The sequence below is a fragment of the Mauremys reevesii genome, linkage group 5 (assembly GCF_016161935.1).
Source record: "Mauremys reevesii isolate NIE-2019 linkage group 5, ASM1616193v1, whole genome shotgun sequence".
Taxonomy (NCBI): Eukaryota; Metazoa; Chordata; order Testudines; family Geoemydidae; genus Mauremys; species Mauremys reevesii.
In genome coordinates this window covers 15064000-15352074 of record NC_052627.1, presented here as the reverse complement: position 1 = coordinate 15352074, position 288075 = coordinate 15064000, and the positions used below count along the sequence as shown (strand labels likewise).

At 45.2% G+C, this 288075-nt stretch overlaps 4 protein-coding genes and 1 long non-coding RNA gene across 13 annotated transcripts; 2 read left to right on the top strand and 3 right to left on the bottom strand.

Moving 5' to 3' along the window:
• Window positions 1-18398: 18398 nt before the first annotated feature.
• LOC120406738 (interleukin-8-like) lies at window positions 18399-23245 on the bottom strand. Its single transcript, XM_039541818.1, has 4 exons — window positions 23102-23245; window positions 22174-22306; window positions 20699-20782; window positions 18399-19063 (listed from the first exon to the last, which is right to left on the bottom strand). Exons 1-4 carry the CDS (start codon window positions 23163-23165, stop codon window positions 19030-19032), a joined length of 315 nt encoding a protein of 104 aa, XP_039397752.1. The 5' UTR covers window positions 23166-23245; the 3' UTR covers window positions 18399-19029.
• Window positions 23246-110703: 87458 nt separating this feature from the next.
• On the bottom strand, window positions 110704-120029 carry CCNG2 (cyclin G2). 4 transcript variants are annotated; one of them, XM_039542291.1, is made up of 8 exons: window positions 119963-120029; window positions 117924-118061; window positions 116984-117121; window positions 115782-116032; window positions 115535-115613; window positions 115352-115450; window positions 114112-114317; window positions 110704-112278 (listed from the first exon to the last, which is right to left on the bottom strand). In XM_039542291.1, exons 2-8 carry the CDS (start codon window positions 118059-118061, stop codon window positions 112149-112151), a joined length of 1041 nt encoding a protein of 346 aa, XP_039398225.1. In that variant the 5' UTR covers window positions 119963-120029; the 3' UTR covers window positions 110704-112148. The 4 variants fall into 4 exon arrangements, with proteins under 4 accessions (XP_039398225.1, XP_039398226.1, XP_039398224.1 ...); XM_039542292.1 differs by having other exon boundaries at window positions 120002-120023; XM_039542290.1 differs by lacking the exon at window positions 119963-120029 and adding an exon at window positions 119450-119737.
• Window positions 120030-150796: 30767 nt separating this feature from the next.
• Window positions 150797-204081, top strand: CCNI (cyclin I). 2 transcript variants are annotated; one of them, XM_039542134.1, is made up of 7 exons: window positions 150797-151096; window positions 172153-172309; window positions 192999-193133; window positions 198748-198822; window positions 198994-199134; window positions 200515-200745; window positions 202383-204081. In XM_039542134.1, the coding sequence occupies exons 2-7, from the start codon at window positions 172196-172198 to the stop codon at window positions 202839-202841; spliced, it is 1155 nt and encodes a 384-aa protein (XP_039398068.1). In that variant the 5' UTR covers window positions 150797-151096; window positions 172153-172195; the 3' UTR covers window positions 202842-204081. The 2 variants fall into 2 exon arrangements, with proteins under 2 accessions (XP_039398068.1, XP_039398069.1); XM_039542135.1 differs by lacking the exon at window positions 150797-151096 and adding an exon at window positions 168210-168232.
• Window positions 204082-210421: 6340 nt separating this feature from the next.
• LOC120406928 lies at window positions 210422-243778 on the top strand. The gene is made up of 3 exons (XR_005599664.1): window positions 210422-210581; window positions 237693-237903; window positions 243542-243778. It is a non-coding gene; the product is annotated as an uncharacterized LOC120406928 (long non-coding RNA).
• Window positions 213275-287291, bottom strand: SEPTIN11 (septin 11). Of its 5 annotated transcripts, none has more exons than XM_039542133.1 (10): window positions 287203-287291; window positions 247675-247789; window positions 241830-242025; window positions 237269-237455; window positions 234728-234889; window positions 231502-231598; window positions 229571-229739; window positions 225987-226119; window positions 223884-224071; window positions 213275-213305 (listed from the first exon to the last, which is right to left on the bottom strand). In XM_039542133.1, the coding sequence occupies exons 1-10, from the start codon at window positions 287227-287229 to the stop codon at window positions 213290-213292; spliced, it is 1290 nt and encodes a 429-aa protein (XP_039398067.1). In that variant the 5' UTR covers window positions 287230-287291; the 3' UTR covers window positions 213275-213289. The 5 variants fall into 5 exon arrangements, with proteins under 5 accessions (XP_039398067.1, XP_039398063.1, XP_039398064.1 ...); XM_039542129.1 differs by lacking the exon at window positions 213275-213305 and adding an exon at window positions 213776-214664; XM_039542130.1 differs by lacking the exon at window positions 213275-213305 and adding an exon at window positions 213776-214247.
• Between the last annotated feature and the right edge of the window lie 784 nt (window positions 287292-288075).

Below are 288075 nucleotides of genomic sequence, written 5' to 3'. Positions count from 1 at the left end.
TGGTTAGATGATGTAGACAAATCCATAAGGACTAGAATGTGTGCAGCAAACTCATCTTCATTTTTGACCAAAGGCAGGATTTGAATCCAGGACCCCAGAGGTGAATGAATCTTAGCCCTAGGAGGAGAGAAAAAATACTGTCTAACAGTTAACACGCAGACCTATGGGAGTTAGGACCTAGATTTCCTGATCCCTAGTCACTTATACTGTAAAATAGGGACAATTTTTACTTACAGCTGGGCTGTGAAGCTCAACTAGTTGATATTTTTAAGATACTTCATGCACTTTGAGTGGGAGAGGCAGTGTTATGACCATATGTAAAGAATATGCTGGGGTTTGTTAGAACTGATACTTTTCTTTTTCAGCAACAAGATGCCCCTTTCTTTCCAGGCTAAATATTGTATTACAGAAAGTGACCTGTTTGTACTGCAACACAACAGGGGAGTTCCACCTTCTGGATGCTAAACACATGCTTGCTTGCTTGATGATACGCAGGAGAAGTAATGGGAATTTTTTAAATTCTATAATACAATAACCTATTTACAAATTCCTTTTACTTTCCCATCTTTTTAAAGGTTGCACTAAAGAGCAGATGAAGGGGAAAAGTAGCACTATTATGGAAATGAGCAATGTCTAGTTTAAGTATATAGAATAAAATCAATGGGGAAAACAATTTAAACAGGAAGAGAAAACAATAAGAACGTAAGAACGGTCATACTGGGTCAGACCAAAGGTCCATCTAGCCCAGTATCCTGTCTTCCGACAGTGGCCAATGCCAGGTGCCCCAGAGGGAATGAACAGAACAGATAATCATCAAGTGATCTATCCCCTGTCACCCATTCCCAGCGTCTGGCAAACAGAGGCTAGGGACACCATCCCTGCCCATCCTGGCTAATAAACATTGATGGACCTATCCTTCAGGAATTTATCTAGTTCTTTTTTGAACCCTGTCTGCTTACTTGTTCTGTCTGCTTAACGTTTTAGCACCAGATTTTCAAAGTGAAGCTGACCGAACAGTTGCACATACATGGTTAAAGCGTGAGTGCCAATTTTGATCAAGGTATTTACACAGCTAGTTATATACTCAATTTGGCCAAATAAACATGAAATACTTATAAGTACTCCATTGCTAATTGATGCATACAATTGTATGCACTTTGCTTTGAATGTCTGTCCCTTAAGGATTTAAATGGCTCCAATCTATCTCATTTATGTTACTGTCATTTTTTATGTTCCTAGCTGCTCTTTATAATCAGAATCTCAAGGTCTTTGACTTACTAGTTATAGTCTTGTTCCAATGGGAAATAGAGATTTTAAAATCATATGAAAAGACCTAGCGGGTACAATTTGAGGGGGGAGGCTGGTTTACCTTCTCATTTAAGGTGAGGCTGAAGGAATTGGAACAACGACAAGTATTGTAAATGGTTTCAGAGGGGTAGCCGTGTTAGTCTGTATCAGCAAAAAGAATGAGGAGTCCTTGTGGTACCTTAGAGACTAACACATTTATTTGAGCATAAGCTTTTGTGGGCTAGAACCCAATTAATCGGATGCGTGCAGTGGAAAATACAGTAGGAAGATATATATACACAGAGGACATGAAAAAAAAAGGGGTGTTGCCGTACTAATTATAACAAGAGTAATCAGTTGAGGTGGACTATAATCAGCAGGAGAAAAAAAAAAACTTGTGTAGTGATAATCAGGATGGCCCATTTCCAACAGTTTACAAGAATGTGTGAGTAACTGTGTGTGTGTGGGGGAAAATTAGCATGGGGAAATAGGTTTTAGTTTGTGTAATGACCCATCCATTCCCAGTCTAATCACATCAGCCATACAATCAGAGGCTTGTTCACCTGCACATCTACCAATGTGATATATGCCATCATGTGCCAGCAATGCCCCTCTGCCATGTACATTGGCCAAACAGGACAGTCTCTACGCAAAAGAATAAATGGACACAAATCAGACGTCAAGAATTATAACATTAAAAAACCAGTTGGAGAACACCTTGACCTCTCTGGTCACTCGATTACAGACCTCAAAGTCACAATACTCCAACAAAAAAACTTCAGAAACAGACTCCAATGAGAAAAAGCAGAATTGGAATCAATTTGCAAACTGGACGCCGTTAAATTAGGCTTGAATAAAGACTGGGAGTGGATGGGTCATTACACAAAGTAAACCTATTTTTTTTCTCCTGCTGATAATAGCCCACCTTAACTGATTACTCTTGTTATAGTCAGTATGGCAACACCCATTTTTTCATGTCCTCTGTGTATATACCGTATATCTTCCTACTGTATTTTCCACTGCATGCATCCGATGAAGTGGGTTTTAGCCCCCGAAAGCTTATGCTCAAATAAATGTGTTAGTCTCTAAGGTCCCACAAGGACGCCTCATTCTTTAAGTATTGTAAATGTAATTCCTGATCCCTGTATCGTGTTTCGTTATATACCACACCCTGAAACACCACTTGTAAAGATACCATGGAACTGCTGTGGCTACAGATCAATAACTAAAGAAGCTAATGGGAGCTCAGGGCTGTTTTACTTAAGTTTATTGCAGTGGGGGCTCAAGGCACAGATCTTTGTTTACTACTCAGTGTCCCCTAATAGCTGTCAAGTCTGAGAAGGCTGCCTTGTGGAAGGATAACCATGGCCTATGACAGGTGTAACCAAGTTGTGTGAGTCCACACTGGCCTATTGCAGCAGTACCAGTGTGAGCAACATTGTAAGCCCCTAGAGGTGCACCAGCTGTCAGTCATCTCTACTCCCTTCCTTTAAGGTGTCCTTGTGATCAGAAAAGCTAGGGGGGAATGTGTGGCTCTCAGCCCTACATGGATCTCACAGTTGTTGCCAGCCCCTCTTCCAGGCAAGACATTTGGGCTGGCAACTCCCTCGAGTTCACACAGAAGTTGAACTGCCAAGCCCTGCTAGCTGCTTCCCAGTGCTGCAGCCTTCTGAACGTCACATGACTGGTGCCACGGTACATGGACTGGCTCTGTGCAGCTGTCCTATGTGTTGTACGCCAACAGCCATCAGAATTTGGCTCCAGTGGCTCTACCTTGGAGCACATCTGCCTTTGACAGTGGAACAGGTTGCGAATCAGGGTGAGCAGAAGGGAGCAAGTTGCTGGGTGCTGAAATCAGAAATAGTATTTTTTTAAAGGCACCATTGCTTGACAAATATGTTTTAAAAAGGGGTGTTGGTTGGGAACGGGGGGAAGCAAAATGTTTGGAAGAAACCCTAAGGTTTATGATCATGTTTCTGTTAAGTACTTCCATTCATCCTATGCTGATGCTGGGAAAAATTCCCTCAGTTTTCCCAAAATAGCCTAAGGCAAGAGAACTTCTGTCTGCACTGATACTAATCACCCAGGCGAAAACATGACCTGGTTATATGTCCCATTAACCTTGGACTATGCAAAGCTGTTGTGTGAGCAGGGGTGGCTCTAGGATTTCCACCGCCCCAAGCAGGGCGGGACGCCGCGGGGGGGCGCTCTGGGGGCCGCCGGTCCCGTGGCTCCGGTGGACTTCCCGCAGGCGTGCCTGCGGATGCTCCACCGAAGCCGCGGAACCAGTGGACCCTCCGCAGGCATGCCTGCGGGAGGTCCACCGGAGCCGCCTGCCGCCCTCCCGTGGGATGCCGCCCCAAGCGCGCGCTTGGCGCACTGGGGTCTGGAGCCGGCCCTGTGTGTGAGTGCTGCCTTTAAGCAGCCTGAGAGCTGCCTTAATGCTAATAGCCACAGCTTTCCCGAGACTTCAGAACTCTTTGGAGAGGGGAATATCTGCAGCCTATATTCTTTTGGGCTCTTTCTGTATCTTCCCTGCTCCTTTCTTGGACATTCACCCCATCCCTTTCTTCTGCGAGATGCATTTGCGGCAACAACAGATCTCAACCTTTTTGAAGAAGGTCATATGAGGCCTCTAATTTGTACCCACCAATTATACCCACCAGTCCTAGAGAAGTGAGAGATGGGGGGGGTTCTGTCTTGATGTTGCCTCAAGCAGTCAATTCACATGCAATTCTCTCTCTTGAGTTGGAATATTCCTCCATTTAGCTACAGAACAAGGACTTTGCTGTAGCCTGCAGAATCCTGAGCTGTGCAAACAGCCCGGAAGGGATACCTATGACACCAGTGTTGCTGGACTTTTGCCTTTGAATTTTATAGGCTGAAGGCCTCAAGTGTCCCTTTAACAAAATAATAATTGGGTTTGTGATGTTTTGAGGTTCCCCATATGTGGCTGCCCCAACCACCTAATAAGCAATTTCCATCTCTCTCTTTCATGATCAGGGCTGGTGCCGGCAGGAGTCGGGTGTCTTCATTCAGGGATGTCATTTCCCCCACTTCCCTTGCCTCTTCCTTCCCATACCTGTAACAACTGTACTGTGGCACCTGACTTGGCAGTCTTGATAGTTGCTGGCAGCTTGCTGGCCACAGCCAGTGAGCCACAAGAGCTTTGGAGTCCGGGTTGGGATTAACATCTACAAATCTGGAGGCTTATTCTGTCATTCGGCCTGTGATCAAGATTTCTTTCTCAGATTTCCAGCAATAGCTGATTTCTGCTGACATATACACACTCCCACCCAGAACAGATTGTGTCAGGGTATTTTGTTACTTCTGCTTCTGAGTTCAGCTGAAGCCAGGCAACCCCGAGACGTGCAAAAAAGTGAAGCACAGCAAGCCCCACCAAACCTTAAGGTGGGAAATGTCTGCCTAGCTTTCTTCGGGGAAAAGCGGTTCAGTCAGCATTGCATACTCATTGCAAGCACAGTGCAGAGAAGGTACAATTGCCCCTTCTTTTGACACCAGTGTCGTCCCTCTGCCAAGAAGTGGGACATTGCAGGTTGGCTTCCCAGGCCAGAGGAACTGGGACGTGGAGGCTGGCTGCATTCTAGGCATAGCTTGCTTTATTTACACACGTACATCAGTCTTGAAATGAGGGTCAAACAGCAGCCAGGTCAATCCCTTCCCCCAGGAAACTCAACCCAATACCAGTGCCTGGTTGTTGAAAACCCACCCTGCCTCAAGAGTGGACTAAACAAAGCCTAAGGCAGAGCGAAAGCTCTCCACCCAGGTCTGCACAGAACCTTGCATCACCCAAACCTAACAATACACAGCAGGTCTTCCCAAGAGCCTGAGCTCATAGGCGGCAGGTTCGTATAATTTTTGGTGGGGCCCAAAATGGTGGTCCCCCCCCAGCTCTCACCCTGTAAGCTGATATAAAATGAAGCTACAATGCGTCAGCACCACAAGATTACAAGGGTCAATTAAAAGTGGAAAGTCAGAAGCAGCACTTGCCTATTAATACCTAATATACGGTATTAAATTTTGTTGCATCTGTTGTGACAAAGTGGGAATGTTCTTAATGTTTTCTCTGAATACTGTGTGGGTGCCTCAGTTTCCCCTGCAAAGTGCCAACTGACGGTGTTGGGGACAAAGAGATCAGGTGGCCTCCTTGTCCGGAAGAGACACAAAGGCCAGCTGAGGGAGTGTCAGTTTGGAGCTGGCTGGGGAAATCGGGAGAGGCCCAGAACTTGGGTCTGGGCTCCCCACCCCCCAAGATGGACCTGACTGAGGGGTCCTGTTTTCTGTACTTACAAGCTCTGTTTTAGACTCTATCCCTGTCATCTAATAAACCTTCTGTTTTACTGTCTGGCTGAGAGTCACATCTGACTGTGGAGTTGGGGTGCAGGGACCTCTGGTTGCCCCAGGACCTGCCTGGGCAGACTCGCTGCGGAAAGTGCACAGTGTGGGAGGGCTGAATGCTCCGAGGTCAGACCCAGGAAGGTGTAAGCTTCTTGCCCTGGAGACAGTATGCTCAGAGAGGAGGCTCCCCCAGAGTCCTGACTGGCTTTGTATGGAGTTGTTCCAAAGCATCCCAGCATCCCCTTCCACACCATGAGCTTCCCGGAAGTCTGCACAGGCACTGACACTCCCTCCTCTGGCCTTTGTCTCTTTTCCAAGCATTAGGAGGCCACCTGATCTCTTTGTTCTCCAACACCTTCAGTTGGCACCTTGCAGGAGAGTGGCCCAGGCCATCAGTTGCCTGGAGACAGGGTGTCAGCCATTCTCTGTGCAGACAGCATCACACTGGCCCTCTAGGGCTTTACAACAATCACACCCCCTTATCCCACCATCTAGAGCCTTAAGAAATGCATTGGGGAAACTGAGGCACACAGACAGAATTCAGAGAAAACACCTGTATACGACCAGTTACATACTTTGAAGGGTGTAAAATAATCAAATATTGTGCTAAATACAATGATACTCCAAACACCTTCAGTTGGCACCTTGCAGGAGAGTGGCCCAGGCCATCAGTTGCCTGGAGACAGGGTGTCGGCCATTCTCTGTGCAGACAGCATCACACTGGCCCTCTAGGGCTTTACAACAATCACACCCCCTTATCCCACCATCTAGAGCCTTAAGAAATGCATTGGGGAAACTGAGGCACACAGACAGAATTCAGAGAAAACACCTGTATACGACCAGTTACATACTTTGAAGAGTGTAAAATAATCAAATATTGTGCTAAATACAATGATACTCCAAACTGACCACCAAATTTAAGTTGCATGTTTTTCCCCTCAGGTGAGGGTTCTGGGGTGGGGCTGGGGATGAGGGGTTCACAGTGCAGGAGTGTGCTCGATGCTGGGGGTGCAGGCTTTGGGGTGGGGCAGGGCTGAGGATGAGGAACTTGGGGTGCAGACAGGCTGCCCCAGGGCTAGGGCCAGAGAGGACTCCCCATCACCACCACTGGCAGCAGCAAGCTCCAGGGGAGGGACCCCTCCTCTCCCCCCCTGCCGCCCCAGCACACTCACTCTGCACCACAGTCACTGCACATGCTCCTAGGGCCCCTCTCAGGTCCAGAAAGCTCACTCCCCTCCCCTATGATGGGTACTGGGGGGGGCACAGGTGGCCTTCCATGCTGCTGCCCCTCACCATAACTTCACTGTGGATGGGTGATGGGGCTGCCCCTTGCCCAGCATGGGGCAGAAGTGGGGTAGGCAGGGTGGTGGTGGCTATGGGACGGGGGAGCAGGTTGTCATAAAATTCACCCAAGCCCCAGCTGCTCAGGTCTAGGAAGCCTCCCTCTCCCATCCCTCCTGTGGCGGGTGGGTTGGTGGGTGCTGGGGGAGGGGGCATTGCCTTCACATGTGGCTTCCTGCCTCCCCTGTGCAGCCTGCTGTGCCTCACTGGGGGGCTGGGACTGGGGCTGGGGCAGGGGGGGGAATCATAGGGTCAAACACTCAAACATAATAAAAAATCATAGGGTCAAACACTCACAGAAGCCCCAACAGGCAACAGCTGCTAAGGTGAATGTCTGTCTGTCTCCTGGCCCGTTTGTGTCTCCTCCAGGTTAGGGGAGGGGAGGGGAGGCCCCCTCCACTCCCCTCCCCGTCCTGAGTGCTTCAGCAGTCGTTAGCACATTCCTCTTACCCCGTCTCCGCCACTCCGGATTCGGGGATCTGAACCCGACTCCCTTTCAATCGGTCGTTAGCACATTCCTCTTATGCTAATGCTTAGCACATTCCTCTTATGCTAATGCTGCAGCCCTTAGGCTACCAGCAGCAGGAGCAAAGGAGAGTGAGAGAGACGTGCTGCGGGCTCTCTGTACATTCAGGCAGGAAAACTCTGGGGAGGAGGAAAAATCTAATATTTCCAAATATTGGTGGAGCAGAGCCCCTGATTATGAATATTCCTGGGGCTTTAGCTCCAAGAGCCCATATAAGTCGGCGCCCATGCCTGAGCTTACTCGTACATTAAGAAAAGGAGCCTGAAGATGACCAGCAACAACATCACCTGCCATAACTAGTTATCTTAGGGGCATGTACACGAATGCAAGAAGCCTGGGAAACAAGCAGGAAGTTCTGGCACAATCAAGGAACTATGATGTGATCGGAATAACAGAAACTTGGTGGGGCAGTTCACATAACAGGAGCACTATCATGGATGGGTATAAACTGTTCAGGAAGGACAGGTACGGGAGGAAAAGGGGGAGGACTTGCATTGAATGTAAGAGAGCAGTATGATTGCTCAGAGCTGCAGTATGAAACTGGAGAAAAGCCTGTTGAGAGTCTTTGGGTTAAGTTTAGAGGCGAGAGCAACCAGGGTGATGTCCTGGTGGGCGTGTGCTATAGACCACCAGACCAGGAGGATGACGTAGACGAGGCTTTCTTCTGACAACTAACTGAAGTTTCCAGATCACAGGCCCTGGTTCTAATGGGGGACTTCAGTCACCCTGACATCTGCTGGGAGAGCAATACAGCAGTGCACAGACAATCCGGGAAGTTTTTGAAGAGTGTTGGGGACAACTTCCTGGTACAAGTGCTGGAGGAACTAACTAGGGGTCATGATTCTCTTGAGCTGCTGCTCACAAGCGGAAGAATTGGTAGGGGAAGTAGAAGTGGGTGGCAACCTAGGCAGCAGTGACCATGAGATGGTTGAGTTCAGGATCCTGACAAAAGGAAGAAAGGAGAGAAGCAAAATATGGATCCTGGACTTCAGAAAAGCAGACTTAGACTCCCTTAGGGAACTGATGGGCAGGATCCCCTGGGAGGCTAATATGACGGGGAAAGGACTCCAGGAGAGCTGGCTATATTTTAAAGAAGCCTTATAGAGGGCACAGGAACAAACCATCCCGATGTGCAGAAAGAATGGCAAATATGGCAGGCAACCAGCTTGGCTTCACAGTGAAATCTTCGGTGAGCTTACACTCAGAAAGGAAGCTTATAAGAAGTGGAAACTTGGACAGATGACTAGGGAGTATAAAAATATTGCTCGAGCATGCAGAGGTGTAATCAGGAAGGCCAAAGTACAATTGGAGTTGCAGCTAGCAAGGGATGTGAAGGGTAACAAGAAGGGTTTCTATAGGCATGTTAGCAACAAGAAGAAAGTCAGGGAAAGTGTGGGACCCTTACTGAATGGGGGAGGCAACCTAGTGACAGATGATGTGGAAGTACTCAATGCTTTTTTTGCCTCGGTCTTCACAGACAAGGTCAGCTCCCAGACTGCTGCTCTGGGCAGCACAATATGGGGAGAAGGTGAGCAGCCCCCAGTGGTGAAAGAGCAGGTTAAGGGCTATTTAGAAAAGCTGGACATGCACAAGTCCATGGGTCTAGAGCTAATGCATCCAAAGATGCTGAGGGAGTTGGCTGATATGATTGCAGAGCCATTGGCCATTATCTTTGAAAATTCGTGGTGATCAGGGGAGCTCCTAGACGATTGGAAAAAGGCAAATATAGTTCCCATCTTTAAAAAAGGGAAGAAAGAGAACATGGGGAACTACAGACCAGTCAGCCTTACCTCAGTCCCCAGCAAAATCATGGAGCAAGTCCTCAAGGGATCCATTTCGAAGCACTTGGAGGAGAGGAAGGTGATCAGGAACAGTCAACATGGATTCACCAAGGGCAAGTCATGCCTGACCAACCTGATTGCCTTCTATGATGGGAGAACTGGCTCTGTGGATATGGGGAAAGCAGTGGATGTGATATACCTTGACTTTAGCAAAACTTTTGATATGGTCTCCCACAGTATTCTTGCCAGCAACTTAAAGAAGTATGGATTGGATGAATGGACTAAAAGGTGGATAGAAAGCTCGCTAGATTGTCGGGCTCAATGGCTAGTGATCAATGGCTCGATGTCTAGTTGGCAGCCGGTATCAAGAGGAGTGCCCCAGGGGTCAGCCCTGGGGCCAGTTTTGTTCAACATCTTTATTAATGATCTGGATGATGGGATGGATTGCACCCTCAGCAAGTTCGCAGATGACACTAAGCTGGGGGGGAAAGGTAGATACGCTAGAAGATAGGGATAGGGTCCAGAGGGACCTAGACAAATTGGAGGATTGGGTCAAAAGAAATCTGATGAGGTTCAACAAGGACAAGTGCAGAGTTCTGCACTTAGGAAGGAAGAATCCCATGCACCGCTACAGGCTGGGGACTGACTGGCTAAGTAGCAGTTCTGCAGAAAAAGACCTGGAGATTACAGTGGATGAGAAGCTGGATATGAGTCAGCAGTGTGCCCTTGTTGGCAAGAAGGCCAATGGCATATTGGGCTGTATTAGTAGGAGCATTGCCAGCAGATCGAGGGAAGTGATTAGTCCCCTCTATTTGGCACTAGTGAAGCCACACCTGGAGTATTGTGTCCAGTTTTGGTCTCCCCGCTACAGAAGGGATGTGGACAAATTGGAGAGATTCCAGCAGAGGGCAACAAAATTGATTAGGGGGTTGGGGCACATGACTTATGAGGATAGGCTGAGGGAACTGGAGTTATTTAGTCTGCAGAAGAGAAGAGTGAGGATTTGATAGCAGCCTTCAACTACCTTGAGTGGGGTTCCAAAGAGGATGGAGTTAGGCTGTTCTCAGAGGTGGCAGATGACAGAACAAGGAGCAATGGTCTCAAGTTGCAGTGGGGGAAGTTTAGGTTGGATATTAGGAAACACTATTTTACTAGGAGGGTGGTGAAGCACTGGAATGGGTTACGTTGGGAGGTGGTGGAATCTCCGTCCTTAGGGGTTTTTAAGGCCCGGCTTGACAACGCCCTGGCTGGGATGATTTAGTTGGGTTTGGTCCTGCTTTGAGCAGGAGGTTGGACTAGATGACCTCCTGAGGTCCCTTCCAACCCTAATCTTCTATGATTGTATTCTATGATAACATACTTCACCCCTCTCCAGCACCCTTGTGGGAGAGTTAAATGTGCCATCTCCTCCTCACGGGAGGTATGAGAATGAGCTGTCCAGACCTCCCATCTCCATCAAACTGTGTGAAACCCACATGAGGCTTCAAAGAAGTAGTTTTCCCTGCAGCATAATACATGGCCTTATGGTGACATTCTTTCACTATTTTGTTTCCTGCTTCTTAAATCAGTGACCAGAAGGGTTTTTTTCTCCACCCTCCCTGAACTTAACAATAGCAGCACTATCACTATCACCATCACGTGGCTGAGGAAAATTTCCCATGTTCTACCATACAATGGGTCTCTCTATAGTACAAATCTTGAGGTCATTAAAACCAGCTTGATGAGAATGCCTCATAGAGTGTTGGAAAGATAGAGTGAACAAATCCATTTTGAGTCAATTTCCGGGAGTTGCCAAAGGTGTAGCTAATTGTTTGAACGCTTCCAGTTCATTCTTAACAACGTTCAAGAGACCTAATAACTGAACTCAGCCAAAGTGATTGTCTAAAGACAAAGCAGAAGTTGCAGAACGATATGAAAAGGACACATACACACCCTCCTTTGGGAAGCAAATTCTCGCAGTGTGTTCACCTTACACAGAAGGTGTGATTCAAAGCGACCCATTTCAACTAGCAATACATATAGTATGAGTTTACAAGTTCGGAAACTTTTTATACGTCACTAAAATCCAACCCACCAGTTCCTTAACTTGTTGCTCTGTACTTTCCTTATCTTAGTTTTGGATACTAGCATTCCCGGTTCTGGGCAGTGCAGTACTTCCCTATACTTTCCCATATCTTGTTTTGAATACTACATTCCAAGTGTTAATGAGCCATGAAAGTATTCCCCTGACTGTACTTGGTACAAAGTATTCATACAACCTTGCTTTGACAATATTTCCTATTTTCTAATGCCAGAACTGACTTCAGCTTTGCAAAGCATTGTGGGATACCCGACATGGGTGAACAGAATAGTGGGAAGAGTAGAATACATTCAGTTAACATAAATTCCCAACACCCATAGAATATCAATAGTATATTAATACCACGCACATAACTATTAATGTGTTGTGTACTATGCCTAAGTCTGGTTTGGCGTTTGATGCCCATGTGCCAAGGCCCACGCTGGAATGCTGATTCACTTTGTCATCCAACGTACACCATCTGGTCTCAGATCAGGGCCATCTCTGTGAAGTCAGTTCTAAGACCTGCTGTTGCAGCAAAAGCATTTTCAGGCATTATGACCTGCTGGGACTTTGTTCTCTCCCCTGTGCCTCGGAGCTGGACAAACCCCTTTGGCGAAGCAGTGGAATGTACCTTGGTTTTTCTCAAAATGGAAATCTCTGTGCTGTGGAGGAAGGGAGAAGCCAAAACAACAGCTGTGCTTCGTGATGTCCAGCACCGCAAATAAAACTTCTCTTTAGAATGGAAACAGGAGGAAGCTCAACTGCTTGCCAGCCAAAGTCTGAACAAAGGAAGCAAGTGTAGTTCTAACTTCTAGGGAGTTCATTGCAGCTGCTGGTGGGGGCAGCCGATCCAGATAACAAATATGCTTATGCTGGGAAGGAAGGAAGAAGTGCCTGGTGATGCATGCTACAGACAAAGGTCAGTGGAGTACTAAGGGCAAAATGTAGGCTTGGCCACTATAGGAAAGCAGTGACCTCATTTGGCAGGGATAACACAGGGAGGTGGTGGCTGTGAGATAAATACCACACGGAGATAGAAACCTTCAGGGAACGGCAATGGCTAAATGGCAGCGAGCCAAGGCAATGCCGGACCCTGAGGACAGAAAAGGCATTTGGAGGGAAAGATTGTGGGAAACGGGGCCCCTGTGTGTAGTGGAAGTATAGTTATGTCAGGGCACTGCTTGCTAGGCTCTTTCACTGTGTGTAGTGGGGTGGCTGAAACTGCTAAACAGCTGTTAGGTGGTGGTGGGTGGGACCAATGTATCTGAAAGGGAATCAAAGGGCTGGGTTAAATTTTCTGACATCCTGGGCTAACCTGTCAGGTGCCTAAATCCCTTTGTGGCTCCGGCTCAACCTGCCACATTTGGTGCCCAAACCCAAAATGTAGATCATCAAAATTACTGTTCAGCTGCCACCACCACACCTAAGTATCTACATTTCCCCTTGTAAAATTCCCTAGGTGTCTACGTTTCTTCCAAGGGGCATGTGCAAAGCCGCTTAAGTCCTGACCCCCTAGGGCCAGATTTCTAAACATATTTCAGCACCAAACTCCCTCGTATTCCCCCACCTATCTCACCTGTGAGGCCCATCAGATCGGTCATTACCCAAAGCAGCCAGTGGGGGTGCCACTGCCCCCATGTCTAACCTTTATCCCAGTGGTTAGCGCTCTCAGCCAGGATGTGAATTCAAATCTTCCCCTCTACCTAACGTGGCTCCAGATCTCCCACCTCCCGAGGTAAATGAATTGAGCCATGCAGTATTTTGGGGTAGGTCTCTGTCAATCTCCTCTCTTGGAGTGTTCCGCTTTGTGTAGTTGTTGGAATCGTCCTGAGGTAGTGCTCCTATAATGTTTCCTCTAGCATGACCCCTCATGCATCAAACAAGGGAACTAAAATGAGTGAGTAGTTTGATTTCTGTGAACTGTTTCTTTCAGCGTACAGCTAACTTCATGCTGAGTAAGCTTGGTTTCTTGACAAAAATAACAGATGGCGACAAGTTCGGGTGTGCTGGCCATAGGGGAAAGTGTTCAGGTCTTTGGTCATTACTATATTTTAATCAACAAGAAAATAGCCCTATGAGATTTTAATGGTATGTCACTTCTGGAGAATAGAACAGCTAGGTAATCTGATGGGTATTTTGCCAAATTTCTGCTGTCTACTGTTGCTTCTCTCCAGGAAGAAATGCTCAGATGCTACTAAGTGCACTTGCGTAACACTTCTGCCCAGCCACTAATGAGCAAGAATGTTGTCTGGAATTCCGGTTTTTGGTAGGGGCCTACATTTGTTGTAACAGAATTAGTCACCTGCGAAATTCTTGCGTCAGCCTAATCCTTAAAATTGGCATTGCTCCCACATCAGTTCCATTAAAAGGGCAGCTAGACAAGATATCAGCAACTACAAAGGCCTTGTCAGATATGTGGACAGTCTTCAGGTAAAACGTCATTAATCATGTGCCTATGAGATGGTAAAGGTGTCCTTCAGTGCACTAAGACCTTACTATTTTTTAATGGTCAGAGAAAGGTTTACAAGATTCTAATCCATACACGACTTCACAATTTTTTCACACACCAGCACTGCGGTGAGGTGCTCCTTCTCAGTGTGAGGGTAAAGTTTCCAGACAGACCAGGGGTCGGTAATCTTTCAGAAGTGCTGTGCCGAGTCTTCATTTATTCACTCTAATTTAAGGTTTTGCGTGCCAGTAATACATTTTAATGTTTTTAGAAGGTCTCTTACTATAAGTCTATAATATAGAATGAAACTATTGTTGTATGTAAAGTAAATAAGGTTTTTAAAACATTTAAGAGGCTTCATTTAAAATTAAATTAAAATGCAGATCTCCCCGGACAGGTGGCCAGGACCCAGGCAGTGTGAGTGCCACTGAAAATCAGCTCATGTGCCACAGGTTGCCTACCCCTGAGCCAGACAATGGTCTGGAGCAGCAGGGCAACTGCCCTCAGCTGACTTTGCAATGATACTGCTTAACCACCGTATTTCACTATCTAGGCAGATATACACCCAACTGAGCCAAATCATATCTAGCAGTGGCTTCAGTTCTCTGCTCTGGATTGAGGTACCACATTATTTAACAGCATTTATGTTCTCTGGAGGTAGTCCAAAGTGCTCATGCTCCCATTACTTCCCTAAAGACGAGGCAGCACCGAAGTGCTGCTAACAGTTGAATGGGTGTGGGACTGGAATGCTCGTACGTCCATACAAATGTTTGCCACTAAGTGCACAGACTCAGAATTGGGCAAATTATTTGCTGTGAACTTTTTATTCACTTTACGTAGCCCTTGTTTTTCTGTTTGCATATTGCCTGTGAACAAGTCTCCTAGTGTTTGTTGCTGGAGATATTTGGCTGAGACTAGTTTGCCAAGGACATTGTTATTTCACTGGGAGCACGCCATCAGCTGTTGATCAAAACAGCTCAGATTTCACGAGTGATTATCAGACAGATGAGCCACAGGGTGCGTTTCTGTTCCCTGATTTGATTAATCTAATTCTTGGGTTCAGCTATTCCCATGGAAAACTTGCAATTATGAAAGTGCGAAAACAATGGCTTTTGAGTGAATACTCCAGAATGGACATTTCAAAACTGATACATTGGGCCCTATACAGGGAAAGCAAACTCAGTGTCTTGGTCTGCGCTAGAGCAATTAGTTGCATCTAGACTTCCCACCCTACTTCTCTTCTGCATATGTTGGAAGAGAAATGAACTTCCTTAAGAGCTTAAGATTTTTCAAACTAGTTGTAGGAAACACTCCTTAGTGTCTCTAGTTGACTCTGAAGATGAGGGAAGACTCCTGGACCACTCAGGTCTAATACTAACATGTTCTGACATCTTGTGGCAAGTCACTTACGAGACAGGGGTTAGGTTTAAAATTGTAATGTCTATTCTTACTCAGATACGATTACTGAAGTCAGAAGGGACCATGGCAATCATCTAGTCTGACCTCCTGCACCTTGTGGGCCACAGAACCTCATCCACCCAATCCTGTAATAGATCCCTAACCTCTGGCTGAGTTACTGAAGTCCTCAAATCATAGTTTAAAGACTCCAAGTTACAGAGAATTCACCATTTACACTAATTTAAAACCCCCATGGTCTCTGCCAATCTGACCCAGGGAGAAATTCCTTCCTGAGCATGTGGGAAAGACCCATCAGGTAGATATCTGGGAAAGAATTCCCTTTAGTAACTCAGAGCCCACTCCTTCTAGCATCCCATCTCCAGATGGGCCACACACCCTGTCATACTGTCCCCTCCATAAACATATCAAGCTCAGTCTTGAAGCCAGTTAGGTTTTAAACCCCCACTGCATCCCTTGGGAGGCTGCTGCAGAACTTCACTCCTCTGATGGTTAGAAACCTTCATCTGATTTCAAGCCTAAACTTGTTGATGGCCAATTTATATATATTCGTTCTGTAACCCACACTGATGCTTAACTTAAATAACTCCTCTCTCTCCCTGGTATTTATCCCTCTGATGTATTTATAGACAGCAATCGTATCTCCCCTCAGCATTCTCTTGGTTAGACTAAACAAGCCACGATCTTTGAGTCTCTTCTCAGAAGACAGGTTTTCCATTCCTCAGATCATCCTAGTAGCCTGTCTCTGCACCTGTTCCAGTTTGAATTAATCTTTCTTAAACATGGGAGACTGGAATTGCACACAATACTCCAGATGATATCTCACTAGTGCCTTGTATAATGGGACTAACACTTGCCCGTCTCTACTGGAAATACCTTGCCTGATACATCCTAGGACTGCATTAGCCTTTTTCACGAGCGTATCACATTGACGGCTCATAGTCATCCTGTGATCGCCCAATACACCCAGGTGTCTCTCCTCCTCTGTCGCTTCCACCTGTTAAGTCCCCAGCTTATAGCAAAAAATTCTTCTTGTTAGTCCCTAAATGCATGACCTTTCACTTTGCACTATTAAATATCATCCCATTTCAATTACTCCAGTTTACAAGGTCATCCAGATCTTCTTGTATGATATTCTGGCCCTCTTTGGTATTGGCAATACCTCCCAACTTTGTCATCCGCAAATTTTATTAGTGCACTCCCACTTGTTGTGCCAAGGTCAGTAATAAACATGTTAAATAAGGTTGGCCCCAAGACAGGTCCCTGAGGAACGCCACTAGTAACCTCCCTCCAGTATGACAGGTTGCAGTCTCCCCTTTAACCAATTCCTTAGCCACCTTTCAGAGCTCATATTAATCCCCATCTTCTCCAATTTAACTAATAATTTCTCTTGTGGAACTGTAGCAAATGCCTCACTGACATCCAGGTAGATGAGAGCTACTGCATTTCCTTTGTCTAAAAATATCAGTGATCTTCTCAAAGGAAGATATTAGTAACTTTATTATTTTAGGCTACTTACTTTTTGCAGCTCACCAAGCTTGTAACAGATCATTTAACTTTTAGAAACATCCTAACAGCCCGTTCATATCTTAATCGCCACTACTCACTCTGTTTATAAACAAAATTCTGACTCCCTGCCTCAGGAGCACAGACTGGGAGCAGCCTCCGTTCTCCTCTGCCTGAGGCTTGCAGTTTGCAGGGGGGCAATGCCGTCCTATGCCCACTCCACACACCCCAAACTCCACCTATGATTTCAGCCTGCAGTTCCTGTGTTCTGTTGAGCTGGCAGTTGCCACGAGCCGTGGGAGTCACCTGCTGGCACCTTTCCTTGTTCTGGTTCCCTGCTAAAGTGAAACCTGACCAATGGGTGGCAGTGTCTGACTGAGACAGAAAAGCCATACAGGGATTCAGTTTTAATCCGTCAGTTCTCAAATGGAAAGGATGCCCCTATTTTTATAATGCACAGATTGGCTAATGTGCTTCATGCTATCAATTCACTAACAAAGAGACAATGGAAAGTGGAGTGGGAGTTAAGTGATGGATCAGATTAGGATCATGGGTGGAAATACTATATGGGCCTGTCCCTCCCCCAATGCTAATCAGTGTCCCAGGGTAGGTGACTATTAACTCTTGAGCTATTGCTGATTTCTGCCAAAATATCAGTAGTGAAATACTGACATTTTAAATTTCCATTATTAGGCTTAGCGCCTACATAAGTAAGGCTTTTTGTACTGCATCCTCAGTCCTTTAACAGAGCAATGCTCCCAGAAAAGTCATGTGGAGAAAGAAACATCTCTTAGAATTGGATTAGTGTAATACAGGCTTGTACATCAGTTTCCGCAAATTAGCTTTTCGGGCTCTTATGTCTTATCCAAAATATAGCAGAAAGCTTAGAACAAGGGTGGGCAAACTTTTTGGCCCGAGGGCCACATCTGGGTGGGGAAATTGCATGCAGGGCCATGAAAGTAAGGCTGGGCAGGGCGTTGAGGTGCGGAAGGGAGTGTGGGTTGTGGGTGCGGTGTGCAGGAGGGAGCTCAGAGCAGGGGGTTGAGGTGCAGGAGGGGGCTCGCTGCTTACTTGGAGTGGCTCTAGGATGGCAGTGGTAAGCAGCGAAGCTAAGACAGGCTCCCTGACTGCCCTGGCCCTGCACCGCTCCCCTCCCAGAAGCAGCCAGCACCACATCCCTGTGGCCCCTGAGGGAGAGGAGCGCAGAGGGCTCCATGTGCTGCCCTCACCTGTGGGTACCTCCCCCGAGGCTCCCATTGGCCGCAGTTCCCCGTTCCCAGCCAATGAGAGTGCGGGGCGAGGTCTGCGCACAGAGCCCTCTGCCCCACCAGGGACGTAGCGCCGGCCGCTTCCAGAAGCGCTGGAGTCCCGCAGTCCAGATCCGCTCCCCCACCCCCAAAGTGCCACATCTCTGCTCCTCCCCCTCCTTCCCAGTGCTTCCCATCCCCTGCCACCTAAGAGCTGTTTAGCAGCGCTTAGGATTTTCCGGGAGGGAGGGAGGAGGCAGAGAAGAGGCAGGGCAGGGGCGGGGACAGGTTATTTATTATTTGTACTGGAATAGCACCCCCAGCCATAGACTAGGACATCATTGTGCTAGGCGCTGTACAAATTGCAGATGGCTTTGCCAAAACTCCAGAGAGTCATCAGCACTAGATTAAAAGGAGGACACAATTATTGTAAACTGTGAGCTTTAATTGAATTGCACTTGCTTCATAGCACACACATGAAGAGTACATTATAAAAAGTTAAAAGATTACAATCTGTTCAAAGAATACTTTGCACTGAAAGTGCTTCACATTTTTTCCAACAGGGTGGAAAGGGCCCTTTAAGATATACTACGATTTAAAATTTACTAGCAAGCAAAGAACTAGGTAGGGATTAATATTTGGGAAGTTTTGAATATGCATCATGGAAAAAGGACACTGAGGAATCAAATGCAGGATCATTACATAATGGCTCACTCTACAAATTCTTCTTATAGCAGATGCCATAATACTTGGTAAACATTAGTCCATTTATTTCAAGAACCCAAAGTGGTTTGATTTGATATTACTCTTCCATGACTCATGATGCATGAGGCAGCACATTGAAACACCGAACAAGAAATCTGACTAATGTAAAAACAGCTCGAGCTTTTCTGAAAGATGCGAGAGGGAAGCAGCGGCTAACAGAAGTTGCTGCTTGTTTAGAAAGAATAATTCTGTGGGCTGAGCAAGACAAAGATAAGAAGCAGCAAAAGCAAAATTAGGAAACAGTCAGGCTGTGCCCTCCATCCTTTTTCCTTCTCAAGTTGTTTACGCTTCTATTCATTTTGTGAGGAAGGTGATTGTTCCTTTCTGTAAGGGGAAAAGAAGAAAAAGTGAACGCAGAGAAAGTGGGTGTGTTGTTACAGCTGTACTACTTGACCTTGTGAAAAATCACTCAATCTCTGTGCCTTGTTTTCCCATCTGTAAGATGGGGATAAAGATGGTTTCAAACTTTATTTAGGACCTGTCTTAATTACATGGAAAAAAAAACAAACCAAGCAATTGTGATAATTATCATGCGCACAGAGCTTTTCATGGCCATCCATTGATTTTATATAAGCAAGAAATGGGACAGGCCTGGAGTTTGAGCTAGATCATTGTATAGAGGGTTAGGGTTAAAAAAAGAGTAACGTCTCATTTGAAAATAGACGCGCAGCATGTAAAACTTTCCTGACCAGACTTTGTTAGTGATAAAGCTGAACAATCAACTTTGTTCTAAAATGGCCTAACTGATAAGATAACATTGTCTCAGTGGACTTTGCCTGACAATTTTCGTCATTAAATGAGAGTTTACATTACTGGTGTAATGCTTTGTATTTTATTCCTCAAGAGTCAGGAATTGAGAAGTATTCTCACAATATCCTTTATCTTAACCATGCTGTACATCTTCTAGATTTTATATTGAACATTTTAAAGATCCAAAAGTCAATGCTCAAAAATCAGGAAGGGAAATATCCCTGTTAAATGTTAGATCATGAAGGGTTGGGTTTTCAAAAGCCTTCAGCATTGGCTTAAATCTGCTCCCACTGGAAAAAAGTTCATAAGTCATTTTTTTAAAAGGAAAAATTCACAGCTCTTAGCTTTGAGCTTAAAACCTAACTGGTTGCAAAGCCAATCAAGTATTAGTACATAGTTTACAAGTGGTTGTTCTGACTTCCCCAAAGTTATCACTTAATTTATTTTTCTAATAATAAAAGAATGAGTCTAGTCCTCAGCGTAGACAGATGGTCTTGTGGTTAGAGCACTCAGCTGGGACTTGAGATCGTGGTTCTACAGTATACTTGCTTATGCAATTTGACAAAGGTCAGACAATGAGATAAAGGGCTTTCATGAGTTGGTGTTCTAACCTGTTTACAGCTGCAAAACTAGTACTTCCTTACTTTACAGGGAGGTAGTAACGTTAAATTAATTTGATGTTCCTGAGCACTCAGATATCACACTGATAGGGACATGGAAATATCCAGAGAGACTAGCCAACCAGAAAGCTTGATTTGTGGAGCGGATCAAATAGGTTTCTTGAAGTTTAAGTTTTGCTTTTCTATTAAAAATGACCAGATGAATCTTGCTCAAACTTTCCAGGATAATTTCTTTCCTGGCTGAGACCAAGCAGCGGCCTGCAGGCAGGAAGGGGCATTTTTCAGAGAAGTGTGAGCTTGATAAAACAGAGGGTTAGAATAAAAATTCAAATATAACTGGAACTACAGCTTGTGCACTCAGACTGTTGTATAACAAAGCATTAACTCAAATGAGGCAGCTTCATATAGTGAGGCTTCAAGATCAGGTCTCTTTAGTCTGAACTGCTACAACTCAAGGGGCAGTTCTGCAAACTCTAATTGCATGAATAGTTCTTACTCCTGCAGATGGTACCATTGATGTCAGACTACTCATGAAGAACGGTTGCAGGAGTGGATCCTATGACAGGCAAATAATTTAAATGAGACTTACTGGTTACGGATCTTAGTCAGCAATTTCTGCATCCAGGGGGCCTTGGGATTCACACACAATTTCTGCCCTGTTTTTAGTTTGAGTCTGAAAAACAAGCAGAGTTTAAGCTTTCATTAAATACAGTGCTTTCTTCAGATAATTTATTAGCAGCAATAGCCATCCCTCAAACAGGCAACTTATGGAGCAGACTTCAAAGTACTGAGAATGTAGAGGAATGGGCAAACAGAAGTAATTTCTGCATGACATGAGGACGAGTACAAGTTTTCAACTATTCAAAGCACAACAAAATTTCAGATTTAACTCGTACCACATGTGCTCAGTAGACACCTCTTTTAAAGCCCCGACTCTGCAAAGTCAGTGAGACAACTTGCAGTTACACATGTATAAATTCACACATGCCTCATCAGAGCCTATGAGTAGGGATTTTTCAACATAACACGTAACTGGGCAATCAAGATCATTTGTGTGATTGAAGGAGGGAGATCGGTGGGCTGATGCAAGTTCTAGCACATGTATTTCTACAAATCAAATAAATCCCATTCCTTTGAAATAACTAGCTATGAGCATATTTTAAAAGTGTTAGATGCTTTGGTCACATACGAGTAGCACACAGAAGCTCATGCTACAATACGTCTGTTAGTCTATAAGGTGCCACAGGACTCTGTCGCTTTTTACAGATCCAGACTAACACGGCTACCCCGCTGATAGCTGTAGCTGTTTCTCTAGAAAACAGAAGGGACCAAACTGAAATACTTTCTCTAGTTCTCAGTCTCAAACTTTGTCTCAGATAAAATGGGACCTGGGTCCCTATTATTAGTCTGACAAAACCAACACCTGATTGAGAAGTTTTTGCAAACCAAATCCCACTCGTTTCCATCTCCACTTTAAAGTGTATCCCTAGTTCTATGGTCTCAGAACTGGGCTGGAAATCTGGTGACCTCAAGCTCTTTGGGAAGATTTCCAGTACTTCCTGAATCTATACAGGCTGAGAATAGCACAAGAGTAATTCCTTGTGGTGTTTTGGTTCTTCCACTTCCAGTCTGGGCCAAAGAACAGGAAATGCAGAAGCACATGAAGTTAAAAACAACAAAATTAAAAAATTCAGCATTTAACACGTGTTTGATTTGAATCTGTCCTTACTACGCTGGAACCAGTTCATGTAGCTGGGGGGGGGGGGGGGGGGAAGGACAGTTCAAGGTTGTAGATAAGCCAACAAGATTTTATACATGATTTTCCTGAGTGCTAAGTCAATCCTGTGACTTTGGGCATTAAAACCTACTCTTTATACATTTTGTATATAAATACAAAAAGTGACCCAGTGTATAGCTACGTTGTTATATGGAAGCTGAAATGTAAAGGTATATCCTGCGTCAGTGTATCTACTTTAGTTATGAAGAGGGCACCAATTACACTTACAATTAAAGGCTTGGTGCATCGAGGCTAGTTAAAAGTGAAAAGCAACTTATGCCACTTACATAATTTCTGTGGTTCGGCAGGCACCCCCAAAGGGAATGATCTCAATACTTTCATATCTCCTTGGCGAGATGAAGTCTGAAGTCTGCTTTGTGCACCTGCAGCTCTTATAGGAACCGTTGGTTTCTAGGATAGCTGTGGAGCAAAAATTCACCAAATTTATAATTCAGGGATAGCAAGAGTAAGTATCTTACACTTAGCTAGTGCGAAGAGAAATCCTTGCTTTCTAGTATGTTATTAAGGGAGTTTTAGCCACAACTAAGGGAAATAATTATTATACCTTGTATTTCTAAAGCCCCTTCCATTGGAGGATCTCAATGCACTGTACTGACTAATGCATTGGTCCTTGCAGTACTCCTGTAAGGTAGGTGGTATTATCCCTATTGGACGGATGGGGAATTGAGGCACAGCGGGTCAGCGTCTGTTGCGTTTACTCCACGAGTAGCCTTATTAAAACAAATGAGGTAATTGGAGGAGTAAGGGCCAGATTCTTAAAGGTATTTAATGACAATTGTTGATTTCAATGGGAGTTTGGTGCTTTTGAAAAATCCACTAGGTGCCTTTCTGCATCTTTAGGTGCATCTTTTAATTAGCGTTACAATAGTGCCTAGAGGTCTCAGAGCAGGTTCCCTTTACGCTAGGCGCTGTACCTACACACAAGAATTTCTTCCCCCTCTCTTGTCCTTTATGTGGATTGTAAGTTTTTTGAGGCAGAGAAGCACAGGGAGGTTAAGTGACTTGCCCAAGGTCACACAATAGGTGTCAGAGCTGGGAACAGGACCCAGGTCTCCAGACTCCTAGAGCAGTGCCTGGTCTGCAGGACCTCACATTGCAAATCTGATAGAGAAAACCATTTTTAACGATTCCCTTACTCTTTCAAGATGAGTGAGTGTAACCCCTCCTGCCTCATCAAGAAATGAAAGTACTTACCTGCATAAACAGAGTGACAGATCACCAGCAGAGAGACCAGCAGAACGGCAGTGTGGGATTTCATTCTGGCTAGAGTTGTCAGTTGACCTCTCAACAGCAAGTTCAAGCTCAAAGTTTGTCTGAGGCTTTTGGTGGAGAAAAGGTTCCTATTTATTTGGGAGGTTCACACTGTGGCAAGATCAGCAGGATTCTATTTTTAGAAAGCAAAGCCGAGAAATGGCATCATCACTCTTCACGGGCTGCTACCCAGTTATTCCCCTGAGACTAATTGCTGAATTTGCAATATTGCTGATACAAATCAGCAGAAGGAATTAATAGGTATTTTGCTGATTTTAGAATCAGCTAAACAGTAGAGGAAAACACTGCATAATGGAAGAAAACCCAAATTACTTTCCTTACATAAGATATTGAGATTTTCTCTGTAATATTTCACGCCCATGTTTACACTAAAGAATTGTATTGGTTTTATGTAATAGTGCCTCCACATGTGTAAGTATTTTATAACCCTACAATAAATATCTTGTCTACTTTTCTGTATTTTACAGTACCAAGCAAAATGCTGACAGACATCTCCTGTCCTGAAGAGCTTATAGTCAGACTCAGACATTACAATTCGCACTATGTAGAATCAGTGAAGCACACATTCAATGGATTAAAAAATGGCTAATTGGCCTCTCTCACAGATTGTGGGGAATCATCATTGACCGGTGGTGTTTCTAGCAGGACTCTGCTAACTTGGGGATGACAGACTGGTGGCATAATATATAACAATGAGGGTGGTGACTTGGGCCCATTCAAACAAAGTACATATAAATATAGCCCAATGTAAAAGTTATGCATTTAGGAACCTTACAGGACGGGAGACTGTGCGTTAGAGCATGGTGACACCAAAACGGTGCTAGGAGTCAACACGGACGAGCAATTCAACATGAGCTCCCCGTGTAATGCCGTGGCAGGAAGCTGATTTGATCCATGGATGTCGAATCAGGGGTCTGGTGAATGGGAAGGTGATTTCATCTCTGTACGCAGCACTGGCGACAGACGTTGGAATGACGCAGCCAGTTCGGGTGCCATGTTTTAGAAAGAGGTTGAAAAAAAATCAGAGGGTGCAGAAACGAGCCAAGAAAATAATTGGAGGGTGGGAGAAAACACCTTGCAAAGAGATGGAAAGAGCTCCATCTGTTTATCTGGTACACTGTATGAATTAAAAGGTGACTTGGTAGGTCCCTTCATGAGGAGAGAATACTGGGTAATAAAGAGCTTGAGAATCTTGCGGAGAAATGTAACCACCACCCATGGCTGGAAGCTGAAGCCAGACACATTCAAATGAGAAATAAGGCAAAAAAAGGAACAGTGAGGATGATGAACCATGGGAACATACTGCCAAGGGAAGTGGTGGATTCTCCACCTCCTGATGTCTTCATGTTCAGACTGGATGCCTTCCTGGCAGGAATGCTTTAGCCACATAAGTTATTGAGTCTGTATGGGGATAATTGGGTGAAACTTAATGGCCTGTGGGGTTCAGGAGGTCAGACTAGATCTAATGGTCTCTTCTAGTCCTAAAATCTGTTAAGTAACCTCTGGAATGTGACTAACATTTATATTCAGTTGTATGAGTCTCCTATTTGGTATCCTTCTCAAAGCCCCACCTCCTGGAATCATGTGGTGATGGGCAGGACTCAGCAGCCAAGGCGTCCCTCCTAGTTCACTTTATGTTCCTAAAATCTCATCCTTCAGGGCTTCAGTCAGTCATCTCTAAGGATCAAGAAGTAAACTCCTTCTCCTCTGCCCCCAGTCCAACGTATTCATGGGTTTGTCCTCTGATGCATTAAAGAGAGCTACAGCTGGAGGTGGGACTATGCATCAGGTGGGCTAGTGCTGTGAGGTGGTACCTGAGAATTCAGTCTGCTGGCTTGGTAGGCCTCGCTCACATGCTCGGGGTCTAACTGATCACCGCATTTGGGATCAGGAAGGAATCTTTCCCCAGCTCAGATTTGCAAGGGCCTTGGGGATTTTTTTTTTTTGCCTTCCACTGCCACGTGGAGCATGGGTCACTTGTTAGGATCGTCAGGATATCCCACTAAATCAGTTTCCTGCCACTGCCAGACAGGGCCGCCCAGAGGTGGGGGGCAAAAGGGGAAATTTGCCCCAGGCCCCACAGGGGCCCCCACGAGACTTCTTCGGGGCCCCTGGAGCAGGGTCCGTCACTCGCTCTGGGGGGGCTGTAAAACTCTTGCGGGGCCGGGCCCAGGAGCTTCTTCCGCTCCCGGTCTTCACCGGCGGGGGGTCCTTCCGCTCCAGGGTGGAAGGACCCCCCCGCCGCCGAATTACTGCCGAAGTGGGACCCGCCGCCGAAGTTCAGCTCGGTCTTCGGCAGTAATTCGGCGGCGGGGGGCCCTTCCGTTCCGGGATCCGCCGCCGAAGTGCCCTGAAGACCGAGCTGAATTACCGCCGCGGGTCTTTGGGGCACTTCGGCGGTGGGTCCCGGAACGGAAGGGCCCCCCCGCTGCCGAAGACCCCAGGCCCCCGGAATCCTCTGGGGCGTTGATGCATGTTAGGCCTTCCTGGTCTCTGCCTGTCACACAGTCCCCTGAGGGCTGTAATACTTGGGTCTAATTCTGGTGGTTGGGTTTGGTGTTATTCAGTGACCTGTGACATAGGGGGTCAGACCAAATGATCCGACGGTTCCTTCTAGCCTCAGATTAGGTTCATAAGTTACTTGTGTGACCCCCTTGCTGCAGTATCTGAGTGCCTCTGTTTTCAATGGGATTTGTCCTCACAATACCCTGTGACAGAGGGACATGCTATTGTCCCCCTTGCAGTGATATGGAAGGGAGATGGAGAGAGACAGAGTGATATGGCCAATGTCACTCAGGCACAGCATGGATTTGAACCCCCGTCTCCCTGGTAGTAGATTCCTCCCCTAACCACTGGACCATCTTTTCTCAACTTACTTTTGTTTAAAAAGTTTCTAGCCCCTCATGATTTCGTGTGAAGAAAAGTTTGAAAAAGTGACCTCTAAACTCTCAAACCAGAAGGCCACTAAAAAAACCAAATACATTGTAAAATGTTAATTTTAAGCCAGGTTCATGATCTGGTTGGGGAGGTTGGGGGCAACTCACGCCATTTCAACGTTCAGGACCAGAAGCACTGAAACAGCCTGACCAAAGGACCCTAAGCCAGCAGGGTGCCAGGAAAAATGGCGGACTTGGCAGGAAGGGGTCAAGCACTCGAACGCCAGCTTCATCATAGCGGCCAATTTGTGCCACCTGATGGTGGGCTCAATCTAGTTCCCTCTCTAGAGGTGTGCAAACCACAAGCTATCAACTCATTTCAGAGCTTGATAGGATTTAAGTAGTCCAGGAATCTCACTTCCTACAGGAGGCAGACCCAGATGCTAATGACTTTTGGATACTAATGATATAGGCTGTTTTTTTAAAACAGAAGTCTGTGGATTAATGGTAAAATGATGAGAAAGGAAAACATTCATTGGAAAATTTATTACAAAGTATCCGGATTTTACATACACGGAAATATTATATACGGACCTACACAACTTGTACCCCTCCTAATTCCAAGGATGCATCACTGTATGTTTTAGTGGTGCCACAGTGTTCATTTCACATCCTACTTTGTGAGTACGGACCTGCTAATACAACAACATGACCATCAACTAGAAAAATATCAAGGTTTCCAGGAAAGGCGCACAACTCTGCAGTTTTCTGAGGACACGGATTATAATACTCCTTACCACTGTAACTGCATCCTTTGCTGGCCAAGGGAAGCCTTTAAAATGGTGTGTTGAGAAAGCACAAATGCCTTGCCAGCTGCGTCCAGTTTTGAGTGTGTCCTGCTGAATCCCTCAGTGTTTCCCTTGAACCTTTTAAATTTGCAATAAGACTAAATAAGGGATGATCTCTCTACTGCAGGAATATACATGATTAACTTCTTTTCTCTGCCACGTGGGTGGGTTTCTAGATCTTTAACAGCAATCAGATGTAGACCCTTAACCCACTATTGGAAGAACCTGAAATAGTCCGTTTTATTTCCGTCCGTCTGCTTGTCTAATATCCCAGAAAATCAGCTTTAACTGTGCAAATGTTGAGACCTGTCTTTCATTCCCTACAATTTGGGGTGAAGGGTGGAAGCTTTAGTTCTGATTTCAACCTGTATATCATGCGGTCACTACTACATTGTTTCATGCTACATGGCCTATTGGGAGCTAATGGCAAAGGGGTCTCAATTAACAACAAAGCAGAGTTGCGCGAGTGATAGAAAGCAAAATTGGATTTTAACGAATCCTTACAACACTGTAGATCAACTCTACCACAGAGCTGTTGGTTAGACAAGTTTGGAAGCTAATATAGACCCTTGTTCTCCTTACACAGATGGACTTCCCTCTGCTATCATTTGGAGGTCTGTCTACACGAGAACTACAGGATTGGACTACATTTAGCATATTTCACAGCTGGGTAACCCCAAAACAGTATTCTGAATTGTAATAATTTCCCTCATCAGACCGGGGACACCCAAACTGGAGTGATTTGCTCATGTGTTTTGGAGCAAAGAAGAGGTCTCAGATCTGGAAGTGACACAACTCTACATGGTGCACAGTAGATGTATAGATTCCCAAATGCATAAGTAAGTGTTCAGTTTCTTGGCTGTGATGAAAGTGAATAACTAATGAAATATTCACAAGATGGAGCAGATTAGTCTGACTCATAAGACAATTAGGTCAGCATTTATCAGATAATGACTATGCTGTATTAGTAGCCTTAAAATGAACCCAAACTTTACATAATTAAGAATGTATGTTATTGTCATAAATAAATAGGAAAATTGGTTTCCCAAAAATATTTAGTTACATATTGAACTACAATATTTGTTTGCATTTTGATAGGTCTTTTTAAAATGTGATCTTAGTTCAGAGGACGTAAATTAAAACCCACAGAACATTTCACGAGAGAAAGTTGTCACTGCTCACCCCTTTTACTCAGCATCAGGGAATTATGAAAGCGTCCGTCATTTAACTGAGATCTACCCGGACATAAGTCTGCGAAGATGAACGCAGCCTCAAGGCAGCCCCAGTTAATTGGCCAACCATTGATGAACTCGAATGGAGACAAAAATCAAAACAAAACAAACAATTGCTCAGAGAATTTTCAAACTAACAATCTTGTTAAAATGTTTGCTGACTGTTAATGGCTGATGTGGTTGGACCACGTGAGGAGGCCTCTGATTCCTGCAAGTTATCACATCACTGTACTAAAATCACTGCACTTAACTGGTCAATTTCTAGGTGCTTCACTATATTCTGCTGAATAGATTCAGAACAGCGCACTTGTGTCATAGGCCCCAGCATGCTCACAGATGTGCCCGCAGCTGGAGATTTGAAGCAGACGGCTCTGGGTTCAGTCTACACGCCAGCCTTGCTGTTCTGAACGGCGCTTGTGCAGAAACATCATGTATCTCACGGTACTGCCCAAAGTCCGCATTTGAAGCCTGGGGCCTCACTGGACTGTCACTGCTCCGAACAATTTAAATTTGAAGACAAGCTGCAATAAGTGAGTAGACGGGGGGCAGGAAGGAAAAGGGGGTTACGCTGATAAGACGATTGTAGAATGATGTGCAGAACACGGTGGTTTCAAGTCATGTCGATGTTTTTTTAAAAATTAATTCACCATTTAAATAAACCACAAAGCACTGTCATCTCCCACAATTCCCACCCCTCTCTCACCAGAGCAAGTGAGTGCTCACCCCTTGTTTGAGCCCCCAACTTTTAGCATGCAAAGCCAATCTTCAAGCTTAACAGTTTTACCCCACGGTACATGACAGCACAAAATAGAATCTGATGAGGATTTGCCCGAGCAATTTCCCAATTCCTTCAGAATTTAATAGTGAACGAGAGCCTCACGGTCGGTGCTTATGAAGCACCCTATAGAATTTAACAATTATACCCCTGCCGCAGGCTGCGGCAAAAGAACCTATCACAAGGCTCTCATTCACTATGAAATTCCATAGGGGTTTGGAGTAACTTGCATACAACCACATAGGGCTCATTCTTAAATTGTCCGCTTTTTTTTTTTTTTAAATAAAGGAACTGCGACGTAGGGTTGGAGTAGAGGACATGGGTTTGCATGTGACGCTGCCCCCCATTTGGGAGGGAATTGAATTTTGTCTCCCCACCTGCGTTGGTTCCCCCAAAGCCTGTGTGCAGGGAGGGATGGGAGATAGCATTTTCATCCTTTGAGTGGAGAGCAGTCTCAGTATTTGGATTCACTCAGGGTTCAGAACCTGAAAGATTCTTCTCTTCAGTGAGGGCCAGCCTTTCATGAGCATAGATAGTCAATGAACATTGGCTTGCCGCTGGGGGTTAAGCATTCGGCACTGGCCTGCGCTGAAGCTACATTTGGAAAAGCCCCCACCAGCAGTCAGCTTCCTCGGTTTAAAAATAGGGAGTAAGTGTGGTAAACTGAAACAGCACTTTCTCATTTCTCCCCCATTCTTATTTATATAAGCACAGTACGTTAGCTTAAGAAAATCTCGACAAAGCCATCTGTTTCCTTTGTGTTGTGATAAGATTTTCTTTGGAATGTCCCTCCTGGCTGCAAAACTGCTATCTCTAAAAACCGTGACACGTGTGTGCAACAAAATTTCTCTTCCTCGATTTGCACTGCAAGCAGAAAAAGCCAGACATCAGCAGAACAGAGAGCCGAATCCTCACCATGACTCAAGGCTCTTAACACCTTCTTAGAGTCTGAACTTAAAAGGGGTATTTTATATTGTAAGTATTAGAACAATAGCAGGTAAATCAAAGCTGTAATTAGAACTGGTGGCCTTTTAATAGCAGATAGCTAACAGTTTAGCTGCAGGAAATACTGTGGTGTTTTCAATTATGAGCCTGTTGTGTGTGATCAGGAGGAGATAGTTAGCATGCAAAGTGTTCAAAGCACTGTCCAGAGTTTAACTAAGCCTCACAACACTTCTGTGAAGTAGATGCGTCTAAGTATTACACCCATTTTACAGAGAGGTAAACAGTCTGAAGTGGCTTGCCCAATGCCATCCAGCAAGTCAGTGAAGAAGACAGGATTAGCTCTCAGGTGTGAGAGACAGAAGGTCCAGTGCTTTTTCCTCCAGGCCCCACAGTCCTTTTCACCTGGAGAACTAGTACACCTGTCTAGTAAGACCAAAATTAGAAATAGGTATGGAAGGGTTTAAAGTTAGTGAATAATCCAACTCTTAAAAATTGATTCCCTGAGAGAAGAATCTGGAACATTTGAAAAAATGAGCAACTGTGCCTTCCACTGGAAGACACAATAAATAAGTTACTGTGAGCACTCAATGGGGTGCAAGATACCAAGCCTCACATTTGCTTGCTCTAAGATAGAGTGAAGTGATACCTAAAGGTCAAACAGCGTATCACCATCTGAGAACACACTGGACACAGGGTTTCCTCATGTTTAAGCACATACACTGGAATTCAACACTTCTGTCCTTTAGAGCTTTGCTATGAATGACCATTAAAGTGATTGTTATGCATCTTTTCACTCATGTGTCTCTTACTCTGGTGGGACCAAATTATTAGCTTTCCTCTCCAGCATCATTCTTGGGCCAGCCATGCTTCTGTCTGGCCTCTTCCCGCCTTTCCATCCTAGCGTCACTGTTCCTTTCATGGATAGTTTAACCTTTCACCCTGTATTAGGGAACCACAGCAGGAAGTGCTTACTCATTTTCATTCCCCTCTGTGACCTGGTGATACCCAGGGCAGCCCTCACTGGAAATGCCCAGGTCAGGGCAGGCTGCACAAGGGAGAGCAGATACTCCCAAGACGGGGGAGTAACCTGAAGTTAAACTCCTGAACCAGTCAAACTGTGCTTCTGGTCCCCCAACCTCGTTATCAAGAAGCAAAAAAGAAATCACACCGCCCCCTTTACTGCATTCCAGTTCTCTGGCTCCCAAAATTAGCACCTAGGTCCGATGCAGAGAGAAGTTATTTTAAACACTGCTCACATATACAAAGTGTTCGTCTGACCCCAAAGGGTCAGCCACGTTACCAGGACAGTATAGGTTTGCCTCTTACCCAAAATACCACACTGCCAGCCAATCCTTTAGTGTCGAAAATTAAAGGTTTATTATAAAGAAAAAAAGAACAAGAGAGTTGTTAAATGATAAAGCAATCAAATACATAAAGAGACCTCAAGGTCCATATATCAGGTTCTTAGCAGTATAGATGAGTTTGCTGGCTTGCAAGTCCCTCTGGAATACATCCATAGCTTGGATGGGTCATTCAGTCCTTTGTTCAGAGCTTCCGTCTGTAGAGAAGTTGCTCCAAAGGTAAGAAGCGGGATTGAAGACAAAATGGAGATGATGCAGCTGCCTTTTATATTCCTTTTGCCATGTGGCCTGTGCTTCCTTTGTTCCAAACACAAGCTTCACATGGCAATCTGGCCTGGAAAAGCCTGAGAGTTCTGTCCATAGGCATGCCCCTCTGTGTCTTGCTGACTCACAAGGTGTAGTCCCTGGTCCTTCAATGGGTTTATTGTACAGCTGATGTCCCTTGATGGGCCATTCAACAGACTAGGCAGTGCTGATGCCAATCTGTTGGGGGGTGTCACCCAGAAACACAGCACAAGTTTGGAAATACAGATCTACCCTGCATATCTATAACTCATCATACAAGGGTGATACAAACACATACACAGGATCATATTTAGTGAATTATAACTTTTCCACTGATACCTTACACTGTATATCTGGAAAGAGTGATTGCACTTTTATAATACTGGGATCAACAATATCGTAAATTGTCTCCCATACACCATACAGCGTAACACCTTCCAACGAAAGTCAGACCACAAGAGTGTGTGTGTGTACACACACACACACACGGGAACATTTAAGGATCAGCATAACCAGAACATTTTGAGGTCAGGCTGAAACAGCATTAATCCTCTGTTCCCCCTCATTCTGCTCAAATAGACAGACAGCAGTTTTGAGGTGTACAGGGGAAGGCAGAGGAATCGGTCATGGCTCCTATTTCAGCCCAGAGTGTGGAATACAGATTGTGGAGCAGTTTTGTGTTCTGCCAGTGGTTCAGTGGAAACTCCCAGGCCTTCCAACCGCTGCATAGTTCCCCACACAACCGCTTTAGTCGTCTCTGCGGGGGCAGGGAGTTGAGCTGATGGTGCAGACTCCATTTCCTTGCTGACCTGAATAAAGTGGACAAGAACTTCGTGCTTCAGTTTCAGTGGCAAGAGGATTGGAGTTTGATAATGACTGAAATAGGAAAGGCCCCTGCTACAAGGCTCATCTTGGTTTCAGACAGTCGCCACCACACGCCCCATTACATAGAGTGGAACATGTCTACGTGCATCATCATTTACCGAGGTACCATTTGTGCTTTAAACCACACTGAACCCTCTGCTCCACAGCCTGAAAAGTTTGCATTCTCAGGCTTTTTTGTTTGTTTGTGTTATGTTTGCGCTAAAAAAAAAATCAAGCCTCCTGCTCATAAATGTAAAGCAACATGGGTATGGCAGGATGGGATTTTCAAACGTACCTAGAGGAGATAGGTGCCCAGCTTCCATGAGGCTTGTGTCCCTTCTTCCTCAGATGCCTTTGAGAATCTTTCCCCCAGCTGCTGGTGGATTTCACATGCTTGCTGGTGATGTTAGTTTAGATTTTTATATGCATTTCTTGAAAGCTATCAGGTGTGAGGCTAGCGTGACCAGATAGCAAATGTGAAAAATTGGGATGGGGTAGGGAGTAATAGGCGCCGATATAAGAAAAAGCCCTGAATATCAGGACTGTTCCTATAAAATAGGGACATCTGGTCACCCTATGTGAGGCCCTGCTAATTGAAACTGTTATCAAAGATCTCCTCTGCTAGGGAAGGAAGAAGGTGGTAAACCCATAATTCCACTAAATGCTACATTTGCCACCCTCCCACCTAGTGTATCATGTTGCAGAAATAGATGATATTTTGACAGAATATCGTCTACGTTGCAGAAACATAATATTGCAAACTCCTCACCACAGGTGATTAATGGGTTTTGAACCAGGCACATTCCTGAACTGAAACCCACACCTCTACCACTTGCAAGGAGTAACTTAGCTGACAGCATTAGTAGGATGTTACCCTCTGTGCCATTCAGGCTTTCATTATGATAACACACATGGTTGTATTTTGAATCATTGGTGGGTTTCCTGTATACCAGCAAATACACACATGAAAACTTGTTTTCATAGTTTGGCTACTTAGCTCTCCACTTCCTGCAGATGCTACAGTACTGCCTCCCTCATTCCTAACACAGTTACCTGGCAGCCTCCCTTTGTCACCTTCAGACAGCAGGCTACAGTAAATATAAATCAGTGCCTTTGTGGTGCAGCAGCTCCTATTGCTTCAGGCAGAGGACCAGCGGTGAAAGGCAGCAACACCCTAACCCTAGGGGGAGCCGCATGCGCCCACCCCTAAGCCGCCGTTTCCTGGGGAATCTCAGAGTGGGTCTGCATGCTGCGCCATTAGCTAGGCAAGAAACAGAAAAATCAAGAGAGCAAACTCCAGCTGATGGCACACTATGGCGGAACCTCTGAGGCACCTGCATCCTCCTCCAGGGGAGGCCAGGAGCAGTGCCCACCGTGGGACGGTTTCCAAGGCAGCAGTATGTTTGGAAAGAGTCAGCTGCCGCTGGGGGCTACAGTTATTTCAGCCAAGACTTCTAGAGCAAGTTGCAGCCTATGACAGGGTGTAGCAGGGTCCCCTTTGCTCCTGTCTCTGCTCTGCTCCAAAAACCTCTCAGAGACCCTCAGTTTCAGCAGTCACCGGTGCAGTTTATTTACAGGGTGCAATCCCGCCACCTTCTCACCCTATGCAGCTTGGGGTTCTCAGCCGTGAGAACTCCTTAGCCTCTGTACCCAGAAGGGAAGATCTACCCCCTCCTTCCCCTCTCTGGCTTCCCCCCTGCTTCCTTTCTGTGGGCCTGTAAATAGCCCCAGGCTAACTGGCCTGGCACCTGGTTCCCCTTTGTCAATCAGGTACAGGTGTCTCTAGCCAGCTCCAATTTACCTCCGTTACTTAGAGTTAGCATGTCAGAGGGCTGGCTCAGGAGTCCCTGCCCAGCACCCTGCCACACAGCCCTGTTCTTGGAGCCGCCAGGGGCCCAAGAACGAGCATCCTTTGCCAGCCCACAGTGGCTTCATTATACATCTGGATAAGCAAAACCGTTCCCTCCCGCATGTGCCTGTCAAGCAGACCCAGAACTGGACACCTCTTTGACGAAGGATCCAGCTGGAGCAGATGCTGGACAGCAGTAGCTCACTCCCCGAGAGCAGATCTCAGGGTGCAGTCTCTGCCTGTGTGGCTGGTGGGGTGAGGACATGCCTGGTACAGGCAGGGTCTACCATCTACAGGTTCAACTAGGATGCCGTCCACAACCTGTGCATCACCACCCAGGAGGACCTCTGTGCCAGAACCCACAGGAGCCACACTATACCAGTGCGCTATGGGTCAGTGCTGGCCACGTTGACCTCCAGCTCTTTCCAGAGAATCACCCCCCAGACCACCAGCATCAGCCAGGCCACTGCCTCCAGGGTCTTAGACCAATTTCTGGGGGGCCATCAGAAGAGACAACAACATGGACTGTATCCGGTTCCTTACCGACCCAGCCACCCAAAGGAGGAACGTGCTGGGGTTCTATTGGGCCTCACGCTGCCCATCGATACAGGGAGAGGTTGATGGCACAGGCAGGATACCCATTCATGCAGCAACAGGCACCAAACCTGTGGTCAACCTGATGTCAGTGCAACAGCTGGATGCAATTCATTATCATTGTGGGCAGATTCCCAGGGTCCCAGTCCAGCCCCAGCAGCTCCTTCATCCAAGGCGAAGTCCCCTCTCCATCACTCATACCAGCAATCCCACCTTATGGCCTGGCACGTCCCCCCTCCTCCCCACCCACAGCCCACTACCATCCATCACGGTGCAACCTTACAACAACTGTAATATATAAGGGAGCTGAACAAACTTTTCTGCCACAGGTCCCAGCAAGAGACCTTCTGAGCCCTGCCAGCAGGTGGGCGTTTAGAACAGTGTAGATCCTAATGCGGTGTGGACACATTGATTCATAATTGAATCTGATCTTTAGAAAATGCTGCAAAACCTTTCCTAATAACGAGAGACACCCTAAGACTCCTTTTTGCCTCCATACCCCACCCTAAGCAAAAGCATAACCTCCCCCCCCCCAAAAGGGAGAAGAGCTAGAGACTTTGCTATTGCTAATTTGTTTTATGAGAAAGATGCTCAAATATTCTGGTGATGGGTGTTGGTATAAGATTGCCAGCACCACTTTTCTTCAATTCCTACGTTTTTCCCAGTACTGATGACATTTGCCCATATTCACAGAGGCTCAGCGGTTAAGCCTCACTTTCAAATTGAGAGGTGGGTGCATTTAAGAAAGAGCTAGATTCTAAAATCTTTTTTTGGAATTGTGTACCAAGAACCAAACCTCTAAACCAAATCTCTTTCCATTTCAAGAGGTGAGGGTCAACTCCCATATGGTTACAATTCTAAATCCTAGCCAGAGTGGGTCTAGTTTGCTAGTTTCAATTCAGATGTATCCAAATTCTGCGACATTTAGGGCCAGATTTTCAATAGAACTCCATTCTCATTTACTTAAGTGATGTGGTCAGATTTTCAAGAGACCTCAGCATATTGGATGCTGAGCTCTGTTGAAAATCTAGCTCCACGTTCTTGAAAAGTTGGCCCAGAGACCGGAGAAGACAGCTAATAGATAGATGTCCTGATAGATAAAGGCTGAGGGACAAGGATGCATCAATGTGTGAAGAACTTGCAGGGATAAATAAATAAAACAGGCTAAAGTGGCCTGTTTTTCAGTTTTATCAACATAAAGCACCCTGAAAAAAATTGTATATCTATGATTAACACGTGTATCAATATACAAGAGGATTCCGAAAAGGGAAAAGTGTGTGTGTGGTTTTCTGGGGAAGGAACACGTTACCCAGCACAAGCTTTCAGTAACTGAACCCAGAAGACTTGACACTTCTTTAAGTATATTCTCAGATAAGAGCCTCACCACGCTAACCGCTTCCTGGATGCCAGTAAATCAGAAACACGGTTCTGATCTATTCACTAGAAACAACCGTTGATGGGACAGATGAGTCCACAAGTTATTAATCTTGATAATATTTTGCATATCTTCAGCAGCCGCTAAATCTGTCATGAGAGGCAAGGTGTCAAAGTTTGCTATTGACTATTTGGCGCCTCCTCCTACCCACTCACTGCATCTGTGGATGTGACAACAGCTCAGACTTGGAGCTAGCCAAAAGTGGCATCTGAGTCAAGTAACTGACAGGATGGCTTGTTTTGGGGCTGATTTTTCCACTTGGCTAGACAAGAACTACTCAGCCCTGGCAACCTACAGGCAAAGCCTTATGGTTCAGAGGTCTCACAATATCCTCCTTGTGGAGCCCCACTGAAATCAGCCTCAAAGGAAGGGAGGGTGGCAGAGTCCATGACTCCTATTTCACCCCAAGGTGTGGAACTCACCTGTGTCCTGCCAGTGGGTCAGGAGAAGGATGGGATAGGTTCTCACTCTTTCCAAACACAGCCACTTTACTGGAACAGCATCCGCCTGATGGCATGCATTGAAGGATCAGCACGTGGCAGGTCCCGCAGGTTTCTGAGGCTAGGCCTAAGCTGAATAATGCAAAAAGTTTTCTGTGAATTTCAGGCACCTTCTTTGTTCATTTCCCATTAAAGTTTTAGCAAACAAGTTCGCCAGCAAAAATGCTCCTCACAACAGGCAGCTTTAAATGCATCCTTCTCAGAAAGTCAATTTTGAATTATCGTAACGATGAGAGCTCATGCCAGGAACCTGATTCTAAGAGTTCGTGCCAATCAGTCCAGGGAAACACACCAGATGACCTACATGTCCACTCGCAACACTCAGATTTTGAATTCCAAGTTCATGAAGCAAGCTGCTTGCGAAATGAGCTCCAGATCAAGAGTGATTTGCTCAAAAGATTGTGAATATTTTCAAATAACTAGGAGAATAAAGTCTGTTAATGTGAATCGTTGGAAGACCAGAAGTTTACCTAATCAATTATTTGTTAGGAATTATGTTCTCAGGATAGCCTCATGCTTCCTAGGAAACAAATCGTAATGCCATAAGTCAAAGAGTTAAGATACTGCTGGTGGCGTGAAATGGAATGGATCTGGAGTAAGGATATCATCCCTGACCCATACCTATTGCTACTGAGGATTAACAGCGGGCTCTATATTATAGAACAAGGCTACTAAACCCTCTGAAGAGTGGTAGCATTTTTGTACTTTTGTTATCAGGGTTCAACTATGGGGATAGTAGTTTAGACAGCATAGTTGTTTGGCGATCTAAGCACAATTTTGAAATAGACTCCCAGTCTAGCATAGTGCAGACGTTTATGGTTTGTACACACTCCCTTTTGCTTCTGTCTCTGCCTGACCCTCCCTACAATGTGGGCGCCTGTGGTCACAGCCTGACCTTACCACGGCCTCTCTCTCAAACCGACAGCTCCCAACACAGCGAGTTCCCTGGTAAATCCAAAAGATGCCTGTATTCATTGACCTCAGCACCTCTTCGTTAGCAACGGTGCAACTTTTTTTTTTTTCCAAAAAGAATTAGCAGCATTCCAAGGAGCCGGGCCTGAAACGGAGAAAGGGGATTTCACATACGGATGACACAGTCCAGAGAAGCGATATAGTTAGTTCAACCAAAGAATGACACCACACGTGGGTCATTGAACAAGTGGTAGACAAGCCACTGATTAAAAGTGACAAACTCAAAGGCTCATGTGGAGCCCTGTTGATGCTGATGCTCATTGCAGGGTTGAAGTTTAAGGTGTTTGAAAGGGGTTCATCAGTAGATGCTTGCAGCATCAACGGTTTTAATGATGGGACCATCTCTGTGCCTGCCTCATTACTCCCCATTGTATATGGCAGCTGGCGGGTCTAAGCAGTGGGCGGGGGGAAATGTCGAAGCATCCTGCATGTCTGGCACCAGCACGGTCATAGGTGCTGAATTAATGGGAATCAGGAGGGCAAAAGGAACTGGATAAACATGGCTGAAAGTCAGCGACTCTGGCCCATAGTTTCATTAGCTCCCGTGTAGGCCTCAGCAAAGCAGTGTGAAACTATCCCAGGCTTTGCTGATGAGTTTAGTGGGAGAAAGGAGCAAAGAGCACCAGGCTAGTGAATAGCCAGGACTCCCAGGAGGCTGTGCAGCAACTGTAGCCAAACGAGAAAGAAAATGGCAAGTGGGCACTGTGAGGGTTGTGGGAGGAAAAGCAGCTTTTCCATAGAGGAGGCAGAGTACATGAGGCCTTGTCTACACTCTGGGGGCTTGAGCTGCACAGATCCAGCACCGTAGCCGTGCCGCCGTGGCACCATAGCGTAGATGTTTCCTACAGCGATAGAAGGGGGTTTTCCCATCGCTGTAGGTAATCCGCCTCCCCGAGCTCGGGCAATGGAAATATTCTTCCATCGACCTTCCCTGAGGGTTGGATCAGCATAGCCACAGAGGCTCAGGGGTGTGAATCTTTTCACATCCCTGAATGCTGTAGCAACCTTAACCTAACTTTTAAGTGCAGATCAGACGCAAAGCAGATACATGCCTTATACGCCCGAGCCCACTCCAAAAGGATCAGCTAGGCAATGTCATCAGGGCTTTCAAAAAGAGTGAGCAGAGGTAGATGGCGTTAGCTCCCTAAATAGCCATCAGCAGTCAACACCAGAGAGTAGGAGAAGTGGCAAAAACAACACACGTCTCTGCACACTCCAGTTCCATGGTAAGCAGTAGGTGTGGCCCAGCTTCACCACCCAATGCCCTCCTGCCCTAAGACCAAGCCCATGAGAAGAAGCCTGTGTGGCTCCCTTTAGGCATGCCAGCACACACAATAGAATTGCTCCCTGATCACAATGCTGGTTAAGGATTCAAATCAGTCTAGTACCACAAGGAGTTAAAATGTGTATGACTTGCTGCAAGTTAACGCAAGTGACGCATTAGGTCCCGGACATCGAATTCAGAAGAAGCCACTGAGCCATATCAAAACTGCTAAGCTTGTCCAACTTGGCGCCGTACAATTCATGCTGTAACGTGGAAGTCAATTTTAAGGAGCTTCAGTTCCCCTTTCCCGATTTTTCATACACTAGTGTGTAGTTTTCCCCTTCCCTCTTACTCAATGCTCCTTTGCCCATCACTGACAGTTACAGGTTTTTTCCTACTGCATTGTTTGCTAAGAAATGTGTTTTGACCTGTCTATAGTGACTTGTCACTGCTGTGGTTTGTGGTGCGCCAGCTGCTTCATAGACAGGGACCAAGAGATACTCCTCTCGTATCCACATCAGATGGTGAGCCACACATATCTGGCTTTCAAACTCGGTCTGAGTAAAACTGGGTGAGAATCATTCCCCTCTCACTTGGTAAATTCCACAAGGGCAGGTACAGTAAGTGAAGAGGATGTTAGTTAGCATTTTATTTACAGGCGTTTCATGGCCATTAGGGTGCAGCTGGTGTGTTTGGAGAACTTGGGCTGATGTTCACAGGGAACCTCAGAGCTGCGTGACAACAAGCTGGATCAGTAGCATAGGTACTTATATAGCTCCCATCACGACATTATCGGAGCACCTCAAACTGTAATGGATTTCTCCTCCCAGTTACAATCCCTACATTACAGGTGTGGAGCCAAGGCAGAGAGATTAAGAGCTAGATTGTTAAAAGGTGCTTAGGAGCTGCCCTGCTGGTGCTGCACGCCCAAACTGCCTAAGCAGCTCACCGCCTACTGGAATTTCTAGGGCTGCGGAGGCGTATACTCTCCCAGTTGCTGCATGGGGACTGTTTAAGCACCTATGTAGGGGGGTTTCAGGTTAAGCACTGCGCCACCTTACTGGACATTTTCCCCAAGCCAGGCAGCCTTGAAAAGTGACACAAGACTGCGCAGCCCCTACAGGGAGCTGTCTGAAACAATCGCTGTGCAGTCCATCACTGTCTGACTGCTGCACCCTTACACTTCACCGGGACATTTCCCTAGCTAATCCAATGCTGCATGGGAGGAAGACAGACATGTTCTCCCTTCCCTCTGGAGTCCTCCCACAACACCTAAAACCCCAGGCTACTGGGAGGACACTCCCCACTTCCCTTCTCCTTGACACAGCTTTAAAACAGGCACTGGACAGACGGGATGGTTAGTCCCATTTCCCGCCAGGCCATGACGTCTGTACATGTCATTCCAGGAGGGCTGAGGGAGGAGTGAATGGAGGCCTCCATGCAAGGCAATCATAGTAGTCCCAGCTCCTCTGTCCCTAGCTCAGAAGACTTCCCAGACCTACAAAGGCAACCCCATGGGGAAGTCAGGCTCCATAACATCCCCAAGTGCAGAGAGGATAGTTTACACAGTCTAGCTAGGAGGCACCCTGGATCGGGGGGCCCATACGTCTTGTTTTGGCTGGTACCATCCCCATTTTAAGTTCTGTTCCAGATGTCATGACTTTTGGCAAAACAGGGCATTTGTTCCATTTGAAGACTTGTATGCTATTCAGAATAGACCATTCTACTCGTAATAAAACCATTTTTTATTATTCAGACCATCCAGGATAGAGTTTAAAAAAAAAGTATTTAGCTCAATTAAGTGGAGATTTACCTCAACACTGTGACCTTTACCCGTCATGCTAGCATTAACTCAGTTCATGAACTCGTAGCTCAAATCTCCAGGGAAGTGACAAAAAGATACATGAATCACCACATGTTGCGTACATGAAGCTTTTGGCCCTTTCGGGGGGGGGCTTGTCTGTATCTGTGTCATTAGAGGAACCAGTAGTTTATGATCATTTATTGCTGTAAAATGTCTCAAATGTCTGGGTAATTTTGATGAAGACCTCCAAAAACAGTTCACGTTAAAAAAAAAAAGACACTAAACGTCAGACAACAGCAAAGTTGTATGCGAGACGTATGGAGCACCTTTCTCCATTGCCCGCATCCTATGTCAAACACGGGAGACCTGCCTTTGAGTGCACTGAAAAGTTGGAGTGGGCTCTGCTGAGGAATATGCCGCAGTGGGAGTAAATTTACACAAGACAGCCTCCCTGCGTGCCGCACCAGAATTCCCACCTTGAATATGTTGGATGAGAATCATCTCTTTGAGGAGTGGTCCAGTGAAAAGTCAGTTGTCTCCAGTTGTCCTTCAGACTGGAACCGTCAGACAATGGCAGAAGATTTTTCAAGAGCTGGACAGTAATGCAGTACAATACGTAGATCCAGCCAAGGCTGTGGAATTTGTGCTGCATCTGCCTGGTACTGCGGTGCCTGTTGAATGTGTCTTTTCAACTATGAATGTGTGCCCTCCTGAAAAATCATGTTTGAATATCTCCACCCTGAAGGCTGACTTGTGCGTGCGAGTTAACTTTTTTCTGGACTGGACTGCATTCTACGACAAGTTGCTGAAAGACAAGCAAACCCTCAGAAAAATAGCATCGTCAAAGAAATACAGCTGATATCAAGCCACTTCACACTGTGAAGAACAGCAGCAAGACAAGGAACAATGCCAGTAACTACTGAATTGTAAGTAAAATATATGAAACTATAAAATAAATGAACATCTATATAAAAATCTATGAAGCTGCCTTATCTTTTTTGCATACTGTAAGTAGGTGGTGACCATCTCTTACTGGGTGTCCTGTTTTCAGTTTAGGGAAATACGGTCACCCTAAACGGGATGTACTCAAGCGTCTACTGGAGCCTGCGGTGCTATTGGAATGGAAAGGGGAGTCTCCTATGATGGTAGAAGAAATAGGAGATTGTCACTAGTGACCACCATAGAAGATGAGATAATGGGAAAGTACAGGAGAATCGCCTGCCAATGGAAGATACTGAAAGCAACAAGTTCCTACAGTGAACTAAAAGAGTCCCAGTGTCCTCACCCACCCAGCTACTGATCCACCAGAACCTTCACACCTAGCCAGCTCTGCAACAGCCAGCCATGGGCTTGGACTGCCAGCCACACCCATCCTCACTCCACAGTGCAGTTATGAGACAGCGCTGTACCACAGTGCAGCTGTCCCCATCCACTGGGTTACCGACGGATGGACTGGCCTCCCCCTGGAGGAGGCACAGCAGTAGCTCCTCAACATCTGGCCTATTATGTGGGTACATATCAAGAGATAGGAAAAGCTGTGGTTCCCCCAGGCTAAGTAAAGGCTGGGTAAAAGTTCAGAGGAAACTCTGTTACGTTTCATTTCTGTTTTCAAACCCCAAACTAACTGAATTTACTGTAGTTTGAGTCCAGATTTAGAAATGAAACTTTCACTTCATGGCACTGCAGTCTGTAGCCAAGTCACCCTGAACAGTGGTTTGGCAGGCAGTAGGTTACAATTGTTTGGAAAAGGGAAGTGACGGGTAATTCAGATCAAAGGCAGATAGGTTTCCCAGTGGCCTGGTGTTTGGTGGGGGTGACCTCTATTTTCACAAAGATGGGTGACACCAGTGGTAGCAGTTCTAAATCACCCTCCTTGGCAGATTCATGGAGCATTAGCAGGTGTTTCTGGGTTTTGCACAGCTGTGTCTGTGGCTGGGATGTTCTGCATGTACGGGACGAGAGTGGAACTCCAGAACAAATATACTGTGGGTAAAAGAATTAGGGGATGGGGAGGAAAGAGCAAGGGGCTTATAAAGAAAAACAAAAGCAATAAGATGTTTTTTGCTATATTGGATGTCTGGGCGCTGCATGTGGGGATGCATAGACGGATGGGAGGGGAAAGTGCAGGTAAGATCATTCCTTCCACCCTCTTCCCCACATAAACAGAATAAAACCGATGGGGTGTCACTGTCCAAGAGACATGGCCCAGGTCTCTGGAGGATGCCCTGATTTAGTGCTTCCCTAAGTGGCTTTGGGCCACAGGGCTCCTATGAAGCCTTGAACACTCTTTAGAGCTACTCTTCGCAAATGGAAATCTCAGGTATTAGAGTGAAGTTAAACCACTACCTGTCCTCCCACAGTGGGTATACTCCCTCTGGGGCCCGGCTGTCCCTACAGTGTGCCAAAAGGAGGGGCATGTGCCTGGAGGAGATCTCACACCCACCATAGTTTGTCCAGGAACACACGTACTGGTCTAACAGGCCATTACATGCCGTGTACCGTGGAGGCGAGTTGCTATGAAAGCCTTAACTTCAGTTTCCTGACTTTTGTGCATTTAAATTACTAACCTGAACTTTGTATGACATTAGTTTACATTCACCAGCTTTAATGCATTTTACAAAGGGTCTAAAGGTATAAATACCCTTATTCCTCTGGAGCACTCTGGAAAAGCAAGACACAATTTGTATCCCAAGAACATGCCAATACAAGAGTTCAACTGAGGTCATTAAAAAAAAAAAGGCAAGAATTAGCAAAAGCGCTTTTAACAGAACAATTGGGCTGCAGCTACTTAATCTCGCCACACATTTGTCCACAAGTACACGCTAGAAAAGCCAGTCCAAACAGATCCGCTGCCTAAAAGTACAGTTATTTATTTGCATATTCCAGCAGTCTGATGTTATGTAAGCTATCTGGGGTCAGCCACTGATGACACCAAGTAAAAGCTAAGTCAACCTTTTACAGGGAAGCCCAGTTTATAATGCCACTGGGAATTTCCCACTGAGCTGCTGATGCATTTGTTGTGGAAGAGTCTATCACTGTTAACTGTTAAACCTTTCGGAAGTTAAATATTGCTGGTGCAATACATGTTGGATAAACCAGGAGAACGTACGAGCTAAAATCTCATATGTCACTGGAGCGAATGAGATGGTTTGAAGCCCAAATCAGGTTTGGTTTAAAAAGTATAAACTGAAACACAGGTACAGATTTGTTCCTGTGGCCTCAAGCTAGGTCTTAGTTTGCCCCTCACCAGAGTATCTGAGCAGGTTCCATGAAAATTAAGTATAAAAAAATCTCTCTTCTTCCCCAAACTGGCAGGTAGGCACGAGTTTAAAGGGACTGATAGCTATCAAGGGGAGGCAGTGCAAGTTTTGGAGAGGGCCATCATGGGGGAGCTAAGTAAAAAATGTTGGTTTAGTCCAAACCAGGGCTGTTGTAGGGCTGTTGAAACAGGGGCTGTAGTACCTGAGAAGTTTGCATGGCACCTCAACAGCAACGCTCAGCTAAACCTTTTATCTGGAAACGGCCACTAAATTCTCTGCATCAAGGGGTCACCCCAGCCAGAATCAACCTTATATGGGTATGCTCACTTCCATGCCCCGCAGCTGCAATCTGTTTCTGTGATGACTCACTCCCGTCCCCCATCCCCCCGCCCCAAACCAGGTTCCTGGTTCATCTAGCAAAACTACATTGCAGTATACGTACACACCCTTGGTTCAGTGACCTGCCAGATCTCAGCCAAAACATCTCCAAGAAGCCACCCTCAGTCACATCCCAGAGAATACCAGAAATGGCCTGGATCTCATGGCAGCAGAGTCCCCAAAGGGCTGTATTCTAGAGTTGCTCAAGTGCCTCGTCTCCCCGACCCTCATTCACGTATGGAGGGGAACGGCCTCATAATACAGGAGCCCTGGCAGGGCTGCCCTGCTGGCAGGGGTCCTTTTAACCCTAGAAGGCCTGGTACTCCAGAAGCCACCTCGATGTCCTACACACCACCCACCCCCTCTACCCACAATGCTTCCCTCGCCCAAGACATAGGCCTGGCACTGCATGGAACCATCTCCCTGTCTGGGGCAGTGGTGAAGCAGAGGAGCCTCACATCCTGCGCCAGTAGCAGCAGCCCAACAAAGAGGCCCAGGACATGTACCGTCCAATCCTCCCACTATCTCCCCAGCTAGCATGCTGCCTCACCCCGGGTCCAGGAAAGCTGCCATCCCCCAGTGGCTGTGCACCCAGGCAATAAGCGGGGGCTCAGGTGTGCCCCTGACATCAGAGGTAGGCCTCTGTCTTCCCATGCAAGCTGCAGCTACATAGGTGCCTACGGCCAAGTGCGATCCACAAACCCAAATGGCGGGGAGCTGGAATTAGGTGCCGATGTGGTAGCCCTGCCCCGCACCGGCACACGTCTCCATGGGGTCATAGGGCAGCGGCACTTTTGAGCAAGAGATAGAAGCTGAAACCCGGGTCCCACTGGGCCTGTGCCCCAGCACCGTCATGGCAAGTGCTGGGCCCGGGCGTGCGAGAGCAGATGCAGGGGGTGGCATGGGAAACACAGGGCCAACCTCACTGAGCCAGAGAGCAAGGCTATTAACACTTTCACGTGTGCTCATGCCTCACAAATGAGCGTGGCAGCAAGAGACAGCCTATCGGGGGAGCTCAGGTGGGGAACAGGGGACATCAGAGAAGTGGGGCTGATGACTGTACAGATCCTCAGAGCCTCACACGAGCAGTGCCATCCAAGGTGGGGTGCAAGACACCACCTCAGCAAAGAATTTGAAACTGGCCAACCAGATCGTGGCAGCAACTCAGATGACCAATGCTCTTCCGCTGATGGTCAGCCAGAACCAGGAGGTGTGTGTCATCCCCAAGGGGCAGCCCACACCCACGTAGTCTCAGGACCCTACCCTCGGCTCTGCCGGAGACCAACACCCACCCCTGGCTCCCTGACCCTTCAACATCCGCCCACAGAGCCGGGCCAAGCTGATCATCTCCCCCCACAGAAAGTTCTTCTGCTCCTCACATCCCACCTCTCCCCACCCAAGTCAGCCCATCTTCCCTCTCGACTCTGCACCACGAAGGTGCCTCTTTGACAGCTCCCCCCCGCCACACCATGGGCCTCCCCATCTCTGCCATCAACATTATCCCCATTCCCCAGCTCCAAACCCTGGGCCAGGCCCATCTTACTGCCCTGATGCCACCCTCTCAGCACGTCTCCCCAAACCGGCCCTACATCACAGCAGAGTGCCCAGAAAAGGTAGGGCACAGCCACTACCTGGCTTGGGTTTTCCAGCCCCTCTAGCAAGAACACCTGGAAGGAGACATGGAGTAGTAGTGGGTTTTCCCCTAGTATCACCTTCCTCACTGCCCCTTGGCAGCCCTCCCGCCCGCCCGCCCGCCGGGAATCAAGGACATCAAGAAGCAGAGGCTACTGAGGGAGCAGGCAATGGTGGACTTGCAGAGGATTGTAAGAAGAGAGCAGGGGAGGAAGCCTGGTGTCCCAGCTCCCTGAACTCCCGAGGGTGGCAAGAGCGATGGGAGCAGGGGAGTTGGACACGCCATGGACACATTGTCAGCAACGCTGTGAGGATGAGCAGTAGGACAAATCCAGAGGGACACTGCAAGGCACGGGCTGGACATGTGCACATTATGGGTGACTGGTGGCACAGCCAGAGCCTCCCCTCCCCATCCCAGGGGGGCAGGTCGAGGAAGGACTCGGTCTTCTGCATAGGCGTGAGTCACTCCCAGGTGAGTCTGCAGGCTGTGCATGTGAGATGTCTGGTGGAGGGCCACACCACTGAAAAGAAGCATGTGCAGAAGCTATTGGTTTTTAGATTCCATGCAGCACGTCCCCACGTGACACCTTCCCCCGAACACTGACTCCATTCCCCCAAACCACTGACACCCCTCCTTCACCAAACCTTCATTGACCACTGCACACCTGCACACCTCAGCTGGATCCCCCTCTTTACCTACAGGAATCCCGTTTGCACACACGAGTGTGAAGGATTGTCCTGGTCTTGCAGCCAGAGTTCCATCCTTAGCAATTTCCCTTGCAATCCCACCATCCACAAGCTTCCTCTATCCTTCCCCCCTGCCCTGTCTGCTGCCCTCCTCTAAACCAGTAAGTACTCAGTCACCAGCAGGGGATCCTTGAGATGGGCCCCCCACCTCCCAAAACAGCATAACTTCAAGGCCTGTCCTGTCCCCCACGCGCCAGATGGCCCTGGGAAAACTATTCAGATGTGGGTGGCTCTGCTGTCACTAAGTGTCCCAAACTGGCCCTGCACCATCCCAGGGTGACCAGAACATGCAGAGACAGACCTTTCCTGGCTTTGGGCAGTCCAGCCACCCTGAGAAAACGTGGAAGGAGAAAACGTTAAGCCGTGGTGGGTTGGCGGACGAGATTCGGTTTGGAAGAATTGCCGTTTCAGTGGCCACTATCTGTGTTCTAAAGTGGTTTCAGTTTGAGTGCAAGTAAAAGTGATATGTGCTAAGATAATAACAGGTTGTTGTGGGTGTAGCATCAGCGATGTCTTTTTTCAGTATAGCCACCCATGGGTTTTGACTTACCTGCCATTGGTTAAGTCAAACACTATGTAGGTAGCTTCAGAAGAGAGACATGCCATTCACTTTCAGGCGTGGTATAACCTTTCCCCCAACCACAACATATGAAGGTATAGTGTGTATTCGCTTTCCATGCGCGTCACTGACTCCATTGCATACAATTGTCACTTCTTTCCAGAGGAACCTATGTTGATTTTGATAAGACTGACCTTTGTCTCTGTTGTTTCCACCGATTTTATATTTCCAGATGATGTGCTTGCAGTGCGACATTTCCAGTCTGATCAAATACTTTTTTCACTGAATATTTGAAGTGCTTGTAAAACTCTTAGATTACAAGATCTGGGCCTGCAAATGGTACAACATTGTCTGCTGTAAAATAGGCTGGGGATTATGTGCTAGAGACCTCAGATGTATTTGAATAACTGACCCTTTGCTCTTAAGCTAGTTGGGAAAAAACAGAGCCAGCCACCATGCAAATTCATGGAGTAGTATTTAAAAGCCAGCAAAAAAAACTGTTTGTACTTGACTGATAATACTGTAAGAAGGGGAAAACCAGCAACTCCACAGAAAAGGAACCATGCTGTTGCAATGCAAATGTCTCTGGGGGGGATCGGGCCATCTCACCTCATTTGGAAACTCCCTTCAAAACACAATTTTCACTGTCCCAGGCAACACTGATTGGCATGTTACCAGATTTGCCCATTACTTGGGGTATGTTCATTTATTAGGGTTACTCTTCTGGGGGGGGGGTCTGTAATTCTATCAGTGTACTGCTTGCGTCACTTGTGTGTTCATGTGGAGCTCTACTTCTCCCTTCTGCAAGTCCCCTCCCACTGGAGCTACCCTGCAGAACCTCAGTTCCCCAGGGCTGGGTTTCTCCAACCCCAGGAATCAGATGAACACACACACACGAGTGCGTCTGAGCAGACCAGGTAAATTGACTCTCCCAAGCTGACCCCTTATATGTCCCTGGACTCGGTAGGCTGGGTCGAGCAGCACTTCCAAGCTGCCACCCTCCTATGTCACAGGTTCAGCACATCCCTATCCCCACTTTCACGTTACAATTGTTCTGGTAGTAACCCACTTGATGAGCAAACCCCACAGGATTTTTTGGGCACTACAGGGATCTTTAGCTTAGGTAAGAGGCACGTTGCTGCAGAGCAAATGGGGAAGCCAAAAACATGATGGGTGTTGATGGAGGGAGCGACAAGCTTAACTATAAAAGTTAGAGGAGCCAAACCAACGAAACAGTTACAATATTAAATCTAGCTTAAATTGGATTACAAAAGTCAGGTTTAGAAAACGACACCTGATCACACAAGTCAGGGTTAGAAAGCGATACCTAGAGTAGAAAAAAAAAAAGAGGGTGGGGGGTTGACCTCTTGCAGACCATCTTTGCCCGATATTTACCACTGCTAATAGGCTCAGGTTAGAGCTACAGGCCCAGGCGGCACGTGATACCTTGCACCCGTTCCCCCAGTACTGGTGTAGAACAGAATGGTTTGAGAGATCAGGGGCTTCACTTAGGTGAAGGATTTGTAGATCTTCAATATCACCTCCCAGCCAAACCCAAAGAAAGGAGGGAGGAGACGTCACTTTCACAGATGCAGCGTATGATTTGGGGTGTGTATGTCACAGGGTGAGCCGGTCTTTGAAGGGGTTCCAGGCCCGGCTCTGCTGCATCCCTGCTTTCACGCCAGACAAGAGGTCATGTTAACATCTGAGCAACCTGGACTGGCACATGGTTGTAGGGAATGTGGGCTTTGGGGAGTCCTTCCAGGAGGTCTTCCTGGCCTGGGCAGCACCGAGACACCCGTTCCTCTCCGTGTGGAGATGGTGGGATGTGGGGAAGATGTCACAGCAGAAACTCCACACATACAACTCCCCTAGGGCCAGTCAGCAGAGGGAGGCTGTGGTGGAACAGCTGAAGCAGGAGGTGATGGAGCTGGAGGGGCGCCCAGCAACCATCCCTGAAATTCCATCCCTCCATTTAAAGGAACTGAAGAAGTGGGGTGCGCTTGGAGCCCTTGATGAGGGTTAGGCCGGGGGCACTTTGTCCAACAGCACAGCTAGCTTCCACTTCCTATGCTCTGGAGCAGAGGCACAACCCCTGCCTCCAGGTGGAGGACAGCACCCTTCTTGCAGAGCCAGTAATGGGGGAAAAGAGCAGAGTCTTTTACGCTGGCATTCTCTCTCTGGATCCAACCAATGCTGCTGCTTGCAGAGTCCTGGGGGATTAGCTCCTGCCGGTCAGGGCAGGTGATTGGGGCTGCCTGGAACTTCCTCTCACTCTGGCTGCATTCTCAGCAGAGCTCCACCTGATGGCCCCCGTTAAACTCTCAGGCATAGTCAGGCTGATTGTGGAAACCTACAGTACATTCTGGGACATAATGACAGAGTCTGGGCCCAGTATCTAGGCACAGGCCTGAGGAGCCGGGGGTTCGCTTTCATGCAGGAAGGTGGTGCTCGCCTTGCAATCCTGTCCATTCTCTGGCACTGGTTCAACACCTTAACTCTCCCCCACAGCCTGGCTAGTACCCAGAGAAAGCTTTTTCCCCTGGCCAAAGAAGCACGGGGTGGTTCCAGTGTCCTGACCCTCTGTCTGGGAGAGGGCAGACAGGGCCCAGCCTGTCACACATTGCACCATCAGGCCTGGCAGAGATTTCTTTTACTGCTTGTAGTCTAGCATGGGGATTCCTAGTGCACATCTTCCTCCATGGGCTTCAGTATGATCAGCAGCCTTTCCACATCCATCTGAGAGATCCCCCAGAGAGCCCTCGGAGCTGCCAGCCTTCTACCAGGACCTCCTCTGGACCTGGAGGCTAGTGTCAGCAACCAGGTCCCTTGTGGCCACCGAGGGGGCAGATCTCCTCACGGAGCTCCTGCTACACAATCCCTATCTTCGTGTGCAGGTGGCGGAGTCCTCCTTGGTGTGCCGGAGGTTGGTCCTGGCGGGAGTCACCAAGATCGGAGACCTCCTGGACTGCGACCTAGAGGGGGTGGAGGGGGAGGGAAGGGTGGATCCCCAGGTGCTCGGTTGGCACATGGGGCTCTCCACCCTTATGACCCCCCCCCCACATGTACTCCAGAAGGAGAAGGCAGCCCTGCCTCCTGAGGCAGGGTTTTTTCTCGAGCGGGTCCTGCGAGAGGGAGCGCTCCACCCTCCCCTCACTCCAGGCCCTCCGGATCTTTCTATCAGCCCCCTGCACCTTCCTGGCCTCCTCTTCCTCATACCTTGATCTGGTTGCGTGCTTTGCAGCCGGTTCGTTTCCGAACTGCGCCAAGAGACCATCTATACACACTCGTGCTGCACACTTCATTACCCTACCCTTGTGTCCTACCCAGATACTAAGTGGTGGGAACTTTTACCAGCCGAGGAGGATGGGGAACCCCAGTGGGCCAGTTTATATTCCATCTTAGTCCCAGGGCCTGCTGGGGACATTAGCTGGCGGCTCCTGCATGGAGCCGTGAGCACAGGCGCGTACTTGGCACGGTTCACCTCCGTCCCTGAAGTCTGTCCCTTTTGTGGCAAGGGAGACCCTGGAGCATGCCTACCTTCAGCATGCCAGGCTGCAGCCCCTCTTCCGGCTCCTCCAGAACCTCCCTCTTGAGGTTCTGGCTGCACTTCTCCCCGCACTTGTTTATTTACGCACACCCAATCTGAGGCCCTATGAAGTTGCGGGACTAGCTCATCAACCTCCTCCTAGCTATGGCCAAGGTGGCCATCCACAACAGCAGGGAGAGGACGTTGGCAGAGGTGGGGGGCTGAGACTGTAGGGCTGTCTTTGGGCAGAGTTCCTCTGGGCAGCGGCCGCCGGCTCTCTCAACGTCTTCGAGGATCAGTGGGTGCTGTCCGGGGTTCTCTGCTCAGTGTCCCCCTCTGGTTCCGTAGTTTTGGCCCTTTGCCCCCCATTTTTGCATTTGTTGTCCCCCAAACTCGGTTGGGTTCTGGGTTTAGTGGCCCCTCTCAAGGCTGGGGGAGGGGCTTTTAGCAGTGGGCTAGTGCTCGCCCACGTCCCGGTTCTCAAAAAGGACCAGGATCACCTCAGGACCTGGAGGTTGGTCTCCACATCCATGTCCATTGGGCCCACCAAAGGTGAGGACATTTCCCTATAAATCCTGCTGCACAATGTGCATCTTCATGTACAGGGGGGTGGAGTGACCATATCTCCTGGCCTTCTGGAGCTTCATGTCAGACCCTTTCTGATGGGGTGAGCTCCCGTCACCCGCTAGTGAAGGCAAACACCCCAAATAGAGAGATGTTTCACAGCTAGGGAGTGACTTATTGCCTCCCAGGCAGAAGGGGTGGAGCTAGACACCTGGGCCTGGCTGAGGAAAAAAAGGAGGTCAGGATGTTTCTAGGAAGAGACCTGGAAGGAGGAAGAGAGGCCCTTGTCGGAGGGAGCTCAGGCAGAGATTGCTAAAGGAAGCTAAGAGTCGGGAACAGCTATATGCACTTGCAGTCCACAGCAACATCTACTACTTTGCGGTGTCCCTGGACAGATCCATATTCAAAAGTGACAGTTCAGCAGAAGGGCACCACTAGGAAGAAGCAGCTTGCTTAGCACGAGACAAATTTTGGCTGAAGTAGGTGTTATTAATGATTACGTTGCTCAATAGGGGAAGAACAACAGAAAATGTGGAAATGGCCAAAGTGTTTCACCAAAAAAAGTTAGTAGCAATTGGATGTCTAACATAGTGAATGCCAGTGAAAATGAGGTAGGATCAGAGGCTAAAATAGGGAAAGAACAAGTTAAAAATTACTTAGACAGCAGGGCCTTAAGTCAGCAGGGCCTGTTGAAATACATCCTAGAATCCTCAAGGAGCTGACTAAGGAGATATCCGAGCCATTAGCAATGATCTTCAAAAAGTCATGGAACATGGGAGAGATTCCAGAGGAATGGAAGAGGGCAAATATAGTGCCACTCTATAACAAGGGGAATAAGGACAACCCAGGGAATTACAGCTTAACCTCAGTCCCTGGGAAGATAATGGAGTAAATAATCAAGCAATCAATTTGAAAATACCTAGAAGAAGAGGGGATACGTAACAGTCAGCATGGATTTGTCAAGAACAAATCATGTCAAGCCAACCTAAAGCTTTCTTTGACAGGGTAACAAGCCTGGTGGATGGGGGAAGCAGTAAATGTGGTATGTCTGACTTTAGTCAGGCCTTGGATACTCTCTCACATGACCTCATAAAATAGGGAAATACAACCTAGATGGAGCTACTATAAGGTGGGTGCTCAACTGGTTGGAAAACTGTTCCCAGAGAGGAGGAGTTAACTGCCACCAGCACCTATGTACACCTATGTAATTTCACTCTTTTACAGCAGGCATGAGCTACCCTTCCACCCCTTGCTTGTGACCCCTATAGTAGATCTCTAGGAGTGCTTCCAGAAGTAGCTATAAGGTGTCCTCAGAACTACTGAAGTGGAGTCATATGCCTTCATCAGGCAGGACATTTTATAGCCCTGAAGGTCTGCACATCACGGTGATGGGTGTCTACCCCACACAGGACTGGAAGGGGTTAAGGTGGCCAAGTAAGCCTATTAGCTTCATAGCCTGCACCTGGGAGCGCCAGGGAGCAGGGATGGAGTGTAAGCAGTCTCAGCTGTTCAGGAGAAGCCAGGGCCTACAAAGCCAGGAAGCTGGCAACGGACTGGGAGTAGACAGCTCGGAAAGGACAGACACTCTCTGGGAAGGAGGAGAGTGTTTAGAGGCTGCCTAGACGTTAGGCTGTAGTTACTCCCTGGGAGGAGAGTTTGGCGCTTGTACACACAGCATAAGAGGGAAACCAGGAGTTGTAGGAAGCAGTGACAGTAAAGCCCAGAACTGCTGGGTTGAGGGTCCCTGGACTGGAACCAGGAGTAGAGGGCAGGCCTGGGTTCCCCTACCCACCACTGAAGAAGGGGCACCTTGGCAGTGAATGGGAAGACCGCCTAGGACTGCTGAAGGAAGTTTGGTACACCCTGGAAAGCAGGTGGGGGGGGGGGGAGAATGCTGAGTGACCTTGCTGGAGGGCTGAGTCATGAAGAGGACGTTGCAGTTCCTGGAGTGAGAGAGGTGCTGCAGACCAGGGAAAGAGATGGAGTGATGGTCTGCAACCATGGGAGGAGGTATTGACCTGATGAGCTAATCCCCAGAGCTGCCAGGAGGTGGCGTGAGACTAGTGGTGAGTGACACTCCCCCATCCCAATGTAATGGAGAATGAGGGCGTGTGGTCAACCCTGATACAAGGGGAGTTTAAGAGACTGTGGAAAACTGTATAAGGCAGTTACTCCTGAGACAAGGGGAGAGCAAAGGTCACAGCTGGAAAGAAAAAAGGAAAAAAGACGATGGAGCCACAGTATATAGAAGTTTTTTTGTTGTTGGGTTTGTTTGTTTTTTGGAAGAGGGCACTTATACCGCCCAGGCTGGACTCCAGAGTCCCCACCCCTGCAGGAACGGATCCGGGCCCTGCTGAGGCAAGGGAGGCTCAAATGTACCGGCAAAACTATTTGGTACAGCTGGCTGAACAGCAGCCTTACTTATTTAAGCTTCTGCAGGAGAAAGTTAATAGAGGCCAGAGGAAGTGAGATTGGAAAACTGGTACCAGGGCCAGAAGGAACAGGTGGGGCTATATAAGCCAGGAAGCTGGCAAGAGAGCGGGGCTGCAGTCACTCCATGGGAAGAGGGAGGAGGGTTTGGAGCTGGTACACCCAGAGAAAAGGGGGGAGGGGAGCAGAAATTGTAGGAAGCCGTCCAAGGAAGGAGCAGTGAGGGCTGGGAGAGGAAAGCCCAGAACTGCTGGGTTGAGGGTCCCTGGACTGGAACCCAGAGTAGTAGGCAGGACCGGGTTCCCCTGGTGACCACTGGAGAAGTGGCACCACCAGGGCAGTGCTGGAGATGTCTGTCTGATGAGACGGTGCAGAAGGATTTTGGGGTTGGAGGGCCGAGTCACGAAGAGGAGCGAGTGGTGCCGCAGGGCAAGATGACAGGAGGGACACTGCTGGAGAAGGGTGCAACACCTAGACAGAGCTAATCCCAGGATGGCCAGGAGGAGGCGCCACAGTGCAGTGAGAATGTTGTCATGCAAACCAATCACAAACACAGCCTTGGTGTAGAGATTCTCCTCTACAGCTCTCTCCAAAGCAGCTGGGGTCATGAAAGTCTTGACTATTTAAAGGCTATAGCAGGAAGCCTAATGGCCTGAGCCAGCTGGGTCTAACACCGGACACCTTGAGTTTGTAACACCACAAGTAGTAATCAGTTTGGGAGCCTGGGGCGTCAGCTGGTGTTTGTTTTATTCCAACATTCAGGAAATATAAAAACACATCATCAGTTCAGTCCAAGGCACTGATGAGGCTATTTTTCTGGTGTGTGGTTTAAGGTAAGATTTCTTATACGTATAATGGAATTTGGCTCCTATTTATACATTATCTTTGGAAATTCAGAGGTGGGATCTGTATTATGCTTACCTTATTTTAGAATTAAAAGGCTTAAATTCAATCTTTTATTCACAAATATACAAATTGGCCCCTAGAATGACAGTCATGGTTCGAATGAGAATTTATACAAAATCTGACCTTGCTTAAACTGAATTCTAGTTCAGAGCACTTACTACTAGTGCTTGGGTGCCTTGCATACCCAGTATAATTATATGGCCTTTCCTGCTCAGAGGAGTTGCCCCAGGAAGGAAAATAAAAGTCATTTCCAGAGAAGTACAAGAGCTACTTGGAGCCAGGAGCAAAATCTGTTCAAGAGGTTTATTTTTTCATAGCCAGCCACTGTCCCAGAAATCTGAACACACCCAAGCAACATCTGACAGGGCTGCCTGGCTGGCTATCGCCTATTGAACAGTGATCCATGCTCATGAATCTTTAATGTAGGTTTTTCCCTTTTCTTTCAAATTCAAGAGTTTCGTGATTATCTAGAGAGCAGCATGTGATGGCATTTGAATCTGCTGCACAACATAAACCCCAATCTTAGGTTCACATTGTGTGCACTCCACTTAAAGCTATTTAAAAAACGCTTTTCAGCTGTTGGCAAGAGAATTTCTCCCCTCTTCCCAGGAGCCTGTTTCTGAACAGACTGTGCCATTTGTTTCTTGCCTGGAAGTTTAAGTAATAGGTGCCTATTTATAAAAAGTAAAACATGCTCACTCAATACAGCCTTTCCTACCCCCGGGGGCAAGGTTTGCAAGAAAGCGTCCAAAATGGAAGACAATACATCTATACAATGTCCCCTGGAAAGAACCTAACATTTAATTAAAGGGCAAACTGCCTCAGAGAACAAGCTGGCATCTTCTATGCCAACTAGTTCAGATTAGATGCCAAGAGGGACAGAAAGACCATGCATTTATCTGAGGTGGAAATATCTGTAGTAGGGTTTCATCTGTAGATCTGGAAGCACTTTACAAAAGGAGGGCAAGTATTAATATCCCCACTTTACAGAGGGAGAAAATAGAGGCATCTGGGTATGATTCAATTGTTGACTGGGATCTTGGACAAATTGCGTTATTTGCACAGTGTATTCTACTCCTATTTAGATGTTTCCCTTTGACTTTGAAGAAAGACTAATACACAAGCTGAAATCACTCATTGCTGGAGGACCACATCAATGTGCCAAGTGTGGAAAAAATCTTCATTCGGACCTGGATATGTTAGTATTTTCAACAGAGAGGGGGCATCAGAAGTAAGACCTCTTCCATACTAGAGAGTCCTAACAAGATGTGTGATGTCAGTAGATGAATGGAGTGTAATGGATCTGTGTTCTACAACTACCATAAAGGCAGTCAGTCCAGCTGTGCAGCATCAGGAACAGAAACCAGATTGGGTCAAATTACAATTATACTAAAGTCAGATCTACACTATAATCTTTTGCTGTTGGGTCTGTTTGGGGGTGAGGTGATTATTTTTCTTTTCCCCTTTCTTCCCTCATTTCTCTATCAGCAAAACCCTAATGTAGATGCAGTTATACCAGCAAAAAAGTGCTTTTTTCCAGTATAGTTTATTTCACTCAAGGAACTGGTATAATATATACCAGCAAAAGCATAGCTGGCAATAGCGATAATAGCAAGTCTTTTCTAGCTTAGAGTAGACCTAAATTGCAAATATGTGACAAGAACTTCATTTAAAACTTGTTAGAATTGACTTGCTTTTTGACTCAAAGAAAAACACAAGTTTAATTCAAACTCACAGATGTCCCAAGAATCAAAGTGACATGAGTTTCTAGTTTGGGGTGAAAATTTAGTCTAGCCTGCCTTTATGAAGTTAGATTTTTTTCCATGGGTAGAGAGTCTGTCTTGTTCCTCTAAGTAGTCGTCAGTTTATTTAGGCCCCAAAGACTATGAAACGGGCCCAAAGTTTTTGTACATGCTTTGACTACATCTACCAAATTGAGAACTATAAAGAATATTCTTTATAGAATGTTCTGATTGTTACATGCTGGCAATATGAAATGTATGGCACAATATATTGAAAGTACAATTAGCTAAGCTGCATAGCTTTGGAATATTAAGAGCAACTGCTTAGAAAGAAGGAATTCTCATTAACCAACATTACAAGAATTTTGTAAACACCTGAACCTCAAGTCCTCTGACAAGAAAAGAATCATGGAAATTTGACACTAGCGCCATCTACTGGACACCAAGAGCATGTAAACTGGAGGAGCAGAAAAAAGCCTGTTGGGCAAGCATCCAGTAGGAAGGTAGTCCCCTCCAGCAAACCTTGAGAAGGTATTAGATTGCAGGGAAGAACCTCAGTTTACTGAGCCAACCAAATGCAACTGGACCCTCCATGAAGCTTTGGATCAGCTAATGCTGACACCCTTTCCCCTCACCCAAGAGTTACGAGGAATAAGAAGTGAGTTCATTTCAGAGATTGTGAAATGGAGAAATACAAAGTATCTGAAAGTCACTTGCGAAATCTTTGCTCTCTCCAGTGAGATTCCAGGGAACTGTATTTTGGGGTTCTATCAACTAGTGTCAAAGTACAGGTTCTTCTTTGTAAGTCTAAGTAGGTTTGCAAAAGCAAAACCTTTAAATACTTATGTAATTGCTGTTGATGTTCTCTAGCCCTTCCTGAACCAAGTTCTTGAAAATGATCAGGAATCCTAGTCACACAGTATATGAAGACAGAGTGCAATTTTTTATTCCTTTGAGTTATTTATGTGCTTAGTGTGTTTGAAGGAAGTGATAACTGGTGATTACAAAGAGATGCATTTTGACTGATATGTTGTAGAAGTCTCACCACAGGTCTACACAAGTCTTTTGCAGACTATCTGTTGCATTTTATGTGCCTGACATGGGTTCATTTACACTTTTATAGACTTTTCAACAGTTAACTCTCCTTTCCCATCTCATTTTTTACGGTAAGTGGTGTTCTGCTACTCTAGACAAATTGGATGTAAGCTGTCTTTTAAATCTCTAACATTTAATGCATTATGTACAAAAAGTAGAACATTGCACCACTGGAACTAGCCTGAAGTCTGATTTATGATAGCTATTGGGGGTGGGGGAGCAAGCTGAAAGATGCAATTTGTCCCATTCTTCAAGAAGGCCTGCTAGATTTCTGCATTTTTAGAGTGTTCCCCTTCTGTGTATGACCTCTTCTATTTTTTCCATCCAGCTTGCCTTATTTTTTTTTTTTTTTAAATTCTAGAGAGAACACATCCTTGATGCTCCTCAGGAGCGTTTTGGATTTTCTCTCAACTCTTCACTCTGTCGCACTGCAATGCAAGAGGGAAATGCCAGATGTGGAGAACCATCACTGTGTTGGGAAAAGCTTTTGCTCAGGCTAACAGCAGATACGCTGGGGCCGACTGAAATTTGGCAACAGACTAAGGAACAAGTCCTGAAGAAGATCCTAGTGGGGTGGAGGGCAATGGTAGACTACGATCTGGTCTACGCTATATGGTGGGTTGCCGTAAGCTACTTTGCATGGATCTAACTATGAAAGTCTCTTCACTTAAGTTTGGCTCCCACCAATGCAAGTGCCTCTACACCGATTTAGTAACTCCATCTCCCCGAGTGGCATCAAGTCACGGTAACTGTAATAAATAAGTTGATGCAGTGTCAGTGTAGACACTGCGTTGCTTATGTTGACTGTTACTGTTCTCTAGGAGCCATCCCACACTGACAATACAACTGAGAAGTGCTCCTGGCGAGGATGCTCACTGCCGATACAAGGAGCCAAGTGTGCGCGCACATGTGCAATTTAAGAACTGTGGTGGCTATAAGCAGATGTAAGTTAAGTTGAGATAATTTTGTCTTGAAGACATGGCCTAAAAAGGCAATAAGTTTAAGTGTAACCCCACCACTGTGACCTGAGTCACTAACCTCATCTCTGAGACCACCAACCCTCAGCACCACTTAATTACAGGATAGTTTAGTCTTTTCTTGCTGCATCAGGAGACTAACGCTGTCTTAGGCCTGGTCTACACTAGGAGTTTGTCGAATTTAGCAGCGTTAATTCGATTTAACCGTGCAACCGTCCACACCAGGATGCTAATTAGTTTGACCTAGAGGGCTCTTTAGTTCGAATTCGGTACTCCACCCCGACGAGGGGAGTAGCGCTAAATTCGACATGGCTATGTCGAATTAGGCTAGGTGTGGATGCAAATCGAACTTAGTAGCTCCGGGAGCTATCCCACAGTGCACCACTGTGTTGACGCTCTGGACAGCAGTCCGAGCTCAGATGTTCTGATCAGCCATACAGGAAAAGCCCCGGGAAAATTTGAATTCCTTTTCCTGTCTGGCCAGTTTGAATCTCAATTCCTGGTTGGACATCGTGGCGAGCTCAGCAGCACTGGCAGCGATGCAGAGCTCTCCAGCAGAGGAGTCCATGCAATCTCAGAGTAGAAAGAGGGCCCCAGCATGGACTGACCGGGAAGTCTTGGATCTGATCGCTGTGTGGGGCGATGAGTCTGTGCTTTTGGAGCTGCGCTCCAAAAAACAGAATGCCAAGACCTACGAGAAGGTCTCCAAAGCCATGGCACTCAGAGGATACAGCCGGGATACAACGCAGTGCCACGTGAAAATCAAGGACCTGAGACAAGGCTACCAAAAAATCAAAGCGGCAAACGGACGCTCCGGAGCCCAGCCCCAGACATGCCGCTTCTACAAGGCACTGCATGCCATTCTCAGTGGGTCTGCCACCACTGCCCCACCAGTGACCGTGGACTCTGAGGATGGGATAGTGTTGACAGGCAGTTTCTCGGCGATGTTCGCTGATGGGGAAGATGAGGAAGGGTTTGTGGAGGACGAGGCAGGTGACAGCGCTTACAATACTGCTTTCCCCGACAGCCAGGATCTCTTCATCAGCCTCACAGAGATCCCCTACCAACCCTCCCGGCCGTTAACCGGACTCTGAATCAGGGGAAGGATCAGTCGGTAAGTGCTATAAACATGTAAACATTTATTTTTTTAAAAACAGGAATAAAAACTATATGAAAAGAAGGTCAATACATATAGGGATCGAACAGAAATCCTCTTGGGACAGTTCCACGAAGCTCTCATAGAGGTACTCGAAAAGCCTCCGCAGGAGGTTCCTGGGGAGAGGTGCCTTATTGGGTGCTCCGTGGAAGCACACTCTTCCACGCCAGGCCATCCTGAGGTACAGTGGGAGCATTGCCTCGACCAGCATGGCAGCATAGGGCCCTGGTCTGTGCAGGGATTCACGCAGCATGCGCTCTCTGTCTCTCCTAGTGACCCGCCTCAGGGTGATCTCGCTCGGCGACTGCTGCATCTAATTAGGGGAATTACTGTAATGTTACTATTGTGAATGCTTGACTTTTCCTTTGCATAACAATGACCGTCGTTTAACAGCCACGTGGTGGAGGCTGCAGAGGAAAAGCATACAGGGATCTTTCCCAGGGACAGCCGCGAGGGGCTGGAACAGGGTCAGACTTTATGCTTTCTAGATTGCCTGCAGCAGGAGGGCACTGCTATCCATTAACTGTTAAGCAGCCTAAAATTTACGGCTTACCAGGCCTGGCTGCTACACGGATTCTGCTGTCCTGCCCCGCTTGTCCGATCTCCAGTGCAAGACCCCAGGCAATGAAAGCGAATGCCGAAAATTCGAACTTGTCCTGAGAGCACATGAGATAGGTGCCCTGTATGGTCTTGTTCACAGAAACTGAGTAGACTGTGTTCACTGTTTGCAAACATGTATCTTTGCAAGGAAATCACTTCCTTTTTCCCATCACACAGCTGCGGCTCTTTCCCGAACTGCCCCGGCATCCCCCTCACAGAGGCTGGCGCACATTAGGCGGCGAAAGAAAAAGACTCGGGACGAGATGTTCGCTGAACTGATGGCTTGCTCCAGAGCCGAGGCGGCCCAGCAGAGCCAGTGGAGGGAGACCCTCTCTCAGCAGCAGCGCTCACACAGCGAACGGGAGGACAGATGGCGGCAGGAAGACCAGCAGGCGACTCAAACGCTGCTTGGACTAATGAGGGAGCAAACGGACGCGCTCCGGCGCCTCGTGGATGTTCTGCAGGACCGCAGGCAGGAGCAGAGAGCCCCCCTGAACTGTATCTGCAACCACCCTCCCCCACCACAAAGTCCTGTCCCCCCCTCACCCAAAATCACAAGAAGGAGGGGCGCTAGGGGCCGTGAAAACTGTCACTCCACCCCAGCAGAGCACTCATGTACCAAACAGCTCTCATTCCCTAAAGTATGAGAATTGCTTCCCTTCCTGGCTCACCCAATCCCAAATCCCAGTTTCATCCCCCAACTGTGTAGTTGAGTATTAAAAATAGTTTGCTGTTCATTACTGTTTCCGTCGTGTTTCTTTGCAGAAGACTTTGTGTGAAGGGGAGATAGGGGTTTGTTAATTGCATAGGACAGCCACCATTACCAGGGTACAGACATGGGGCCAGGATCAACAGCAGGTCACACACAGAGTGCAGTCACTAGGCACCTGGGTCACTCTGGAAGGTGTCTGCTGCCCCAGGTCAGTCTGGGAGGTGTATGCTGCCCCAGGGTCCGAGCGCCTGGTATCCACAAATGGCAAGGCAGGCTGCCCTTACCATGCCCTTCCACCCTAGCCATGAACCTCTCCAATGCCCTGAGCCCCAGCCAGAGCCATCATCCCCCTACACCTACTCACCCTTCCCACACACCCCTCACCCCTTCCTGCAAACCCACCCCTTCCTGCACACCCTCCTGTAACCGTTGTCCCCCCAGAGACCGCTGTAGGAGCAGGAGCCTGTCAGTCCTCGAGTGTAGAAGCGGTCTGTACATCACTGCACACCGTACCCACCACAGTCTGCGTCCCTGTTTGAACCCTTTAACGCAAATTCGTTAGTAAAGAAAACTTTGTTAATTAAAAATGTTCCAATAACTTTATTTTTAAACGTCTGTTGGAAGGGGGGAAACCTGGTGAACGGGGTATGTAACCGCTGAAAAAAGTGAATAGTAACTGAAACAAGGGCAGGTTCAGCTTCTCTGTAAAGAGACTGGACAGTCATAGGTTACCCTGCTCTCTGAGGAACCTAGCTTTCAAAGCCTCCCGGATGCACAGCGCTTCCCGCTGGGCTCTTCTAATCGCACGGGTGTCTGGCTGAGCGTAATCAGCAGCCAGGCGATTTGCCTCAACCTACCATCCCGCCATAAAGGTCTCCCCCTTGCTCTCACAGAGATTGTGGAGCACACAGCAAGCTACAATAACAATGGGGATATTGGTTTCGCTGAGATCTGAGCGAGTCAGTAAGCTCCTCCATCTCCCCTTGAGACGTCCGAAAGCACACTCCACCACCATTCTGCACTTGCTCAGCCGGTAGTTGAAGAGCTCCTTGTCACTGTCCAGGGCGCCTGTATAGGGCTTCATGAGCCAGGGCATTAGCAGGTAGGCTGGGTCCCTGAGGATCACTGTAGGCATCTCCACATCCCCAACACTTATATGGTGGTCCGGGAAGAAACTACCTTCCTGCAGGCCTCTAAACAGACCAGAGTTCCTGAAAACACGCGCGTCATGAACCTTGCCCGGTCACCCGACGTAGATGTTGGTAAAACGTCCCCTATGGTCCACCAGTGCTTGCAGAACCATTGAAAAGTAGCCCTTTCGGTTAATATACTGGCTGGCCTGGTGGGCCGGTCCCAGGATAGGGATGTGAGTGCCATCTATAGCCCCACCACAGTTTGGGAATCCCATTGCGGCGAAGCCATCTATGACAACCTGGACATTTCCCAGGGTCACTACCTTTGAGAGCAGTAGCTCAACGATTGCGTGGGCTACTTGCATCACAGCAACCCCCACGGTAGATTTGCCCACGCCAAAGTGGTTCGCTACTGACCGGTAGCTGCCTGGCGTGGCAAGTTTCCAGAGGGCTATGGCCACTCGCTTCTGCACAGTCAGGGCTGCTCGCATCCGGGTGTCCTGGCGCTTCAGGGCAGGGGCCAGCAAGTCACACAGTTCAAGGAAAGTGCCTTACGCATCCTGAAGTTTCGCAGCCACTGTGATTCATCCCAGACCTGCAGCACTATGCGGTCCCACCAGTCCGTGCTTGTTTCCCGGGCCCAGAATCACCGTCCCATAGCATGAACGTGACCCATTGCCACCATAATCTCCACGGCGCGGCGTACCGTGCTTTGTGAGAGAGGTCTGTGCCACTCTGACACTTCACGTCCTCACCGCGCTGCCGGAGCCTCCTCGCCCGATTTCTCAGCAGCTGACTGTGGAAGAGGTGGACGATAAGGTGCGAGGAGTTGACAACGGCCATAAGTGCAGCGATGATCGCAGCGGGCTCCATGCTCGCAGTGCTGTGGCATCCGCGCTGTCACTGACCAGAAAAGTGCGGTAACAGATTTCCCGCCGGCGCTTTCAGGGAGAGAGGGCGGGAGTGACGGTTGAATGACGACAGTTACCCAAAACCACCCTCGACACATTTTTCCCCCAGCAGGCATTGGGGGCTCTACCCAGCATTCCAATGGGAAGCGGGGACTGCGGGAACTGTGGGATAGCTGCCCAGAATGCACCGCTTCCAATGTCGACGCTTGCCCCGTTAGTGTGGACTCACAAAGTCGAATTAGTGTCCTTAGTGTGGATACACAAATTCGAATTCATAAGGTCGAATCCACAAATTCGACCTAAGTTAAAACAAACTACTCTTGTAGTGTAGACATACCCTTATAGTGGCCTACATCCTACATGCCACCAGAGATCAAATTCAGCCCTCTGGAAAAGCTGCTTCTCCATGTCCCTCCAAGCAGCAGATGAAGGCTATCATTAATTATTATCCTTGAGTATGGGTGTTTATAACGGCACTGTTCATGGAGAATGACTGACTGCTTTACAGGCAGGGGCCACTTTTGATTGATCCCACATCTAACTCCTTCAGGAGCTAGATTGCCATTCCTGTGTCTTCTAGGCCCTGGAGAAAGAGGGGTACCAAAAAGCATATCACCTGCCTCCTGGTGGAGGACAGCATCCCGCTCATGGATCTAGTTGTGATGCGGGAAGAGGCCTGGGCCTGCTGTGCCAGCCTCTTCTCCCCAGACCTGACTGATGCCGATGTCTGCAGGGTCCTGTGGGATGAACTGCCTATGATCAGTGTGGGTGAGACCACCTGCTCCATGGGCGCAACAAGCCTCCAGGTACCAATGGGCTGACTGAGGAGTTCTACCACGCATTGAGGGATGTCCTCAGCCTCGCCACCATCTGGGCCAAGTCCTTGGGGAGTGGGGCGCTTCCCCTGTCATGCAGGCAGGCTGGCTCTGCAGCCCAAAAAGGGGACTTCCATGACCTAAAGGAAGTGGCACCTAGTGTCATTCCTCAGCAGCCTATAAAGTTGTAGCAAAGGCCATCTCACTGCAGCTGAAGTCCATGCTGGTGGACATGATCGACACTGACCAGACCTCACTATCCCATGCTGGACCATCTTTGGTCCAGACTCCAGGACTGTCTCCATCTGGCGCAGGGATGGTGTGTGCACCTTCCTGTCCCTCAATCAGGAGAATACATTGGAGAGGGTGGATCCCGCTTTGGGGAGGGCCCTGGTGCTCAATAATGTCCGTGCTCTGGCACCGGCTCAGCAGTCTGAGCCTGGCCCTGGTGAGCCTGGCCTGGCTCCAGAGGACGGCCCTGGGGTTCTTCTGGCCAGGACTGCACTGGGTCTCTGCAGGGGGGTCCTGAGTCTTCCCCCGAAGGAGGGAGAACAGAGCCTGGTCTGCCTTCACAGCCAGGTCCATGTCTTCCACCTCCATGCCCTGCAGAGACTCCTTTATAGTGCAGATAGTCCAGTGTGGAGCACCTTGGCGCATGCCTTCCTCTGCTGCCACCTCTGAAGGCTCCGATACGACCGGCAGCTCCTTTTTCTCCACCCGAGGGGTCTTCCGCGAGACCTCTCAGAACTGTCGGTCTTCTACCAGGACCTCCTCCAGACCAGGAAGCTGTTCTTGGCGACCAAGTCTGTTGTGGCCACCGAGGGGGCGGACAGCCTCGCAGAGCCACTGCTACACAACCCCAACCTTCGTGTGCAGGTGACAGAGTCCCCCTCGGTGCGCCGGAGGCTGGTTCTGGCAGAAGTCACCAGAATCGGAGACCTCCTGGACTATGACTGGAGGGGCCTGGATGGATCCCTGAGCGCTCGGTTGGCACATGGGGCTCTCCGCTCCCCTGACCCCCCTGCACATGCTCCAGGAGGTGGGGGCAAACCTTGTCCCTTGCCTCTCGGGTTTTCCTTGAGCGGGTACTGCACGAGGGTGCTCCCCGCCCACCCCTCACCCTGGGCCATCCAGACCTTTTCATTGGGGCCCTGTCCCGTGAGCCCTCCCATTCCCCTTCCTTCCACAATCCAAGCTGGCTGCATGCCCTGCAGCTGTTTGCTTCCGAACCACAGCGAGAAAAAAAAACTATACACACTTGGGCGCTACACGTTTCACTTCCTCACCCTCGTGTCCTGCCCTGATGCCAAATGGCGGGACTATCTACCACCTGTGGAGGGTGATGAACCCCCAGTGGGCCAGCCTCTATTCCACCCTGGTCCCACGGCCCACCGGGGATATCGGTTGGTGGCTCCTCCATGGAGCCGTGAGCACAGACGTGTACCTGGCACAGTTCACCCCCCTCCCCGACACCTGCCCCTTTTGCGGCAGGAGGGAGAACCTGGCACATGCTTATCTCCAAGGCACCAGGTTGCAGCCCCTATTCTGGCTCCTTCAGAACCTCCTGCTGAGTTTCTGGCTGCACTTTTCCCCCCACACCTGTTTATATTCACACACCCTGTCCGTGGCCCCACCAAGTTGCGAGACCTCGTCCTGGCCCTGGCCAAAGTGGCCATGTACAACACCAGGAGGAGGATGCTGGATGAGGGGGTGCTCTGCGACTGTGAGGCCTATTTCTGCTTCTCCCTGGTCTCATGCATCCGGGCAGAGTTCCTCTGGGCGGCGTCCGCTGGCTCCCTGGACAGCTTGGAGGAGCAGTGGGCGCTGTCCGGGGTTCTCTGCTCAGTGTCCCCATCTGGAACCCTTGTTTTGAACCTGTGACCTTCACTCCTGAGCCTGTTATTCCTTAGTTGTGCCCTGTTTTCAGCTGGTTCCTGGGTCCAGTGGTCCCTCCTGCAAGGCTGGGAGAGGGGCCTTGAGACGTGGGCGGGGGTAGTGGGGTGCTGACCCGCTCCTGCCCCTTAGGGCTTGGAACAGCCCTGGGGGAAGGTTGTGGCTGGGAGCTGCTAAGCCTGGGCTGATTGGGGAAAGCAGGCTCAGCTGTGGCCATGCTCCAGGCAGGCCCAGTGGGCCCCGATAAAAGGCAGTGAGCCAGGAGCCCAGACAGTCTTCCTCTGCCTGTAGAGGGAGAAGGGCCTGGCTGCAGGGAGCTAGACTGGGTACCTGAGGGAGCAGGGCTAGGGAAAGGCAGAGGAGCTGGGGAGCTCCTGCCTGGAAAGCCCCGGGCTGCGGCCTAGCATTGGGCCAAGAGGTACTGGGGGTGTTGCAGGGGGCAGCCCAGGGGTAGGCAAAGGCAGCAGGTCCAAACCCCTTTGCGGATGATGAGTGGCTGGTACTGCAGTCTGCCCCAGTGAACGGGGGCTAGATGGAGACTGGGCAGTAGCCAATACTGAGGCAAAGTGGGGATAGTGGGGTGGGGGTTCCCCTGGGAGGGGGCGACCCAGTTAAAGTGGCACCAGGGTCCAGGGACAGACACGGGGGCCAAGAGGACAGGTGGATCACAGGCCTGCAGAGGGCGCTCCTGGCTGGAAATTGAGCTAATTCCTGAGGATGACCAGAAGGAGACGACGCAGGGGTGAGTCTGGCCCCTCTACAGCGGGCTTGTGCCCGCCCACCTCCCAGGATTTCCAACAAGGCCTTCCTGTCCCTCGATCAGGAGAACGCATTTGAGAGGGTGGATCCCCCTTTGGAGGAGGGTGCTGGTGTTCAATAATGGATTCCTGTCCGTGCTCTGGCACCCGCTCAACACCCTGTGCTCACCCCCAGGAATCTTGGCCAACCGCCAAAGATCTTGAGATTTTCTGGCCAGCGGTGAACTAGGGGTCTGTGGGTGTCCTGAGCCGCCTCGTGGGAGAAGGCAGACAGGCCCTGGTCTGTAATCACAGCTAGATCCACGCCTTCCACCTTCAGGCTCTGCAAAGACTGTTTTAGTGTGCTTGTCACATGGCATGGAGCATGTTCGCCCATGCTCTCCTCTGCCGCCTCTGATATGACCAGAAGCTCTTCTATCTCCACTGAGCTGTCTTCCCCCGAGACCTCTGAGCTGCTGGTTTTCTACCAGGACCTGGCAGCTACTCTCAGCTACCAGGTCTACAGCAGCTCGTGAGGGGAAGATCCTCCCAGCAGAACTCCAGCTACCCAACCCACACCTCCACGCGCAGCTAGTGGAGTCCCCTCAGTGCACCAGAGAATGGTTCTGGCTGATGCCACCAGAATTGGAGACCTCTAAGATTACAGCCAGAGGGACCAGGTTGACCCTGTGGAGCTTGGCTAGAGGATAGGGCTGCCCCACTCTATTCATCCTGTTGCATGATTCAGGAGGTGAGGGCAGCCTTGCCCCCTGCTTCTCTTGAGCAGGGCCCATGGGAGGGTGCTCCCTGCTCACTTCTGACCCCTGGCTGCCCTCCGGAGCTAGTCCTTGTTCCCTTACCCCATAAACCTCCCCAGCTGCCCAACATGCCACTGGAGTCGGCTGAACGACATCCAGCTTGTCCACCTCCGCACTGACACCAGAGAACATCTGAACCTGCTCGTGCTCCATACTTCCTTGCCCTCGTGTCCCACCCCTACTCCAAGTGAGGGGGGATGCGTAGAAGGCAGGGAGCCACAGTAGGACAGCTCATATTCCACCTTGTTCCACGGGCCTGCTGGGCGGGTATTAAGTCGCAGCTCCCCCATGGAGCCATGAGCATGGGTGTGTATCTGGCATAGTTCACAGCATCCCAACACTTGTCCTTTCTGCAGCAAGCGGGAGAGCCTGGCGCACAATTTTTGTAGTGTACACTAGGCTACAGCCCCTCCTCCAGAACCTCTTACTGAGGTCTGGCTGCACTCTCCTCACACACAAACACCCCGTCCATGGCCCCACATGATGATGAGACCGCTTCCTCCAGGCTCTGGCCAAGACAACCAACCATCAGACCAGGAGGCGGAAGCTGGACAGGGGTGGGGGGAAAGGAAGGAGTGTTCTGCAACCGTGTGGCCTATTTCCAATCCCTTGCCCATTCGTGCCTCTGAGCAGAGTTCCTCTGGGTGGCATCCACTGACTTCTTAGCTGTGTTTGAGAAGCAGTGGGTGAGGCTGGGGGTTCTGTGGTGGGTGTGCCCTTCTGGTTCCCTGATTTAACCTTTGACCCTCCTTCCCATTCCTGTTTCTTTCTTGTCTCAAGAATTCTTGTGTGGCCGGGGTTGAGTGGTTCCTCCCCTTTGGCTGAGGGAGCAGACCTTTCCTTCTGCCCGCCTGTTCCAGTATCTGGACTGGGCACACTGGGAGATGTCCTTTTTAGGCAATACAGAAGAGGTAGTTTAAGTAGATGATCAGATCTAGAAATTTGTATATATAGTGTTGCTTGGATGTTCTATACCAGGTTATACCATTTAAAAAAAAAAAAGCTATAGGAAGTTTCATAGGAACTAGATTCACCCTGGCCACTAAGAATGTGTAGTAGATAAAGGTACATACATGACAGCTGTGAAGACAGCTTTGCATCTGAAGTGTCATGACACTGGAGGTAGCATAAATTCAGGTACAGCAACCCCTCAATACCCTCTCCCTTAAATCTGGGTACCAGTCAGTATAATGAATCCGCGTTAGACAGACTGTTCACAAAGGCAGCCAAGACAAGAACCCTTCTTCTATTCCAGTAGCACCAGCCTCTGTCATCGGGGCCAGCTCTAGGCACCAGCACTCCAAGCATGTGCTTGGGGCGGCACTTTCCAAGGGGTGGCAATCCGGCTCTGTTTTTTTTGTTCTTGGGGCGCAAAAAGCTGGGAACCGGCCCTGAGCGGAGGTGAGCTGCAGCGGTGGGGGGTGTGGGGGGCCCGCAGGAAGTAACCCTGGGGGGACAGAGGAACCGCCCCCCCAGCTCACCTCCTCCCCGAAGCACGCCGCCGCTCCACTTCTCCCCCGTCCCTCCCTCCGAGGCAAGGGGTAGGAGGGGAAATGCGGTGCGCCCGGGGGAGGAGGCGGGACCGGGGATTTGAGGAAGGGGTTGGAATGGGGCAGGGAAGGGGGGGAGGCGTGGGAAAAATTTTTTGCTTTGGGGCAGCAAAAGAACTTGGAGCTGGCCCTGTCTGTCATTTGAGCTAAAGGAAAAACCTCTAGCTAGAAGCACAAGGGAGGTGTTTTCTCCTGGTTCAGACAGCAGAGGGCATCCATCACATTCATATGAATAGGGCTAATAGTTTAGGCAGTTCAGTAAGGCTAAGGAAAAAACCCTCTGCCCAGGAGTTAGATACTGAGTGAATCTCTTCCATCAGTTTTCCCTTTATTTTCCAAAAATTATAAAAAGTGATTGAGAGCAAGTGGTTTAATAAAGGTCTAAGGTTAAGTTTAAGCCACAAAGTGTTATTAGCTTATGCACCTTTTCTATCTTACATAAGTGAGTAAACAGGCCCATTTAACCCTCCCACATATGTAATTATAGTCATTCGAAACAGGTGATGCCTAGAATTTCTGCCAATACCCTGAAGCCCTAAGTGTGTGGGTTGGGAGAACCAGTGACGTATTGAAAGCCATCATGACAGAGCGCGAGTCACGCAGCTAATGTTTACATTAGCTTACACCAGGATCACTATGAAACTTGCCTCTCCCAAGGTGTTTTCTGCAAGTTAAGAGACCTGCCGACGTGTCCATGGAAGGTCACTGTGCTAAACTGGTACTGGAGTTTACCATTCAAAATTATCCTTTATATCTGCTTAGCCATATAGATCTGTATTTATCCAGATTGGTCTTTGACACGTGTACCTCAGTGGTATGATCCAAAGGGTAGCAATGATTGGCAAAAACATATCACCTGACAGTGTCATGTTCAACAAAGAGCCTTACTTGCCTCTCCCCCCACGGCCTAGTGCCTAAGCTCTGGTCAGTGAGAGGCTTCAGCTAGATCCAGTTTGAAGAGAAGAGGCTGGGGCAGAGTCTCGGATGGGCTGTCAGCTGTAGAACCAGCTTCCGCACATGGTCCAAAATGGTTCAGCATTGTCGAGCATCAGGGCACACTGCAAAGCTCATCATTCTGCCTGGGTGGCAGAAGCATTTGGTACCCACTGGGGGATGGAGAATTGGTGAGGGAAAATCTTGCCTCTTGACAGTTGTGATGGTGTTTCCCGAAGGGTTGTTTTGGTGCAAAGAAGGCAGCAGAACTGAGGACAAGGAGATACCGGGGAACGTTTCCCTCACAAGGGGAGTCGGTAGTGAAGAGTGCACTTGAGAGCAAGACCATTCTTGGTCATGTTAATCACTTCCTGGGGTTTCCTGCAACAAGCCCGTTCAGTAAGGAAGTAAGCAGAGACAGCAAGTGAACTGCCATTCTATTCAACAACCTGAGCTGATTTAACAGTTGTGAGTAAACTGCTTTGTGGATCTTTAGACAGGGGACAGGTTGAAATCGGAGGTGAAGATTATGTATAATTCACGGTTACACCTATTTGTATCATACCCGTCTGGTGTGTCAGAGGACTGCAGTCTATTTCATAATAGAACCATTTCTACCTGTTTTACAAGAGATAGGAATTTGTCACACCCAGTTTCTTTACTGACCCTCTGTCTAACCAGTATGTTAAGATTATGGATTTTATTAGCCAGCTTTTAAACAGCAATCAAGGTGTTCCCAAAGCCAGCATACAGACCCACTGTTGCCATTAACATCTAAGAGAAGAGGAGGCAACAATGGGAAGAAATGGGAGCTGGAAGTTAAGCTCTAGAGGGCATGTTTATATAGCCTAGATAGCTCTGAGCAGCTGTTTGGGTACTACTTGTAACTATCTGAATAAGTGTTTGCATTTTATAGTCTATATGAAGGACAAGAGCCCATCCCAAGAACAATATCCATGTAATGAAGCCTGGCCAATCTAGCAGGTTTGCTGTAAGAATGCAAGGCCATTTGTAAGATGGATGTGGTTTATCTTTCATTATTGTTGTCCTTCCCTCCCTCCCCAACTCAAGAGAAGCCACATTCAATAAGGAGGCATTTAACCATTGCAAAAGTTATGGGTGAACACACAATGAGCACCTGGTACTATATAAATACTCTAGCCTATAGAAAACCCAGTAATTTAGTCATGAAATGCAGTCATGGTGGGTACATGCCAAACAGCTGTTGGAGACAGCTCAGGTTAGACTCAGACTTTAAAGGTCAGAAGGGACCATTATGATCTTCTAGTCTGACCTACACAATACAGGCCACAGAATCTCACCCACCCACTCCCGTAACAAACCCCTGACCTATGTCAGAGCTATTGAAGGCCTCAGCTTGTGGCTTAAAGACTTCAAGGTACAGAGAATCCTCCAGCAAGTGACCCGTGCCCCATGCTGCAGAGGAAGGCAAAAAAAACCCAGGGCCTCTGCCAATCTTTCCTGAAGGAAAATTCCTTCCTGACCCCAAATATGGCGATCAGCTAAACCCTGAGCATGTGGGCAAGACTCAGTCAGACACCCAGGAAAGAATTCTCTGTAATAACTCAGATCCCACCTCCCATCTAACATCCCATCACAGGCCATTGGGCATATTTACCACTAATAGTCAAAGATTAGACATGTCCGTCCTTTGCTGCATTCTAGTGGTAAAACCCAAGTCCATTTCAGATTTCAGAAGGAAGATGAAAGCATGCAAGAGTTCAACACTGAACCTGTCTAATCATTCCTAACATGTGAGGGACAGAAATAGGTGCGCTTCACCCCTACTCCCCTCCCAAGTCAGCCTCCATCTGTTCCTACTAGCTGCTGCTTCTCTCCCAGAAGCAGCCGTTTTCCCAGCATCTCCCTCGCCACACAGAGGACTAAATACGGATTGAGAGGATCATTGATACCATCTGGAAGTACAGCTGTTTGGCTGGCTACAGAAGGGGTATCTGCAGAAAAGAAAATCTGAGGCTGATTGTCTTAGAGACTTGGTCATGTTTCCTAGGACCTCCATCAGCTACCTCTTGCAGTAGGAGAGAAGGTGATGAATGCCCCAACGCTAGCACTGTGCCTCTCTACTGCCTAATTCTCTGCTCCACATGCTCTCAGTGCAATTCCAACCATCCAGCATTGCCCCTGAGATGTCTAGGCAGGGCAGGGCCTAGATTGCCATGACTATTGGCCTGCAAGTTATATGGTGCTGGCAACCAGAATCCAGTATGATTTTAAAGTGGAACCAGTACACAGTTGAATTGTCAGCTGTAGCTAAGTGTCCAGTCAACCTTAGGCACCAACAGCTATAAGCTTGCCAAATATGGAAAGTTTGGAAATATAGTATTTAATTGTACAATTAAGAACTCAGGAGACAAGTAGGGGAAAGGAGAGAAAAGGTTAGCCATTAGCAACTAAAGAAATTGGGCTAAAAGTGTAAGGGTATGTCTACACTAGGAAATTAGGTTGAACTTATAGACGTCGATCTTTAGAAAGCGATTTTATACAGTCGATCGTGTATGTCTCCACTAAGCGCATTAAGTCAGCAGAGCGTGTCCTCACTACCGTGGCTAGCATCGACTCACGGAGTGGTGCACTGTGGGTAGCTATCCCACAGTTCCCGCAGTCTCCACCGCCAAGAGGTGCCTTTAACCTATAAATGACAAGAGCAGTCTTACAGATAGCAAACTTCAGTAAATCCTACCTCCAAATGTCAGGTGGTCCCAGGGCCAGTGAAACCATTTAGGCGAACTAGGCAGCCACCTAGGGTGCCTAGTGGTTGGGGGCACCTAAAAGCCCGCTCAGGCGAGGAGGTGGAGTGGAGGTGAGCTGGGGCGGGGAGGGCCGCCCACAGTAACGGGGGGTGGGGCGCACAAGGGAACTGCTCCCCACCCCCGATCACCTCCACTCTGCCTCCTCCGCTGAGCACACAGCCCCCGCTGTAATTATCCTCTAATCAGCGCCACACGCCTGGGAGGGGAGGAGAATTAGAGCGGCGCCAGCGTGCTCAGTGGAGGAGGCGGAGCCGAGGTGAGCTGGGGCGGGCTCCCCAGGCGGGGTTAGCTTCTGCAGGGTGGGGAGTCTCCCCGGGTGGGGTTAGCTGCAGAAGAGGGGTAGCTACTGCGGGGGGGGGCGCTCCCCAGGCAGGGGGGCTGGGTTAGCTGCCGCAGGGGGGCAGAGTTAGCTGGGTGGAGGGGTGGCACAAGGTGGAAGTTTCGCCTAGGGCGCGAAACTTCCTTGCACTGGCCCTGGGTGGTCCAGCCATAATTAGCAATGATGCTTTAAACAGAGGGCTCAAAAGCAAACCCTTTATTAAAGGCTGGTATTATACAAGTTATGCTCCTTACACTGGCTCTGCTGTGTTCTGAGTTCCATCCTACAGCATCTCCGGGCTTTGTGGCAGAGGAACTGATGCTACTGCAGTGTCTCCTTCCTGACTAGCACCATAGCTGCAGGTTCGTATGCCATGCTCAAGTAGATGAGGCACCTAGGAGATCTTCCACTAAGACAGCAGAGAGGCAAGACTGAGGCCTCACCCTCAGGCAAGAGTCTCGCTCCAGAGCCTGCTCTTTGTAGCTTAGCAGGGTGGCTGCTATTTGGGCCAGTAATACCCTAAGACACCTCAATACAGCTAATGAATTGGCCTGCCCAAGCTGTGCTGGGTGGGCTAAAAGAAGTCCTAGCTATGATCCACCGGGGCAGGTCAGCCAACGATTCTGCTACAGTGCAGATGTCTGTGGTGGAGCCACTCAGACAGATGGCTACTCAGAGCCAGCAACCAACAGTGCTGGAACCAGGGACAGGGGGCCCGGGAGACCCATGTCCTCTCCCCACTCTAACAAAAGAAACATTGTGCTATGGGGGAAGAACATGGATTGTACTGCTAAAAGCCAAGGTGCACCATGAGACTGGATCAGATGCAATCCTACATACCCACTGCAATCCTAGATAGCTGCATAATCGGGTGATCCTATCTCACATGATTCTATTCCGTGACAGGAAAAGTAAAGCAACTGCACTGCAGGCTACACGAGTGGTTTTCTGTTGAAAGTGTCCATTCAACATGCAAATTTACAATTTGTTTTCAAGCATACCTTAAAAATGAGCAAACAGAGAAGCAGCTGTTGGACCACCTATTAAGCAACAAAAGCTGACAGTCAAAACTGAATTTTGGTACATTATGATCAGTCAAGCAACGCAACCTGTGACACAGGCTGTTCAACATTAGCCACATATTCAGGAGGTGCCATTGGGACTCATCAGTCCACTATGACAAGGCAGACATCTTCACGAGATTTTCAGGGGGCACCTAAGGTGGACAGCAGGATAGAATGTAATGAAGTGTGCTCTGACTCCGGTAAGGGAACTCGACTGATAGCCCCTAAGAAAGATACTGTTAGAGTATACAGGACAGGAGAAGAGACATTTTAATTTTGGGTGGTACAAAAACCAAGCATGGCCTCTTTTCTGCAAAACTCGAATGAGACCTTATTGTGAAGTTTGTTGTTTTGCAATAGCAAAACAGCTCGTTACATCCCCCACGTGTAGAGATGACGGATTTCTGAAAGTCAATATAAACAACTGGAAAAATTTGTCCTGCAAATCTGGATTTGCGTGAAAACAAACTGCATTTTCACAGGGAGTGTTTGCTAAAATGCAGTGCTTACTTGAAATACACTGCCCATCAATGTTCATCAAAAGACTGCTGATCAGGAAGAGAACAGCAATACCTTTTAGAACAACTGTGCTATTTGCAATGTCTTGTAAGGCAGGGTATCACTGTTAGAGGACACACTGATGAAGAAAGTAACTTCCAAAAGTTAGTCAAGCTGCTGTCGCATAATTACATAATCCTTATGACAAATGGGAAGTATGCATCATATGATGATATCAATGAACTACTCAAGGAAATGTATCGTGTCGCAACAATCTTGTCTCACCAAATAAGGCTGCAGAAATCTACTTCATTACAGTTGACAAAACACAAAGTAGCTGGACATGTGCAGAGATCTTTTTCAGTGCGTTGGGCGTTGCAGGATTACATTGTACATAAAGATTTTATTGGAATGCACAACTGCCCCAAAACAAATGCAGAATCAATCTTCTTGACATTAAAGGATATATTAGTACGTTGCGGATTGAATATGGATGGCATGAGAGGAAAATTTACCATGGTGCATCAGTCCCTCCAGGGCCAGATGTTGGGCATAGCTAAATGAATCGAAGACATTAATCCAAAATCTGTTCCAGTTCATTGTGTGAACCACAGGTTGAATCTTATTCTGCAGGAAGCTGGTAGGGAGTGTGCCGTGATTCAAAGTGCTTTGAACTTGCTGTACAAACTTCATGAAATTGATTCATCACCAAAAAGACTTGCCCTTTTTGAGAACATTCAAGTGCCCTACTCCTCCCAATCTGATGGCTTTTACCCTCTGTCCCACGCTCTTGAGAGCAAGTAGTCAGGCAACTGAATCAGTATTGTACAATTATAAAGCTCTTTAGAGGAGCTGATTGCCCCTGGGAGGTAACACAGAAGCGGCAAAGAAAGCACTTGGACTTCAAGTTCTGATGGCGTGCTTTGATCCGTTTCAGGATTTTCTCAGCGGCTGACAAAGTGGCTCAGGTGCTGCAGACAATAGGTATCATGTCAGAGACTCTAATCCAGCTGTTGAAATGCTGCACATTAAATGCTGCAAAATTATCATCTGACCAGTTCTTTGACCTGATAGACTTGCTCACCACTGTAATTAACCAGCCCATTTTGTTGCTTCTTACGAGCATCAAAAAAAAAAAAAAAAAAAGCTCATAGCCACTATCAATAGTCAGCCATGTGGTCAAATACCAAGATAGATTGTGGATACGCACTCTGGTGACATTGTGTTTGACAGACTTAATACAGCTTGTAATGCTGCCAGGTCTCAAACTCTCAATCAATGACATGCATCAAAAACATGATAAAAATTGGCTGGCATCATAATGGAAATCTTGATAGACAGACCTAAGATGTACTGTTTTCACAAGTCAATATCCTTTTAAAGGATCTATCTTACAGCCTCAATGTGTAATGCTACTTCTGAGTGCAACTTTCTCTCCCCAATGGAGGAAAACATACCTACTATCATCCATGACTAAAAAGTGTCTAATCCACCTGCTCTTCCTCCACATTCATAAACATCTGATGGATTCTATGGATCTCAAACATGTTTTACACAACTTTTGTTTCGCCAGTGATAGATGCAGTCAGTATTTTAGAAACATCCGAAAAAGGTAATGAAAATGATTCAATGAATTAAAAAATAAACAAGGTAAACTTAATGCAATTTTGCTTAATAGAAGCAATAAGATATCTATCTGCTAGAGTCTGTTGGTGGTAGATTTTCAAAAAATTTTTATAAAACATTAGAAAAATTTTATATGTTAGCTCTTATGGGGACACGTTTACCTCCCTTCAAAGTTGTTCATTATTTTTTATTTTGCTGACACCTTTTTCCGAGGAGATTTACAATTTATGGTTACAATTGTTAAACTATGCATTATATGTAAACAAAGACGATTCGATTGTAGTGTTACAGACTTGCAGGTTACAGTTCAATAATAATAGTGCAGTATTAATAGTGGAGAATGCACCATAAAATGATAAATGCAAGTGTACATGAAGTACAAAAATAAAATGCAGTCCTGGTTTTAGAACTAAAGTCCTTTTTCTCCTCGTTTGTTCATACTAATACATTTAAAATGTGGTTAATTATTGTACTCCGGTTATTTATGTTGTACTCTATGGGATATTTATGTAGTATTTTAATTCCTCCACCACTTTGGCCTTGGCCTTCCCATATCTGCAAAGGTTCCGGCACCCTTGCTAGCAACCAAATGTTCTTAAGACCGGTTGAGATTCTGAAAACTTTTTTCCAGGAATTCAAGCAAAGCTACTTACTGTAGAGCTATAAGGATTGTGCACTTTGCACCTCAGACTACACGTTCGATATGCCGAAGAGTTTTTTCCTGACTAACCAGATCTTTTACTTCTTAAAGTGCATCTGCCATCTTGGCAAAAAAAAAAAAAAGCCTTTGGCACTTCTGCACTCCAATGTAGAACCTACTATTGGAGGCAGGAGCTGATAGGCCAGCAGTGTAAGTCTCAGTGTTCAAGCTACATGTCCTGAGAATTATTATAATTTGTCTTCACTTTACCATTTATGCTTCTGGTAAGAAGAGGGAGGCCAAGTCCCATCAGAGGCTCCAAACCTACTACTGCAGGTATCAAGAGCTCTCTCCCATACACAGCATTGCGTAAGTGCACGATGAGGGTTTTCACCTTCCTCTGAAGCATCACGTATTGGCTACTGCCTGAAGCAGGATGTGGATCAAGACTGGCCCGGTAAATAGCAAAAGAAACAGGATTTCAGCTGGCTGGAAGATAGCCACACCTGTAAGTGTGTGTTGAAGCCTTATAAAAGAAAGTGGCACTTGGGCCTGCATGAATTTAGTCATGATTAACATGTATTCCTCAGGATCATTTTGCTAGCTAGTTAATACGAATCCATTACATTCCTCTGAGTGTGTGGCCACCTGTTGATGTATTGTAACAGTAACTAGCCCCTTGGGATTAATTTGCATTTCCAGGGCGAATAAAGGAGGACAGTTATTTGCTAGAGAGTCAGTGACAAAACTAGCTGAGCCATTAGTCATTGCAACCCTCGTCCCTCATGCTACCCCATTCACACAGGAAGAAGCCTTCAGAGGTATTTCTAGTAGAGATAAGGAGGTGCTAGTCCCGTTATATAAGGCATTGGTGAGACCTCATTTGGAGTATTGTGTGCAATTTTGGTCTCCCATGTTTAAGAAGGATGATTCAAAACTGAACGGGTACAAAGAAGGCCCACTAGAATGATCCGAGGAATGGAAGGCCTGTGATATGAAAGGAACTTGAGGAGCTTTTCCTTTTTTTTGTTTTAAAAAGAAAGAAGAGGAGAGGGAGATATGATTTAACTCTTTAAATATATAGGAATACAGGAAAGGAGAGGAATTAGAGGAATTCAGCTCTAGTGCTACAACAGACACAACAAGATATAATATAAATTGTTGTGTTAGTAGGTTTTTTTATGATATTATATATACGTAGGTGCATAAGAGGAGTGCAATTCTGCAACAGCCTACCGAGAGTAGGGTAAGGACCGGGATTAAGCTGAATTAAGCTGGAAGCTTATGGAGGGGATGTATGATAGGATATAATGATTAGATAATTAGTCAAATAAATAGGTCACTACACTGGTAACAAAGTGGTCAATGGGAGGATGTTGGTACCTTTTCAGAGGGTCTGCTGGAGGAGTCTTCTGGGCTCAGGGTTCAGGGTTCAGCTGATCGCCATATTTGGGAATTTGGAAGGAATTTTGAAGGATTTTTCCTGGCCCTGGAGGCTTTTTCCTCCCTGGAATTTCCTCCAGGGTGCTGGTGGGGTGGGGGCTCTGCTTTGTGTCTCTTCTGCTACTGGAAGTGTCTCAAACAGCATTCAGGGCAGAGAGAAGCAGAGTGGAGGAGAAGGAGTTCATCATGAGGGGTATGTGGCTGTGGCCTTGCAGGAGGTCAGACTAGAGGATCATATCATTCTGATGATCTTGATCTTGAATGAAGAAGTAGTTTAGGACTACACTGTGGGTCTTTACAAGCAACATTGCTGCTGACAATTATATATATCTATATCTATCTCGCATTCTGAGGACTTACTCGAGATAGAGACATTTACTAGGAATTCATACGGGTGTGTTTGGGAAGTGACCTAGGACCAGATTTTTAAAGGTACTTCATGCTGTCCCACTCAGCATCGCAGGACTGAATTCTCTAAGCGTCCCCGCCCCAGCAGAGTTTTCAGAACTGTAGAGGTGGTGCAAGTACTGATCTCCCCGTTCACTTCATTGGGGCCTTGTAAGTACCTACCTATGGGATTTTTAGAAAGCTAAGATAAGCCTATCAAGGCAGGGATTGGCTGGCAGTGCGGATGAGCTGATGTCATTAGCATAGGGTGCAAAATTCCAAACAAATGCATTTATAAACTTGTCCCGCCAGATAGACGCCCTCAGCACAGTGTGAACATTTGAGTCAGAGGGGCAGGTCAGCCACCGGGCAGCAGCACGCACGCTGAAGGGCCAGGTTTTCAGACAGAGTTGGAAGCAATAAATGTTGACATGTCGATGCATGCCCTGACCTTAGCTGGCACCCAGACAACAGCAACCTCAGTGAGAAGAATTAAGGGATAGGGTAAACACTGGGGGACTCCACAGTCTGTGGGAGAAGACTAGAGTGAGGAGAGAAAGAGATAAAAGGCAGCTGCTGCTGAAGCAGGCCAAGGGGACCCTCCATGAGATCACTAAACAGAAAGGAGTAATATACAAGTCAGTTGCCAAGCAAAAGACTCATGAGCAGACTAACAGGAATGCCAAATGGGAGTCTGAAGGGGGTCCGAGGTTCTCTCGTATGCTTGCCTAGTATTCAAGTACACTGAATATTGACTAAAACCCCGAGGAAAGCTGTGACGTCTCTTCCATTTACCACACTGTGCCACCAACAGACCAACGTGTTCTAGGACTCAGGATGTGGGTCTTGCCCAGCCCAAGTTCACAATTCAAGTACCCAATACGTCGGTTAGAATATGAAGGCACCATGTCACTAGATAGTTGGGTTGCTCTCTCCTACATTTATGCTGGTGAGGATTGGGTGCAGAAAGTTTCAGGGGGTGGGGTGTCCTTTTTCAAATCCTGGCATTTCTAGACTAGTACAACATGATTCAGAGTCAAGTTTGACCCACAGACAAACAATTTCTAGGAAGCTGTGAGAGTTGTGACACCCCCTCTCCCCTCCATCTTGTACAAGATGACAAAGAAGCATCAGAAAGCCTTTCCAAATGTAGGCAAGAACAAGCGTCTGTCAAAAACGAGGAGTCCGGTGGCACCTTAAAGACTAACGGATTTATTTGGGCATAAGTTTTCATGGATAAAAACCCAATTCTTCAGATGCATCTGTCAAAAGTACCTAAACACTTTCCCAGGCATTAAATGCTGGCAGTAGTCTGTGTAGCCTTGCACAGGGCTTAAAACTCTCATTTTACAAACAATGCTGTTAACTTCCCTAAATATCTAGGTGCCAGGTATTTTAACACTTCCCAAATCTCTTTAGATTCCCAGTGACCTCCAAGAGGTACCCCTGCTACCAGTTCACGTAGAGACTATTTTCACTGTGCTTTGTATGAAAGCCAAGCTATAGGTATATTGCACACACAAATATACAAGAGACTCAGCTATTTGGCACCCAATGGAATAGAGTTCAACCACAGAGAATGGGTACCAGATGGCAAAGCTATCCAAAACTGGCATTTTCCCAAAGCCTGGCAGACTGTTCTGACTGAAATCACCTCAGTCAGAGAAACAAGGAGTCATCTCAGCTGCTATGCAGAGGAGTTATTTTTACTTGAAAAGCAGTATTTATGCCCAGCCCAAATTGGACTCAATATATTTGAAAGAGCAAGTTTCAGTTTCAAAGCCCCCTTTCTAAATAGGCAGAACAAGCCAGCCTAATGCCAATATTAAGTAGCCAACAGTTCTGTTGGTAACTTATCCTCCGAAAAGGTCTTCCTGTGGGTTTTTCAGGTAGCACAAAGCCTGTGTTGGAAGTAAAAAATTGGTGTTGAAAGGATACAATGTTTTCTCTAGCCCATTTCATCTTGGATAGGGCTGTTCTGTTTGTTGGACCAGTTGCAAGAACAGTGCCTGTACCATGACTCACTGGGTCAGGAAGGAAGAGGGATTGGGTGGGGCTACAGTTATTGGCAGCCTTTATATGAGGAGATTTGACGTTTCCTTATTACGTTTATAGAGGACACCCTTTCCCCCCCCTCCCCCCCAAAAAAATTGGGACTGTTTTGATATCAGTAAAGAAAAGAAGTGGTAGTGGATTGGCTTTGGCCTGCTTGCAAAAAAGAAGTGAAACTAAGAATGCCTGTGTGAGGTATTAGAGACAAGGTGGGTGAGGTAATATCTTTTATTGGCCCAACTTCTGTTGGCGAGAGAGACGAGCTTTCGGGTTTACACAGAGCTCTTCTTCGGGTCTGGGAAACATACTCAGTGTCACAGCTAATGCCATGTCACCCGTGGGGGATCACTTTTCACAAGTTACCTCACCCGCCTTGTCTCCAACATCCTGGGACCAACACAGCTACAACAACATGGCATACAACCATTTGTGAAGTATCCGCCTTCAGGCAGGTTCCCATGCTGCTCGTGTCTGAACCGGAGTACATAAAAAGCTGCAGGCACTTTTCCATTGTGGGGAATGTTTGATAGGTACTTGGGCACAAGGATTTGGCATCATAAGTCAAAGCTGAGTGCAGGCCTGAAACTTTGTGCAATAGCTGCCACCATTGTGAATATAAAGCCTCAAAAAAAGCTACGTTTTTCATAGTGTGGTGGTTGTGCTGTGGGCATCCACTACCACCAACCTCCCTTGAAAGAGTCTGCATGAGAGATGTGCCAAGTCATATCTTGCAATGATTAGTTAGGCAAGATCACCTTTTGGAGTTTAATTGTATCGCTGTTCCAAGTTTAGGACCTTTGTTGAGAACCTTGTTCTCATGGGCATAACTTCATAGCATGCAGTTTCAAAAAGGGTTCCGACTTCATTAAGCAATTGCTGGAGGAAGATGCAGGACATATTACCTCAGGGTGAAGCTCCCAAGTGTTATGAAGACTTCAAAAATCCACTTAAAAACTTCTTGAAATTCAGCCACAAGCCAGTATTCTTAACATGCCAAAAGGTTCCTCGCTTTCATCAAAATCTAACCAGAGTCACCTAGTACCAGGCCTATGCCATAGAACTCTATGGAGCTGGTTACATGGTTCTCTGGGAAACAGCCAAGTTTTTAGACTGCTTCCAGACTAATCAAAACAAGTTTGACCTACAGAAAGAACTAATATTCCTAGCAAAAACCACCACAGACAGGCCAGGAATCCTATAGAAACAGCTTTTATAGAATCTGGAAGATAAGCACATAGGGTCTCCAACACACTATCAGTCAGTCTGCAAGGTTTCATACCAGCCTAAAGTTGGTTGAGATTTGTACCATGGCATTCTTCCCTGCAAACAGTTGCAGATGTAAGACCAAAAAAATATATAGTCTGCCCCTACTGTTGTGCAGCTTGTGTCTACAGCCCATAAAACTTCAACATGTTTTATGAAGTAGATTGTTTCTAGCAGGCCTCATCTCTAGAAGCACGGGGCATTGGCTGACAGGGACCCTGCTCAACAGTTCAGGTTGTTTAATGCAAGTTCAATGGCTAATGTTATCATGACGTTTCTGAGGGAAGACACACAAGGTTAGTTTCGCTCTGCAGAACCTGTATAGTACATCTTCCTTGTAATCCGTGCACATGATTTAGATCGCCTGGAGCACTCTTACTGCATGTTGGTAAACTAGGGAGTAAGAGTTCATGGCAGGGGACTCCGGATCCCCTACATTTCTTTCTATATGGGGCCCAAGGTGGAGTTTCAACACCCACAGAACACACTGCAAGGTCACCCTTTGGTTTATTTTCATTACAAAGGCAGGTATATTAGAATTGTGAAGTATTCGTTAGATATAAGAATTCAGGGGAAATGTCAACTGACCACCCTTTCAGGTAATACACTTGAAGTACATAGACTGAAGAAAGCATAAATAATGTATAAGACAATCCTGTACTGGCAGAGATCACCTAACTGGTCTCCGTCTGACATCTATTATATATGGTCTCGAAATGTAGCTGGGCACCATTACTAGCAATAGGTGAAATCTAGTCCAATAGCATCCATCTTGTATTAGCTGGGAGCCAAAGCTTGTATGATGCATTCAGAATTTGTTCTGATACCTGTGACTAGCGACTAGATGGCATGAGAAAGCTAGAAAGTTGGGTTGCTGTACTGTGTGTCACCGGGTAGGTCTACACTGCAATTAAAAGCCCACAGCTGGCCCGGGCCAGTTGACTCAGGGTCACAGGGCTTGGGCTGCGGGGCTGTTTCATTGCCGGGTAGACTTCCAGCCTTGGGCTGCAGCACAAGCTCTAGGCCCCTCCCTCTTCGCAGGGTCCTGCCCGAGTTTGGAAGCCTACACTGCAATGAAACAGGCCCGCAGCCCAACCCCTCCCCCAAGCCTGAGTCAGCTGGCACTGGCCAGCCGCGGGTGTTGAGACACTGTAGACATACCCACTGAGGGCAAGTTTTGTTTAGAAGTGCCTGAAAATGACTTTTGTAGTTTGAGAACAGCTACTTATTGACAACCCTCAGCAAAAACAAACTGACGCAGTCCAACATCAATGCAGAGTTCTGAACAGGTCTTCTCCTCTATCGGGGAAGGACCTGGGAAATCTACATGACAGGCACTGGAAAAGCAGAATAGCATCTCTGACTTTCAGCATAACTTGTTAATATGAAAGGAAAAATCCTTTGATGCTACAAGACTCCTACCCCTTCTTCACAGAGTCCATCCTGAAGCACTACCTGTGCCAGGGTGTCTAGTGAAAGGTGTAGAAGAGAAGTTGGGCAAATTTGAAAACAGGCTGTACATAAACTGACATTTGAATAGGAAATGTGGTACCTCTACCTCCTACCTCTCCGTACGGTCTGCAGGCTGAAAGTGCCTTGGAGAAGGGTTCATGCTGTGTTTGGCTAGTGCCCGTTACTGGAATTTACTCCAGCAAGGACTCTACCCCTCTAAGTTTAGAAAGGGAACACTGAATACTTAGTCATGCTAATGGCAGAGATCCACACTCAGGTTTCTAAACTTTTGTAAGAAAGTCCAGCAAGCGTCACAGGGTTTTAACCACCGCCCGTCATTCAGTTCTAGTCATGAAGTTTGACTCTGCTCATGCAGCTCAGTTCCTTTCCTCACTTCCTCATTTTCCTTTCCCCAGTGATACATGGCCAGCTCTAACATTTGGTGGGGGAGCAATACAAACACACACATACATAGAGCTTTCCAAGGGTGAAACATGCTTCTGCACAGCCACCTAGCTACACCAGAACTTCCACCTCTATTTGAATTTATCCATAGGGAAGATTTCCTGGTCTGGTTCTCACTTTGCAGGGACAGTCTGCATTAAGTGATAGGGACAATCAGCGTTTTTACAGAAGCGTATTGAATCCTGTGGTGCAGAAGCTGGTGCTCCAAGTTATCCAAGATAATTCCATCTCAACCTGTTGCTGACTTGTAATAACTTTATGTAAGAGGTGAGAGATTGGCACAAACTGGAATGTTTCAGTTAAAGAAACTGATAAGAGGTCCCTGAGGCTCATGGGTTGGCATATCTGGAAGAAAGACACCAGGAATGGGAAGAAATGTTTCTAGTTGAACTCACGAAAGTATTTTGATGGATTTTAATGGGATAGGTTGCCATTGCTCCCATCTAAAAACAGTGAAATGTGAGACTGACTGGAGTGAGCGTTACCAACATGGCTGCCACCCCTGGGGGTCCCACCAGGGCATTGTGTTGTCAGGATGTCTTTTAGGAGCGGGACTATGAAGGCCAACTAGTCAGAGGGGAAACGGATGACATCCCCACCCCCACAGACTTCAGCTAAAAGCCTGACTGACTATCCCCTGGAATGTGACCCTTAAGCCCCAACCGCTACTGCTTCCTAACGAGTCATTTTTCTTCTACCTTATTTCTCCTGTTTCCTAAGTCTGTCTCTGCTTTTGCCTCTAAGGGGCATCTGGCTTCACTGCCAAGACACCTTTTGCAACACTGCTGTGAGCCTGTGACCAGAGAAGCAGCTGAAAGCAACCCCTCAAACCATCCAGTGCTGGCACAATTTGCCAGGAGTGTACGTTGGGCCTGTGTTTCTCCAGCAGCGAAGTTGAAAGCCTCAGCTCTAAAGACAGAAGCTGTATTCTTTCTTCCCTTGTGTGCGCGCAGCTGGACTGGTCTGAAAGAACAGAGTGGACTTCAACAGCTCCAGACCATCTAAGCGCACTTTTTCTCTCCCCCCACCCACCCAAAAGGACAGGAATACGATCTAAAAATGTCTGACATTGAGTTCCCCTTTAAGAGACCATACAGCTAAGAGAAAGGGAATAAGTTAAAATAAAAGCTTTCATACATTCATATTTCAAATGCCTTATGTTTTTCATTCTGTATCGTTAGTAAAAGGTTAAAACATTTTAATGGTGGTTGTTACTCCCCTTGTAAGGCAGCCATAATTTGACGTGAAACCCCAAACCACATTTAACTTTTTAATGTTGTAACAATGAACAAAGGTCTCATTAACATCTTCGCTCTTGTTGAGCCTGGGACTTAATTAACAAGCCTCTTATAGCTTCCTATAGATGCTGCTTCTGGGGGCCCCCTCCCTGGGGGACCTTCCTTGAAGGGTTAGCCAATTCTGTATACAGATACATTAAATCTAACCTTCCTGATCATTGGCGACACCGACCACCACTGGTCTGATCCCTCTATTAGAGTAGGCTGCAGCCTGCCTTATCCTAACACATGGCATTAAACATGAAGCAGTTGCAAGGGCAAGTTGAGGGGTTACATGGTAGGTAGGTAGCTGGAGATTTCCACATACAACCCCAGATGGAGGCAGAGCTATGATGAACTCAGCTAAATCCCTATTCAAACCAGACGCTACCCCTTACTGGAAGAGGGTTCGTGCTCTCTATCTATAAAGCCACCCCTCTGGGCAGCCTAGTCTTTGCCAGCAGGATACAGGTGAGGAGAAGCCTCTGTTTCCCCTATCCTAGGCACCACAGTGGTTTTGCAGCTTTCCTCCTTTAGATTCCTTAGACTTTGAGCTGCCAGTTTTACTCGATTAGCATGGAGCTTCATTCCAGGGAAGTGCCTGCGCCTGGGCCCAGGAGCCAGTGTGCTGCCAAGAGCCTTAACACAGCTGTGGCAAATAGGACCCATTATCTATATGCCTCAGCAATCTGGGTGATCAGCAGCAGGTTGAGGAATGCAAAAGAATTAATTCAGGGGAGAAGTCAACTCTAGAAGTTGCATCTATTTCCCCACTTCCCTCCAGGGTCCTCAGTATTCGCTTTTAAGTCTGAATTTTATAGCCCCTCTAAATGCAGAGGCCTCAGCAGTCTGCATGAGAAACCTGTGGTTCTTGCTTTAAAATCCTTTCCACAGATTCATGATTCTGGACTGGGGTGTCTGTGTCCATAAATATGGACACACCTGTTTTAGTCTTAATAGCTTCCCCTTAAATTTGAAGGGGAAGATCAACATCTAGTTTGTAGCCCTAAACCCTCTCTCAGTGATGCAGGAGAACCTTGGATGTACATAAGAGATGTTTTTTCTCCAACATACAATTGATCTGTTTATCCTATACAAGAGCCAACACCTGTTCCAACTCACTTGCTAAAAGAGATGCCCTACCTATGGGAGTGTTTTCCTAATGAGTATATGCAGGCAACAAAAAATCCCCTTCTCAGAAATCACTAGAGTTTTTTGAATAATGTGTTACTTAGGAGAGGTTTTGTACTATTTTGTGCTATTCCTGCAGTTAGCCTGGCAAGTGCCACCGCATTAACTTTTAAAAGTTTCTGCAAAAGGGCAAGTGGCCCTTACCCCAGCAGATAAAATCATTTTTCTACTAAGCTTGTGCTCTAGGGACTAAAAAAAATGGATCTTCTTTACCATCTTGTTTGCTGAAGAATTTAGATGCAAGACAAGTTGTGACCAGCTATCGCTGTATTTCCAATCTGCCCCCTTTAGAGTTGAAAACCAGAGGGGACTGTGCAACCAGCCAGAAAATATTTCAGTTTCTACATACAAATAGTTACATTACAGACTTTAGACTGCTTTCTACTATGCTGTAATAAGACTCCTGGTAGATTTGCCACATGCAAGAGATAATCATGCTGCCTCAGCTGTTCTTTAAAGGGCTACTCAAGCAGAGTTGCTCTGTGCTGTAAAACAGAGTAATAAAGCCAAGTAAGCTGGTTAACACAAGTCAATTAACCTAGTATGTTTGTTAGGTCTAAGGAAACTAACACACTATAGCTTTTAATTTAAAGTGTCATTTCAAAGCAAGTGTTTTTCTTCCTAGTCCAGGATCATGGTTAGGGAGCTTCAGGTTTTTTGGCAGTAGGAACAATGTTTATCCTTGACAAAAGGTTTTCATAAAGCTCCTGAGATCACCAGGGGTTTATCTGTTGGATAAGGACTAAGGCCTTCTTTCCTTGTATTTATTTGCCTGTTCTTCTTCCAGCCTGAGTGTGGAAGCTCTAGTCCTGCTAGAATCAATGAAGTTAGTCTGTGTAGTGAGAGATGCCCATTAGACCCTGTTCCCCCCACAGCCCCCACTTAAGAGATTGCTCTACTGAAGTTCTTTTGTTATTTCCCTACAGCCTCTTTTCTAATAAGTTTCCTCACATTAAAATGTTTCCCCACAATCTCCTGTCAATTGTATAAAGTTAAAGAGAAGCAACAACTTTCTTCCTTCCTCATCCTCCTCAAACCCATCTTAGCCTTCACCTAAAGAGCATAAATGGTTTAAGGGGGACAGGTGGCTGCACTTTCCTTTTTGTGCACTAAGACCCACCTCCTTTGGAATCTAAACTAATGAGAATGCTGAGGGTCCCATCAGGCTCCCTCCTATTGGTTTTTGGTGACTGTCACTCAGTACATAACTGAAGGGTGGTCCTCTGAAAGCTGCACTCCCAGGCTTCTGCTGCTTAAAGGTATACTGTCCCCTTTTTAGTATGCCCTTCTCTGCTGACTGTTAGAGGAACACTGTCCATATGGTGACCAGATGTTTGAGACAAATTGCGGTGAAACACTTTAAAAATGTGTTTTGTGTATGATTTTGGTTCTAGCACAAGGTCTGGGGTTGAGAGCGCTGGAGGCAGCTGTTTATCTACAGAACAGTGCATGCTTCCCCACATTGCCTCATTAATGTGCCACAACCACAAGGCAGGCCGGCTAGATCACAAGTCAGGATGCTGTGCTACAAGCATCACTCACAGCAGACACCCACGGAGACCACAACAGTCCTTCCTCTCCAGTGCAGGGCCAAGGCAAATCCCTTCCCTAAATCTAATCCTCTAGCACAGAATCCCTAAATAATGATCCAGATTCTGATCTCAGTTACACCCACGTTAATCCAGATTTCACATGAGGTACTTGGGCTCTATCCTGATGATCTGAGATCACGATCTGGCCCGATAACCCAGGGGGGGAGATTTACAGCGTGGGCAAGGAGTCCTGTATGCTCAGAGCACGGTTGGTGCATTGAATGGAAATAATTAAAGCCCTCAGTGCTGCAAAGGAGAGGGGGGCCAAGCTGGATCTAAGCCACTTTTTGCTCCCCCCAGCATGGGGCTGGCGGGAGCAGAAACAGCCCCCAAAGTAATTCAGAATAGCCACTGTGATCCATGCCTTTGTCGCCTTGAAACTAGACGGCTGTAGCACACTCTGCATGGGGCTCCACATTAAATCCACACGGAAGCTAAAGCTAGAGCAGAATGCAACCATCTGGTTCGTTAACTGAGTGCTCAGTGTGAACATAGTCAACCCCTGCTCTATGACTGCAGTGGCTACCTGTGGATTTTGGGGCAGTGGTGCTGGAACTCAGGGTGCTGCCACACCCCCTGGCTTGAAGTAGTAATAACACACACCAAATACCTGGTTTCCATCAGCAGCACACACAGCCCCACTATAAACATTGTCCCATCACCCCAGGGGAAGCGTTTAAGGTGTTGCTTTTCACATATAAAGCCTAGATGGCTCAGCTCCTTCCTACCTGAGAGGTCTGCAGAGGCACTCGGGCTGGATCCACCACATTGTAAAAGGGGCTGCTGGCAAGACGTTCTCTTGGAGGGCCCCACACCTTTGAGTTGTGCTGTCCCCTCCCCCGGTTTGAAACAGCCCAAATCTGCATGCTGAAAGGCACCTCTTGTTCCGAGGGTGGTGGAGGAAGTGAATATTGTTGGGTTGGGAGATGTTTAAAGACAAATGAGGCATTTGGCTTATTATTACGCTGCTGCTTTTTCAGTGCTGTTATGTACTGTGGGGGTCTCTTCCTTTCTGTGATTCGTTGTGATTTCAAGTATGTGTCCGAGGTAGCTAGAGTGTTCAGATATGCGCCTCTTGTTAGTGTTAGTTTATACAGCTAGGCTTCAGGGATCGCTTAGTGGTTTAAGCATTGGCCTACTAAACCTAGGGTTAGGAGCTCAATCCTTGAGGGGGCCATTTAGGGATCCTGGGGGGAAAAAACTGTCTTGAGATTGGCCCTGCTTTGAGCAGGGGGTTAGACTAGATGACCTCCTGAGGTCCCTTCCAACTGTGATATTCTGAATGAACACCTCTGAATACAGGCTGTGTGCTCCAGCCTGGCCACTACCCAACGGAGAGGGGGAGGAGAGTATGGCAGAGAGCCTGCTATGCTGGCTTTATGCCAGCTGGGGATTCCCTATCCCCAGGCAGCATAGATACCTTGGTGGTGAAGGTGATATAAGAACCAGGGCTGTCAATTAGTCACAGTTAACTCAAGCAATTAACACTAAACAAATTAACTAGATTTTTAAAAATAGTCATGATCAATCACACTTTTAATCAAACTGTTAAACAATAATAGAATACCAATTTAAATTTATTATAAACATTTTTGGATGTTTTTCTACATTTTCAAATATATTGATTTCAGTTACAATACAGAATACAAAGTGTCCAGTGCTCACTTTGTATTATTATTTTTATTACAAATATTTGCACTGTGAAAAAGATAAACAAAAGAAATAGTATTTTTCACTTCATCTCATACAAGTACTGTAGTGCAATCTCTTTATAGTGAAAGTGCAATTTACAAATGTAGAAATTTTTTTTCACATAACTGCACTCAACAACAAAACAATGAGCCTACAAGTCCTCTCAGTCCTACTTCTTTTTCAGCCAATCGCTAAGACAAACAAGTTTGTTTATATTTACAGGAGATAACGCTGCCCGCTTCTTATTTACAACATCACCAGAAAGTGAGAACAGACATTCACATGGCACTGTGGTAGCCGGTGTTGCAAGGTGTTTATGTGCCAGAGATGCTAAATTTTTGTATGCCCCTTTGTGCTTTGACTTGTGCAAATATTTGTAATAAAAAATAATAATACAAAGTGAGCACTGGACACTTTGCATTCTGTGTTGTAACTGAAATCAATATATTTGAAAATGTAGAAAAAAATTAAAAAATATTTATAATACACCTCTACCTTGATATAACGCTGTCCTTGGGAGCCAAAAAATCTTACCACGTTATAGGTGAAACCATTATATCAAACTTGCTTTGATCTGCCAGAGTGCGCAGCCCTGCCCCCCCGGAGCGCTGCTTTACCGTGTTATATCCAAATTCGTGTTATATCGGGTGGCGTTATATCGAGGTAGCGGTGTACATTTAAATTGGTATTCTAACAGTGCAATTAAAACTGCAATTAATTGCAACTTTTTTTTTAATCTCGCCATTGCAATTTATTTTAATTGTTTGACAGCCCTAATAAGAACCCATTTTGAATAGCTGCCCCTTTAGAGCAGTCTACTCCACTCAGAAAGCAGTCGGCACAGAGGCTGAGAATGTAGTCAAAAGGGCCTAATCGTATTTCCACTGCAGACAATGGGAATCTTGCAAATGACTGAAATGGGACCAAGGTTGGATGAAAATTTTTCTTGCAGTCAGGGAAATCTAAATTCTTCTGTCAGGAATTATTGTCCTCTGTGTTTAGTCTGTAAACATCTCAGTAAATGAGAGATGTGAAGTCTGCCAGCCTTACAAATCGTACTCACTTAGAACGTGATCATTTCTAAAAATGTGTTGCCCCAGCGTGACATACCTGGGCTTGCTGCACTTTGCCAAGTGGGCAGAAGGAGCTTCTTGCAGCCAGCACTTTACATCCTGATGCTAAGGAACAATCTTTCCTTGTTTGTTTGTTTGTTGTTTAAATTCAAGTGGCTGGTGTCTCCAAGTACAACTGCCTCAAGGTGATACTGGAAATCTTGCTGCAGGGCTAGGCTAATTTTTAGGATAACTTCCTTCCAAAACAGACTGTCCTTAGAGCATTCCTATGAGTAATGGTGCCTTTGCTCGTATGACATTGCCAGAAGCCATCTCTTGTAATTACATGCATCTTAAATTGACTAGCGGGGGTGCAGGACAATATACTCTACCTACTGTACTACCTTATTTTAGATTATATTTCTCTTGACCTTATGTTGCTCTTGACCTTAAGCTCAAACAAGTTCTTCAGATGTTATTTAAAATCACACTTCAGTCCAAAGGCTTGACATTTATCTGGATGTTGTACGCCAACATTATCGTTGGTGTGGCACTGGGATTTCTCTACTTAATGAGCAAACTCTCTCTCCAATATATATGTCCACATTGGTTCATCTCCAACATTGGGAGTCAGCTCTCCACCTCTAACAGCCACTTTTAGCATCAGGTCCATTAGACCTGCTCAGAGCAAATCTAGTCAACACAGCGCTGAAAACAAACACATGCACATGCCATTGTACACAGAAAAGTATGTGCACATAATTTGCTCACACATTTACTGTGATTGTGGGTCTAACTGTGGTAATTAGGGGCAAAGGGCCATTTAGACATCGACATGATCGTTTGTGGGTGCAAAAACTGTTTCAATACTGTACAATTCCAGTAAATGCATACATGGGAATGCCTTTCTGTGCCCTCAGTAAGGCAGGGCTTCTGTGGAAAAAAATAGTTTGTGATCATGTAGTTAAAGACTGTATCAATTATGCATACGCACAAGGGGCCGAATGAAGATTGCACGGGCAGCCTTCATATTGGCATTTCCTAAGTGCTGAGTGTGTAACGTTGCCACCTTAATAATGTTATGAGTGTCGTTTTTTAATATAGAATTATTTTCAGATTGACTCAAAATCTCCTTTTCATAAATAGCATGAATGGGCAGAAGAGTTGAGCACTGGTGATATTTTGAGGCAGAAAGTCTTGTTAGAAACATGTACATTGTCCTGGTATCAGAAATTCAAGATGTGATCCCTGAAGTTTCCTCTTGGCAAATTCTCTTTGCCAATGTCTGAAAGCCAGTTTTTTCTTACATAATCCCTTTGTCCAGGCAAGACTCTATTATTAGGGTAAAAAAGTAAATTTCTTGCCCAAATTGTTGTCACTGGATAGAGGAGATTATGGGGACCATTGACTATGGGAGGTTATGGGGACTGTTGGATAAGGGTGGTAATGTGGCCATTAGATATGGGATGCGACTCCTGGGCGGATGGAGAGGTTTGTGTACAGTTTCCATTACCAAAGATGCTATTTACAATATGGGCCATGGTAGATAATACAGTAAGATAGTTCTGAAAAGCTACAGTGCCACTGGTGCAAGACTGGGGAGAAGATACGAGGACAGCCACACTCCAGCTGGGAGGACAATGCCCATTCGTGGCTAGTGCCATCGGTGTCTCTGAAAGTGGGGGGTAAAGGTGGACCCATGGTCTGCTGTCCCCACCAGCCATTGGAATTGGCCTGGCATGCAGGGGAGAAGGCACAGCCAGGATGGCAGAGTTTCTGCTGCAGCATTTGCTTCCAGGAGGAATTCTAGCCAAGTCATCTGGCATGATTCCTGCGGGCTCCCACCACAATTTGGCACCTCTGATCCTCCCCTCTACACCAAGCCAAGCCTGTATATCACACTCACGCCCAAATGGTATCAACTTTTCCTGATCAAGGCAAGCTATAGCTATCCCTTGCTGCATCCAGCACAGAGTCCTGCTCCTGCGGCAGTCAATGGCAAATATCCCACTGATTTCCATGGTGTAGGACTTCGCCCTGATTGAATAGCAGCTTGTTGCAATATCCTCTTGGCAATAGAATAGCAATGGCCTGTGTAGTTTGCATGTGCCCCCTGAAGTCCACCAGCTGCACACAATCAGTAGCAAGTGAGACTGTGATTAGTTATTTTGTTCGTTAACTTTACACTTCACCTTATGTTCTTTTGCATTTTTGTATATTAAGCGGTATGAAATCTTTCCAATAGAACAATTCTGAAAATCCATACAGTAGCTCCTCTCTGATGGTCCTAATATATACTCATGCAGAACCATAACCCTTACTCTTGTGCCAGCCAATGTAATATAGAATAATGACCATGTAAATTATATGAGACAAGTCAAAGGAAATAGTGAAAATCTTTTAATAGGATGCTTTCTGATGGTTTGTTAAATATTAAATCTATGGAGATATACCTATCTCATAGAGCTGGAAGGGACCCCAAAAGGGCATCCAGTCCAGCCCCCTGCCTTCACTAGCAGGACCAAGTACTGATTTTGCGCCAGCTCCTTAAGTGGCCCCCCTCAAGGATTGAACTCACAACCCCGAGTTTAGCAGGCCAATGCTCAAACCACTGAGCTACAGAACAGATGTTTAGTTGCTATGATTTTCAAAACTCTTTTGGGAGGTGGAAAAAATGAGCTTTCTTTCCAATTTCCTTAGTGTTTTTGTCTTGTTTCATTTGGCAAAAATTGCTTTCACATCCTAATTTTTTTATAGAGCACAAGCTCACACAGACATGCTGTATTTATAATTCTTGTTAGTCTACTAGCATCATGAATGAAGTCAGCAGCACTGCTTTGAGAACTGGGTGTGTTCGTTAACGGGTAGCTGGTTCTGCAGCAGAAAGCACAAAATATTGGAGGTGATCGCTGTTCTTTATTAATTTATTGGTCACAAAATGAACTATCTAGCCATGGTCACTGGGGCAACTCATGCCCCATTATAGAGAATCGTTTCCCGCTATTCCAGGTCGGTAGTAATCAGAAATAATTTCAGTCTAAATGCTGTGGAAGAGTTGTCCCCCCCCAGACTAATTCATCGGGGATAAATGTCTATCAGAAATGCTGCCAGAACCACCTCAAATGACCTTAATTGGCCTCCTTGTTGGCAGTTCTGACTGAATAGACCTAAAGATTGAACTAATCTCTCACTCCTCAAGGTCATTCAGTTCAGGGCATAGCACCTTGATGGGGAAGCATGGGGAAGCCTCCACCACCAGTGCCCAGACTGTACCTTTGTTCTCTCATGTCATCTCTTCACATCTTTCGGCACCACTACATTCACTCAAACCACATACAACAGATGTTAGTCGCATCGCTTCATTCATGTCTGGAAGGCACTCAGATGCCACAGTGATGAAGGCAATATAAAAGCCCGAACAGAATAGAAGAGAACTCAGAAAAACCCTTACGCCCTTTCCTCACTATACACCCAGTCTCACTGATTTCAATAGGGCTACTCTTATAGTGAGATGCTATTCACTGCATGCTAAGCACAATTGGGCCCTTAAAAATAGGTTTAATTATAATTAATTAGCTCTCCTGGGAAATGGTAGAAGAAAGACAGAGAGCTTCTTAAAAAAAAACCAAAAGAAACCCCCAGATTTTGACATCACTGTTTTACACCAGTGTAAGTGAGTGAGTGGTCTTCAGTGGCTTTACTCCTGATTTACACTGATTTTAGTGAGATCAGAATCAGATTCAAGTATAGCGGATTATCAGTGGCATTATATTGTTAGATGCCCGCTTTAGATGACTGGTTTACAGGAGTTTAAAAGAAACCCAGTTTAAATATACATTAGACTTCATTCAAAATGCTATTGCATCCTTTGTCAGTCTCCTTTGATGTGGGACAAAGCAGGAGCTCTGACCCATCAAAGCAAGCTCGTTAGCACATGCTTGGCTATAAGTGCAATAAGGAACATATGGAAAATCTTGCTAATCTTGTTGTCCCCAGTCCTTTCAAAGGCAAGAGGATGTAAACTTGCTGGCACTAAAACAAGATGTAATGTGAGTTTATTTCCATAAAGCTGTAAAAATGACATCAAGCAGTCCAATAATGCCATCAAAGCCATAGGAATTCATTTTTTTTCAGCTATTTACAAATTCCACAGTGGCTGTAAAGATTTCCAACATCATTTATGTTAGATGAGGACACTGATAAAAGAAAACATATGAGCACATTTATGGTATTTTACAACCAAGATTTGCATGTATAGTGCCTTTCTGTTCATTATATATGGCTCTCTACGCGAGACTTTCCAGTAAATCCATAATGGAAGGCTGCTGATAAATAAGAACTTAGATGATGAGGGCCAATAAAAGCAATAGATTTTAGGACAGATTTAAAATGGGACGGGGAAGAAATATTTATATCAGTTTCAACAATAAGTACTAGATCCAAGCAGGAGACACTAACAATCAAGGTGGAAGGGAAGGGAGATGAAAGTAAAGAATATTAACACTACGGTAGCACTTTGCAGAGTTTGCAGAGGTAAAGAATGAGTGGCCCCCACAAAAAAGCCACAGTAGCTTTGCAAAGTAAGGAATAATGGGCGAGATCTTCAGCAGGTGTAAAGCTGTGTTGAATTGTGCATGTGATATGCTGGATTGTGGATTTGAAAACAAGATTGCAACAGGATTAACACACACAAATTGAGCATGCACCCGCAGCACAGTTGACATCTAAGGCCAGATACTCAGCTGGGGTGTATTAACATACCTCCACAGAAGTCAATGGCGTTAGGCTGATTTACTACAGCTGAGGATCTGGCCTAAAATGGTTCCTTCCATCTATGCACATGCGCACCGGAGGGTGAGTCTGATTATAGGGCAGGTTCCATGCTGTTGAATTTTGGATGAGTTGAAATCTGGCAACATTTTTCAATCCAAGTAGCAGGCTTTAGCAATAACTTAGCCAAGATGTAAAGAATGATTGACCAGATTCTCATCAAGGGAAGGTTACAAACAAGGGCATAGTGTTTCAGAGATATTTATGGACCTCACATACCAATATCCTTCCAAATACCATGTAGCTTTGCTCTCCAAAATACAATTTGAGTGTTATTCTATAGAAGTTCCTCAGTTGGGACCCAAAGTGACCATCTGCTGAGCACTCGGCCTCTGGCTTATATGAGCTGAGCTAGCTGAACCAGTGGTTGAAGCAGAAGTATCTATGCTAGCCCAGCTGAGTGGGGTTAAGAGCCCTTGTAAGTTGTCCATACTAGCGTTGTTCTTAACCATTTCAATTGCCCTGCCCTCTGGCCATCCATTGCTCCGCTCCTAGAAGCAGTATGTTCTGGGACACTTTGAAAGGCCACTGGTTAACTGTGGGACAACTAGTTGAATTGTTTCAGCTAGTCTGTACTCAAATTCTCATTAAAAATGATACTGAAACAATGCCCAAATGGTTTTTAGCCCTGCTGAAGCATCATCTGTGTCAAATGCTACTGTTCCCCCTGCAAACTGTTTGGAGCACTTCTCTGTGCAGATGTGAGGTGCTTTACAATTGTAGGAGGGGGAACAAACGACTTAGCATGGTGCACTTCCACAGTGTAGACCAGCCAGGCAGTCTCGCCAGGTTTGAGGCACGCGGCAGAGGAAGTGCAGAGAAGTGCACACCATCGCTGTTCTGTGGTTAAAATAGAGGCTTTGATGTCTAGGCCTGACACTCTAACACCTTCGGCATGCGCTGTATTTTACAGAGCTTTTTATTTGCCTTTTACATTATGTCAGGCACCTGAGGCATTAGCTGATGGCTAGATGCCAGATACACATAATTATCATTATTACTATTTATTCAGAAAGGAGTTATTTTCTTGTTGACGGCTGAAGAAACATTGCCCAGGGCAAAGACTGATAACAGGACAGCCCTGCTAATCAGGGATAAAAATTCCACATAGCCTGGAGTTCCATGGTTTACCAGGGAATGGTTAGAGCTAAAGAAACCAGCCACGTCAGCGCTGAATCGTAGCTGACTTATGACTCAAACACTGAGGAGTGAAAGCTATACAAGGGACTCAGCCTCCCGATACAGGCAGTTGGACTTGCAGTGGATTGATTCAATGAGGTTTTGAAAAAACAAATAGAATTCTTTAGAAATTATTGTAAAAAAAAATCTATATTTAATGGCGAATGAGGGCTAGAGGGTGTTTACACTAAGGCCTTTTTACATCACTCTGGTAGTTTAAAAGGACCTTAAAATAACTAAATAGTCCCTTTACATTACCAATGTGGACTGAGAATCAGGCCCTGGGCCTCTATCTGTAGAATTCTTTAAAGCACCCAATGGAATACAGAATTCTATCCTTATGGACTGGCTTCTCTGATGAACTAAGGCTTTGTCTGTACAACTTGTTAATTCTGGTTGATATTGTGAAGTTGTATTAAAAAAATTGTGGTGTCATAAATGCCTACAAGTATATGGCTCCACCATTGCTGACAGGTTCCGTAGCATCAATGCACCAGGCAGATACAATGGGGGGCGGGGGGGTTTAGGACTCAGTGAAGCTATTCAGGGGAGAATACCTGGACAGCAGGTGAGCTGCTTCCTCAGCAAACCAGCTTTAATTTAACTCCCTGAAGGGAGCAATGGAAAGTTGCCCAAATGACAGAATAAAGGAATGCGGGGGGTTGAAATAGCAAACCGAAGAAGCAGCCGGGGGCAGGAGAAAGCAAGGTCACAGCAGCTGGGTAAGGGGCTCTAGGAGGGAGAGCTCACCCCAGTGCATAACAGCCTGCACTGGGCAGGGGACAGTCTACCTGCCTTCCTGGATACCAATGATCCCAAAGGATTTCCAAGGGAAAGATGAGACAGAAAGGGACGTGTGCAATGCTTGTGTTGGTAGGAGCTGTACTTTGCATGGGTAAGTATGAGAGCATAAAGGTGTTAGATGCTATTCAAAGTGTGAGTGTGTGAGAGAGAGAATTAACTCTGCCTGCCCCTGAGATTTAAACTGTAAACCAGAAGCTTCGCACCTTTAGGGTGGAGTTCTGGGAGAGAGAGAGCGTGGTTACGTAACTGTAGTGGCTTGGGGGGGTCAGTGCTTCATGTGGCTTTTCTGTAAAGGGGGAGCAGACTGAGAGTCAGAGCTCAAAATGTACCGAGATGTGAAGAGAGAAGCCAGGGCTGCAACTGGAGGCTCCAGAAGCTTGAAAGTTGGGCGGAGAGGGAATCCAGAGCAGTGCTGACTGAGACTCCACTCACAGCAGTCCTAGTGGGTGGCCAGCAAGGGGGTGCTTGCTAGAATCTGTGACCGCTTCTATAGCCTAATTAAAAACAAAACAGAAAAACTGTTGTGCTCTCTTTATAGGCCTGGCAGAACCTGATGCATATCATTGTGATGCATAATGTGTTTTAAGTGTTCTTTTGTACTTATGTGGGGGTGTCAGACAATAGTTAAATGACAGATGTTGAGATTCAAAAAGTTAAATGTTTTATAACCATTTAAAGACAAATGGACAATATCAAGTGTCAAAATACACAAAGTAAATATCCTTAAACCAAACTAAGTTCTCTAGCAGGTGGAGTAAGAAAAATGCTATCTGGTAATTTCAGTTATCAGTGGAAATATTTATGGTCAGCTTGTGTGTATGGTGAATAGGCTTGGGAGGATTAGATTTCTATCCCATTTTAAAGCCCTCTTTATGCCTACAGTTTGTGTGCAAGGATGTCATTGAGGAGTTAAATTATGGTATTTAGGCAGCCCGGTAATTAAGGGTGGGGTTTTCAAAAGTGCGCCACATTGGCCTGAAGGCTCCCAGTGACTTCAGCGAGAGCAGAGTTTGCTCAACGCTGAGCACTTCTGAAAATCCAGTGCAGGTGTTCAGTTGTATCAGCTGTGCCCATAAATATTTAGAGTCACAACCAGGGGAAGTGGAGGGATAGGAGGGAAGGTAGTGAATCAGCAGTGGGAGGGTAACTGGCTCCAGGCTGGGAAGAAGGGTTCCAGGGCTTCCTACCTTCTCCCTGGTCCAGTCCCAGGCTTTACGGCAGCCACACCACTCCCTCTGGGTCCCACTCTCACCTCAGCCCTCCCCCAGCCATGTTAGCTGCCCAGACTATTTCTATTACAGGGGTGCTAGCTACTCCTGCCACCTGGTTCTGCTGTCCCTGGTCAGAACTGCAATTAGCTGCAAAACTGTGGGCACTAAAAGGGAGACTGGGTTGAGACGATGCTGAAAATTGGACCCAATGTAGTCAGAAAATGAATCCTATGTTGACTCAACTCATTCCAGGCTTGGAAAAGAGAAATATAAGAGAATAAAAGGATCAAGAGTGGGATTAGACATAAAATGCCAGCGTAATCAGGAAAGGGACTGTTACCCACAATCGGTAAAGCAAACTTATACCCTGTAAGTGACGGAGGGCAATAGCCCCAAGGAGAAGCAATGAGCTTTGCACAACTAATTTTCTGTAGGAAAGAAACAGAACTGACCCATCATTTTCCTATGGCCAATTCACCGTAAAGCCAGGGAGTCTGCAAGGCTCTCTTTCCAAGGGAATGCTGGGCGCTGATCAGCACTGAAGTTACTCAGGAATCGGTATATAAACCTAGTTGTCTGACAATGATCTCAATCTCCAATACTTTGCATCATGGACTCTTCTGTTTGTAATGGTTAGCAGCAGCAGGCCAGGCTGAAACTCCGTTTTCTACATCAGTGGTTCTCAATCAGGGGTATGTGTACATCAGCTCATCTAGCTATTTGCCTAGTTTTACAGCAGGCTCCATAAAAAGCACTAGCGAGGCCAGTACAAACTAAAATTTCATACCGACAATGACTTGTTTATACAGCTCTCTATGCTACACACTGAAATGTAAGTACAATATTTATATTCCATGGTAAAAATGAGAAAGTAAGCAATTTTTCAGTAATAGTGTGGCTGTGACACGTTTGTATGTTTGTCTGATTTTGTAAGCAAGTACTTTTCAGGTCAGTTAAAATTTAGGGGTACACAAATCAGTCTTCTGACAGGGGGACAGCGGCCTGGAAAAATTGAGAGCCACTGCTCTACATCTTATAAAAGCAATTTTTTAACTAACTAAAATGATGATTGTGACATTGCAGTCTATATAATTTTATAAAAATATGCTAATGAGTGAATATAACGTAACTGGAATATGCTTCATACAAAAGGTCTCTTGTAAGCTATCATCACAAAGCTTATAATCTAGTGAGTGTGGTCATCCTATTTATATAAATGTACCACTCTTGTATCTGAAACTAGAAATATGAAATATAACTCTGAGGGCCTATTGTAATTATGCAATGTGTGGGCCATTAATGATGGTTTGGAATCTTGATGACCCCCATTAACTAGGACCATTGTCCGTAAATGGTTGTGTTTTACCTGTAAGTCTTCCTGTATACTGTGTGCTGGCAAGTGGGCAATGAAGTCTTGCAGTGACATGTGATCATGTCACCTGAACTGGAATCCATCTTTAACCTGGTGTCTTTCCATTGAGAAGGAAGGGGTGGGAACTCAGAGAGGGACAAAGGATTCCCGCCTTATGCAAGAGATAAATAAAGGGGTGGAACAGAACAAAGGGAGGGGAGGAGCCATCATGAAGAATCCCCCAGCTACCACCTGAGCTGGAACAAGAGCTGTACCAGGGGAAAGAATTGTGCCCAGACCTGGAAGGTGGCCAGTCTGAGGAAAAAACTTACTGAAGCATCTCTGGGGGTGAGATTATCTGTATTCAGTTTGATTAGACATAGATTTGCGCGTTTTATTTTATTTTGCTTGGTGACTTACTTTGTTCTGTCTGTTACTACTTGGAACTGCTTAAATCCTACTGTCTGCATTTAATAACATCACTTTATACTTATTAATTAACTCAGAGTGTGTATTAATACCTGGGGGAGCAAACAGCTGTGCATCTCTCTCTATCTGTGTTTTAGAGGGCAAATATTTTATGAGTTTACCCTGTATAAGCTTTATTTGGGTTTAGACCCCATTGGGAGTTGGGCATCTGAGTGTTAAAGACAGGAACACGTCTGTTAGCTGCTTTCAGGTAAACCTGCAGCTTTGGGGCAAGTAATTCAGACCCTGGGTCTGTGTTGGAGCGGACGGGAGTGTCTGGCTCAGCCAGACAGGGTGCGGGGATCCTGAACTGGCAGAGAAAGCAGGAGCAGAGGTAGTCTTAGCACATTGGGTGACAGTCCCAAGAAGGTTTCTGTGATCCAACCCGTCACAATGATCTTACAGATAAAACTGTAATAGTCATGTACTCCTTAAATCACAACAGCAGGATGCGTGTATGGGAGGGTAATGGTAGTAACAGGCCGACATCACATAAAAGTGTTATGAATAGAATGAATAGCAGCTCACCCTAATATAGACACATTTGGTTTCCTGAACACTGCTAATAGCTGCCTAATGCTGTAAGTCAAGACTTGAGAGGATGCTGCTCATGCAGAACATAGGACACAGAGCAGGATTACATTTCATGGTGTAATAAAAGCATGGGAGAGATTAAGATTGTGAATTTTAAGTGTATTGTGACTAGAGCATATTGTCCTTTGAGCGGAAATGTGCTACAGCTAGAGTGCTCCGTCTTCCTTATACTAAACCAATCCCTAGAACGTGGCGTTTGGAGCTGCTCGAGCCCAACATTGCTCTTCATTTTCACTGGCTGTGCTTCTTAGCTGGGTGGACTCCAGGCGGTGAGGATGAGTGTGTTTTCTTACTGCAGCATATCCATCTCTACCTCTTCGAGCCTTTCTTTGGGAAAGAAACCCTCTCCCCAGTTGTTTTCATGCAGCGGGCACCAATGCACCACATGCACGTTCTTATGGGTGGCACTTCCTCAGCAGAGCGACTGCTGAATGTTAAAGGGGGGTTTGGAAGTGGAGGGGATCACTTCAGCTTTGGGGCTCCTGAGCCATCTCTCTAAGGCACGTGTCAGATGAGGCTGTAACTTTACAATCTACCTTGTCCAAGGGGCAGCAGGTAGCTGCATGGCCCCAGGAGTCCTACTTCCTTCCCTGCTCTCCCCTTTTGCTGTTGGTGAAGCCCTGTACTCCTCTTATCCTGCAGCAGCTCACTTCACCGCTCAGCCTGCCAGCTACTCTGCCCAGTGAGTGGGCCGGGAGCTTGCACCCCTCCACCTCTGCTCACTCACTAGCCCACAGCAGGCAGTATTGGATGAGTAGCTTTTGCTTTTCCCACTACAGCCAGTCATAACCTGGGCAGGGATGGGGGCGGGGGCTGTGGGCTCAGTCACTGCCTGTTAAAGTGCACAGAGAGGCTCCAATCCTGCATTTTTCAAAAGCAGCAAGGGGTCTTAAAATCCTGTCACTTGCATAGGTGCTGGAAGTAGGGGTGCTGCCATACCCCGAGCTTGAAATGGTTTCCATCAGAGAGAGGCTCTGCAGTTTGGTGCAATGGCTCTCAGTAACCCCCCTGTACAAATTGTTCCAGCGCTGGTGATCACTTCTGAAAATCTTACCCTTAAGCTTCAAGTCAGTGAAACCACTAACGTACCATGGTTAAAGTTAACCATATGCTTCAAGCTTTGCTGGCTTGATGCCTTAATATGGCCCTACCTCATTCGCTGTACGTTGCCTTAGAAAGTAGAAAACTCTGTGCACTTAGCACAAAGTGTTCCATGGTAACTTTTTATGCCCAGCACCTGGAGTTTTCAGTAGCACAACGTCAGCATTCACTGAGTGCAGACCTTGTGTCGGAGATAAGGCTGGGGTGGTGTCTAAGCAAATTGTTCTAGGTTATGGCATCTTTTTCTTTCAAAGAAACCTAGGAAATGTCATTAACAAATCGACCCTAAGACTACATGGTTAAGCATTCAAGTGAGAAATGTCAATGTTAAGGGTGCACTTACAATTTGAACTCTTGTCGCCGGGAATGGATTATGATGCAGTCCTAAATACATGATCATGTACTGCTCAAATATGACAAACATTCTTTTTGCCCCTGCGACACTGCATGATGAACAGTGAATGAGGCTACAGAGAAACATTTGATTTGCCTCTCATTTCTAGAAGTTACGTTTGTTATCTTTGACCAGTGCACAAGATGTATCACACGGGAATAGAAGACTGTGCATGTGCATAAAGGGTTGCAGGGAATAAAAGTATTAACATTACGTTGTATCTGTGCGAGAAACAGCATGTAGCTGTGCCCTTGAAAACTGTAATCTCCTGCCTGTTCCCGCTACATGCCAATCTGCTCCTGAGAACCGCTGAGTCCTTTCAGAGCTCAGGGAAACCTCTGCGACTTGTGATAAAGCACCAGAGCTGGGGTATATAAAGTCTGGGCCGGCTCCAGCTTTTTTGCTGCCCCAAGCGGCAAAGAGGAGGAAAAAAACCAAAAAAAGCCGTGATCGGCGGCACTTCGGCAGCAGCTCAGCCGCCCCGCTTCATTCTTCAACAGCAATGCAGAGGCAGGTCCTTCGCTCCGAGAGGGACCGAGGGACCCACTGCCAAATTGCCGCCGAAGACCCGGACGTGCCACCCCTTCCCATTGGCCACCCCAAGCACCTGCTTGTTTTGCTGGTGCCTGGAGCCGGTCCTGTTTAATGTAGACACAAAGGGACAGCATTTAAGTTACACCTGCATTCCTAAGCAGGAATTTCCTGACATTTGAGCGCTTCACTGCAACGCTGGGGTGCAAAAACACTGAGCGTTGCCCTAACTTTGCTCCTTCTGAAGTTGGTGGTAAAACAAGCTTCTCTTAGGCATTTAGGGTGGGATCCACAACGGGGCTTTCATTGGCGTTGCAACACTGATGGTCACGGGACTTAGCTTTTACTCACAGTAACAACCGTCCAATGCACCAAAGCCAGTTTAAGTGCCTAAGCTCCCTGGACAATGAATGAGGAGGCACCTTAGAATTTGGTCCACAGAAGGCAGCTGCCTAGGTGGGGAGCTGCCTAAACTATCCAATGGGAGGTGCCGACAGGAGAGGTGTGTTGCAGGTGCCCCTTTCACAGTGAGGGGCGGGGCTTAAGTCCTAGCTCTGTTTGGTGATCCACAAACAGCAACCAGCGGCATGGAGTGAGGCAGCTTAGGCACCTCTGGTGGGAATGAGTTAGGTGCCTGCCTTGCTCTACACACAGACATCTGGAGGTGACGGAAGCTGCTGCTGCCAAACTTACAACTTTTAGCCTAGTTAGAGCACTTGCCTGGACTGTGGGAGACCCAGATTCAATCCCCTTCCCCCCCCCCACTGCCCTGCTAGTGGGTGAGAAAGGATTTGAACAGGTGTCTCCCACCACTGAGGGCGCTAACCACTGAGCTATGGGATATTCTGATGTGGGACTTCATCCATCTCTCCTGCTGAAGCTCTTCCATTGTGGATAAATAGGAAGAGTGATTGGAGCCGGGGAACTGGACCTTGGGTCTCTCACCTCACCTAACCACTGGACTATGGAGTCATTTACCCCTGCCCCAAGCCCAACGTCTAGATACGTATTTATCCATAGGGAATGGATCCAATCCAGTAGATGGCCTCTGGATCGGGCCCTGCATGTTACTTGGGTGGCCGAACATCTGTCTTCCCCCAGTTTAGAATCGCCCGGGGACTTAGGCAAGAGAGAAGCATCTGAATGCCAGAAGGGAGACAACAGCATGCATGCCCAGAGGCAGAAACATAGGCACCAAGGGAATTTTTGTCCTGAAAACATAGGCACCTACAGGGTTTGGTGGGAATTTTGTGGACTGTAGTGGAGCCAAAACTGGGCATTAAGCACCTCGTGTACATGTGTCCTCTGTTCCTATAGTATCAAAGCCCCTCACAATTTTCAATTTCTTTATCCTTGGTAGCTCCGAGAGACAGGGAAGTATAACTACGATCCTCACTTTACTGATGTGAAACTGAGGCAGAGTGAGACCAAGTGACATGTCAAAGGTTTCCCAAGAAGCACATGACAGAGCATGGAATTGAACCTGCTCTTCTGGGCCCCAGTCACTGGGCAATGAAGCCAATTCTGAGCACTCTTGAAAAGCCCATCTAGTATTTTCTCCATGTAGCCTCTTTTGTAATGCTTTTAATACGTCTCCCTGATGAAGGCATGCAGCAAAACAAATCAACACAACACCTCTCTTTAAAGGAGAACTGACATGCTGTTTAAAATGTAATTAGTTTAAAAAACTGTTTATTTTAAATTTCAAATCATGAACAGAACGTACATGTATAGGGCAACATTACACATAACTTAAGCTGCATTTATGCAACACTAAGGATGAGATTTTAATTGCTTATAACTTGAATAGATTTAATTCAGTTGCCGTGGAATGAGAATTTTAATTGCTTATTTTAATTGATTTCATTCAGTTACTATGGTAACCTGCTCTTTTCAGTATATGCATTGTAATACAATCTTATGGGCTCACAAAATGAGGCAATGTGACATACCAGGCGTACAATATATAACACTAGATATATTACAGTGTGTGTGTGTTTTATAGGTGAAGTAATAGTGACACATTGGTTAAGGCTGCCTAACATTTTCCATTATGTAGCCTACAGAGACGATGCTTGCTTATGTTAAATAGAAATTTGCTGAAATGTAAGTAGAGAAGAGGTTTTTGGGCTAAGGCCTAATCAGATACCAGTGAAGTGAGACAATTCAGAGGCAAGTTAGAGATAAGTTAGGACATAAGCCCAGGCCATTTTGTAAGCATGTTTTTGGTTTTAGACAAACTGTGAATGTTATCGGTATTGATAGTTATTGGAATAACATGTACGCAGATGTTAATTAAGAAGACATTTAACGTTAAATAGCCAAGGAGAAAATAGTGGTAGTGGAAATATAGAGATGGTAAAAGGTAGGCTGAATGCTAACTAATTAAGGGGTGTTATAAGTGATTATACAAAGGGTAATATGCTAATTTTAGATTAGCGCACTCATCCATGATCAACGTACTGTTAGAGAAAGGATTCTATACCCATTCTTCTCACCCAGGGACAGAATACTCCTGCATGCACCATTTCATCTTAGAATGTGAGTATCAATGCAACATATGGTTATATTGTAATGTGTGTTTGCTTTAACTTATTTTATTTAAAATAAAGTCTTTAATTCTTGCACTCGTGTCATTCACAGTCCTCCACTAAATTAAATTGTCTCTAACTACTCTGGAGCCTCCAACCTTAAAGAGTTCAGTTAGGTTCTGTTCCTTATCTTCAAACTATTAACTGGGAACGCACAAATCAAGGTTAGAATTACAAGGCTCTATTTTCATTTGCTGACAAATTTTAACTGATCAAACTCATGATTTCTGTGCTTTGCCTCTGGGTTAGGTCAGGGCTTGGGTCTTTTGTGACTTTCTTTTAAGACTGAATAGGTTTTTTGGGGAGCAATCATGTTTGAGAATGAAGTTAGTTATGGTAATCTTATGAGCGTGTTTTAAATAAATACAACTATATAGTCTGAACATTTTCTTGAATAGCTTTTTTCTTATCAGGGGCTTGGAGTCACCACTTGAAATTTAGCAGGGAAGAGATTGGGGTCAGAGAGATGCCCTTTGCTATTTCTGAAAACTTATTTAGATTTGGCTAAATATAAGACACTGAAAATACCATTTGTGCATGCTCAGTAGGGTTTGCTTTTAATTTGCTGAATGTTCCACATACATTGCCCAGTCTCTTGCATTACATGCATATAAAACACACAAGGCATAAACTCAGAGGTCACAAGCCAAACCGATCCTTCCCTTATTTCACTTAAATGTAACCTGTCCTAGACAGCCACATTTTTCTGGCCCTTTGAGTGGTTACTTAAAATCGGTTACAGTCAGCTCTCAAGGGCACTGGATTTTATGGAATGTTACACATATGGGGTGAATCTGGAACCATTCAGGAGTGGCAAGTGAGAGTCCCCCTCCAAATATTCTGGGGAATGTCCACTGAACTTGGAACCAGGGACCTTAAATTCAGGCCTTACCTCTAATGCACTCAGTGCACTTCATAGCCCTGATTACTGGCTAAGATTGCATACATCTGCCTCAGAAGGTGGTCAAATACTGGTGCTCCCGTCTGGGCTGTACATCACCTTGGGAGACTTGGCCTTTTTTTTGTCATACCTTGGCTTGTCATTAGATTGTAAGATCTTTGGGGCTGGCCAGCATTTTCTATGTGGTTACACAGTGCCTACCACAACACAGCTCTGATCCCTGACTGGGGTCACTAGCTATTTCCACAATACATGTAAATTATTAGCATTGTTTGTATAACAGCAGAAGCTAGAAGCCCTAGCTGAGATCAGGACCCTATTGTGCTAGGCACAGTACATACACCCAGAAACAGCTTTTCATCTGAATCGATGAAAGCAGGGCTAGGAGAAAGGAAGTAGGAAACTGCAGGCTGTGTTTCTGCCCCGGGTTCCTAACACAATCACAGTAAAGTGTCTCTGCCAGGAGGCCAGAGGTTGAATGGGCACAGGGACTGTACTGCCTACTCTTGATCCTTAGATACTCTTACTACAAAGGTTAAAGCAGCCTGTTTAAAGCAGCACCCGCAGACATTTTTTTGACAAATAGAAGTTGACTTTCCAGAACTACCCCGACCCTATGTTTAAGAAAAGTGCCTTCACTTTCCATGAGTTTTTCAGTAAGGCAAAGCTATAAATAAAACATTATCATACATCAGACCTTACATATTCAGTCTTCAGAATCAGTTTAATATTAAACAAACCTGACTAAAGCTTCTGGCTTGCAGGCTGCCTCCTCTGAGTACACTAAAAGAGTAACAATTTCTCAATACCTATCTTCTTTTTTGGCACTTCTCTGTGTCCACACTGTGACAAAGTCACACCTGACCCCTATAAGAGAGTGGTGGAACGTAGATATATCAGACTTACAATAGTAAAGGCCCTTTTCCCCTTGAGCTGAAAAGGTTACCTCATGTTAACAAGGCTCACCTGAGTCCAATTAAGGGCTGTCTTTGACCTTTACAAACCCCTCTTCTGGTGAGAGGGGGGAGGAGAGAAAATAAATGATAAAAGGCCGGTCCCTTTCCTATAGGGGAAGCAACCAAGCTAACTCCTGTTTGGGGAAGGACTGGCACCCAGAAGCCAGCATAATAAGGCAACACCCCAGAGAATGGGCAGGGAAAGGTATCCCCTCTTTCAGTTAGTATTTCTCAGCCAAACAAAAGAAACAACTTGGGCCTACCAGAAGGCCCACTTTGTAAATACCGAAAAATAAACCAGAGAGGAATATTAAAAAACAAACGAAACAAAAAACCCCCAACAACCCACTCCAGAGTCAGACTGATTTACTCCAGGCCCCCCACCACCAAAGGGAGAAATGCTGATGCCAACGAGGTACGTTGCCATAGTACTTGGTGTGAAAGCTTTTCCATTACAAGGACAATCCATATACTATTATACCACAATTCCATAAGAGAAGTCACATTTTTCCAATGTGAAAGTCTTGCCGCTAACAGTAAAATTAGTCATTCTATTTAAAATCCTTCACTGCAGAATTAAAGTTGCCATTTTGTCATAAAATGAACCTCTAACTTCCTCCCCAAACTGTTTAATTCCTGAACACAACCACTACAGGTGCAAGCATGTTCCCCTTTGACATATTTCTCAAAAATCCAAAAAATGTCATTTTTTCAGTACAAAGCTCTCTCCCTTGGGTGGTAGAAACAGCAGCAGACCCAGCCTTCTCAACATTGGAGATGTCTTGCAAACAGATGCAACAATTACTACTTCACTCCTGTGACATCAGTAAGCATAATTGCTGCTCATGCTGTAATTTTTAGCTATTTAATTATTCCTTTTTGCACGCACATATACTCAGAACATTATAGAATGAGGGCACAGCAAATTTAAAATCCATTTTTGTTGAAATTCCAAGAACTTGAGACTACAGAATGTAGCCACTTGGGGGTAGTTTTTTCACGGCCCACATGAATGAACTAATAGACGTACTTCTTGGGTCAGTCTATGGATTTCTGTTCAAAGTCTAGCTGCCTCTGGTTGAAGGCCAGTGGCCTAGTTGTCATCAACGCCAAGGCCTTGAGTTTGAGCAAAACTTATCTTGAGCTTTAGGAAGGCTGTTTAAGATAAGAGTTGAAGGTTATTGAAAACCAAGATCTCAATATGTTTAATGTAGAAAATGAGAGCGAGTCATATGCAATAATGCTACCATATTCTGAATAATTTGGTTTAGGCACATAGGCTAGCAGACATCTTATGCAATTCATGCTAGAACCATCTAAAAACATTGTTCAGAAGACAGGCTAAGTGACATGTGGTGTGAATATACACCACACTGATAGGGGAAAAGGGAACTTAGTGTAGAAGTCAATGTCAGGAATATAGATATTCAGGGCTGCCTGTAAAGGCCTATACTTTAAGAATTTAGGTATACGTTTATCATTTAGCTAGTTTATAAAAGGTATACAAGAATCAAAATCACTGTCTGCCTGTGTAAGGGCCTTCTCTCCCTGTGACAGTCTGAGGCCCTGTTCTTAAGCTAAGGCCTTTGGCTAAGCAGTGGGAGCTGCCATAAACTGGCAAGTGTATGGTCATGTCCTCACACATTTCAAACCAGTCTCATTGAAATAAGGCAATCTAGAGCTGCTAGAAAGGTGATCCGATCTATCACCTCCAGATAAAGGGAAGAGCCTAGAAGATGTAAAAGGATATTTAATTTGATGGTTTTTTGTTTGTTAAGAACTCACTTATCAATAGGCATAGTTGGGAAACCCTTATGTCTATAGATGCAGTTGTGAAATCCTCACTTCTGTATTGTCAGAATTCCCACTTTGCTATTGTTTATTTGCACGGTCTGTCTGGTTCTGTGATTGTTTGTCTGCTATATAATGAAGGTGGTGGGATATAATTGGTTAGCTAATCATGTTACAATATGTTAGGACTGGTTAGGTAATTTCAGTAAAATGATTGATTAAGGTATAGCTGAGAATATTATTATATAAATTAGGGGCAAACAGTAAGTTGGGATTTGAAAATAAGGAAAAAGGAACTTGGATTTAAGCTTGCTGGAAGTTCACCCCAATAAACATCCAATTGTTTGCACCTTTGGACTTTGGGTATTGTTGCTGTCTCTTCCCACGAGAAGGCCCAGGGAAGTGGAAGGGTGAAGGAATAAGCCCTCTAACAGTCAAGTCACCCAGTAGCCTAGAACAGAGCAGTAATCACAACCTAATACTGTTAACTCGCAGAAACTACAGTAAAGTTGATATTGTTACAGTGATAGGAAAGAATGCCCAACTCCATCTAGAACATGTAGTTGTGTCAGTTCCGGGACTCTGAGATGCAGTGGTGATAGTGGTAGTCTGACAGCAACTAGAATTAGATAAATTCATGGAGGATAGGCCCATCACTGGCTATTAGCCAAGATGGCCACGGATGCAACCCCATGCTCGGGCATCCCTAAGCCTCTGACTGACAGAAGCTGGAACTGAACAATGGGGGAGGGATCACTCAATAATTGCCCTGTTCTATTCATTCCCTCTGAAGCACATGACACTGGCCCCTCGCAGAAGACAGACTATCGGGCTAGACAGATCATTTGTCTGACCCCATATGACTGTTCTTATGTAATGGTGTGCAAAGTCTAAAAACATTAAGAAAAGACTGAGCAAAGAGGAATTAGCTGATCTTGTTTTCTTTGGCAAAGGAGAAGCCAATCTGTGATAGGAATTTTCTTAGTTAGGGGCAACAGAAAATTTTGCCTACATAGGTTGGGTTTTCCCCCTGTGATTAAATCAGAACTTAGTTAAGCAAAATCACTATGTAGAGCCATTTTAGAAATCTTTTAAACAACTCTCTAGTATATTACAATTCATGAATCAAAACAGGTATCAAAGTCTAGTTAGCTAGGTTCTTATTGGAGACCCAATCTATAAAAATCTAGGATATAAAAGGACAATATTTTCCTTTAAGGCTTTTCTGAAAAACGTTAAATAGTCCATGTAGAAAAGTTTCAGACCAAGCCAGCGTTTCAGTATATAGAGCAGCTGATATAACTTTACTGAGAAGTCTTAGATTGCAGAAGATTTGCACAAACAAAAATACAACTGCTTTATTTTTAGTCTGAAATGAAGCAAAACAGTAGGTTGGGATTCAGAAAATATCTTGTTGGATGTTGAGGCCTGCTGTAGAAAAAGCAAGACTTCAATAGACAGTATTTGTATCATACAGAATACACAATAAATTAATATCCACATGCAAGCTACCTACAGAAAGTTACATACACAATGTAAAAAAATACAGTATTTTGTTCATTTAAAGTTAAGATTTTTCTGTACATTTTTTAAATTTACATTTTTTTATACATTTTGTAAACTTTTGTATAAGTTTATAAAACCAAAAGCATATAACATTTAGGAACTTACGTCACCATTCACATCTGCACATCATCCTAGAAAGATGTTTACTTCTACAAATGTTAAACTTCAGCGTGTCATTTTTTTGCCCCTTCATTTTTATGTTGGCACTACCACACATTTACCGTTATTCTAGGGAGTGAATTTCCTCATTTGCTAGCTGTCCATACTCTAGTGAAATGCAATCATACTAATGTGTGCTTTAACAAAAATGCAAAAAAATTACCAAGTGTCTGCCATTATATCAACCACTTTATCAACTTCACATTTACCTGACATTTCTGCATAATACCGACTCTTCTTGCACTAACAGCTTTCACATAAACATGCAAACCAGTCTGAATATGGATTTAGTCATTTGACAGTAGAAGAATACTGAAATCAACTACAAGGGTTAAATATTTAAAGGAATGTAGACTTATCAAATTTAACATGTTAATACTTCTAGTCTAATAGTATGAATTGACTTGTTCACACTAAAATTTTAAACATTGAAGTTCATATTATGAAATTCAGCATAAGCTTATTCTGCATTAGTTTAAAATGAAAATACTAAAATAAACCCTGGCACATACATACTAGACTATCATTCGTATGAATGGGTTTAAAGGTATTTAAGTCTATATTCCTCCCAAAATAGATCATGCATACTCCTGATTAAACAAGGATTCCTGAAGTTTAAAAAGCAAAGATTTTAAAATCCTTAGAGTACACCATCAAAATATATAATTTTGGTTAAAATACTTCCTGCCCCAAAAGAAATGAGTACAATGGAGCACATACAACCTCTTTTCTTGAAGGTTGTGTGTGCACTCTAAAGCAGTTTTACCATTTGAAATACTAGCCCATTATGCTGTTAGACCGAATTCAGCAAGGTACTTGTCCACATGCATCATTTTACTCACAAGAGCAGTCCACTTCAACAGGACTATGGCTGTGTAAGTATTTTGCTGAACAGGTACCTAAATGGCTGCTTAAATCAGAATTCCAAAAAAAGGCAGGCATTATAAGCACGTAGGTATTCCATGGCAACTCTTGCCTGGATACTACCTACTCATTTATTATTGCCAAGAAAACCTATGGTACATTTAAAAACTGTACTCTAGTGCAATCAAATTGCTAAGACTGACAGTTGAGAGCTTTCCACTTAGATTTAGGTTTGAGGTCAAAGAAGAAGTTGCCTTCTAGATCACTAGGAGAACTGCTAAGACTTTCTTCTCCACAGCTCATGTCTTCACAGGAGTCTTCGCTAAAAGAGAAGGAACAGTTATTTGTAATTTACTCAAGTCACGACAACTACACAAGCAGCCATGAAGGTAGCTAAGTTTTTCTGGTTTTTTTTGGATCCCACATTTTCTTATGAAATATTTTGTTCCTATGAAAGGTATTGAGTTGCTGTGGAATGTCAGGTGCCAATGAAATTCAAAAGCTCTTCATACTTCTAGTTCTACAGAATTTCATTCCACTAGCAAAGAGACTTCAAAACCAGAAAAAGCTTGTATTACTAGTTACTGTGCTCCCAATGCTCAAATCACAGCATATTAGCAAGGGTTGGACCTAGTTTTCAATCCACTAGCATCATTATACTACCACTTATTAGCAAACACAAACAGGCACTGTATGTCTTATCACTGTGTTTATACTGTTGTGTGAAATGGCATCGCTAGTAGTTTCTTTAAAATGCTTAGTATTGACAACTATCCAGATTACTAAAAGGTTTAATACAACTGCCATTTAAGTCAACAGATGTAGGATCACACTGCTGTGCAAAGAACTCACCTAGTTAGGGACTATTGCACTCGGGGGGAGGAGGCAGCAGAGCTGGTAAAATCAGTGGGGGCCCATCACTTCCATAAGCAACTACATGGACCCAAAACTGTGCAGGGGAACCCCACAAACTCTGGGGGTGCTAGGACACAGGTGGTGCCTCCCCAGCACGTGGCCTTGGACATAAACTTCTCCAGAGACTCCAGCCAGTAGGAACAGTTGCGGAAGCAGCCGAACAGGGACCAGCACACAGTCAGACACCTTTCTACAATTTTAACTGGACTTCCTTTGCCCTGTGCTGATTGGCTGTTTGCTCCAACGCTGTCCCTTCCTCTCCCTCAGTCTCTTCACCTCAGTTTCACTCCACATCTGCCCCTCCTACCTCCTTACCCTGCTCCCCTCAATGTCCCTCTCCCTTTTCTTTCCATTTCGCTTATCCACCCCCCAAAAACTGTGGAACAAACATGACATACGGCAACTACGTTTCCAACAAGAGCTCAGCATTATCGGTTCCCCGGTGTTATACTTTCCCCCCCCATGCTGTAGCTGTCTTGTCGATTTAGACTGTAAGTTCTTCAAAGCAGAGACTGCGTGCTACTGTGTTTGCACAATGGTGCTTCTTAGGCACTACTGCAAACACGATTAAAATGAAACAAAAATTGTCTTCTTGTAAACAATGTGTAACCTTCCTTCACAAATATGTAACAGGAAAATTGTTTTTTTGATAATTTTGATAAAGCTACCTTTGATATAACTCTTCCTTAACAAACTACTTGCAGACATGTTTAAACTTCCTTGTGATAAAGCTACTTCTCCTCACCTCAGCTATTTTCTTCTGATTTTGTTCAGATACCAACCTGCCATCTGATAAATCTGCTCTTCCCCCTCATCTTCCCTTAAAATTTTAAATTTGGTTCCCAAACATGCTAACTTCTTAGCTACAGTCCTTTAAGAAACTGTTGAAACAAAAATAAACATGGACTAAAGTGACCAAAAAAAGCTAACAATGAAACTACTTGTTTATTGAACATGTGGCTTGCAGTCCTTAAAATTAAATTTCTGGGAGCTGCTAGGTGAGATCATGTCACATGACTTCAACTGCTTGGGAAAACTGAGGTGATTTTCTAGTTACCCAAGCAATATAGAGCTTTGGAGATTCTGGACTGCAACCAGAAAAACTACGCTTCTTTAGGAAACTGTTCATGCAAATAAGAACTACTGAATCAAATTTATTTTTATGACTAAAAGTATCACCACAATGCTTGCAGAAGTTATCAAATCAGTGAAAAACTACCACCCTAGGAATGTTACATACCTCTCACTTTCATTGAAACATCCAACCTCTGGTATAGTTGGCAACTCAGGAACACTGCAGTAACTATTTTGTAGATTCTGGGCTGTACGTCTTGAAACAATCCAAACCAACTTCTTATGATCTGGTTTGCAACATTCAGGAGAAGAATAATCTGCTAGGCATTTTGAAACCAACTCTCGCCAGTAGAGTAAGTCACTGTCACTTATCTTAAAAAGAAAAAAAGTGAGAAAAACCATCCAATTAGTTAGACGGCAGACAGTCCAGAATTGAGGCCTCCTCACCTTTACAAACATGTCAGCATGTAAATCAAGTGATATGCTGCTGAAGTAATGGACTAAAAAGTCAGTCTTTTTCACTTTTTAAGATCAGCTCCTTTAGCATAGCCTAAGACAATCTTGTGCAATATAGTGTGAAGCTGACAGTTCAAATAAAATTCATGTTGCCTTTAAGTTAAAGACAGGTTTAAGCAAATGAGCCAGTTAGTTCCGGCCTCATAACACACAATGAATGCCAGTATAACTCAGGACCCTGAATTTTAGGATTTTCACAAAGTAACAAAACAGTAGAATTATCTGTTATACTATTTAATGGGTATTAAGAACATTAAAATTGTATAGTATCAATGATTTTATGAAGGATGTCAGACAAAACTATTAAGAGCTAGGAAATATGAAATAATTCCTTCAGGGCTGGGAACACATCATTTCAGGTTAAATAAATCTGGGTAGATTTGCTTGTTGTAAAGTCTTGGTTTTATTGTACAAGTAAAGTTAAGACAAAAGCACTCAGCTATACTAGTTTCAGTAATGCTTTTAAAACCGTACTTTTCACTTTTTCTATAGTGAACATCTTTAGTGTAAGAAGAAAAACTAAACAGGTATATTGACATACACCCCATTTTAAGTGTCATGTTTAAGCCCCTTCCCATGTAAGAAGCAGGATGACTGGGGAACTTCCTTTAAGATAAGATGAAGAACTTAACAGGTTCTTAATCATATAAGCATCCAATAAGACGCTGCTATCAGATTGCTTCTTGGTAAAGAAGAGAGCGCAAAAAGTGTACCCATGTAATTTTGTCTTAGTGGTATGGTATGTTTTACACCTCAAGATGCCAAGGGGAAGGGTGCTGGTATTATCCAACATCTTATGGTTGTGTTCAGGATGCCCATAGTTGCGAAAGTGGTACTTAATTATCCAGTGCTAAAGCCAAGAGGTAAACAAACCACTGAAAAGAGTTTACCTTTGAATGCTTTTGAACACGCAGAACAATTTCAAACAGCTCAATGGATTTTAAAGTCTGAACTTCCAGAGTGAGAAGACACAAGGCCAATATGGATGGCTGGAAGTACAAAAACCACACTCAGCATACACAAATCAAAATCCAGTTATGGATTACTAAGCAAAACGATTTAAATGTACATACTTTTGCTTTAGAGAAGACTAATCGGCAGTTGCAAGCTTTCAGCTGTGCTTCCAATTTGTCAAGGTTCAGTACTTCTTTCCTACAAATAATAAAAGAGAACATTTATACTCAGGTAAAAACTAAGATTAAAATATGGTTATTTTTAAGCTAATGTCAGAATTTGATTTAATGAGACTTCTAAAAGGGGGAGAAGGGTCTTATAACCATAACAGATCATTGCAGATATGGGATATATAACTACACTTACCTTTCTGAGGTATGACAGAGTACAATAGTATGGTACAAGTGCAAAAAGGTTAAGGCAGTAGTAGCTTTAAATTCAAAGTGCAGTTTTTCCGAAATTATTTTTTCCATCCGTTTCAGGTCGGAAACAGTGCATTTACATTGGCTAATCCGGATGACATCATGAGTGGACGGAATATTGCATTCCTCTTCAATGATTTGGGCAGCCAGTTGAAAACAACAGACTCCAATGCAAGATAGATGCTTAGGTTTCACCTGAAAGAGAAAAAACTTCTATCAATTGTTACACCTGTGACAACCTAGTGACCCACATGATGTTACTATGGCTTTTAAACATGGTACTTCCACACAACCTTTACAGTTAAACAAAGCATGTTTTAGGCTGCAAATTCTTTTGGGCAGGACTGTCATGTATGTTCGTACAACATCCAGCTAAACAGGGATTTAGCCTGGTTGAGACATCTAGGCACTACTACAATATAAACATTAAGTAAAAGGTTTAGACTGCATTTACTGATACATGATGCCTGTCTAAGTCAAATCCCCAGTTTAGCTGGGTGTTGTACGAACATACATGACAGTCCTGCCCAAAAGAATTATATATATATATATATATATTTATAAAATGCATTTTGTCATGGTATTTTCACTAGAAATGTACCAGCAAAGTGCTGTCAGTATAATAAAAAAAAAATAAAGTGTTAGGAGAGAGAAAAAAAAAAGTTCACTACTGCAAATCTTGAAATGCACAACTTCCAGAGGCCATGGGGGGGAACAATTCCATAGCTGAGCACCCTCTACCGAGAACACTCCAGCAATGCACTCTTGAAGGAGTTCCACTGGACTATACATTAACAATACTACACATAGATTGGCCATAGTGATACACATTTCTCAATACCCTAAGATTAGTTGGCAAAATATTGTGACTCATCTTATTTGATGAACATTATAGGCTTTTTAAAGGCAAGAACCTGAACCATATGTTTTTGTTTACCTATGCAGAGTTACGTGCAAAGTTATGAAACCATATAAATATTTGATAGTCACTCTGAGAATCTTATCTGTCATGAAGTGACGTACGCAGTTCTGAACTAGGAAGTAGGAGCTATCACAGGATGTTGCTAATGTAAAACTAAACTGGAAGCGTGCATATTCAACACAAGGATCTTTGCCATAGTAGTACTTCTTCCCCACTCAAGATACCTTCATAAGAGCCAAGAATCTGTCCAGAATGTTGACAGCCAGGACAAATGTTTCAGTTGTAAATCCAAAAAAACTGGTCAGACTCCACAGATCTTCAACCTTGGCATTCCTTAGTCTTGGACATAAAGTGTTTTCATTCTGCAATTAAATTAGTAAAATCAGCATTTAACAACACTATATCATGCAATGTCATCTGTCTTAGAAGTAGGCAAGCAGATGGCGAATATTCTCTTAAAAGAAGTACGTTGTGAAAACAGTGGATTTTTTAATTTACCAAACAAGGGGTAAGTTATCCTACTGAGCCTCACAACAAACCCACAGTGTTTGGACTGAAGGCCAGACCTTCTAAGTCAACTTAGTGCAAAATCCAGTATAACCACATTTACAATATGCATTTGTTTTTAAAAGACAATTGTTACCAAAATGTATATACGGTAACTAGAACAAGCCCTGCAAATCTACAGCTATCTGCTTGATATCTGTAGACCATTTTTGCAGATCACAGATCAGATGCAGATACAAAACTCACCTTATTTTTTTAAACTAGTTCTATTAATTAAAACATCTAGTGGATTTAAGTGTTGAAATTTAAAGACAGTTCATGGCACATAAGATATACATTTATTTTAATTAAAATACCTTCACAAAAAAACAAACAGGATGTTTATATAGAAAAAAATTATAATGGGATTTTTAAAAGACAAGTGTTTCTACTGGTATTCAGTTTCCTGTAAGTTTGTGTCTATAAAACCTAAATTGTGTGTTAAATTTGAACTAACAGCGTCCCTTTACTATTTAGTTTCATGTACTACAATTCCCTAGTGTAAAACTACATTAGAGCTTTTGATATTGACACAGCAAGTTCTTATTGCAATGGATCAATCTCATGAATAATTAACTCTTCCACCCCTAGAGCCAAAGCTCCCCTCCTGCTCCTCACCTCAGCGGTGCGCTCAATCAGGCTCAGCCCCTTCTCCCGAGGCTGAAACTTCCATTCTTGCTCCAAATGTAGATTTAACTGCTTGAACAGCCAGAAAGCTTCATTGCTCATTTGTTCTTCAGCCCCCAAATCCTTCATCTTAATAGGAAAACAAATCTCAGTATTTGGTAGCGTGCCATTGAATGAAAATTAAGACAATGGGAGTCAGACAGGATCTACAGACTCCAATATCAGTGTGAAACATTCCGAGTCCAACTTTAGCAACACTTTTTCTCCTTGTCTTAACAATGAAACATTCTGTCTTTACTCCAGAAAAAGCTTAGCATGGTGTACTTAGTCCTACCCTTCCACAGGGAAAGGAGACTGGGATGAATTCGGAGAAGATGGTGATATATGCTTCCCACCCTGAATAGGGAGGGGAGAGAAGAGACCAGTCCTCTCCTGTGACAGTGTGGGTGGGTTTGGCAATTGCTGTTGGGTGTGGGGTGTTGTGTCCTACACAGACCCAGGGAGAGCTCTGGCCTGATTTGTTATTAAAGAAAACAATACTGGAGAGAGAGGTTCAGCAGCAACAGTTCAATGCCTTCCAGAAATGAATCACACCGGGTTTCGGTTAGGTGGTTGGAGAAATGGCTTCTGGCCACTCTCTACCCAAAACATCTGAAGGTTTAATTTTTGCCAGACTCTCCCCATCTAATCTAGATATGCTTTAGAAGTCACTGAATCAGGGCATAGAAGCGATCAGGTTCTTTATACATTTCAATCACCACTCACTCATCATTATCCCGGGGGGAGGGTGGGGGGGGTGGTCTTTGTTCAATAACTGAAACTTATCACAAGGAGAGTAGGGGAGTGGAGAGAGAAAGAGAAACAAAACAAAACAAAGGGAGGTTGGTCAGCAGCCCTAAAAAGGCGAGACCCGGCTGTGGGGCAGGAGGCACTGGGGCAGACAGCTCTGCCTTCGCACAGTGCCCCGCACAAAGGGGTCCCGAGCCTGACGGGGTCCTGACTAGGGGGCCACCAGTTCTCAGACACATCATGTAAGCGGGGAGGGGGCGCAACACAAAGCTCCGGGGACCAGCAGAGAGAGAACAGCCCCCTCCCCCCAGCACCAACTCCCCCCACTTCCTCCCCAGCGACTGCCCCCAACTCCCCCCTTCTCTCAGCCCCCCAACTACCCCTTTTCTCTCCCCAGCGACTGCCCCAACTCCCCCCTTCTCTCAGCCCCCCAGCCCTCTCCTTCCTCCCCAGCGACTGCCCCCAACTCCCCCCTTCTCTCAGCCCCCCAACTACCCCTTTTCTCTCCCCAGCGACTGCCCCCAACCCCCCCTTCTCTCAGCCTCCCAGCCCTCTCCTTCCTCCCCAGCGACTGCCCCTAACTCCCCCCTTCTCTGCCCCCCAGCCCGACGGCTCCCAGCCCCCACTCTTACTCCCCCCCCACCAGCCCCATCGGACTAACGGCTCCCCGCGCCAGCTCCCGCCCGGCTCCCAGCGGCTCTCCCCGCCGCTCCCGGGGCGGCCCCTACCTCTCGGCAGCGCTGTCCCCCCCGCCGGAGAAGCGGGTCCGGGGGGCGGGGGGCGAAGCGGAGATCGGGGCGGGGGCGATTCCAGCCTCTTGTCACCGCAGAATCGCGCAGCGGCCCCGATCTCGGCCCCGCATCCAGGCGGCCGCGGCCCCCCCAGCCCCGCACTCACTGCCCGGGCAGCAGCGCCATCGCCGCCGCCTTCCCCGCGGGCGCCGAGCGAGGGGCAGCTGAGGCCACAGCAAAATGGAGGCGGCTCGGCTGTCTCGCTCCCCGTCCCCTCCGCTCGGCCCCGTCACGTGACCCGCCCCGCCCCCATCCCCTTGTTTTTGTTTCTCCAGAGCCGCAGATGTTCCCGGCGGAATGATCTCGGGCAGGTCCGGCCGGTGAAGTGTCAGGCAGGGGAGGAGGCGGTTAAAGAGTTCCCCGGGGGAGTCGTAGACAAAAAGGCCGAGAGGGCAACCCCCGCGCTCCATTAGGCTATCAGCTGTCCCTAGGCAGCCCCCGGATACACACCACTCCCTCCCTGGCAGCGAGCTTTCTCCGGGTGTTTACCAAAGTGGGGACGCGGAAGGAGACGTAAACTAAGTCGAATCATACTTTTAAAGGGACCCGAGATTTTTTGCGTTTTGAAAAGTCCGCCCAAATCGTCCTGCGCGCTGATTGGTCCGTGAATCCTGCTCGCTGATTGGATAGAGTCATCCCCCTCCTTCCTTCTCGCTGTTGTTGTTGTTCCGAGTCTGAGATTGGTCGGGGGTGACGACAGATGCCTGCGATTGGCCAGCCGGGGACACACACGGACACACCTCCGGTTCCAGGCCTTAGCAACTGCTGCGCGCGGCCGCGAGGCGGGGGCGCGCTGCGGTGTGGGAAGGAATCATGCCCGCTGGTGTCGCCCCCCCCATCAATGCAGGGCCCGATCCTGCGTCCTACGAGGGCACTGGCTGTTGTGCTGTTGGCTTCCATGGGCCCGATCCTGCTCGGGGCCCAGCTCCCACTGAACCGCTGCCGGGAGCTCCACTGGGGCCTGGGCCAGACAGGTGCAGCGTGACCCCAGCTCAGCTCCCGCCTTTGCAGGATCAGGCCCATTTGGGCAGGTCCCTGCTGAGTCCTGGGCTGGTCCCTGGTGCAGCTGAGGGACAGGGAGCCCACAGTGGCCATCAGGCAGCTCCAGCCTGGCACCACGGCCGTGACCCAAACCACTGAGACCAGGCGACGCTACACGACACAGCCCTGCCGCTGTCACACATTGTACACACACCCCGGTGCAGCCACAGCCCTGCCGCCGTCATTGCCCCATGGCATAGACAGAGCTGGGCTGAGCACACCCCCAGTGTAGACAGCTGTGCCAGCAACACAACCACTGGCAACATGCCCAGTGTAGAAGCAGCTATGCCAGCAACATCCCTAACGTAGGCACTGCCATACCAACAGGAGGGTGCCCCCATTGCATAGCTAATCTTGTTCGGGGAGATGGTGTTACTCTACCAGCAGGAAAAACGCCACATGTTGGTGTAAGCTGTGTCTACACTAGGGGAGAATCTGCCGCTGTAGCTATACTGGTAGAGCATTTTTAGTGTAGACAAGGCCTGAGTGCCCACGAAAACTTATACTCAAATAAATTTGTTAGTCTCTAAGGTGCCACAAGTACTCCTGTTCTTTTTGCAGATACAGACTAACAGAGTTGCTACTCTGAAACAGGATTCACTGTCACCCATCCCTACATGCACACCTGTCGGGGTAAAGTCAGAGACAGCACCCACATTTTCCCTCAAATAACACTGCATGCCAGCACCATTAACCCACAACCCTTTGGGGAAAATTACCTTCTCCCCCCTCCAAAACATCTCTCCCCACAGGTGCTGGAACTAGGGGTGCTGCAGCAGCCCCTGACTTGAAATGGTTTCCACCATATATAGGGTTTACAGTTTGGTTCAATGGCTCTCAGCACCCCCCCTATAGAAATTGTTCCAGCACCCCCATCTCTCCCTCAACATGGTTGCAGGACACTTAAGACTTATCCACCCTCCCTGTGTTATTATTCTATGTGGTTCAATAACACCAATGCCACATGTTAAAAAATTATGAGTCAGGCCCCAAAAAATCATGAGATTGGTTTAAAAATAACATTTTTGTTTGTCTTCCAGTGTTGGAGCCATTAGGGTTTGTGTTTTCAAGCTTTTCTGTGCCACCACAAGGGCTGGACAAATTTTTTAAATGAAAGTTGAGATGTCATAGTCACATGAATTCAGGAGCTGGGACTTTAAGACAAACCTAATATCATGAGCATTGGCATCACTGTTCGTATGCATCTTGCCATAGCATGTTATTTACAGGCACTGCCAAACACCTCAGTGTACAGCTTTGGGGTGGAGGTGGCAGGGTGGAGACAAGATTAGCAAGCAGAAAGGAAATGGTTTTAACCAATAGCTAAAATTATGCTAGTGTTTATGAAGTTTGCCAGGTTCAGAAAACAAAGCCTACTCCACAAGACAGTCAGCTGGACTGCAAACTTCCCCATATTGCTCTGCCAATGTGTCTATATAGGTACTCATATAGTCCTTATCACTGTGGTATCTGAACATCTCCCAAGCATGATCCTCACAGCAAAGTGGGATATGTGGAATGACTACCGACTATATTATAACTAGGGCCAGTACTATAAGGATTAAACCCAATTTCAGCCTCTGAAGTGATCTCACCTCTAATGATCAGCCTCTTCTAAGGGCAGTGCTTACTGTCAGCTACATTGACTTCAAATGGACTACTCACAGTACCAAACACTGCTTACACTAGTGAATGTTTGCAGAATAAGGCTCTTGACTCTAATTTCTATTCCAATTCTTAATGGCATCAATGCTCTTTACTTGGTGAAGTGCATCTTGCAATGTCAACATACAATACACTCTTTCAGGCCCTGAATGAAATAGCATAACAGGCCATGCATATCAACTTCTTCCAGTAATAAATCTAAGTAATTGCAGTAATTCATTTTTTAAAAGAATGATTAAACACAAACATTTCATTTTAAAAAATATGGGTTTGACTTTCCACCTGAACATAGAAATTGCTTTTGTTTTGATTTAAACCTAATTAAAAACTCCAAAAATACCATTCGTATATATGTAACTAACTAAATAATTTGAAGAAGAAAACCCCTTAAAAGAGCATGGACCACTTGTATTTCTCCTATGCAATGTTGCATGAGAAGGGCTCCTTATCATGAGTGGGGGAGAAGAGGCTCACAAAGTGTATCATCTTTGCTTCTCCCTAATTGGCTGAGACCCTGCAAATGGTGGAAGAAAGTTGCAAGAGCAAGTGCCCCTCAGCAACATAAATGACCCACTCGTCAACTTTGGAATGGTAATAAGGGAAAACTCAAAATCTTGGTTAGCTCCCCAGGCCTACAGGAGCTGTCAGTGCACTTATACAGTAACAAAGTTCAGTAACAACAGTTAGTTTTTTCAAAGAGCAACTGCTGCACTTTTACTCTGAGTGACTTATTTTAGATTAAAGGATGCAACAAAAAAGAATGTAACATAATAAAGATTCTGTAGGTAACCATAGTTTATCTCCTCTGTAACATGCTGTGCCTCACAGAACAGCTGTTGCTCCTGGAGATGGACAGTCCTTGGAAAAGTAAAGGCTCAGTACAGTGAAAACAAAGTTATAACAATTTCTTAGCTACATACACTGTGCACTGTGTGGGAGAAACAGATTGTGTTTTGGGCTTTCAAGGACTACTTGCACTATGTGGGATAACAAACCAACTCTAGGTTGAGGTAATTTTGGATGGAAGAGAACTTGTGGTGGAGTCTTTGAGGAGAAACGGAGACAAGAAGTCTACCAGCTGCAAGGGCACACTCAGGGGAATCATGATATGCCCTCATCCTGCCAGGAGGGTCCAGTTTGAGGAAGCGCTCTAGTATGTGCTTATCTTTAAGCTTGTGAGTAGGCTAGTCCCACTGAGGTCGATATGTCAAAAAAGGCTGGAGCTTCATTAGGCTTTATGAGGGGGAAAAGCCTTAGCTTGTGCAGAAACTTTCAATGCTTGTTATCTTTGCTTAAAAGACTAGAACGGTAGTAGACCTCACTGAGTTCTATGTCCTTGCCAAACTCCAACTGCTTTTATTATTATAACCACTTTTGAAGTATGGATATACCTCTCTCCCATAACTTTTAAAAGATGGGAGATTTACATTTGTGCAGAGACCAAGGATGGAAAATTTCAGTCTCAAAGATAAATGTGGAAAGTTATGATGAGGACAGAAATGGCTTATCAGCATTAGCTTTAACAGGTTCTACCAGGCTCCCTCATGTTTTTGGTGTAAACAAACTGTGTTTGCACAAAGCAGTACAGTATTTATTTGGCATATTGTGATTATAAATTATTCTCAACCTTGTCCTATTACAGCAGCCACCAAGCACAGGTTCCATAATTCTTTGCTTTGCCATATTTTATTGCTCCACGTTGTGTACTTTGAAAGGTGTTGGCTGAGTGCTACATTGCTAATTACCAATTTAGCTACATCAGTATTGCCCTTTGATCACCAAACAGGATTCTTGCATAATAAGAGAAGTTGTCTGGTATGAAATCTTTATACATATGTAACTCTTATCCAAGGATCTCTAGACACTTTATGAACATTAATTAACCCTTCACAAGGATAGTGGGAGGCTTTACTAAATGGTGGCTGTGATGAAGTGGGGGATTTTCTTGTTTTTTCCTTGTTTTTCCAATGGTTTGCATGCAGAGGGGGTGGGACTCAATTTCCCTGGATGTTACTGGTTTAATGGGGTGATGGGAGAGGGAGTTTGTTGTTACAGAGGACCAGCGAGGGAACTTGGGACCCCAGCCAATGGCCTGGAGAATGGATACCCCAGAGACTGGTGACCTGGCGACCTGGTGACCTGGAGGCCCAGCTCAGGAGTTGCAGCCGGTTCTGGCCAGTGAGAGGACAATGGGCTGCAAAGAGATGACCCCAGTGATCTGACCAGGTGGTTCCAGCCAGAGGGGGCCAGAGGACAGAAGAGAGGAGAGGAGGCCCAGGCGATCCTGTTTACCTGGAGAGAAGACAATGGATAGAGGCGGGGCGTGGGGGAGATGATATCAGATGCCCAGCTGGGAAGCAGGGGGGCTTGGGACGGGAGAGAGAGGGCAGGCAGAGTCCACCTGAATGCAGGGGAGACTTGGATGTGCTGTGCTGAAGGAGGCCAGGCCTGAGGGCCCTGAGAGTTTCCTATGCTGTGTTCAAACACTCAATAAACCCTCCTGTTTGACGCTGGCTGGGTGTCACTCCAGTCTAGAGAACAGGGTTGCATTATTCCCTTTGGGAGTGGAGGCCAGGGGCGGCTCTAGGCACCAGCAAAACAAGCTGGTGCCTAGGGCGGCAAAATCTAGGGGGCGGCAAAAGGCTGGGGCCCCAGCTCATCCTGCCGCTGCGAGCCAAGGAGCGGCCCGTCCCCTGCAGCCCGGGGGGGCGGGGGCGGCAGGCTGGGCCGGCGGACCTGCCGCAGTCATGCCTGCGGGAGGTCCACCAGAGCCCCGGGACGACTGGACCTGCCGCAGGCATGACTGCGGAGGGGGCGCTCGTCCCGCGGCTCCGCTGGACCTCCCGCAGGCATGACTGCGGCAGCTCAAGCGGAGCTGCCGGATCCGCGAACAGTCCGCAGCCGCAGGAGGTCCAGCCGAGCCGCGCGGGACCAGCGGACCCTCTGCAGTCATGCCCGTGGGAGGTCCGCTGCTCCCGCAGCTCCGGGGCGCCTCCTGCGCATGACTGCTTGGGGCGGCCAAAAAGGTAGAGCCGCCCCTGGTGGAGGCCCCGGGAGTCCAGAGCAAGTGGACTCCCTGAGGGGGCCCACGGCGAGAGACAGGCATGCTAAGGCTCAGAGAGGTGCAGCTCCAGGAGGTGGAGGGGCTTAACCCCCGAGAGAGAGTGGACCCCCGAGATGGGCTGTCTCACTGAAGGGGGTTTCCCCCACAGACTGCATGGGGCCAAGAGTGAGCACGACCTGTGAGTCCGTGACAGTGGCACAGTGAAATCCTGATGTCTTCTCTCTGTCCATGATGCCACACTGCTTTCCTTTCACGTTTAGGAAGCTAATGCCTGGTTTTGGAAAAACTATGCATTAGTTTGACAACACTCTTTATTTCTCTGATGATCGAGCAGAGAACAGCTCATCTGTTAATCAGTATTTTCTCCAAATGTAATTCATGTTGAGCTGAAAAATGTGGGTAAAGTATCCAATACAAAAGAAGTCTGTCTGTTGTATGATAAGAGCTCCTGACTGAATTTCCATTTCCTGTGTTCGTGTAATATGCAGAAAACAACTTCTTCCTCTTTTTATAACCAGTAAACAGACCTCATACAAAAAGTGTTTCTAGCAGGCAGCATTTAAAGAGATGCCTTGCCTGGTTAAGTTAGGCTCCACGTTTCAGTTTGTTAAAAATAAGATTTTGTTCTAAACCTGATGTAAATAAAAATATTTTTATTAAACACATTTACATATAAAATAGGGTGTGTTTTGACTGGAGAACTCTACTGCAGTATTTGCAATTTGTGAAGGGAGAGGGCCAGGACCAGGCAGTGCTGCTACCAAAGGACATGATCCAAACCCACTGAATTCAATAGGAATCTTTGCATAACTTCAGTGGGCTTTAGTTTGGTGGGGTGGGATCATGGCAAGGGCACCCAGAAAATGCACGGATTCAGATTCCTGCTGGCATATAAAGCTCTCTCCCTCGGCAGTACTCGCAAAGAAGGGTGTCAGTGAATCCGGTGTCCTCTCGTTTGGGTTAAATGTTGCTGCTGGTGCATCTATCACAGAGATCTGTTACGTGCACTCCCTTGTGCTAGTGGAGGTGAATCAAGCTCAGAATTAACAAATAAATTAGATTATTCCAGTTTATGACGTTCTTCTCACATAACTGGGACAGAACAAGGTTGGTCTGTCAAGAATTCAATACAACAGAGAATGGAAATGATTGTTCTGAGGACAGGGTGTTACTAAAAAGTATGTGCCCTGTCTCTGTAAATTCAGGATCGACAGAGGATGTATGATAAATTGCTTCAAGTAACACCCTGAGACAAGTCCATGAAAGCCTAATCGGCATTCTAAAGGCTCTCTTCCAAGAAGGACATATATATCTGGGGTGGGAGTGGAAAAGGGGTTTAGTTTTGGCTGGACAAGAATAGATCTAGAAGTGGCCTTTCCTCTGAGCCAGGATTAAGCAATGACCAGGCATATGTGGCTCAGTGACTCCAGTCTGAGTTCAAAGTAGCTTTTGAAATTAAAGTGGGAAGGTAGAGGAGAAGGAAACCAAGATATACGGTACTTATCTTGGGGAAGTAAATTGTGTTTGGATCATATATGCACAACCTAATAATCAGGGCCGGCTCCAGGGGTTTGGCCGCCCCAAGCAGCCAAAAAAAAAAAAAAGCCGCGATCACGATCTGCGGCAATTCAGCGGGAGGTCCTTCACTCCAAGCGGGAGTGAGGGACCCTCCGCCGAATTGCCGCCAAATAGCTGAAAGTGCCGCCCCGCTCCGGAGTTGCCGCCCCAGGCACCTGCTTGATAAGCTGGTGTCTGGAGCCGGCCCTGCTAATAATGGCATAATCAGAATGGAAAGGCAGGCTAGCACAGACTATAAGATCTTTGGGGCAGAGATTGTCTTTTTGTTATGTTTGCACAGTGCCTAGCACAAGGGGCTTGGGCCTCTAAGTGCTACTGTAATAAAACTAATATTTTAAAATACTTGTTGATATACCAGGGAAGTCTCTCTGACAAAAGAAAGCTATTGGCACTTTCTACAATAGTGGGACGCAGGCCTGGTTGACACTAGAAAAGTGATACTGGTCTGGCTATGTCAGTAAGGTATGTGTGTTTTTAACTGTATCGATAATACCGATACAAGCCCTAGTGTGGGTATAATGGTCCATCAGAGGGCTCTCTGAAGGGGTCAGGGGCCCAGCCTACCTCTGACAGGCTCCAAAAGGGGAATGGGGTAGTTCAGATTCTCCTGGGACTGGTTAAATCACTGAGTCACTAGGAGGCAGATCATTAGGCAGGAAAGCACCTTTATCTGATAAAAGGCTAAGGACCTCTGTTAGAGGGGGGACTCTTGCGGAGAATGGAAGCTGTCAGAGAGGAGTCCCTCCAGCGGAGTGAGGAGAAGCCAAGGGACAAGCCAACACTCCAAAGAGGGAGGCCTACAGAGGAGGAAAGGTAGGAAGTAGCTCAGGGAGCAGAAAGGGGCTGAGAAGGATTAGTTCTGGCAGTTCCCAAGAAAGGCCCTGAGCTGGAACCCAGTGGAGAGTGTGGGACTGGGCTCCCCTATCTACTCTAGCCAAGGACTCTGGAGAAGAAGGCTCTGAACCCAGGAGACCTGGGGCTGACTAGCCCCCACTACAGTCATGTGACTTCTGACTATCCATCACCTTGAAGAAGGCAGAGACCATTAATGACCCAGCTAGAGGGCTTGACAAATGCAGAATTGGGTGTGGTGGGGGGCATGGATTTAGATTGGTGTAGGTCCCCATTCTGCTGCAAGGTGGCACTGCCAGACAAAGGCACCCCCTCCTGACATTATGTGCCGTATACTGTATAGCTTATTTTGCTTCCCAGACTGGAATAAGCTATACCAGTATACTATTTTTATATTGATATAATTGCATCCACATAAGGGGAGGGGGGTTTGCCACTTGAAATATACCAGTATAGTTAAAGCAGTGAAGCTTTTTAGTAGAGATATGCTTTGAGACTGATATGCAGAACTGCAGCTTATCAGCAAGGAAGTTATGGCCAAACTTTGGTAGATCATGACATGCTGATGCAACATGCTGTTTCTAACTTCTATTTTCATACCAGTAAGTCTGGAGCTGTCTAGATTAATATTTTAATTAAGGCTAAATCTGCTTCCATATTATGTTGTTTTAATAAAATTGTCCCTTTTTTCTTAATCAAGCTGGCTTTAACAGAGATCCTTATTGTGCAAGACTCTTTTTTGTGAAATACACACAGTCTGTTCCAGGATAGGTAAACTAACCTTTGTCCTTTAAGAATAGGTAGTTGGAAGAAGAGAGCTCTTTACATCTACCCCTGTAGAGATCCTCTGTCCGAAGACAAGAACTACTTCTTGCCAGCACTGTCTAGCACAGCACATGAGAAGCCAGTGAAGACCACAGCTAGGAGTCAAGTTACCTGGGCCAAGTCCTGACTCAGGCAGAGGTCCACCTCATTGTCTTTAATGGGCGTTTCCATTGATACGATGGGATTTTGCTTCAGTAAAGACTTCAGGCTTAGACCCATAGTTACAATTTTGTTACTCTGAATGTGCCTTGACAACATGCTGGAAAAATACCGATGGCTTATCTAGCACTCCTACCAGTGGGAGACTTCCTGAAAAGTGCTAATGTAAACTGTCACATCTCAGGGCAAATGCATCTGTATTTCCCTGTTGTTGTCCCGGAAGGGCGTCCACTTTAGGCTCCAGGCTCCTCAGTCATCACCTCTCTTGGGTGGAGATCTGTGTCTCTTTCCCTGCTGAGCAGGGTCTTTCCAGGGTGCATGGTTCTCTGCCTATGCTGTGAATTCCCCAGCAAGTCAGACTGCCTAAACAGGCCAGATTTGCATTCCCTTCAGAGGCTACAAACAGCATAATTGCTCACAATTATAAGGTACCACACAGCTTTTCCTAAGCAAGCACACTTATTCTTCAGGTTAATGCATTACAGAGAAAAAATAAAAGAACCTTCATGCATACTAAAAAGCTTATCAGTAATCACCCCAGGTCCAACAAGGGCTCACCAAGGATTTTCTGTGGGGTTACAAAGTTCATAACTGCCTTGGCTCAGACCCAGCACACCCTGCATTGTTCATTGGGCGTCTAATCGCGTCTTCATGTGCCAGGTGATCAGCAGACAAAGGTCCCTACCTCAGGGTGAAGCTTCAAAAGGCTGAGTTGTTGCATAAGTGGTGGGGGTACATTTGCATATACCTACTCCTAAAGATTTTCTTGATGAAATCTATTCAACTTTAAAGTGCATTCTTGTCTGGCATGCTGTTTGCAATAGTCTTTTGAAGCTCCTAACACTTTCCAGGATTTACATTTGCCATGTTTCCCCCCTAGAAACATTACATAATTCCACAATAATACATAAACATTTGCCTTTTTGATACAATTAACTCCTAAGATACTTTTAATTCAATAAGGTTTGTCCAGTATATTGCAGGAAAGGGCCATATTTGTCACATGGACAAGCTGTGTGACTCAGAGCATCCCCTCTGCATGCATTTTAACTACGTCTTTAACCACTACTGCTAGAAAGGACTTAACACCTTTAAAAAAGTGTTAGCTGGTCGAGGTCAATCCGGGCGAGCATGTTTTTAAACAGAACCCACTTTCCTAATCGTGACATTTCCCAGGGTACAATCTGGACTGCTGAAAAGCAGTTTCCCCTCAGTTCTCCAACCTTGGGTGCCTTTTACACGGCTTTGTTCTGAGAACAACCACTCCTGGCCTGCTCACACACAGCCTCTAGCATGTAAATTACTCCCAGCTGAGTTATACTAGTGCTGTAGATCAGCCAGTCCTGAATTATATTGCAGAGTGAAACCAGCAAATTCCCAGTCCCAGATTTGTCCTCGGAAATGTACTTCTTGCACTACCCAGTTTTCTTTCTGGACAATACAAGCTCATAGAAAATCTGTCGTTTTATTAATAGAAATTGATATGCACAAACCCTCTTCTCTCAAATGGAGGTTCCAAACTCTTCAATCCAAACACACACTGGTTTAGATAAAACAAGTTTATTAACTACAGAAAGATAGATTTTAAGTGATTACAAGTAATGAGTCATAGAAGCATAGATCATTAGGGTTGGAAGGGACCTCAAGAGATCATCTAATCCAACCCCCTGCTCAAAGCAGGACCAATCCCCAAAAGGCCCTCTCAAGGATTGAGCTCACAACCCTGGGTTTAGCAGGCCAATGCTCAGACCACTGAACTATCCCTCCCCCCTTCATAAAAGTCAGAATTGGTACAAAGAATTAAAAGGTAAAATGCAAACTAATACCTAACTTAACAAGCTAAGTGAACTTAAAGCAGTATGGCTGGATCTCTTAGCCAGGACCCCTCCCCCAGTTCAAAGATGCTTTCCTTGTCTTTCAAATATTGTTGATGCTGTGAATAGAGATGAGGGGAGAGGGGTGATTTGTGTACTCTGTTCTCCCTTCATATAGCGTTTCTCTCATTTGAGAATCTTCTCCAGCTGGGGTTCAGGTGACAGCAAGTCTGTCTGTCAAGATGTAAATTTCTCATTCAGACCCTTCTTTCTGCCAAAGAATGGCCACCTAACCAAGCAATAGTCCATTTGATTTCGCTGACACCCAGCTGAGGTGCTGGCTAGCCTTTTTTTCTCTGTGGGAACTGGTTTGAAGTTGTTTTTCCAGACTTGGAATATGTCTTAAACCATAGAATTTTATACCTTTTCATACAATGTTTCCACACATATTTTACCAGGACAATAATGTTCAGCAGATTATGAGTTTTCAAATGATACCTCACAGTATTGTAAAAATGGTGAACATAATGATACATAATGAACATAATGATACAGACTGTCATACTAATAAATACAGAACCCTAGTGATCAGTTGGGACTGAGGTTTTTGGAGGCCACAAAAGCTCTGCAGCTCATGGCTGAGCCCAGTTTCCTTCTCCAGCAATGGCCCTGGAAGAGGAAGAAAAAATCCAGCACCAGTCTACTTACATCATCCCCACAACAGGACTGGAAGAGGAGGCAATTTATGGCCTGATTTCCTCTCACACCCCTTCTCCCTCCCCACACACCCTGACAAACAAAAACTCTCTCTCTTTCCTGGAAGTCACACCGTTTGTAAGGTTGGCCCTACTGTTTTTATTGAGTAAGCTTGCAGGAAGGGCAAATAGCTTACTCAAGTTCTACTTGCTCATTGTGTACTAAGAAAAATGAGGAGACCAGAAAACTGATATATGCTGGTCTTAATATGTGGCATATTGAGTATGGCTGTTGTTTGTGATTTACTGCTTTTGTCTGAGGATTTTATGTGCTCTTTGTACTAGAATTCTGTAGTCCAATTTCAGCTCAGGTGTGAGTGGGCTCAACTCCACTGATGTTGATATAGCTACTGTATAAGAACATAAGAATGGCCCTACTGGGTCAGACCAAGGTTCCATCTAGCCCAGTATCCTGTCTTCTGACAGTGGCCAGTGCCAGGTGCCCCAGAGGGAATGAACAGAACATGTAATCAAGTGATCCATCCCCTGTCGCTCATTCCCAGCTTCTGGCAAACAGAGGCTAGGGACACCATTCCTGCCCATTCTGGCTAATAGCCTTTGATGGATCTATCCTCCAGGAATTTATCTAGTTCTTTTTTGAACCCTGTTATGGTCTTGGCCTTCACAACATCCTCTGGCACGGAGTTCCACAGGTTGACTGTCATTGTGTGAGGAAATACTTCCGTTTCTTTTTTTAAACCTGCTGCCTATTAATTTCATTTGGTGACCCCTAGTTCTTGTGTTATAAGTAGAAAACAACACTTCCTTATCTACTTTCTCTACATCAGTCATGATTTTATAGACCTCAGTCATATCTCCCCTTAGCCATCTCTTTTCCAAGCTGAATAGCCCCAGTCTTATTAATCTTTCCTCATACGGAAGCTATTCCAAACCCCTAACCATTTTTGTTTCCCTTTTCTGAACCTTTTCCAATTCCAACGTATCTTTTCTGAACCTTTTCCAATTCCACATCTGCACGCAGTATTCAAGATGTGGGAGTACCATGGATTTAGATTGAGGCAACATGATATTTTCTGTCGTAGTATCAGAAATCTATTTTGCATCTACAGCCTTTTTGCAAATCTGCTTCCTTTCCTCCTTTGAATTGACAAAGTAAAAACTTCTCTAACCATGTTCTGTGTATCATTTGAAAATCCCTTGGAATGTGTTGCAGGGAATTGTGCTGAGTTGATTGTCTTTTTTGCAGTTTACACTATTAGCAATTAAAGATCTGATTCTGCTCTCATTCACACTGGTGTGAAACAGGACTAACCCTAGAAAATTAACAGAATTACGCCAGTGTAAAAGGCAGCACAATCAGCCTCAGTGCTTTTCTGGCAATGATTTCCCTTCAGTGCAAGTTAAATTGTCTGAGACTGAGCTGTATGTTTCAATGGTCGTATGCTTGTCTGATCATAACCATGTAAGTAGCAGTTTGCATAAAGTTCTCAGTTTCTCTTTTAATAACGGCTTGTCACTTGAAGGTGTCTTTCATCCACTGTGCATTTTTGATACTTTATTTCAAAATGATTTGCTCATTTAATTGACAAGATAATTCTAGGCAGTGCTGTACTTGTGGTTTTTTAAAGTATGTTTAAGGGAAAAAAAACCTCTGTGCATACTTTCAAAGCCACTTTCAAAATCATATGGAATCTGAATAAAATGGAATTTAAATTATAGTCATTAAGCAGTTAAATAAGTCTGAAGACAAAAGAGTAACCAGTCACCTTTCTGACTGTACAACTAGGCAGATACTGAGTAAAATGACATTCTGGAAGACATTCAACTGTAGAGAACACCAATTAGGAGATTTTTTATTTGTGTAGATTTAACAACCCATCTACAATTTCAGTCCATTACATACAACTGTCACATCAAAAACTAAAAGTGTCAAGAGACTAATCCAAAGTGAACTGAAGTCAGCGGAAAGACACCTCCCCTTTATGCCCCTCATTGACTTCAATAGCCTTTGGATCAAGCCCGAAGACAGTCACCAGAAAACATATTGATTAAACTTATAGGAGAATACAGGCATTATTGTACAGCTAAACTGTATGGCACAAAACTATTGCAGGGAGATTGCATGCATTCAGCTATGTAAATCATCCCATAGTATACCCCAGTACATCAGTTAGGCTTGGCAGAATTTGATGTTTACTTTTTTTTTATAATTTTGATGGATAATATAGACTGTTTATTAAGCGTTTCCTCCCTAATTTCTATCTATTTAGCTTTTCACAGTTGTGGGAAATTATGGGGGGAGGGGGTGAAACAACAACTACTTAATGACAGGAGATGGTGAGATTCAATAAGTTAAAGCTCTGTAACCATTAAAACACATATTGTCAATGTCACATGTCAAAATATAAAGTAAATATCCTTAAATCAAACTCTAACAAGCAGGCAAAGTCAGAAAAATGCTATCTGTAAATTTCGATGGTTATCAATGGAAAGTTTTTTGTCGGTTTGTGTCTGGTTTAGGCCTTGCATGAACAATGAAAGAAAATATAAGTAAGGAAACAGAGGTTAACAGTGGACTAAGCATGAAGTCATAAGTGGCCTTGTAAATAACATGTATTTAGTAAATAAAGAAATAGTAAGAAGAATAATGTGTGATAAGTTTGCAGCTGCAGTTTTGTTTACTAGCATATTTTGTAGCTAGTGGACTGTTCAGAATTTGTTTATGTAATGCATGTGCATGTATATAGACTCTCTCTTCTTGAAGTTGTGGTAAACCCCTATACCCACCCCACTTCATTTAAGCTTAATCACTGAAGCGTAGTGTTGCTGTATGCCAGTAACAAATCTGCATTAGAGCTAATTTCTTGGGAAGTAAGTAGAAAAGGTCCTGGGGGGAAAAAATCCCAATATCCAGCAAAATTGACATTGACTGATAAAAATATAATCCTTCCAGATCCACAGATATGGGATGAAATATTGGCCCTGCAGCAGTTGATGGCAAAACTCTCATTGTGTCACAGGGGCTGGGATGTCGGGGGGGGGGAGGGGCTGGGATTTCTTCTCTTCTCTCTTATCTTGCCGTTTTCCTCTCTGCTAATAATGCCATTCTCAATTCCCCATTCATCTGTTTTTCATAGATGTACAGATGATCTAGTTCAATCATCTGTGAAATCTCCGGCCATTAAATTTCATGTAGTTACCTCTGTAATGAGCCCAGTAACTTTTCTTGACTAAAGCATAATGTCCAGAAAGGCACCCAGTCTTGATCTGAAGACATTAGGAGATGGAGACTCTGTACTTTCTTCTAAAGCATCCCCTTTGCATGGACAGCCATTCCTGAACTGTTCGACACAGCCTCTAACAAGGATTTGAAGGGAGAAAGGGTAAAAACTTTTGAAAAGTGAGTCAACAATATATCTAATAAACAAAAACTATGGTGTGCTTCCACCTGGATTTCTCCACCTCACCTACTTGTATCTACCTTGCTTAAATGAAGTCTTTGGGGCAGAGACATTCTGTTTTGTACTGGGACAACCACATTGTTGGCATTTAATAATAAATAGCAAGTTATCATATCCCACATACTCTTGACTTTATCAGGATGTACAAACATGGATGTTACCAAATCAGTAATTCCAAAGGGAGAAAGGTCTATTATACTGTAAGATTGAAAGAGCAGCTCCCCAATAGTGACTGAGAAACATTCAAGTGTTCACAAGGAGTCACTTCATCCAACACTGAAATGTGGCTGTTTAGCCCTTTTGCTCCCGTTGATTTCAACAGGAGTATGATCAGAAGCTTTGGGACAGGAAGTAAAGAATATCTTATCCAATTCAAACTTCAAGGGGAATGTTAGGAAAGTGAAATGTAATGGCCTCACTAAAATTTGGGACCCTCAATCTGTTCCAGTGCCATGGGAACTTTTATTAAAGTGATCGAGATCTCTATTTGACATTCTCACCTGAAAGACTTACCAATGGATCTCCGCCACTTGTACAGTTAAGCAAACAGGAAGGTCTTTACAGAATCAGGGCCTTACATTGCATACATTGTACTGAACCCAAGAGCTATTATTATACATGTGCTTCTCCATTTCATAGATTCATGTAGCTTTTACGTCTATTCAGTCTTGCATGGAGTTCACTGATTTTGTTTTATTTTGTGTGTGGCTACTGCAGGTCATACACAATTAAGCACTATAACAAGCAGTTTCAACTTTGCTGTAAAAAAGCCCCCAAGGCATTTGATATGAAAGTGAACGACAGTGTTCTGACTTCTGTAACTACCTAATTCAAAGAACTTGTTTTGGGGAACTATAATGAAGAACATAAGAACGGCCTTACTGAGTCAAACCAATGGTCCATCTAGCCCAGTATCCTGCCTTCCAACAGTGGCCAGTACCAGATGCTTCTGAGGGAGTGAACAGAATAAGGCAATTTACTGGGCGATCCATCCCCTTTCATCCAATCCCAGCTTCTAGCCATCAGAGGTTTAGGGATACCTGGAGTACAGGGTTATGTCCCTGACCATCTTGGCTAGTAGCCATCGATTGACCTATCCACCATAAACTTACCTAATTATTTTTAAAATCCAGTTATACTTCCGCCTTTACAGCAACCCCTGGCCATGAATTCCAAAGGTTGACTGTGTGTTGTGTGTAGTTCTTCCTTAGGTTAGTTTTAAACTTGCCACCAATTAATTTAATTGAGTGACCCCTTGTTCGTGTGTTACGTGAAGGGGTAATTAACACATCCTTATTCACTTTCCCCATACAATTTGTGGTTTCATGGACCTTTATCATATTTCCCTCCTCCCCTAGCTCCACCCCCATCATCTCTTTCTTTTCCAAGATGAATAGTCCCAGTTTATTTAATCTGTCCTCATATGGAAGCTGTTCCATATCCCTGATCATTTTTGTTGCCCTTCTCTGTACTTTTTCCACTTCTAATATATCTTTTTTTGAGATGGGGGAACCATAACTGCACACAGTATTCAAGGTGTGAGTGAATCATGGATTTATATAGTGGCATTATGATACTTTCTCTCTTAACATGGAACACCAGACATTCCCAAGCTAGGTGCAGGAGTATCATCCTATGTTTTGCACCTTGATGCATGTTTTATAGACCCTGTCATGACCCATGTGTAACTGCAGTGAATTAAGAATAGCGTGTGTGAGAAGTGGACACGACTCATCCTGTGGTTGGAGGTAATGCTAAACCAGGGGTAGGCAACCTATGGCACGCGTGCCGAAGGCGGCACACGAGCTGATTTTCAGTGGCATTCACACTGCCCGGGTCCTGGCCACCGGTCCGGGGGCTCTGCATTTTAATTTAATTTTAAATGAAGTTTCTTAAACATTTTAAAAACCTTATTTACTTTACATACAACAATAGTTTAGTTATATATTACAGACTTATAGAGAGAGACCTTCTAAAAACATTAAAATGTATTACTGGCACGCGAAACCTTAAATTAGAGTGAATAAATGAAGACTCAGCACACCAGTAGCCAGAAATACAGTAAACTTCATGAGACTGATAATTGCCTAAGCAAAGATATCAAGAAAGTCAAGTCAGACATTACAGATAATGGTTTCTGGTAAAACCAGTCCAGGGGAAATAGGGTGACAGAAAATGTGAAAAATCAGGACGGGGGTGCGGTGTAATATGAGTCTATAAGATAAAGACCCAAAAATCAGGACTGTCCCTATAAAATTGGGACATCTGGTCACCCTAAGGGGAAATCAAGACATTAGTAATTAATTTGAACTACTCTTCCTCAGTATGAAAATAGAGGATAGAAAGGGATTTTTGAGGTGTCTTGGGAAGGAAATAACATAATCAAGAAAGGCTGCATCAAGTGAAACTTCAGTACAAGTATGCAGTTTGGAGGTATTATCTCTCACCCTTTTCTTCCACCCACAGGAAAATGGAAAAAAAAAAAAAGACTGGCACCTAAAATCATCATGCTACTCCTTAACTACAGACTCCTTCAGGGCAGATGTTGTCCGAAAGAGGCAGCTGTTGCTGCCTGAGAAGCTGAGAGTTTTAACTGTGCTCTAAGGCAGATCATAGTATTCTTTGATTTCATATTCATAGATTCCAAGACCAGAAGGGACCACTGTGACCATTTGGTTTGACTTCCCGTATAACACAGATGATAGAACTTCCCCCCAAATAATCCCTAGTGCAGATTTTTTAGAAAAACATCTGATTTTGATTTTAAAATTGTCAGTGATGGAGACTCCACCATGACCCTTGGTAAATTGTTCCAATGGTTAATTACTCTCACAGTTAAAAAATTATGCCTTATTTCTGAATTGGTCTAGTTTCTACTTCCAGCCATTGGATCATGTTATACCTTTCACTCCTAGACTGAAGAGCCAATTATTAAATATTTGTTCCATATGTAGATACTTATAGACTTAAATGGATGACTTGATTAACTTTTTCTTTGTTCAAGCTAAATAGATTAGACGCAAATTGCTCATCACTATAAGACATGTTTTCTAATCTTTCATTCATTCTCATGGATCTTCTCTGAACCTTCTCCAATTTTCAACATCCTTCTTGAATTGTGGGCACCTGAACTGAATACAGTTAAAAACTACTTGCTTACAAAATCAGACATAAAAATACAAAAGTGTCACAGCACACTATGACGAAAAATTGCTTATTTTCTCATTCTTACCATACAATTATAAAATAAGTCATTGAGAATATAAATATTGTACTTACATTTCTGTTATAATATACAGAGCAGTATAAAGAAGTCATCGTCTGTATGAAATTTTAGTTGTAGTGACTTAGCTAGTGCTTTTTATGTAGCCTCTTGTAAAACTAGGCAAATATCTCGATGAGTTGATGTATCCCCCAGAAAACCTCTGCATACCGCCAGGCATACATGTACCCCTGGTTGAGAACCACTGATCTAGAGCATGTGCATGAGACCTAATCAGATAGAAATGTCTATAAAATATTAATGTCAACTAACAGCTCCAATATAGAATTCATTGTAACAGCACTAAGAATATAAAATGAAAATGAAAAATATTGTAGAGAAAAAGACACTTTCTCATCTGCTGTTTGCCTTCCTCGGGTGTTACAATGTGCATTTCTGACTCTCTGTTTTCTAAAGCAAATCAGTGATTTACTGGTAGAATTCCTAGGATGAGGGAAGCCCGGTAAAAGTATCAACACTTACAGACCAAGTTAAAAAGTGTGTTGAAAAATACTATGCTAATGATAAGGCAAACCACAGGAAAATTGTTTTGGAGGGGAAAATTATGTTCTCTGGGGTTGGCAATTTAGTGAACAAATCAGGTAAAAGATAATTGAATGTCGGAGTGCACCTTCATACCCTCTGGATACTGGTGGAGGGTCAGGTATTCCAAGAGCAAGAAGGTAAGCACCACAGGTGCTTCAGATGCTTTGTCTTGTAGGCTCAACTACTTATGTTGTCATTCTAAGGAAGGGGTAGGCAACCTATGGCCCGGGTGCCAAAGTTTCAGTGGCACTCACACTGTCCGGGTCCTGCCCACAAGTCTGGGGGGGCTCTGCATTTTAATTTAATTTTAAATGAAGCTTCTTAAACATTTTAAAAACCTTATTTACTTTACATACGATAGTTTAGTTATATATTATAGACTTATAGAAAAAGACCTTCTAAAAACGTTAAAATGTATTACTGGCACGTGAAACCTTAAATTAGAGTGAATAAATGAAGACTCGGCACACCACTTCTGAAATGTTACCGACCCCTGGTCTAGGGCCCTGTCTACATGAAGGAAATTGACACCAGTGTGACTGACTACATCAGCATGGTTACACTCATCCAGGTTTAGCAGACCTGCTGCTCTGGGACAATGCCTGGCCAATACATTGGTATTTTACCAGATTAATCTGCATCAGTGTAAGTCCTGCTTTGTGTCAGTGCACCATGTCTCCGTTATGTGGTAACTAAACAGATGTAGTGATACCACTGTGAATCTTTTAAAAATAGACAGGGCCTCAGTCTGTCCCTCTCAGGGAAGGCTAAGCATTTTGACACAACCTCTGCCTCTGGACTGGTGGGGTTCTATGTTGTCTCCCTGTTAACTAGCTGCACCAATAGCCCGATGTCCTGCACTTAGTGCAGGTCTACGCTTAAAACACTGCAGTGACGCAGTGCAGATGCACCACTTTAATGCTTCAGTGAATACACTAACATGAGCTTCTCCCATCAGAGTAGTTAATCCACCTCCACGAGAGGCTGAAGTGATGTCAACAGGAGAAGCCTTCCTGTCAACATTGCACTGTTTACACCGGGGCTCAGGGATGTGGATTTTTCACACCCCTGGGTAACGTAGTTATACCAATGTAAGTTTAGAGGGTAGACCTGGCCTTAGTGTCTTGTTCCTGTGGGTGACAGACTACAACCTTTCCCCACCGCTGGTAGTGACATTCCTGTGTGCATGTCTTCCCGCAACCTTGTTCCCCACAGCTATCGCCGTTGGTTTGTCTCTAGCTCTACAGTTCCTCAGCTGACATGGTCCCGAAAGGCCTTTATCCTCTTTCAGGGCAATCAGCCTTTTCTGGTTCTCACTCTTTGAGAAAGGAGCCCCCTTTGTCCTACAGTATGGATTTGACACATCAATTCTTCCCCAAGCTGGTTCCCTACGTGCTGAAGGCATGGTCTGGAGGGAGGCCATTAAGGCCCTCTTCACTACAATTGCGGGGCTTCTCATCCCCAGACCCTCGGTGGCTCCATGTTGCTTCTTGTGCTTCCTCCCTGGGCTGCAAGCCTCTACAGGCTAGTTTGCTGCTGGTCTGCTCTGCCCCTTTCTCAGTGATTTCTTAATCCCATGTCTCTTGTTTATGGGAGCCTGCCAGCCGAACTGCTCTGGGCACACAGTGCATCTCTCTCTCTCTCTCATGCTCTCAGAACATAAGGCTTTCACATTGCTTTCCATCCTTGCTGGTCTCCTGCAGCAGTCTTAGCTTCTTCCCATGTTATTTTGATAACTTTCAATAAGCTGCTTTCCATGATTATTCTTGGTTTAACCACATTGGCTCTTGTTGTGGGGGGTGGTTCCAGTCCAACACCTGTCTTATGTTGTTCAGGTCTTTCCTCCATGTATATCCTAGCCATCTCCATTTTCATTCTGTAATTTCCTGTCCTGTCAGTTTCTGTTTTGTCATCATCCAGAGTTCTTTGTGATTCTTCCTCTCCTCCCTCCCACCCCACCCCGCCCCCCCGGCCATCTGATTTTGAAGATTTGTCTAAGGCAGCTGTTTATGAAAATTTTGGGGTTTAGCTGGTAAGGTGTTAATAAGTCTCCAAGTTTCAGCACCCTATAGGAAGACCAACTTTACAATGGTGTTAAATATTCCATGTTTAGTTTGGAGGGCAAGATTTCTGTTTCTGCAAATTGGCTTTAGAGTACAAAGGCATGTCTGGCTTTTGCTATTCTTGCATTCATGTCTTCATCTGATTCCCCTGTTGTTCTTACAATGCAGTCAAAATATGTGAAATATTGGACCTCCTCTATGTCACCCCCAGAAACTGTTATTGGTGTTTTTTGTTTTGTGTTGATTTTCGTTTTCTTGGGTGTTTTGATGTCTTCATTGTTAAACTGCCTTTGGTATCTTGAACAGGTCAGTTGGTATTTGCTTTAGTTTTTCCTGACAACTGGTTAACGACAACATACAGTGTCTTCATGTCATTTTGTGCTGCTGTGATCTAGGCATCTGTTGCCATTTAGTCTATAAAGCCTTTGTCTTTCCTAGCACTCTTTTTGTCCTCTTTGTTCTTTATGGCATATTTCTCCTGGAGTCGCTATGTCTGTGCTCTTTTTCTTGCTTAAATTAGTTTGTCTACGTTTACATCTTTCTGCTATTTTTGGCCATGTATGCTCAGAAAACCATGTATTGTGATGTTTCTTCCTGAATCCCAGCCACTTCTTCAGAAATTTTTGTGAAAGCTTCTATTTTGACTTCCCAACTGGATACAGTAGTTGAATTTACATCTGATTCCTGCTAGTTCTAGTTGGAAAAATAGATTTTGGGAAAGCGCACTGGATTTACAGTTCTACAGGTTCCTGTGATGCTGATCCTCTAGCAGGAGCCAAAAGTGATCAGTAGGAACAAGAGAGACCAGAAGTATGATATCAATAGAGTCTACTGAAATTTCCATTAGGGCCACTGACGTTTCCCCTCCATCCGCCTTTCTAAAAATTAAATTTCCATTTTAAAAATGGGAAACAAAAAATTGTCTGGCTCTGCTGCTGGATTGCTGTAGATCAAGGGTCCCTTTAAAGTTATAGGAGTGAAAGACAGAATGAGAGTGCAGTGCAGTGATCAGAATTCATCTTGCAGAGAGTGGGTGACGAATTGAGATTCCCCATCATGAAAGTCTGAAACTGCACAGTTACCCTTTCTGATTAAGAGTTTACTTACAATCCTACAGAGACAGAACCTCAGTCCTGTTCATATGATAATATAAGATACTGTACTTCAGCCAATCAGTAGAAGAAATTCTGAGTTAAGGTTCCCTCCATTCTTGACCTAATGGTATTCAGTATCCATAGAGAATTTACTAATAATTTTCATTTATTGAATGAACTATGTAGCTGAGAGTATTTGCTCTAATCCCTACATGTAGTGGAGAGAGTTTAAAGAAAAGGGTCTGCCTTCACTCTGAACTTCCTTGCATTTTGTCAGTTAATCTCAGACCCTTATTATTATAAAGTTATTTTTGCTAAAGAAACACTGTCAAATCTGGCAGCTCTAACACCTTTCTTTTTGGTTCAGGAGCATGTTATGCCACATTTTTGCTTAGATGATTGCTTAGTTTTGAGAGCAAACAAGATATGTAAGTGTAAGCATCTTGAAAATGTCAATGCCCTGTTTGCTCAGAAGAACAGAGCATGCAGGAAGAGTGTAGTAGACAGATGTGCCCTTATTGCAGGTGAAGTCTAGCCCTGAACAGTTGTCCAGCTGCAATTTGATCTCTATCCATTTCCCTATCTGAATACGAGGCATAATAGTATGTGTCTCCCTCACATCATGTAATTAATGAGCATATCATAATAGATACACACCAGGGAGCAGAATTAAGGTTGCACAGGCAACCTTCACAGACATGGCAAAAGACAGTGCGGGGAGAGAGGACATGGAGAAGAGTTACAGACACAAACGAGAACAGATTGCTGAAGGCTATCCATCTCCCAGGGTCTGTTCCAGTGTGTGACATTTTCCTGTGACACACCCCTTTCCCCTCCTGCCCCGCAAATTCTTCACTGTAGTGTATGTACAAAAAATCAAACCACAAGAGATCATCTCAACTAGGTTTCCACTCTAGTATGGGATATTGGCCAATAGCCATGCTCTTCTACCTCCAAGAATCTCTCTCTCTTGTGAAAGTCTCATGAGTGAGACCACAGGATGGAAGACATGACCTCTCTGGTAACTGCTGGGATGTGGTGAAGGAAGAGGAGAGGTCTCTGCGCTAATAGGGATGTTCAGAGCCACAGGAGGAAAAACTCTTGCTTATGACTCGCACTCAGTAGGGGAGGGAAGTGAAGCCATGACAGAGCTTCCCAAAGTCTTTGCTCTCATGTAGGTGGTAGAAAGAAAGCTGACTATGAGAGACTGTTTTCTACCACTGCCGTATGTGTGCATATTTAGTGACAAGAAGGAATAAATACACAAATTCATCACCCAGCGCCTGCATTGTTTTAATCTGCACCTTACAAAATGCCCACACCCGTATTAGAGATGGGGGCAAACTAAATTTTTTCTCGGTGTTGGAAATGTTTCTATTAGCCTAGGCAAGCACATGCTATGTATGCCAATCATGTAACATTTCCTAGAGGGAACCTTTGGGTAACTGCAGGTGATTTCTGTTCTGCATCAGCTAGGCCTTTTATTAACACACTGCAAGAGATCTCTTGATAATTTGGGGTTGCCAATTTTGGTTGGACATATTCCTGGAGACTTCATCACATGACATAGTCTTTAATTAAAGATTAATTTTTAATTCCTGTTGACCCCAGGATAATCCTGGAGGGTTGGCAACCCTAGTCTAACTGCATGAGTTACATTAGTGAACCCATCAGGTCAAATTCATCCTGTGTAACTCTTCTGCCTTTGATGGAATTTGATCCACTGACTAGCTCGGAAGATGACTGCAATACTGGGCAAGGAGTGGATGGGGGCTGAGGGTGAGAAATGAACTAACCAGTGCATACAAATCACTAGCTACACCCCTGGATTGTTCCTATAACCATAGTCAGACTTTCACTGTGTGGGTCTCATTGAAAGAAATGTGGTGTCTTTCTGCTATTCCCTGTGTTGTTTTTTTTTTTTAAAGACAAAAATCCTAAAGCTTAAAGATGTGATTTTAAAACGTGGTAGGGGGGGAGTTACACTAAGAAAGAGGGTGGTGGAGAGGGGGCTGTTGTCACACATTTCCCAAGCAGAAAAAAGAGACCAGATTGGCTAAAGCAAGGAAGGTACTGCCAAGGGACTCCTTCCCCAGTGAGTTCCTGCCATCCCCTCCCTTATGTTCCCTCACCCTTATGCTCCAGTCCTACTGCTTCCACACCTCCAGATCACTTGGCCCTCCCTGTCTCCTAACCCATCTGCCACCTGCTCCCCCCTCTCCTGCCATCCCTGCTGAGCTCTCTGCTGCTTTCTTTCCCTGCCTCCTCCAGCTGGCCACTGGGGTGCATGCGCAGTGAGGCCACTCCAGAATGGGAGGAGGGAGCAGAGGGAAGGATGAGGAACATCACAACACAGAGGTCTGATGCTTCCGCAGAGCAGTGAAAGGAAAACCAAATCTCTTTTAAACAACATATCCATGAAAGTTTGGAATAGAAAAAGTACTGTGCTTGTAACTCACTTTGTTCACCCTCCCCCACAGTACGCATGACATATATTGCTGTTATATCCATAAGGTTAGGTAGGATTTAAATATTAAAATCAACCTTTTAATCATCCACTCAACTTTGTCAAGTAAAATTTTCTGAGGCACTGATAAAATATCATTTGTTTTTAAATGATCATCAGCATTATTGTAAGGGTGAGTAAGTAGATTTAATGTTTGGGCTGGTAAATTTATATCCACTGTATACAGAATGTTCTGCACATCCATCAGTATGTCTCCACTATTTATTTCCTGTATAAAAACATATATTTGTGGTTTGCCACGGACTCGCAGGGGCGAAAGAAAATGCAGGCCTGTTATTTACCAGGCTGCACGTGGCAACAGACTATATTGGTAAGGGATGCAAGGAGAGTATGGGTCACGATGCAAACTGCAGACACACACACACACACACACTAAACTTAATCAATTTAAAAGTTTTATTGGGGATAATTACAAGGGGTAAGGGAGCAGCGTAAGATTAGCTAATAGAGTTAATGAAACTTAAAACACACAATGACTAAAATATCTACTAACAATATTTATAAACAAAGGTGCAGCATTTAGTAATAACTGATACTTACAAATACAAACCAACGCATAACGACCGGCAAACGTAGAAGCTCTATTTGAAACACGTGAGCTGAGAGAGAGGCTTCGAGGTGATCAGGCTCGGTTACAGGTATACACAAGACACACGGGTATACACAGGATACACAGGTATACACAGACTACACGGGTATACACAGGATTCGTTTTCTTTCTCCTCTCCCTGCCTGCACATGGCAGGCAGGCCATAAAGTACCCACAATGACATCATAGAAGTGTCATAGGGGACGGGGCCCAAAACCTGTTTGTGTTTGTTTCTGATTGGCACAAGCGAAGTTAACACCATGTAGGGGAGCAGGTGCCTTAAAGTCTGGCTTCGCCCCCAAAAGGTGAGGAAATGCATATTGTCTTAGAATGTGTTTAACACTGAATGACAAACGAAGAGGCCAGGGCAATACTGGTATGGCAAGTTCTACAGGATGTAGACAGGAACTCATCTCAACATGCCCCCGTGCCCTGGCCGAAATAGTTAGGCCGAAAACCTAAACTTCCGAGTCCGACTCCTCATCCCCACCTACGAGGGAATGCGCTTCGGGGGTGGAAGCGATATAGGCCGAGGCAACAAACTTGTGAATGCAGGCTTTAATGAAGGCACATCCGAGACAGAGAAGAGCAAGCCCAACCAGAAGGGACACAAACAGGGATTGGAAATAGGATTTGTAGGGCGCAAGGCCAAGTCAATTGAGCCATGACCAAAACTGGAAGGACTCTCATGACTCTCTGACAGTAGAGCTCAACGTTTGCAGGTCTTTAACAATTGAGGACAAATTAGGAGAAATAGAAGGCAAAGAAATGCAGCATTTATCAGCAAAGTTGGGATATACTTCAGCAAATTTAGTACAAAATGAGGAAGATTGTAACAAATATTGAATCAGTAATGTATTTACTGCTGATTAATTAAGAAGAGGCCCTTGCCTGTAGTATTAGCAAGCATTTCAATAGCAAGGGATTGAAACAGCACTTGATCATGTAACATCATATAACCAACAGGGTTAAAACTAACAATAGAGGAGGCGAGGAAGGAAGCTGCTGTTTGCAAACGAGTCCAAAAAGAGTGGGTTAAGTTAGGGAGGTATTAGCATAAGAGAAACTCCACATAGAGCAATTAGAACAAGTACCAACCCAAGTAGGGGCTGGGGTTAAATATTACCAACAAAAACCCAACAATGAGATGCTGGAACTTTAATACTCTCAATTAAAGGAAAGCTATGATCACTTCGACCTGAAGCATTAAGAACTGGGTACACATAAGAATTAAATTGTGAAGAACAATTATTACAAACAGTAAAAGCAGCCCACTGCACATAGGGGGAAGAACAATTTACACTAGATATATTGAATGAAGAAAATTTATAAACTATTGGTACAAATTGAAAGGGCAATGGATATTTAGGTGAGAACTGAGTGGAGCAAACAAGACAATCTTCTGGACTCAGAGCTGACAGGGGCTGGTTTCCGCTGACCTCCTGCACCCAGTAGGCGGCAAACCAAGTTTGTAGTCCACCCTCTCCTAAGGGCTCCGTGGGCAAAGATGTTGTGAGGGAGAGCAGTATAACAAATACAAACCAACTATAAAATTAAACCAAAATAAATTTTAAATACAGATACATGCAAATACTTTGAGGGTATTTGAGGGTATACTTTTATGATGCTTTGTTATGTTTGGGAGCCAAAGGTGGAAACCTGTTGAAATTGTTTGGTTAGCTTTATGCATAAATTGTTATTTTAAAACATTTTGGTTATGACATTCTTATAACTATAATTAAAAGTGCAAACAAGTTTATAAAAATCCCAAACAAGAAATTGACATTTGTTAATATTATCTTTACCTTAATGTTGAGGTTTCCCCTCACATTTTTTTTTAATAACAAATTAAAAAAAAAAGAAACTTAAAAAACAAAACTGTGATTGATAAAAGAGAATTCCTTTGTTTGCAATTGCATTATTTCTTGAGGCAGAAATATATGTACATATATTTGTAACTGAAACCTTTTTGAACTTTGCACAAAAAATTGGTGTTAATATACTATGATTACACCCCAACCATGATTTTAAAATAGTGTGGTACCACATCTTACATATATATTTTTAAAAGGGTATAAAATTGACTTTTGTTGCAACAAAATAAAAATAATTAAAAAAAAATAGTCACGTGACACACACAACATAGGACACACACATGACATACAGGACAAACTTACAATTAAAAACAAATGGCGCCAAAATTCTATTCATATTTATACAAAATAACACAACCAAAAATAAAAAGTAAAAGGGTTAAACATTTGAATAAATAAATTATTACCTTATTTAAAACTTGTAGCATAAATTTGATAAAAATATATTAGTATTTGCCAAATGTATTGTATTAATTCGGTAACAAGGAATTTTGCATTATTTTGTATTTAACATTATTTTAAAACTCTGCTATATGGAAATAAGAAAAGCCCATGTTACAAATATTAGTTAGTGGTTAGGATAAGAAGCAGAGAGTGCACTTCTGTTGCTTGGCAACCATATCTTCAAGAAAGTTAGGAATAATTCCAGCTGTTGCATTCCTGGAGGGTTAAAATAATTAATTTACTGGATTTAAAGTTTTTACCTTGTTTTCTTTTTGTTTCTTGTTTTGTTCCGTTTTCAATTGCTTTATTTTTTGGAGGTTTCTGTAAAAACTATAGCTTTTAATTTTTAAAACAAAAAGAGAGCCGAAGTGAGGAGAGGCGGAGGGGGGGAAGGGGTGGGGTGAAGAGCAACCTAGGAAGGTACAGAGACCTGAGCCAAGAAAGATTAACTCCATCAAGGTTAGTTATCGCAATAGGCAAAGCTTCTGCTACAGTTTTAGATTCATTGGCAGAGCTGGATACAGGAGTTTTAGGAGCTTCATATGGAGGTGGCAAAATTTTCTGAGAGGGACTTGGGGGGTGGGTAGTGATGGGCTCTACCTTTTCTGTCTTCTCCTCATTATCATCTTTAGGAGAGCCTGAGGCTGCCTGTTTAGCTGCGAACAGTGTGCCCCAGTGGAGGACAGAGCACAGATCAAGGGCCTTGCATATCATGCTAAACAGGACGGTGGAAACATCCTCAGAGTATCTGCCAGGGTTAAAGGCACAGTATAGCCTTTTAGAGTTTTGCCCGAGCCAAGGGAACAGATCCATTCTATTTTTGGATTAGTCGAATTTTGGCTAGTAAAAAGGTGAAACTGCAAATATTGGAACTGTTCAGTTTCATAATCTGCGCGGTCTGCAGCATGCCACGGGCATGGCCCAACTCCCTTGCATCCTGTTCGTGACGCCATGTGGTTTGCCACGGACTCGCAGGGGCGAAAGAAAATGCAGGCCTGTTATTTACCAGGCTGCACGTGGCAACAGACTATATTGGTAAGGGATGCAAGGAGAGTATGGGTCACGATGCAAACTGCAGACACACACACACACACACACTAAACTTAATCAATTTAAAAGTTTTATTGGGGATAATTACAAGGGGTAAGGGAGCAGCGTAAGATTAGCTAATAGAGTTAATGAAACTTAAAACACACAATGACTAAAATATCTACTAACAATATTTATAAACAAAGGTGCAGCATTTAGTAATAACTGATACTTACAAATACAAACCAACGCATAACGACCGGCAAACGTAGAAGCTCTATTTGAAACACGTGAGCTGAGAGAGAGGCTTCGAGGTGATCAGGCTCGGTTACAGGTATACACAAGACACACGGGTATACACAGGATACACAGGTATACACAGACTACACGGGTATACACAGGATTCGTTTTCTTTCTCCTCTCCCTGCCTGCACATGGCAGGCAGGCCATAAAGTACCCACAATGACATCATAGAAGTGTCATAGGGGACGGGGCCCAAAACCTGTTTGTGTTTGTTTCTGATTGGCACAAGCGAAGTTAACACCATGTAGGGGAGCAGGTGCCTTAAAGTCTGGCTTCGCCCCCAAAAGGTGAGGAAATGCATATTGTCTTAGAATGTGTTTAACACTGAATGACAAACGAAGAGGCCAGGGCAATACTGGTATGGCAAGTTCTACAGGATGTAGACAGGAACTCATCTCAACAATATTCTCTGGGCATATAGCCCTCTTATAAGATGTATTATTCCCTATACCCATAGGCATATGTGTCTCCTTGGTAGACATCCATTGATATATCCATATTTCATGTATTCCTTAGGTCCATTGGTAGGGTTTTAGAGAGACGAGGTGGGTATGATAATATTTTATTGGACAAAAATCCATCAGTGAGAGAGAAAAACTTGCAATCTAAACACAATCTAACACATATTCTTCTTCAGATCTGGGTAATGTACTCACAGTGTCACAGCTAAATACAAGGTGGAACAGACTGATTAGCATAAGTAGCTAACGTATTTCAAGGGACCATTTAAGGTGAAGTGGCCTGTTGCGGCTACAACACTGTATACATAGGTATGGCTGGCATGTGCATGCTGGCTTAAGTTTTTCAAAAGTGACTAGTGATTTTGGATGCCAACTTGAGACACCTTACATGAGCCTGATTTGAAGAGGGCAAGCACTTGTTACTTTCTGAAAATAAAGCCCCTTTATTATTTGTATTGCAGTAGCACCTAAGACCCCCAGTTTTGGACTATGACCCTATTGTACTAGGTGCTAAATTGGGCACCCAAAACCAGTGGTGTGTCAATATATAATATACACACTGTATGTATGACCTACAATCCCCTCCCCACCATGTGTGATGTGGCACATGCAAGATACATGTATGCCCAATATACAAGGAACACGTGCATCTCTTTATCTACATAAATAACACACAACTCCATTATGTACAGCAGCCTACGCTTTCAAAAGTGACTAATGATTTTGGGTGCCCAAAGTGAGACACTCTGATGGGACCTGGCTTTCACAGCATGGCTCCTGTAAGGTATCTCAAATTGGGCATCCAAAATCACTAGTTTCTTCTGGGAAAAATTAGGGGTGCACAGGTGTGTGGGTGTATATATATATATGGGATACACTATGTTAGAGACACATGCATGCATTATATAGATGTCTGTAGGGCATAAATATATACATATATAGGGTGTGTATATATGGGCTACACAGTGTAAGGAAAATATGTATGCATTATATAGATGACTAGTGGGCATGTATATCTGATATGTGTATCCCTATTTTAGTGGTTCTCAACCTGCGGCCCAATCAGCACACAGCTCACAGCCCATGTGACATCCTGGGGGCCATACAGATAGTATATATATTAGGGTGACCAGCTGTCCCAATTATATAGGGACTGTGCTGATAGTCAGGGCTTTGTCTGATATAGGCGCCTATGACCGCTCACCCTGTCATGATTTTTCACACTTGCTAGCTCGTCACCCTAATTATATATTGTGTGGTTGTGGCTCACGTAATATGTAGAGAGCCGCATCTGCGGCCCACAATGGTAAATCTGTGAGAACCAGCGATCAATGGGACACACTGCGTTAGGGAAATACGCACGCACTCTATACATGTCTATAGGGCATAACTGTACACATGTATACATGGGACCCAGCAGCATAAGGGGCACACCCATTATGTAGGTGTCAGAGGGGTAGCCGTGTTAGTCTGTATCAGTAAGAACAACAAAGAGTCCTTGTGGCACCTCGGAGACACACACATTTATTTGGGCATAAGTTTAGCCCCCGAAAGCGTATGGCTACTAGAGGTGACGACGGGGCACATATATGTGTCTACAGGTGACACACACGTAGGGTGACCAGATGTCCCCATTTTATAAGGACAGTCCAGATTTTTGGGTCTTTTTCTTATATAGGATCCTATTGCCCCCCCCCATCCCGATTTTCCACACTTGCTGTCTGGTCACCCTACACGCAGGGCTTGAGGGATACAGGCCCGCACGACGCAGCCGGCTACAGGCGCTGTGTGTTTACAGCCCCTCCCGCCCCCGGCCGGTGCCCTCAGCCGCTGGCGGGCGGGAAGGAGGGAGGCAGGCGCGGGGCGGAGCAGCGCGGGAGGCGGCGGCAGCAGCCGGCCCTTCTTTCCCCGCCCTGCGGCCCGGGCCGCGGCTCGCTCCCCGCCTCTCCCCCGCTCCCCAGCGCGACGCGCGTCTCAGCCCGGAGGCGGCAGCGGCAGCAGCAGGGCCGGGCTCCCCTCCCGCTCCCCCGCACAGCGAGCCGCGCCATGGAGACATGAGCCCCGCGGCCAGCCGCAGCCGCCGCCTCTAGCATGGCCCGGGCGGGGAACTAGCCGCGGCCAGCAGGCAGCAGCCCGAGCAGCGCCCTCGCTCCGCGCCGCCAGCATGGGGTCTGATGGGCCAGCCCCGACCGGGAAGCCGCCAGCTCCGCGGGGGAGGTGAGCGAGCTGCAGGCGCGGGGCTCGGCGAGCCGAGCCGGCCCGCCCCGGGCGCGGGGCTTTGTTCGGGGGCCTTCCGCGCTGTTCCTAACAAAGCGGGTGGTGGCTCTTTATTAGACGTTTGCATTGCATAGTTTGCATTGCATTGCAAGGGATACCAGGCTCGCGTCGCTTCTGTGACACAAACACATACCTATTTGCATGCAGTGCTGCAATAGATAAGTAATAGTGTGTTATTGATTGTGTTCGGCTAAATAACACATGCTGCTACCAACAGATGCATTCGTGTATACAGATTCTGCAGTGTATAACGTGCATACCACACATGCAAAATCTGTACATCAGAATGCACGTTTGTATATACAGTAGCATTCTTTGTACTGTATGCTGCAAATGTCCTGGTTTCAGTGTTGTATAAAATATGTTTCTAAACAGTGTTTGCCAGTGTTATTGTTTACATGCAGTGTGTGTGTGTGTGTTTGAGTTACAGAATACATGCTGATATACTTGTATACACCCCTTCTGCAGTATATAGCATTGTTTGCAGCTATAAAGCAGCAATGTGTGTATATCTGTGTGCACATATTACACTTTAGTGATATAGCTTTATTTTACTTCCGTGTGTAAAATACAGAAACTGTTACATGGAAGTGACTGCATATGCAGATACGTTTTTTGCAATAATCATATATACATTACTCTGATTTTTTTTATTGCATGTCAGATGCAATAAAGAGATTAACTGGGTGTATTTCAGTTTGCGTGCAAATGTTCATGCTTTTATTCTCTGTTCTTAGGAGTAATATTTCTAAATAATGTGTGAGCCCAGTCATGCAAGACACCAGGACCCTCCTGCAAAATGCTCAGAGAGTCCTCAACTCCTGGGGGAAACTGAGGACACCCAGCACCTTGTATGGACTTTTGATTTGTAGGTCCCCAGTCCTGCAACAAGCTCTGTTTTGGAGCACTCCTGCATCTGCATGGTGCTCCATTGATGTCATTAGGGTACCATAGGGGTTCTGGGGCTACCTGAGCAGAAGTCATTTCAGGATTTGGGGCCTTAGATGTTCTAAATATTGTTGTTCAAAGGGGCATAATTCCATTTGAATATTTGTTCCCAATCCTGCAAATAGTGTATCCAGTGTCTCTTGTACTTTAGCTCCTGTTTTCCGGCCATATGGTCAGTTGTCCATAATTCTGCCTGCTGCTTTGGCTTATTGTTGATTACGCTGTATCAAAAGTATGCTTTAAAAAAATTGTAACTGTAGTTCATTTCAGACTCTTCTGATCTGACTGCTAAACTTGTGCAGGCAAGGATGTTTTTATTTTTGTTAGTTCTTGCTTTGTTATATCAGTTGACCTGGTAGGATTGGACTCCCCACAGAAAGAATTTTCTTGAAAGAAGACTGAATTGCTGATGTTGTTTCATGTAAAACTGTCCCAGAAGGGATGATATAAACAGATAACGTTACCGTAGGTAATTTTGTGCAACTGGTTTAAAGAAGCATTTGCAAAAATTCTCACGAAAATTTGCCACCTTAGAGTAAAAGTGGGGGAATGGATTTTTTTGCCTAAGGATGAAAAAATTAATGATGCTTTGTTTGCCTGCTTTAAAAAATAATTACTTACCCTAGGCAGGCAGAATTTTGGACGGCTGATTTAAACAATTGCTTTTCAGCAGCTGTATAGTTTATAATGTCCCTTTCCCTGGGTTTCCCTGGGTTTCCCGTGTTAGTTTGTATCCCTGGGGTGACAGACAGCTGCATCTCTGACATAGGCACAGCGTTTTGATTTTTTTTCTAAACCCCTTTATCAAATTTAAACTGTACAAAGTCTCTCGGGCTATGTGGTTTTAGTTTTCACCTTTCAGGCTTGGCTAATGTTTTCACTGTCACGGGGATGAGTCTGTAGGCTTTTGCAACCTTTATAAACAAAGCACTGCAATCAACCTAATCACCTCAGGGATGTATATATGGGGCACCAAATTTTGCAACATACGGCTGATAGAAGTTTAGCCCTCAGAAAGAAGCCACAGTACCTTATTCCAGACTTGGGGGACCTACTTTGGATCCCTGCTAACAATTAGATTTGCCTTTAAAATTGTGCAGATGCTTTGTAAAGGTAGCGCACAGTTCTGGTCCTTGCTCCGGAACCTGCTCTGTCTGGGTGAGCCTGGGGTTAGAACTCTGCAAAGCTAATCTATTGGCTTTTCCCAATAGAAGTTAAACATTTTGGGGTGCATGTGCTTTTAATTGCCCTGCACCCCAAATTGGGAACTTTCTCTTAGCAGCGGTTTGAAAGGCCCCATTAAGACACTGATCTTAATTTGGCCCTTATATATTCTTACAGATTCTTGCCTTTTGTGTGTTTGGGATCTAATTTTAAACACCTTCTGAGACATTTGCATGAAATGTTTCTCTGCTAGTATAAATCCATTGGGTCTCTTAAATGCCCTTTCCAAAAATATATTGCACTGTAGCTATTTGAAGGCGTATAGATTGCACTGCTGTGTAGCTGGGGCTAGATACTCCCCTGTGTCTGTTCCAGCTACTGCTGGAGGAGACACCCTGGCGAAGGCCTTCTAGATGGAGTCTCAGCGGGAGGGGAAATGGCACCACAAAACCACTAGGAGTCAGGGGCGGCTCCAGGCCCCAGCATGCCAAGCGCATGCTTGAGGTGGCAAGCCCCGGGGGGCGCTCTGCCGGCGCCGTGAGGGTGGCAGGCAGGCTGCCTTCCACGGCATGCCTGCGGAGGGTCCGCTGGTCCCGTGGCTTCGGTGGACCTCCCGCAGGCATGCCTGCGGAGGGTCCATTGGCCCCGCGTCTTCGGAGGACCTCCCGGAGGTCCGCCGAAGCCACGGGACCAGCGGACCCTCTGCAGGCAAACTGCCGGAGGCAGCCTCCCTGCTGTGCTTGAGGCGGCAAAATCCCTAGAGCCGCCCTTGCCTGGTATCAGGGTGGGGTTAGTGCTGGCCCCTACATAGGAGTGCTGTCTGGGAGGGGGTCTTGCCAGGATGGCTGCAGGACATGGATATTAGTGTCTCCCAGCCGCAGCTCCTGCTCATGGATTTTACAAATTAAAGCAATATCTGCCTCCGAACACCTGTGGGAACCGTGAAAGGGAGGTTGTTGCAATAACACCCTCTCTTCTTTTGGGGTGAATCCCCGTGGGGCCTTGCTGGTAGCTAGAGGTGTAATATTGTAAACACTTTGGAGTAGCAACTGGCTTTTTGGTCTGTGTTTGAACTACGCCTACTATGATGGAGTCCTCATCCATGGCCCCTAGTGCTACTGCAGTTCATGTGGTTGTTAACTAAGTCTCCATTGCAAATATCCGTGTATCTGGCCTTTGGTTTACAAAAGGGCTTTTTGAGGGATAGGGAAGGGTGACAGTGTAGGGATGGGTTGGTTTGGGTCAGAGTGGGAATGGCTGACAGACTTTGTATGTAAGAATCCAGTCCAGATTGGAAGGGACTGAAAGATATGACAATGATTAAGTGGCCAAGGTGAAAATGAGTTTGGTGGTCACAGTTCAACTTGCAGCAGACATGGTGGTGTATATGCCTAAGTAGAGCCAGATCTGGTGGTGGTGGCGGTCTTACCATTCTCACTGTGCCTTTTGCTAGCAGTATCTGAAAGAGGCCAGAGATGAAATATGACCTACGCAGCAGGGCTACACTCAGGAAAGTTAAGGCAAGTGAACTAAAGGTGTAAAGTCTGTGCACATTAAACTCTGTGTGGATGCTTTTATTCAGGAGCAAAGGGGTCTTAGTTCTCTTTAACTGAATCCTCCTTTGGGACTACTCCATTATGGCTTGTGCAGAACGCAGCTGCCCTCTTGTTAAGTGGTGGCTCTCATCCAGAGTTGGTCACACCTGTGATCTGTACTGATTAACCATTGGTTCCAAATGCTATTTGAGGTACAGGTTTTAACCTGTATATCCTTAAATGGGTTGTGTCCTGGTTACCTCAGAGACTCTCTCTCCTTGTTTGATCTGAGCACTCAGCAGCCACGGTATTATCTGCTGGTCATTGATGGGGCTGGCCGCTGGGCTGTTTCCACGAGGGGCTATGACTTTGGAATTCACAAAGTCCAAATTTATTGATCTTAAGCACTTTCTCTAGGCTTGAGTGTTGGGCAAAGTCTTGGTTTAGAGGGGAATCATCTCAGTGGGTATTTTAGTTTGGCATTGTATCGTTCTTAACGATATATTTTGTACATGTTCCCAGAACTCTGGATTGTATAAATGGACCATAAAGATCCAAGCATCTTTTCACTTTTAGAGGAGCATGGTCTGGGTTGAGGCAGTAGAAGGACGCATACAGGTACATGTGCTGTATCTGTTCCATGAACAAATAACTGGCATCGGTCTCTGGAGCTGGCAATTTGGCATCTTTAACTAGCGCTGCAATGCAATTTTCCTGCATATTTTAATAATGTTAAAACATTTTTTTATTATAGGATAAACTTTCAAAGGCATTAATGGCAATTGGGCAACTAACTGTCATCCTCCTGTTCTTGAGGGCTGGGTCTTCTGGTGTCCCTGGGTTGCCTGGTTTCCAGTGCACCTTGTGCTAGCAGCAGCGATGAGAAACAAAAGATGTACTTACTCCCACAACTGAGAAATGCTAGTTCAGTGGAACTCAGCAGCTCAGAATCCCCCATGGGAACTTTCTTTCCACGGAAGAATCCTTCTCTTTGCATGTCTGCACGTAACAGTTCACTGTGGCTCTGGTTACTAATCTTGACCTGGTATCAGACTGGAGTCCTTAAAAGCATGTCTCTTTACAGGTTTAATCCTTTTGATTTACTGTATTCAGCTGCTTTTAAAAACAGAATATTCGGGTGGATAGAGCACTGGAGTGAGACTCAGAAGTCCAGGATTCTATTTCTGGGTCTTTCACTGGCTTGCTGTATGACCCTTGGGCAAGTCACGTCACTTCTGCCTGCCTCATTGTTTGTAAAGTGTTTTGAGGTCTCCTGATGAAGCACTATGTAGGAATTGGGTGGTGGTATTATTATTTATTAAATATATGTGACCTGATTTACCTTGTACTTACACATGTGTAACTCAGGAGTTCATCTGATTAGAGAGGAGAATCAGGCCCATGTACTGATTTATTTTCTTTACCTCTGATTTTTAATTCTTGTAGTGAAAGTTGTTTGTCCCTTATTTTCTCTGAAACTTCAAATGCGGCATTACTTGTATAGAAGGTATTGCAACTATATGGTATGTTTCAAATAACCCAAACAAACCTAAAACATATAAACCATTTTGCATCGAAGCTGCTACTACTGTATTCTGAAGTTCTAAAAAGCTGATGAATATTTTGCTGTAGGTTCTGGTCATGAAAACTTCTCTGCCAGATAGATTTTTACACAAGAAAGTGTTAAATCGAAGAAGAATGTTGGGTATTTTAGAAGCGCACCTTGTGTTGGTGGCCCTATTTAGATTTTTTTTTTCTTCAGAGCAGTGTGTAAACAGTAGCTAATTCAGTATTGTTAACTCCGTTTTACTAAAGAGGAGACAAAAGGTTTTAATGAATCTTCACACGATCAGAGCTGGGATTTAGCCCTCAGGAGTTCCTGGCTCTGCTCAGGCCACTTCCTCATGGTGCCCCTTCTGCTCATTGCTAAATTCTGAAGGGCGGCAGAACTGACCAGATGCTTGTAAAATTCACTGGGGGTCTTGGAACAAAAGATCAGGGGTGGGGATTGAATTGTGGAGGGCAGCCCTGGTCTTTCTCCTCATTGTCCACCAACCTCAGCAGTGGAGGACTGCGGCTCTGATCCTCAAAGGTGGGGCACCTAAATACTTTTGAGGATCTGGGCCCAAGTCCCTTCTGCTACTACCATTGGCAAGTAGATTTTTCAGGCAGTGACTATGACCTAATCATCATTCAGTTTATAGTGATGTTGAGGTGCTTGTACTGTTCTTAAACTGCTTTTAGTCCCGTGCAAGGATAGTTTTGGAGAGATTGGATGCATTTTTCCAGTTGTCAGGATTTTGGATGTGGTGTTGTCTCCTAACATTTCCACTGTACTAGGTGTTCAGCCAATTGCTAAAAATTCTACAGGGGGGGAAATGTCAGTGTAAGTTTGGGGTTTGCAAATATAGGTGTGGCTTTTTTTTATAAATACACGGAAAAGGGACATTTGTATCAGGCTTACAAAATTCTTATATGATGTTAGAATAATTCCCGTAGGTGGAGTTCTGCAAAATTAATTTTTCAGGGGCAAAGGTAATGGATACCAGGTTTAAACTGTGCTGATTCCTAATAGCTATCCATATCATACTGGTTTCTCTGGCTAGAGAATTGACATACTGATGTTTGAATGGTAAAAGTCGTTGCTGAGCGTTTGCATTCTGTAGTTTGTTGGGAAGTGCATGGTGGGTGTGAAGCCTTCTGCAGATTAATAATGGCTGTGCTATAAATCAGCATTTCTCAAATGCAGCCACCGTGGGTGCATGTGGCCACCAGGGGGCTTTTATTGCAGCCTCTTGGACTGTGATGGGTGGGGTGGGGTGGAATCAGTGTCCCCTCCCCTATGGCTGTTAGCAGGGGTTGGGCCTTGCCGCCTCCCCCTCCCCCCAGAAGCTGGAGGAGCAGGCCACTGGTAAATTCCTCACTTTCTTGGGCGGGTCTTGGGCTTTGGGCTTCAGCCCTGGAGTGGCAGGGGTGGGTGGGCAGGTTTTGGCTGCAAGGCTTTGGGATCCATCCATGCAGTGACAGGCTCTGGTTCCAGGCTCTGGCCACAGGCCTCAGGCCTCTCTCCCCATCGTCTCTGGCCCCCGCAGCCTCCCTGCCAACCTCCCCGTCTAGGGCTTAATTTGCCCCCAGGCTTACTGGGGCTTAGTAAGTCTGCTGTGAAAAGTGATATTAACAAACATACAAAATATCATTTTTTACAGCAACAGACTTACTAGCTAGCAAATCTTAAAAAAACAAGACAAAAATACCAAAAAAGCAAAAGAAACAATAATAAAAAAAAGAACGTGCAGAGTGTCTTATTTGTGTTTCTATTCTGTTTAGGTCCAGTAAAGAATAGAGACAACTGTACATTATTTTTATTATCGAGTCTGCAAAAACAAACCCCTACATGAAGAAATTCAATGTTTTGGACATATGTATGTGCATATTTATTTTTTTTCCTAATGTTAATTAAATATTTTAGCAAAAATTGTCAGCGTGGCCGCCCTAAGACTTTGTGACTACACTCTGAGGCCACCAAAAACTTTGTTGTGAGAACGCTCATGGTTGGAAAAACTTTATGGTAATATCTGTAGGTGCTAAACTCTGATCTCTGTCCCACCATTCAGATTCCATAATAATAATATTAGTAATTGATGTTCTAGGATTTCCAAATAAAGTCTGGTTGGATGAAATATGGTTGCAGGTCCTAAACGTCCTCTTGAACTTATCCTTGTAGCTGGCTGAAGGCAAAATAACGAGTGTCTAGGTCACACCTGCCTGATTACAGGGTTTGGAGGATTTTTTAGGCCCTCCCTCAGGAGTTTTGGTGGGGCCAGAGATGTCAGAGCCACAAGTACTGTAACCATGTAACTGGCTCTGAATGGAATAGAGGGTGCATTGAAAATACAGGCAGGCCACAAAGGAGGCATTCTTGAGCTCCATAGATGTCTAGTTTCACTGAAGTTAAGAGGTTGGGTTTTTTTTGTTTTTTTTTCAAATTTCAATTAAAAATGTCTGGTTTTTTTCAGATGACAAAACCAGTGGGTTAGAGGTGGATCAGATGCGAAGAAAATCTCAGGCTTCTCAAGTCTTTGTTGTTTTCCTGTGTGTTCACTAACTGCCGATGTTATTGATGTGCTGTCTTACTAACCATAATGGAAAGCTGCAGTTGGTAACAATATGCAATAAACTGGTCTAAGAGCTCACTCCTGCATAACATGTTACGGCAAATGCTCAGTGTTGCTCATCAGTCCAGAGATCAGATGTTTCTTTTCTTTAACTTGATAAGGGAAGTGCTGAATTAAACTATTTGCCAGAGATTCTGTGCCCTTGTAACATTACTTTTGCCTTTGTACCACAAGCCAAATTCTCTGCTGATGTAACTGTTGACTTCAGTGGAGTTACACCAGCTGGGAACTTGGTCCCAAGAATCTTGAGGCTTTGCTTTCAAAATTCAAACTGTATTATAAGTGCTCAGATTGCTCCTGTAAGTACTACTGTCCAGCTGGTGGTCCCTGTTCTTGAAAGATCAAACTGCTATAAACAAGTTCACCTCCAGCTTGTTCTTTATTGGTGAAACAAAATGGGAAGCACACAAGAGTTTTTGGAACACAGAACTGCACATGCTGCTGTAACTGAATGTATGGGAACAAACAGCAACTTCAGACTGAACATTTGCAAAGCAAGCAGAAGGGGAACTCCAAGACGCAAAGGCTGGCACTCCCCAAATCTGCAAAGTTTGCCTCCTCTGAGCTATGGCGTGGCATTCTGGAGATAGAATAGTCCATGTGTTTTAATAATTACCCTGATCCATTGGTGGCCTCATGAGACCTTCCCAGCTTGAGTAAATTGTGCAGATGCCCCAGGACCAACCAGGACAGGAGGGCCAGCTTAACACTGTGAAATTTGCACCAATTTGGCAGGCGGTGTTGACAGAGAAGAGCCAGAACTGTGCTTGTACAGTCCTGTATTAGTGGACAATTGGAATTGGATCATTTATATACTCTCTAATTGGCATCTTGTAGAGCAGGGGTTCTCAAACTGGGGGTCAGGACCCCTAGGGGGTTGCAAGGTTATTACATGGGGGGGTCGCGAGCTGTCAGCCTCCAACCCAAACCCGGCGTTGCCTCCAGCATTTATAATGGTGTTACATATATAAAAAAGTGTTTTGAATTTGTAAGGGGGGTCGCACTCAGAGGCTTGCTGTGTGAAAGGGGTCACCAGTAAAAAAAAAAAAAAGTTTGAGAACCACTGGTGGAGACAGAGAACAAGTGATCCTTGCGGACAATCTAGCTTTGTAATACTGGGTTGTCTTTAGTTAATGATGAGGGGGACATGGTACCCTCAGAGCCTAAGAATGCTGTTCTTCTGTACTGTATCTCCTACTTGATCTATTGTTCCAAAGGTGCCTTATTTCTCATTTCCTTATAATTGTCTCATAGAATCACAGAATCATAGAATATCAGGCCTGGAAGGGACCTCAGGAGGTCATCTAGTCCAACCCCCTGCTCAAAGCAGGACCAAACCCAACTAAATCATCCCAGCCAGGGCTTTGTCAAGCCTGACCTTAAAAACCTCTAAGGAAGGAGATTCCACCACCTCCCTAGGTAACCCATTCCAGTGCTTCACCACCCTACTAGTGAAAAAGTTTTTCCTTATATCCAACCTAAACCTCCCCCTCTGCAACTTGAGACCATTACTCCTTGTTCTGTCATCTTCTACCACTGAGAACAGTCTAGATCCATCCTCTTTGGAACCCCTTTCAGGTAGTTGAAAGCAGCTATCAAATCCCCCTCATTCTTCTCTTCCGCAGACTAAACAATCCCAGTTCCCTCAGCCTCTCCTCATAAGTCATGTGCTCCAGCCCCCTAATCATTTTTGTTGCCCTCCGCTGGACTCTTTCCAATTTTTCCACATCCTCCTTGTAGTGTGGGGCCCAAAACTGGACACAGTACTCCAGATGAGGCCTCACCAATGTCGAATAGAGGGGAATGATCACATCCCTCGATCTGCTGGCAATGCCCCCACTTATACAGCCCAAAATGCCATTAGCCTTCTTGGCAACAAGGGCACACTGTCAACTCATATCCAGCTTCTCGTCCACTGTAACCCCTCGATCCTTTTCTGCAGAACTGCTTCCTAGCCATTCGGTCCCTAGTCTGTAACAGTGAATGGGATTCTTCTGTCCTAAGTGCAGGACTCTGCACTTGTTCTTGTTGAACCTCATCAGGTTTCTTTTGGCCCAGTCCTCTAATTTATCTAGGTCCCTCTGTATTCTATCCCTACCCTCCAGCGTATCTACCACTCCTCCCAGTTTAGTGTCATCTGCAAACTTGCTGAGAGTGCAGTCCACGCCATCCTCCAGATCATTAATGAAGATATTGAACAAAACCGGCCCCAGGACCGACCCTTGGGGCACTCCACTTGAAACCGGCTGCCAACTAGACATGGAGCCATTGATCATTACCCGTTGAGCCCGACAATCTAGCCAGCTTTCTATCCACCTTATCATCCAATTGTCCAGCCCATACTTCTTTAACTTGCTGGCAAGAATACTGTGGGAGACCGTATCAAAAGCTTTGCTAAAGTCAAGGAATAACACATCCACTGCTTTCTCCTCATCCACAGACCCAGTTATCTCTTCATAGAAGGCAATTAGGTTAGTCAAGCATGACTTGCCCTTGGTGAATCCATGCTGACTGTTCCTGATCACTGTCTTCTCCTCTAAGTGCTTCAGAATTGATTCCTTGAGGACCTGCTCCATGATTTTTCCAGGGACTGAGGTGAGGCTGACTGGCCTGTAGTTCCCCGGATCCTCCTCCTTCCCTTTTTTTAAAGATGGGCACTACATTAGCCTTTTTCCAGTCATCTGGGACCTCACCCATTTGCCATGAGTTTTCAAAGATAATGGCCTCCTAGTGCCTTAAACTGCGTCCTCATATTAGCAGTGATCACTGATAGCTTTCTCTGAAACTGTTCTGAGTGTGCAGAGCAAAATGTTGGACACACTATGTGTTTAGTTTTGTTTTTAATAAATGTCTGGTGGTGATTGCTTTCTCTTAACATCCTGTTTACAGTTGTCAAGGGGAACCAAATTATTGTAATTGTGCTCTCTCTGTGTGTGTGTGGGTGTTAGAGAAACAATATAATTTGTCAGAAATAAGACTTAAGAACAGTAATTTTTTACCCAATTTAGTTTTGTTGCTCTTCAATTATATTAATGACTGGCTAGAGCTGCAAAAAAATTGAGCTGTTGCTCAATCCGTTTCATGTGTATCTAGTTGCAGATGTATTGCACTCATCTTGTTTGGATGGTTGTATAACTTGTAAAGCAATGCAGAGTATTTTTGTTTCTGAATGTTTAACAAACGAACATCAAAAACTAGCATTTTATGAATGTGAAAGCCAGTGATCCTTATTCCAAATATATTACTCAATCTTTGTGGGTTTGATTCTCCTACATCAGTGTATATCAGAAGTAACTTAAGTGAAATTAGTGAGTTAGATTGGTATAACTGAGAGGTAACTTGGACTCTGCATCTGCTGCATTAACATGTTTGTAATGAGGGGAGCAAAGAGCCATTTCATAATGCTGTGTGGTGGTGATGTTTTAACTTAGGCACTCTGTACTTTTAGCATGTACACTGTCTCTAGTCCAGGGGTTCTCAGACTGGGGGTCGGGACCCCTCAGGAGGTCGCAAGGGCATTACATGGGGGGTCGCGAGCTGTTGGTCTCCACCCCAAACCCTACTTTGCCTCCAGCATTTTTAATGGTGTTAAATATATAAAAAAGTGTTTTTAATTTATATGGGGGGGGGTGTCGCATTCAGAGGCTTCCTATGTGAAAGGGGTCACCAGGACAAAAGTTTGAGAACTAGTGCTCTTGTCATAATGAGCCACATGGAGTAAAACTGGTGCAGCTGTTGTCTTGAGACTGAAGAGAATGGGTTGCGCTGGTGTAAGGGTGTATAGAATTTTTCTCAGTACTATCCAGTTGCCACCTCATATTTGCCTTTCATTGTCACTAGTACTGGAATAAAGTGTTGTATATGTCCCAACAATTCTATTGTTTCCTAGGGTGCCCTGTCTGTATCCACATACAGTATTATCTATAGTCCTGTGCTTAAATTGTAAGCTCATCAGGGCAGGGACCGTATCTTTGTTATGTTAGCACAGTGCCTGGCACAGTAGGGACCCTCCCTGTAGATGCTACCACAATAATAAATGTACATGATCCTGACTTTGCAGTCATGGCACACACTGAAGTCAGCCTGACTATTGTATGAGATTTGAGTGCCCAGCAGTTGCAGGATTGGGCACGTCTGATGTTATAAAAGTTTACATCTCAAACAGCATCTTATATATGTAACAACATCTAGACAAATAAAATAAGGGACATGTGGTAAGAGCCGTGTACAGCTCAATGGTGCAGTGTACAATTCAGCAGTGGTTTTGGTTTGTAGAGGTTCATGCAAAGCTTTTTGGGGGGGGGAGTGGGAGGAGGTTGTTTAAATTTAATACAAATGAACTTGTGAGTGGAAGGAGGAGGTTTTGCTTTGAATGTGGGTACAAATAAACCAAAACCTAAAAGCAAAATTCATCAAAAAATGAGCATCAGGGCATAAATTTTGCTGCTGCAGCTAATCTCAACTGAAGTTTATATGTTGCCCATAGTAGGCGGAGGTGTTTGTACTGCCTTAGAAGCAGTGCAGGAGACTAAACTTGTGCATTGTGACTAAACTTGCCACTGGTTTATACCAGTTTCCAATTATTTCCTGTCTATGCAGGCCAGCCTGTAGAAAGAGGGTGAGCAGAACAAAGACAACTTTTTTACTACCGTCCTCAACAGTCCTGCCTTGAATACGTGTGGGTGGACCTGGGATTCAGCATTCTTCCTCGTCTCTAAAAACGGCTGATGCTTTATTTCCAAAAGTCTAGGGCGACTGCCAACCCTGCCTGTCCTCCTTTTAATCATTTGTAACACTTCTTCTCCAGGGCAAGAAGCCTTTGGATATATCTCCCCAGTATTTGCAGTTTTCTTGGAGCTATTTTATTATATTCAGAACTATCCAGCTTCTGTTTTCTTGTTTCTTGGTCTCTTAAAGTTTTTGTAAATTGTTATGAAGAGTTCTGTGGATTTTGCCTTTTTGAAAAGTTTTGCCATGTGGAAAAATACTGCTTGAGAGCTGACTAGGTTGATTTAAGGATAATTGCTTTGTATAGTTTAATATATGACCTAGACAATTTATGTTGTAATGGTCATAAAGCCAGAAGATAAGAGAGAAGTGAAGATCCAGAGATAAGTGAAAACCCTCAGGTTGCAGGAATAGACTTTATTCTGTGGACATAAAGGACTCTTTGGAACTGTGTGTGATCATTATTCAGCCCCAAATGGAGGGCGATGGTGCTCATGAGAGAGATTGTAAGGGGCTCCGAAGAGGGAGGATGTGGCAGAGGGACGTGTGGCCAGGAGGGGGCACGTGGAGAAGGCCTCACCTCTAAAAGACTTGAACCTCTAATTTCAGGGCAAGAATCGCCAACTTATGACCTTGTTTGGAAGAGAGCAGCCTTCAGAGCAAAACTGAAGCTTTCACACAATTGACTCCCCCCCCATTCCAACTTGCTAGCAATTCTGCAGGAAATATGACTGTGGCCAGTTGAGCCTATGCTGAATGGATTAAGAAGCTACAAGATGTTTGAGCAGTGATTCAAAAACTTCCAAGATTTGGTGGGGGGGAAGGAGAGAGATCACTCGTGTTATTCTAACCCCGAGAAAACAGAAGCCAAAATTCAGCTGGAGTTGAATGCTTTACAGTGGTCCAATCCACCTTGAACCAAGCGTATTGAATTTCTGTGGTGACTGTTTGGGGTGACAGATATCCAGTTGTGTACAAGGGCTGACTTTGGGCAAGCAGATTTGTCTACTCTAGCGCCCCGCCCAATTGCCACAATAGTACCTCCGGTGCACGCACACACACACTTAATTGGATGTGGTATAAGTATTATACTGGCAGGACCTTGGAAAGTGTCTTTCGTGGAGGGAACTTGTCTGTTACGAATCTGAGCACATAGAATCATCAGAGTTGCCTAATGGACTGCAGCCTGACTTTCAGAAAGCTGGATTCAAAGAAGCAGTGCCAGTCTATTCATTTGTTTCCTTCTCGTACAGCCCTTTAATGTGCATTTGGTCTGTGCACTTTGTAAAGCACAGTGTTTGCTTGCAGTGCTCCCTAATTTTTTTTTTTAAGCGAGACTATCTCTGGTTAAAATGTATATTAGTTTATATGCAGGTTAGTTTCAGCCTTTGGGCTCCTTGGCATGTTAACCTTTGCAGCATTCAGAACACCATGGTCATGTGCCATTTTGGCTTACAGGGAAACTTTCAAGTGCTTAATTTTATTGTAGATTTTTTTTTCCTTCCCGTTTCCAGTTTATTTGCCTCCTTAGTTTGGAAACAAAATGTCTCTTCCATTTGGCAAATTTTGATTTTCCACCCCCCCCCCCTTCTCTTACTCCTAGTGGTGGCTCTAGAGTCAACATTCTCAGAGGTATTTAACCCTTCTTAGCTGCACCTGGGTTTATTAATTCAGGGCACTTTTAAAAGCATCCCTCTGTCCTTTGCTATGGCTGTCGGGCTATTCAGTGAGGTATACGTGCTCTCTGATCACCTGGTGCTTCCGTGTAATGGAGCAGCTGCCTCTGTATAAATCGTTAACCTCCTGCTCCTCTTCACTTCTGCTGGTAAATTGTATTGTCAAGGGCTTGGTCACACCTGGTTCATTATGAAATATTCCATAGAGACCAAGTAACCAATATCAGTCAGGTTTATTGCTAAAAGTCAATAATAGAATAGTATAGGAATAAAGGTTCAATATGATGCCAGTTTCCAGGAAGCTGTCCCATATAGTATTGTTGAATTCACCTTACAAAGAAGGTTTGCTTCCAACGTAACGCATTTCACCTGATGCTATTTAGAGGATGATTTTACAAGTTACAAAACTCTTTACACGTCACTCAAATCTACCCCGCGAGTTCGTACCAGCTCCTTAACTTGTTCTGTATCCTCCTTATCTTTGTTTTGGCTACTAGCATTTCAGGTTCTGGTCTGTGAATGTACCTCCTTAGCTTGTACCAGGGTAGGATATTAATGTACTTTGCCTTTGAGTTACCTGTTTTCCAATGCCAAAGCTGACTTCAGTTTTGCAAAGTGTTCACGGATACTTAGCATAAGTGAACAGGATTATAGAAAGGCATAGGCTGATTCAGGCCATGTAACATCTAGAAATATATACACAGTATAATGTTATATTGATATTGTGTGCTTAATGCATAGTAGTTATATGTGGTGTGAATAAAATATAACCTCAGCATGTATTAGTCAACACTCCCCCCCTCAGGTGTAGGTGCCCCTCAGGTGGGGGAAGAGATGCAAATTGCACCTTGTCTACACTCCTGGGGATGAAGCAACTTTCTAGGGTGGGTTTGTGACTTTCCTTGAAGTCTGGGTTTATAAGCTGACCAATAGATCTCATTCATTCATGTATGTAGTTTGTTCAACCGTCAAAGATACAACATGGATATTAATGGTTTTAATAGTCTCTATTGAATAAGTCATCCAATATCAGGACATTACAAGCCCACAATAGAATTATGAAAATAGTCTTCATACTGACATTTTGTTGTGTTCTCTTGTATACAGTGGAAAACGGCAGTACAAAAAGTGAATCATGATCAAGTGGGTGTATAATAGCATACAATATATATTAATGCCCTTTGTGTAACTGTGTGTAAAATATAGCTATAAAAATATACCTAGCCTACATTCCATTACATATTGACTGTTGTAATCAAAGAGAAATGAAGGCATGTTCTATACAACCTGGTCATGTTTGTGCTAAGCTGTTAAGACTCTCCAGGTTCATAGAATATCAGGTTGGAAGGGGCCTCAGGAGGTCATCTAGTCCAACCCCCTGCTCAAAGCAGGACCAATCTCCAACTAAATCATCCCAGCCAGGGCTTTGTCAAGCCTGGCCTTAAAAACCTCTAAGGAAGGAGATTCCACCACCTCCCTAGGTAACCCATTCCAGTGCTTCACCATCCTCCTAGTGAAAAAGTTTTTTTCCTAATATCCAACCTAAACCTCCCCCACTGCAACTTGAGACCATTACTCCTTGTTCTGTCATCTGGTACCACTAAGAACAGTCTAGATCAGGGGTAGGCAACCTATGGCATGTGTGCCAAAGGCGGCACGCGAGCTGATTTTCAGTGGCACTCACACTGCCCAGGTCCTGGCCACCAGTGCGGGGGGGCTCTGCATTTTAATCTAATTTTAAATGAAGCGTCTTAAACCTTTTAAAAACCTTATTTACTTTACATACAACAATAGTTTAGTTATTATAGACTTTTATAGAAAGAGACTGTCTAAAAACATTAAAATGTATTACTGGTCCACGAAATCTTAAATTAGAGTGAATAAATGAAGACTCGGCACACCACTTCTGAAATGTTGCTGACCCCTTGTCTAGATCCATCCTCTTTAGAACCCCCTTTCAGGTAGTTGAAAGCAGCTATCAAATCCCCCCTCTTCTCTTCTGCAGACTAAACAATCCCAGTTCCCTCAGCCTCTCCTCATGAGTCATGTGCTCCAGCCCCCTAATCATTTTTGTTGCCCTCCGCTGGACTCTTTCCAATTTTTCCACATCCTTCTTGTAGCGTGGGGCCCAAAACTGGACACAGTACTCCAGATGAGGCCTCACCAATGTCAAATAGAGGGGAATGATCACATCCCTCGATCTGCTGGCAATGCCCCTACTTATATAGCCCAAAATGCCATTAGCCTTCATGGCAACAAGGGCACACTGCCAACTCATATCCAGCTTCTCGTCCACTGTAACCCATAGGTCCTTTTCTGCAGAAGATTCAATGGAAGGAGGTTTGTTTGTTTCTCCTGTAATGCTAAGCCCACTGCAAACCTTGTCTGCTGCATTTATTAAAGACGTGGGTCAGACACCTCTCTTTGGGCAGCCAGAATTGTGCCTTTATTTTTATTTTTTACACTGCAGTCTTACTCTTCCGTTGCATCAGTTGATCTCTTCTGAGGAGAGCAGGGATTGGCCTGCCCTGCGTTGCCCTAGGACCAGTACTACCCTTAAAGTCTTATGTGATACACTCCCTCACTGACCGCTTCCTTCTGTTGCAAGAGTTCAACCTTTTTTCACCATCCAGGCGTCACTGTTGGGAGGAGAGGGGGCTGAAAGGAAGAAATGTTCTCTTGTGAGTCCATTGCTTTCTTCTCTTGCATCAGTTACTTCCCCTCTCTTGTAGCTAGAGTGCCCATACAACCATAGAAACACCTCTTGCTGGGAGTGGGAAGAGCAGTGGGAGCACTGGCTGTCTCAGAAGAATTCCTGTGGAGAGGTCTCATGAGAGGAACAATTGCTAGGTAGGAAATACTGGGTCAGGGTTTCTTTGTGCAAACTTCAAAGCGTGATGTTTGGAAGAAGAAGTTAGGCAAGAATGAGAGACTGGAGTAGAGTGCGGTGAAATCCATTTGTGCTTTAAACGTTGTTGGAGTTGGTGTTTTGGTTGTGATTATAGGAAAAACAATTGACAACTGCTGATATAAACTAACTTTTTTCAAAACTCAGCCCAGAAAAGAGTATAGATTTTGCTCTCCTTAGAATCCAAAGATCTGCCAAAGTGTGCACTCCTTTTCTTCTGAAGGATGGAATCCACCCTTAAGTGCAAAAAATCTCTAAGGGTCCCAAACCTTTTGCCATTCAAGTCAATGGGATATTTGCCATTAACTGTGATGGGAACAGAATTAAGCCCTGTGTTATCAAAGCTGACTGATATGACCTGAATTGTGTATATTAAACAAAAACCTGGAGGTGTAAAATCCTGAAAGATTGATTGACTTTTGTTTGAAATCTCTAGCCCCTTTTGATATTTTATGTCTGGAGTTTAAGGCCTGGCTAATTATGTTTTCTGTGCTAGGAAATTAAGGTATGATATTCACAAATATTTTAAATAAAGGGACACGATGTTCAGGGTAAAGGTCATTCATGCTTCTTGTGCCTCTGCACTCTGTGCCTCCAAAACGGCCCTTGGAACTTGAATTCTGTTCCCAGGGCTCACACCTTCAGTGCTGCTGTTTCGAGGTATAAGAACAGAGTTCAGGCAGTGCTTTAGGGGGATGATCTAAAACCCATAGAAGACGGTGGGCTTTGGATCAGATCCTAAAAGCACTGCTTGTCCCATCCCCCGCCGCCTCATTCTCTCCCCCCCACCTCCCATGTACTTATTTTATCTCCCATAAAGTTAAGTGTTCACATAAGCCTTTAATTACAGTCTTTTCCAATTATGTACCCTACAGTGCAGTCTGACAGGCTGCGGTTGATATCCTGTTGGATGTTACCCAGCTAGGATTACCTGTATAAAGAATGTTTCATTACTAAGCAGTTACATAGCAACTGAACTCCTAAGGGTCTAATTGAATTTGAAAATAAGTTATGTCCAGCTTCTGTGCTCTGGAGTCCATGAAAAAATCCAATTTTGAGGTCTTTATTCAGGAGGTGTGGAAAACCGATTTCTGTGACATGGGAGCTAGTGTTGTGTTTTACCTGAATCTGTTTGTAAGGACCAAATGCAACTTGTGTTGAAATCAAAGGGAATAGTTCCATTGGCTTGTTTTTAATTGCAGTTGGATCAGGTCCTAAATTATTGGGTACATTTAGGAACCATGTTACATCCAAGCCACCAATATAGGAGGCTAGATTCTCCTCTGCCTGGACCCTTGTGTTGTCACGCACACCTGTGCAAAGTGAGTGTCGAAGACGACCATTATTCTGACTTGCTGGTGGTTTTTTACACCCACTCTGTCCAGGTGAGAATGACTGTGAAAGGCAAGGGTGGATCAGGCCCCAGATCTGTATTTTTGGAACCAGCTGTTCCAATTCTGCACACCTTGAAGTTGGAGGGAGTTTTGCCAGTGTGTGTGGGATTGGATCCCATCCGCGTGAATCAAGTCTACAGGCCTGATTCTGATCTCTCACTAGTTTTACAGCAGGGTAATTCCAGTGGAATTATCTTGGCCTAAGTGAGGTTTGTTAGTGTCTCCCCCTGAGAAGAGGTACTTGTGGGGGGGAAAAAAAAAGTAAATGAAAAGTACGTTCTCTGGTATTGTTCCATATGGGTAATTGCTGTAACAGGGCAACTTCACTTCTGCTTTTAAAAGGTAACTTTTCCCTGTGAAAATGGGAAAGGGGTATTGCACCTTTAATAAAGATTTATTCTTTGTAAATCTTCAGCTGATCCATTAGAAGCCAATATCAGGTATTTTTCATACATTTTTAAGTAGGTATTTTGAATCTGTTTAGAATATTCACTAGGAACTTGAATCTGGAAATCTCTCCAGTCATTGTCACTTGGTTCGTTACTCTAATATTATTAGGCTGGCATAGGGTTGGCTAACAAGCTGGGGGGGTTGTTTGGTTGGTTCACTTTGAAGTGCTTGTTTTGGAAGAATCTCAGAAGAGGTGCAATTCAACCTATGCACAGAGATCACACAAGGTGTATACATCACTTAACCTGTACTTGAGGGCTTAAGTGGGATTGAAGTGATGTTTAAGCCTTGTGCATAGTCCAAGTGGGGTGAATGGCACCTATTAAGAATTGCAGGAATCTTAGCAACAGATAAAACTTGGTTTAGTCTCCCTTAAATTTATGATATAGCATACTGAATCTACCTTAAAAAAAAACAAAAACATTTTTGGTCTGAGGGAATCAATTTTCTCTTGTCACTTCTACCTGTGCTGTTACATTTGACAAAAATAGTAGCAGGTTATCTTATTTACTGTAAAATTTGACAGAAGCATGAACTACGTTATTCATAAATCTAATAACTGCGGTCTTTGTAAACAGCCTGGCTAGGAGTTGGCCAGCCTCCTCCGTATTATGTTTCAGATTTCACAAGAGAGCACACAAGTAGTTCAAAGTTTAAATACTTTCCCATGGACTTATATTTGCAGCATGAATCGTTTTGCCTAAGTGACTTCGTACAATCAAGAAATCTGTGCTCACAAAAAGTGGCAGGTGATAGCTAGCCGACTTAAATAACAGACTTAAATCTTTTTCTCTTGAAAACATCTTTTCTCTGATTCAACTATATTAAAGGGTCCATTTAAAAAATAAGGTGTGGCCTTTTTTTTTTTTTTGCTTAAAATTAACAAGTAACATCTAAGTTTTAGTTCTGAAAACTATTGAAGGAGAGGGCATGCTTCTGTGCCCCCCTCCCAAAAAAAACCCCAAAAACCTCTTTTCATTTGTTTACATGGTGCATTTGTGGGAAGATTTTACAAGTAAATGAGACTTGTGCTCCTAAATTCTGTAGGCTTCTGTGGGAAAAATTTCCTCCTTGATTATCTAGATTGCAGGGCATTTATGCCTTTTCTATGTTAATGAGTTTTGTATAGATTCCCACTAATGCTTCAGCTGAACCGGTGTTAGGGATGGGTGGCTTCAGGTTAGCAGAGCCTTGTCTGCAGTAGGGCTAACCGGTCCAGCTACCTTGGGACAACACTGGTGGGGTTTTTGGTATTTTAAAAATATTCCCTAGTGGAGACATGGCCTTAAAAATTGACATGTGCAGTCAGGTTCCCCTCCACAGTTGTTGGATCTAACCCACTCTAATTACATCCAAGAGTAGCTTTCCTGTCCTCCTGGGTATCATTGCAGGGTATGTGAAGCCAGTTGCAACATTATGGGTAAAACTTTCAGAAGTGCTGAAGTGACTTAGGAATCCCAGCTGATGTCAGGTGTTTTGCCCAGGATCAGCTTTCAGGATCTGTGCCTAAATGCAGTAGTGCATTATTTACAATATGGACCATGTCTATGGAGCAGTGTGTAAGCAGCAACAATTCCTGACAATGGATCTCAAATAGATACGATTTTTCTTTCTAAATATGTTCTTGATGGGAGTACTGATTGGTTAAAGCAGTTTGATCATCGTGTTAACCACTTTAGGAAGATCCTAATGTCCGGGTCTAGTGCCCTGCAGTGATGCCCAGACTTTAATCCACCTTATCATCTATATAATGTTTTTAATAATCATCCAAAGTATTCGGGTAGACAGAATTATATTTAATGCTCACTGCTGTTTGTCCTCTCATTTTCACTCATATGTTTTTAAAGCATTCATTTCTAATATTTGTCAGGGGTTGAATGGTAAATTGCTCTCCTCTTTATCAGTGATGTGTGTGTAGTTCCATTTCGTGCAGCTCTTGAGCTGTAGCAGTCTTTATTCTTGTTTTAAATATGTAGGCCTGGCACAGTCATGACACTGGTTTGTATTTGCTTTTGCAGGTAGCTGTATCCAGTTGGGTGGCAGGCGGATCCAAGGATTACCATGAAGTTTTCGGGATCCCTGGAGAGCCAGAGATTGTGTCTCCTCCTGGAGACGGCAATCTCTAGAGAAGCTCAGATGTGGAAAGTGCATATGCCCAAAATTCAGCCCAATCAGGTAAAATCTCTTATTTTTCTGGATATTTTCTGGCATATTTTTCAGTGAATAACTGAACCTGTTACATGAGAAATGATCCTACTGCCTGGGGGAGGGAGGTTTAACCTTTAATTCAATGTAATGACTAATGCTTTGTTTTAGGAACATACCCACAGTCTGAGGTACAGAACGTGCTGTACAGAATAGAGTGTTAAATCACTGCTATTGCTTCTAGAAGTACACACACATTTTGGTTTTATTAAACTGACTCTGTGAATTGCACTGATCATTAATACACATTTGCTGCTATACAGTCGATCTGAAAAGCAGCTCAATTGTGTTAGGTTTAGTTTGACTTATAATGTTGTTGAAACCCTGGGCAATTTTCTGCATGAAGCATCCTATTGTTCCTCTATGTGTTACTGCGGGCATTAGCTTGGCATGCGGTCACTCCCTTCTGAATTTTCTTACTCAAATGCAGGGCCTGTTCTGACACCCTTACTCATATTGGGCCAGTGTATGTTGGTGTTACTCCATTGACTTCACTGGAGTCACTCCAATTTACCCTACCTGAGGATCTGGCATGGTGAATAATACTCTACTCCGTGAGTAGTCTCACTGATTTCAGAGTAGTGTACTACTTAGTGTAAGTAAAGGTGGCAGAACTGGGCACAGAACTGGCCTTGGTAAAAGGCGAGTTTCTGCTTGTGTTCTGTGTACTGAAAAACCCCACCGAGCGTATTTATTTATGAATGGCCTGTGTGCTACATACAGGTGTAGTTTGATTTAAAACAAAATATCCCAGTGTCAGGGTGAGGGATGGACCTTCTCATTCTTTACTCCTGGAGGCTGGGAGTGCATCAACTCCTATTCTTGGGACTCTGTGGCTGTATTAACAGGCTCTGGCAGGAAAAAGGTTTACTTAGCTTGGTACACAGAAAACACAGTAGTTCAGGCACTCAGTAGTTTCCATTGACTTCAGATATTTACCAGTATCTTAGCCACAGATCTTCATCTCTATGCTGACAGTATCCAGGACACTTTATTACAGATTTGCCAAGAATTGGTTATTTGCATTCCAGGCATCAGTCATTCTTTGTAACAACTATTGTATTGTAAAATTGGTTTAGTACCCACTGAAGTACAGGTTCTCCAACCATGGCATGCTGAGGTGGTAGTGGTTGTTTGAATTCAATCTTTACACCTTGCTGTGGCTGCGTGGCTATAGTCTTGCTCTGGGTCTTCTTTGGAACCTCTTTCTGTGTTAAGTCAGTGGATATTTCAGAACCTTATCCTGTGAGGTTGACTTTGGTGAGGCTAATGGTACTCAGCTACTCACAGGATAGGTACATATTCAATTACATTAATTTGACTTTGTAATGTTTCTGGCCATCTGCAGATATGAAAAAGGGGAGGCAGTGTTACCAGTTCTGTGAAACATCAGAGTAGTATAAAGCCATGGAAACAGTCTTGATTAATGTTTGTGATACAGTACCTGCAAAAATCCTACAGTGTTCCTTTTCAATAGAACTTCTAGTTACAGACTTGACTGATTCAGGTTTGGGATTCTAGTATGCCATGATGCCATTACACATAAGGATGACTTTTTTTTTTCTTCATTCTGATTGCTGAGTTAGGATTCGTGCTTGGAAAAGTTTACTGGCCTTGAAAAGGTTTTGGTAGTGGTCCACCCAGGTGCTTCCAATCTTGGTAGGTCATTAAAATCACATCATTTTAATTATTATCCTGCATCTTTACATACTTCAGTTCAGACAGGATTCTATCAGCTGGAATGCCAGACTGCTTTGACATGGTATGAAGTGTCGTTTTCTAGCATTAGCGACTCCAGAGAAAATAATCACTAAATCAGGTTGAAATTTAAGCATGTGGGGGTAAAAATACATGGTAATCAGATTTAAATGAATAAAAGAGAACACATGCTGACATGTAAAACTACACAGTTTTTATAGGTACTCGGTATCTGATAATTTGCAGCTTTGTAGTGGTATAAAATTCCTTTCTAGTGCTTATTGTTCATGAGACACTGGACTTCAGACTGTTACAGATCATTTCATTTTATCAGTGCTCATTTTGGCATGGTTTCAGTCATAAAGTTCAACCCGTATTATTACCCTAACCCCCCTGTTATCTGAAACAGGGGTATTATTCCTTAGGATCTATTCACTTAATTGAAAATGTTCTCAATAGCCTGAAACCTCAATAACACAAAATTGTTTGTCTCCCTTGACATTCAGAAAATCTAAGATGTACTGGATAGCCAATCCTGGGACTCTGTGGACACTTAATTTTCATTGCCTGTTATAAGTATAAACTCTATTTTGATGTGCTACTCTGGTTTCCAAATGAAGAAACCCACAAGGAAAATCTAATGATCAAAAGTGAAAATACATTTCAGGTTTTTTTCCGCTAATGAAAATTCAGCTAGGTTCTTGGCTGTGTTTTTAAATTCTAACGGGGGGGAAAAACACACACATGGTTTCTAGACCGTATTGTACTAGAGCTTAGATCCTTGGAAATAAAATAAAAATTAGTCTATGATAAAGGTGTAACCATATGTGTTCTGCAGTCTGCAGCAGTTTGGTGGGAATTTCTGTCCCAGGTATGTTTTGGAAAGCCCCAGTCCCTGTATTGCTTTCAGTTTTCCTTCTCTGACTTGTGACACACTGACTCAGCCTGTGTTTGATAGCTCTAAACCAAAGGTTAAAGGGGTTTTTCAGTCTAGAAGAGACATCTGGCTTGTGTGTTTAGGAACACTTTGTTAGCACTATTGTTTGTTCACATAAATTATACATATACACACAATAAAATATTATATGTATATTGCATGTGATGGTCAGGTGAAAGGGGAGTGACTGGCATGTGGATAAGATCTGAGATATAAAGTCGGAGAATCTGGTCAAAGGTTAGTCTTCTCGTTAACAAGTAACACTTTCTATGGCAGTTATGTTCATGGGCCAGGAAATTTTTTTTTGTTTTTTGTTTTTTGAAACTTGATGCCATTTCATCTTCATTTTTCCTTTCCCTGCTTGTTCTGTTCCTCTTTCTCGCCGCCTCTTTTTTCTTTTTCCGTTCCTCATGAGAATGGGACTCAGGAGACTTCAGTTCATTCCCATTTTTTTTTTCCAACTACCTTGTCATGTGACCTTGAACAAGTCATTTTTAACTTCTTTATCCTATTGCTACCCCATCTGCAAAATAGAGATTATCATATTTACCCAACTTTGTAAAGCGCTGAGAGATTACTGGATGAAAAGCTCTAAGTGCAAAATAGTATTTTTGCCTCTCCAGATGTCTGTTTCCAAATGTGACCAGGCCCAGAAAGGAAACTGTACTGCTTATGAATTTTGTAGCTATCACTAAACTGGAACTAAACACTATAAATTAGCACTATTGGAGACTTCAGAGAGGTGCCTGCGTCTGATTTCACGTTGGTGCAATTGAGAAACAACCCCACTGAAATTAGTGGTGTTACACCAGTGTAAAACCAGTGTACCTGAGGTTGGATATTGGTCCTAATTCTGCAGTGCTATAGCTGCCCTTTAAGTCTGCCAGTGCTGATAAAGGTCACTGCTGCTCGCAAAATAGCCTGGAAAGAGAAGAACAAAAAACAGGGAAAGAACAAAACCCAGGAAATCACTGACACTGTGTTTGTTTGTTTGTTTTTTAATTTCACCCAGTAAAATATTTTACCTGAATTTAAGACATGAAAATGTAATAACATTGAGTTTGCCCAGAATGTAAGAAGATGGGTGTTCAAAGGCATCTCAGGAGTGTTCAGTGGGGTTCTATTATTTGTAATTTGTGTTGTGGTAGGTACCTAGTATCCCCAGTCATGGCCCAGGACCCCATTGTGCTTGGCACTGTACAAACACAGACAAAGAAGACAGTCCTGGTTCCAAGGGGCTCACTATCTAAGTGTAGGACAGGGGACAACAGATGGAGACCACAGACGGGGGAACACAAGGAAACAATGAGGCAATATTGGTCAGCATGATAGGCAGTGGTCTTGGCACATCAGCCGCCTAACTGTGGGCAAGCTTTTGGGTGGGGAGTTGGTCCAGAGATTTGGGCACCTAACTCCCCGATGTTTCTGTGAAGCCCCAGCTGTAAAGTGTGCATTTGTGAGGTCGGAATGAGGGAGGATGGCAGAAAGTCCACAAAGCTAGTGCAGCAGTAGCACATCTCCGCTCTAGAGGAGATCCAGGTTTCAGAGTAGGTAGGGAATGGGCCTCTGCTGGTGCTGGCTAAGATCGGAGGGAGGGAAGGGAAGGGTAGCTTTTTTTTTTTTTTTTAACCCTAGATTTAGATTTAAACAATTGTGTAAAAAATAACAATTGCCCATACAAGTTCTAGGCATCTTATTAACTGATGTAAGATTAATTGCTAGCCACCTACTAACCTGAAAAACTCAAGTGTGGCTAGCACGAAACCCAGCCTGCCAGAAGCATTAAGCAGTTGGAGACAATAAGTTAGTTCAGCCAGTCAGTATCAAAGCAGTAGAAAAGCCTCTTTTCCCCCCTCACCATCTCCAAGCTCATAACTTCAAGCCTACCCCCTCCCCAGGTGTCACATAAATGGCGTTTTGATTGAACGGGAAATCAGAATAACTTCTTAATTCACACCAACACCTCTGAATGTACTTAGCCAGTAACTAATGGTCATAACTGGTGCTGCTCTTCCCTGGCTTATGGATACTTACTTTTCCTCTGCTGTTAACTCATTTCGAGGTGGTAGAATCATGCTAGCAGAGGCAGCATTGCTACCAACCTGCTATAGCGTATCAGTCATGCAGTTGAGTTCATTTGTATTCTGCTGTCACATTAGTTAAAATGTCTAGAGTCTTAAACCTTTCACAGGAACATCCAGTTACACAGATGTACACCCCTTGAAAGAGCATCCCAGAATAGGCAACTGCGAGAGTTTCCTACATGGAGTTAGATGAGTATTTGCAGGAAAAAGTATTGTGGGATGTGCATGAGATGACCCCCTTCCCAGCCAACCTCTTTCCTAAAATGTGCCAAGTTCAATTCTGAAATTCCAGTAAGATCCCTGTTTTTATACACCTCTGATATGCGGCTGGCGATCAATTCACTATCTCGCTGCACTCGGGGAAACTGGGAGGTAGAGCACCATTTCCACTTGCAGTAGAAAATAATACAACCACAGTAATTGTATGGACCTTGGATTATATTAATAGATTTTTAAGGTAAGAAAGGACCATTATCGTCTAGTTTTACCTCCTAATACAGTAACTCCTCACTTAAAGTCATCCTGAGTTGCTGATCAATTAGAGAATATGCTCGTTTAAAGTTGTGCAATGCTCCCTTCTAACCTTGTTTGGCAGCTGCCTGCTTTGTCCACTGCTTGCAAGAAGAGCAGCGCATTGGAGCTAGCTGGTGGGGGCTTGGAACCGGGGTGGACCAGCAGCCCCCGTATCAGCTCCCCGCTCCCCTAAGTTCCCTGTGCAGCAGCCGCCCAGCAGGCTAGCAATTGCAGCTATCCCTCCCCCCACTGCCATGTGCTGCTCCTGCCCTCTGCCTTGTAGCTGTTCTCCGAGCCTCCTGCTTGCTGTGTGTGTGGGAGGGAGAGGGGGGGCTAATGTCAGGAGCAGGGGGGGACCCCTTACACCCCGCTTACCCCTCCTCCATATAGAGCAGGGTGGGGACAGGACAGAGAGAGCCTGGAGCAGCAGCTGCTCTCTCAACTTCCTGGTCCACTTAAAAAGACAATGCTCTTAAGAGTGGGTCGGCTTACTTAAAGGGGCAGTGTGCATCTCTCTCTCTCCCCCCCCCCACACACAAGGTGTGTGTCTGTCTGTCTGCTATGCTGTCTCCCCTCCCCTCTCCCTGCTGCCTTGTAGAGTGTGAGGCTACATTGTTGTTAATGCAGTAACTCTTGAGGGCTCAGCCAGTGCTAGTTCATCATTTAGCACAAGGGTTCTCAAACTGGGGGTCGGGACCCCTCAGGGGGTCATGAGATTATTACATGGGGGATTGCGAGCTGTCAGCCTCCACCCCAAATCCTGCTTTGCCTCCAGCATTTATAATGGTGTTAAATATATAAAAAAGTATTTTTAATTTATATGGGGGGGGGTCGCACTCAGAGGCTTGCTAGTAAAAGGGGTCACCAGTACAAAAGTTTGAGAACCACTGATTTAGCAGCAAGGCATCCCCTGGGAAATATCCCACCCTCTAACTTCACCCCCTCAGCCAAGCTTCACAATCACCATAGCTGTGAACAGTATTAAATTGTTTGTTTAAAACGTATACTGTGTGTGTGTGTGTGTGTGTATATGTGTGTGTGTATATATATATATATATATAAAAAAATATAGTTTTTTGTCTGGTGAAAAACATTTCCCTGGAATCTAACCCCCCCCATTTACATTAATTCTTATGGAGAAATTGGATTAGCTTAACATCATTTCGCTTAAAGTCACATTTTTCAGGAACATGACTACAACGTTAAGTGAAAAGTTACTGTACTGGTCTCCTGATTCCCAGTCCAGTGTCCTCTCCATTGAACCACTGTTCTTCCCTGATAGAGGGGACTGCTTACTCCTTCAGAGGAGGGATGGGGAAAGGGTGTGTGTGTGTGTGTGTGTGTGTGTGTGCGCGCGCATAATTATTTTTTAAAGGCCTTTCCCCATTGGTTCGTTAGAATCTGTTAGTGGAGGTGCATTGTTAATGATCTAAAAACAGGGGCATCGTAACAGCTTCTTCCTGTAGGACTGGTGTGCAGAGGTGCCAAACAGCAGTAAGAGGTTATAGTGGGAGGAATTAAGGCTTTTAAATAGCAGTGTTAATCTTGGTGCCATGTTACACATGTCATCACAGCTGGATGCACGTCCAGGAAATCAGTGACTAGACAGCTCTCCTCTTCTCTCTGGGTTCTCATACTGCTCTGAGAGCCTCTCAACATACAGACGTGTAGCTACCTGTAGTTCTCTGGGGCCGTTTAAAAAAGGCTCTGACAACTGTTTTAGCGAGATAATGTAACAATACTTTAAATGCATCTCTGCCAGTGTTGGTAAACCCCTGTGAGAAGCTGGTAAGGAGCATTTCTGCCCTCTGGATGCTCTCCATGCAGCAAACTGTTTTGAGGTGTCTCAAGCCCCACACAGATACCTTCTGGCTTCTTGCACCCTGTGCCAGTATTGCCTAGGCCCTGATCTGGGTCATAGGGCTTGATCCTGCAGGATGTTGAGCACTCTGGCCCCAAGACAGTGAAGCACTAAAGCACACGCATAACTTCAGCATGTGAGTAGTCTCAGTGCTCACATGCCTAAAGTCGAGAGCGTATTTAAGTGCTTGGGTGTGTCAGGGCCAGACTGCTCAGCGCCTTGCAGGGTACGCTGTTAGTGCACAGCCCTGTTCCCCATGCTAGCCCTGTCCCACACCGGGGCGGGGGCGTGGGGAATGGTTGTGGCTCTGTGTATGGGCCCCTCAGGCCACGGTGTGCATTAGCTGTTGTGGGGAGGAATAGTTACTTCTGCAGGAGTGTCTGGAGGTATGCATCTGTGGCAGCCAGCAGTAACCGGGATGGTTATAATGGCTTGGTCAGTTGCTTGATCCTGCAAGTGCTTTTGGTGAGGGGTGGAGAGCACCCCCAGCTCTCACTGACTTCAGGTTTCCATAGATTATCCGTCTAGGGAAGGCCTGTAGAGACATACAGTCAGTTCCTCTGCTGGTTGCAAGTCATGTTGCCCAGCTGAGGATCTGGCCCATGGACTCCTTTTTAACATTAAAAATGTCCCTTCAGAAATCAAGGGGCAGGCCGAACTGTTCCTTAATCTTGAAGTCCATTGTTGGTGTTGCAGCCCCACTGCATTCTGCTCTCAGGCTTCAGTTTGCTGTTGCTGTGTAGGAAATTAAAGTGAACCCTGCGAGTGGCATGTATCCTCCCATTTTCCCTGGCATGGGGGACAGTAATTAAAGCAGTAGCACTGGACTGTTACGTAAGTGTCAGGAATTGGTATGTGGCAACAAAACAAACAAAACCCTGACGTGTGATGGGTTTGTGGTGTGAGAAAATGTCTAAGGAGAAGCACTTTGGAGTCTAGGAAGGGACTTTACTGTTGCAATTGAAAACTACTTTTTATTCTCGGGAACAAAAATATCTTGTTTTGCTTTCAATTTAACTCATGTAGCTCAAGAAATTAGGACTGTGCTGTTCGTTTAGTTTTATAGCTTCCTACTTATTGCTTGTGCAGTTGGGTTATATCTCCTTGGGCATTTCACAAACACAAAATGTACTGCGGTCTGATCGGGCCCTCCTCTACAGGAGGGTCCCTGCCCTCTTTGAGAGCAGGGGCGTCTTCTGCGGTGATGGGAGCGTTGCTTTCTCTGTGGAAAATAGTGAATTTTCCCCATCTCGATATGAAGAGGCATGAACTGCCGGCAGGGTGGATTTGATTTAAATCACTAGTCAGGAAGACTCGATTTAATCATGAATTTCTACATAAAAGTGCAGATAGATGTAGGTTTCATTTTTAGAAGGTACACACTATACATTTAAGTGATTTATTTTGAAAACTTTTCAGATTAGTTTTACAGCTATATCAGAAAATGAATGATTGGTTATTTCATTTACCAAAGGTAATTGAAGCAGATATTTATGAAGTCATTGGGAGGTGAACTATCTCCAATTCAACAGGTGACTCATTTATATTTGGAGGATTTGCTTGCCATGCTGTATTAGGAGGAGAACATCACCAGACAGGCATTTAAATTGTTAACTAAAACAACGTTATGTATTCTGGATTTTTTCCCTTCAACAGCAAACAATAATATTTTAACAAAATAAGCATATGAATTTTTGAATTTAGTTAAACATTCAAGTTTTTTAAAATCAGGTTTGTTTTTGTTAAAATTGTTTTTAACTAAAATAGTTAAATGAAATATTTTTAAAAAATTAAATCGACTCTGTCAGTCAGGTCAACATGAGAAACTTAAAATATTGGCTTCTGCAGCTAACTCAGTTGTCTTCACCTTCATTTTCCTGTTTGTTCATAATCTGGAAAAGGAAAAACAAGCTTTCCTGCTTTTTCAGGTCCCAAACGAGTTTTCAATTTGGAATGAATTAGTGCAAAGGAAGAAAACATTCTTTCTACACCGGCAGAAGAAGCTGCTGCTGTTTAAAAGTGAGATTATCACTTCAACAGTCTCTGAATTGAAGTGCTTACGTGACTTCCACCAGTTCACTGCTGTGACTTTTTTTAAAACATCATCAGCAAACATATATTTCTTGAATGGTTCACCCTTAGCTCTGAAGTTTACTATAGTTGGCATTATGGAGGGATGGTTGCTGGATGTCCGTGTCATAGCCAACTCCTCTTCTTCAGCAGTTAAAGTTTGACCCTGGTACCGAGTATTGAGGATATTTGCAAGAAAATGAGCTGGCGATAATGCTTCTCCCATTCGTTTTTTTAATGCTTGTAATTTAACTCTGTCATTGCATATTTCTTTTTTTAAGAGCTCACTCAGTTCTTTCCAAACTTCAACAGTGTCAGCAATAAAACAGCTATTTCCCTGCATTTTGTTCAAGGCTACAGAAATAGGCTTCGGGGTACTCAGCATGTGTTCAACATTTCTCTTAAGCCCAATGTTGAGAACTTGGGCTTTGACAGTGCCGTCTATTTTTTCACAATTTTGTTCACAAATTGTCATCAGATTAGGCCAGTTCTTGATATAGTGCTCAAAACAGTCCACTACTGAGTTCCATCGCACGTCTTGTGGGAGAGTTAGGTTGGTTCCTCCCACTTTTTTCAGAGCAGCTACTGCAAAGTGGTTGTTATGGAAGTATTTTACAATTTCAACATTAGCCTTTATTTCTGGAACAGTGAAGTCTTTGACTAGGAGGTGCATCAAATGAGCACTGCAACCATATGTTAGCTTGGGACTCTTCTAAATACTTTCTTCTCATCTTGGATACATTTGCAGCATTGTCTGTGACCAAGCTGCATACTAGACATTTGAATTTTTTCCCCACAGTTTGTTATAGCTTTTACTGCTACTTCTTGTAAGTATTCTGCTGTGTGTGCATTTCCTGATGTATCAATTGTTTCTGTAAGGAAGAAATTCCCTTCTTCTGTTGTCACACAAGCACATACAACAGGATCATTGTGGACATTGCTCCACCCATCAAGACTCAGGTTAACAATTTCACCCTCTAGACCTTTTGCACACTGCTCAATTTCTCTTTCATACACTTTGTCCAGCAATTTGCCTGTGATATCTGCTCTGGGTGGACTGTATCCTGATCTTAATGACTGAACCATGTTAATTAAGTGTGGGTTGTCAGTCATACGGAAAGGAGAGTTTGTTGCATCAAAAAACTGGGCAATTTTTAAAATTAATGACCTCTTTTTGTAATCTGCTGCTTCTTATCACAAACGTATCTATGGTTGTTTCTGGATGATGGAGATTTTTTTTTTCTTTTTGCTACAGATGATATACTGTGGCTATGTGATGTGACTGAAACACTATCACTGGCAGATAACTCTGAAACTGTAGAAAATTATGGTGATCTTGAAGGTGGATAGTCTTCAGAATCCTGTATGTTGAGGATGGATTCTCCTAAACTAAGTCAATGCAGTTATTTAATTATTATTACCATACTGTTCATTTAGTATTACTCATTGCATTCACTGACACTCAGTACCACTCTAAAGGTGAAATTGTAAAAGGAAGCTCTGCCTATTTCAGCTATTTATTTTTTATCTCAACTGCATCTAAAATGATAGTACCATAGAGTAACAACTATATTTTTTGCTCAAACATGAGAATTCAAGAATAGTCCAGAAGGAAGACAGGCAGTCCTTAAGAAAGAAGTATGAAATAAAAAAGTTTACCAACCTGAAGATCCAGTGTGCTCAGACATATTCCTTTCATCATCTCAACGCAGCTTCTTCCTGAGAAGGAACACTTCTCATGATGTTGTTTCATTGGAGCAACCAGGCCTTGCATTTCTTTGTTGCGCTGTTTGCATTTTGCATGCATGCCTGTCTTACCACAGGTAGCGGAACTTCATTAAAATATTCCCAAACTGGGTCTCTTTTACGGCCTGCTGCCATTATAGGTTTTCCCTTCTAATGAGAGAATGGTATGGTAGATCTCAAATCAATGAAGGCTACACTCAGAAAGACCTCAAGACTTCTGGAATATGCTGCTCAAACAGTTTCACTTTTGTTTCTACCGCCTGTCCCTCCCTTCTCACATTTTTTTCCTCCAGACATCATCTCCCTGTCCAGATCTATTTCTGCCCCCCAGCAGTTTTCTATTCATTGAACTTTTTGAAACTTTGCACCTTTTAGAGAGATGTAAGGGATTGACACTGTACACAAATTTGCAGAGGGACGATAGGGTTGAGGTCTGTTATTTCTCACCTCTATATATTTTATTTTAAAAACATTTTTGCTGTTAACAAGCATGTTATCTCTGGAGACACAAATTCACAGTTTGAGAACTGCGAAACTAAGCATCTCTGATAGTCCTCAGTCTAGAAGATACCGAGTCCTATTGGGTAGATAGAAAGATTACCCTAAATAATCTCTACAGAAGTCCCTGGAGCCCCATAAGATTGGGTCCCTAATCCATGAACTATTGGAAGTTATTTACAAAACTTTTCTTAAACATGACATGACTATATTGTCTCATACTATAGAATTAGAATTTATAATCTCTATTCCATGATGAGATATCTTTGAGCTATAATGGGTCTTAATTAAAACTATCATTAGATATTTTTTCCTCAAAAAGCATTTTATCAAAAAAATCCGATTTGAATAAAGAATCTGATTTAAAAAAATCAAACATTGGTTTTATTTATTTATTTATTTTTATCCACCCTGACTGCCAGCTCCTTCAGGACTCGAGCTCTTTGGGAAGCTGCTGTAATTGAAAATTAAATGCTAAAATAGAGACGCTTATCGGGCGCTATTCAGAAAAGCGTTAATCACTTTCACGCATGGCTTTTTTCTGAAGCTGGATTTTTCTTTTGCGCAATAGTTATTTTGTGCATGTCTCTGTCTAAAAGCATTTTGCCCCCAGCAGTTGCTGTTCATATTAAAGTAACCTGAGAGTCTAGTCCATATTGCCTAGAGATACTCCTTGTTTGCGCTATGAGAGAAGAGATTAGATACCACACTTGCATAGGAGGGGCAAGGTCACCATTGACTACATGTGACCCTGTTATCCCTTGAATGTGTGGGCTTGTATATTAAATCCAAGTCCTTCTGTTTATTCCAAAATTCAAATTTTAGGCCACAAGTTCAATTAAAGGTGACCTACCGTGGGGGAAGGAATTAGACTTGTTGACTCTCTTTTTTTGTTTCTTTGTCTTTTTTCAGTACATGTATACCCCCATTAGCGTAGTATCTGTATTTATCCTCACATCACCTTTGTGAGGTAGGGAAGTGCTGCTATTCCCAATCTACAGGTGGGGAACTGAGACACAGAGAAACTAAGGGACTTGCCCAAAGCTCACGGAGCAGAGCTTAGAATTGACCATATTCCTCCTAAATCCCAGAGGAACACTCTAGCCGCTGGACCATCTTTCCACTCTGATATCTCAAGAAATCTTGAAAAGTTGGCTGGTTGTTTTAAAATACTTTCTCCCCAAGTCTTTCCTTCCCTTAGAAATATAAGGAATACCAAATCTTGCCTCCTCTCTTTTGCTGGATAACCTGAGTGGTGGAATGGGTGCTTTCTTTGCTCTTAGTTGAAGGGGAGAGAGTGTTGTCTCTCTAAACAGCCCAGAGGGGGGAAAAAAATCTCCTTTTTAAAGTTAAACCTACTAATGAAACCCAAAGAGTTGCAAACATTTTGACTAAAAATCCCATCTCTCTCTGTTGCTCAGGTTTCATTTCTTAAGTGCCTGTGATGTCATACACCTGATGTCTGGAGTCTCCAAGGGAAAACGAGGCCTGACCTGAATTTCAAATGTAAAAAAACAAATGGAGGGGTTGGGGGGAAGGGAAGATAAATAAAAAAAATCACATTTTCAGTGTAGAGCATTTAAAAAAAAAAAGACAAAATCCCAAACCCAATTTGCTTTCCTCTGCAGGTCGCATTTAACCTTTGAATGGGGATGAATGAGAGATGGGGATTTGCATGTGGGAAATAAAAACAACTAGTTCTAGCTTTGGAGTAGGAAATTTCAAGAATCCAGATGTTTCTATCAGCACAGCCTTTTTGTACTGAGCTCACTTTTTTCCGACCCTGAAGAAAACCTCACAAAATAAGTGTTAGGTCTAATAACATCTGCCCTTCCTGAGGTTTAACAAGAAACAGCATCCACAAAGTGCAGCCCTTTCGCTTCCTATTATTAAGGCTGAATTTGTGATTCCCAGCCTCCTGTCCAGTTGAAGGCCTGGGACTGTCACTCTGAGGTCTCTGTCAGAAGTCCCCTTAACAGCCTGAGGGGTTTAGAGGCCAAATCCAACTTTGGGAAGGTGGCCTCTTCCCCCACCACATCATATGGACCTAGCTTTTGGGAGGAGTGTGGCCAGAGACCTATTGCTTAGGGGATGGTTCAGGGAAGTATTGCAAAGCTGCAGAAGCAGATACAGGAACAAAAACTTCCAGCTACTGTATAAGCAAGTGATCTCCCACTGCCTGCTCCTTTGGGGACCTAGCTGGAAGGGAGATACCTTCCCCAACAGAAGAATTCAGTGATGGGGGCAGATGAGACCCTGCCCAGTTGCACAGGGTTGGAGTCGGAGATTGGCAGGGAAGGTGCCTTCTTCTGAGCATTTTCCTGGCCAACTGCCAGGACGTGCCTTCTCCTATCAGCAACGGGTGCAAGAGCCTCCACTTCCTCCCCTCTTGTACATAGACCCACATAGCAAGAGGAAACACTTCAGAAAGCAACACTGCTGTTTTATTTTCAGTAATGTTTATTTTTAATCTTTCCTTTTGCTTGTTGCCACTGAGGTCACTGGCAAGACTTCTACTGACAGGACCGGGTTGTTAATCTGAGAATGACTGAGGGTCAGGTTTTTAAAAGCGTGTTTGGTTTGTCTAAAGAAGCATTTTGGTTCAGCATTGATGCATTTTACATTTGGAGCTTAGCTTCCAGATTCGTCCAGATACCACATTTTCAAACTAAGCCTTTAAGCTACTTGAAACCCTTTAAGTCAACAGTACTGTCCAACCCTGGTTGTGGTTGTGTCTCCCTTTGTGTATTTTGCCTTGTAATAAAAATTAGCACCAGATAAAAGGATAGTGAAGTTTATTCTGTCAATTTTCACCTTGGGGTATTTAGAAGTAGGCCGAGTTATAATATTTTATTAGATGTACAATTTCATCTCTGTCACATTAATGATGTGATGTATATTCCTTATATCATCGTCCAATATTAACATACCGTTCCCCAATTTTTCTCCCCAGATAAACTTTGTTCCCATACCCCACCACTACCAAAACTCTTCATTGTGTTTTTAGCAGAGTTACTAAATACTTTATATTACATGACAACTGGCATTTCCAGAGTGAGTAAAATTTTGACCCCATCTGAAGTCAATGGGAGTTTTTCTGTTGATTTCAGTGAGGCCAGGATCTCACCCCTACAGCATAATGGCGCTTGCTAAAATGATGTAATGTTATAGAAATAAATCAGTTTACTGTCTCTCCAAAAGACAGATTTATTTTAAAAACTGAAGTATGTTTTATTTGTATTACAGAAGTCCACAGAGGTCTCAACTGAGATCAGGGCCCTGTTTGTGCTTGATGCTATACATACACATAGTAAGAAATATTCCCAGCTCCAAAGATCTTGCAAAGACTTAAACATGTGTTTAGCTTTATACCCAGAGAATGGCTCTTTTGAGTTCATTGTAAAGTTAAGCTCATGCGAAGTTTTTTTTGCAAGATCGGGGCCGAAATAAACACAACAGAGTGGCAGAATGGAAGTATTCAGCAAAACGTGTGAGTTTAAAAGTAAGTTGCATGTTTCCCGTCAGCACTGCAGCTACTTGTGCGGCGGAGTCTCAGACGTGGTTCTGGTGTCTAGGTGGCTCAGCTTGTTCTGACCTTGCCAGCTGTTGGGCTGGGTAGGTTAACTGAGTTTTTTTGAATTTGAGCTGAGTTCTTCTGAAGACTTGGCTTCTGTTATGGGTGATTCTGGCCACTGCCTGTGGGGCGGCATGGGCAGCGGGTGGCCCGCCGGCTCGGGGAGGCTAGCCCCCCAAGGCTGAGTGGCCAGCTCCCCTTCTCCCCCAAGCATTGCCCCAGTGCCCCTAGCCCCCTTCCCCGAAGCACAGGGAAGGCAACGCTGGCAGCCCCTCCATCCCAGGGCGGCCTGGCCCCAGCACCCCGCCCCTCAGCACTGGGCGACCGGTCGTGGCCACCCCAGTACGCTTCCGTGAAAAGGAGCAGCCAGCCTGCCTGGGGCAAGCCGGAGGGGCCTTCCAGGCAGAGCGTGGGTGGGGCCATGTTGGGCTGTTCAGGGAGGCAGTCTCCCCCAGCCTACGATATGCACCGCCCATGTGGAGAGGTATCCAAAGGGCTAGTCTACACTCAGTTCAGTGGTGCTCACCCTTATGACACTTATTACCTTGTGTGGGCCAAACAGATACTGCACAGTTAATGCAGCAAAGAGTCTCGTGGCGCCTTATAGACTAACAGACGTTTTTGGAGCATGAGCTTTCGTGGGTGAATACCCACTTCGTCGGATGCACAGTTAATAAAATTTAAAGTCGCCCATATTGATTTATATTTTAAGTTCAGCTTATTTCTTATGTGTTTAGCTAGAAACAACCTATGTACAGTATTGTTTATTTACACAGTGATGTAAGCATGACAAAACAGTAATGAATCGGCTGTTAATGTATTGTCTTGAAGCAGGCTTTATGGCATACGGTGATAGATCGTATATGGCCCGCGGGCTGTAGGTTGGGCACCCCTTAACTGTGTCCATTTGAAACTGGAATAGTTAAATCGGTACAACCCCAGCATCGACAGTGATACTGGTATAAATGTGATATAGTGGTTTGTAGTATATTGGTATGTATTGATTTAACTGTTTCAGTAAAAATATCACCACCTCCCCCCCCCCCCCCCAGTGAAATAGTTAAATCAGTACAAAAACCATGTAGAGCAGGCCTAAGGCAGGAGGCTTCATAATCAGGCTGGTCCCTTGTATATTCTTTGCTGTACTAAATTAACTTTGTTTTTTAAAAAGGAAATGGTGTATTGAATAGACAGCGTTACATTAGATACATTAATCCCTTTCGAGGGTCTTGTTGGTTAGTAGAACAGATCTCTAAATTAGTTATTGCATCAGTGGTGGGTGTTTGTTTTTTATTTTATTTTTTAATTGTTTTTCTCCTTTCTCCTTCCGTCTTCTGCTGAAAAGGAAAGCAACCCACAACAACTCAGAGTAGCGTGGTGTTTTGTTTGTGCAAGCTGTTCGCTCCCTTGTGCCACAGTGCTTTGGCAGCCATCATTTGATTCCACATTTTGAAACCCCATTAGCAGCAGCACTGAGGGCTGCAGGGCTCGCAAGGACACCTTCATGGTAGAAAAAGCACACCTGATGGCTGCTTCCCTTCTAGCTCAGCAAGTTGCAGTCACCAGAATTGAAGTGGGAACAGCCACATGCCCCCAAACGTTAGGCAGACCAACTGTAAATGTTGCAGAAGAGGAAATGAGGCTCCGCGTACGAGCAGAACAGAATGTTTTAATGGTAGTGCCTGTGACTACTGTAGTTAAGGTTGATGTGTAACTTCAGCCATAAACCCTCTTTTTCAGTTCCTTGTGACTTTAGCCAACAAGCTCTTTTGCGGCTGATGTTTTCCATTCTTGGGCAGGTGCCAGAGGTAATTTGGTTTGCTGAAATCTTCAGTGAAATGTGTTTTGAGCCGTTTTTGACTTCAGTAAGTGTATGTTGAATTTAAAAACAAACCAAAAAAAAACCTCATTCCATTTGCTGCTAGCAAAATTGTGTGCGTGCCTAGTTCCAGTGGCTTAATCCGTTTTGTTGAGACTGGGCTTGTTTGTGTGTTAGTGATATCTTTGAAAAAACTGGAGCCAGGCTTGCAGGCAATTGGATCAGCACCTCGTAAGTTGAGTGCTGAGTTTTTCCCTCACCCACGTGCCGTACGATTTTCGGTTGATCGGTGGTTAGGTCAGGAGTGCTGCAGAGTGCTCTAGTTCGATCCAGACTTGTAAGGGCTCCTCCCCACCTCCCCTGCAGACTTTCAGTGGGAATCAGCTGTCTAACTCCATTTGTCGCTCTTTGAAACTCTCACCCAGAAAGTGCAGAAAACTTGACAAACACAGGGCAGTGACGACGTTGTGGGAGTGCTGGCTCCAGGAGCCCGTGTGGGCTAAGGAAAGAGCCCTGGGGTTGGGGCTTAGCACTCCTGAGCGCTATTGCTACCTGCCTCGTGTCGAGGAGAGTGCTTCCCTACCTCACAGATGTGCTCATACCCCTCCTTCATGGACCCCTTGCTTAATGCAAAGCTCCTCCTTGATCCGCTGACAATTCTCTCTGGGTATCTTGGATAGATGGGGGAAAGAAAATTCATCCTCCAGAAGTTAGGTGCTGGACCAGTTGTCCAGACCACTGGAACTACAGAATCGTAAAAATGCTGGGCCGGAAGGGACCTTAAAAGGTCATCTAGTTCATCCCCCTGTGCTGAGGCAGAACCAAGTGAACCTAGACCAGGGGTGGGCAAACTTTTTGGGCCGAGGGCCACATCTGGGTGGGGAAATTGTATGCAGGGCCGGGGCGGGGGTTGGGGTGCAAGAGGGAGTATGGGATGTGGGAGGGGGTGTGGTGTGCAGGAAGGGGCTCAGGGCAAGGGATTGGGGCAGAGGAGGGGTGCAGGGCATATGAGGGAGCTCGGAAGGGGGTTGGCGTGCAGGAGGGGTGCCGAGTGCGAGAGGGGGCTCAGGGCAGGGGGTAGGGGTGCAGGAGGGGTGGGAGGTGCAGGCAGAGGGCTTAGGACAGGGAGTTGGGGGGCGGGGTGCAGGAGGGGTTCGGGCTCCGGCCCGTGCCACTTACCTAAAGCGGCTCTGGGGTGGCAGCGGTGCGAACCGGGGCCAGGGCAGGCTCCCTGCACGCCTGCCCTGGCCCCACGCTGCGCCGTTCCAGAAAGCGCTGTGGCCCCTGGGGGAAGGGGGGTGGAGGGCTCCGCATGCGCTGCCCTTGCCGCGCCTCCAGGTACCTCCTCCAAAGCTCCCATTGGCCATGGTTCCCCGTTCCCAACCAATGGGAGCTGCAGGAGGCAGTGCCTGGCGGCAAGGGCAACACATGGAGCCCTCTGCCCCCCCGCCCCTGGGGGGCTGCAGAGAAGTGGTGCCGGCCGCTTCTGAGACCGGTGTGGGGCCTGCAGCACCACGGGGGACAATCCCACGGGCCGGATCCAAAGCCCTGAGGGGCCGGATCCGGCCCGTGGGCCGTGGTTTGCCCACCCCTGACCTAGACCATCCCTGACAGGTATTTGTTTAACCTGTTTAATCCAGTGATGAGAATTTCATATGCGTGAGCACAACTGCTGGATCACCTCTGGGCAAGTAAACTTGGCCTGGGAGGTTCAGTACAGCAGTCAAATGCCACACTCTGCTGATTCCCTTTCCAGAAGTCCAGACACTGCTTGCAATCTGTTGCACAAACTGATATATAAATGACTGTCCAGCTGCCCCTCCCATCCTGGGCTCAGGGTCTCAGACAATTGGGATCTGTGAGTATTCAGTGCCTCTGAAAATCAGGCCCCACTATTGCTGGGTTTGAATTTGGAGAAGTAGATTGAGGGGAGGGAGGGGTCGGAGAAACAGCATGCATGTACCTTATAACACCTGCTGTGGTTAGGGCAAAAATAAGACTGCATTGATTCTTAGGACATCTGCCAGATGTTTAGGACAATGTATATTAGAATAAATATTACGGGAGTAGATTATTATACCTTAGACTTGTGGCCATATATTTACCTAATGCCTTCAGTTAGCTGGTGGTCTGGGAAAACATCAGGGATCTACGGGTTAATGCTGTGGTCGATCTCCTCTTGCGGTATGAACACAATGAACTGTAGATGGCTGATGCCCAAGGGGTTGGTGCTTCACCTCTGCAGCCAAAAGACAGAGAGTATTTCAGGTTTTCCAGGATCACATGATCAGAGATGGCAAGGAATTTGTCTCTTAATAGGTTTTTTATCCACACAGCTCAGTAATTGGCAAGTTCATTCAAAGGCGGAGACCTACTTGCTAAGCCTTAAAATGTCCTTCCAAGTGGTCTTCTCTCCCCTCCCCCCCATGAGATAATTACACCTGACATGTTCCCAAATCCTGCGCTTGCTTAGATACTGTAGGATGTAAAATACCAGGGTCTTAGTAATTAGAGATAGAAAAGACCAACTTGGTCATAAAATTCATCCCTTTTGCCAGCACAGGATACAGCAGAATGTCAACTCTCCGGAGCATATTTTAAAATGAGGCCAGGAGTATCTGACAGTTCCCAAGGAACCATTGTTGCAACAAGAAAACAACTGTGAATTACATAGTTATTCTAGCTATCCTGGGACACATCCAACGAGACTGAGCAATAATCGTTCTTTTTAGTTACAGTCAAATCTGACATCTGCCTGGAAAGGAGGAAATCAAATTTATTTCAGATAATAAACAGTGCAGATAATAGGAAATGAATATGTTTCAGAGGGCATGGCCTCCTCCTTTTTTAGATGTGAGGTTTTCGGAAAATCAGGCTTTGACTATGTTCTCTTCAAGTTGATGGAACTTCAGTAACTTTCACGGGAGCACACTTTGTCTTCTCTTTCACGGTGGGAGCTGCCCAGTGGGTCTTTTGAGCTTCCAAATCACATTTCAGTGACACACAGAAGGTTGTGTTTGTTCTGTTTTGGGCTTTCTTTGTTTAAGCCTAAACTAGGCTAGAGGAGGCGTTACTGTTTAGATCGGTCACTAAAGGCTGTTCCCTAAACACATTAAAACCACAAGCCCCACAAACAAGATGGTATAGAGCTTATGGTTGGTGGTGGAAATATTAAATAGGTCTGAATCCTAAGCTCCTTATGAGGGGACCCCGTTGCAGTCGAAGGGATCACTGCAGGCATAGGTGTCTCTAATAGGTCAGCTGGGATAAGGGTCGAGGGCTTGATCCCGCAAGTTGCTGAATGCTCTTGATTTCTACCGACTCCGGTAGGAGCAGAGGGTGCTCAGTACTAGACAGGATCTGGCCTGTGGTTACCAGAAAGAATAGGTTTCATATTTGTTGACTTGCATCTTCACTTGGATAGTGCATTTTTCTTTATGTACTATTTTTTGTTAAACATGAGACTAGCATCACCTAACGTAGCCTTTTCAGCCATAATGATGTCTGATCGGAGCTTTTCAATTTTCATACACCTTTGTTTAGACGACAGTGTTATGGGGCCACATTTTAAAAGTCTATCCTAGGGCATGCCGCAGCTTCAGCCTGCTAGACTTCTACCTCTGTGGGTGCACCCACAAATCAGGTCAGGAGACGTCAATATGACCACTAAGAACCCCAGGTGCAGACATAGAAAGTGGCTTCAGGCTGTGTTAAAAGCATCACCCCTGGTCCCCCCTTCCCTCGAACAGCCACAAAGGGCTTTGTTTCTGCATATGTTAATGTTTTGCCTTCTCTCAGTTCACTCAGCCTTCAGGTTCCGGGTGTGAGTACAGCCTGTTGTGTTTTTTTTCTTCAACAGGATGTAGCCATTTCTCCAGCACAGCGGGATGAGGTGATTCAGTGGCTGGCCAAACTCAAGTACCAGTTCCACCTTTATCCAGAAACACTTGCCCTGGCCGTCAGTCTCTTGGACCGGTTTTTAGCCACAGTAAAGGTAAATAATTTCAGGATCTGTATCTTCCAGTGGATTTATACCACCAGCTCATGGCTTTGGAAGTGACTCTCCTTGCTGCTGGGCCAAATCCAAGCAGGCTCGTTGTACGAGAGTGTACTTCTGGTTTACATACTGCATGATGCCTGAGATTTCAGATGCTGATCGAGATCAGTGTCTTCAGTATATCCCTTCCTAACTATGCCTGAACAGTGCAGCTGGGTCTGTGGAAACCCCCTATTATCATGAGAGCACAATGGGCCTGGTCTCCGATGGCTTTCTGGACCAGTTTCATTTTTTAGTTAATGGGCCAGATAATCACCTGATGTAAATCAACATAGTTGCATTGACTGCAGTGGAGACATGCCAGCTTACCTCAGCTGAGAATCTGGCCCAGTGCGTGTCAATGTCAGGAATACCTGCTCTCTTCCCTGTTCTGCCAGCTTCCATTGACATGCTGCAGCTTCTCGGTTTAGCCAAAGAGAGGAGCTAATCACTCCGCCTCTCTAGAAGCTGTCCATGTTCATGCTGTCTCTGTTAACCTTGTTTGAATGTTGTTAGCCTCACCTAGGCATTTGTCTTCCAAGCTGTATCCAAATATTGCCCTGGGAAGGTGTGTGGGGAGGGAAGAATCTACATAGAAATCTGAATGCATCCTCTGGTTTAAAATATACAAAAAAAGCTCATTAAACTAAATAGATTCTGAAATGCAGCAGCCTTCGTGGTAAGCCCTTTCCATACTCGTATGTCCTATGGAATGACACGGAGGGTCTGTGTTTCTATAATATTTAACTCAGACATTGGGTAGGTCTGAGTTTGTCTTGTTTGGAATTGCTGTTGCCCAGGGGCTAGGGACGTAGGAGTCGTGGGGTGGCCGTGGATTAGCCAGAAGCATGACAAGGAACAGATTAATAGATTCTGAGGCAGCATTGTGATGGTTTAGTCTGACCACCTGTACAACACAGGCCAGAGAACTGCCCCAGCATAATTCCTGGAGTATGAGGTGATAGAAGAATGTTCGGGAAGGCGGGGAAAGAAAGCAGTATGGTGGAAAGAGCTTCAGGAGCAGGGTGACACAGGTAGGAGACAGGGAGGGAAGTGTAGACACCTTCACCACCCGGAGCCTGATTTGAAGTCAATGGGCCGAGCATGAAGGGGTGGGTCTGGGAGGGAGGGCGCTATGAAGATGGTAGGGCAAAAAATGGCACCTAATACAGTGGGGTCCTGGCCCACAACTAGGGCTCCAAGGGTGATGTAGTAATATTAATAATAATAATAAAGAAATCCAGGAGCTTCTCGGTGAAGGCCATAAAGGGAGGAGTGGCAGGCCAAACAGGCCTGCCGTATTGTCTATTAGAGTGCAGCTGTGAGTGTGCCCATAAGAGTACGGTGAACACTGTGGTTTAAGAAATAAAATTCCACAAAACTGATTAAAATATTTTAAAAATCAGCCTTTGGGGCATACATGGTACCATGACTCACGGCCCCTGAGCCTGTGCTGTCCTGCCCAACCGTGGTGCAATCGCTTACCGCTGCAAAACGGGTCTAAAATGCCACCGAATCGAAATGGTAGTGCGCTGCACGAGGTGCGGGGCAGTGGAGAAACATGTCCCCCTGGCCTTGAGTTCTAGAAACCGGTGGTCTTGCCTTTGGCTAATCTAATCCTTTATCCTGTTTGCTCTGTTCAGCTCAGTTCTCAGTAAGTAGGCAGTCTCTTCTGCTTGTGAGTTTTTAATCCCGTTACAAACATTGCTAAAATAGGTCTGCAATATATAGAGAGGAGTTTAAATTTTTACCCCCATGGTTACATCATTAACATAGCTTGCCTAATTAAAGTACAAATTGGATCTTCCAGTAAGGTGTTGTCTACACTGCCACTTAAAGCACTGAAACGTTCTTCGCTTGGGGTGTGTGAAAAAACACCCCCTCCAAGCGCTGCAAGTTTCAGTGCTGTAAAGTGGCAGTGTAGCCAGCGCTTCAGTGCGGGGTGCTATTCCCCTCGCAGAGGTGGTTTTATTAGAGTGCTGGAGAGCTCTCTCCCAGCGCCGGAGCCGCGACTACACAGCGGCAGCGCTTTAACGTCGGCTGTGTGGACATACTCTGTGTCATTTATATGGTGAAATATTGATGTTGCTTAAACTGCAAAACAGTGAAAAGTTTTGGGTTTTTTTTTAAAGAAATCTTGACCTGACTGTTTTGACATCAGTGACTGGGTCACATGTTGAATGGATAGAAAATGCATTATTGAACCCCCCTAAATAGCTAATGCCCTTAGGAAAATGTTGTGGTTTCAGTATTTCTGTAGCAGTCAAAGCCCCTGACTACTCTATGAGGCTGCTACTGTGAAACGAAGCGCATAGATTAGGACTCAAAGAAACTCCATTCTGTACTTCAAGGAGTGGTGACAACAGAAAACACTGAAAGCAGTTTGGGGCGGAGTTTTAGTTAAAATGGTATATCCCCCTCTTCCCCTCCCCACCCCTTCTGGGTATAGCGTTGATCATTTAAATATGTCCTTTTCCCCTCCCTACTGCAAGTAAACTGGGCCTTATTCTCCCTGCATTTAAACCAGATTTACAACAGGGTAACTCCATTGACTTAGCGTTACTCCCGATGTACAATAGCGTGAAAGGAGAATTTTATCCACAGCCTGGGATTTTTATACTAAAGACAGAGAATAGCTTCCCTTGAACTCGAACGTGCCTTGAAATAGTTCAGACTGTTCTGTGCCCCGTCCTGTTGCCCAGCCATGCTCTGGGTCATTCACATACCAGCAGTGGCTTTTGCTGTAGATCACTGCACTAAATAATTAATCCTCAACATAATTACAGTCTTGGTTTAACTGTGTGGCAGTTGCCAATGAACAGGGAGCACAGAGGGGGTGGGGTGGGAGCCAGAGCAGTGTGACTGTATTTTAATACTGTCTCACAAAAGGATTCCAATGATCTGCTTTAGTTTAGAGCCCAGATGATGTCAGGGGCTGGAGGGGTGAGCAGGGGACAATTTCTGCTAAAATAATGCAGTATTTTATGGGGAATTTTTCAATACACATTGAAACTCTCCTATGAGCTGTCTTCAGCGGCCCCGTTTCCATTCTCTGCATGCAGGGATCTGCCTTCGCCCTACTAAATCAAATTTACTGTTTCTCACAAATCCCCAATTCTTTCCTCTTGCTCCACTGCGCCCTTCTCCAGCTCCTTCCATGCAGAGATGTCAAAGCACTTCACAACTTTAACTAAGCCTTGCCGCACCCCTGTAATGCAAGGGAATAGTGTCCCTATTGTATAGCTGGGGGAAACTGAGGCATGAATTGATTGTCGGCCTGAATCAAAGCCCGTTGAAGTCAGTGGCCCTGTGTGATTTGGCGACGGTCTTGCAGTGGCTCTGTAGCCAAGATGGGAGTAGAACCCAGTTTCCTATTGAAGATGGCAGTTGTTAAGAAGGTCTCTCAGGAGATTAGCTGTTGGTCTCTTACAGAACCGGCTGACCGATGTGGGGTAAAGGCTTTGGGTTCTTCTCTCCAGTTTAGTAAGTTAATATTAATTGGAAAGGGTTTGCCTGTCTACCATGAAAGGGACTTAGGTTTGTAGTAGAAACGAATATATTTTATCTCCCTCCTGGCTGTGTTTACTAGTGTAACTGACCCAAGTCGTGTCAGGTGACAGTAGGTGCTGTGGATTTAGGGGTTACTCACTGAGAGCTCTCAGGGGGCGGGGAGATACCCAGGGCCCTAACTAAGGGGCAGCATGTAGTTGTGATGCCCCTGGAGCAGACCAGGGAACTCAAGGAGCCTCTCTCTGCTGTCTAGTTTTTCCCCAATTGCACCAAGGGAAAATGATTGGTGCCAGCCCTTTACCTTGTGCAGATTATGTCCCCCTCTGTGCCAGCTGAGCTGTGCTGTGAGAGAGAGGGGCTGACTCAAGCCTCCCCCCACTTGTGAGCCTGTGGAGGCTACTCCTTCCTCCTGTGCTGTCACCTGTGGTGTGGGTACTTCCACCCCGCCTTATTTCCTTGTGTGGGCATGTAGAACAAACCACAGATTCCCCCTCCAGGACATTGTTCTCCTCCCTGTCAGCAGTACCTGGACACGTTGAAACAGCTATTTTATACAGCTGTTTAATTCAAACCTCCCGATGCGTCGCCATGAGAAGCCAGAGTCCCTGGGGATCACTGATTTTCTTTTGTGTCAAAGGAACTGGAACCTATTAGAGGCTATGTTTCTCCTTGATCCTGCACCCCTTCCCCCTCGCTCCCTGCTGGGAGGAGTCAGGTTGACTGTTTAGGGACCTAGTTGTGTGAGGGTGGATTGCAGGATCGGGCCTTGGAACTGCCCTGCAGCTCCATTCTGGCGGCTGGAATTAATCCGCCTGGAATTAATCACGGAAGTGCTCTAGGTTAAAAATGGATTTTGTGTTCTCTGCAGGGCTTTTACTTACTTATCTCTCCCTTGCCCTGTGGCTTCTTTCAGTTCCATGTCCCAGCAGGGCATTTACATTTTTGTCAATACAGACAGTGTGAGATAAATTGTCAGCTAGCTGTTTGGAAGTGGCGGGGGAGAGGCCATAACAGTGCCGCTCAGTTTGTGCACAGCGTGCTGTCCTAGATGTCAGACATTGCTCCTGGTTTTCACAGGACTGCATGCTGTACTCTGTGCGTACAGAATAGAGGGATGCATCTTGCTTTCCCGCCCTCCTGCTTCGCTGGCATGGGAAACAAAGTCCTGAATCACATTAATATAGCCAGCCACTAAGGTTCTGGTTCAGCAAAACTCTTAAGCACGTGCTTAACTTCAGGCACACCCATGAGTTCTGTTGGTTTCAATTGACTACCTATGTGTCTGAAGTTAAGCACATGCTTAAGTGCTTTTGCAGCATTGGGGCCCATAACAAGGGTTCTTCATTGTTGTCACTCTGTAAGAGAGGTTCTCTTAGGGTGACTAGATGTCCCGATATTATTGGGGACCATCTCAATATTAGGGACTTTGTCTTATATAAGCAACTATTAACCCTCCCTGTCCTGATTTTTCACACTTGCTATTTGGTCTCTCCTAGTCCTCTCTTCTCCCTGCGCTCCACTGCTTGCTGACTCCAAAACATTTCACCAGAAAGGGCTCAGTGACCATTGTTTGAGAGCTGCTGCCGTAAAACATAATTCTCTCTTGGTGTTTATTTCTGACTAGACACAACGTCAGCACCTTCGCTCTATCTTCTTCCTTGCTTCACATCTAACCCATGTTGTTCTCTGGGCCTGACCCGCAGCTGGTGGAAATCGGCCTGACTCCGTTGAAGTAGGTGGAGCTGTGCTGAGTTATGCCAACGGAGGAGCCAACCTTCTGTTTTTCTCCTTCCAAGTACCACTGCTCCCACTAAAAACAAGCTCCTGTTCCTCTCCAGCGATGCGCATCACTGGATGCCAATTAGGACGCTGGGGCTGACTGACTTCTATCCTGCCTCATGTAATGGAGTATGGATTTTTCCTTTCCGCGGCTCACAATAGTAGCAGTGTAGTCTGCATTGTTTTGGCGTCCTGAGATCACAGGGTAAGGGAGTCAGCGCCAAATGGTCACAAATCAGTTTCTGCATTGTACTCACGCCGCGACTTCTTTTCTGTTTCCTAGGCCCGTCCAAAGTACTTGAATTGTATTGCGATCAGCTGCTTCTTCCTTGCTGCCAAGACCATTGAGGAAGATGAGGTATATTTTCTCTAAAGGCCTAGCAGTTACTTTAAATTAAATTATATACTCCTCTAATTCTTTGGTCGCTTGAGCAGGGGGGTTGCCACTTGCCAGGACAGGAAAGAAACGGCTTTTATGCCTGATGATTGTTCTCGCTTTTCTTTCGTTTTTTAACATCTGTTTCTGCAGAGGATTCCAGTACTGAAGGTGTTGGCCAGAGACAGCTTTTGCGGCTGTTCTCCAGCTGAAATTCGCAGAATGGAGAAGATTATTCTGGATAAACTGCACTGGGATCTTCACATGGCTACACCATTGGATTTCCTTCATATTGTAAATATGTTGCTAGTTATATTCTTTCCAGTGCTCGTCCTTGTTTGGTTTTTTTTTTGTTTCATTAGCATTAATGTGAGTATGTGCCATATCTTGAGGGACTTACTCAGATTTTACTTGGACAAAACTCCCTACTGCTGGTGTAGGTAAGAATTCTAGGATTTGGCCATATGTTCATAGACATGGCCTAAACAAATATCTAGGCAAAGACTTTCAAACTTGACTAGTGATTTTTGGGGATCAACTTTAGACACCTTAAAAGTGCCTGATTTTTCAGAATGTGCTGAGCTCGCGTCGTCTGAAAATCAGGCCCCCTTAAGATATAAACTGGCCATGTATAAATTCAGGCTGGAAATTAGGAAGTTTCTAACCATCAGAAGAGTGTGTTCCTGGAAGAGCCTTCCAAAAGGAGTAGTGGGGGCAAACAACCTCCAACTAGTTTTAAGATGGAGCTTGATAGGTTTATGAACAGGATTATCTGATGGGTTTGCCTGTGGTGGCCCAAGACTGGTCTTGATGACACAGAGGGTCCCTTCCAGTTCTGCCCCTATGTCTCGAGTTGAGCACCCAAAACCTTTAGTCCCTCTTGAAAATCTTGGCCCTAAATGTTAATTGCCAGTATATCTGCTCCAGGATCAAAGCAAGACAACAATAGAACACAAAGGAATTAAGGAGGGGGGGGGGGAAGGAGGAGAGACCTCATTGTTGGATGTGAAATGTGCTTCAATGTGTCCTTAACTGACCCAGGTTTTTGTTGACCGGTTAAAAACGGGGGCCAGCGAGCCCTTTCGTGTGGTGAAACCCATGGCAGGGGGATAGTGGCAAAGAAAACTTTGTCTCCCCTCACAGAATCTCTCCTCAATGGTTTCATCCCAGGGGAGAGCCCTGTTTGTCCATGTCCAATCGAACCATTGAGCCTGCAGTTCAGGAAGGGGACAGGACCATCCATGCAGGGGCTCCATGCCCCTCCCTGGCAGTGCTGCACCTATAGAACTGCTCTATCCAGGACTCCTCCTGGGCACGACAGTCCCCACCACGGACCGGGCTCCCCCGGCTGTGTCATCTTTCCTGGAGTATCTCCGAAAGGCCAATGAGGGGACAATGTGCATCCCCTAGACCCGTCTCAGCCCAGCATGAGGCTTCCCACTCCTCCCAGAGCTGTCTGCCTGGGTGGGGTGAAGCAGAGCATGGGATGGGAGATCCTTGGGGGGCAGAGGGAGGAAATCTCACTCCATGTGTGCTGTTGGGGATTCAAGTGGGCTATGTTGTTTCAAAGGCACAGGAACGAATGGCTGCTGGTGCCATTGCGTGTGCTTATGAAGCAGTGTGTTTAACTCTGTCAGTAACGTACCGACTGGTTTGCCTCTCCTTTTTCCTCAGTTCCATGCAGTTGCTGTGTCAACCAGGCCTCAGTTACTGACTGTCCTGCCCAAGATGAACCCATCTCAGCACGTGGCTGTTCTCACCAAGCAGTTACTGCACTGCATGGCCTGTTACCAGCTGCTGCAGTTCAAGGGGTCCATGCTGGCACTGGCCATCATCAGTCTGGAACTGGAGAAGCTGATTCCTGATTGGCTCGCGCTCATCATTGAACTGCTCCAGAAAGCACAGGTGAGGGCTGGGCAGAGGTCTTCCGGACATCCCGGCTAACTGGCCTTCTGGGTAGGAGAAGGGTCCCGTGTTTCTGGGACAGCCACTGAAAGGAGGAGGAGAAGCTGATGGTCTGCACGAAACAGCCAGCTGTGGTTATGAAACCTCTCTCATCTTGTGACCATTACTCTGGCAGCAGGCAATTGGGAGATAATCACTTGGGTTAGCCATAGGCCAGGAAGTGACTCATCAAGCTAATGGAGAGAGCTGAATAGATTTGAAATTCAGCAGGACAGGCGGGTTTTCCTCCCCCTTCATGTCTCTTGCACACCATCTCTCCCCACCTTACTGAAGATGAACATAGACATCTGCTAGTCTTACAGGTGCCACAGGACTCTGTTGCTTTATATAGACCTACTACTTGTTCATTCAAGTTGATTTGTGTCCCTAGGCTGCAGGAAATCTTTGCCACCAGTATAGTAGCTGTTGCTGCAGTCAGTGTAACACACCCATCCAATAAAAGCTGAGTCAACTCATAGGCAAGTTACAAGATGCCTGTACCTTTTAATGATGTATCTGCATGGCACAGAGAGAGACACGGGCTGGTTGTTCTCTGGCTTATGCTGGTACAAGTCAAAGGATATTCCCCTATAGTGTCAGATGGGCATGAGGGTAGACTTGAACCCCCAGATTAGAAAGTGCAAATAAGCCTAGAGTTTGTTGATCTGACTTTATGGCACAGAACTTTAGCTGGTTGTAACTGTGTCAGCTTCAGTGGAGCTGTGCTCTGGATCTATCTCTGAAACAGGATTGAAAACAGCATTTTGTCTGTGAGTACAGGGGTGTGGCTAAAGCTCAAGAGCTGTCAGATTCCCAGCCTCTGAGGGTTGGATGCAAGGTTTTGTGGTTGGGATTTTTTGTTCTCTCTCTCTCTCTTTTTTTTTGGGGGTGGGGGAGAGTTTCTATGTTCTGCAAAGATGCTCAGGTGACGGCCTGAGGGGTTGGGTGTTTGCGACATCTCTGCAAATACTTTGCATTGTTTGGCGATTAATATGTTCACTTCTTGATAGAGGGAGCCTAATGCATGAGCTAATGTACAAATCAAAATTGTTTACAGCAGGGAATGCCCAACTGGCCTGGCCACAAGGGGTTAAACTAACCAGAAGGATGCGATCATTCTTTTCTCCTCCCAGCCACGCCCCCAGCCAGTGTAGCAAGGGAAGGTATAAAATATTCCCTTGATACGCCAGAGATGGAAGTGGTTATAGCACACTTAAATACGTTAAGTGTCCTAAATAGGAAGGCTTTGTGGAAGGGTTAATTTTTTTTCTGCTGCACACAGACCGATATGTAAGAGGTAGGAACACACAGGCCTTTGAGAAACATTTTAGATGACATTTGTAAAGCCACTTAGGGGATTTGGACACCCAATTCCCATGAATTGTAATGGGAACCAGGTGTCCAAATCTCTTGGGCTGTCTTGAAAAATCTTGGCCTTTAAGCAGAATAATCCCCCTCCACTCCCCATTGATCACTTCCCCACATTCAGCATGAAAACAAGCAGCAGCTAGGTATGCAGACAATGGACATGTGTAGAGAGCCAGAATTGCAGTGACTCACCTTGTTTTGCAATGCCCGTGTCTGTTTCTCCAATCTAGATGGACAGCTCCCAGCTGATCCACTGTCGGGAGCTTGTGGCCCGTCACCTTTCCACTCTGCAGTCTGCTCTGCCGCCCAATTCTGTATATGTCTACAGTCCCCTCAAGCGTACCCTGGTGACCTGTAACAGAGGAGCGTTCAGATTCAACCCCTCCTCTGTCCCAGGGCCAGAATTCTCCAAGGACAACGGCCGACCAGAAGTGCCAATCAAAGGTACAGCCGGGTTCTACCAGTGTCTGCCAGCTCCCACCGGCTGCAAGCAAGCCTCCGCCAAGCGCAAAGTGGAAGAGATGGAGGTGGATGACTTCTACGATGGAATCAAGCGGCTCTACAATGAAGACAGTGCTCCAGAGGTGGTGGCGCTAGAAAACGTGGGGTCTGGTTGTGGCGCCGATGTGTCGAGGCAAGAGGGCAACAGTTCCCCTTGCCCACCTTTACAGCCGGTCTCTGTTATGTAGCTACCGCCTGCGCAAGCGTTCAGAGGAAAGCTACTTTTTAAACCATGCAAAATCAGGCTGTGATGTATGCGGGAGGGGACTGGGAAGGAAGCTGTATCTCATCAGGCTGAACTGAAGAGAGCCAAGAAAACCCTTTTTGAAGATTTTTTTCCCCCCTCCTTGTGTGGCTAATTATAGTTCAACTATTATTTAAGCACTTAAAAACAAAAAAAAAGTATAAAAAATCTACAAAAGACCCAAAAAACAAACAAAAAAAAAGTAGCAAAAAAATTTTTTTTCTTTCTAGTGTCATTGGTTCCCGTTTTTCTGCGACTGTGTATTATAATCCATCTTCCGTGTCCAAGAGCTCACATTGTTCCAGGTTTTCCAGCCATCCATGTCTTTCTGTTCCGATTTCCTCTTCCTGTTTGCTCTTCTTCTAACACTCTGCAAGTCTTGTGTGTGATTCTCTGTACTCTGACCTTCACCACAGATCTATTTTTTTCCCCCTTAACAACCCAAAATCCTTCTTTATTTCATTAGCCGCTATGGTGTTTTAATGTAAGAATATTTCAAACTGGCTTTAAAGAAAAGATTTGGAAAAACACTCCTACGGCGTTTGCAAACTGCCCCACATTTAAAAAGCCAAAGCAGTGTGAACATGCTATAGAAAAGCAGTAAGGTAGCAAGAGGTTAGACGGTGTTTAGTGTCTTACACAAATAAGAAGTCATTGTGATTAGAAACTAAGTGATTGTGGTTTTGATTTTAAAAAGTGAAAGGAGTCAGTCAAATGATTAGGCCAATTTGACTAAAATATTGTTTTTTTTACATCCGCACAAGGATTTTTGCAGTTAATTGGCTCTCTTGTAGGTGCTCACAAAAGGTTTAATTAATGCGTGCGTCAAATGCAAACCGTAAATTCTGCCGTTGATTTTGATATGTTTGTAAATTTTAGCATGAGATCAATGCTGCTCAGTTAGGTGCTGGGACGGTTCTGTGATTCTGAGTTTTGGAACGTGTGTAATTATAAGCCACAAAATACCCTAAGTTTTGTGTTTCTGTAACTTTTAACCAAAAGTTTAAAAAAACAAAAAAAACCCTTTGAAAGCTTGTCCTTTTTAAATGTTTAATCCCTGTTCCTCAGAATGACCTGTCCTGGATCTTTAGCTCTCTCTGCAGCCCTGAGGAAGATATGGTGTTCAGAGCCATTGTACTGATGGAAGCCTTCTGGTAGCAATAAAAACAAAAGTTGTCCTTTAATTTGTGAGTTGTTTTTTTTGCTTTTGCTTTTTGCACTGGGCAAAGGTGAGTGTTACGCTGGGGCTGCAGCAATGCTGACAAGCCGCTGCCTGGTGGACTCTTCCAGGCAGGGCACTTGAGAGAAAAGGAAGCGTAGGTTTTAATACACTATAGTCCTGATTTATTTTTTTTTCAGAGCTGCCAAGGATCCAGGATGCTAATTGTAGCCACATGCCACCTGGATTTTATTCCATCCGTTCCTCCTTCATCTTTACTCCTCAAACCATCCCTCTGGTTACTCCTTACCCTCCCACCTTCTGGATCCTGTCTCTCCAAATAAAAGTGCAATCCTGTCTATTCCATTATTAAATGCATCTCTCCCAACCCCAGCTGCCTCTCTTAACTACCCTCTTCTCTTCCCTTCCAAACTCACTGAACAAGCTGTTTACAGCTATTGACTCAAGTTTCTCTGTACCAGCTCCAATCTGGATTCCCCTTCCTCCTCTCTATTGAAAATGAGGTTTCTAATAACCTACTCTTGGGCCACATCTCAAGGTCTTTATTCCATCCTTGCTCTCCTAGACTTCTCAGCTGCTTTGGAACTAATGCCCTCCTTCTGGACACACACCCTCTCTGAGCAGGCCTCGCTGGGACAGAGGTCAGAATGCCGGTGGCCAGTCGGCAGGAATGCTCCCATTGCTAGCATTAGTGGAGCTGCAGCTGTGGGTGAGTTCCCAGAGCTGGCCAGTGTGGATAAGCCCTTACATAGCTGGATGTAATTGTCTTGAGAACCACCAAAAGCATCTTCTTGAGGCTTCCAAAGGAAGTTGCTAGAGAGAAACACGATGTGCTCTCGCTGTGCCGTGGATTGTCCCTTAAATGCGAGGCTGAGTAGGAGCAGATTCCATATCGGCATATCTGTCAATACACCTTTGGGATTGGGCCTTTGGACACCCTTTCTGTCGATTGGCTTCTCTCGATTTCTTAGCCACCTCGTTCTCTTCCCGTGACCTCTTACTGATTTGTGGATGGAGCCTGGAGGATGTGAAGGGGCCGAAAAACATGTGTTGCTGTTTCTCGATGCTGCCGGAAGCTTGACAAATGCCCAATAACCCGGAAAAGACGATGTGGAGTCCAGAAACCAAATTGACAAGCTAAAGAAGCAGAGTGGTGAGAGACTGCCCCTGGGAGGGTGTCAGGCCCTGCACAGAGCATGGAGGGGGAATGCATATTTGTCTACATTGGCGGCACCATGTAGGGTGCATGTCACTCCACACCACAGTGAAAAGCAAAGTAAAAGTAAACTTAAAAAAAAAAATTGCAATGTAGATTTGGCAGGCCTTGCTTGAGAGCCGTGGTTCTCATGTGTCTACTTGCCTAAGCAATGCCTCCGCGTCTACACTGCTCTTTATACTGGTGCTGGGGGATATGCGGCGTCTGTCCTCTACATGTCACTGTAAGTGTAGACATAGACTCAGCCCCTTTGAGCCTCTCGCAGTCCCTCTGCGCCCAGCTCTTACACACTGGCTCATTCGTGTGTGTTAGAATACTGGTGGTAAGCAATGCTGTATTGGAATCCGGGTGACTCTTTCAGTCCTTCGGCAGCAATACGATTCAGGCTTTTTCAGTCTGCACCTTTTATGGCCAAGATTTTCAAATATGGGGGCTTAAAAACCTCAGGAGGGATGGGTTCGGTTCCTTAAGCTCTACTGATGAAAAACGCTATAAATGAGCTAAATTTTAATATTATTGAAGCTACTCAGTGGCCTGATTTTCAGATGTTCAGAGCACCCAGCAGCTCCAACCAGAGACCACTGGGAACTGGGGGCACTCAGCTCTTTCTGAAAAACAGGGCAGTTACGGGGGTGCCTCGCTGAGCAGCTAAACTTTAGGCTACAATGGCAGGGACTGTTGGAGGAACCTAAGGGAGTTAGGGACACTGGGAATTGGGCACCTAATTCTCATCAACACCTTTGCAAATCCCAGGCCAAAACAGACTGGAAAGGCGTCTATCACTGTGGCTATCTCCCTTGGGCTGTTCCTTTCACAGCACTATTTTTCAGGATGGTATAATTTTGTTGGAGGGGGTGGCAGGTGAAACATTGTGTGTTGAAATTGTATATTTAATCACTTAAACACGTTGTTTTATTAAATCTATATGAAAATCCCCCATAGTCCACTTATGAGGCCCTGGGCCATATGCTCAAATTGGAGAAATTGGCAATGCCCAAAATACTTAAGAATTCTACAAATGTTGATTATTTAAGTAAAAGATCCACTGATGTTTTTTCCTTACGAAAGCATGTTGCCTCAGGTGTTTCTGCTCTTGGGTGACAGAGAACAGAGTTTCCAATATGTAGAAATAAGTATACTCAAGCCAGACGTTAATTTTCACTGTAGGGAAGGCAGAATTAAATTTAGTGGTTAGCAGGCGCTGTAGTAGAGTTCTCTGGTTTGCATGTGGAAACCAGTTCTGTGCCTCTTGAGCAGGGCAGTTCTGGCCCAGCTAGTCTGAATGGCATGATATTCTGAAAAGACCTACGTTCGTGTAACTCGACAGCAGGGAAATGCAGAACTAGTGAGCCTCCGGTATCTGTGCACAGAGCTGCGTTAGATATTAACTCCTGAATTAAACTGCCTTGCTTTCTTTAGTGGAGCTCAGATCCCTGTTCTTTGGCTCAAGAGTTTAATGGCCCTGATTCAGTGAAGCAGCTGGGCTGTGACTTTTGAGAAGCACCCAAGTGACTTAGGAGTACAAAGCCCAGTGATTGCCAAGGGGACATGTGCTCTTTTGAAAAGCCCACCTGGAAGCACATGCTTAAATAAACCCCATTGACTTCACCAGGCCTTGCACCTGCTGAAATGTTTTAGTGAAGTGTCGCCTCTGCTCTTCTGGCTGAGAACAGGGAATTATCAGGACAAGCTGGCCGTGTTCCATAGGGTTGGACTGTACCCCTATTGGGCCTACTGGCATAGGGGCCAGGAAACTCCAGCAGGTTCTCAGGACTCTGGCCCAGGAATGCTGCCGGGGTCAGGAGCAGGGCCAGCTCCATGAAGGCCCAATGCCTCTGTGTCTGCCCAGAGTCCTCCACAGCTTTGCCCCCAGCTCCCTGCCAACGTGGCTGTAGTGAACTGCAGGGCCCAGGATGCCCCTGCTGGCACCTGCCCTGCCAGTTCCCCAGTGCAGACATGCCACAGTAAAGCTAGTCCAGCCCCTCAGCGCTATTCGCTCCCTTCTGCCGTTCCCATTGGGTGCTGCCCACAGCCTTGGCCCCCTATTCTGGGAGCCAGAGACCCTGCTGTGCACTCTGGCTCCATTATCACTGTGATGTGATAGGAAGCATGGAAGAGCAGGGGCTCTCACCCAGCAGGTCAACCTCTCTGAGCATCAGCGTATTAACGGCACTCTCACACCATTGCTAAACAAGCTCCCAGCGTTGAGCCGGATCCGGCAATCCTTCCTCGGATGAAATGTCCCGTTTCCCCCCCTCCTCACCAGGACTGGCCAGCTGCATGAGGGTGTGCAGGACTGCGGGTATGTCCACCGGGCAATCAGAGTGATTGTAGCTCAGGTAGTCACACCCATGGGAGCGTTGCTCTAGCTAGCACGCTAAGACTAGTAGCGACGATGTGGAGGTGTGGGCTAAAGTGCCAGGGTCTGGGCACACTTGTACAGCCCACACCATTGCATCTTTGAGCCAGTGCCGCTAGCCCTAGCAGCAATTGGAGTCAGCCTGGGCATGCCTACCTGCGCTGCAATCACACCGCCGATTGCCATGTTCCACATCCCCTGACCCTAGAACAGTGGGTCCCAAAATGTTGTTATAGGGGGTTCTCGTGGGGGAAATTCCCTAATAGCAGACAGAGCTGTTCCTAGGGACGCCCGGCACCATGGGGCCAGCAGCCTGGAGCCCCTGGACTTCCAAGAGCTCAAAGCAGGTGTATCTATCAGGAGATTTCAACTTCAGGACTTATAAGAAACGGAAAGGGAGGTGGATATTTTTTGCTGTTTTTAAAATTAAATAGGCTGCTAGTGTGTTAAATTTATTATGAAAAACAAATTTAAGCTTTGTTGTAATGTGCGTTGTTTGCTTGGACTGCTCAAGACCTGAAAGCTTGTGTAGGAGGAACTCTTAAGAAGCTGGCTTCTTAAATACCTTCATGCCGTTTCACATCTGATACTCCTTAGGAGCGAGAGGCGCCAGTAGGGGGGGGCGACGAGGATCATGTGCCGCTCCCGCATTGATGCACCCCCCTGCGGCTCCCTCTTTTTTTTCTGGAGCCCCCTCCACTTTTCCGGCAGTGCCCCCCCAGGCCACGGGGTGCGTGGGGGCTTTACCCCCGCACCTCTTTTTTTCTACTGGCGCCTTGTCTCGTAACAGGCTTAATCAAGTGAGATCTTGGAAGAGTGTTGCTGTTTTCAAAATGTAATAAAAATACTGTAATGATAAATAGTAATTAATAGTGTGTAATAAGCCTGTCATAAAAACAAATTTTATATTTCCAAGATCACGGCTTTTATAATTCGTGCTGAGGTAAGGGAGAAAACGCCTGGAAATATTCATTTTTAGGAGGGGGTTCACGAGACTTGACATTTTAGTGCAAAGGGTTGGTGGGTGGTTAAAGTTCAGGAGCCACTGCCCTAGAATAACGGCTCAGCGCGCACAAACGGTTAGCTGAGTCACATACGGTGTCTTTTTGCAGCCTCTGCCTCCCTCCTGTGGCTGAAGCAGCTGCTGCACTCTGTTTTGAATTATTTTAGGGCATGAAAGCCGCAGATTATTTTGACTTGGCGTGAATGCTTGTTATCCAGAGGGGAAAATGGTGCGGTGCCACTTTAACCATAATTATATGCTAGTTTACAAAGCCAAATGCTTCAGGCTGCAAAGGTGCACGGGCGCTGTCTCAGAACGAACAGGACAGCTGCTCTCGTACCAAAGCCGTCTTGCTAGGGGACTGCCCAGGGCTACAGTTGAGTCTGGTGCTGAACGTGTGGGTGGAGAGGAAACAGACGATGCCCTCTTCCCTTCTGGTCTGCACCCACTTCGTGCTGCTGTAGACAACCCCATGGGTACATGGCAGGGGTGAGCTGTGTGCATAAACCAAGCTCTGCCTTTAGGGGATTTGAATCCTAGTATTTTAAATTCCCTCCAGATGTTTCCCAATTTCCCTCTGCACATATCCAGCTCGAGCGACAAAACCAGCCCGTCCCAACATCTCTCAGCACGCCCCAGGGTCTTAGTCTTGTAGAAGCAGCAGGGGACATGGATGTAAGGGGAAAGCAGTTCTTCTCTAGTCCTTTGCCACTTCTCCAGCAGTAGAAATTCCTCATTTAAAAACCCAATTCCCCCTCCCTTCCGGAAGTTTATCATCATCTCTCACAGTGCAGTGGTGTGGTGATATCACACACAATGATGTCAATCAAATTGTGTTATGGGCATGGTTGCTTAGTGAATGACTCACCATCTACTTCCTCCAGCAGACAGGCATGTCCACTCCGAACCACAGTGGGTGGGCACAAGCCCAACTTGCTTTTCCTGGGGCAATTTATTTATTTATTGGAAGTTTATTTTCTCTCTCAGCTGTGGCCTGACTCAAAATCTACTGCAGTCAATGGGAGTCTTTACATTGGGCTCAAGGGGCTTTTGACTGATCCCTTAGTGCGGCTGAAAAGTACATTTTTATGCCCTAGAAGTTGGCCAAATCCAAGCTCACGGCTGTCATGCGGACAGGCACGTGTCCCAGCAGAGGGACCGTGCCAAATGTCTCGGTACCATCTGCTTCTACTAATGTGCTGCAGCGGCTCCAAAAAAGTAATAAATCTTCTCTTATAATGGGCAATGGTGCATCGCTTTTTGGTCCAGTCTTCCTCCAGCTCCATCCCCACAGCACATGAGCACTGAAGCCCTCGCATGCCTGTGACCTGCTAAAGCCAGGGGAGGCAGGGCAGCCCCCTGGAAGCAGGTGCTGCTAATGTGTGAGGCCCAACTTCATCATTTACATTCTGGGTGGTGGCCTGGCCGCACTTACCCCTGGGCATGGAAAAATGGAGCATTTAAAAGACCACACAAGACCCCACAACCATATATTTATTATTAAAAGGTTAATTAAGCCTGAACCACACACAGGAGGAAGTGCCTTGTGGCCACTGGTACAAATGCCCAGAGGAACCTGCACATTATGTAGAGCTCCAGCCTTGCCAAGCCAGTCACTGAATGGAGTGTCAACCTCACGGCAGCCTGTTGCAGTGTTCACCATGTTCCCATGAGGCGACCGCGTCCAGCTCCTGCTACGACATTGAACTGTCATGCCATGAATGTTCAGCACCTAGCCCCATGTGGGCCCCATTCTTGGTCCGTCCTTAGGCACTACTGTAATTAACATGATTAGTAATAATGGGCAACAAATTACCCATCTTGCCACTACTTCCTTGCCTTAGGGTTTTTGGCTGTTGCGCTCACCAAGCCTAGGGACTCCAGTGCAGCAGAGCACGAGATGGTGGTTACTTTGGAAGAGACCAGGTGAGTATCTCCTATTACTAACCCTGTACAGGCTGCTTCACTAGAAGGGCTGGCTGTGACCTATGCCAACTAAAGGGTGGGAAGGGGAAGCAGTATGTATGGAAGTGTAATCTGAACAAGCATAGCATGGGCAGGCTGAGACTATCTGTAATGGATGCAAGTCCCACCCTTAGGGGGCTTTTAAAGTTAGACGTTTAAATCCATCGTAAGGGGCCTGATTTTTCCCCAAGGTGCTGAGAACCTGCAGTGCTGACTGGTTGCAGAATAGCAGACCATGGCGCTAACCCAAGGGAGCCTGACTTGCCTCTCCCTTCCTATTGCTGTGACTCAGGCGTTGTTCCACTGATGTCAGTGCTTATAACACCACCATGAGCAGAGCCTCCAGCCCCCACTGTTAGCTGATGGGGTAAGCCTGGTTTCCCAGTGTTAAGTTCTCTCTGTGGTGTAGCAGTGCTTAGGAACCTTGGTCACAGAGCAGGGCCCCGCTGTGTTAGGTGCTGTACAAACGCAGAACAAAAAGACTGCCCCTGCCCTTAAGAGGTGACTTACCTGTGATGTAGTGGAGTAGTTGTTCTTTCTCACATCACTGCATTCTACATTCCCTCCCCCACAGCACACGCTATGAATGGGAATCATGGGAGCTACAAGGAGGTGACCTGGAGGCAAATGGGGCTCAAAGACTGTATCCCAAAATATAAACTGACCAACAGCGTGTAAGGGGTGGGTGGGTGTTTCCTAATCAGAGCTCACAATACTCCAGGAGAGGTTAGGGGTGAAGATAGGAGGGGCCAGTGTCTCAGCTGCTGTAGATCTGCAGAGCTCACTGGGAGACCAGTTCAGTTCAGTCTGTCCCCAAGTCTCACTTCTACCCAGTGTGGCACTGCTGCCTCCCAGAGCAGCTGACACCGGTGACTGGAGGAAGATGCCTTAATTGCCATTGAGTAGGGCATTGGTATGACACTGGTCTTAGCACAGGCTGAGTAAATTTTGACTCCCCTCTCTCTTCTTGCAGGCATGGTAACAAGTCAACTTGTTTTAGTCTGGGGAACAGGCTCTTATCTGAACAGTAGGTGACAAGCAAGGAAAACCGCTGGTGCAGTAGAGATTTAGCTAGCAGGGAAAAGCAGGTCAGCTGTAGGAGGGGCGCACACATGAAGGGCACTAACTTACAGGAAAAAACAAGGCTGGATACAGGTAGGCACTGTCATTCATCTCTTTGGAGAGAGGCCATTGTGGGACGGAGCCTCAGCGTAGGTCCTTTAGAGTCAGTGGAGTTCTAGTGATACACAGCAGCAGGGGATCTGGCCCACTGTCCTCAATGCATTTACCTCTCACTCCTGGAGCTGAGCCTGTTTTGCTTTTTCTCTCATGCCAAAGTGTTTGGTACCTTAAATTAATAGATCATTTCTATTTTAAGAACTAAACAGCTTCCATACTCTATGGGGAGGTGTGCCTTGCCCTGTGACTCTTATGTTGTCATTTCTCCCCATGTTAACGTGAAGCAGCATCATTACTTTTCTTAACAGCTGGGTGGGAGGGGGAAAGTGAGTCAACACCACCCTTCCCTTTTCAAAATTCCTTGACAAAGACAAGTGGGAAACTTTAATAAGAAACTTGCCAGTTTCTGTCTCTAGGCGTGTGGCCAACATACATCATTCAAAGGCTTGCACTTCACATAAAGAACCTGAGTAATACAGCTGAGGGGGGGGTCTCAGACTTATCACATCATCTCCCTTATGGGTCAGCTAATAGGTTTGTAATACAGGTGCTGGGGCCTTTTATGTGTATTATGTAAAGCTTGCAAAGCATTCAAGCTAAAACACAACACCCTAGGCCCTACTTTATACAGCACTCACTCTTCTGTGATGGTCTAAGCTTGTCCAGGTGCCTGATCTGGGGCATGGCCTGTGTGATGCGAAAGCTAGGGGAAGCGTGCAGGAGCCTGGCTGTATAACCACTTATACAAACTTAACTGACTCTCAACTCCTTTTACACAGGACAGCAATGAACTCTTTATGTCTTAGTCCTGAAAACTACAGCCCACACTATGTGGGCAGGGGAGCAGTTCTGGCCATGCATTTTCAAAAGCCAAAGGTGGGTGTATAATGACTATTCAATTTTTAACATCCTACCACAAATTACCTTTTTATTTTAAAAATACTCAAAACTGACTCAGCCCTTGTAGGGACTCAGAGCATGCAGCAGTGAATTAAGGAGAAAAGGAATGAGGCACAAGCACATGAGCAGGGGGAAAATGGACTAGGGGCTAAGTAAATGTAACTTAACTTGTCTGGAAGGCATAGCTGTTATAAACTCCTTGGGTGAGACATCACCCAGTGGGGGTAGTGGAGTTGCACCCATTTCCCCAGGCCTTGATGCTCCAAGGACTTTGGTGCTTTTGAAAATATTACCCTACCCTTAAGCACATGCATATTTCTCATTCTCAAATGAAGGCTTCAGAGGGAGTTAAGTGATGCAGAAGCCTCTAGCTGACCCTCTGCCCAGGGGTGACTTTCACCTGGGCTCAGCTGTTTCTACTAAAGTCACATAGGCCATGATCCTGTTCCCATTGAAATGAATGCAAGTTGTGCCATTGGCTTTCAGTGGCAGCACGATGAGAACCCCGAGTCCTATGCTGCATACAGATCAAACCAGTATCCTTCTACCATGGTAACAGCAGGGCCTGAGCAAGCAGTAAAGGTCACATTTTACTGAAGTGGTAAGCTGTGGAAGAAGTCAAATATTACTGGAGTCAGGCCTTAATCCAGCAATGCACTAACCCCATGTTTAGAACACCAGGCCTCAATGAGGGAAGTGTCTGAACTTAATACATTTTCTGAAGGTTGTTTCTTCTCAGTGAGTCTTTTCCAGGCACAGGGGCTTAACTCCATACTCAGGTTTTCGCCCTATCTTTGACTATTGCAAGATTCTTCTCCCACTCCTTCAGTAGGAGGAGAGTATATTTCAGCCAACTAAATTTAATACCAGAAATATTAACATTCATGATAAGTTTGTAAGGCTGATTTAAATATTTCCTTGATATATGGGCACAAATCCACTTAATCAGATTGAAGAAATGGTGGTTTTGTCACTCCAAGCCCAGCCCTCGCTCCAGCAGCAGGAGTCCAAATCCTCTACCAGTGCCAAAAAAAAACCCCCCTGTGCTTCTGAAAAAGCACGTAAGCAAGTTTGGGAACGATAGTGGCTTTTATTCTGTAAACAAGGAGGCAACATAAAATACTCTGCATTCCCTTGGTCACTCCACACTGAAATACGGCAATGAGTTACGGTCAGGAGCAATGAACGTCCACTGCTTGGCAGCAAGTGATTAGAAAAACTCCCCACAATACACCTAAAATGATGATCATAATGAACAGAGCCCACTGACACTAGAGGGCACTCCACTTGTACCATAGTTTACACATGCAAGCTTACTTCGTTTTTAGCACTTTTCAAGCTCTTTGCTGTTGAATCTGCTTCTGAAGTAAACAAGTGAAAGTTATGCACATGTCCCACAGCAAGACTACATCAAGCATGTAAAAATCACTGGATGGGTTTCACATAGTTAAAAATAGTCTTCTCCTCAGACAGTGATCTGTGTGGCTGGACTTCATAGGAAAAGATCCCATTTTGCACACGAAGAGGCAGAAGATCAGCTGAAAATAACTGAACAAATTCCATCAACACAACAGTATCAAATAGCAGCTCTCTCTACTCCTGCCACTTCATCCTTAGTGATCCTTGTCCCAGGAATTGTTTTAATAAGTGGTTTAAAATGCACAGGAGCATATGCCTCATGACTGCGCAGCTTCCAGAGGAACCAGAGCAGGATGGTTTGGCAGAGAGGGTTAGAGTTGGTGCTAGCTTAAGTCTACTACTCAGCAATCATCGCTTACTATTGCACACTCATTCTGTCCATCATCCGTAAGCTTCTTATTTAATCAACAGCAGTGTGCAGGTGGTGGCAGAAGAAAAAAGTTCCCACTGTCATATCTGTGATAGCATCCAAGTTCTCTATTCCACTTACTCATTCTCTCTCTCTTTGTGGTAATGAAAATCCTGGAGAAGACATCCTGGTCAGCCCTGGGGAGCAAACAGACCCTTACAGCTACGCGCTTCCCTGACCCATGCTTTAAAGAGCAAGGTGGAGCTGATGGAAGAATGAGGTAACTTCTCCCAACAGGTGTGTACATGTTCTGCTGGCTCTTCTAATGCCCATTAGGAGAAAGGGAGTGGGGGCTTGGCAAGGTGAGCGTTACAGAAAGAAGAAGCTACAGAAAAGAGAAGAAAAAAAAGTTCAGAATCCAAATGAAAGGAAAAAAGAAAATGAAACATTTTAAAGGAAGTAAGCAGAGAGAGAGAGAGAGCGCACATACGTGAAGGTTGTAATGTAGCAGGAGCAGTGCAAGGGGCTGGGCCGATCAAGCCATTGTTTAGTGAACAGGGGAAGAGAAGCAAGGAATAGGGTAAAATGAATGCTGCCACTGTGACCCGCCTTGGCACATCCCAAAAGCAATCAACCAAAGAACAAGAAAGGCCTGCATCAACATCAAGCAAGCATGAAAACATCACCCTTGGCGTTCACACATACGTTCACTTCCTTTTTTCACCCAACAGCCAGCAACCACAACAAAAGTAAGTTACAAAGGCCACACAAAAACTAGAGTGTTTGGGTAAAAATATATTTCCCTTTTCCCGCTTTGTGTGTTGGCACAATTCACATGTGCACCCCAGAGCACATACAAAAAAAGGAACTGAACTGTGGCGGAAGGCTATGATTCATTTTGAACTTCAGAAATGAAATATTTTGACATCAATAAGACATCTAAGAGTCATACATATATACTTCTGCATTAACAGTGGTTGGAGGTATACAGTCATTTGGACAAAAACATGGGTTATTTTCAAAGAGCAAGGTAGTAATGTTCTACACCTCTAGTTTAAAGGCCATCAGCATATATTTAAAAATATTCCTACTGCTGTTCACAGCTTTATTTTCAGTTAGTTTAAAAAAACACCCTTCCTATTTGTATAATCCCATGCTGTCACACCCTGGCCCTTCTAGATGATCTATACTGTAAATGCAGCTGGGCTCCTTGGAGAAAGGATGTGACAGGAATAAGCTGTTAGAAACAGCTTGAGACTGGCAAATCACAACATGATTCAAATGGACAGATCTGATAACCCACACAAGACATTGCTGGTTTTCATCACAACAGTTTAAAAGTAGAATGAGAACTACTTGGAAAAAAAACCCACTGATTGTGTTAAATAAAATAAAGGTGTTTTTTTTGTTTTGTTTTTTAAAAGACACAAATACAAAAGTCTTCTTGACAGGGTTATAAGCAGGTAACATATATACAAGGCAGCAAAAGGATAAGTGATCTTGTATTTAAGAAAACTCCCAGTAGCCCATAGCTAGGAACACAGAGTCTGGCTTGGCAGCTGAGTGGATGCAGTCTGCAGATCAGAACCATGGCCAGTTTTTACTAGCTGTTGGAGATGCCACTGAGTGGAATACCTTGTAATTCCCCCTTTCCCATCAGCCACAAAACATGACATGTCACTCTATACTGAAAGACGACATGGATTATTGGAAGTACTCAGGTAGCCGTAGTTACCACTGAGGATAACCACAGTCCCAAGGCCCGGGGAAGAAAGGGCACACTATTTACCTCATTCTTAGATAAAATATTATACACAGGGTGGGATTTTCCAGAGCCTTCGGTGTTGGCCTAACTCTAACTCTACTCCTTGAAACATCAAGAGGAGTTTCCCCAAGGATTTAAAGAGCAGCAGTGAGGGCAATATTGAGCACTCTTGAACAATGACCCCTTTATAACCAAGGAGATGTCAAGTCAGTGGAAATAAGGTGCCTAATCTGTGCTTTTGAAAGTCAACCCCCAATACTCACAGCAGCGCATTTTGGAACAAGTATCAGTCTTCCCCAGTGGCCAGTGTGTCATTCAGACTTTGCCTATGGGTTTTATTCCACATCCAAGGAGTGCTTTAATGCATAGATCTGCATGCTCCATTGTTTGTTCCTGCTCATTTATAACAGCCTAAAAATGGACATCCCAGCACCTCCGGTAAATGCAGCATTATCAGTGACTAGTCATTGCTTTTTAAACATCCTACCCTTTGCAGATCTTCACAAGCAAGAGAGTTAGGGTTACATAGCTGTCATGAAAAAGCTAATGCTACCTTAAGCTGGAATTTTCAAATGAGTTGGGGTCCCTAATAGCCAATAGGAGCTGGTGCCTAACTCCCTTTGGTCCTTTTGAAAATCCCAGCTGAAGATGGTTATTGTTTAGTAAAAGTTTTTAAAGAACCCTCAGCTTTGCCATTTGTAGAAAAGTCAACGTTCGTTCATTTCAAAAGTGGGCAGAGAGGTCTCTTGCTGCTGTACTTACATGCAAAGGTGAAAAAGCACATCCAACTAGATTTGAGGGTATCCCTTATTCCGTGCAGAGCCAGGGACTACTGTGAAAAAGGCATAGATACAGAAAGGAAAGAAGTGCAGCAGTAACAAGCTAAACATGGCCCGGGATTTTTAAGAGTTAGTGCGCCATTAGACCAAAAAAAAAAAAAAAAAATTGCAAGTTTAAATTTTATTCCCAGCTTCTCCAAAACGATGGTTCTTTGCTAAAAAGGGAAACAAACCAATCCCTCCCCCCAGCATTTAATACATTTGGCAACAGTTTTGTGTCCAAAATAAAAACCACCTAGTCTCAGCTAATTTTCTCTGCCAAGCTTCCCTTGAAAGGGTTTTTAAACTGAGCAGGAGAAACTAACGTTAAAATTAAGTTCTCTTACTTGGCACAACCCTCCCCTGCCCCCACCTGTGTTAATTAAACATAGGACACACACAGACAGCTGATGGAAGCACACTACACAAGCTTCAAACTTGAGCATATTGCACGATCAAATGCAGCCCATGGTTAGGAAACTGGTTTCATGTGTTCAATACCAAGTGAGTTTGTAAGGCTAAGCTGAAGCAAAACTGCAAGGATCTCTGATTTTTACTGCTATTTAAACCTGGCTACTGCAACTGTCAGTCCTTCCAATGATGCGGATGTTCACGACAACTTAGCTTGAATTTCAAAATAGTTTCTTCCCAGTCTTTCCTCTGCTTAAATTTATGCAGTTTGTCCAGCCACCCCTTTCCCCTCCCCTAAGAGCCATGTTTACAGGGGGGGGGAGGGGAGAGAGAACAAAACCACCCCCCACAAACCTGCCTTTGTGAATGTAGTTACACAACCCCTGTGCTTGGGTAGAAACAAGCAAAGTTGGAATGTGGGGGAATCAGGTGAAGAGGGTTAATTTCAAGAGCGCTTTAAAGAAAGAAACAGGAGACTACCTAGCTAGGAGCAGAGGGAAAGCTGGCAGAACATCAGCAGTAGAGAGAGAAATCCAGAAGTCATAGGGTAAACATGGGTCACCACTTCTTGGAATGTATCAGAAAGGAAAAGACTCTGTCCGAAAAGGAATGGCACAGAAAATACAAATTAAACAGTTAGGTCAATTTTCACACCAAGTACGCCCTAAAAAAAGGGCCTGGCTTATGCTAGATGTTCAGTCACCGTTTGTTAATGCAAACTATTGTTTGCATCCCAAGCCTTCGCCGGCTGCGCAAAGCTGATCAGTGCATTGATGTTACCTTTATTATGCCTTTGTCAAGCAAGATAAGCTACATCTTAGCCCAGTAAAGAGTGTGAACAGCCATATTCTCTCTCCACTTTAGGAGCCAGAGTAACTGAAGTTAATGGAGTTTAACTAACTCCTTTAATGGTTCACTGGCACTTACCAACAGAAGACACTATGTTCCAAGACTGATCCTGCAACCACATAAGCATGTGCAAACATTTACTCCCGTGAGGACTCCTACTAAAGTCAACTGAACTATATCACATGAGTAAAGTTACGCTTGTGCTTATGTGTTTGCTGGATGACTCTTCTACTCAGGCAATCTGTGGAAAGTGTATTCAAGTTTTGGGATGGGTTTCGGTCAGCGGGTTAGTTTTTGATGATGAAGGACTCTTGATTTCAAAGCAATAGAGGGGAGAAACCTCCTGTCCTGGGAATTTGCAGCTCCTTTTGATGCACACTGCACAGTTTTTAGTGGTTAGCCACAACACTTAATAGAGAAGAGTTATTGCAAAAATATTTAACCTGTTGGGTGAATAACAAAAAGCCAGGCCAAAAGTCATTATCCATAAGGTAAAAAACTCATGCAAGAATAAGCATGCAAGGTCAGTTGCTCTTTTGTTACCTACACACACAAAAGCCTAACAATGGGATTTCTACAGTCTTACAAGTCAGCTATCAAAGAAACTCATTTAAGTGGACTTCTGGGTTTAGCAATACACTGGGGAGACTCTGGCTAAGTTTGCACTGATCTTATTCCCACTGAATAGTAACTCACAGATTTCCATGGGAGTACTTGTGCTATTCAGTGCAAGTAAGGGGAATCAGTTTGGCCTGTTGAGAGCAGTGTGTGCAAACGAGTAACAGCAGCATTTAAGGCCTTATCCTGAAACCCTTCCAATGTCTTTAAGTGGCCTAGGATCAAGCCACTGACACACAAGTCTTGCTCTCAATTCAAAGCCAAGTGGCAGGTCTGATCTATTGCTGCTGTTCTTACCAGAGAGAGAAATGGCATCAACTTTTCAAACAAAAACAACCCCGCCCCCCGCCTCAATTTCCAGATGCTCACTGCTTCACCCACCTTTCTCCCACCCACTCCATTATTAAATGAGTTAATAGTTATTGGTGTTTAAAACAAAAACCAAAACAGATGGCAGAGACACGTTACTGCAAAAGCAGGTGAATGCAGGAACATCCTTGGCTTGCCAGGCTTTATGTGAAGCTTGCACTGCAAGTTAAAAAAAACAAAAACAAAAAAAAACATTAGAAATAATAGAAACCCAAAAGAAAGAAAGAAAGATGGGAGAGCTGACACCAGCGTTCTGCTTCGGTGGACGCCCATGCAAATGGATTATGAATTTTAAAAGGAGTGAAACAAATTTTAAAATCGGAGTCAATTCTATTCTATATGACAAGCAAAAGCAAAGAAAAACTGAGTGGAGAAAAACAAACAAACCACATAGTTAGTCCAAACTAGGTTACTGTTTGATAGTGACTTAGGCCAATATTTTCAGAAGTGGCTAGTGATTTTGCAGGCCCAACCTAAGACACCTTAAAAGGGATTCTGATTTTCAGAGAGCGGATGCTTAACATTTTCTGAAAACCAGGCCCCTTTAAGACAGCTCAAGTTGGGCACTTTAAGGTCACTCATCACTTTTGAAAATGTAGCCTACCAGTCTGATCCGGATCCCACTGAAATCAATTGGAGTCTCTCTTCAATGGCTGTTGTCTCAGGTCCCAACTGAACACCCTGCATGGTGTAGTTTAAGGACTTCTACCAGGACAGAATACGGGTTTGAAAATCCCTTTCATTAAAAGGAAGTTGGAAGCGAAGTTTCTTGTACTGTGTTACAAAGTGACTTTACATTAAAGCAGCCAAACAAAAAAAGTTCCAACTCCTGTGCCTGTCTGAGAAATTGCAAGTAATACAATGCACACATCTAGGTACGCAGCTGACAACCTATTAATCATAGAATCATTGAATATTAGGGTTGGAAGGGACCTCAGGAGGTCATCTAGTCTAACCCCCTGCTCAAAGCAGGACCAATCCCCAGACAGATTTTTACCCCAGTTCCCTAAATGGCCCCCTCAAAGATTGAACTCACAACCCTGGGTTTAGCAGGGGAATGCTCAAACCACTGAACAGGCAAGAGCCGAGAAGCATTTAAGGACCTACTCTGGTTGTGCCTTGACCACACTCGTTGCCAGCAACTGCCACTGGAACACGTAGGTATGAAGAAATGCCAAGGCCACAACTAAGATAATGGGATCAAGATGGGATTTAGGCAAGCACTTAAGCATATGGTTGTACAGCACCTAGCACATAAGAACGGCCATACTGGGTCAGACCAATGGTCCATCTAGCCCAGTATCCTGTCTACCGACAGCGGCCAATGCCAGATGCCCCAGAGGGAGTGAACCTATCAGGTAATGATCAAGTGATCGCTCTCCTGCCATCCATCTCCACCCTCTGACAAACAGAGGCTAGGGACACCATTCCTTACCCATCCTGGCTAACAGCCATTAATGGACTTAACCTCCATGAATTTATCCAGTTCTCTTTTAAAGCCTGTTATAGTTCTAGCCTTCACAACCTCATCAGGCAAGGAGTTCCACAAGTTGACTGTGCGCTGTGTGAAGAACTTCTTCCTTTTATTTGTTTTAAACCCGCTTCCCATTAATTTCACTTGGTGACCTCTAGTTCTTGTATTATGGGAATAAGTAAATAACTTTTCCTTATCTACTTTCTCCACATCACTCATGATTTTATATACCTCTATCATATCCCCCCTTAGTCTCCTCTTTTCCAAGCTGAAAAGTCCTAGCCTCTTTAATCTTTCCTCATATGGGACCCGTTCCAAACCCCTAATCATTTTAGTTGCCCTTCTCTGAACCTTTTCTAGTGCCAGTATATCTTTTTTGAGATGAGGAGACCACATCTGTACGCAGTATTCAAGATGTGGGCGTACCATCCATTTATATAAGGGCAATAAGATATTCTCCGTCTTATTCTCTATTGTCCTATTTTCCTGATTCGTTGGTCCTGTTTCATCGTTCTGGCTTGTGCAGAATTTTTATACTGTCTCAGTGGTCCAAGTTACAGATGTGTAATTCCACCGTTAAAAAGAAGCAGTCCAATAAATTGCATTCTGGGGAGGCTACAAGGGAAATCCAGCTGAGAGCATTTCAGGGATTAGCCTGATTTCCACTGGTAATTGTATAAAACATCAGAGTCATGCCACCACAGTTCAACAATAAGAATAAAAACCCATATCTATTAAAACTGTAGCATTTCACTAGAGTGCAAGAGGAAATTTAAAAGGTTTTAGGAACCAAGATATGCTACAATGCAGATGCATCTGCATTTTCCTTTCCAGCTTCTGTTAGCAATTTGAACATTATAAAATAATTTGAGCAACTCCCAACAGCTGGTGTGGAATGATACCGAGAGGCAGGACTGTTTTAAACATATTTACAAAGCAAAGTGCATGTTCCTCATGACTGGATTTCTGTGGCAGAATAGAAACCATGTGATTTGTAATGGCAACTAGAAACATGACGTATCTAATACACCAATCTCACGCAGGTGCCAGAAGAATTCACAGGAACAGCTAGTAGCTAACGTCTACTATTGAAAGTTACAAAACCAAACCCCACTGCATATAGCTTCAGTCTGATACAGAAGGGATGAAGAAACCTATTGCAGATTTTATATAAATATTAAATTAGCAGCGCCATTTAAAAGATTTCTGAGTAGAAAAAGGGCATCAAAAGTTCCAAGAGACTTAGAAAAAGGCCATAATACTAGGGGAACACAATGTGGGAACAGCCATGCCAGGCAGGACCCTTCCAGTCTAGCCTATTTACAGAGAATGCGCAAGGGAGAAATGTCAGCATTCTAGGAAGGTTCTTGCCAGATATTAGTTCTGTACTGATCTGCTTTTTGGATTATTTTAATTAAATGAGTTTCCAGTACACATGAAAATGCTGTATTTTCTCTATGCTGGTCTTTGCGTAAGCTTTTAGAGCCAGATTCTCAGCTAGAGTAAGCCAGCATGGCTCCATAGGAGCTACATTGATTTACATCAAGTGAGGAACTGGCTCTTCATTGTTTTAAACACCTTTGCTGGGTGTGATTTTCAGAGCACTGATCCAGCAGCAGAAACGAGAGACACACACTCCGGCTTCTGCTGGTACAAGGATGAGAGCACGGTGCCACTGCCCATTGTAGAAAAATACACTAGTGTACACGAAATAAAGTAGAAGCTCACTAGTTCGCACTAGTGCTCTTGTGAATAGTTGAAGTTAGTCAATTAGCAAGGTCTTCCCCGCACTTGAGAGTTAATTCAGATTAAGATCGGATGGGAATTTAAAGCACACCAGCCATTCCTGAATAACTCCATGTGCAGACAAGCCCTAGGTGACCAACTCAAAAGCAAAACATGCCACATCATTAATTGCACTTCAAGCATTTTTCTTTTGTCAGCAACAGCTTAGTATTAATTATTTATGAGCATACCAGGAAATGCCCTATGCCATATGTATAATGCAAGACCTTGCTGGAGCACTGGCTATTAAACATTTACTGAGGTCTGGAGACAACAGTGTTTTGTGTGGATTAAAAAGTGTGTTAGTCAGTGAGATTCTACAGTATCATCCTCTTTATAGGGTATAGGATTTCAGTAACATAAATGTGTGCTTTTATCTCAGGCAACCTGGGAAGGAATCCAAGGGGAAGCCTATCTGAGAATCGTAGAGGGGAACTATTGGTACTTCTTACCTAAGACTGGCCTCTTAGAATAGATTGTCCTGTTCTGCTATACAGACAATCCATTCTTATTCTATTTCAGCTCTGTCAAACTTGTTTGGTTTCATTGTAAGTCTCCAATCCCGAGACAGTTTGGGGTTTTTTTAAGGCAATACAGGGACAAATTCTGCCCTTGGATACATTCTGCCATTCGGAAGCCCCATAAGTATTTGAGAGTAGAATTTGCCTCACGAGTGTAAATACATAATAGAAAATACAATGCCATTTATCTTTTGCTAGATGCATCAGTTGTGCTATCTTATTATGTTGAATTGATACTACATGGATTAAATTAACCTGTAATTATAGGTACCATAGTTTAAAAACAAAAACAAAAAAAACCCACCAAGTATTCACTTTTTGGCACTAGGATGTTCCATGTCAAAATGACATGGCTGTTAAGCTTTTGGTTTTAAAGGCGTTTATAGCTATAACCGCCACCCTAAAGTATTTAGAATCAGGAACTATATTTAAAAGTATAAATGGGGGAAGGAAGCACACGTAGAGACGCTCTTATGAGGCTCATGAGAATAAGTCTGTAACCTTAGTGCCTCAAAGTTGATTCCGAATATGCTTGAGAAATCACAGATTAGATCTCCACTTTCTGACTGCTCTCTCAAACCAGGCAGAGGGATAAATTAAACTTTACGGTACCCTTCTAATGAAACCTTAAAATCATCTCCCCGGCCCAGCCCGCCCCTTGGAGATCATATTTTATTTGATCAGTCTGGTAAAAAAAACCCAGTTTCCAGTCTGATGATGGGAAAAAGCAAATACAGACACGCAACAGAAAAAACCCCACACACACTGGAATAAGGCCACAAGGTTGTAGTGCGACAGCCCCTTACTTTTTCTTGTCCTTGTCTTTCTTGGTTTGTTGGGAACCGGCCTGTTGTGCCTGTGACTGCAGTAGCTGAGCGGCTGCCTTCTTCTTCTGGAAGTTGCTCAGCTCCTCCTCAAGCTCCTTCTTTTTGTCCTCTACTTTTTTCTTCTCCTCTTGGTGTGTCCGCTTGAGATGGTCAAACTTTTCATGGAGCTGCCCAGACAGGGAGGGGATGATAGAGTTGGAGGGGAGGGGAAAAGAATATTGCTTTGTATTATTTGTATGAATTACAGCACTTCCTACAGGGGTTCCTCTGGTCTGCGTGCTCTGCACACACGTAAAGCAGAACTAGAGCAAAACTGCAGCGCCTGCCCGTGGGAGCTCCCAATCTGAACAGACAAGACGACCAAAGGGAGTATTATGTAACTGAGCTAGAGCAAGAATAAGGGTCAGATTGAAAGTCAGTGGGATTTAGGAGCCTAAATCCCATTTCGAAAATTTCTTATACATGAAGAAGCCTAAGTCATTGAGGCACTTTTGAAAATCTTACCCTAGGTCACACAGAAAGGCTGTGGTAGAGCTGGGAATTGAAGGCAGATCTTCCCAGTCCAGGGCCTTCACCACAAAACCAAGTTTTACTGATTTTAAAAAGATATTTTCCTAAAGGGATTTTAAACATTCCTGGTATTCTACAAGGAGGGGCAAAGTATAGAGAGGTATTGCTGGGTGATTATATACTACTTATTCTGCTAATGGGCTTCAGGGGAAGTTAGGATTTCACCTTTCGCTGCAGGAAAGCTACGTGTGAGAACTGCCCCAAACATCCATTTCATTTAAGTGTTGACATGGATTTGAGATGACTGCATGAAAGACCCAAGCCAACTAGCATTTCTCTCCCACCATATCTTCTGGCTTTTTGGGGACTGCCAGATAACTCATTCCCAGTTCCGAGCACTGGGAAGATTAGAGCGATGCGTCTTGTTCATTTTAATGAACAGACTCATACAATTTGTGTTTTCATGTGTGTGTAGTGACAAACTGTTGTACATTGGTGACCAGCAAAACTGCTACGTGATCACCTGATGAAAAGCCCCCCAGAATCTCTCATAACATTCACAGATATCTGTGCACTTACACACACAGGGCTTGATTCTCCTCGGCCCTGCACCATGTGGAAACAGCTACATTTGCACAAAGCGAGTAGACAGTGGGTGCAAAATGCTACCGCTCCGACCCCCTTTGCAGAGATATAACAGGACGACACAAGGTGCAAGGAAGCAGGGAATCAGGCCCTCGGTCGTAGAGCTCCATAGAGCAGCTCCTGTTCACATGGACCTCTTGGATAACGACAGTTCGGCTGTGCCCTTTGGGGCTGCACTCTGAGAAACCCTGCAGCGGGAGTGGGAGTCCGGAGAACAGTGCTGAGCTGCTGAAAGGCTCTATGCAGGAGCCAGGTTTCAAAGGACTGTAAGGGTTGAAACATGGCCCCTTCAAAGCCAGACAGTCTGCAGCGCTGGGTGCCATCCTGTAAAGCCATCAGCTCCCCAGACTGCAGCTGTCCCCAGTGCTTTGGGCCAAGGGGAACCACTGAGCGGTATGACCGAGTAAGTATGCCCCTTTCCTTGGGCAGGGAGGACTCCGATCTGCAGAGCCAGCGTTGCATGGCAGCTGGGGTTTTACAAAGAAGCCAGAGGGAGTTCTCTGTGCCTATGGTATTTATCTGCTTCCCCCCGACCCTCCAACCACTGTATCTGAACCCCTCAGTTTTCTATGTCTGTGTCCTCACAACAACCCTGAGAAGCCAGGAAGTGCTATTATCCCCGCTGTCCAGGCACAGGGACCTTAGGCCAGGTGTTTAGGCATCTAACTCCCATTGAAAAATCAATTTAGGTGCCTGGACACCTTTAAAAATCTGGCCCTAAGTGACTTGCCCTAGGTCCCACAGGAAGTCTGTGGCAGAGCAGGGATTTGAACCCACGTCTCCTAACACCTAGGCGCATGCCCTAACCACTGGGCCATCCTTCCTCTCAGACTATCAGTGGGATCCAAATGCCTAAGTCCTTTAGGCCCCTTTCAAGCTCCCAGCATAAACCCCCGTGCCTAATCCTTTTGGTTAGCAATCACTCACATCTTTCTCCGCTTCTTTCAACTCTGCTTCTTTCTCCTTCACTCTCATGACGAACATCTGTCTCATTTCTTCCTCCTTCTTCTGCAGCTCACCCAGGAATTCATTCCTCTTCGCTTCATAGGTCTCTTGGAGACTGTTACAAATACACAAGGGAAAAAACAGTCAAGATTACTTAGTGCCTGGACCAGAGATATTCGCCCCAGGCTTTCGGGCTCCTGGCATGTCACCCCTCGCTCAGCGTTGCCATGGAATTTCAGAGCAGAGACCTGATCACATTGTCCGGATCTCCATTCCAGTTTTCTGGAAGGAACTTCCAGTTTGGGAAGTTCTATAAAAGATACAGGCAGCAAGAGTCTGCAAGTCACTTAACAGGCAGCAAGAGTGACTCAGCTTCAGACGCAGCTACTGCATATGCATTTACTGCAATCCAGCTGCTAACATAGCCTTCCACGGCTGATCACTTATACATTTCTCTCTGCTCCCAATCTTTTTGCCTCATCCTCTGTTTGTCCAGCATCTAGCCTATGTAGGATCCATGGATCCAGGATTAACGGAACACAGATTCTGGGCTGGTATGTTTCGTAAAGGACTTATTATTCTTCCTCTGAATCACCACCTTTTACAGTTTTAATTTCTTCATTCCTCCATCAACACAAAGGAATCTGTTTCTTGACACTGATTTACTACCCAGTGAGATGCTGCAGCAGACCTCGGGGGGATAAAATAGGCCAACACACACCTACACATAGAGCTGCGATTTTCAGAGTCACTCGGGGGATTTGGAAGCCAAATTCCCATTAATTTTATTCCTTCGGTGGCTTTGAAAATCTCAGTCAAAAAGGATAGCTGGAGTTTGCTGTTACATTCCTGAGAACAAACAGTCCCAAGTAAAGCTCCATTGATGTGGATTTTGGGTTTACACACAGGCTACGTTCTCTGCATAGGCACAACGAGGAAAATTAAAACTGAGTTAGTGAAACATTTGCCCCTGCTTCGGGCCAGTGCTTTATTCTTCATTGTGTGCAGTGATTTTCTTCATTAGTCCTTCGCGCAATCCCAGTCAAACAGCCTTCAAATTGCTACAGCTTGGGCGTAATCCTGCACACCGTACTGAGCAACCCCAGCTCCCACAGCCCCTTGCAGGAACGGGTCTCTCAGGAGCTGCTCTTCTGCAGTATCAGACAGAGACAGCAGTCTCATGATGCTGACTGACCTAGCTGGGTTCCCAGCACTTGAATGGTGCAAGTCTCATAAGGTTCAGTTCTTGTGAGATTCTCACCATCTGAGAATGGGAAAATGAAAAGAAGCTTCTTTTGGATCTGGACTGGAAACGGTCCCAGCCTGGTAATAACAGGTAAAGATCCAGAGAAACGAATCAGAATCGACCTGAAACTCCATTTTAGATCGAAGGTTCTGTTTATGGCCCATCTCTCATTGAAATCCTTTAGTGTCCAAGTATAGGCTCTGGATAACACGACCTTCTTCATCACCGGAGCCGCTCCCTGTGCGTGCTCTCAGTTTTATCTGTTCATTGAGTGAAGATTAGAAACTGCAGTTGTAATATAGTATCCTAGGGAGCAGCAGAGCCTTACAGAACCAAAGCGAAAGCACTCCATACTCCCTTAATCATATCCTGCCTTATGACCCACATCTGGGTAACAAACAGAAGAGCAGGGTGGTGGGGAAGGAGGAAGGCTGACCAGCTCATACAGGGTTTTTCCCGCCGACAGACAAAATTACTCGTATCACCTTATTATTTTAGACTGGGTTTTTGCAGTTGGAAATCCCACCCTTCATGCGAAACTTTCAGATACGCGAAAGCCAGCAAGCTAAATCGTTTGTTGATGTAATACCACTGACTTCCCCGGAATCCGTCTGGGCCAAATTCTTTGTGGGGGCAACACCGCTGACCTCTCTGCCATTATTCCAGCAGAGAATCTGGCCCAGCAATTCAAAGTTACATATGGAAAACTCACTTCCAGCCTGGAGGAGTATAAACGCAAGGCCATTTGGGATTTCAGCAACTTCTTCCAGTCGCAGCTCTCAAGAGACGCTGTAACTTCAGCTAGCAAACAAAGAGGCATAAACCTACATTCCAGAGAAAGCTCCCAGAATCTGAACATTTACATCCAATGAAGGAAAACATGTTTCCAAACTACTGCCCATTTAAAAACAAACATTCTAGCTTTTATTTTAAAAATCAATAGGTCATTGAACAACCCAAGCGACAGGGAAAGGATTCCACAAAGAGGAGGAAAATGCATGAGAAGCAAGGGGACTACACTGGTAAAGAGACACTGTCTGTTTTTTGAGAGGAACAAACCACCTCTTCTCAAACAAAAAGACAAAGCAAAACCTAAAACCTTCTATTAAGGAACACAGACACTTCCTCCTATTTTAGCACCTCTTCGAGCCTGCACAGGCAGCGGCCTGCATTCTTGCAATGAGCTTTACTTCACTGATACTGGCCTCTCATTGACATGCTTCCTTTCTGCAACATCCTGTTTAGTGTAAACAGTTTGCTGCGGTCTCGTAGCCAGCTTGGCTTAAGATGAATAGAATGCTTACTGCTCCTGACAGAGTAATGTAAACCAGCTGAGGAACAGGATTGCTGTGGACGTGCCCACTGTAGACCACTACTCAGACTCGAGGGAATGCATATTTGCTTGCTTGTCTTGGGAGGACTAATGGATGCAATCCCTACGCTACCGTTTCCCTCATTTTGGAAATATGACTACTGCAGGAAAGGGGGTGGGCGTACTTTAAACTAGCCTCCACCCCCATGTATACAATTAGGTACTTTCCCCATTTCCTTTCTACTTATAACTTGGGCAAAAGTGGCCTCAAGTACACAGGAAGCAATGGAAATTCCTTGGATTCCTGAAAGGGAAGGGCTGAGCCCATCTTAAGTCATTGCTCTCTGGAAAGGAAATCAAATAAACTTCTCGAGGCAGCTCAAGTGTGAGCAGGGGCCTGGCTCCCCTCTCACTCATCGGTGGAACTTCGCCTAGTCATTGAAGCTTAACACTGTTGTCAGTCTGGCCTAAGCGAGAGAGGGGCAAACTTTACTTCCAGATCGGGGGTCTGACTCCTCTCCCACATGCCATGGAGATCAATGATGTTATACAAGCATCGGTGAGAGGAGAACAAAGCTGTAGCTTTACCTCGAGCTATGGACCACACCTGGGTTTGTGTTGCCAAGGATCAGAGAAATCCTGTTTGCAGTGATCGGTGCCAGCAGACAATCTCAAGGATTAACATGACTGTTTCCCTTCACAATTAAAACACTGTCCCCTCACAATAGGTTACTCACTCTCCCAGGTGACTCAAAGCACACACATCTCAGATTTAGGTGCAGGCTGACTTAGTGGCAACGCAATCAGAGTCTAATTTTGGATCTAACTCACTCCAGCCAGGAGTTGGGGTGCTGAAAAGGCGACATGTTTGGCTGTTTGGATGAGGGAAAACAAAAAACAAAAACCCAAGGAGAGTGTAGGAGGGTAGAGAAGGAAAAACAACAACTGCTGTCACTCACTAATGACTCACACCCACACAGGAATATGGGCTTTGTTATGCTTTCATACCTGAATGGTTTACTATCAGGGTCAGTGTCTTTGAATCCCATTTCTTCTAGCTTACAGCGCCTGTACAACTCATAGTGCCGGGTGTGCGTCTGCTCTCTCAAATCCTCCATGTTTACTCGGATCAGCATCTCACGCAGCTTCACAAAGTCACAATGGTTTTCATTTTCAACTGCAAAAGAAACAAAAAGAAAAATGGCCCATCAAGGAAGAAAAAAGAAAGTTACATCCAGCATTCAGCGGGTTTTCCCCATTGCTCTTCATGGTTAATATTTACTGTGCACGGATGCAGCTTGTGTATGTGTCTGGAGTTCCACATGTCAGAGTGTGTTAGAAATTAGGGGCCCAAGTCTCTTTTTCATGTCACAGCAGTGGAAACTGGGTTCACTGTCAGTGGGAATAAAGCACTAGGTCTCCTGGGAACGAGGGGAAACTGACACATGGCTAGTACGAGATTTCCACATGCTGCTAGCTTCTTTCCTAACCCATATTCACTCAGAGCTGTCGCTCTGGTTTGTGTTGTAGGATCGAGCACCTGGCGAGTTTCAAGTTGCTCAGTGAGCAGCTTGTGTTATCAACAGGAACAGGAGGAAACTGCAGAAAAATATTCTAACAGCTGAAGAATTATTTTGCAAACACTCTTGCAGTTTGTTGTGCTGGGTCACTCACATGCTGCTTTCCAGTCTGATACCTCTATGTCCCCTGCCCGAGTGCACACCAAGCGCAGGGCATCAGCACTATCCGTGCTGGCAGGATTAGACAATACAGTGGTAAAAATAACCAGGCCTTCTCCATTTCATGCCATCCACCATTGCTACCACTTGGGGAGCTGCAGTGGGGGTGAACTGCAGGGCGTAGGCTTTGCCAGTGTCTATACAGTCTGGGCTGTTTTTTTCAAACATTAAGGGTATGTCTATACTGCACACTAAAGCAGGGGTCTGACAAGGTTCAAGTCCAAACCCCCCTTCTGTCCACACACAATTCAGTCTACCTTGGATCAGCAAGAACTCAGGACTCGAGTCCTTGAACCCTGCTAGGGTGGTGGGTCAGAGCCCAATTCCTGCTGAGACTTGGGTCCAAGCCCTGGTATTTTGCAGTGTGGACGCAGCTCAAGCTGCAGATCCGAGTCAGAAGGTCTGAGTAGTGCAGCATGGACACAGTAGCACAGCTGGGGGACCCCCAGCAGTTCTAAGCCCAGGTTTACAATGCAGTGTGGACACTCAAGTGTGGACGTGGAGGCACCAAATCCACACGCCCAGCTCCCATACACCCAGGCTTAGCATGCAGCGTAGACATGCCCTCAGAGACGAGTTCTATTTGCAGGTAGATGTGGGGCTTCCAATGACTTCCAGAGGAACCAGCACATCCAAAGGGAGAATTTGGCCTTATTGGCATTTTGTTAGAATTTCTGGGTGACTTTTCACAAGCACTCAGCATTTGCTCAACTCTGATCCCATTTCAATCAATGAGAAAACTCACATTGGCTTCCATCAGAGGAGAGTAAGGCAAATGTTGCATTCCTTGAAAATCCCACTGGGTGTGAGAGAGAGAAAGAAACTAAAGCAAACCATTCCCTGTTATTCAGTAGTTTGCTGGCACAGAAATGCCAGGGACATAAGAAGAGACCATTTAAGAAAGAAAAATAAGTTACAAATGAAATACTTGCTAACGTCTCTGAATTCTAAGCTGCTCTTCCCCAGGTCAGTCAGGTTGTAGACTCACGCCTTTCACAAGTGACCAAGAGACAAAACTCAAGTTTAAGAAGTGCTTACGAAGCCCTGTTTTGTTTTGCTTTTCAAATGGCCTTTTTGACCACTGCAAAGTTCTTACTGCCCAAGGGCAGAAATTGGCAAGCAGCCTCCACAGATCAGCATTTTTTTTTTTTAAACTGGATGGCATAAAAACAAGGAGTTTGTGTTTCTCTTTGGACATACCCTGCACAACCCCCCACGGATACTGCCTGGCCTTGCTCATCTTATTGCCAATCTTCACTTCTTCAGTACTGCCAACAACAGCAAATGGAAGATGGACCTACAAAAGCAAAGAGACAAAGAGATTAGGGAATCCCTGTGATGCTTTGCCAGGGAGTGTTTTCGAAGAAAGCTCTATTTACTATAGCAGCTGTGATTTTTTTTTATTTAAAGTTACTAAAATGCCTTTGCAATCCAGCTGGTGTCTCTGGATGATCAATGGAGGCTCTAGATCAGAAGCGTGCTCTGACTTCAGATAGGAAAAATCTAAAGCAAACGAGCCACCTCCCACAAAAACGTCCTCGTAAACCACAGCACCTGCATTGAATGACAACTTGGACTTTATATTTAAAGGTCAGTGCACTTCACTGCAGCTTAATCCCCAACATATTCATTTTCATAACAAATTTAACCCCTCTGTTGTTTGAGATGGGACAGAGATGAAATCCTGCATGGGGAGGAATGAATTTTCTTTTATATCTGTGTCTATCGGAGGACCATGTGAATGTTAAACCAGTGTCCTTTGAACAAGGCAATCAAAACGGAAACTGATTTGAATGTTAAAAATAATCAAATGTCACACGGTAAAAACAACTGTGCTTCTCAAAAGAAGGGGCCATTTAAAAAAAAAAAGTTAAAAATTAAATGTTTGCCCAAAGCCTTTTAATTCAGCCATTTGCAGTAGCTAGAAGTAACGGTTAGAGGTTCCGGGCTAAGAGCGAGGCTGTGACTGCAGACACAGCCCTAAGCAAGAGGTGGTGTGTAAACTGCACCACCACCGGAGGCAGCCTTCCTCACAACTCATCCCTGGCTTCCTACTGGGTAGGGGTGTGTTAAACTGCAGCAGCAGCAGCACACTTGGGACCCACTATGGCCAGTTGTGCTAGCCAGTAAGGAGAGAGCCAGAGATCATGCCTGAGTATGAGTGGGGAGAAGGTAGGGAGAGGTGATGGAGCGAGGCTCCGCCCATTTCCCACCACCCAGCTGCTCTGGGAGGAGGGAGGAGAAAGACCAGGACGAAGGCGGCTGATCAAAGCCCCGAAAGGGGATTTCAGACAGTCCCAGCAGCTGGAAGAGATGCACAAAACACCTGCCAAGAGGAAGCTGGGCCTGCACGCCAGCCTCGGGAGAGCTCGGCCAGGTGGTATTTTCATAGCCCGTGCTTTGAAAGGGCTGCTATGGACCAAGGCGCGAGTCCAGAGACCAGTGCCTGGGCAGCCAAGCCAAGAACGGGGCAGACGGATGGGAGGGAAAATCCTCCCTGCCTGGCCACGGAGCAGCTGCAGCTCCCTCGCTAAAACAAACTCCCACTGGCCTTTCCGCTCAGCCCCACAGGGGGACAAGTTAGAGGAGCAGGATGAGCTTCTCCTCTCCTAGCCCACCCCAGGCCCCTGCCTCTCCCTCACTGCCATGCGGGCTGATTGCAGGGTTGAGCTCTGCACTGTGCCAGGCATGCATGGACCCACTGGGATTTCGCGCCCCCTTCCCTCTCAGAGTTCTGCTGCCACAGGGACACGGGGGCTGGATTTCACTCTGCTCCCCCACTCCTGCTTTCCTGGAGTATCCAAACTCTCAGGCTACATCCACACTGCAGCCACGAGTGTGCTTCCCAGCACGGACCGACAGACATACGCTAGCCCGGCAGCAGCTCAGGCTAGCCACCCGAGTACGGACCCAGGGTTGCGGGCTTGGACGTACTTGGCCAGCTAGCCCAAGCCACTGCCCGTGCTGCCCCTGAGCTCCAGCACAGCTAGTGCGTGTCGGTCTACCCTGTGCTGGGACGCTCGCTCCCAGCTGCAGAGCGGACGTAGCCTCAGTCACTTCGCTGTGCAACTGCGTGACCAGAGCTCCGGGACAGCACCACAGAGGACAACTTGCAGTTTAGTGCTGGCACCACGGACAGCAAGGGCAGCTTCCTGTTTAAGGCACTGCCCAGGTCCAGCTTGTGGCTCTGGGAAGGCAGCTAGACACAACCTGGTCCTTAATGTTTGTGAGGCGCCGTTAATACAGCAGCGGGCACCAGAGACATTCCCAAGAAACAAACTTCAATATATTTTTAAAATATAACAAAATAGAAATAGTTTTCTTGCACTAAGTATGGCTAGAAACATCCTCTCAGCCAAGCACAGCTAACGTGATTCTAGGCCGCCCGAGTTGTAGCCATGAGCTAAGTTGTTAGAATGGCAAAAATGGCCGATCTCAAGACAATGGTTCTAATTGCCAAAAAACAGAAGAAATAAAATCTGTGTTCCAGGATACCAAGCAGCCAGTCAGCCCAGGGCTTCACCTGGGGAAGAGCAGTGAGGGAGTGTTGAACCTTTGCTCTCACCAAAGAATAACTGGGTTCAAAAAAGAACTAGATAAGTTCATGGAGGATAGGTCCATCAATGGCTATTGGCCAAGATAGGCAGGCATGCAACCCCATGGCTCTGGGCATCCCTACCCTCGGACAGCTGGAAGCTCTGGCCTGGATAGATGGATCACTATGTGTATGTACAGTTCCTAGCACGATGGGGCCCGGATCTTGGTTGAGGGCCTCTATGCGCTACTGTAAGACAGTTAGAGGCAAAGGGCTTGGATTCCTCCTCTGCTTTTGCAAACAAGCCTCTCAGGGTGCAATTCATCTCTCCCTGCATAACTCTTGCGTAAAGGCCTGCCTATGCTAGCTTTATTTCCCTAAATCTCTCTTATCGCCACCACTGGCGCAGCTTGTGCTAGCATAGGTCAGTCCCCACCACTTTAACCACCGCACCACCCAGAACTGCTCCACACGCAACCAGAGCACCAGCTGCCTGATTCTAGTCCTCCTCCAGAAACTGAATCAAAGGAAGGTGAAGTGGATCACCCAGCAACAAGCAGCGAGTGGGAATAGGAAGCCTCACTCCAAGTCCTCTCCCCTGATCACATCACCACTCTGCCCCCCGGGGATATGAATATTTAATAAGGGGAAAGGCACATGGGAAAGGACACGATCAGCAGAGAAGAAATACTTTCAAGATTTTTAAAATAAATATCAGCACCCAATTCCACCCCGTTTCATTGAGTCCTGCAGACCAGAGTGGAGAGGGGCTTCCATTGGCTCATACTATTATTGGCTCATACTTGAGTTTCAATGGGAAAAGCAAAAAGATGCAGCATTCCCCCTCCCTGGGGGTGGGAATGGATGGGTTCAGGAAAAACCAATACTTACACTCATTGTAGCATTTATCTCAGCCACTGTCTCTTCATCTGTTGGGAACTGATAGATCTGGACACCATTGCTGACCAGCTCGCTCATGATTTTACTCTTGAATTTATGCAACTCGTTTTTTGCAATCGTATCAGCTTTGGCTATTATAGGGATAATGTTAACCTGCAAGGCAAAGAGAGCGAATGGCCTCAAAGGACACCTCCCTCAATATATTCACCCAGAAGAGGACAAAGAACATGGCACATAAAAGCAGTGATGCAATACAAACTTTCTACTAGAACAGGACTTGCCGGTCCATCCAATTCATTTGATATTTTGGGGGCGGACTTGAAGCAAGCAACATTGGCTGAGACAGGATTGCGCCAATCGCTTTTCATGTGTAGAGAAGAGCTCCATTCAAAGTCAAATGCAATTTGGCAACACTTATTTCCTCTTCTGTAGCAGAAGTTTTACTTTTTTAACTAGGGCGGAGAGGAAATGCTGTCACACAGACTAGCCAAACAGTTCCAAAGGAAATTACCATCTAGGCACTCATCCTCTTCAGACCTGTAGCAGGCTTAACTACTCTGGGGTTAACCGTCAGGAAACAGCCTAGAGATTGATCCTTGAGCACCTCTACAGCCTAGTATCAAAAGGAAACTTTCAGATCTGCTGAACAAGGTGTCGGGATTGGACAGAGATGAATTGTCCCTTTACTGCACTGGCCTGAAATAAGCAAGCTTGTCCCTCTCCCCCACTAAAGAAGCTTGCAGCACCCCCTATATTCTGCCTAGGGGAGTGGCACCAAATCTGGCAAACTTCAAGCAAATACAGGGACAAACTGGACACCGAGCCAGATCCTCAGATGGAGCTACACTGATTTACACTGGCTGAGGACCACAGGGCGATAGGGATCAGGGAGCTTCATGCAGGCCACAGCTCTGCTGTGACAAATGAAGATCATCTGTGTATCGTTTCTTGGTCACTCTCTCACCCTAGATTGCTGGCTGTTGTAACTTGCTTACAATCCCACAAGGGTCTGGCCAATCCAGCTCACCACAGCCACAGGTTAATGTAGCTCTTGCTACACAGTGCCTTTTAAACCAGCTCTGAAAAGACCATACTCCCACGTGTGATCTAGGGCTGATTAGGAGCCTTCCTTCAGTTGTTCTGCCCTGAGGCAATATAAAATGCTGCTACAGTAAGGGCTTGGCGGCTACACTTACAAATTTGCAGCGCTGCAGCAGGGTGTGAAAACACACCCTCTCCAGCACTGCAAATTGCGGTGCTGCAAAGCGCCAGTGTGGTCAAAGCCCCGGCGCTGGGAGCGCGGCTACCAGCGCTGTCCATTATTCCCCACAGGGAGGTGGAGTACGGACAGCGCTGGGAGAGCTCTCTCCCAGCGCTGGCGCTTTGACTACACTTAGCGCTTCAAAGCGCTGCCGCGGCAGCGCTTTGAAGTGTTAAGTGTAGCCACAGCCTAAGACAGACAGTAATATTGACCTATATGGAGACATTTTATCTACAGTGCTTGAAAATCCTCTTAAATTACATAAACTAATTCCTTTCTGAGGATGGCCCTGTAACAGAAACTAATCCCTGTCCAGGGAAAAGTTAAGACTAGTGCCAATTACAGGCAAATTCTCAGCAAATCTCTGCAGCTACAGAACAAGCAGACTCCAAGCTTTACCCACGTCATCAGGCAACCTGTTATGAATTTTTCATGGCTCTCGGGCACCAGAGTCACTCAATAGATGTGGAACATTCTCCGCATATGAAATGAAGAGCTCCAGCTGCCTGCTTTACCGTCCTGCACGTATTTCAAACCAGAATGCAAGCAGCTGACCATGCCACAGTGCTGGTGGGCAGAGGGCACTTCAGTATTTAGGAATACCGGCTTCCTTTCAAGCGGACTTGGGTTTCCATCTAACTTTTCAATACTAAAAGATGCTCTTGAACATGAAACATTTGAACACGAGCTTCTCTTTACCCATCTGTGGGCTAAATCAGCCCCCCACCCACCGCTAGATCCACTGGCTGTATCATCAGTAAGGATTGTTTAGCCTGCAGTGCAGAATTGCTGTTCAACTATATCAAATAGTGTTTGGCTTTGAGGGGGGCATTTGCAGCAAAGCACAGGGGAGTTTTGACCCCCCCCATGCCAAAAATGTGGCTCTATCAGTATGAAAGGAGGGCCACCCTTGAGAGTAGACACGATAGTTTCATTTGCAGCAGCCTGTTTCAGGATTGCTGCTGGTGTGGAGTAAAGTGGGTGATGTTATCATTCTAACTGGACGTGATGGACCAGTTTGGATGAAAAAGAACCCAGATTTTTGCCCAAATTTCTCGCACCATTTTATGGTGAGAGCCTTTAGTGCTAACCTGCTCTTGCTGTCTAGAGATCTGGCAAGTTCTTTTAAGCCTTCTCTGCACTCTTACCCATTCTCTCTAGCAGCTGGGAATGGATATTTTCCATACACCTTTTGTTAGATCCTTGGCAAGGTCACCCCATTAAGTGGCAGCAGGAGAGCATCACAGGGGCATGACATGGGCAGTGCATACCTTACTGTCGAGCTTCTTCATGGTGACCAGGTCTAGAGACTTCAGTGAGTGTCCCGTAGGTGCGATGAAATATAGGCAGGCGTGAATCCTTGTGTCATGGTAATTAAACAGAGAACGCTTGATCTTCAGCTCCTCCTGCAGATAGGCTTCAAACTGAGTGTCGATATATTCGACTATGGGCTTATAGCTGAAAATTTGGAAGGAACAGTTCTTTTCAGATCAGGGCATTCACTATTGGTAAGTTACAGTCTAACTGGCAGACACACCGGAAATCTCATTGCCTTTTTGGGGGTAGGGGGGAGGGGTGTCTCATTTTAAGACACTGCCGTCAACCACCCTCATGGTCACCACGAGATTTTCTACTGGAGCCAAGCCCCATCCCCAGCTCACACACCTTTCTGAATGACCATGTGTTTTACCTTAGACCACAAGAAAATGCATCATACAAGAGCTCAGCTATGGTGGATGGACGAGAGCCGGGGCTTTCAAATCACGGAGGCCACAACACCCATCCACCCCAGAGAAGAACACATTTCCTCGACACACACTACAGCACAAACCCTTTGCTTCTCTGCATCATCGAGAGAAACCAGATGTGTGTGATGCAAAAAAATACCAGCTGTTCCAAACTCCAGGTTGGTATTTTAGAGGGAAGAGAGACTTACCTGGGATGACTGCTTCTCAGGAGCTTAGATCTCAGAGCAAAGCTAATAATTTTTTGTTGTTGACAGCTTTACTGGAGATGCCGTCACGGTGCAATGCGATCTGATTCGTTAACTGACTGCGCTTTCAGAGAAGGGTATCATGGTCTCAGCTTTGTAGTTAGTGCTGTTCAAACTGCTTGTTGCTGAGGGCTAACCACCACCCGCCTAAAGCTGAGCTCGATAGGTTAGGGCAGGGGTCGGCAACCTTTCAGAAGTGCTGTGCCGAGTCTTCATTTATTCACTCTAATTTAAGGTTTCGCGTACCAGTAATACATTTTAACGTTTTTAGAAGGTCTCTTTCTATAAGTCTATAATATATGACTAAACTATTGTTGTGTGTAAAGTAAATAAGGTTTTTAAAATGTTTAAGAAGCTTCATTTAAAATTCAATTAAAATGCAGAGCCCCCCGGACTGGTGGCCAGGACCCAGGCAGTGTGAGTGCCACTGAAAATCAGCTCATGTGCTACCTTCGGCACCCATGCCATAGGTTGCCTACCCCTGGGTTAGGGACTGATCCTTTGAGGTTCTGAGCACCCCTAGTTCCCAATAAAGAGACAAAAGTTGGCAACCCACGGCATATTGCAGGATCAGGCCCTTGAATAGCAGGCATTCATTGGATTCCTCCTCCCCCAAACAGTGCATGTTAAGAGAGCAATTGTCCAAATTCTTATCCCCTGGTTAGAAAACTTTCAATGAAGTCAATTAAACAATCTTTCCTGCAGCTAATGTGCACTCACTCAGCCAACTGGACACATGGAGTAAATCCTTGGCTGCTGTAAATCAGTGACTGCACCAGAATGAGGCCAATTTACACCCGCTGATGTTCTGGGCCTCATCTGCCAGACCAAGCAAAAATAATGGCTCCGCCTACTTTCACACCCTCCCCCTTCCCTGGTTGGCTCCCTCCCGGGCTTTAAAAGCTCTGGCCCATTAGCAGGTCCCCTATCTGAACACACTTACATTCACAGGAAATACTGCTTCAAAATCCCTGCTTTACAGATTAAACAGAGCAGACCCTTGTACCTTGTTAATGTTCTGCTGTTTAACCTGCCTTGGGACCAGAGAGCAATGCAAGGAGTGGGTGTTGGTTCTGTTCAGTGGAGTTGCATTGAAATTCTGCTGCTTTCCTGCCATCTCATCTCCCTGCAGTCTCGGGCACAAGAAAACACACTCAAAGAAGCGACTGGAGCACAAAGCCAAGAGATGTTCCTGACACTGCAGGTCTCACAGCAGCCTCATGGTAATAACAGCTGAGCCCATTAGGGGTCACAGGCAGAGGAGCTGAAAAAAATTCCCTGCGCAGGTAGCCAGAAATGCAGCTTGTATCTGAATCCAGAGCAGGGAACCACATCTGGCTCCAGATTGCAGGGCAGCTGTTTGAAGGCAGTATGCAGCAGTGCATGATTGGATGTGCAATATACCACACTCCTCCCTGGTTTACCTCTTGGAGCGGAGATTGGTGCAGAATATGGCCCAGGTGATCTAACCACCCCGTGCGCAGGGCGCACTGTGATCCAGCTGTCAAACATCTCACTCTGAATGCTCAGGACACAGCCCTCCCTCCAGTCTCCAACCCCTGGGTAACACCGTTGGATCTGACCCAGAGGATCCAAGGAGGCCTCAGACAATAGCATATTGTAAAATTGGCTGGGCCTGTCTGCTTGAGGCCTGTCATGCTCTGAAATTAGAGAAGACGCGGTACAAAAGGGTCACCGGAATGGTCTGGAAGGCCCTAATCTGGTAGCCCCCATTGCTGTAGTCACGGGTGACAAGTCTCGGATTGTGCTGCGGCAGAGTTAGAACAATGGCTTTCCTACGCCCGTCACACCGTGGCTGCCTCTCAAAGGGAGCTCTGGAGAGTGAAATCTGAGGGACTCCAGTAACAATACTGCCTGCTCTTGCTGTCTGTTGAATGAATCAAATGCAAAGTGACCCAGCAGTAACAAGCTGCCGTGTTGCCATGCTGAACACCTGCTCCTTCTCTAACTTGCCTTCCTTCAAGCTTGAGAGCATATGGCATCGCTCAAAGCACAGAGCGGCCTACAGTCACCACACACTTCACTTCTCATTTCTCCTTTGCAGGAAGGCACACGGTGCATTAGTTAAAAACTGCTGCAGAGCAGGGGGAGCGAAGCTTGGATAGTACACAACACACACAGCATTTGGGTGCAATCACAGCCAATGAGGATGCTTTTAAAAACGGGAATGGCTTTCCAAAACCAAAAATAGCCAACCAATGCCATGAATCTCGAGAAGTTTTCCATCAAGGGATAGAAATATTAAGACGAGCCCAACAATCTTAAAATACTGACTGGGATTAGGAGATCCCGGGGAAGGCAGACGTGTTTTTAAGTGTAAGAATGTCTATTCGGACAGCGCAGTTGGGCATCCTAGAAATACTAAACAATAGTCTATGTAGTATGTTGGAACGTACATGCAGAATGTTTACTTCTAGTCTGAAATGGGAAAAATCTGCATCCAGACTAAAACCCATCCACATCCCAACATCGCCTTAAGAACCATGTGATCGGCGAGTTCTCTCTTGCTGAGGTCTGGAGGAATGAACACCGAGTCAGGAATACCTAAATTCTAGTCCCAGCTTTGTCACGGACTTGAATGACCTTTTAACAAGTCACTTCTCTCACCATATCAGGTTCCCATCCATCAAAGAATGATAGTATCTACCTGCTTTACACGGCTGTGGCGTGGACTCCCTAGTTGATGACTAAACAGTGCTTTCAGCATGCAAAGCATTATCTAATTAATATTATTTAATACAAATTAAAATTCCATACAATTAGATCAAATTCATTTACACTAAACTGCACAATTTAATACACTCATCTGTGAAACCAACAGTTTTCAGAAGCAACTTGACTTTTGCTTGGCACAATAAATCTCCACAATCCAGTGCATTATTATTCCTATTACAGCAGTGACTAGAGGCCCCCCCAATCAGAATCAGGGCTTCATTATACTTGGCACTACACATGCACATAAGTTACAGTCTCCGCCCTGAAGAGTTTACATTCTAACTGGACAAGACTGATGAAGGATGGGAGGAGATAGAGGCTTAGGGTATGTCTACACAGCAACCAGACACCCAGAGCTAGCCTGTGCCAGCCGACTCGAGCTCACGGGGCTTTTTCATCGCTCCCACCTCACAGGGTCCCAGAGCCTAAGCTCCAGCCTGAGCATGGAACCCTACAAAGCAATTAAACACCTCCACAGTCTGAGCCAGCTGGCAGGCTAGCTGCGGGTTTCTCTTTGATGTGTAGACATACCCATAGGGAACTGAAGGGACTCACGCAAGGTCCGGGAACAGAACTCAGGTCTCCTGAGTCCCAGTCCAGCATTCTAGCTGCTGGACTATGCCGTTTCCTTAATCAGTGTGCCACTAAACCCAACGACAGCACCAGGTTTGACGCTGCAGTCCTCAAGGGCATTGGATACTAAATACCATTCCTGTAGTACAGGGGTCGGCAACCTTTCAGAAGTGGTGTGCCGAGTCTTCATTTATTCACTCTGATTTAAGGTTTCGCGTGCCAGTAATACATTTTAACGGTTTTAGAAGGTCTCTTTCTATAAGTGTATGACATAGAACTAAGCTATTGCATGTAAAGTAAATAAGGTTTTTAAAATGTTTAAGAAGTTTCATTTAAAATTAAATTAAAATGCAGAGCCCCTCGGACCGGTGGCCAGGACCCAGGCAGCGTGAGTGCCACTGAAAATCAGCTTGCTTGCCGCCTTCGGCATGCGTGCCACAGGTTGCCTACCCCTGCTGTAGTACGTTCAAGCCCTTCCGGCCTGAGGATGAATCAGTGCGAGCCCCCCTTCCTACGTAAAAGCAACTTACCTGTCATCTTTATTAATCTGATCTCCAAATCCAACTGTGTCAACAATGGTCAGCTTCAGACGGACGTTGCTCTCCTGGAGTTCATAGCTTCTTGCTTTCAACTTCACGCCGGGCTCATTGTGGGTGGCTGGGTCACTTTCAAACTTTGTGTTAAACAGAGTGTCCATTAAGGTTGACTTGCCAATGCCAGTTTCACCTGAGCAGACAGAGAATGTGTTAGAGCTAAAGTTCGCTCTGCCCCCCTACCATTCTGTCCAAAGCTCTCTTTAGAGCAGAGAGAGACAGACAGACACACACTTCTGTAGCACCAAAACCACAGCAGATGGTTCTCAGACAGCGAGATAAGCTCTTCAGGCCTCAATGCCTTATAAGATGGCTCAATCTTGGTCAGCCACCGGGGATTGAACTGGGGACTTTCAGAGCTAAAAGCATGGGCTGTGACAGCTTGAGCTTTTGCTGGGGTTTTAACAGACTCATTTCCCCTGCAGATCAGGCAGTGAGGGGGATCTGTAAGATACGCTCATCACTGGACTACCTACATCTTCTGAGCAAAGGAAGCTCGGCCCAAGCCAGTGCCCCAATCCACTATGCGACGGCCGCCAGTTTGGCAGACACCAGGTAGCTCTAGAGCTACATGCTTGAATTTCTACCACTTGGTTACAGGTCTCAGCCACGGAGCCTGGCTCAGACCTGTAACCAACTCCCATTCTGTATGGATCGGGCCCAGAGGGGAGCACCTCAACACATACACTTACCACTGGGTTACGTTTACAGTTATAGATGATGTACAGACGAAGGATGGGATACCACAAATACTTAGGTAACCAGCCAACAGCATGGAGCACAATGATGTTTCATCACTTTTGGGAGGGGCACAGGGTTAATATACTTTCTTGACAAAAATTTTGTTAACACCCCTCTTAGGGGGTGGAGAGGGTGAATTAGGCTTTATAGGCCTCCTGGACTAGGTGGACTTAGAGAAGAGATTGGAAGTGTGGTGGGTTGGGTAGGATGCTGAAATGTGCAGCATATCGGTCAACGGACCAGGTGAGTTTTCTAGGTGGGGGAAAGCAAGGGTCACCTTCCGCTGAAGGAGCAGGAATCCGCCATTGCTGGAAGCAGGTTATTAGACTTGCTAGACCTAAGACGTAAATATGGCAAATCCTACATTCCTAAGTATGCTTTTCCTTTGTGTTTTCTTCTGCCATTGCTGATTACTTTTACACTAGACTGATGGGCTCTGTAATATCCTCTCTACAGACTCATGAAGAAGTTAATTCTTTCCCCAGACACTGTTTATATGACATGTGTGTCTCATGGAGGAAGGTGTATATTGCTGGTTTAAGTCCTGTTGTGACAACCAAATCAAAGCAGGCAAACCCCCAATCCATGTAGATCCCCACGGAAATCAGTAATTATATGTTGCTTGAAGTCAATGGGGCTCTGCATAGGTTCAGAGTCTGGATATAGATCTAACTGCAGGATTGAGGCCTTCATGAGGAAGCCAACAGATAGATACCTTTAAGAAATAATTTGCTTTTCTATGTAACTTAAAAGGCAAATGATTATAAATATTAAAAATCGGGTTTGTGCAGTTTTAGCTAATTTATGGTTAGACTTGGCAGAATTCAATTTTTTTTATTTATAATTTTGATGGATAAGATGTTTATTTAAGCATCATTTTCATTTTTCATCTATTTAAATTTTCACAGTTCGGCAAAGTTACCGGAGGGGAGCGGACAACAATTATTTAACGACAGCAGACGTTAAGATTCAAAAAATTAAAGTTTTTCAACCACTAAACACACAAATTGCCTACACTGCATGTCAAAATATACATATTAAATAACCTTAAATCAAACTCTTAAGTTCTGAAGCAGCATTTTTCTTACTTTGCCTAGCTGTAAATTTCAATGGTCATTGATGGAAATATTTTTTCGCTGATTTGTGTATGTGTACGGTGAAATTGACATTCACCAATAAAAATCTAATTCTCCAAGCCTGATGTGTACAGAAGGACGGGAAGGTTGGGTTTCTTTGTTTATTTTTTTGTTCTTGAAACTGTTTTTCCTACTTGCTTTTTAAACTTAAAGGTGACAAGAATAGCAAAACTTGGTCTTCTCTAGTTTTGCCAGAGGGCTTCAAAGCCTGCTCATTGTGAGCACTAACACACTGGTAAAGAATCAACACTCCCGTCTCTTAAACAATTCCTTTAACCAAAATCGACAGAGTCCTGTGGTACTTTATAGACTAACAGAAGTATTAGAGCATGAGCTTTCATGGGTGAATACCCACTTCGTCAGATGCATGTGGTGGAAAGCTCATGCTCCAATACGTCTGTTAGTCTATAAGGTGCCATAGGACTCTGTCGCTTTTTACAGATCCAGACTAACATGGCTACCCCTCTGATACTTTAACCAAAACGTTAGTTATGGAAGTTAACAGTAAGTAGGTATTGACAAAAACAAACCATGGAACCCAAGAATTTAAGAGTCTGACTACCAATCTCTTCTCTCAAATGCTCAACTTTCACTCTTGTGACCTCATCATTGCACTGGTTATCACAGAGCATATCAGGGCAGATTAGACCTGAATTTCTAACGTAAAAACACAAGCAGGAAAGGGAGAAAAACTGTTAAAAACAAGACCATTCATTTTTAATATATTAAAGAAGCAAAGAGGGAATGTATGGGCCCAATTTGTTTTCAGGTCACCACTAAGATACCTTGATGGAAGGCAGTACAGAGGAATGGCGTCTTCACAAAAATAACAGTGGTAATGTGAGACTCTCCTTGTAAGAGACGCCAGCAGCAAAGAGTAACACGTCTATGATGGCTGTTTCCATTTAATAACCGAAGATGATCAGCCTATTTTTAAGTTAAGGACCTGTTTATTTGCCATGGTCCACTCCTTTCACATTTAGTAATAAAGGGTCCCCTTTAAATAAAAAAAGATCATTGTCTCTATTTGGCATGGACTATGGAAAGAAAGATTGAGTTCCATGAGAACAGGGTGTGTTGAACCGACACTCAAACTGTGTCACAGGGGTATGTCCAGACTACAGTCACTGACTGTGACTGCAGCTTGGCTGACATACCTGAACCAGATTTCATCTGGCTAGCCTGGGTGCTGGAGCAGGGACGCCACAACCGTGTGGGCTAACCCCACGCGCAATTACCCAGTGACCCAGACGGGTTTGTACAGCCTGCACCGAAGCATGCCATAGCTTCACAGCTCTGGGAGCCGAGCGAGCTAGATTAAAGCTAGCTTGGGTGTTCTGGCTCCGGTGGCAATCGCACCCAGCCATTGCAGGCTAGACATAGCCAGGGTCTCTGCACTGGACAGCCCGCACTCCAGGAACCTGCCCAATGCGAATACTTGAGAGCCCGCTCTCAAAGTGGCTGAGCCTCACCGCCTCCCTATGCGCTAAGGAAGGGTCCCAAATTGCAGAGCTGCTCCTGGTAGGAATCACACCACCCTGCTGAACCCGGACTTGTACACCGTGGGTTCCATTCCATCCCTCAGAAGGCTGTTCTAGGCATGCTCAGCTTTCTAGCGGAACCATTTGCTCCTAGCCACGATCCTTCCACCAAGGGAGCCTAAGATCTCTACACCTATTCAGTATGGTTTTCTCACTGGAATAATACCACAACGCCTGCTTTTCTTGCATTGACGCACAGGCCATATGAGTAAGTCTTGGTGCTTGCACAGATATACAGGCAGGGATTGAAACACTGGTTTCGGGCCTAAAACTTGCAGTATTTAAATGAGGACCAGTGTCCAAAAGCCCACTCCTAGCTTGAGGGATCAATGATCATTTTAAGGCGCCAGTAACCATCAAGGCTAGAAATGCTGGGACGTGGAGATTTTCAAGGCAAAGTTGCAAGATATACAGGGAGCCTGAAAATCATGTCATTTTCATAGTCATCTGGCTTTCCCTCTTGCTTCACTGCCCGCCTGGTTTTAGCTGCCAGTCTCTCTAACGGTTACAGCTGGAAAGCAGTACTTTCTCCAAAACCAAGAGCAGCTTGGAATCCCAGCTCGCAAAACTCAAAACAGTATGGCTTGTGAAAATATGTATCTATATCATAGCCACAGAATGTGGTCCCCCTGAGGAATGCTCTATGCATGGAATTACTATTATTAAGCAGTTCTCCTGTAAATCACTAGAGCGGTGTTTGATGGCAGGCTGCTAAAGCAAACATAGCCATCATTGCATACTGTTCTCTGTGGCTCAAGACACGCTACATTTAGAAGAGTTACGTCACCGTGCAGGAGCCAATTGTGTGCTTTCCCTCAAAGAGATGCCAATTTTTTTTTCCTCCTTCCTTTGGACAATAGCAGCAACGTGTGTGAGAAATTTCTATTTGGAGCTTAACAAAAGTTGACCGGCACATTTTGAAAAAGAAAAAAATGTGGAGCAAATTGCTGCGTTAATGAAGACAAATTGCTCCTGCTAGGCTAGGAATGTTTACTGCACGAGGGGAAAAAAAGCAACTAATTTATTCCATTTTGATCATGCATGTGATTGCTAATCGGGAAGCTCCCTGCTGAATTTTAAACAGCTTCCTGCTGCTAAGGGACTCATGCAATGGTCGTTTGCTCTGGTCATATTTCTCCATGCTCATTCTCCTGTCTAGCTCCTGAACACCTAATGCTGCGAGTGCAGTCTAGTCTGGCTAGCCAGATGTGGATTCAGATAGCTGAAACTACTGTGGACAATATTCTAAACATGACATGAAAACCCCAGTCAAAGCATTTTTTTAAAATAAACCTGAAGTCCTTAATCAGAAGAGAGAAAACATTTTGCTTCAACACATGAGCAATGAAAATAGATAGTTTATGGAACGTTCTGCCAAGCTCAGTGTTTTGTTTGCGCACAGAATGCATTCAATGTTTGAGCAACTTTAGATGATATCTTGAAGACAACCAAGATGTTAAAACTATTTTGACACATGGTTCCCTAAGTTTGAGCCATGTAATTGTTTTATTTGGTGTAGCTTGAAACTACTGATCACAGGGAGTGGGGGGGAGGCGAGGTTGTTGGGATTTCAGCTCTGAATAATTGGGAGAAACAAAGAAACTAAGGCAAGTGAACAGATGTCACACCTGCAGTGCCCAGATTAAATACCATATAAACAAGGTGACAGGCCTGATTCTCATTCACCCCCACCTTAAGGCCCCCTGGCATTGTCAGAGCGATGTAATAGGGCCTTAATATAACACAGAATCAGGGCCATTCCCACCCTGCTCCAAAACACAGGCATATGAGAAATCTCTTGTTTTAATTAAATTCCAGTCATGATCTTAATACACCTTGACACAAATCATGAGCAAAAAGTTAATTATCTAGTAAATAAGCTATATATAGCATTCACCATTTTCTAACATACTAAAATGTACAAGAAAGAATCAGTAAATATTAAAGCTATATATCGCTGAAATAAATGTATATAGTGACGGCATACCCTCCTAGGTAAGGAAAAGATTTACCAACACTAGTGTAAAGGCTCCATTTAGTTGTAAATCAGCTTGTTTTAATGATTATGTCAGCCGAGAACGAACCTTTCTTTAGAAAATAACTGAAGTACAAATGGAAAAGTTGATTAAAATCAAGGCTTTCCACTTAGTGATTTAAATCAATCCTCCCTGGTTCCCTTATATAATGCTCACCCTATTGGTTTATATCTTATCCACATTACTGAATGGAAGGGTTTGTTGTTTTTATTTACTCTCTCTCTCATGCTCACAGACACACTCTCCTCTTTGTTTAAATTAATAATTTTCTTGTCACATGATGCCTTGATGTGAAAAACCATTTGCTCAGCAGTGCAGCATCACTTACCAACACAAAGAATGTTGAAGCAGAACCCTTGAGAGGTTGATTTGTTGACCAGCTGATCTGGAAGACTGTCAAAGCCCACATGACCGGAAAGGGACAGGTTTCGAAGCTCGTCATTCTGAAAATTCCAAACAGAAATATTTGTAACCAAGATGCAGAGCACCAACGTACGCAGGTGAAAGTTATAGGAATACCAGCCACTCTCAGAGGAGAGGAGAATAATCTCTCACTGGGACCCCTTTTAGTCAAGGTGGTTGAGGGCAGGAGTGAAGGGAGAGAGTGGATTCTCAATCACATGTGTCATTCTGGATCAATTTCCTTCCCAATCCTCAGATCCTTGTGTCTGATCTACCCAACCCTACTGTGAGGTTAGCTATCTACAATGTCTCCAAACCAAGTAGGCAGTTCTTCTGTGCCAGTGACTGGCAGATCAGCAAGCATTAGCAAATTGCAGAAGATGAAACTGAAGTCCTGTGCCCCAAGTTTCTGACATTCCTGTAGCCATAGGAGAAGAGAGTTAGGAGGTGACATACGCAGTCAGACAACTAGGTACTGCAGGACTTCACTCAGAGTAGTAATGTTGTGACCACACTCAACCAAGCTGCAATCTTAACTGTGATCAGATGAGCCCCCATTACAATGCACCTGGTGAGACAGATTCTCTGCCTTGCTTTGTTACCATTGGGCAGCTCCAGTGATGCAGAGGCGATGGAAGCTGGTTACCTCTCCCCTGTTGAGAATTTCCCCTGTCTGGTGCAGAACCACTATGGGCAGTGTCTCCACCACTGCCCCTGCAACCCTTCAATGGGGGGGGCGGGTGTTGGGTTGAGAAGGGCCTGTGGCTGGATCATGCTGAAGTCTGGCTATCCCGAACTGGCCCCTTGGGATTTTGACTTCAATGTCATTAGTCCTGATTTTAAAAAGCGGAGAACCCAGCTGGCTATTCCGTTACATTTGCCATGGAAAAAGGAACTTCTCAGAATTCTACTAATCTGCACAGCAACGTAGCAGAAATGGGACACTTTGTGCTTCAGCGCGGACTATTGTTTTACGACAGCAGCAGGACATCGTTCGCATTGTTCAGATAATGCCGCTAAAGCCAGCTAAATCCCTGCCGGCTTTGAAAAGCTTCGGATGCGTCGTTCTGACAAGGACGATGCACACATTACTCTACGGATGGTTTGGTTTACACACAACATCGTCGTAAGGTGAGAAAGCAGGGCAGTCATTCCTCGGCTTTTTAACATGATGCACAATTTCCCGTACAGAGCACATCTCATGTTCCATAGCCTTCAAAGAAAAGTACAGTCACCCAAATCAGACGTATTCAAATCTTCATTCAGGGTCACTTTAAGCACCTGGGAAGGTTTAACCAGTAGTTCCCGCCCCATCCATTAGCCTCTGCTGGCTTGGTCAGCTACCCTGAACTGAAAGACACCAACAGATATTTTCATGGGGTTTATTGTACCAGCAGAGACCTCGCAGGATGAAGAGTTGGAGCAAGTCCAACGTTATATTTAGAGTTTTCCACAACAGCTGTGTAGTAACTTACGTTTTAGTCTAGAAAAAGCAGCCATACTAGTTAGCTCTTCTGCCAAATCACATCGACACAAATGCCTTGAAAACAGATTACAGAACTCCATGAGACAGGAGAAGATTGTCATTCCCTGCAGCTCGTGTTGGGTGCCCTGGACTTCAGACCTTTAGTGTTTTCCAATGCCAGATATTTGCATAGGAGCTACTCAATGTCTGTTATATGTTTGCAACTAAATTATAATCCTGTACAGTCTGGGCCTGATCCAAAGCCCTCTGAACTCAATGGGAGTCTTTCCCTTGACTCCAACTGGGTTTGGATCAAGCCCTTAGAGAAATGGTGTTTAATCTAGTTCTTAGGGATCATCCTTATCTGATGCTCTGTGTTCTATTCTCCCATTTGCCAGTGATTTGCTGTGCAACAAGGGGCAAGTCACTGACCTTTCCTACGCCCATTTCCCACCCAGAAACAAACAGCCCTACTGCTCCGGGGCTGAGCCACCAGGGCCTCGTCTACACTTCCAAGGTTTGCTGGCAGAGGTAGACTGGCAAACCCTGTTAGCGGAGGGTATACACTTGAAAGAGTTTGCCAGTAAAGCTTAAGCCTCCTGAAGACAGTAAGGCTTTCGCTACACTTAACTACGCTGCTTAGGGGTGTGGACTTCTCACCCTCTAACCGATGTAAACAGACTTAATTTTCTAGTGTAAACCAGGCCCAAGATGTGCCAGCAAAAGGACTTTTTTGCCAGTCTGACTGTGTTTGCCAGCACAGACACGTCCACTGGGGATGGAGAGAGAGAAAAGGTCACTCCCTTGACTGATGTAGCTGTGCCAGCAAACCCGTTACACTAGGCCAGGTCTACGGGTGGGTTTTTCAAAGGAGCGCAGCACTGACCTACTCCCACTGAAGCAAAGGGGCGTTTTACCATTGACGCCAATAGGAGCAGAGTTAGGTGAAGGCGGAGTGCTTCGGAAAACCCTTCCCTTAATGTTTATGGAGAGCTGTGGGGGAAAGCACTGTAGATGTAAAATCTGTAAGTGTGCCATTTCCACTAGAAACCTGGCTTCTAGGGGTTCGTCTCTTGGCCATCCCCACATTAGGCTGACACCTGGTACACACAGGCAGCAGCTGCCTTCGCTCACGGGCTTTAAACCCCCCCCCCCCCAACTCAAATACCAGAACGCGGGTATCTGTCAATCACTCTTCACTCTAGTCCCTCAGCTGCAGAGAGTCATTAATGCCTTTTATCCTCACCACACTCCTGTCCTCTGGACATCTCCCGTTATGGGGTGCATTCCAGGGGTAACTACTGGCAGGAATGCCCCTATCAGCAAAAGAGCAGGGGAAACCAGAGTCAGGGCACGGACACAGGAGATTCTGGCCTCACGTAGATCCCAAGATCTGGAGGGGTCCTTGAATGCTAAATCTGGATGCTGATCCCTTGCTTTCTTCCATGAGGTGCCAAGGTGCACTGCCAACCTGAAGGAAGAATCCCTAAGACATTCAACTAACTGAAGCTCACAGGAATCTCCTACTGATACTTATGCAGGTATAATTCAAATGAGGGGGACTGGGACCCTGAGAGTTTACTTGAAGATGAATGGGGTGAATAACATGCCATGGATGCTAGACATTTTTAAAGTGTCTGTTGAATTAAGTACTGAATGAAGCAGTGGAAGCTAAGGCCTGACCCACCAAGAAAGGTGGGTGTTAAGTACTCCTCCAGAACAGGCCCTTGGTTCTTTCAGTGGAGTATTTGAGGAAAATGACTGTTTGCAAATGAGTTATTCAGCAGACCCAGGAGATAAGAGTCACGCTGCACAACTGGTTTATTTTACTGCAAACTGTGTGCGTGCTCTGGAAATGGCAATTATCTACCAAAAAGACCACCAGGAGTTGAACACCACAGTAATCCAAACATTTGTCATAACTCATGCTACGTATGAGCCTGAGGGAAGCCCAAGGTGGAGCCAGCCTGGAGCACGCTAGAACCTTCAGGTTGCACTGCGGGGCTGGGCCAAGATCCCAGAGCCACTGTCTCCCTCCCTGCAACAGCAAAGAGAGGACAAAGCCAATCAGCGGCCGCTCTTTGCTGCTGGTGCGCTCCGCAGAGCCAGCCAATTCTACTCACTCGCATGGGAGACCTACGTTACAAACCTCCGCCTTTCTGTGCATCAGACAGAACCATACCAATGGGGCCACTGGTGCTGCAGAGTCTGAACACCCCCAAACGGGATCACACTGCACGGAAACGCGACCGATTCTGCTGTGCGTCGGGAATCCTACAGGGGGCTGGTCTGTGCTATGAGATATTAGCTGCCATTTGTATTTGGGGAAGGCCAGTGGCAACAGCAATTAGTCTGGCAGGGCAGAGAAAAGAGAAAGGGAGGAGTAAATACTGGCACAATGTCTAATGCTGAAGCCTATGCATTAAGCTTCAAGAAAAAGATGGATCTATTTTCCTCTCTACATTGGGCCAGATTGTCCTGTCCCAGTTAAAGCACACAGGAACAGATGAAGAGGGAAGGCGCATGGACCTGAGAGCAGGGTGAGGGTACAGTCTGGGCCAATGCCATTCATTATAGTGCTCCCAGTGAAAGAGGTTGGAAGGGTGGGATGGGGAGGGGAAGAGTCGTGAAATGGTTTTGTGGTCCTTTTTCAGGCACTTTAGCACTTCAGTTCTGGCACCCGGTAGCCACTGAGCCAGATCCTCAGCTAGGTAAATCAGCACAGGTTGTCAATGGAGCTACAACAACTTACACCAGCTGAGGATCTGGCTCTGAATGTTGAACCCCGGGGTGGTCCATTGTGTTTGCATATATCTCCCCCTATTAGTATCCAGTAGTCCCGATTACTGACCCTTCGGAATCTCAGGAACACAGGCAGGCAGTTCTGGATTATTAGTACAGACCGGTACCAGCAGAGAAGGGAATGATTACTACAGCGTGAAGACAAAAACTCCATCCTAAAGCCAGGCCAGGGAAGAGCTGCTTCCTTCAGAATGATCCAGACCAGTCGCGTGACATCTGTTATGGGTCCGAAAACCACTTCTGGAATTACCCTCCTCACTTTTGCTGCTGTTTAGAAACCAAACTAAGCTGCATTAACTGGAGCGAATACACTGAAACTACACAACTGTGCTTCAGTCGCTGGCACTCGCCTCCACTCTGGAGAAGGGGGTGGGGTGGATAAAAACTGCTGAAAAACTCCTCTAGCGCAAAATAGTTTGTGGCCTCAGATTTTATCAGCCTGGAAAGGAAGCCACTGCAGTGGAGCAGTAAGTGTGACTATTTTAGTACATAATTATAAGACCGGGAGGATGATTCAGCCATTCAGTGGGGTGTGGCACAAATATTTTAAATACAAAGATGCCAACTCAGATGGCCTCACTTATCTTGTAATTGGCTGTTGTGATGTATGTCGCATTGGAGTCAGTGGGCTAGATTCTGCTCTCAGGTACACTTACATAAAACCTGTTCAATGGACATAGGAAAGACTCCTGCCTTTGGGAGGGAAAACTGTCAATATGACCTACTGTGATTGGTTTTTTCAACTAGAAAGAAATCCCGGCATTCTGATCCCCGTTATCCTGGTGTAAACCTGGGGTTTCTCTGTTGAAGTTCATGGAGTTAGTTAAGTTTAATGCTGATGCAACTCAGATCAACATCTGGATCATTCTTTTTTCTTATGTAAAGAGTCTTTCAAAGGGTGAAAAGACATCACTGAACCACTGCAGTACAGGGGTTTGTTCCTAGATGGAAAGGCCCATCTCTTCCGGTGCAGGATTCTCCCCTACATCATATTCACCTGTACTTCATCCAAGCCAAGCCATCCAAGGAATTTGTCTTCCCATCATTTCCATTAGGTGATTTAGAGATCTCAGCACAAGGAAAAACTTCTTGAGTTTCAGCCTAAGTTTTCCCTTTCATCATCACCGCCACAGCAAATCCCAAAGCAACATGGCCTCCTTGCAAATCATGCGCCACCCAGATCCATCCCTGGCAAGATGCTGAAGGTGGTCTGGATGCACATTCAGTTTGTTCCTTGCTCAACATCACCCCTACTATTACTTCCCCACCCTGAGTCAAAACAACACCTCTAACATCACTAATGCTGATGACTTGGAGGAGTATGACAACCTGGAATTAAGGGATGGTCCTATTAGTACACAGCCATTTGCCAAAGTTATTCTTATGGCATGGAGGTTAAAGGAATGACATCTACCTGGCTCCTTCCCCGAGTGTATCATTAGGCCTGTTAGGCCAAATTCTCAGCTGGTCTAAATCAGTGGAGCTCCTTTCATTTCAATAATTACACCAGCTTACAAAAGCAGAAGTTCTCATCTAACATCTAGAATCTCTTGTGTTGCAGGCTTTTCAAGACATCTGAAGAGCAGATAAAGGGGAATTTTCATTTTTAGACTGGTCCTTCCTGTAGGTGTGGAACAGAGTCACTGCTTAATCATTCTGTTGTTCACCATCGGTAATGACATAGGAAAAGGAAGGAGAGAGGTCCTGGAGGCCAAATTTAGGCTGCTAAGTCCAGGACCTCCATGGTAGCATACTCTGAAACGCTGCCAGTTACACACACAAGGCCAGTTAGACAGGCAGAACTGCAAGGTGTCAATGAGAAGATGACTGCATGGAAACTATTTAAAAACCACAATAATAGAGGCTCAAATTAAATGTATATCCCAAATTTAAAAAAAAAAAGTGAGAAGCAAAAAAAGAAAAAAAAATTGCCATGACTAACCAGCAGAGCAAAAGACATGGTTAGAGGCAAAAAGACATCCTTTAAAAATTGGAAGACAATAGAAAGGAGCATAAACTCTGGCAGTCAAGTGTAAAAGTATAATTAGGCAGGTCAAAAAAGAATTTGAAGGGCAACTAGCCAAAGACGAAAAAAATGTTTGCTGTTAATTTCTGTAAGTACATCAGAAGCAGGAAGCCTGTCAAACAATCGGGGGGGCACTGGAGAAGATCAGGCCATTGCAGAGAAGCGCAATGAATTCTTTGCATCGGTCTTCACCGCAGAGGATGCGAAGGGGATTCCCATACCTGAGCCATTATTTTTAGATGACAAATCTGAGGAACTGTCCCAGATTGAGGTGTCAATAGAGGAGGTTTGGGAACAAATTGATAAATTTAACAGTAATAAGTCACCAGGACCAGATGGTATTCACCCAAGGGTTCTGAAGGAACTCAAACATGAGATTGCAGAACTAACTGTAATATCAGCTTCTGTACCAGATGACTGGAGGGTAGCTAATATAATACCTATTTTTAAAAGGGACTCCAGAGGCGATCCTGCTAATTACAGCCAGTAAGCATAACTTCAGTACCAGGCAAATTGGTTGAAACTATAGTAAAGAACAGAATTATCAGATGCACTGAGATCATGATACGTTAGGGAAAAGTCAACACGACTTTTGTAAAGGGAAATCACGCCTCACCAATCTATTAGAATTCTTTGAGGGAATGAATAAGGATGTGGACAAGGGTGATCCAGCTGGCCTTGTGTAATAGGACTTTCAGGGCACATCTACACTTCAATTTAAAACCCATGTCTGGCCCCCAACAGCTGATCTGAGCTCGCGGGGCTTGGGCTGCGGGGCTGCTTCACTGCAGTGTAGACATTCATGCTCGTGCTGCAGAGTCAATGGTAGAGGTCAATATGCTAGAGGTCAATGAAATCATGAATGGTGTGGAGAAAAAGTATTATTCACCCCTTCACATAACACAAGAACCAAGGGTCACCCAATGAAATAAATAGGCAGCATGTTTAAAACAAACAAAAGGAAGTCAACAGTCAACATGTGGAACTCCTTACCAGTGGACATTGTGAAGGCCAAAAATATAATTGTGTTGAAAAAAGAATTAGATTCTGTTCATTCCCTCTGAAACATCTGGTACTGGCCACTGTCAGAAGGCAGGATACTGGGCTAAGTGGACCACTGGTCTGACCCAGTGTGGCCGTTATGAGTTTATGGTCTCTGTTCCCGTCATGATCTTTCAATTTCAAGATCACATGTTCATTTTACAAGTAAAATGTCAGGAGAGTCTCTCTGACTGCTAGCCCTGCAAACTCAACCAGGGTTCTTTTCTAATGCATCAAACATACCATCGGTTCTGCAGATCAAACAATACCCTCAAGTGACCTCTTGTTGTTGCCAAGGGGTTTACATGGGTGTAATTCATTGGAACTTAGTAAAACGGTTTGGTAGCTGAGATGAGTGAAGGAAAAGGCCCCAGTTCACTCCCTCTGAGCCGTGCAGGCTCTGCAGGGCTAACAGGAATAAAAAGCAATACAAACTTATTTTCACGACTACAGCAGGTATGATTCTCCACGGGGTGGGGCGGGGGGGAGAAGAGAATCTGACTGGAGGATTGAGAAGGTGGCATTTTTTTCTCATCCACACATTGAATAAAGTAACGAGGAGAAACTTATTTTAGCAGAGTATATTGTTCTCTTCCCACAGGCAATGGAGCCCGGCCTCCAACATGCGGCTGAATCCGAGGCCCTGTGGATAATTTATAGATTCATAGAGATGAAGGCCAGAAGGGATCATTAGATCATCTAGTCTGACCTCCTGTCTATTACAGGGCAATAATTGAATTAGTTAACCCTGTTCTGAGCCCAATAACCTGTGTCTGACTAAAGCCTATTGCTGCCCCTTTTCCATCCAAGCAGAAAGTCAAATTCCAGGACCAGGGGAAGTAGATGGAGTCTGCTGTTTTCTTTGATGCAGTTTGTTTATTTACAGAGAATGTACAACATCCTGTATCTCTGACTGCAGAGAGAATCAGAGAGCAGGAAACAGTTTCTTTTGCTCACAGCACCAAAAGCTTTCTTTTCAGCCTGCACCCCAATCCAAAAACCTCTTCTCAGGTTTCTTCCTGAGGCAGCCACCATCTTTCAGCTGCTCCTTCAGGCTGTCTCTCTGTCTCGTGTGTGTTCTCCTCTCCCGCACACACCTTCCCCCCCCCCCCCCAGATTCACAATACCCAGTCGAACCCTCCGCCCCATCACATGCTCATTTCTGGGCAGAATCTATTAAGCTCTCTTTTAGGTGTGGCCCCTTACAACTGCCTTAAAATGGGGGACTCATTCACTTATTGGTTTGACTGAGATTTCACGTGCCTTTTAAGAGTTTACAAAAAGACAAATGAGCAGCAAATTCAAGGGGAGGGGGAAATTGCCAGGATGTAAAATACTGAGATAAACCACAAATATGAAGCAAGAGTTTAGTTAGCTGAGGCCACACATTTTAGGAGTAACTTTAAAAATATTCTTAGGCTTTTATCAGAGTCAACGTTTCAAGCAGGCATGATGACTGGAGACACATTTCCCAGTTTCTGATGTTGCTTAGGATGCTGGATACAAAACTGGGAACCTCAAGGATTCTTCATGCCTTGCACAGGCAGAAAGTGCACTGGAGGTGTTCGGAGGGAGAGCAGCAGGAATAAGGCTAGGAATACAGAGGGTGAAATCCACCACCATCTCTCACCCAGCACTTGGGGCAAGTGGGAATGCTGCTTTGGCAATTTTTTGGCAAGCTGGAATGGTACATTCTGGCACTCTGTTTTTTTTGCTTTTGTAAAGACTAGAGCACTGCTCTCATCCGCCGCTCCATAAAACCAGAGTGGAGGAATCCACAACCATCCCTAACACAGGGACAATGAGCCAGGCTGCTGGGCATGTTTGGAATAGCGCACACAGATGATCCCCACTGGTTCCCGATGCAGGCTTAAGTGATGCTGAAAGCCTTGCACCATGAGGGTATTCCATACAAGAGAACCCATGCATAATACTATGGAGAAAACATCCAATAGACTATTCCTTCCTTCCTTCTAGCAACTCTCAGTTCTCCAACTTGAACTTAAATCCACCCATGCCATCTGAAAAACTAATCAGTTATGCATTCATTAACAATGACAAGAAAAGCATCTTCATTAAGGATTCAGAGTCAACATCTCACAAAGACTAATGGAGGCTGAGACGTTTGTGCTGCTAAGAGCTGTTGTTGCAGGCTGTCTGCAGACTCATGCGGACATCTCTGCAGGGTTACACTTGCTTTGCGTTTGGAAGGTTCTCTGTGAAACCAGGAGCTCTACAAACACCATTAAAAGAAAAGAAAAGAAAAAGAAAAGAAAAGAAAAAACTTAACATTCTGCAATTTGGGAATATGCCACATGGGCCATACAGACATACGAAGCAGGTGGACCAGCCAGACTTCCAGCACCTCCGCCTGACGACAATCCCATGCAGTGATTTGCTATAAACAGGTCTTTTCCCTCTAGAACTTCTGTGCTTTTCCCTCTAGAAGACAGTGCTCATCAGCTGGCCCATGCTGCTGCCCTACAAGCATGTAACAATGGGGTGCGCCTCCCCTTGGGACGGCCCCACTACTGCTCTCTAAGCTGACAGGGAGGAAAAGGGTCTCAGCAAGAATTGAGACTCCCAAACAGGAGGATTTCACAATATTAAGCTACGGTTGGCTCCATCTCAGCATAGCCGCCGAGCCCTCGGGGGATGGGAGACATTTCTCCTTGAATATAGTTACTGTTTCCTCTGTTTATCCTGGAGCACTTGGACAGTGAAAATTTGTTATTTTGTGGAAGAGAGGCAGGAAGGGAGCTGGCCGATAGCCAGACCAGAGCGCACACAGTCTGTAGCTAGATAGTATGACCAACAAGAGCCATGGAGACGAAGAGACAAAACTGGTCTCAGCTGCAGACAGAATTGCTCAGCAGTTCCATCGGCTTAAACTGGAGCAGCCTTTGGCCCCAGGATGCTGCAAACAGGCAATCAAGCAACTCTGCTGCAGAGATGTTACTATTCGAATGATTCCACAAACGGGGGTCATTTCAGAGATGTGTTTTAAGAAACAAGGCTTGGAGGTAGGTCAACAACTACATGACCAAAGAGTGATCGTTAGAGCTGGACAGATTCCACTTGCGATCGGTGGAGAGGCTCTTCTTACACTAGCACGGCATGATTCTCTTTCAGTTTGTATTGTGAACTCCTGAGGGCAGGGATCTTTACTTCCTCAGTGTCTGTCCAATGCTGACTAGACCAGTGATATTCCAACGAGAATATGGCTGCAGATTTGCACTGGGGTCAGCCTAAGATAGCCGATATTCACCTACGAGTATATATGGAACCTGGGGGTCGGGCACAAAATGGGAGGGTTCCCTCATGCAAGTTACAAGCACAATATTCAACAGCTCCTGCCTCCTGGAAGAGAAAGTCTCAGCAACTTGGGTGTCTCCAGCCAGCTCCGAAGTTACTGGTCTTAGTTATCTTTACCACAGCATCCATCAGCAAATGCTGCTTTTCCCTCCCTGATGCACTGACTATCCCCTGGCTGCAGTGCCTCCGTTTTTCTCCAGAAGTCTCCCCCACCATTTCCTAGTTAGCAAAGAGTCTCGTTTTCCTGAACATAAATGGCCCAATTCCCAGGTGTAGCTTGAGTGTGCTTGGTGCAGAACCCAGAGAGCGGGAAAGAGGTCCCTTTCCACTGCCCTCTTCTGGCCTCTGGCACAAGTTAAAACGCCTTCAGGGCTGCCCAGCTATGTGTGGTCCCAGGAGGACAAAGAGGCAGTCAGAAACAGCCAGAGTTCAATGGGGCTGTGTGTGGCAGAGGTCAGGGACTTCTTTCACATACAAAAATTCCCCAATGGCTGGATCAGCCCCATTGCACTGCCAGAGCTGGCTTAGATGAACCCTAGTGCAACAATCGATCAGGCCCATCAAGGGTTCAGCTCATCCTTGGAATCAGGCTAAAAATATCCAACGCAATCACGTGTCGATTTTAAAAGCTCGGAGTACTTGGACTTTTGAATGCTAGCACAGTGTGATAATGTATTTCTTCCCCCCAAATCTCGCCCCATGCCTACTGACTGAGGGCTAGAATCCATGCACCACGTTCTGCTCTCTGTTCCAGTCCAATGGTGTTATTCCCAATGGACACCGCTACAGGAGAGAATAATTGGGCCCAGTATCCATCCTCTCTGCAGTAGCCATTCCTAAAGGGCCCCCCCTTGGTTCATCCTGTTACACGTGTCACACTGCTCTTAGCTCTAGACTCCCATTCTGGCTCTCTCGTCAGTTAATACTAATTTTAAGTGTTACTGCAAGTTGTCACACAGACAAAAATGTACAAAGGCGGCCACAATAGGAAAGCCCAGCAGGGCGGGGCCTTTATTTTAATTTTCACGTTCTTCACCACCTCTTTCTGCTGAAACCCATTAGTCTCCCACCTCCCTCCCCTAAAGAACCAAGAGACATTTAACTCTCCCTCATAGCCCAGCATCAAGAGGCTTGTTAATTTGTACTTGGAGAGAGTGAATTCTGAGCCAATCAGGGCTGCTGAGGACCAAACCACAGCCTGCGACACCCACATCTGCAGTTGATAGAGCCCATGTTGTACTATCTCAGACAGCAGCCTACAGCACAAAGACACTTGGAGAGGAATAGCCTTCCCTGGCATCCTGCAAAAACTGAGCAAGGGGGGCTGAGAAAAGGGTACCGCCCACATGAGCTCTAGGAGAAGAGTCAGCAAAATGTGACAATTCACAAGTGGCTGTAAAGTGGGAACAAACATTTATCTCCAAGGCAAATTGTTTAGCTTAAAGGTCAGTGCAAACTCAGAGCAGTAACATCTCCCTTTATGCCAAGAACGGACATAAAAAGCATTTTCCTCCTTAGGTTTCCAAAAACCACGAACATTTCTATTTGGAGTAAGTGTGACTAATGCCTTTAACAGCCCTAATGTCACAAATTGCTAACCAGCAGAAAGCTGAAGTTTGGGAATTGATAAGGACCATATGTGCATTCCGGCGAGTCTTGCAAACTTACTGAAGGGAACGAGAGAGAAAGAGACAGTAATGTGACAAACAAGCATGAGGAATTTCCAAAGGCAAAGTCCAATGAGAAACAGATGCTGTTCCCCTCACTGGCCCAGGCTCTGTAGTGTCAGGCGGATAACGTGCAACTCTGCCATTCTGAACTGCTATATTAAGTTGATGCGACAGAACAGAAGTCAGTCAATTCCAAGCTTCCCAGGTTGGGGGGGCTGGGGGAAGGGGAAAGCTAAATTACTTTGTTCCTCAACCGCCTACAATTTGTTTTTAAAAATAAATTTCCCCCTTGACTTCCGAAGTGTCACAAGAGGAGAAAACAAGTACAGCTTCTCTCAGGTTGTGTCCCACACCCATCCTTCCCCTCCTCCCCCCGCCCCACACACACACACACACACACACACACAGCACAAAAAAGAAAGCTGTGGGGCCATTCATTCAAATACTTTTTAAGAAGATATACAGTTAGGGCCAGATCCTCTGCTGGTGCACATCAGCATAGCGCTCCTGACTCAGTGCAGCTACACCAATTTGCACCAGCTAAAGATCTGGCCCTTAGAGTTCAATAACAAATCAGAAGGAAAGAAGCATAATCAAGGGGAGAAAGCAAGTTTTCAGAAGAGGAGCTTTGGAAAACAATTTATTTTCAGTTATTTGGTCACCATTCAAGTTTCTAGCCCTTCCTGTAGTTCAGCCCATATAATCAGAGAAGCAGACTTCAGCCAGCAAGGCAGTGGCAAGAAAAATATGAACCATTTCCTCCTAAACACCACTGCCACCCACCCAAAAGGGCTACTCTACATACTTGCAAATAAATGGAGGTAGCCTCTGCTAAAAAAGAAAAAACCAAACAACCCAGAGGTGGAGTCAGAACAGAAGGAGAAATTAACCCAGAGAGGAAAGTTTGATCTTTGAAGTTGTACAGCTGCAAATCTGGTTTGGCTCAAAGACTTTTGATTTTGCAGTTCGCCCCGATACGACAGTCATGTGTGTCGGTGTAGAATTCAAGGTAATATTTTGAAAGCAGCATCTGAATCTTGGCCAGCTTTCCACAACACCACATACATCAGTCATGGGTGAAACACAACCAGGGTGAAATGCTGGCCATACACAGAGAGAGGGATTGATTTAGGAAGTCTTGTGGCTCATATGGCTGTCTTGTAAATCTGTGAGCAAGTCTATACTACAAACTTTTGCCGACGCAAGTTACCTCAGCATAAAGCGTTCGTTTTCTAGAATTCAAGTTGTAAGCTACCTTAACAAGATATAATATTCTGAAACAGTCTTGAACTTTCTAATTTTTGTGCGTTTATTTTATTTTACTTGAAATATTCTTTTAAAAGTTTTTAGTTATGAGGTCATGGTGTGTAGGAGTGAGGTGCCAACCTTAGTTGATTTTTTGGGGTGGGCGTGCTAATTATGATTTCGGTGGTTGCCTTAAAATTGGATGGATGACTCTGCCAATTTGAAAATGTTAATTGCACATCAAGGAGAGATCTTCTGTGGAAAGGCATACAAGCCTGAGGCATAGTCATAACATTGGTGTATTTAGAAAAAGTCAGAAGCACGAGACCATATTATAACATTCTTCCTCATCTCAAATTTTACTGTGCTGATAGATTGTTACAGATAGTTAACATTTCTGGACTTCGCCAGCAGCAGAAGACAAAACATTCTTTTCAGATACAGACTGCATAAAAGGAATGTTCCCACAGCACTCCCCACATTTGTCACTTGCAAAGGAAGCATCTGATCAGCGCTCTCATCATGTTGATATTCCAAGTTTTGAATGGGGCACTAGGGAAAACCTACCAGACACTGTAAAATCTTAAATTCCTATTACATCTTATAATGAGACTGATCATCAAACCTCCACAACAAAGAAAAAAATAAATAAATACTTTCATAACCAGGCAATGCAAAGACAGCAAACAGTCTCATTTTGGGGCTGCTATGGGCATTGTCCTTACATAGCATGGTGCTAAAATAACCATGATCAGGTCGATTTTCTCTTTCCATTCTTTCCATTTTATTTATTTGGATTTGTACTGAGCAATATAAAAGAAGGCCCACCCTGGACTAGAGGTGACCCTGACGTCAATTAAAACAATACACAGATCACTGCAGAACCACAACAGCTGTACACTTTCTTCCTCGCCTGCTCCACCACATACCAGCCACCAGAACATCTTACAAATCGGCAGAATTGCCTTCACATTCCACCCTCTCTCTAAAAAAAGTCTTCAGCCTTCCCCAGAAGCCCACTCAGGCTACAAGGGGTCAACACATTCCCAATACATTCACAGAATCATAGAAGATTAGCGAGATTAGAGTTGGAAGGGACCTCAGGAGGTCATTTAGTCCAACCCCCTGCTCCAAGCAGGACCAACCCCAACTAAATCATCCCAGTCAGGGCTTTGTCAAGCCTGACCTTTAAATCCCAGGATAGGGATTCCACCACCTCCCTAGGTAACCCATTCCAGTGCTTCACCACCCTCCTAGTGAAATAGTGTTTCCTAATATCCAACCTAGACCTCCCCCACTGCAACTTGAGACCATTACTCCTTGTTCTGTCATCTGGTACCACTGAGAACTGATGAGCTCCATTCTCTTTGAAACCCCCTTTCAGGTAGTTGAAGGCTGCTATCAAATCCCTCCTCACTCTTCTCTTCTGCAGACTAAATAACCCCAGTTCTCTCAGCTTCTCCTTGTAAGTCATGTGCCCCAGCCCCTAATCATTTTCGACGCCCTCCGCTGGACTCTCTCCAATCTATAGCGGGGGGGCCCCAAAACTGGTCCTCGTGTTTTTCCTCATTAGATTCACCCACCTCCATGGCTGCAGACAGTTAAGTCTGGCTACGATCGATTTTATCTGCAAATTAACTCACGACGGGAGGAGCACACATGAGCAACCAAGTGAAGACAGCCTAGATTAACCAGACTACCTACCACCTGGAACAAATCAGCTGAGTGATGCTAGGCAGATACGATGGTGGAGGCCAAGAAACATTTCACTGCCTCCTACGCAGCCAGGGCAGAAGAATTCCAAAGAATCTTTACGATGCAACTGACCAGCCTCAGCATGAAACTTCTGCCACAGGCTCTGGGTCTTCTCTCATGCTTGATCTGGGACGGGTCATCCATAAACTGCTGTGAACCAAGGACGGAGAAGGGGTAGAGGGCACTGAGGGGGCACATTATTGGCTGTAGATAATGAAAGGTCACTATAAAATCCTACCACGGCATTCACAGAGTGAATCAGCAATACATTATTGCTCTTAAATAACACAGGCCATTTATATTTAAGACAAATCAAACCCCAAACCCTGCACAACAAATGCTGCCCCAGACAGGTCAGACAGAACCTGCATTTTGCAGTGATCAGGGCAGCAGCACGCCCATTTGAGCACAGTGCAGACCCCATCATGACTAAGAGCAGGTTTACTTTAGTGTTGCAGTTGTGACCACAGCTAAGGCCAGAAGCGGTTTCTGACAGCTTTCTGCCTTTCTTTGCTCTCCCTCTCTTTTGCTAGGCATTGACAGGCTTCCTGCCGGACTGGCAGCCCAGGGGCTAAACATTTCTGAATCACCCGTGGCAAAATGGAGGCCCCACAAGTCATCCTCAGATTTACCCCAGGATACTTGTGGTCTCTAAGCTTATGCACGCACAGGTCTGGACAGCCTAAAATTCTGACCAATTTTCATTTTTTTTAAAAAAAGCCATGTAATGGCACGTCTTTAGAAGCTGGAAAGTGCTGGCTTGCCATGGTAAGTAGGGCTCTTTTGGTAACAGCAAAAAGGGATTTAACCAATTCTACATTTAACTATCAACCATTTACATTTTCAGCTCCGACACTCGGTCCCTGCCCTGAAGGGCGTATGATCTAGGCACGACAGACACAGGACACATCACCACCACCACCACTTGACAGAGGCACAGAGTTTATTCAATCCAGACTCCCTACCCTTACCAACGAGTGATCACACGCTCAAAAATCCCCCTCACAAGTAACGGGGACAGTACAATGGAGATCGTGAATTGTTACAGGCTGAAGCAAGAGCAGAGGGCTTGCCAGGGTGCCTTGGAGTGGCAGCAATATGGTGTGCAGTCCAAGGAAGTTCAAGGACAGTCTTGAAAGCCAGTGAACAAGCCAAATCCCCTGCATCAAGGTTATACATCGAGCACATTTATTTTTGCAACAATATTCTGGTCGGCACACAGAGAAAACAAGTCCTATTAACATTATGCACTTTACACCATGGTCTGTACTTCATATGTGCTGTAAAAATCCCCAGTGCCTATTATCAAGGCAAATGTCAGGCTTGAAATAAATGCTAACCCGTGGATGAGGACCCATCAGAAAAACAAAACATTAGCACAGAGAAGAGGCTTTACAGCCAAGTCTCACTGGGGGGGAGGGATAGCTCAGTGGTTTGAGCATTGGCCTGCTAAACCCAGGGTTGTGAGTTCAATCCTTGAGGAGGCCACTTAGGGATTTGGGGCAAAAATTGGTCCTGCTAGTGAAGGCAGGGGACTGGACTTACTGACCTTTCAAGGTCCCTTCCAGTTCTAGGAGATAAGTAATAATTGGAGATATACCAATTACCACTCATTGGAGAAATTCTCTCCTCTGGAGTGGTTGAGGAGAAACTGCAGTTTCTCTATGCTAAAGGCTTCGTGCAAAGACCAAAATGTTTTATGACACAAGGTGCAAAGCTTTAATATTTACGGCCTCAACAAAGTCAGTTCTGGGAATACCAGGGCTGAGTCTCAGCTAGTGTAGATCAGCTGAGTGATTTATACCAGCTGAGCAAATCTGCTTCCAGGATTTTTAAATGGTTTTGCAACACACAGAGGTCCACTTCCTGTAACCTCTGTTTGGTGGATATTGACTTTACCCAAGAGGTCCTCTACACTTTCCCTCTCCATCACCCAATGGCCTGATCTGCAGAGAATATCAGAGTCAGCAGCACTGAGAGGGGGACTGGCTGCTATTTTATAATTGGGAGAATTAAAAATATGGACTTTTGTGTAGTCCTATCAAGCAGGAAGTCAAATCACCGATTAACGTGCTAAAAAGGAAACACCACCTCAGGCAGCAGTTACAGTCCTATAACAAGAGCTAGATCTGCAAAGAGCAACAGCCAGCTGAAACAAGAGAAGCGTTGCTCTCACTGGCTCGGTGAGCATGAGCTTTTTTCCTTATTTAGTAGGAATCGGGCACGATCCTGCTCAAACTTGCACCAGTTTTACCCTGATGTAACTCCATTGGGCCAGATCCTCTGCTGGTGTAGGTCACCATAGGTCCAGCGAAGTCAATGGAACTACACTGATTTACACCAGCTATAGCTCTGACTCATTGACACTGATGGAGTTAAGTGTCAGGAAGAGGTGAGTGACAGCCTGCCCTCCGTGCGCTGGGGCTGCACAAGAATCAATCTGGCACTGCGGGTTTTCTGAACAACATAATTACATTTAATGCTCTGTCTGTAATGTCTGACTGTCCACTGGGTAACTATGCTGTAGGACCAGAGCACAAGTTGGCAGTACTAGATCGCTACAGATAGCGGACGTAACATTCATTTTGGCTTTTCTTGTACTTAAAAGTCCAAGTCCCACTTGTGGGTCTACCACGCCTTTTTCTGCAGCTGTGCAGTCTGAGTGGACTCCTCACGATTCTAAGAACATTACTTCAGATTCAAAGACGAGAAGCCTTTTTCAACACTTAAGGAAGCAAAGTTCAAGAACTTGGTGAGCAACTGCCGACAAAATCCAGCAATATATGCCAGCATTCTTTAGAAGAATCAGCCACATTAAATACATGCTTAAATAGGACACCATCTTGAAATCTAATTCTTAACAAGTAAATTAAAAATCGTTTCAGATGCTAAGCATTAACACCCACCCCCCAGAATCCCCAAACAGTTTTTGTGGTTTTACAACCAGATCATCTTATTTTGTTAAATATTTTTCTCTCTGTTGTTAATGTGTGCAAATAACCCACACAAACAAGGGAAACCGACCAAGAGTGTGGGAGACACATTGAAACTGACTATATACCAAGAGCATTCAAATGTAGTGTACATGAACTGGAAAGAACAAAAGATAAATAGGATTTTTTCCTCCATTCTTGTTCAGTTGGAGTAACCTTAAGTGTAATTTGAACAATTGCAGGTAAAGAAGTTCCAAACGGGAAGTCTGATTTCCAGTTGACAGCATCACTATAAATAACCCTGAATTAATGGATATATTCCAAAAGCTAATTAATTAGATCTGTGGTCACACCGCGATGCAACCATATTCATATTGTTTAATAAATAATGTTTAGCGCTTGATCCAAAGCACATCATCAACTGCAAAGTGGCTGATCCTTCTTTCAGATATGCAGTAACTGTTGCACATGATCCCTAAGAAAACCAAAAAATAAAAAAAATAAGCCCCCAAAAGATAAAAATATCCCACAAACCAGGATGGATAAAAATGGATGATTTTGGGGGAAAAAGTATTTTGTTATTTAACTTAAGAAGTTTTTCTTGTAAAAAAATAAACTTGTTTTAAAATGAAATCTAAATGTAATACAAAATATGTTAAGGCCTAAATTTATTATCTCTTCAAACATTTAAATAAAAAATAAATATACTGAATTCATGAGTCTCTATTTAAAAAACTGAGTTAAAGGCTGTTTTTCTATATAAAGAAAGAATTGAGGGGGAAGACATCTAATTTTTGAGGTCAAGCTTTATAAATATGGCACAACAGGACAGCCTAAGTAACTTAAGCTCAAAGTCACTTTCACTTAAGCTCATTTGAACATTTTCCCAGGCTGACCTGAAATAATCAGTCTAATTCACTGACTACAGTTGATCCCTCTGTTTAATAAACCATTTAGTTGTAAATAAGAAACATGTTTTGATAAAGAGAAGTTTATGTATCCAAAAACAAACTATTGTTTTGTTGGATAAAAATACATTTTATATGCTGTTTTGTGTGTTTACTTAAAGCTGCATTAAGATGGTAACTGGAATTGACACAAATCATGAGCAAAAAGTAAATTATCTAGTGAATAAGCAATATATCATTCACCATTTTCTAACATACAAAAAATGTACAACAAGAACGGCAAAATATTATGCTATATAATTGCTTGCTTAAATATATGTTTATAGTGTACATGCCTAGATAGCAAAAAGATGTACCAAAGTTAATGTAAAGGTTCTATTTAATTGTAAATAAACATGTTTTAAGGATTATACCAACCAATGAGAATGCACCTTTCTTTAGAAAATAACCAAAGTACAAATGGAAAGGTTGATTAAAATCTATGATGTACATGGAGGCTTTCCACTTGATTATTTCAATTAATCCATCCTGCAACCAACACAACAGGAAGGAAACATCTTGCACAGAAATGTCACAAAATTCAAGGCTTTCCAGAATTGAGACTCATGTTCAGCAAGACTGCTGTTCCCAGGGGATGAACCAATAATCAGAGGGCTGGAAAGAGAGAGAGTACTGACTTCAGTGGAGTTGCTCCCGATTTACACAACTGTAAGAAAGACTCAAGCCCTCATCACATTTCAATTCCATGTATCCCTCCAGATCACTACTGCATACAACCCAGGTGTTCCAGCGAGATGATAGATATACTGTTGAGGCATTTAGCAGGGACCCATCCCTCATGGTAAGTTCATCGAGTCTGTATATTCCATAAAGGACTATCAGGTACTACTACTGTCACAAGTTATACATAGTATCAGAGGGGTAGCCGTGTCGGTTGCTTTTTATACAGATCCAGGCTAAGAGTCCTGTGGCACCTTATAGACTAACATATGTACTGGAGCTTTCATGGGTGAATACCCCTTCGTCAGATGTGTCTGATGAAGTGGTTATTCACCCACGAAAGCTCATGCTCCAATACAATTGTTAGTCTATATGGTGCCACAGGACCCTTTGTTGCAAGTTATACTTAGAAAGTCCTTCATGGCATCTACCTGATCCGACAAACAGCTAGGATTACGCTGCAGTTGCCAACAATGTGCAGAGACTGTTCTGGTACCACGCGCACAGAACATTTCATGTTTCTATGCCTGTGACAGAAATATACAGCCACACTTAAAGTAATCAAGGCTCTTCTGTGAATTACGTTTGAGGTCTAGTTCCATTTGCCACCCGCTAAAACCCAAGAGGCTTCCTTCTTCCTTGCTCTGCACCTTGCACTGGTGTAAACAACTATGCAAAGTGAGTGCAAAACACTGCCCCTCTCACTTGGCGGCACTTTGCACTAACAAGACTGCACAAGCTGGAGGGGAGAATCAAGTGCAAACTCCCTTTGTTCAGTTATTAACTACAATCTACAGCTACAATTTGAAGCAATTAAAGAATAAAGTCAGCGTAAGATTTATGTGGGTTCCTTTAACTAACACCCACACCCTCCAGCCCCCCTCTCTAAAAAAAAGTTACTGGGTTGTTTCAATACCTCTTGCTCCTATTACAGTTTTGTTCAAGCAGTTGTTACAGAAGTGGCCTCTTTAAGCACATTTGAAAGGCTCTTGGTTTTACAATACACTTGATTAGAGTTACATGTCTGGCAATCTCACGATGTATTTCAAAGCTCAAGAACCTGTTGGGATTGCCCTGCATTTTAGCCCATCTCACACAGGTGGCTTTCTGCAACAGAAAGCAGTGCCGTTTGTAACAAAAAGAGTAGCGGCAAATAATCACCTACTAATAATTACTGGCCTATAAGCCAAACTGCTTTGAACCCATTGAACGGTTCTCTCCTGACAACTTCAAACTTGTCCCTCACGCTGCTCCAGGGCAGGGGCCATTCTATTTAGTGGCTGTTGCCAACGTCAGTGGGCACATTGCACCATCTAATAAATGAGTTCAAGTCCCTTAAAGGCTGCTGGGCATGCGAGGTAATGCTAATATTAATTATTCACACAGCTCAGTCACGTAGAAGGCACTTGGCAAAAAGCAGAATAAGACACATGCAAGTCTTGTGGGGACAGCTGCCACCTCTGGCACTCCTGACGCAGCTAAGCAAGAGGACATGAAGGATGGCTTTGTGGGTAAAGCACCAGGCCAGGAGCCTAGAGACCTGTAGTCTATTTCTAGCAGGATGGATAAAAATAAAATAAAAAAGATTTTTGGGAGATGGAAGAATCAAAAATATCTGATTTTTTAAATTTAATTAGATTTTTATGCTGTTATTATGTTTTTCTTTTTCAAAGCAAACCTGTTTGCAACGAAATCTGAATTTAATACAAAACATTTGAAGTCCTAAACTTATCATCTCTTCAAAGTTCTAAATAAAAAATAAATATGCTGAATCCACAACCCAGAATCAAAAACTGTGTCTTCAAGGATGCTTAACTATGCAAAGAAAGAATTGGGGGGGGGAAAATCATCAAACTTTTGAGGTCAAACTTTATAAATATGCCACAATAGTTCAGCCTAAGTGACTTACGAGACTTCCTCATTTTCAAGAGACTTAGGTGAGTAGAAACTTAAGTAAAAGTGACTGGGACTTAAGTATATTTGAAAATTTTCCCAGGCTGACCTGAAACAACCAGTTTAATTCACTGACTACTGTTAATCCCTCTGTTTCATAAATCATTTCATGGTGAATGTGAAACAAGTTTTGAAAAGAGAAGTTCACATTTCCAAAAGATGTAAGGTGGTTTTGTTTCATAAAAATAGATTGTGTGTGTTTTGTGTCTAATTCCAGTTACCATCCTAATGCAGTTTAACCCAAATCATAAGCAAAAATCAGAGGGGTAGCCGTGTTAGTCTGGATCTGTAAAAGCAGCAAAGAATCCTGTGGCACCTTATAGACTAACAGACATTTTGGAGCATGAGCTTTCGTGGGTGAATACCCACTTCATCAGATGCATCCAACAAAGTGGGTATTCACCCATGAAAGCTCATGCTCCAAAATGTCTGTTAGTCTATAAGGTGCCACAGGATTCTTTGCTGCTTTTACATAAGCAAAAAGTTAATTATCTAGTAAATAAGCAATCATTCACCATTTCCTAACATATTAAAATTGTACAACTAAGAAGAATTGAAAAATATTAAGCTATATAATTCCTTAAACAAATGTGTAGTTATAGTGCACCCTCGAAGGTAGCAAAAAGATGTACCAATTCTAGTGTAAAGGCTCCATTTAGCCGTCAATCAACATGTTTTAATGGTTATGTCAACAAATGAGAATGCACCTTTCTTTAGAAAACAACTGATGCACAAAGGGAAAAAGTTAATTAAATTCAATTATTCAAATCAAGGCTTTCCACTTGGTGATTTATACTATGATTTCAGTCACGGATTTAAATCACCTTGGTTAAAAAAAAAAAAAAAATCCAGCCAGCCTGATGTGTCAGATCCACAAGATTCCCCAGCTTGTCTACAGTCCCTGGGTGGAACCACTTCAGTATACCAGCCCCTCAATGGGTCTCGCTCTTCCTCCAAGGCAAAGCATGTGGCATCACTGCCTCCCCTTAGAGACTGAACCTCTGGGGCTTCAGCACTCTGACTTCACACCGTCGCTCAGCGAGTCCAACCAAGAGACACGCCTGGCAGAGACTTGTACACTCTTCGGATTAATGCACTTCACCCAACATTTGCAGTGACACTCAAACAGCGTTGTCAAAACAGTCTGGTTTATTTACGCTAGCAGAGAGAAAAATGCACAGCTCTTGTATTTTCTGCCCAGCCAAGGTGTAGTTAACCCCCCTGTTCAAGGGGTCTCTGTCTGACCTCCTTGATCAGATCCAAGGTGAGAGCTCTGATGCCTTCCAGCAACCAACTCACTTGTGCCCCACCCCCCTTCGCATCTCCCCTGTCCATTTTTCTCGCACTGGAGGGATGCTGTTCAGTTTCCCTGCTGAGAGGTGGGGAAATCCACCTCCCTTTGGGTCGGTGGTTGCTAAGTGTCAATGTCCTGGTGACTGTCGCGGAGGATATGAGATTGGCCTTGGCCAGTTCCTCTTAATGACTCATCCCAGCTCAGATAACTAAGTGACATTCATACTTGTAAAAAAAAAAAAAAACAGGAGTACTTGTGGCACCTTAAAGACTAACTCCTTAGCCTGCCCTGAGAGCAAACAGTCCTTTTCCACCCACTGGGAAACAAATCAGCATATTGGGGAAACTGAGGCACACACAGGGGCATAAAAGTATTACCAAAAATTCCCACTGTCACATGATTTCTAGCTCTGTTACTCTGAGGGTACGTCTACACTACGGGACTATTCCGAATTTGCATAAACCGGTTTTGTAAAACAGATTTTATAAAATCGAGTGCACGCGGCCACACTAAACACATTAAATCGGTGGTGTGCGTCCATGGCCCGAGGCTAGCGTCGATTTCTGGAGCGTTGCACTGTGGGTAGCTATCCCGTAGCTATCCCATAGTTCCCGCAGCCTCCCCCGCCCCTTGGCATTTCCGGGTTGAGATCCCAGTGCCTGATGGGGCAAAAATCATTGTCGCGGGTGGTTCTGGGTAAATGTCGTCAGTCACTCCTTCCTCTGGGAAAGCAACGGCAGACAAGCATTTCGCGCCTTTTTCCCCTGGCAGATGCCATAGCATGGCAATCATGGAGCCTGTTTTGCCTTTTGTGACTGTCACCGTATGTGTACTAGATGCCGCTGACAGAGGCGATTCAGCAGCGCTACACAGCAGCATGCTTTTGCTTTTGCATGATAGCAGAGATGGTTATCAGCCATAATGTACCATCTACCAATCCATAAATTGGTAATAAGATGATCGTGGCTACCAGTCCTTTTGCACTGCACCATTTGCTGCTGTCATAAGTGCCCCTGGCTGCTCTTAGCCAGGCGCAAAAAACAAATTGGGAATGACTCCTGAGTCAATCCCTCCTTTTGGTATCTAAAAATAGAATCAGTCCTGCCTAGAATATGGGCAAGTGTACTAGAGAACCACTGTATCAGAGAACCAGAGAGCACAGCTGCTCTGTGTCAGATCCTGCAGAAATTATGAGCTGTATGCTATTCACAGGGGGTGCTCCTGCAACAACCCCACCTGTTGATTCCGTTCTTCCCTCAGCCTTCCTGGGCTACCGTAGCATTGTCCCCCCACTTGTGTGATGAAGTAATAAAGAATGCAGGAATAAGACACAGTGATTTGTTAGTGAGATATGAGTGGAAGGCAGCCTCCAGCTGCTATGATAGTCCAGACAGGACAGTAAGGAGTGAGTAGGAGAGGAGCCCAGCATCACACTGCAAGTTCATGGCCACTTGAATCTTTTCTTTACACATGAAGGGTGGGGCTGATGGAGCTCAGCCCCTGTTGCTATGACGACGATGGTTATCAGCCATACTGCACCATCTACCAGGAAAAATTAGGACCAGGCGCCCTTGATCGACCTAACAGATGCTGGTCATCATGGTTACCAGTCCTTTTGCACTGCCCCATGTGCCAATAGGCTGATGACAAGGACAGATACCAGTCATTTTGTACCATCAGCCAGCCATAGCGTGGGGGGAGCAAGGATGTTGGTGTTGAGTGCTGCACCATCGCATCTATCTGCAGCATTCAGTAAAGATAGGGTGACATGTAAAAGAGTCAAGAGAGGATTGTTTTCCCTTTCACTTCTGGGGATGGGTGGGGGGGTGCGTAAATTGCCGAGCTATGCCCTGACCCACCGCGGACACTGTTTTTGACCCTAGAAGCATTTGGAGCTCAGCCAAGAATGCAAATGCTTTTCAGAGACTGCAGGAACTGTGGGATAGCTTGAGTCCTCCAGTCCATGAGCGTCCATTTGATTCTTTGGCTTTCCGTTACGCTTGTCACGCAGCAGTGCGCTGAGTCCCTGCTATGGCATCTGTCTGGAGATACTTAAAAAATTATTTTGAATTTCGTCTTCTGTAACGGAGCGCTGATAGAACAGATTTGCCTGCCCTTACTGCGATCACGTCTGCATCGTCCATGCAGGAGCTCTTTCTTTATTTTGATTTTTAACTGCATCACCACCTGTGCTGATCGGAGCTCCACGCTGGGCAAACAGGAAATATTCAAAAGTTCACGGGGCTTTTCCTGTCTACCTGGCCACTGCATCCGAGTTCAGATTGCTGTCCAGAGCGGTCAGTGGTGCACTGTGGGATACCACCCAGAGGCCAATACCGTCGATCTGCGGCCACACTAACCCCAATCCGATATGGTAATACCGATATTAGCCCTACTCCTCTCGTTAGGGAGGAGTACAGAAACCGGTTTAAAGAGCCCTTTATACCGATATAAAGGGCCTCTTAGTGTGGACGGTTGTGGCGTTAAATCGGTTTTACGCTCCTAAAACCGGTTTAAACGCGTAGTGTAGACCAGGCCTGAGTAACATTGGACAAGTCAATGGGCCCTTCTGAGGCACATCTGAAAACCCCACTAGCTACCTATCTGCATCTTTAACTGCCTCAGCGCCTTTGTAAATCTGGCCCTGAACCTGTCTGTATTTCAGGCCTGCTCTATACCCAACACTGCACAGTTGAAAGAACGGTGTGATGTTGACCAGGTGCAATTTTGTGTGTGGACACTCCTACCTTGGTATAAACCTGGTTTATATCAGCTCAGCTTGCACCTGTACTTCTGGGCATGTAGACAAGCCCGCAGCCTTCTCATCGCCATTTCACAGATAACACGACTGAGCTAACCTCAGCAGTTGCAAGATGAAGTGATTCAATGCCTGTGGGGCACTCAGAGCTGGTGATTTTCTTGACAGTGAACAACGTGGGGTCAGAAAGACAGAAGTCTTTCCCAGCAAGCTCCTCAGACCTTTGCTTCCCACATCTTACGGCATGCAAAGGCTGCAAGGTTCTGAACACGCCTCCTTTCACTGCCACCCTCAAACTGCAGAGCATTCTTTCCACAGCACTTCACTGCTCTGATCCCAGGCACAGGGGTGTGACATTTGCAGATACTGCCATCTTTCCCCTTTAACCGTTTCCCTGTAGTGCTCCCCACGCTCACACAATAGTTTGCTGGGATTTGTGAACCACCAGCACTCATCTGCAGGATCTACAGAAGGGCATTCTTTTAAATTCATGAATTATTCCACACACCGTCTGCTGCAACAGCCACATCCATTAGCTGTCAGCGGAGCCCTGCAGAAAGGTTACACGAGAGCCAGCAACCAGCCCGGCAGCTGCACTGTAGAGCTTGCCACCAAGTTCTGCTTTGAATGCCCAACCCAATCCCTTTTTAAGTAAAGTAAAATCTCTATACTGAATTAGCTCCCTTTTCCAAGGCTTGTTGTGAGGCAGCAGGCTGTACCACTGCTCTTAGTAAGGAAACATTAAAATAAACTCAGCCATTTTTAATGCAACATTTTTCGTGATTTATCCCCAAGAGAAAAAAAGAATTTAAGCTATTTTTCAGATGCTTCCAAACACGTATTCCAGCTACAACAACATGCAGAAGGAAAAGTCTAGATCAGCTATTCAGAGTCTCTTCCTGGATACTTCAGCTAAACACATACCTGCCAGCATTTGAAATCTTATGATCTTATTTATGAGACAAAAATAGGGCCAAACCTCTTCACTTTGTGAAATATCCTGTAAAAGGAGGAGAGATTTTTGGAAGGGCGAAATGGAAAAGACGGCAGCTCTGCTGCTAAACAAGAACAAAAACCAGGGACTTGATCCTCCATTGCTTTGTGCAACTGCAGTCGCCTACCTCTGTGCAAAGCAAGTCTAGTATATTACACCCACATTGCACTGGAGTAAAGGCATGGAATCACAGAAATATAGGGCTGGAAGGGACCTGGAGAAGTCATCTGTTCATTTCCCCATGCTGAGGCAGGACCAAGTATACCCAGACCAGCATCAGGAGCTGTTTGTCGCTCTAACCTGGTCTTTTAAACCTCCAGTGACGAGGCTTTCATGGCCTCATTAGGTGCAGGGGAAGCTGAGAATCTCTGAGACTGTTACACAATGACAGCTTCATGTAGGTATAATATGCGGTGAGCTATACAGCACGTGACCTATGTTACCAGGATACGCTTGTAATCTCAAACAACGCCGTTTCCGTAGAGATGCTGGATGCAGACAGCCCAAGCCAGGTTGCAGTCCTGCAAACTGCATCCACACGGACAGAGTCAGACCCTTGTGCCTGGGCAGAATCCCACGAACTTCAGTGTGGCTCCAGCTAGGTGTCAAGATATTCCCAGCTGACTCCATTTGCACAACCTGGGCCTCATTCTGTAAAAATGAGATACTAAAGTAGGTAACCAACACAGCCGGTACCCCCATTTGATTGGCCATCGACAACGCTAGCAGATAATTGTGAAGCGGGTAATGGCCAAGCAAAAATCAAACAAAAAAGGCTGTATCACAGAGACTACATCAGACAAGACAAGACGCACAAAGTTAGTAGGGACAGACACTATCCCATTATGTTTCATCTCCTCATAACGGTGTGGATTAAAGGACCTGATAAAGATGCACCATAAATCCACAGCCTTATGAGCCATATCGGTCCTAGAAGACAAACCCACGCAGAGGAAAGTTCAACTTGCTCCAGAGAGGGGAAGAGTAGCTCAGCAGAGGTGATACAAATGAGCTCCCTGCATCCCATGCTCACAGGCTCACTAGTTCTCTGTCCCCATAACTAGGGCGCTATTCCCATGGGTGGCCCAAGCTTCACCTTTGGATTGGACTTATTAAAGACAGATATGGATGTTACTAAAGTAAATTATCTGTTAAACGTTTCTTACTATTTGGAAACAGGTACACTTGCAAATAAAGTACCCCCGTCTGTATCAGCGAAGTCAAGGGCAGGTAAACTCAGCTGCAGATTCTTCTCCAGCTGGCTGAGTTTTGTCAGCTGACTGAAGAGCCTGGCTACACATCAGGAAGTTGATGTAGGTTCCTGTGGTGCTTTCCAAGAAGGATGCTCCAAAGGTTACCATATATGGCAACGGGCAGGGTGAGTCCCAGATGGTCCTCTTAGAAATGGAGGTGCCATGAACCACCACAGATGGCATTCCACAGTCAGGAAAGAGGCCTGGGCATTCTCCCCTTGAGACGGGACCATGTTCGCTAGCAGCTGTGGAGACTCATCTCAGCTACATCATGCCCAGAGCACCAGCCTCGATTGTAACATTTCCTGGTTTGAGCCCAATCTACTCCCAGGCCTACTCCCTAGTGCGACTGATCCCGTTGATTCCCATGGGAAACAAGTGCCATTTTTAAATGGAGGGGCCGGAGGAGTATTTCGTTCTCATTTCAGAATTTTGTTTCTTAAAAAAAAAAAAAAACTATACAAACCCCAGTTATGAAAGAGTCTCAAACATTTATGCAAGAGATAGCAGCAACCCCAGCCATTGGTTACACACAGGCAGGTAATGTGAGATAGTTTTAAATTTATGCGATTTACTATTTATACGCTGGACCATAACCGCTTGGGTCTAGTGTCTAAAGTTACTTTGGACACTTATTGTGCATTTAGAAGGGCCCGCAAGTTCCTAATTAAGGGCCTGAGTCTGCTCCCCTTCCCCACATCCAGCCATGCTTTTTATTCTGCAGGTAAGTCCCACTGAAATCAAGAGGAGAGCTTGTAGTAGCCACATCCTAAAGTCTCATTTCCCTACTCATGACACTCATCATTTATTGTCGTTTAGCTGCTTGGCATTTGTTATAATCATCACATCCAAGTGCTCGATGGTGCCACTTCGGCAGAGCCCGGCAGGCACACTGACTCAGAGGGATCGAGTGCTGCTGGATTGCCTGGCATGCAGATGGAGTGAGCTCCACACACCCTCTCCCAGGGTGCAGCATGCTTCCCTTCATATGGCCAGCCCGCTCGGCTGCCCGATGCAGTGCCACAGCTACTCCCCATTCCCTTTGGAGCACCATTACACCCTCAGGGCTACAGTGACAGATGCCCAGATCTTCCCACCTCTGGTGGTTCAAACCCCCATTATTACCGCAGCGAGGAGGCAGCCCAGCCTTGGAGCAGGACCCCATAGCGCTAGGGGCTGTACAAAATACAGAACAAAAGAGGGCCTTTGCTCTACAATGAGCTTACAAGCCACATAACAGTGACCACTAAGAGTCTGGTAAGTTATTTCAGCACAAGTGAGGACTGGAAAGAAACATGTAACAGCGACAGTCGTTTAGTTTGGGTAGAAACCCACGCCCCTGCGCTAGGATCCTCCATGCTGTATTTCAGCCAGGAACCAACCACTAAGAGTCACTCCTTTAAATATTTACACGGCTTTAAAACTGGCCAGTGTTTCTATTGTAACATATTACATAAAATTTAATATAAGGCTCCCTGGATTTATACTTCAAAATTTATGGCTTATTTTGTTGGAAGAAAACATCTGTTTGTCGGGATTTTTTTTTTTTAAGTTTGAGTTAAATATATAAAAATAAGAGAAAAAGAACTCACACCACATGGAAAAACTGCACTCCTGAGCCTCCAGTCCCAGAAAGGAAAAATCTTTGGGGAGCAATGGTCCCCTGTTCGATACCAAATGATACCTACCCATTGTACTAAATAATTGACATTCACTATATAAAACTCTGCATTGGGTTTGATTGGCTCAAACTAAAAAAAACCTACTGTTTTGTTTGAAATGTTTTTCAAACTAAATGGTTGAAATGTTTGGCCAAATCCTGCCGCCAGTTACACTAGTGGAGTTACTTTGGATTTTCACAGAGCAGGTTTATTTATGCTATTCACTGAAATCACTCACTGGATTCTTCTCAAAAAAGCAGTTGCACAATACATTAGTTTGATTCCAGTATCAAGTCACTAGAATAAGGCTGATGAAATATTTAAGTGGCAAAACTCCCACTAAGTTCAACAGGAACTGGCTCAGGTTCTAAAGAATTTATTATAGCACTTTGCATCCATAGATCTCAAAGCATTTCACAAAGGAGGTCAACTGTCTCCATTTTACAGATCGGGAAAATATGGCACAAAGAGGTAACGGGACTTTGCCCAAGGTCACCCAGTGGCAGAGCTGGGACTAGAACCTAGGCCTTCTGAATCCCAGGTCAGTGCACTGTCCACTATGCCCCACTGCCTCTGATTACATAGGGAAGAGTAAATACGTACTGCCTAACACATAGTACTATTACTAGCTACTCCTACTTCAAACAGGAAGGAATAAATTGCTTCATGGGGGGGGAGGGAGGAAAGCGAGACAAGCTCAAGAATAAGAGAAACTCTAGATCTGTGAAGTCTGCTTAACCAACATTCCTTGTCTCTATGACAATCAGTGCGTGTCTGGGACGGTATGGCACGTCTCTGAGAAACAGCCTGGTTTCATCTTTCAGCTCAGCTTCCTTGTAAATTCAAAGCATCAGGAGAGCTTTATTACGGCTTTGTCACAGTGGTGGCTCAGAGCCAAAGTTCAGACCCACACCTGAACTTTCCCCAACGTTAAGTCATTTCCAGATCCATGTTTCCCCTCCATGGGATGTGAGTAACTCTTGTTAAAGTCAATGGCAGTTACTCATGTTCACCAGCAACACAATGACAGCCCCACAGTTTCATTCCAGCCTGTTACAGAGACTGGGCTCAGAGCTTGTGGGTGTTTGAAACTGAGGGCGTATTTACTCATCTTAAACTTTTAAATGAGCAACTCAACAGACATTCACGAACCTGGAAAGCACATTGTACCCGATGCAGGCAGCGGGCGTGCTTGCAGTTCTAACTTCTTTCAGCCTGCCATTCTCCACCCATCAAAATACCCAGCTCATCCTTGTCCCTGAGCCTGGCACATAGTTCAGGAGAGAGGGATGGAGCTTCACAAGACCTCTGTGTCCCCTTATCTTGGGCCAACTAGGGACCATTTCAGCAAACTTAAAGCTCAGCACTGCTGCCTATGGCCCTTAGGGGCCACTACAACAGCCAAGCCTCCATGCACCACTATATCCTCAGCGTTGGCCATTCCAACTCCATGCTGGACATACAGATCCGCTGGTTCATGTCCCCTTTATGCCAGCGGAGCTCTTTACACCATTGCTTTGGGACTCCTTGTGAGTCAGTACTTGAACAGGAGTATACACAGCAGAATCAGGCCCTACGGGGGTGGCACTCAGAAGTGCCAGGCACCCCCAACTCTTATTGACTTCAACAGGATGTGTGGGTGCTCAGCACCTTTGAAAATTGTCTGCAAACCTCTGGCACACCGAATACTCACGCTCCTGCTGTCTGACTAATCCAGGGTTGCAAAAACAGGTTAAAAAGGGAATTGTAAATTAGGTCAAATGCTACTGGGAAGTGCGAATTATTTTATATACAGCAGATTGCACTAGAATGCCAGTTAATTCTCAGCTTACAGTTGTCAGATAGTTGCTGAAATTCCTGCTTTGCTTCAGCTGCCATATTAAAGTGCCACATACTCAACATTGATGAGACAGATGAAAGAGTGAGACTACGTTTGCTCTTTCTGTGATAAAAGACACTTTGTGGCAGACATGAAATTCCTTTAAATATTCAAAGCATTACGGATTTCTCAGATTAGATACAGTCTTACCTACAGTATATTGGAAACATACTTGGGAAAAAAAGCCATTTTCAGTACTAAACTGAAATCTAATGCCTTGAGAAAACTAAAACCATGGGCTAAAACTATCCCCCCACCCTCCCTACTTGCTAAAGCCCTTAACTTCATTATTTTCTTTGGACACAAGCAGGAAAACGTTCAAAACTAAAATTGTTGGCCTGGATTTTGAAGTGACTAGTGATTTCATGTACTCAATTTAAGACACCTTAAAGTACCTGCCCAGGGAGAAGACCTAGAGGCCTCTAATCTAGCACAGTGATGCAATGGCCGGAAGCTGAGCTCAGCAAAATTCAATCTGGAAATAAGATGTACTGGTGGGTGGGGAAGAGGGCTGTTCTGGTTTTTAAACAGTATGTGTAATTAACCAATGGAACAGATCACCAAGGGATGTGGTAAAGTCTCCAAATCAGATCAGAGGTCTTTCTAAGATAGATAGATAGATGTTACTTACACACACATCCTGCCCCTTCTACTCCAGGTTAGTGGGCTTAATGCAGAGGTCACTGGATGAAATACGGCCAGTGTTACCATAATAATTCTCTAATTTGGCCAGCTGTGAATCTCAACCATACAGCTACAGGGGCCCAATTTTCTGAAGGTGGGTGCTCAGCACTTTCTGAATAAAATATGTCTCAGCTTGGGAACCAAAAAACTCTGAGACAAATGAATAAAAACTAACCACTTTCTAAAATCTTGACCCAAATTACTAATAAAGTTTTTTTTAAATGTGTGTGTTATAGATCAAATACTATTGAGCTAAAGAAAAAAAAATCAAGACAAGCGACTCTCAAAGATATGAAGCAGCAAACAAGAGAAAAGACAGTTCCAGTTTTGTGGTGCCTCAGTAGCTACCAGGTGACAATCTGTTTCCTGTACAAGTCTGAAATATCTTGGGTAATCGTGATGACAGTAGGTGCCAAAAGGTGATGTGAATTCAATGATGGCCAGATACTGCTGCTTTTCCAGGTTGCAAGTCTCTCACTTGCCAAACCAGGCTGTTGCTTGCCAAATAGTATACTGGAAAAAAGCCATAGTTGTAACTATGGCATTCTCCATTCACCTGTGTGGGCTCTGCCCCCTCCTCCCCCAAACTGTAATTCATACAGCCTGATACTGACACTCAAATTCCAAGGGGTGGGTGTTCAGATCAGTTGAGGAAGAGGATTTGAAATGTAAAGACTAGGTTGTGGGAGGAAGCAGTGTGTACAACCATCTAACAACGTAATAAGAGAATTTCAGTTCACTCTCCAGTGCAGCTTACGCTCTGCAATTTATCACAGCGGCGGGGGGGGAGGAGATGGAAAGCTGCTTTGTAATTATCAAAGCAGTCTTCATAAGGCTGATCCCTGCCTCATCTTTATACTGTTTAAAAATATAAATGGATGATGCCATGGGTAGAGATCTTGGAAATTTGACTGGATTATGTTCAATTGTTTAAGTCAAGTTTTTGATATTCTCAGCCCAGACACTGAATCTCTTCTTCAACTGCAAAAAGTAACTGGGGCCTGATCCTGTTCTCATTGAGCTCAATGGCAAAACCCCCAATGACTTCAATAGAGCTGAATTAGCCACTTTATGGGGAAAAAATATCAGAGTGGAACTGGTCAACCATTTCTGAAGACTCCCCTCAGGATTCAATACATGGATTCAGTGGAAGAATTAAAAAAAAGGGAATAGTCTTACAATATGAAAGCTATTACCGCCCCTCAGGAGTGCAAGGGACCAAATACAAACAGATTTACAAAAGGATTTTGCTGCTGTTCAGGAATCGGTTTTGAATAACCAATTTCCGAAGAAGAGGATGTTTGGGTAAAAAAAAAAACAGATTTCTAAAATGAGCTCTTTGCAAATAACTGTTGAGGAGGGCACGTGGCTGGAACTGGTCAAGAAAATATTTATGATTTCGGAGCAAATGGACTGTTTCTTTTTAAAAAAAAATTATTAGTAGATTTTAAATGGTAAATAGACAAACTAAAACAAGGAAGCAGAAACAGAAAGACGGTGAATTCACATGTACAAAAACTCATACAGACTTAAGGAAATAAGCAATCAGTTGAGAAAATCCCTGGAGTGCCCCTTGACACGATGTTATCAGTGATTACAGGAGATGAAAGCAAAAAAGAGAAGGCCCAGTCCTGCAAACAGATCAACGTGCACTAGTCCAAACTCCCACTGACTCTAACAGAGCTAGGACACAGTTTGCAGAATAGGACTCTCTTCTAAACAGAATGTGTTCAGATTTTTGGATAAGAAATCCCTAGGACATTAGCTCAGCACATTCTCTTGCAGCTCTCTATCAGTGAAATGGTGATAAGAGTCTCTTGGCTACTTGTCTGCTGTTCCAACAGTTGGTAGAATTCACTTTGGCGCAGCTGAGACAATTTCAATGGAAGACCAAAGAGAGGCTGTGGGGGGTACACAGAGACAAAAATGTACAGGAAGAACTTGGTGATACTTGTAAAAAACTGCAGGGAAGTGATCCCCCTTTCTGTAGATTTTTTTTTTAAACACAGCACTCGGCAGTCTATCCTAGAGTTCAAATGATGTTAACCCAAAGTGCATGTAAAATTTGCTCTAGAATGATGAGAACCCTGGGCCACCCCTGCCTTGTGCTATGGTGTGCTGAGGAGTGCAACGTGGCCTAGAAGAGCCTCCAGACATTCAATGGAGCAGAGAAGAAATAGCATCTCAGTGGCATGGTCTCCTCTGGCCCAACAGGCCTCTTTGCACAAGAACCATAAGGTCAGGGCCCGGAGGATGGGCATAGGATGACTGGGGCAGATGGCAGAGCAGGGGCAGCAGTCGCTCTCCACATCATGCTTTCCTATGCACCATTTGGGTTTCTGCTACTAGCCTCTAGGCCTTCACCCTCCAGGCGCGGGGAATAATGAGGTGCAAGCAAGGGAGGGAAGCCAATGTCCCAGCAATCTTCTTGGAAGAGAGTGCTCTGAAGAGTCATTCAGCTCCCTACTCTGAGGAAGACACACCCGTGTCTGTTTCAAATCCCAGTGCACATTGGGCCACCAGCCATGTGATTGCACAGTCTATAAAACACTGTTGTAACTAGTGATCTGGGAATCTTTTTGCTCTCACTTCATTTATTGTGAGAACAACCCTCCCTGCAGCATGCTCGTCTGTGTGTCTCCCCTATCCAATCAGGAGGGTGCTTCATTGGTATTAATGGTGAACGCTAATAGCACAGGCATATTTGGACTGGATCATCATTGTGCACTTCCTGGAGAGGGACCCATCTATGCTGGGCCCTGAAATCGCTTTAGCACCTTGCTGGGAAGAACCACTACGCTAACGGTTCAGAACCTAGCGCAGATCCAACCAGAGAAGACAACGGATGTTGCAAAGGTAGACAAGTCTGCTGAGGGTCAGAGGAAAGGGTAAGCCTGTCTCATCCCAGCACCTCCTCCCCCGAACAGGATTTGTGCCACTATTTAAAAAAAAAAAAAAAACAAATAAAAGCCTTGTGCCCATCTTGTATCTGCAATTGTTAGAGATGAAAAGATTCCAAGGACGAAGAAGCAACGAAGACTCACAATTGCTTTCAGTGCAGGCAATGAGCCAGAAAAGCAGAGCTTGGGGGCGGGGACATTTCAAAATGCCTCCTCTCTAAGCAAAGATTTGTTTCTGAGACTGAAGCTGCTTAATGAGCGTTGGCATTTCAATGGTCCTCCTTAGACTTTAAAGCCAACTGCTCTGTGGCAAGGGACATCTTCCAAGAGTTTCCCATAGTTACTTCACCAAGCAACTATCGCTAGGGAAGATGACCTGCTGGGTGCCGACATCACTTGCAGTTCAACCCCATAGTTACTTCACCGAGCAACTATCGCTAGGGAAGATGACCTGCTGGGTGCCGACATCACTTGCAGTTCAACCTGAGATAGCACTGGCAACAATGGGGGTGGGGGAGACACGCACTGTTCACACTGGGGTTCTCACCATTGCTAACACCAGGGCCCATCTGGAAGAGTGGGAGCAACAAGGTGAAAGGTTTGAATGAATTTCCCTAGTGGAGACAGGGCATTTGAGGTGAATGTAGGAGACTGGAAAGCAGAGTTCATACCTCTGCTTTGTGATTTGGCTGGAGACATTTAGGGCTTGTCTACACTTCCGTTTTATAGCGCTCTACCTTGCTGGCTCAGGGGAGTGAAAAGTCACCCCCCTGATCGCAGCAAGTCAGAGTGCTTTAAAGCACTAGTGTAGACAGGCTCCTGGCGCTAATCCCCTTGTGAAGGTGGATTACCAGGAGCGCTGAGAGAGCTCTCTCCCAGCTTTCCCCCGCGACCACACTCAGACTTCAAAGTGTTCCCGTGACAGCGCTTTGAAGTTTCCAGTGTAGCCATGCCCTTACCTGGAAATGATAACACCACAAGAATACAAAGAAACTTCCCAAAAGAATCACTGCACTAGAAAAATGTAAACAAAAAGGAGATTGCAAGCAGGGAGAAGACTGATCTAGGCAGGGCTTTGGAGTGGAGCCCGGAGCAGTGGAACTGCAGGTTTTTAGCTGGAGTGGAGCCGGAGCATAGCCCCAAAGCCCTGGATCTAGGGGTTAGGTGCTAGTCCCTGGGGCTCGGCAGACCTGGGTTCAATTCCCTGTTCTGCCAGACCTGCTGTGTGATGTTGGGCACTTACTCTCTCTGGGCCTCAGACACACACCCCCACACACCCCTATACAAAGGTCTGGGAGCTAACCACATTTGCTTCTGGACCCATCTCCCTACTCCCAAGTGTCCAAGCCATCTGCAACACCTTCCACAAACTACTCTTCCAGTTGTCCAAACTACTAAGACACCATACAGGTATGAGCACCCTTCCGCTAATACACATGGGAGGCCTAGCTTTCCAAAGGTGGTGTGCACCCACAATTCTGACTGATGTCAATGGGTGCCATTGTTAAGCAGATGCAAAGTCCCACTGGAGTCCCTGACCTTAATCTTGCAAAAACATATGCCTGCGCTTAACTTTACACACTGTAATTAGTATCACCGAAGGCAATGAGATTGCTTGCAGTGCATAAACTGCATTAGCGTTTGCTGGATCAGGGCCTTAAAGTCTTTCATCTTTTCCAAACTTGTAGCCAGCCTACTAGACTATAATTAAATATAGTTTCTTTGGAGTTGTTGGTTAGATACTATTTGTTCTAGTTATTTTTTTATGCATGTTTTAAAATTAACATCAGCATGGGCATGGGTCATCTCAGCCATAAAATGTTTTGACTCAAGAATGCTATCTTGGCTCACTAAATCAGATTGAGTTGTTCTTAATTTCATTCTTTCAGTTTTCATTCCCCCCCCCAAAAAATACTTAAAAAAAAAATCAAACACCACAAATTAGCCAAATTCACAGCTTGAAAGGCAAACATTTAACAAGGGGAATTTCACATGCTCCTCCTGTATAATGTGTTAACAATTAACCATTTCTCCAGTGTTCCCTCCCACCAACCCAATACCCAAACACGTGTAAAGGTATGGGAGAGAGGATTAGCTAAAAGGGGTTGCACATACCCAATGGTCCACAATGACTGAGACTGCAGCTCTCTGGAGATGCTCTCAGGCCCAACCAGGAGAGCAGACCTCAGATCCAGTTCAGCAGCGGAGCCCAGAAACTGGGATGCTGGAGGACTGGCAAAGCCTAGCAGTACAGCTGGTTAACAGGCTGTGTGCTATACAGCAGGTTACATAACTGGACACTGCCTTAGGCTTTGCACCTAGTCAACCTTAACTCTAAACCAAAGCTTTTCCCCGCTCTTCTCCCCTTGAGTAGGAGTTTACTCTGCAAGCAGTCCCACTGAAATCAACCGAGGGTTCCACAACACACAGACTTGAATCCAGTTTAACTGGTGCAAATTTCCATTGGGACACTATTATTTTGGTTTAAGAAATGCTTGTTTTGGTTTAGCTGACCCCTGTTCCTAATGGACTTAAATTAAACCAACACACAAATGCCCCCCTGCAACTTTTTGCATCAGTTTAACTACATCAGTTCTATACATCACCTTACATTGAACTGGTGCAAGTCTGCGTGTAGACGAGCTCTGAGCCTACTTAATGAGATGGCCCTGGAAGAATCTGATCCTTAGGCCCCCACTCAGCAACACACTTCAGCCTATGCTTAGGTCCCATTGGTTTCAATGGGATTTAAGCCTGTGCTGAAGTACAATCCTAAATTTAAAGTACCTGCTTAATGCCTTGCTGAACTGGGATCTTAGAGAGGCATTTCACAGCCAGCTCTGGCTCTCTAGTAGCTAGTATAAATTATAGTTGTTCTGTTATTAAACTTCAACTTTTGTTTTATTTTCTTTAGCAGTGTAACTTCCCCTTCTACAGCAACACTATTAAGGAACCTTATACATGTACTCCGCTGCATGGAATATACAGGTTATTAGCCAGTTAGATCCATAATTAAGTAATAAATGCTAACAGAAACAGTGTGATCCAGGTCACATCTTGAACACAGACACCATTTTCACATTATGAAAGTAGCCACATTTAAAATCTTCAGCTCCATGTGCAACATCTGTTTTACTGGTACAGCACAGGAAAAAGTCAATCAAGTTTCTTTCCCTTCCCCCTCCCGACAATGTATGAAAGCGCATTCATCTGGTCACCATTTCATTTCTCCCACATTTCTGTGAGTTAGACATAATAAAAGCATTTTCGTAAGATCACTTCTAATGCTTTTCTACTTCCCAACACATATGAAAAACTTTGTGGGGAGCAGAGAGCAAAACAAACGGGTATATATCAAAACTCGCAAAAACTGCAAGTTTGTCCTAAGAAATAATTTTAATTTATGGTTTCTAAACTCAGGGATTATCCATCAGCAAAGTGTCGAAACAAACAAAAACACCTAAAAGAAAATCTGAAATCCTGGGCGTTTTTCCCTCCCTAATTAATCCTAGACACAATCTACAGTTGCACTTAAACCCAGCAGCTGTATGTTTTCTGACTGTGGGAAATTGCTTGGGAGAAGGTATAGCTGCCAAATGACCACACTGAGAGTCACCATTACCATTTATTCTTTAGGGACTAGCTGGGGAGGAAGCAAAGGGCGCATTTCATGCCGTGTTAACCCAGATTTCACATTCATTACACTTCTCTCTCACAACCCTTCTGTTTTCCAGTACAAATCTCCCTTTCTCAGGTCACACAACACCGAACGCTTTATCCAGAGAATAAACTATTTGCCCAACTCTTGTATGAAGCAGGAGGAAGACTAAGGCGTCTCCACTCGGTGCTCAAGTTACCGCCACTGCTGCTAGGACGGAGGATGTTTGAAAACCTCCCCAAGTATGTCAAGGAGTCGCCACCCCTGCTGGAAACCCAACGCAGGAGCTAAGTCTGTGCCCTGGGCTGGGGAAGCATCATCCACACCCCTATTTCCCTGTTACGGTTCATAGTCTCCTAGGGCCGGGAGCCTTAGGTACTGACCAGGCCCCCGCGGTGCTCGGGGCTGTACAAATACAGACCAGTGGCGGACAAGGAGGGCTCCAGGGGAAGCCGGCTTCGGATCGCGCCCCGGGTTTGCAGGGGACTGCGCGCCCCGCAGGTTGACACCACCGAGGGCCCCCGCGCAGCCCGCACTCACCGCGGGTCTCCCCACCGCCACGGCCATCCCGGCGCTGCGCCGCCCCTGCGCGCCCGGCTCCGGCTCCGGCTCCGGCTCCCGCTGCTGCTGCTGCGGGTCCCGCGCGCGCTCTGCGCCCCGCGCGCCGGAGCCGCAACATGGCCACCCGGCTGGGCGGGCCCATGCGCGGCGCAGGGGGGCCGGGGGCGGGGCGGGAGCCGGGCCGGGCCGCGGGGAGCCCCGCCCCCCGCCAGTCCCCGCGCGGGCAGCGAGCCCGGGACCCCGGGCCCCCGCGGCCCCCCCGGTCAGAGCCAGCCCCGGGCGCGGGGCGGGGCGGGGCGCGCCCTCCCCTGCGCGCCGGCAAGTGCCCGGGTCCGCCCGGCCCGCGGCAGGAGCCGTGTGTGCAGGGGGCGCGGCGAGCCCAGCGCCCGGGCCCCGCCAGAGAGCTCCTGCACCGGGACTTGCTGGCAGAGCTCGCCGCGGGGACCGGGGGGGGATTAAACCCCGGCAAGGCTGCACAGCTCCCCCCCCCCTCGGGCAGCTGCGTGGTTCTGGTTCACACTGTCACCCAGCGGTCCCCAGGCCTGGAAGCGCTGACCGGACTGGCATGAATTTTAAACAGTGTCTTCTGCACCTGGAAGCTGTGTCCCTCCCTCCCCCCTTGGTGCCAGACTAACATGCGCCTGGGAAGGGATCTAGCGATCATGTGCCACACTAATTGCCCCTGTAAGTTCCTTGGGGCAGGGACCCCCTCGCTCTGTGGGTATGGACAGACCCAGCCCTCACACTGTGCTTTGTAAACAAGCCTTCATAATCCTAGGGAATACAGCAACAATGAGTCCTGAGGCACTTTATAGACTAGCCGATGAAGTGGGTATTCACCCACGAAAGCTT

Coding starts and splice junctions, on each gene's coding strand:
- CCNI (XM_039542134.1), top strand. CDS start 172,196: ATGAAGTTTTCGGGATCCCTGGAGAGCCAGAGATTGTGTCTCCTCCTG. Junction 199,135..200,514: donor CATTGGATTTCCTTCATATT/GTAAATATGTTG, acceptor CTTTTTCCTCAG/TTCCATGCAGTTGCTGTGTC. Junction 200,746..202,382: donor AACTGCTCCAGAAAGCACAG/GTGAGGGCTGGG, acceptor TCTCCAATCTAG/ATGGACAGCTCCCAGCTGAT.
- LOC120406738 (XM_039541818.1), bottom strand. CDS start 23,165: ATGAAATCCCACACTGCCGTTCTGCTGGTCTCTCTGCTGGTGATCTGT. Junction 22,307..23,101: donor CTGTCACTCTGTTTATGCAG/GTAAGTACTTTC, acceptor TTTGCTCCACAG/CTATCCTAGAAACCAACGGT. Junction 19,064..20,698: donor CTGACTAAGATCCGTAACCA/GTAAGTCTCATT, acceptor TTCCCCTTACAG/AAAGGAACAATCACCTTCCT.
- SEPTIN11 (XM_039542129.1), bottom strand. CDS start 287,229: ATGGCCGTGGCGGTGGGGAGACCCGCG. Junction 226,120..229,570: donor CCTGATAGTAAACCATTCAG/GTATGAAAGCAT, acceptor TATTTGTAACAG/TCTCCAAGAGACCTATGAAG. Junction 224,072..225,986: donor TGAAAGAAGCGGAGAAAGAT/GTGAGTGATTGC, acceptor CTGTCTGGGCAG/CTCCATGAAAAGTTTGACCA.
- CCNG2 (XM_039542291.1), bottom strand. CDS start 118,061: ATGAAGGATTTGGGGGCTGAAGAACAAATGAGCAATGAAGCTTTCTGG. Junction 115,614..115,781: donor CTCTGTCATACCTCAGAAAG/GTAAGTGTAGTT, acceptor TATTATTTGTAG/GAAAGAAGTACTGAACCTTG. Junction 115,451..115,534: donor TAGTCTTCTCTAAAGCAAAA/GTATGTACATTT, acceptor TTGTACTTCCAG/CCATCCATATTGGCCTTGTG.